General features: G+C 41.1%; 5 protein-coding genes across 12 annotated transcripts; 2 read left to right on the top strand and 3 right to left on the bottom strand.

Annotated features, from left to right (window-relative positions):
• Nucleotides 1-6,442: 6,442 nt before the first annotated feature.
• On the bottom strand, nt 6,443-51,075 carry LOC125455934 (GTP cyclohydrolase 1). Of its 2 annotated transcripts, XR_009446238.1 has the most exons (7): nt 50,373-51,075; nt 25,589-25,698; nt 22,941-22,996; nt 20,485-20,516; nt 18,360-18,444; nt 10,004-12,277; nt 6,443-9,040 (listed from the first exon to the last, which is right to left on the bottom strand). XR_009446238.1 is itself a non-coding variant. In XM_048538506.2 (6 exons), exons 1-6 carry the CDS (start codon nt 50,716-50,718, stop codon nt 12,151-12,153), a joined length of 756 nt encoding a protein of 251 aa, XP_048394463.1. In that variant the 5' UTR covers nt 50,719-51,075; the 3' UTR covers nt 6,444-12,150. The 2 variants fall into 2 exon arrangements, 1 of the variants encoding a protein (XP_048394463.1); XM_048538506.2 differs by having other exon boundaries at nt 6,444-12,277.
• A 26,520-nt stretch (nt 51,076-77,595) lies between these two features.
• Nucleotides 77,596-125,497, bottom strand: wdhd1 (WD repeat and HMG-box DNA binding protein 1). The gene is made up of 20 exons (XM_059649165.1): nt 125,426-125,497; nt 118,305-118,397; nt 113,555-113,666; nt 112,551-112,702; nt 112,140-112,251; nt 109,279-109,329; nt 108,925-109,020; nt 101,864-101,956; nt 101,393-101,499; nt 100,090-100,219; nt 99,510-99,723; nt 97,830-98,008; nt 93,995-94,179; nt 90,844-91,085; nt 86,343-86,477; nt 84,144-84,300; nt 82,787-82,901; nt 80,821-80,952; nt 78,093-78,253; nt 77,596-77,652 (listed from the first exon to the last, which is right to left on the bottom strand). Exons 1-19 carry the CDS (start codon nt 125,428-125,430, stop codon nt 78,188-78,190), a joined length of 2,376 nt encoding a protein of 791 aa, XP_059505148.1. The 5' UTR covers nt 125,431-125,497; the 3' UTR covers nt 77,596-77,652; nt 78,093-78,187.
• Nucleotides 125,498-125,834: 337 nt separating this feature from the next.
• LOC125455809 (suppressor of cytokine signaling 4-like) lies at nt 125,835-132,119 on the top strand. The gene is made up of 2 exons (XM_048538281.2): nt 125,835-125,954; nt 130,067-132,119. The coding sequence occupies exon 2, from the start codon at nt 130,229-130,231 to the stop codon at nt 131,570-131,572; it is 1,344 nt and encodes a 447-aa protein (XP_048394238.1). The 5' UTR covers nt 125,835-125,954; nt 130,067-130,228; the 3' UTR covers nt 131,573-132,119.
• A 13,279-nt stretch (nt 132,120-145,398) lies between these two features.
• Nucleotides 145,399-197,877, bottom strand: LOC125455469 (organic solute transporter subunit alpha-like). Of its 5 annotated transcripts, none has more exons than XM_048537533.2 (8): nt 197,648-197,873; nt 186,515-186,628; nt 167,845-167,999; nt 166,305-166,378; nt 166,064-166,222; nt 159,736-159,847; nt 156,348-156,603; nt 145,399-145,743 (listed from the first exon to the last, which is right to left on the bottom strand). In XM_048537533.2, exons 3-8 carry the CDS (start codon nt 167,971-167,973, stop codon nt 145,616-145,618), a joined length of 858 nt encoding a protein of 285 aa, XP_048393490.1. In that variant the 5' UTR covers nt 167,974-167,999; nt 186,515-186,628; nt 197,648-197,873; the 3' UTR covers nt 145,399-145,615. The 5 variants fall into 5 exon arrangements, with proteins under 5 accessions (XP_048393490.1, XP_059505149.1, XP_059505150.1 ...); XM_059649166.1 differs by lacking the exons at nt 186,515-186,628; nt 197,648-197,873 and adding exons at nt 177,749-177,856; nt 178,482-178,892; XM_059649167.1 differs by lacking the exons at nt 186,515-186,628; nt 197,648-197,873 and adding exons at nt 174,029-174,105; nt 178,482-178,891.
• On the top strand, nt 196,629-220,956 carry LOC125455470 (galectin-3-like). Of its 3 annotated transcripts, none has more exons than XM_059649170.1 (7): nt 196,629-196,736; nt 197,699-197,725; nt 205,953-206,348; nt 207,627-207,863; nt 209,739-209,827; nt 217,591-217,762; nt 218,731-220,956. In XM_059649170.1, exons 3-7 carry the CDS (start codon nt 206,346-206,348, stop codon nt 218,878-218,880), a joined length of 651 nt encoding a protein of 216 aa, XP_059505153.1. In that variant the 5' UTR covers nt 196,629-196,736; nt 197,699-197,725; nt 205,953-206,345; the 3' UTR covers nt 218,881-220,956. The 3 variants fall into 3 exon arrangements, with proteins under 3 accessions (XP_059505153.1, XP_059505152.1, XP_059505154.1); XM_059649169.1 differs by having other exon boundaries at nt 205,953-206,196; XM_059649171.1 differs by lacking the exon at nt 205,953-206,348.
• Nucleotides 220,957-245,708: the final 24,752 nt, after the last annotated feature.

Below are 245,708 nucleotides of genomic sequence, written 5' to 3' on the forward strand. Positions count from 1 at the left end.
TATTACCAATCTTTCTAATACTTTAAAGTGACATTATAGGATATGGGCACGACAGTCAAGGCCAGGATTGTTTTTTGCCTAATTGCTTTATGTTTAACTGCTCTCTGCAAAAATCCCAAATCCCACTGCAAATTGCCATTTCTCATTTTTCACAGCTGGGATTGGGATGGGCCATTTATGTGCAGCTTGTGGAGGCAGATAACCATTTATATGATTGCCTGGACTCAACTCAGATTCTGGAGTTCTGGAACCAGAAATGTAAATTCTTGGGAAGTGAGGTCAGATAACCAGCAGGATTACTCACAGTGGAGAAGATTATGCATAAAAGTTGTATTAACTAACGCCTAAGAATTGCCCAACTTGTCAAGACATGGCACAGGTATTAATATGTCAAGAGCTGTCAAAAAACATTGAGATAGTTTGAGCAGTGTCAAAGCAGTCGAGACCTGTCAAAATGTATTTTTTTAATCTGCTTTTCTCAGTACAGTGTAGTCTACAATAAAGGAGTTTGTCATAGAATTTCACCATTTTCTCCTATGTGCCCTGGTACTTGTGGATACTAAGTGAATTGGCATAGTAAATAAAGGGGCAATAAATAGTGATTAGAAAGAGACACCAAGGAGTGAACAGTTTTTTTTTCAATACAATGATAGAGACCCCAAAAAAGGCTTTCTGCTCAGACCATTCAGCTCTTGTTGGGTCACCTGGCTTGACTCCCAATACAGCCCAACAAAGTTAGCCCTCATACAATTCTGAAGTTCCACTTTAGTAATAAAGAAGCAAAAAAAATTGTCTAAACATTGTGACATGATAATCATTTCTACCCAAGTTCTTCCCACAGAAACCTAAATTACTTTATCTCACCACCAACAACAGCTGGACAATGTTAGGCAACATAAGAAACAGGAGCTAATAAATGTAATAGAATAATAATCAGATATTAACTCAGAAGTTTTTAAAAAATGAGCAAAAATTTATGAAAAAGAAATTTTTTTGTATCTTCAGGCCATTTATCAAAGAAAGAACCAGCCTATAGTATTTTGCTATAGTGAATCCAGAGACCCGGATAACATTCTGGCGAGAGATAGTAGAAACTGCAGATGCTGGAGAATCTGAGATAACAAGGTGTATAGCTGGATGAACATAGCAGGTGAAGCAGCATCAGAGGAGCAGGAAAGCTGACGTTTTGGGTCTAGGCCCAAAACGTCAGCTTTCCTGCTCCTCTGATGCTGCTTGACCTGCTGTGTTCATCCAGCTCAGCACCTTGTTATCTAGCATTCTGGGGACCCAGGTTCAAATCCCATCCCAGCAGATGACAGAATTTGAATTCAATAAGATATCTAGAATTAAGAATCAAAAGATGGCCCGGAATCAATTGTCGATTGTTGGGAAAAACCCATCTGGTTCACTAATGTCCTTTTGGGAAGGAAACTGCCACCCTTACCTGGTTTGGCCTGTATGTGACTCCAGACTCAACAATGTGGTTGATTCTTAACTGTCCTCTGGGCAATTACGGATGAGCAACAAATGCTGCCTGGCCATTGCTGCCCTCATCCCATGAATGAATAGAGGGAAAAAAGTGCTGAATGTGTGTCAAGTAGCAGTAAAGAATACTCAGCAATGTTGTTTAAAGAGATCTACAATATACTTCCAGATTAGTTGTTGAAAGACAATGTAGAAGTAATGTCTGGCTTTATTAAATGCTGTTAATTTTATGTTTAAAATTGAAGTTGGTGGGAAGTGGCCACGTTTTGCTGAGTACTTATTCCAATCACAGGTGATATAGTTATTTTTCCCCTTTGACTTGCAACATGGAAGGGAGACTGTGTTCAGCATCACTCACACACACACACACACACACACACACACACACACACACACACACACACACACAGAGAAGTTTTCAAAGGAGGCCTCATCCACCTCAGGTCTTGACCTTAATCTTAACCCAAGCCTGGAACAATGTGTCTCATCTCCATTCGTAGAACAGTACAGGCCCTTTGACCCACGATGTTGTGCCGACGTGTTATCCTACTCTAAGATAAAACTACCCTACATTTGATGATCATCCATGTGCCTATCCAAGAATTGCTTAAATGTCGCTCATGTACCTGACTCCACTACCACCGCCGGCAGCGCATTCCACACACCCACCTCTGTCATTCATTTTGAACCTCAGTATCTCGGCCTTGCTTTAGCACAGATAAAGCCAAGCTGCCAATCTTTGAATAATGATAACCATCAGACAAGGTGAACATGTTTCTATACAGCTCCGTGTTAGATCAGTCTTTCACCTACTGCATTTACCAACAGCATATGTAGACAATCACAAAGTGTTTCAACCAAATGGTTATATCTCAAAGTCTAGGGGAAATAGATCTCAGTCAGGCCAAGGGAGACAACCATAGTAAAAGCAACATCCCAATAATCAGTCCAGGAGCATTGGTCAGGTGGAACATCATCTTCAGTGAAACAGAGTGCTGCAGCAGAGAAAAACACCCAATTCCAGTTGATATGAGCCTTATCTATTACATAAGAACTAGGAGCAGGAGGAGGCCGTCTGGCCCCCCGAGCCTGCCCTGCCATTTAATAAGATCATAGCTGTTCTTTTTGAGACTCCGCTCCACTTACCTGTGCACTCACCATAACCCTAAATTCCTTTACTGTTCAGAAATGTATCTAGCCTTGCCTTAAAAACATTCATTCAGCGAGGTAGCTTTGACCGCTTCACTGAGCAGGGAATTCCAGAGACTCACAAACCATTGGGTAAAGAAGTTCCTCCTGACCTCAGTCCTATATCTGCTTCCCTTTATTTGGAGGCGATGCCCTAGAACATAGAACAATACAGTGCGGAACAGGCCCTTCGGCCCTCGATGTTGTGCCGACCTGTGAACTAATCTAAACCCCTCCCCCTACACTATCCCATCATCATCCATATGCTTATCCAAGGACTGTTTAAATGCCCCTAATGTGTCTGAGTTAACTACATTGGCAGGCAGGGCATTCCATGCCCTTACCACTCTCTGAGTAAAGAGCCTGCCTCTGACATCTGTCTTAAATCTATCTCCCCTCAATTTGTAGCTATGCCCTCTTGTACAAGCTCAAGTCATCATCCTCGGAAAAAGACTCTCACTGTCCACCCTATCTAATCCTCTGATCACCTTGTATGTCTCTCTTAAATCCCCTCTTAGCCTCCTTCTCTCCAATGAGAGAAATCTAGTCTAGAACAGACCCTCTAGTCCTAGTTTCACCTGCTAGTGGAAACAACCTCCCCACCTCCACCTTATCTATTCCCTTCATAACCTTATGTGTTTCTGTAAGATCTCCCCTCATTCTTCTGAATTCCAATCAGTATAATCCCAGTCTACTCAGTCTCTCCTCATAATCCAACCCTCTCAACTCTGGAATCAGCTGAGAGAATCTCTTCTGCACCCCCTCCAGCGCTAGTACATCTCTTCTCAAGTAAGGAGACCAAAGCTGCACACAGTACTCCAGGTGTGGCCTCACCAGGACCCCATACAGCTGCAGCATAGCCTCCCTGTTTTTAAACTTCATCCCTTTAGCAATGGCAGGCAAAATTCCATTTGCCTTTTTAAATCACCTGCTATCCTACTTTTAGCGATTCATGCACAAGGACACCCAAGTCCCTCTGCACAGCAGCGTGCTGGAATTTTTTACCATTTAAAACATAGTCCATTTTGCTGTTATTCCTACCAAAATGGATGATCTCACACTTATCAACATTGTACTCCCTCTGCAGACTTTCAGTCTTCTGCATACTTTGCTCTACCACTCACCTTAGTGTCATCTGCAAATTTTGACACACCACACTTAGTCCCCAACTTCAAGTCATCTATGTAAATTGTAAACAATTGTGGTTCCTACACTGGTCCCTGAGGCACACCACTAGCCACAGATCACCAACCAAAAAAAAACACCCATTTACTCCTACTCTTTGCTTTCTATTGGTCAACCAATCCTCTATCCATGCCAATACATTACTATAATACCATGCAACTTTATCTTATGTAGCAGCCTTTGGTGGGGCACCTTGTCAAATGCCTTCTGGTAATCCAGATACACTACATCCACCGGTCCCCCATTGTCCACAATGCAAGTAATGTCCTCAAAAGAATTCCACCAAATTAGTTAAACATAACATACCCTTCATGAACACATGCTGGGTATTCCCAATTGGACAATTTATATCCAGAGGTCTTGCTATTTCTTCCTTAATGGTAGATTCAAGCATTTTCCCCACTAATGAATTTAAGCTACCTGGCCTATAGTTACCTGTTTTTGTCCACTTCCTATTGATCATTCATTAATCGTATAATTGTTGTTGATCAAAGCACACATGGTTCCTTGCTGCTGTCAGAAGCAAATGCAGTTTCTCAACTTTAATTCAACTGGAGAAAGCAAAACTGTAATTTTTTTCTTTATTCATTCATGGGATGAGAGCAGCATTTATTGCCCATCCCTAATTGCCCGGAGGGCAGTTATGAGCCAACGATCAACCACATTGCTGTGGGTGTGGAGTCACATGTCGGCCAGACCAGGTAAGGATGGCAGTTTCCTTCCCTAAAGGACATTAGTGAACCAGATGGGGTTTTCCTGACAATCGACAATGGATTCATGGTTATCATTTGATTCTTAATTCCAGATATTTTATTGAATTCAAATTCCACCATCTGCCAGGACTGAATTTGAACCCGAGTCCCCAGAATGTTAGATTACAAGGTGTAGAGCTGAATGAACACAGCAGGCCACGCAGCATCAGAGGAGCAGGATCATCCACCATTTTTTTCTGAAGAAAGGTCTCGACCCGAAAAGTCAACCTTCCTGCTTCTCTGATGCTGCTTGGCCTGCTGTGTTCGTCCAGCTTCACACCGTGTTATCCCCAAAATGTTATCCAGGTCTCTGGATTTATAGTTGCGATAATACCACTAGGCCATTGCCTCCCCCGACAATATTCACAAAACAATCGTGTACCTGTTGTCATGTGATTTTCTTTCAATTTGAATTCTCTGATGCACAACTCACACCCTTTCTTTGCTAATCCTATGGTGCCTCTCACAATTTGCTATTACCACTCAAGAGAAAGTTAACTGATATCTCTGTGTGGGTATGGTGGGAGTGATGGCAAGGCATCTATGAACTCGGTCAAATCTTCTACTTACTGACAAATGTTAAAATATACCTTGTATCTCTAATAATCTTAACCATGTGAATATAATTTTGTGTTGCCAAAACCACTAAGAAATTCAAAACTTGAAAAGCAAACAAATACACTGTTGAAATACCCTGTCCATTGAAAATCCTTTCTAGTTTCGATTGCTCAGATAATTTTTGTTCTGATTTTAAAAAACACACAAATATCCAGCCTTCTGTCAAAGATGCATTTTGTTTCCCTACAATGTTCCAGACTTTAAAAAAAAATTAACTGACATTTTAATGTCACTTTGGAATTGAAAGCAGTCACTCGACAGACAAATTGACCCGAATCAGTCCTTTCAGAATTAAAGCATTGCAGCGGCACATTGGAGAGGATCACAACTGTATGTTTTAACAGTCCAGCAATAATACCACCAGGCCATCACCATGCATAGGATATGGGTGTCGCAGGCAAGGGAAGCATTTGTTCTGTGTTTCTAACTGGATCTGAATTGTGTGGTTTGCTAACTGCCATTTCAGAGGGCAGTGAACAGTCAACGGTGGGTCATGGTAACCATTAAACCAGTTTGTAATTCCCAGATTTTTCCTGTATTTTAATCCCAGCATTCACCATAGTGGGAACTGAACATGTTCTAAGAACATTAGCTGGAACTCCGGATTACCAGACTAGGTCGTCACCTCCCCGAATTCTACAACCCTCAAAACTAATTTCTTCCTGGCCTCCTGTGCATCGTTCCACCATTGGTGGCTGTTCCTTTAGCACATTAGCTCAAGGTTTGATATTCCTCTAAACCTCTCTAATCAGCCCATGCATCCATAATTAGTCCTTTTTTTCTTTAAAAAGCCCATCTCTTTTAGCATTGGTGACTAGGTCTAGTTTGGTGCTGATGTTTCTCATTCCGGTACCATGAAGCACATTTGGTTGATCGTTCTACATTACTGGTGCTATATAAATCCTGGTTTTCGTTGACAAGGAAATGTTTCACACTTTATCTAGGCTTTGCATACCTAATTAATGCTTTAATCAGATTTATTTGGAAACTGCTGATTCATTCGCAGATTACAGCAATCGGCAGGTTTTGTGCAAAGCTGACCACTCCCATCCAAGCCTCACTAACCCAAGTAAGACAGCTAACATTTTCATATTAGTAAGAATATGCAATGATTTTAACTTTATAAAAAGTCACAACTTTACAATTTAAAAGGCAAAATATTGCAGAAATTCCGTGCAGAAATAAACATTGTTCAGTTCATTTATGTCTTTCAACTAAAGTATAATTTAATGTGGTTAAACTGTTAATATAATAATATTTATTGTATAAACAACTGGACATATATTACAATCTTTCTGACATATTCAATACAGTCCCTTAAGTGCACTAAAATTAAATACATTTCAAGAGTGACAGAACAATTACAAAATGAGAGATTTGAAACAAACAATTCTATTTGCCTCTCGGGATACAACGAAGTCCAAGGCCATATTTCAGTGGCAACAGACCGCAGGTTAATGCACTACGCAAGTTACTCAGAACAACATACACTGAATATGGATTTCCACATATCTGAGGGATACATTATGCGCCATGTCAGGAATGTGCCTATAGCAAATTGGTGTACAATTTGTGTCCACTCTTTTTAGCTATATTGGTCAATTAGTAACATCAGGTTTTCCTTATGAAAGGTTGCACATTAGCATTCTGAGCAAAGCAATAGTATTCACGAGTACTGCAGATTTCTAGAATGCGTTAATTGTAATGTGAAAACATCATTAAGTTTTAAATGAAAAAATTATTAAAATACAGTACACGTTTAAGAAAACATGCATTAATGAATAGATATTTAAATATTACATGGAAAATGGCACACTGTCACAAGTTTTTGTGGCATTCAGGTGGGGTTTATCAAGAACTAATCTTACAATATCTGTGTAGTGCTTAACCTGTCACTCTGAACCTTATCACTTGCCAAGAATTTGGACTGCTCCAGTGGTTGATGCCTGTACGCAAAGTTAAATCAACAAAAAAAACCGAAACAAAGTTTGTTAAAGTAGAATGTCTGATTAACCCTTCGATTAGACTAAATCCTACATTTAATTACCATTAAAAAATAACAAATCAATTTTTTCCAATAAATTGTACACTTTCTAAGACAGATGAGGAATCAGTAGCTTGGTGAACAATGCAATAGCAGATACCTATTAAACCACTTTAGTTTTTCTTGATTGCAATGGGTTACCAAAAATTATTTCATCTTCAATTGACATTTTCATCTTTAAATTGAACAAACCAGAGCAATTAATCAGAAGTAAACAAAAAAAGCAACGTTAGTACTTTCTTTATAAAAAAAACAAACTTCATCTAATAAACATTGTATTGCACTCCCAGAATATTTTGAAAATAACAAAATGAGGAAAATAATGGAATTAAGAAATATTGTAGGAAAATTATTTCTAAAGAATGATTAAATCTTTAATATGTATTCTGATTCATCAGACCAGGAAATCCTTTTGTCCGAATGTTAATATATAACATGGATTTCTATAAATGGTAGAGACGTAATTTTGTGCCAGTAAAATCATTGTGCGCCTGTTGTTGTTGCCTCTCACATGCTACTCTGTACATTTGCCAGCTCACTGCATTTTTCACCGATTTATACATCACCCTGCTCACTGACCAGCTCGCCACCTCACTTTCTGTTTCGTGTGCAAAGTGGTGGCTGAGGAAGAGGGTGCAGTAAGTTGGAGATGAGCAGGGAAGTGAGCAAAGCAGTGAGGGCTTGGCAATGTGGCATCAATGGTCATGCAAAACAATATTGTTTGTTGTAGGCAGCTACTGACAACATGACAGGTGCTGCCACTGCAGGTGCAGTGTGTGTAGTACTTGTGGTTGCAGCAGCAGCAAATATTACACATTAAAACACTGATAATAACATATTTCACTTGATTACCCTGCTACAAGGTGAACTAGTATCTGCACAAGGTTTGACAATTTCAGCTGTTACATGAACAATACAGCGCAGAACAACCTGTGAACTAATCTAAGCCCCTCCCCCTACACTATCCCATCATCATCCATATGCTTATCCAAGGACTGTTTAAATGCCCCTAATGTGGCTGAGTTAACTACATTGGCAGGCAGGGCGTTCCACGCCCTTACCACTCTCCGAGTAAAGAACCTGCCTCTGACATCTGTCTTAAATCTATCACCCCTCGATCTGTAGCTATGATGCCTTGTACAAGCTGAAGTCATCATCCTCAGAAAAAGACTCTCACTGTCCACCCTATCTAATCCTCTGATCATCTTGTATGTGTCTATTAAATCCCCTCTTAGCATCAAGATGGTCAAGATTTGCCATAAATTAAAAAAAGGGGAAAATCCTCGGTGTATTTGTTTCCAGGCTCTTCTCAGCATTTCCTGACTTATGTAAATAAACTCTAACCTTTCAACCTATGGTTTAATTATTTTCTTCATACTCATCTAAGAACCATCTGGATGGATTTATGGGAGAGAACTCGTGCTTCCACTCTGGGCTGGCACTTGAGGCATGAAAGATCCTGATAACGAATTATGTCTTAGATTTATAATTAGCTAACATTGTAGAGAAAGCTTCATACTGTTTCTTCCAGTTCTTCTTTTGCTCTTCTCATGAGTATACAGACATTTCAAATATTTGCAATATAGTTATAAATCAATGATGAGATCTACTTAAACCATCTAATTCTACCCAAAGGTGACAGCAAGTATCTTGTGTTGGTTACAAAGTGGCACTTTAGGTCCTACTAAAAAGACACATTTGTCATAGCTTTTCATCTTGCAGTCATCAGGACATTTCAAAAGAAATGTTGAAGGAAACAAAAAGTATACTGTAGGAGAAGAAAATAGCGATTAGTTGGCAAGTGAACTCAGTTAGTGGCATTGCAATGGAGAATACACCAGTTAACAATAATAATTAACTACCAAGCATGTTTAAATTTTAATGTTGGACACTGATTGGTAGTGGCATTGCCCTGAGAAGTAAACTACTGATTTAGCTATATTGATCAATTAGTAACATTGGGTATTCCTTACTAAAAGTTGCACATTAGCATTCTGAGCAAAGCAATAGTATTCACAAGTATTGCGGATTTCTTGAATGTATGTCAATTGCAATATGAAAACATCATTAAGTTTTAAATAAAGAATTATCATCACTTAGTATACTTTTAAGAAAACATGCATTGGGCTGTCACCTATTTTCCTGAATTGGGACTGGAGCAGAGCGCGTACACATTCTTTCTGTCTGCGTAGAATAAAACCCTGTCTGTTAATGCATGTAGCTTCAGTACATGCAAATGTGCCACACTGCAAGCCTGATAGTACTCTCCCATACAATATAAATGTCCCTTTCACTCTGGTATGTTTTGCAAATGGTTCTTCTGAGTGCACAATGAAAAGCTTCAACAAAGTGTCGTTTTTCATCAATGGTAAAGCTGTATAGTAAACAACTAAAAGTGAAGCGGTTTGTAAAAGTATCAATTCCTGTGCCTTTTATTTCGAATAGTATCGAAAGGCATTTAGGCCTGTCCTTAGTCTAAATTTATTTAAATAAGAACAAATCCACAGCAAAACAAAAACAAAAACACTCATTACAAATGCTAAAACTAGAAGTGGAATTTTTACAGCGTAGAAGAGGCTGTTCAGCCCATATCTGTGCCAACCCACAGTAACTTTTTTAGTCTTATTTCTGTGCGCTTTCTCCAAACCTTTTGTCTTTTTCTAACTGGGAATGTGATTCTATGATTCATTACAAATCTGACTAATGGTGAAAATGCACATTTCTACTTTACCAGCTTAAGAAGTATTTGTCCTCCATAAGATTGAAAGAGATGTTCAATTCAAATTCATTAAATTTGCGAACATGATGAAATTAGGGCAGTGGAATTGAAGGAGCCCAACTTCTTCTGTAGCTTGAGAGGATAGGACAGTGGTAGACTAATTGGACTAATGCTGAATCATCTGTGAATCATATAGACAAATTAGAAGGTGAAAATGGAAGACTGATAGTTTTAGTAATCCTGCTATCTAAGTGGTCCATGCACTACAGAGAGGCAATCAATGATTACAATATAAGGCTTGAATAAAAATGTTGGGAGAAATTTATAGATAGTACTAAAATAGACTGAGTAAATAATGATAATGAAAGAAAGTTGAAAGGCAATATTGATGAGATAGGATGTGTAAGACATGGCAAATTTAATGTCTGCAAATGAAGTGGCACCCTTGGTTAAATAAAAGTAACCATTCTAATTTGAGCAGCAAAAAGGTTAGATGTGCAAGAGCAGAAGGTATTTTGTTCATATTAAAAGAACGACTTCACGTGGATAATTTCAACATGAAGGACAAGTATGTAGATTTTGAGGTTTTAGAGTAAAATGTAAATATAAAAATTAAGATGCAGTGTCTAGATAAGCGCTTAGTAAAACCACAGCTTCAATCCTGTATACAATTTAGAACTTCATACTCCAGGAAGAGTGATGCTCTTTAGAAAATGCAACCTAGAATGAGGAACTAAAAAAACGATCCAGGAAAACCTGAAAACTTTGATGCCTGTTCATTACACCAAAATGAGGTGAATTGATAGTGGTATCTATAATAACGAATGGACAGGGTAGACTGCTGCCAGTGGTTGAGAGATCTAATATAATCTTGTCTAAGTGTAGGAAAATAATTGCCTGCTTTTAACAAGATTGGGAGCCTATGAAATTAATTAGGGATCATGTTCCTATTTAACAATGAGTTAGGTAATTAGTGGGTGTGTGAATGGGCTGTGGGGCACTCTTGCATGCAATGATAGTGTCATGAACTCAGGCTTTCTGAACCAGAGATAAAGTCCAACCGTAACATATCTGAAAGATTGAATTAAAAATGTGTGAATGAGGCAGACACAGGATTATGACAACTGTTGATTGTACAAATGATTGCAAATTGGTTAAACCTTTTCCAGGTTAATTCCTAGGCAAAGTTAATATAACACTGTCATCAAACAGTATAATATGAAAGTTAGAGAAAGCATATTCAACCCGTAGTCAGACCACATCTTGAGCACTAATATCCTATTCCAGCCACAAAGGCATAAAGGAGACACAAGGGCCATGGTTACCAATGCATGGAATTACCTTCTAGATCAAACAGTAGAAACAGAAACATTAAGAACACATTAGCTACCCTAACTCCTGATATATAAAGTATGGTGGCCAAACTGACCTTCCTTTTCCTTTTGCCTCATATGTAGACAGTGTTTGCACAACCACAACAGTTCTCAACTCTGGAGCAAACAATAATATTGAAAAGATTTAGCTCATTCTGTTGAACCTAATTTGTCAATGGAATGAAGTCAGAATTCTATACAAAAAAACTCACAAGCTCTATACATGTAACTGTCATGCAGGGAAGAACTCTGCCATCTTTTTTAGACACCACTATAAATTCTACCACCATGACATTTACTCCAAGTCTTCAGAAGAACTGTTTGATGCTGGTTAGAAAAATAAACAAATCTTAAAATTATTTAATTGTGCAACGAGGAGAGCACCTACAAGTGGAATGGATAAAACATTTCAGTATTATTTGTGATATTTCTTAGTTTTTAACTAAAAGCAAAAAAAAAGCATGTACGTTTGTATAAATATTTTGAGTAGACTCTGCAAAGTTGCATTACATACTAAGCCATTGGTCACCAGACATTTAAATCTATGAAACTACCATGCATCTTATCTGAGAATTCTATGACAATCAGATATTAAACACTAAGAGCTGTGACTTTGTTACAGTATGTTGACATAACCCAAGGTACATTAACCTTTACTGTTAACAGGTTCGTATTTGTGTCAGTCCGAATCCTACATCTACACATTTAACAAATACAAACGAGGAACAACAAGTGCAGCACATATTGAACGTTTAAAAGCAGCCTGTTCCATCCAGTGCTCAATTTTCAGTTCTTAATCAGAGTTAGAAACTCCTCTCGGGTCTTTGGGTCTTCCCGGAAAACACCCAACATCGTGCTGGTTACAGTTTTACTGTTCATCTTTTGCACTCCCCTCATCACCATGCACATGTGTCTGCAAAGAGAAAGACTATTTAAATAGGCTTGTTGACATCCTCCATCACAGTCCTCTGCATTGCCAAAATGGCTTGGCTGTTTTAGTGAGCAACTTCATTTTACAATAAGATTTCAGTTTATATTTGACTCCTACCTAGTATGACGTAGAGAAGGCCTCCAATCAGGGCCCTAAACAGCCCTTCCAAGTGAGACAGAGCTTCCTCTGCATCTCTTCCAACCTAGTCTATTGTATCCGGTGCTCCTGATGTGGCCTTCCCTACATCAGTGAGACCAAATGTAGACTAGGTGACCATTTTGCCAGGCATCTTCACCTGGCCCGTAATGTCTAACCTAAACTCCCAGTCATTGCCTATTTCAACTCCCCGCCCTAATCCCCCTCCGACCTGTCCATCCTCCACCTCCTCCTATGCTGCAGTAACTTGGAACACAAATTTGAAGAACGATACCTTATCTTCCGCCTGGGCGCCCTACAGGCTGGAGGATTCAACATTAAGTTCTTCAATTTCAAATAGCCTTCCCACCGATCCCCCCACTCCCCTTCCAGCCACCCCCTTGTCCCTTCCATTCCACCTTTTGATCCTCCCTTGCAGCCATCAACCGGATTCATCCCTCCCATCCAGGGTCGTACATACTGCTAGTGTCCACCTATCAACACCATTCTGCCTCCACACCCCCCTCTCTTTATCTGCAGCTCCCCCTACCACCACATCTAATCCTGATGAAGGGTAATACCTGAAACATCAACTGTTCTTTTCCTCCAGAAGCTGCATGGCTTGCTGTGTTCTTCCAGCCTCCTATTTGTCTCACTCAAAAATGGGTCATGCCATAAGTCCACACTTCTCCTTTCTGTATTCCCACTATTACTGTCCTTGCTATAGTTCCTTCTCAGCCACATCCACCTCAGACCCTATATCCCATTTATAATTATCATCAATACTTCCCTCCTCTCTTCCTGAGCAATTTCACTATCATTTCTCCCTACCTCCCTTCCCCTAACTTACTCCACCCATTTGCATCTTCTCTTCATGGTACAACTCAATTACTCCAATGCTTCTAGACTTGATTATATTTGATCTTCATTGTGTACATTCAATGGCATGGGATATTAAACAAGATAAATCCCAGCATCTACTTTTTTGCTTTCAATAGCACCATGACTACCAAAATCCTCAACATTAGTAGTTATCTTACTGAATTAACCTGAATTCGTGCCTGAATTCAAATCCCACCATGCATCTGGGGACCTTGAAACTCAGTTGATTAAAAATAAACCGCTGGAATAAATCACTACTATCAATGATCGTGACCATGAAAGTACCAGATTGTTGTTTAAAAACCCATCCTGTTCACTAATATCCTTTTGTAGGGAAGGAAATTGGTCAGGTTTTATATGGCTCCAGACCTTTAACTGCCTTCCAAAATGCCCTAGCCTCCATTAGTCATATAGTATTAGCTAAGGAAGCCTAGCCTAACAAGAAAAAAAAAACAAAACACATCTTCAGGGTCAGCTCTCACCAGATGTTTGCCTTGGACCAGACACATCACATTTTGACTAGAAAAGCTGAGCAGAGTATAAGCACTCTGATGAATGACTAATGTTCTGGCAGCAAAAAGCTTTTCCCTTGTGTGTAAGGGCAGAATGGATGCAAAACTGTCAGTGAATGGTCCTTGCATTTGGTTGCTTTTCACACTGGAAGAAAGTATATAGTCAGTTTTCACAGGTGTTAGCGTTACAGCTAGAGATAATAGGAACTGCAGATGCTGGAGAATCCAAGATAACAAAGTGTGAAGCTGGATAAACACAGCAGGCCAAGCAGCATCTCCTAAGAAGCTGCTTTGCCTGCTGTGTTCATCCAGCCCCACACTTTGTTGTCTTAGTGTTAGAGATCCTGCTTTTATTTTGTTTTACCTTTCTTTAGTCTTCCGACCAAAATAAATCATTTCACAATTCTCAGCATTAAATATATTTGTCACTTGTCCACCCATTCCATTACCCTGTCTATAATTCTTGTTGTGATGAACTTCTTGCCTCTTGGCTCACAATACTTCCAAGTTTTTTAGATGTCTCCAAATTTTGAATTTGTGCCCTGTACACTAAAATCAAGAAAAAGAATGGTGGATGGTTCTGGTTACTACACTTCAGGAACATTGTGAACGTATTAAAAAAAGTGCCGAAATAATACAAGGATATGGTCCAGGTTGAGGAACTTATAGTTTGGAGAAGGTGGGGTCATTCCCCTTGGAATAGGAAAAGCTGAGAGGAGAATTGATAGACAAGAGGCTGTGGGGTGACCTTCTAGAAGTGCACACAGTCCACAAAGTGAATAGCAAGGATTCTTTCCCTAGGACGGGGGCATTCAAAACTAGGAGCTTATTTTTAAGGTGAGGGGGAAAAGGTTTAAAAGGCAACTGTTAACACAATAGTTCATATATGTAACAAACTGCCAGAGGAACTAGTGGATGGAGGTACAGTTACAACATTTAAAAGTCATTTGGATAAGTAATATGAATAGGAATTGTTTGAAGGGATATGGACCAAACATATGCAAGTGGAGAAAGTTTGGGAACATGGTTGACATGAATGAGTTGGACCTAAGGGTCTGTTTCTGTGCTGTATGACTTTGTGTTCAAAGTTGACAATCTGGACAAGATAGATAGGGAGAAAATATTCTCCCTAGCAGAAACTCACAACCATGATTTAAGTTCACTAACATAAGATGCAACGACATCAGGAGGAAAGATATTTTTCTGCAGTCCGTGGTCAGTATTTGGAACGTGTGATGGAAGCAGATTCAGTCGAGGTTTTCAAAAGAACTGAATAATTACGTTAAAAGTAAAAGAAAAATGGCAGAGCCACCAAGTTCTTTGATGAAGTGACCAGGAAGGTTGATGAGGCAGGGCAGTAGATGTAGTCTACATGGATTTCAGTAAGTTCACGAATGGCACTAAAGTAGGCAGTATCTTGGACAGGGAGGAACGTCATCAGAAATGGCAGCAGGATCATGATCAGCTGGGGAAGTGGGCTGAGAAATGGTAAATGGAGTTTATAAGTGTGAGATGTTGCATTTTGGAAAGTCAAATCAAGGGAGGGGTTTCGTGGTGAATGGTAGGGCCTTAAGGAATGTAATAGAATAGAGGGAGCTTAGAGTGCCGGTGCATGGTCCTCTGAAAGTGGAGTCACAGGTAGATAGGGCAGTGAAGAAAGGCTTTTGGTGCACTGGCCTTCATCAGTCAGGGGGCACTGAGGACAGGAGTTGGGAAGTTATGTGGCAGGTGCACAGGATGCTGGGAGGGCCAGACTTGGAGTATTGTGCGCCGTTTTAGTCACCTTGCTACAGGAAGGATGTTATTAAACTAGAAAGAGTGCTGAAGAAGTTTACAAGGATGCTGCCAAGACTCGAGGGACTGAGTTATAGGGAGAGGTCGGACCAGCTAGGGCTTTTTTTAAAATTTACAATGTGGGAGACTGAGCGGGTGTCTTACAGAAGTGTATAAGATCATGAGAGGCATGGATAGGGTGAATGCACTCAGTCCGATTCCCAGGGTTGGGGAGTCGAGGACTAGAGCGCATCAGTTTAAGGTAAGGGGAAAGAATACATGGGAACCTGGGTGACGATTTTTTTTTAAAAACAGGAGGTGGTATGCACACGGAATAATCTGCCAGCGAAAAAGTGGTTGAGGCAGGTACATTAACATTTAAAAGGCATTTGAACAAATACATGAATAGGAAAGGGCCAAGTGCAGGGAAATGGTTCTAGCACGGATGGACATTTTGGTTGGCATGGACTTCTTTGGAATGAAGGGCCTGTAGCCGCGCTATAGGACTCTATGACTCTGTGCCACAGGAACTGGGACTAGATGAATTATTCTTGTAGAAACCTGGCACAGACATGATGGTCCATATGACCTGCTTGTGTGATAAAATCTTAAAATGGTTACATCTGCAAGGTTTAAGTCAGTGTGTGGTGGAATTTCTCTTCACTGATCTAGATGAATGAAGCTGTAACACAGATTTCAGCAGCATCCAGGTAGAGAAGCAAGTCAGATCAGTATCCTACACCTATTATCAAGGCTTCCTCCCCTTCTTACTACCACAACAGTAACAGGCAGTCTAAAGATATGGTAAAACTCAGCAAAAATGACTTGCAAACTTCTCCATATCTCTATCACTGGAGAAAACTAGAACAGCAATGTTGTGGAAACATATTTAATGCCAACTCCACTCCAAGTCACACTGTTCCTTCTCTGCTGTTTGGTAGAGAATTACAGGATACGTAATGCATGCTCCAGTGGCCAAACAATACCACTTCATGAAAATTAGAGAAAATAAATTCACCACATTATCTATATCGTGACAAAAACGTATTCACACCTATTACAATGATTGTGGTAAATATGGATCATCAAATTTTAACATCCGCTGTCTAATTGTTGTTCCAGAGATCTTTCATGGGCTGAAATGCTTTTGAAAAGGGAAAAAAAATGAACCTAAAGCAGCAGCAGTGGACACCTGATTGCAGACAGAGGCAAATTTCAAGAGACCTGTATGGGATAAATAAAGCCATCTGTGCTAAAATTACTATTTTTATCTAAAGACGTCAAAACCAAGCAACTGGATTAGCATCAGACTCATATCCCTGGTTTAATACATACTTGTATGATTTCACATAGTGGGAAATGAAACCTTTGCTGCCAGTTATTCACCTTGGACAAACAATAGAGCTAGACTCTGGAATAACACTGACATATGTTTCAACAGCTACTTTTGACAAGCAGCACAGGGAGAAGAACTTGGATTCTGAACAGTAGCATGTGGAAACTACTTTCTCTTTATCTCAGAAAGCAGGTCCCAGTGAAAAAGCAATTTGCAAAAGCAACCATTCACAAAGGGCAGGATGCCTACTACACATTGTATTACTGTTTATACAGATGAGTCAACAATTAACCAAATTCGGCCTCTGGTTTAAAATCTTGAAGACTCTAAGCACGACAAACTGCAAAATGTTATTTCTCCTTGTCTACTCCAACCACTCACCCTTCTGAACCTTTTACCTTTTTCGGTTAGTGTTTAATGTCATTTTTTTCCCCACAGATTAGTAGGTAATAAAATTTCTTTTACTTTGACTCAGGTAAACCTTGATTCCTGGCTCCTTCACCTTCCAGTTAGCCATGTTGAATTGTGATGGCTGCATGCTAAAAATGAAATAAGCTATTTGTTGTGACTGACCAAGAGAGGGTTTAAAAAGCTGATTTCATCTCCTCGCCTGGTTGTGATAATACTCACATGGTTATAAACTTATTCAATGTGTTTCAGAATAACCTTGACATTCATACATACCTTTTGCTACCTCTGAACTGAATAATTAATATTATCTGGCTCGTCTCCCTGATCTACCCTCTGTAAACTTGAGGTCATCCTAAACTCTGCTGCTCATGATGAACTTGCTATAAATTCCATTTTCCGAGATCACTGACCTACACTAGCTTCCAGAAAAAGTGCTGTCTATAAGAATTCTCATTCTGATTTTCAAGTTCCTCCACAAAATTGTCCCTTCCCTTTCTCAGTTATCTCCGTTAGACCACACATTTGGATATATTTGAGCTCCTCTACACTAGCCTCAAGTGCAACCACCAATTCTAATTGCACCACTGTTGGTTGCTGAGGCTTCAGTTGTCTAGCTATAAACTCTAGAATAATCTGTCTGTACCTGTCTGCCTCACTTTCCTCCTTCTGGGCTGTCCTTAAGACCTACATCTTTGATCAAGTTTTTTGGTAATTTGATATCTCCATATGTTTTGTAATACTCTTGCAAACTACATTGAGATAGCTTTTTACATTAAAAAGATCTGTATGGATTTATTTTGTTGTTCTAAAAACTACTTCCAACTCTCCAGTCTTTGCTACGTTGACCAAGCAACAAAAGAAAAATAGTAGATTTGAGTTTCTTGGATGATACCTATACTACAGTTTGGAATGCCCTGCCAACTTAAACTTCGTTAAAGCTGTTACAATTGCACAAAATTAAAAACAACAAAAAATGGTTTTGCTTTTTAAACTTAATTCTGCTTTCAAAACTCACGTGGCTTCAATCACGACTCCCACGCCTGCAGGTTGTAACGCTTCTGTGATTGCTTTAGCAATTTGTTTGGTGAGACGCTCTTGTACTGTTGACAGGCAAAATAATGTAATTGTGTGAAAGGAGCTCAGGATTAACTACTGAATGAAGATAGGATATTATAACATTTTAATTATGCATTTTCATTACTTTCTGAATAAAAATTCCTAATTTGTATTGGCACGATTTGTTCAAAGTAAATGTGTACAGATCCATGACTTACACAACAATGTGCAAGAAATTACAACATCATCATTTATTTTTGGAAATTAAAATAAGAACAAAAACTTATTAAATATTTTCTCATAATTATATATAAAACCACTGATTTAAGTCAAAGGAAAATCTGTTTAAACAAGGTTATATTGTTAGAATGTTTTTAAGAATTGTTCGAACTAAAAGGTAACATTTGTTCCATGATGCTTTTTTATGGAGAATGTTATTAAAAGATGTAATCTAAAATTATTTTTAAAAAAAAAATCAGCGAATCAAACATATCTTGAATTTTCAAACAGAGAACCAAGAACATTTTTCTGAGGAAAAGACATTAATTACAGCAACAACGTTGCACCTGCAAGAAGCAGGGAACACAATTGGGGTCATACACACTGTAGAATTTTGAGAGCACAGTCACATGTTGAGCAAGATAAAATTATAGCATTTCTGAACTCAGTTTTTTTGACCTGCCTGAAGAGCACCTGCCCATTGCTCCCCCTCTATCTCTTTGAAATTCCTCTCTGCAAAGAGTTTGAGCTGAAATCCCACCAACAGTTAACTTTACCACCCATGGAGAATTCCTGAAATAATTTTTTTTTGGAAACTACCCAATTATCTGAAACACTGTGCTTTCACCCAACAACTGTTCTTGGAAGACAACACAATATCACCTGCACGGGAAGGGAAAGAATTGTCTACCTATCAACAGTGTTCAGGTGGTCTCAGTATGAATGCTCGGTTGAGCTCCAAAAATATGGAATACACTTAGTTCAGCAAGTAATGCATAAACAGCTTGAAGTGGAGATAACAAGGTGCGGGGCTGATGAACACAGCAGGCCAAGCAGCATCTTAGAAGCACAAAAGCTGACGTTTCGGGTCTAGACCCTTCATCAGAAAAGGGCAAATTTCTGATGAAGGGTCCAGGCCCGAAATGTCAGCTTTTGTGCTCCTAAGATGTTGCTTGGCCTGCTGTGTTCATCCAGCTCCACACCTTGTTATCTCAGATTCTCCAGCATCTGCCGTTCCTACCATCTCTGAAGTGAAATAGAAACTTGATTTGACCTTTATATTACCATGTAGCAATCTGACCTTTCTTTGACAAATTTTCCATGCTTACATGTTTATTTACATAAGATTAAGAGGTCTGCTATGGGTAACAATTTTTGAAATTGAAAAAGTAAGACGGCAATATATTTTGATGGAAATGTTGAGTGGTTGTTTTTCTTTTATGTTGCATCAGCCAAAGTTAGTCAGGAATCCCAAATTGGGACCCATCTGCCTTCTTAAATACATTATGAATCAGCAAAAGTGCTGGCATTGGACGCTGTCTTTCTCATTTCTATCTTTATCTGTAATTCTTTCATTTGTTCTATTCTGCTTGGTTAGGCTTTGTTTGGAATGTCTCTTCGCTGACTGTTTCCCTCTCTCCTTCCCTATCTTGAGGATTTTTCTGCATCATTATCTTTTGGGAGGCAACACAATTAAAATAGTATTTACGCAAAGCTGAAATATAGCCCTTCAAAAGACCTTTTTTTTAAATAAATGGTATGTGTCAGCCTGATTTTGTTTACCAGATTGTTTAAAAATTCATGCCTTTTGAGTATGGAACCAGCTTTTGTTTCTTTTGATCCTATATTTCCAATCCAATAGGACTGTAATAATAATCAAACAAAATTACTGTAATTATTCCATTTTTGAAAGTTTATTTGTTTCTGTCACATATCTAATTTAAATAGCAATTCCACTAATTGAGTTAGTTATTACTGTTATCATATACTAGATATTAGAAAAACGTCACACTTTAAAATGGGACTAGAATGACTTAAAAATGAAGATAAATAACTAAATAACAATTTTTAAATGTCATACTTACCTTGAAGCCTCCTACTGTAAATTTCAACAATTCTGAAAAAGAAAATCAAGTACTTATTTTTAAACATTTCAGTCAAACATTCCAGTGGGTAAATCAAGGAACTATATGCTTCTTTAACATAAATGCTATAGTAATAATGCAGCAAACTAACCAATGTTGTATACGGAAACATTGTATATTAAAAATGATTATATTGATAAGTGGAATCAGAAGACTTTTTGAGTGAGGGACAACATTGTTTCAGAACTGAGGAAGGATTAGACTTGAAACATTAACTCTGATTCTTTTTCTTCGCAGAAGCTGCCAGACCTGCTCAGCTTTTCCAGCAACTTCTGTTTTTGTTCCTGATTTACAGCATCCGCAGTTCTTTCAGTTGTAACAATTTACTTGAATGTGGTTGTGTTTAAAGGTTCAGATTATTTGCTTTAATGTTATTCGTTTGAAATAAACGGACAGCACATGGGTTAGTGATCCATATAGGAAGACTGAAATGTGAAAAGCTACTTCAGCACTTGAATGGCTAAAAATTACAAACTTCTAAGTATCTGACCATTTCTTTCTTTAAAAAAAAATTATCCCACAATATGCTTCCATTATCTGTAGAAAAAAAGAAAAATGTTTCAGTAGCAGTCAAGCTTTGTAAAGCAAATGGAGTGAGACATTTTGCATTCTCTGGTTTGGTTGGTCAGGTGAATTTTTATTTCAAGCTCAAGCAAGTGCATGAGACCCTGCCCCAAAGGTCAAAGTGCTCCATGGGTGATCAATATCAAGATAATAAGAAATAAAAGTGTGTTTCACGTATTTAATGAGACAAGCTGTGCTTTTAGAAATAATTTTGAATGAACATTGATCATAATATTTCAGTCTTACATTTTAGCGAGAAAAAAGAATTACACGCTTAAAAAGAAATGCGAAAATAGTGAGTGATAAACCAACTGCACATCTTGTATTCAAAACAATTAATATTGAATTATCTGTTTTGTAATAAATGGAATCAAGATTTTTTCAATTCAATGAAAAACAGCTTTTTTTTAAAGTTGGGACATGCTTGATTAGTTCGAGCTACTGTACTCTGTGTCACATTTATTAGATGTAATCATATTTGAATAATCAGCTTATGTTTACTTGGGTCACTCCAGAGTTATGTTTAGAATCTACTGTAAAATATAAACACATGTCATAGAGATGTACAACAGAGAAACAGGCCCTTCGGTCAAACTTGTCCATGCTGACCAAATATCCTAAATAAATCTAACCTCATTAGCCAGCATTTAGCCTATGTCCCTCTAAACTCTTCCTATTCATATACCTATCCAGATGCCTTTTAAATGTTGTAATTCTACGAGCCTGCACTACTTCCTCTGGCAGCTCGTTCCTTATACCTAACACCCTTTGCATGAAAATGTTGCCCCTTACATCTCTTAAATGTAAGCCTTCTGTATCTATAACTGAAGAGAATTTTAACTTTTGGAATATTTCAAATTTAAAGCTGCCTGTGATGTAGTATTACAGATAGTAGGAACTGCAGATGCTGGAGAATCTGAGATAACAAAGTGTAGAGCTGGATGAACACAGCAGGCCATGCAGCATCAGAGGAGCAGGAAAGCTGACCCGGTCTAGGCCTGAAATGTCAGCTTTCCTGCTCCTCTGATGCTGCTTGGCCTGTTGTATTCATCCAGCTCTACACCTTGTTATCTGCAATGTACTTTCACTGATCAGTAGTGGCGTTGCATACTTACAACATGAGTAGAACTTATTAAATAACCCATATTTTCTGTAAGTTATATAAATCTGAAAGTTTACATAAAAAACGATATGAATTGGGTCCACCATTAATAATAAATTTAAACTCTTTGGTCACTTGTTCAATAGCCAGGAAATGAATTGTAAAGGTTGTGTCATTACAAGCTCAGCAGGTTTCATCAAAATAGAATCACACATTTATTAGAAAATGTCACAAATTTGATCAATATATATGTAGTTTTAATGTGCCTCAATATTAACAAGTTTAAATTAAGAATCCAGCAATATGTGACTGCATTAGTAATTGATTTGTGATTACTAAAAGAAAGCAGAACAGCTTGTTTGATATTTCTATTACTCTCCTAGAATGGTGAATATACCAGACAAGATTCTGACTATCCAGAAATAACCTATTCAGAATTACACTGCACTAAGGTAGATGGATAGTTCAAGAAAGAGCAATACAAATCCAAAAGCAGCTTGAAATTAAGAAGTTATCTGCTTAGTCCTAAAATGTTTTTAACTTTATGACTCATGAGCAAAGTATTCTTTAATTATTCTGTAAAATTTAATAACGTTCTTCGACATTTTAACATCTATCATTCTCCAATTTCTTCAACAAAATACAAATATCACGAATTATGAATGAAAACAATGTCATTGATTTGGAGTAATTATGCCCTAATTGACCCTCAGCCATTGTCAGTCCTTACCTGGCTAGCTTGCTGAGACCAAGGAGTCGTTTTTCAGGTAGATAACCTATATGTACCTACAGGATGGAAAGAAAACATTGACTACACCTGACCACACACGAAAGGGACCAAGAATATTCTCAGCCAGGTCAAAATTGAAGTATCTACAGACAAGAGAGATGTTGACATTTTCTGATGGGTCCCGAATCAGTATGAGGCCAAATGTGTGCAATGGAATGACCGTTCAATCATGAGCAGCCCTTTGGAATAAACTGCAAGCTGTGAGTCATACACCTTCAGAGAAAATTGCTCATTCAAATTCAAGCCAAGTGAACTAAGCTACACAATACTGATTTTCTAAAGCTAGCAGCAGCAGCCAGTGCTGTATATCTCAAGTCTTTGGCAAAACATTCATTGCAAAAAGATTCCAACAATAAAATTATTTTACCTTTCTAGGGCAATGACACACAGTCACATAGGGACGTTTTGAACACACCAATGTCATAATATTCAATGTTTAAAATTATAATTATAGTTTGTTTCATTAAAGAAGATGCACATGCACTATATTGCAGCAGCTTTAGCATTAGTTTTCTGTATTCTCTCTAACCAAAGACTTTGGGTAATGCCACAGATAACAACAGTATGAGAAATGCAGCCTTTGTTTTATTGGGTGCCATTTCCAATGTAGTTTGGAATAGTGAGCACTCAACCGAAAGTACAGTGTCTATCACTCCCATTTGTTGTATCTGTCTCCATCATAGGCACATGAGCCTAGTTACCTGGCTAACTTGCTCACTCCTATAACTTTTCTGTTTGGTAAATAACCAATTGAAACCTGTAAAAAAGGAGACAGTTTGAAATTCACTGAATCAGTCTCAATTACACTTTCATTTATAATTATTAATATATAAATAGACTCTAGCAACTTCAGTTACCCCAAATCAGGATCTATAGAGGCCAAATACGAAGACAAGGAATAACAGTAATTCATGATAGTTAAAGCGAAAAGCTCCAAGAACAATGCAATGAAGTGTACCACTAGAATCCGATTTCCTTTTTAAGCTTGAACTGTTCTTTGATTATTGCAAATTCCGTTTCAACAATGCAATTGTTTGTCTGTTATCAGGTGGCAGAATCAGTGTAAGCTGGTTAATTAAAAGATTGAGAGAAACTAAACTCTTTCAATTTACTGGTCTAAACTCAAGTGTCTATTGAAGTGAATCTGGTGCTATGCTTCCATTTAACTTTTTTAAAGAAATAAAAATCACATTTGTGAGCAATTAGCTATGTAGCTCTATTATTTTAGAGCGGCATTAATTTACAGTTGGTAACATCGTAGACAACTTATAATTTTATCCAACTCAAATTCAAAAGTGTACATACAAGCCCGTCAAAATAAATAACTATCTACGTGTACGATCCAAATCACAATACTATTCAGAGAACAGAAACGATATATGAAAATCAAAATTTTTTTACAAAATAATTGCAATCATAAAGGCAAATTTTGAACACATTTGCAAATCTGGCATGCTTCGGTGACAGTATGTCAGATAACATTTTTAAAAAAATGATTTTATTATTATGCCATGTAATAGATAATGTACTATATTGCTACTAACAGAAAGTGAAATAGGATGTGTTCTCCATTAAGGTTTCAGCTATAAATAGGTATCTTTCCATGTCAGTTATCCCTGGGTCACTAAGAGGTCAGACTATCACTTCCTTTTTAAATATGCAACTGCTAAAGTCGATTCAAATATATTTACTTTAAGTGAGGATGCATTTCTTCAAATTCATCCCACCAAGTCTAACATAGAATTTGTCTTCAGGAAATGTAAAATGCACGGGACAAAACACAAAAATGTGTGTGTATATTGATGTGTATGAATGAATATTGCAAATGAATTTAATTTCAATAAAACTGACCATTTGTATATAATTGTAAGTTATTAACTCAGGCACTTCAATTGAGTCTGTAGCTCGGCACCAGATTAAGACTCCATCCCAGGATTCTGTGCAACTGCTGCAATTACTTCCTATCTACCTATGACTGGACTATTACCCTGTAAACAAATGTGAGGTTTTAAAAAAAATAAAATTGCTCTATAAACTAGAGAACTTAGTTCTTTAGTCCAGCAAGGAGAACAGAAGTATAAGAACAATGCAACCTTAAAGCATACTTTGACCAGGAAATGAAGAGAATGCATTTCTATTTGTTATGAAGTACAAACTAAAATTAATGGGAAAACATGACTGATATTGAATTGTTGCCTCAGGTATTATAGCCTATAATAATAGTAATAGAAAGTCTCCTTCCAGAGCTTAATGAGTTAAATATAACAACATGCAATTTGTTTTTGCAGTTTACTGCTGTAATTTCCAGGTTGGACAAAGTTCTGTCTATTATGATCTAGTTTAATTCAATCACATCTGCCCTACAGCACTTGCTGTATTCCTCAAAATACATTGAAATAAATATCAAGATGCTGAAGGGTAAGTTGTCCAATTTCTCTTGAAAATAAATATTTGAATTCCTAACAAGAAAGGACACAAGCCAGGGTTAGGAACTGGGGTTCACATCATAATGCATTCAATGCAATTATGCAGACAAAATTATGATATGCTATTACAGATGTAGAAACTCAACATTTGAGCTTGTTTACCTTTCCAATAAATGGAACTAAGTGGTGTTCACACATGGAAAACATGTCAATATCCTTAACTATCACCATCTCATCATGGTCTTCATCAAAAATGGCATCATTTAAAATATCTGGAAATCAAAAGACAGGTCACGTATTAAAACACACATTAAATTGATTACACTTCTTGCTGCTACACACACAGTACAAATTAGGATTGGTGAGCGGTCGGGTATAGGTTGCTTAGTAAGATCATATCAAATAAATGGAATCAGCCATCTGGCTTCTTAAATCTGCACTGCCATTCAATAAGATTATGGCTAATCTGATTTTGGTGAGATCTCCACTTTTCTGTGTACTTCCCATAATCCCTGATTGCTCAATTCAGAATCTCTTTCATCTTTGAATGTATTCAATGACTGAGTCTCTACCATTTTCTGGGATAAAGAAATTAGATGTTTAACAACCCTTAGGAGAAAAAAAATCTTCTTCATCACTGTTTTTAAATAGAAACCTCTTAATCTGAAACTATGCTCCCAGACTGGATTTCCCCACAAGCTTCCTCTCAGTATCTACTCTCTTCAACCTCACAGAATCTCAAATGTTTCAATAAAATCACCTATAGTTCTTATGAATTTGAATGAGTATTAGCCCAACTTTTCCTCATATGATAACTTGTTCATCATAGAAAGCAACCTTGCCAAGTTCTGAACTGTCTGCAATGCAAATATATTCTTCCTGAAATAAGGAAAACAAAGCTGAACAATATGTTCCAGATATGGACTCACCAATGCACCATAGAGATGCAGCATGAGTTCCCCGCTGTTATATTTCATCTAACTTATAATAAATGCTGATATTCCATTGGCCTTCCGAATTAGGTTTTTGTTTCAGAAAAGTTTAATTCAGGAAACATGAGCTATAGTCATATTTTATTATCCGTTCCTAATTGCCCTCGAGAAGGTGGTGCTGAACTGCCTTCTTGAACCATTGCCGACCATTTTTGGTAGGTCTGCTCACAATGCTGTTAAGGAGAGAGTTCCAGGATTTTGTTCCTTCAGTGACACTGAAGGAACAGTGATATATTTCCATGCCAGGAAGGTGGCTGACTTGGAGAGAGACTTGGGGGAAAAATTTCCACGCGGTGGTGTTCCCATGTATCTGCTGCTCTTGTCCTTCTAGGTGGTATTGAACATGGATTTGGACCATGCTACCTAAGGAATCTTGGTGAATTCCTGCAGTGCATCTTATGAGCTAGCAGCAGCGTGTAAAACTGAGCATCAGGTGATAGAGGGAGTAAATTCTTGTGGATGTGGTGCCAATCAATCGGACTGCTTTGTTCTAGATTGTGTCAAGCTTCTTGAGTGTCATTGGGGCTGCACTCATCCAGGCCAGTGAGATGCATTCCATTACACTCCTGACTTGTGTCTTGTAGATGGTGGACAGGCTTTAACAAGTCAGGAGGGGAAATCCGTCACCCCGAGATTCCTAGCCTCTGTCCTGCTCTTGTAGTGACAGTATTCATATAGTTTGTCAAGTTCAGTTTTTGCTTTAATGGTAACCCGATAGGATTTTGATATTGTCAGGTTCAGAGATTAGATGAGATTCCCTACAGTGCGGAAACAGGCCCTTCAGCCCAACAAATCCACACCACCCCTTGGAGCATCCCAAACAGACCCATCCCCCTATAATCCACAAACCTCTGAACACTATGGGCAATTTAGCATGGCCGATCCACCTAACCTGCACATCTTTGGACAGTGGGAGGAAACCGGAGCACCCGGAGGAAACCCACACAGACACGGGGAGAATGTGCGAACTCCACACAGACGGTCACCCGAGGCTGGAATTGAACCCGGGTCCCTGGCACTGTGAGGCTGCAATGCTAACCACTGAGCCACCATGCCGCCCATGACACCTGCAATTGCTTGTCAAAAGGTAATGGTTAGATTCTCTTGCTGGAGCCAGTCATTGGTGGACATTTGTGTGGCAAAATGCTGCTTGTCATTTGTCAGTCCAAACCTGAATATTATCCTGATCTTTCTGTGTTTTGTCACAGACTGTTTCAAGATCTGTACCTGCATGCCTAACTTTTATGTTTCACGTACAGATCTGTCTGTCTCGGAGTATCTTGTAGTCACTCCCCATTCAAATAAATCTGTTTTTCTATTCATCCAACCAATGGATAACCTTTACATTCCATTTACAATTTCTTGCCCATTTACTTTTTCCAACATCTCTTTGTAGGTTTCTTGTATCCTCCACAGAGCTTGCTTTTCCAAGGTAATTTTGTTTTGTCAGCAAATTTGATAAGGTCAGAAGTCTCACAAGACCAGGTTATAGTCCAACAGGCTTATTTGATATCACAAATTGTCACAGCACCGCCCCTTTGTCAGGTGAAGTGAAAGAGGAGCACTTGGGCACAGAATTTATGATCAGGGAGATCAAAAGGTAACACAAATGCTGAGAGTGGAGTGTTGACAGGCCAAATAATAGGTCTCTGCAGGTGATCACTAGTGCCAGACAGTGTGAGTAAAGTGTCAATAGCTAAATAGCAAGTGAAGAGATGACCCATAATCTGATAAATTAAGACAAAGAGATAATTACAAAAGATTTTAATAATATGGTGGTGCTGGAGACAAACCAAATGAGTGGAATAAACATGATAGGTAAACTCATTATATTGCACTTCTCTAGCTTCCACCCCAAACATGCTAAAGCCATTCTCTACATACAAGCCCTGTACATACACATGATCTGCTCAGATGAGGAGGAAAACAATGTACATCTAAAGATGCTGAAAAATAAGAACAGGATACAATGCAAGTTCTGAGGAGAACATGGCAAGTCTACAAAGAGAAGCTGAAAAAGTAAATAGGTAAGAAATTGTAAAAGGAGTGTAAAGGTTATCCATTGGTCACATGAATAGAAAAACAAATTTATTTGAATGGGGAGGGGCTACAAGATACTCTGGCACAGAGAGATCTGCATACCAGGTCCAACATACCACAGCCAAAAAACCGCAACAATGTCCTCAGAAGACAGACACAGGATACCGATAGAGTGCCCTTTGTCATCCAGAGCGGAGAAACTATGCCATATTCTCACAGCCTTCAACATGTCATCGATGACAATGAACATCTCGCCAAGATCATCCCTACACCTCCACTTTTTGCCTTCAAACAACTGCCAAACCTTAAACAAACCATCTTTCACAGCAAACTACCCAGCCTTCAAAGGAAAACATTGCCACAGCAAGGTTCTGTGGTGTTGTGGTCAATCTCTGCAAGACATGTCAGATCATCGCCATGGACATCACCATCACACGTGGGAACACCACCCATCATGTACACAGCAGATGCTCATGTGACTCAGCCAATGTTGTCTATCCCATACGCTTCAGACAAGGATGCCCTGAGGCATGGTATATTGGTGACACCATGCAGACATTATGACTATGGACGAATGAACACTGCACAACAACTGCCAGACAGAAATATTCCCTCCCAATCAGGGAAACACATCAGTGGTCAAGGGCATTCAGCCTCAGCCCTTTGGGAAAGCATCCTGTAAAGCAGCCTTTGAGATGCACAACAACGTAGAATCGCCAAGCAGAGACTGATAGCCAAGTTCCAAACACAAGACGACAGCCTCAACCATGCTCTTAGGTTTATCTCGCACTACATGTGAGTTCACTACACTGTTCTGTTTCTGGAAAATCTTTCTTACTGTCCTGTTTTGACACCATCACCTTGATAACTTGTTATGATCGCTCTACCTTAATTAGTTTGTAATTTTGGATGACTTGTTACTTTAATTAGTCCTTTGGCAGGTGACTTTTATGCCTACTATGTTATTCCAGTCATTTGATTTATCTCCAGCACCACTTTATTTTTAATTTTTTGGAATTACCTCTCTGCCTCAATTAATTGGATTATAGGTCATCCCTTGGCTTGCTATTCAGCTGTTTAACTTTACTCAAAACAACAAAATGCTGGACATCACAGCAGGTCAGACAGTATCCAGAACACAAGTTTAACGTTGCATTTAGATGACTCTTCATCAGTGTCTCTGGTGAAAGCTTGTGATTTCAAATAAACCCTGTTGCCATGTGACTTCTGACTTTGTCCATCCTAATCCAACACTGGCACCTCCAATCACAGCAAATTTGATGGCAGCACAATCTGTTTATCCCAGGAATGAATGTAGATTATAAATAATTGAGGCACTGAACCTTACGCAGTTACAGTTGTTACTGCTAGTTACAGTTTGCCAGCCTGAAAGTGATCATTTTGTACTGATTCATTTTCTGTTTGTTAGTATCCATGTTATTACATCTCAATTTCATACCTTGCGTATTTACCTACTGTGCAGCAATTTATTCAAAGCCTTTGGAAATCCAATACTGATTTCACTTTAACCACCTTGCCGTTCACATCTTCAAAGTACGTTGGAATACCTGAATAATTTGTCAAACACAATACCCTTGTTTGAATGTTCTGCTATTACTGCTCGATAATGAATTGTAACATTTTTCCAACTGGCCTAACATTTGTTAACTGATATAGAACATTCATGATTTCTGTCTTTTTTTCTGGACCAGGAAGTGCCTTGGAAGTTTGAAATAACATGAAAATAACAAGACAAATGAAAGTTGAAGTTTAATAATTAGGTGATGTTCTAACATTACTCAGATTTATATAGTTTTTAAGCTAAGCAGTACAGTGTCAATGTGTACAATTGATCAATGTTTCAAATACTGAACAGCATGGTATGATCAAGCAGTGGGTGAAGCATCAAATTTGAGGCCATTTTTAAAATCAAAATTCAAACATGAAAATAAGTGTTGCTGTAAAATAACAAACTTTTACTAGCTTATCTTTTACGTTTAGATGGTAAAACAATAATTTGGTCACTATTTTCCGTTCACAACACTTCTGATTGAAAAGAAAGTAGCAGAACGAAATTTTTTGTCCTCCCATTACAGGCAATGATAGACATCCTATGATTAAAGCTTCATTTGGCAACAGAAGCTGGTTCAGTTCTATTCTGTAGTCTTTCTCCCAGAAAGTAAGTTAATAAGCTGAATTTCTCAACCACTATTTTCAAACTAATCTAAGTAAAGATAGAAATTGTTGGAAAAGCTCAGGAGGTCTGACAGCATCTGTGGAGAGAAATCAGTTGACATTTCAGGTCGAGTGGCCATTCCTCAGAACTGTTTTTGTTTCTGATTTACAGCATCTGCAGTTCTTTCAGCTTTTATTTGGTCTATTATTGGTTATTGGTTATATTGGTTATTAAGTCTTAGTTAGGCCTGAGATGTCTGAACATTCAAAAATTGTGAACATTTCAAAATCTTCTTGAAATGGCATTGAAAGTTAATCAAATGATCCAATACTGTATTTTAAGTACTTTATGTATTCAACTTTACAGCAAGAAAGTAACAGAGTCACAGTCCTACAGCATGACGACAGGCCCTTCTATGCTAACCCCATTTCCCTGCTCTTGGCCCACATCCTTTTAAACCTTTGCTATCCATGTATTCGTCCAAATGCCTCTTAAATGTTGTTAATATATCCTCCTCAACCACTTCTGCTGGCAGCTCATTCTATACGCGTATCACCCTCTGCTTACAAAAAGCTGCCCCTCGGGTTCCCATGTATTCTTTCCCCGCTTACCTTAAACTGATGCCGTCTAGTCCTCGATTCACCAACCCTGGGTAAAAGAATATCCATGCCGCTCATGATCTTATACACTTTTATAAGATTCCACACCACGCCCCCCCCACCCCACCTCTGTCTCCTACGCTGCAAAGAAAAGTCTGAGCTTGTCCAACCTCTCCCTATAACTCCCTTGAGACCTGGCAACATCCTTGTAAATTTCTTCTGCACTCTCTCCAGTTTAATGACATCCTTTCTACAGCAAGGTGACCAAAACGGAACACAATATTCCCAAGTCCGATCTGACCAACATCCTGTACAGCTGCAACATAACTTCCCAACTACTGTACTCAGTGCCCTGACTGATAAAGGCCAGTGCGCCAAAAGCCTTTCACCACCCTGTCTACCTGTGACTCCACTTTCAGAGAACTGTGCACCTGCATTCTAAGATTCCTCTCTTCCACTACCCTCCTTAAGGCCCTACCATTCACCACAAAACCCCTACCTTAATTTGACTTTCCAAAATGCAACACCTCACATTATCTGTATTAAACTCCTTTTACCATTTCTTGGCCCATTTCACCAGCTGATCATGATCCTGCTGCCATTTCTGATGACCTTCCTCACTGTCCACGATACCGCCTATTTTAGTGTCATTCGCAAGCTTACATTCTCATCCAAATCATTGATTATTAGATAACAAACAGCAACGGGCCCAAAGGCACACCACTAGTCATAAGCCTCCAGTCTGACAAGCATCATTTCGTTATCACCATCTGCTTCCTACCATGAAGCTAACTGTGTATCCAATTTGCCAGTTTTCCCAGGATTCCATGCAATCTAACCTTCCAGAGCAGCCTACCGTGTTGATATTGGTATTAATATTGTTTCATTCAGAGCTGAATTCACTCATACAGTCTTTATCAGTCGATTGATAGAGCCCTGAAGGTCTTACTTGATAAACATGATCTGTTAATAGAGTGGAACATGTTTTTACATCTTTGAAATGGTCAACCTTTTGCCATTTATCCTTTTTTTGTAATCAATACATAGCAGTACTGTATATTGCCAAAAGAAAGAGCTGAACATTAATGTCACATCGCAATGATATATTATGCCACGACAAATAAAAATTAGCCTCTTACAGGCATTGGGTTTCCTCCTTAAATTTATATACTTCTGAATGACTAAGAATTAGGGTGTGTTCTTTCTTATTCTGGGACCAAAGGCATAGGTTTATGAATAAACCTATTGTTGGATTCTAGCAACACAGCGATTATTACATCAGAAAACTTCACTATTTTAGGTTCTGTACAGTAATTGGTTGGCATTTACTTCACAACCAAAACAAATTAAATGGCTCTAGCCCGACATAGCTTTAAGGCTTCAATGCAGCAGCAGTTCCACTCGTCAATTGTTCACCTTGTGGATCAAGAGTTTGAAACAGATTCTAAACAATCTGGGTCCAAAAGACCATAAGGCAAAGGAACAGACGTAGGTCATTCAGCCCATCAAATTTGCTCCACCATTCAATGAGATCATGCTGATCTGATGATACCGAACTCCAGTCTCCTGCTTATATCCATAACCCTGGAGTCCATTAATGAGTAGAAGTCTGTCTGTCTTGACTTTGCATATATTTAATGATGCAGGCCTAACAGCCCTTTATGGTTAAGAATTCCACGGATTCACTACTCTCAGCAGGAAAAAGAAATCCTCACCTGTTTTAAATTGGAGACCTCTTAATCTGAGATTATAACCTCCAGTCCTAGACTCTCTGACAAGTGCAAACAACCTCTCCACACCTATCCTGTCAAGTCCATATGAATTTCATATATGTTTCAATGGGGACTTTTTTCATTCTAAATTCCAATGAGTATAAGCCCAACTTTCTCAAGTTCTCCGCTTAAGACAATCCCTCCCTATAGAAGGTGCTGGCGAGGCCAAACCTGGACTATCCAGTGGGCCAAGAAACGGCAGATAGAGTTTAACTTAGATAAATGTCATTTTGGTAAGAAAACTCTGGCAGGACTTGCACAGTTAATGGTAGGGCCTTGGGGAGGGTTGTCAAACAGAGATACGCGAGAGTGCAGGTACAAAGTACTTGAAAGTGGCTTCACAGGCAGACAGGGTGATGAAGCAGCCTTTGGCATGCTTGCCTTCATACGTCACAGCACTGAATACAGGAGTCATGTTATGGCTGTACAAAACGTTGGTCAGGCCACATTTAGAGTACTGAGTACAACTGTGGCTACACTGCTACAGAAAGGATGTCATTAAACTGGAAAAAAGATTTACAAGAGGTTACCAAGACTGGAAGGTTTGAGATCTAGGGAGAGGCTGGGACCTTTTTTAAAACCCCTGGAACACAGGGGGCTGAGGGGTGACTTGAGAGAGGTTTGTAAAATTGAGGGGCAGAGATAAGGTAAACGGCCACGGTCTTTTCCCCAGGAGAGGAGAGCCCAAACCTCGAGGGTACAACTTTAAGGTGAGAGGGGAATTATTTAAAAGGGACGGAGGGGACAACTTTTGTTTTACATACAGTGTGATGCATATATGGAATGAGCTGCCAGAGGAAATGGTAAAGACAAGTATAATTGCCACATTTAAAAGACATCTGGACAGGTATGTGCATATGAAAGGTTTAGAGGAATATGGGCCAAATGCAAGCAAACAGGACAAGTTCAATTTAGGAAATCAAGTTAGCAATGAGGAGTTGGGCTAAAAAGTCTGCTTCCATGCTGTATAACTCTATTCTGGTTTTGAAGGTAATTCTAAAGAGCTTTGTTAAGCTGATTTCTGAGATGAAGGTGTTGACTAATCAACAACACTGAACAGGTTAAGCCTTTATTCGTAGAGTTTAGAAGAATGAGGGGTGGTCTCATTGAAACACAGAAGATTCTGAGGGGGCTTGACAGGTTGGATGAGGAGTTGCTGCCACTCATGGAGGGGGAGTGGTGTGTGGAGGTGGGGGAGTCTTGAACAAAGGTATATCGCTACAAAGTAAGACGACATTCAAAACTGAGATGCAAATGAATTTCTTCTCCCACAGGATAGAAAATGTCTAGAATTCTCAATGTCAATGAGATGTGAAGGCGAGATCACAGACAATATTTACAGAGGAGACAGCCAAAATTTTGAAACAGCAACAGAAAATACTGAAGAAACTCTGGAACCTTCCATGGAGAGAGAAAAACAGAGTTAACATTTCAAGTCTAGTATTACTCTTCTACATAAGTTCCCTAGGATTTTGTAAAGCCAGGAAGTGACAGCTGTGCAGAGCTGGAATGAAGAGGAGCTACGATGTGGCACAGATCAGCCATGGTCTTATAGAATGGACTTGAGGGGCTGATTGGCCTACTCCTATATTTTTATATTTAAAGTACGCTCTTCTATTATACTAAAAGGAGATTTTAGCAAAGTTACCTGTTAAACATTTTGAGAAAGGCTAAAATCCTGAACAAGAGCTGGATCCTTTTCCTTTAAGCAGGTTTGAACTAAATGAACACATTCTGCAATATTCAATTATCTCATCTGGCAATATCAATATTTTGGATTATTCATGTTTAATATATTTGAATGCTTTTTCACTAAAATAATATTGCAATTATTATTCTTCCCTTCCATTTTTGCAATAACTAATACACAATAATTTGTTGCTCAGGCCATCAAAGCGAGTAGGATGTTAATTTCCTGTCTGCAATCCATGATCTATGGCTGTAATCATCAGAATCCAAGGTGCACATCTCTTTGTTGTTAAGAGCAGACTTCAAACAAAACGCCTACACTTCATTTCTGGGTTATATAGGTTGCATTTAAATAAGAGCACACACATTTGTAGCTGTAATCACAATGTTTTAAAATATTTTGGTGTCAGCGCATGGCTGCATTGTGCTTACTGAATGGTGTATGAGAGATATTAACATGTTTGGACTTCCAATTACTTTAAATTTAATTGTAAACCTGTGTGTTAAATTTTTAAAAACATGATTTTTAAAATTTACTCTTCCATTAGACCTGGATATTGACAGTTCAGTCATCGTTATTTACCCATTTGATGATGTACTGGTGAGTCTCCTCTTAACAATCTGATCTATGGAGTGCAGGTACAACAGTGCTGTTAGGAGGGTAATTGCAGGATTTTACATCAGTGACACTGAAGGAGCAGCAATGCATTTCCAACTCAGAATGGTGTGTGTTGAGGGGAAATTACAGGTGCCCTTGTTTTCCTTTAGGCGAGGGGGATTGTGGGTTTGTAGGGACTCTCGAACCTGAGTTGAAAAGTTGCTGCAACGAATCTTGAATATGGTTTATGCTGCAGCCACTGTGTGAATATGTTGGTGACAACGTCCCTCTGAACTGCGAGACTGTGCAGCTGCTAGGAAACTCCACATACATCAATCAGCGTGAGGATACGTGGCTTCCAATTCCAGAACCTACTGTCGCGCATGAAACTCAGGGGCCCCTCATGAAAACATACATAGAACATTGTTGGAGGAAGTGAATGATGAAGGTGGAGTAGGGAGAAGCCACAGCAGGGGGAGAACTCAACATAGCAACGCATAGCTAAAGAGGGCAAGGCACAGGGTCTTCACTTCTACATGGCAATTGGCTAAATTGAAAATAAAAATCAAAAGTGACATGATAGGAAAAACTCAAGTTCATTGTTATGGAAATTCTATTATTAACAGAAGATGGGATAAAAATGTATATTTTAAATATGAGCAGCTATTTACAATTAAGCAAGAAACACAAGCTAAAAGATGTTTAACCCAATAATAATAGGTGACTTTGATTCACATGGGACTGGTAAACCTGATCAGCATTAATACTGAAGAGTGCACAAAATGGGTTTCTCATTTTTCCTTTCACATCCATGTCCAATAACATGATCTGAAAACTCTACTTAGTTTCACTGCTAGGAGAAATTCCATTACAGTAGCTAAGGCTGAGGCAATCCACAATATTGTAAGTTAAACAGTATACAACATTTTCTTGCAAAATCCAGTTTTTCCCAATTTCCTAATATTGATAGATCCTTCAAGTTCTACCATACAGATTTTTGCCAAAAAAATTAGTTATTTCTTCGGCGACATACCTTTTTTGTTTGCAATACATCTACCAGATGTTTAATGCATAATTTAGTGAAAGCAATCTAATAAAACTGTATTTGCCCTCCCACCCCACTTTAGTGGCTCAAATAAGTATAATGTTTTATATTTTATGAATCTAATGGTGTAATTAAAAATGATGTTTGCTGAAAATGGACTGCTTTTATCAAGCAGTTCATTCTGTATTATAATGAAATAGCATCATAAAAGGAAAATAAAATTTTATTCTGAATGAGAAGAGAGTACTGATTTTTAGGAAGCGTCCTTTTTCAGCACCGTACTATCAAATAACCAATAGGAATATACTTCTCACAATACTTCCTGTTTATGTAGATGATCAAATAGATTATTTATTTTTTAAACTTTCATTGAAAGGTATAAAACTACAGGTTCATTTTTGCAACATTCTTGCAGCTAATATCATAAAAACTTATCATTTATCACTATGAACATCAGTTTTAGTCATGGCCAATATCATAATTTCAATGCTGTTAGGGAATTTATCAAGTGACATTTTCTGTAACATATCCTTTTGATGAACAGCATTTCATTCAGCAGTGGATATGAAACAGCAAACATCGTGAAATCACACTTTTCAAGAAATTGAGATTATATTTGACTTTACAGTCTGTTTTCAGAAAAGATCAGAAAAGACAATGGTGTTGATATGGCAACTGTCTGGTTTGCTGCAAACATCTCAGTGTACACCCAGGTGATAGACGAAAACTAATATCACAAAGCAATAAGAGTAGCTTATCAACACCATTGTGAAATGAGGGAAAACTGCATAAAAGATATTAAACAAAACACGTCATTGAGTACAACGGGGTGATAAAATGAATCATATTTTCTTGCACTCCAAAAAAAACAAAATCTTCTCCATTACATTATTTCTCCTGTTGAGATGTTCAAATATTTCTTTAAAGATCTACTGTGCCTCCCTCATAATCAGAAAGCAATTCATGGTAAAATGGAAAAAATACAATCTGAATTACCATAAGCACCTCAGTTGTTTAAACTCCTCAGTCGATAAACACCAGCTGCAAGCCCCAAAAGGATTGGAGGCATGTGCTGAGTCACATTTTGTGTGATGTCAGTGAGAGGTTGCTAATCAATTTTCACTTGGACATGTTAGCAAAGGTCAGCCAATATTTGTGGAACTGTATCACAGGGAAGAAAGCAGGGCTTGTAGATCATGCAAGGGAAAAATGTACAGATATGCATTTGGAGGGAAAACCGGAATTAAATCCTTACATTTGTCATGTTTTCCAATACCTACAGCAATTTACATTATAGAGTGATTATACTTAAAAAGTTAAGCGTGAGCAAAGCAAGTAAATTGAGAATAAAGGTATTCCATGTGTTCGTGTTGAGTGGAAATGCCAAAATAAGAAACAGACATATGTACAAAAGAAAACTGCATGTCATAGTGCCTTGGAGGCAGTTCAGAGAACATTTATCAGATTGACCCCTGGAATGAGTGGATTGTCCTATGAGGATAGGTTGGACAAGCTGAGCTTGTTTCTGCTGCAGTTTGGAGGAGTGAGCAGTGACTTGATTTAAATGTTTCAGATCCTATAGGGCCATGACAAGGTAGATTTTCAAATGATATTTTGTTAGTCAGACCAAAGATAGGGGGCACTGTCTGAAAACCAGGGGTTGCCCTTTTAGAACTGAGGAGAAGGAGAAATTTATTGTCAAATTGAGTTCTGAGGAAAGGTCACCGGACCCGAAACTTGAACTCTGTTTTCTCCTTCACAGATGCTGCCAGACTGAACTTTTCCAGCAACTTTGTTTTTGTTCCTGATTTACAGCATCTGTAGTTCTTTTGGTTTTTAATTTATTGTCAGATGGTTGTTTAACTTTGAACTCTCTGCCTCAGAGAACAATGGTGACAGGATCATTGAACATTTTTAAAGCAGAGGTCAACAGATGCTTGAATACAAACTGTGGAGCTGGACGAACACAGCAGGCCAAGCAGCATCTCAGGAGCACAAAAGCTGACGTTTCGGGCCTAGACCCTTCATCAGAGATGTCAGGCCCAAAACGTCAGCTTCTGTGCTCCTGAGATGCTGCTTGGCCTGCTGTGTTCATCCAGCTTCACACTTTGTTATCTTGGATTCTCCAGCATCTGCAGTTCCCATTATTTCCGTCAACAGATGCTTGTTGGACAAGGAAATCTAAGGTCATCGGAATAGAAGAGAATGTAGAATTTGAACCACAAACACAATACCAGGGATCTTCTTGAATAGCGGAGTAGGCTCAAGAGCCAAATAACCCCCTCCTGCTCCTATTTCATATATGGGTGCAAAAGAAAAAGAGACTGAGAATCAGAAAGTGGACAAGGAAGCTTATTTAAGTGTATGTCGAGACAGTGCCAGAAATATCATACTTTTACTTTAGAAAGAGTAAAGTGAGAAGGTGAATGTATGAAAAGATAACAAAAAATAGGAGAGCAAAGGAGTGACGGATAGCATACTTTCATGTGCTTCCATTTACTCTCTCACAGAAACAGGAGAAGGCTGTTAAGCTCCTGACCTAATTTTTAAACTCCATCTACCTCCCTCAATATCATGACCTATAAAAGAAAACTCTGTCAAACAGTACCTATGAATCACAGTTCTGATAATTTTTATCCTAGGTTCAATAGATTTTTGGGAAGGGAGTTGGATTTCCACCAAGGCTTATGTGAATGAGTTTTCTGTTATAACTCTGAACCAGTTTAGCTTGAATTTTAAGGTCATATTTGTACACCCTTGTTCTGGACTGCTCAAAAGGAACAAATAGTTTCTCTCTTTCTAGCGTTTCAACTCTTTCAATCTTTTCTTAAAATCAGCTCTTAGTTCTTTAGTGCAGACTGTGGGGAACACCATTATTGCATCTTGATAATTTGATTTCATAGCCATATAACTTGATAATTTCTTATCCTTGTTGTTTATTGTTCCTAATGCCATGTCATGTTAACTAAGTCTCCAATGTAGAATCTAATCAAATGCCTTCTGGAAGTTTACATAGCCAATGTCCAAACACAATCTTTTATCTAACACAATAGATACCTCAATTAAAGAAAAACATCAATTAGATTTATTAAACATGGCTTGCCCTTTACAAATCTATGCTGGTGCTCTTCAATCAGTTTATATTTCTATGAGATATAAAAGCCAAAATGATTCCCATGTTCACAGAGAGTACTCTTTCGGTAATGTGCAAGAGGGTTAACATGCATGTTTAATTTATGCCCATAAGAAAAGAACTTTACAGTAGAATAAAGTCAAAAACACTGAAAATTTCATCTCAATCACCACATATAATCTGAGAACTAACAAACAATTTGACTAAATAACCCAAAAGTAAAACTGTTAAAAATATACTGATTTTCATCAGTAGTTATACCTTTACAAGGTAATTGAATCCTCAGTGTTATGCTTGTGTCGTGAAATTTCATGCTTTGACCCCTTAAAAAGGTTGGATTGACTTTTCACGAGGAATACGGAAAAATAACTTTTTTCAGGCCGAACATCATGAATTTGACTTTTGCACTAGATATATTTTTGCCACAGTAGCTGCTATAAAGCAAACTGTATGAGTAACCCGGGGTTATAAGTTGACCTCCGTTTTTAAAGGAATTTGAGGGAAATTCAAACACTATGGTACAATGTGAATGCAAAAGAAATCTCCACGGGATGCCAATATCATTGTAGCATGAAGTTACCAGGAAAGTTGAAAGGTGGATGGAGGTCTCTGTAAGATGAATCCTTGCAACTGCTCACCATAATGTATCAAGTATTCAGCAGAGGACCTAGAAAAGTGCGCCACAACCATCATGGATCATTAGCAAATGTGTGGAGGGCTGTGTACCAAAAGAAGTCAATCCAAGTGTTTCCCAATTGTAAATCTTGGATGAACTAGGAAATCCACTCCCTACTGAAGACCGGACATGCATCATTCAAGTTGGGTGAGCCAGACCAACACAGAAAATCCAGATATGACCTCCACAAAGCCATCAGGGAGGCCCAGAGGCAGCACTTGACCAAGTTAGAGGCCCACACCAACCATACAGACTCCCACAGCCTGTGGCAAGGCCTAAATGACATTACAGAATGCAAAAGGAAACTGTGTAAGATAGTAGACAATTACACATCCCTCCCTAACATGATGAATGAGTTTGAACAGAATACCACTGGCGTGGTGACACCTGCCCCTACAGCCTGTTCCCTCAGTCACTGCTGCAGACGTCAGATCAGTCCTTCCTGGGAGTCAACCCAAGGAAAGCGATGGACCCGGACAGTGTCCCCATTCAAGCCCTCAGACCCTACGTGGACCAACTGGCAGAGGTATTCACGGACACCTTCAACCCCTCCCTTCTACAAGCCAAAGTCCCCACTTGCTTCAAGAAGGCCGCTATCATCCCCGTACCCAAGAAAACATATGCAGGGTGCCTTAATGACTACCATCCAGTGGCTCTGACTTCAATAATCATGAAGTGTTTTGAGAGGCCGGTCATGGCCCACATCAACTCCAGTCTCCCAGCCTGTCTCAATCCCTTGCAGTTTGCCTATTGACCTAACAGGTCCATAGTGAGTACCATATCCCTAGCCCTGCACTCATTCCTGGAACACGTGGACAACTAAGACACTCCTGCACATTGACAATAGGTCTGCCTTCAACAACAATCTAACCTCAAAACTGTGACCTTGGTCATGGTTCCGCTCTGTGCAATTGGATCCTCAGCTTTCTGACCCATAGGCTACAATCAGTGAGGATGCGTAACTACACCTCCTCCACAATAACAAGCAAAAACCAAAAGAACTGCGGATGTTGTAAATCAGGAACAAAAACAAAGTTGCTGGAAAAGCTCAGCAGGTCTGGCAGCGTCTGTGAAGGAATAAAACAGTATTAACATTTCGGGTCTGGGGTCCGAGGAAGGAACACTGGACCCGAAACATTAACTCATCTTCTGCTTCACAGATACTGCCAGACCTGCTGGGCTTTTCCAGCAACTTGGTTTTTGTTCCTCCATAACAATTCTCAACACTGGAGCCCCCTGCTGTACTCCTTGTACACCTACAACCACATTGCCAAATTCCAAACAAACTCCATCCACAGGTTCGCTAATGACACCGCTGTAGTGGGACGGATATCTAACGCCGAGTCAAAATACAGATGGGAGAGAGGAGGCTTGGTGGCTTGGTGCAATGAAAACAAATCTGTCTCTCAATTTCTGCAAAACTACAGAATTGATCATTGACCTCAGCAAGAAAGGAGGAGAACACACACCCACCTACATCAATGGAACAGAGGTTGATAGGGTGAAGAGCATCTACTTGCTTGGAGTGATGATAACCGGTCCTGGACTTCCCACATAAATACAACAGTCCAGAAGGTACAATAATGCCTCTTTTACCTCAGGCAGCTCAGGAAATTTGACATGTTCACAAGGTCCCTCACCAACTTCTACAGATGCATCATTGAAAGGTCCAGGTGCATAACAGCCTGGTATGGCAACTGCTCGGCCAGCACCGTAAGAAACTACAGCAGGTGCTGTGCACAGTCCAGACCATCACAGAAGCCAACCTTCCACCCACGGACTCTATTTACATGCCTCGCTGCCGCAGAAAGATGGCCAACATGAAAGACTCATCGCACCCTGGTAATAATGACCTGCAACCTCTTCGGTCAGGTGGAAGACAGAGAAGCCTGAACACACGCACGAGCAAGTTCAGAATCAGCTTTTTTCTGGCCATTATCAGACTGTTGAATGGACTCTAGCCTCATATAATACCACCTGCAAGTAACCTGTTTGCCTCTATGCCTTTTTGATCTGTAAACCCTTTACTTGCTGTGATCTTCCTGTATCATTTATAAACAAAAAACTTTTCACTGTATTTTGATGAACATGACAATAAATCAATTAACTGAGTTCTCTGGTGAATGGTGGCAGCAGATCAGCTTTCCTGTTAGGAATCTACTGGACCCACTGGGTCTTGTTTATTAAAGGAAAACTATTTGATTGTGTAACAAGTTGTTCCCATTTTAAAATAGATGTAGTTTATTGTATGATAGCAACCAAGTACCCATTATGGGAATCTGATAACATCTGTGACAATGGCTATGAAGAAGACCCAGAGAGTGGGTCTTACTCATTTGATCCTAAGCTGTGCTGCGTACAATTCCATGTGTCATCATAGTGATTGGTACTTATACATTTCTCAGACTGCTGTCAGGGAAGAGCACTACAGAAATGTGGAGATTGTTTAAGGAATGCGTACTGCGTGTGCTCGATACGTTAGTCCCTAACAGGCAGGGAAGATGCGGTCGAGTGAGGGAGTCTTGGTTCTCAAGAGAGGTCGAACAACTGGTTAATAGGAAGAAGGATGCTTCCGTAAGGTTTAGGAAACAAGGAACGGAAAAGACTCTAGAAGGATACAAGTTATCCAGGAAGGAGCTGAAGAAAGGTCTTAGGAGAGCTATAAGGGGGCATGAGAAAACCTCGGCAGATAGGATCAATGAAAACTCCAAGGCTTTTTACACGTACGTAAAGAATAAGAATTACCAGGAGAAAGGGTAGGGCCAATTACAGATTGTAAAGGGAATTTGTGCACGGAGCCTAAAGAAATAGGAGACGTCCTTAAATGAATACTTTTCTTCGGTATTCACAACTGAGAGAGACCTAGTTGTAAGGGAGGACGGTGTGAAACGGGCTGGTAGGCTAGAGGAGGTCAATATTAGTAAGGAAGATATGCTAGGAATTTTGAGGTAGTTGAAGATAGATAAGTCCCTCTGGCCTGATGGGATTTATTCAAGGATTCTATGGGAAGTGAGGGAAGAGATTTGCAGGGCCTTTGGCGATAATCTTTTCATCCTCACTGTCCACAGGTATAGTGCCGGAAGATTGGAGAGAGGCAAATGTCATTCCCTTGTTCAGAAAAGGGAATAGGGATAACCCCAGAAATTACACACCAGTTAGTCTTATGTCAGTGACAGGCAAATTATTGGAAAGGGTTCTAAGAGATAGGACTTATAATCACTTGGAAAGGACAGTTTGATTCGCAATAGTCAGCAGGGATTTGAGAGGGGTAGATAAAGCCTCACAAACCTTACTGAATTTTTTGAACAGGTGACCAAACATGTGGATGAAGGCATCACTAGATGTGGTATACATGGATTTAAGTAAGGCATTTAATAAGGTTCCCCATGGTAAGCTCATGCAGAAGGTAAGGAGGTATGGGGTAGGAGGAAATGTGGCAGATTTGATTCAGAATTGGCTGACCCGTAGAAGACAAAGAGTAGCAATGGATGGAAAATATTCAACATGGTGTTCAGTTATGAGTGGTGTACTACCATGATGTGTTCTGGGTCCTCTCCTATTTGTGATTTTTGTAAATGATTTGGATGAAGGAGTGGAAGGGTGCATTAGTAAGTTTGAGGACGATACAAAGGTGGGTTGCGTTGTGGACAGTGCAGAGGACCGTTCTAGGTTCCAAAGGGACATTGATAGGATGCAGAGCTGGGCTGGGAAGTGGCAGATGGAGTTTAACCCTGAAAAGTGAGTGATGATTCATTTTGGAAGGACAAACTTGAAAGCAGAATACAGGGTTAAGGGAAAGATTCTTGGCAGTGTGGAGGAGCAGAGGGATCTTGGGGTTCATGTCCACAGTTCCCTGAAAGCTGTCACCCAGGTGGATAGAGTTGTTAAGAAGGCATATGGTGTGTTAGCTTTCATTAATAGAGGGATTGAGTTCAAGAGCTGTGAAGTTATGCTCCAGCTATACAAAAGCCTGGGTTGGCCACATCTGGTGTATTGTGTCCAGTTCTAGTTGTGTAATTACAGGAAAGATGTGGAAGTGTTGGAAAAAGTGCAGAGGAGATTTACCAGGTTGTTGCCTGGAATGGAGGGAAGGTCTTATGTGGAAAGGTTGAGACAGCTAGGGCTTTTCTCTTTAGAACGACAAAGGATGACAGGTGACTTGATAGAGGTGTACAAAATGATCAGAGGTATAGATAGAGTAGACAGCTAGAGACTTTTTCCTAGGGTGGAGATAGCTTTTACAAACGGCATAGTTTTAAAGTGAGTGGAGGTAGGTTCCTTACGCAGAGAGTGATAGGGTCGTGGAATGCATTGCCAGAGAAGGTAGTGGAGAGGGTCTCATTAGGGGCATTTAAGCAGCTATTAGATAGGCATATGGATGATAGTATAAGGTAGGGGTAGAGGTTAGATAGACCTTAGGATTAGGGTAAAAGTTCAGCACAACATCATGAGCCGAAGGGCCTGTACTGTGCTCGACTGTTCTATGCTCGAACCCTTTGATCCTTAGGCAACATGTGCATCCCAAGGTTTCTCTAACCTCCACCCCCAATTATTGTGAACATTTCTACATTTATGTATATAATTTCTCTTACTGGTTCACAATTTCTTGTGTTCCATTGATCCATTGTAATACCTCGAGCATCTTTAACATTATGAACTGGATGGCTACCCTTTCCAAACAGGCTGTGTTTTTCCACTACCCTCGACCTCAAATTTCATTTCAAATTTGACCGGAATCTCTGAACATTGGTTAAACCATTATTAATTAAGAAGGCAGATGGTATTTTCGCCTTTATTTTTACATGGTTGGAGTTAAAAACAGCCAAGTTTTGTTCAGCCATGTTCAGTGAGGTTGTGCCTGCAGCGTGTACAGTTTTGATCCTCATATTTAAAACGATAGAAAAAAATATTCCATACATAAAACAAAGATTTCCCTTGCCCATCAGGAATTTTAACTTTACTTGAGAGCCTCCAACGCCTGCCTATCCACTCGCCGGCTGAACACTGACTTGGGGACACTCCGGCAGAATATCAGCACCTCATGAAATCTTTAACTGTTTTGATGCAGTTTGTGCTTCAACTCAGTAGAGCTCCAAGTTTGCTTTTTGCTGTAACGCATCTCTTACCAGTTGGAAGCACCTTTTAGAATTGACTGTAGTTCCTAACTTTTTGAATCTTGTCACAAAGTTCTCTTCTGCAGAGTTTGTAAATATACAGCGGCAGCCCAAGAGATCTGTGGTGAGTCAGGGCTCAGTACAATATTTGCCCAAGAGTTTGAATACGTTTTTAAATCCCAACATTTCCTGGGTCCCACTGAGCTTAAGTGAGCCAGAATTCTTGAAATTCTCCAAGGTTATAAAAAAAGAGATTCTTGGAGCCTTTGAGACACAGGGGAATTGTCCATCAGATTTTCAATTGTGTCAGTCAGCCAAGTCAGAAATTCCACAGGGACCAACATACAACCCCAGTCTACCTTGCATAAACAACCATCTGGCTTCTGGAATTTCTGAGCCAACATTTCCTGTAAATGAAAGCAAAGTTTCCCCTTTCTGCTCATTTCGAATCAGAGCGATTTTGAAATCTGATGCAATTAGTCACTCATAGGTGGAGATTTAGTTTAAAGTTACAGAAGCGAATTCAAGGGCGTATGTAGTTTATGACTCTTAGCACAGTTATCTAACAGAACTATTGTATTGGGCATTGTCAAAAGAAATGGACATACCCTTTCACAGAACAGCAAGGTATTAAATAACTGCATTTGTTTTAAAATCATCAGTATGTTCTCATGTTTATGTTGCAAATTGCTAAGAGCTGCAGGAGATAATCAGACAAAATATATTGCAAGGTCTCATTACATTATTATGGTTGAAGATAATAGCATGTACATATGTTACACTGAAATTTACTTCTGACATTTAAGTCACTATAATGAGCACCTTGGCTCAAACAGATGCCCACCCAGGAAATGAAGCCCTGAAGACAGGATTTTAAGCTAAAAGGTTAGGATAGGGGTGTTTAGACATTGAAATTTTCAAAAAGGCCATGTGTTGGAAAACCAAAAATAATCCCTTTCATTTACAGATTTAAACAATGTTCGAAGACGTGCAGTAAAGTCCCTGTGGTAATGGCAGATCTGTAAACTTCAAATCCTCAGTGCCAGAGGCCTGAGCACAGCAGGGGTGGAAGGTTCGTGACTGACACGCAAGGAAGCCTCTGAAATACTGAATCAGGGGAGTAGTATCCTTGCCTATGTCAAAGTTTTGATTGCTTGCTTGTTCTGTTGGTGCTGTTTCACAGCTTTAGAGGGATTGCCAACAGTTGGAGGTGATTTCTGCTACCTCTGAAAGCTCAGGCTTATTCTAGGTTAAGGACATCACTGACAATCTGTAGTCTCCTGGAACAAGAATTCTTAGCCAAGTGGACATGCAGTGCCAGTGGTCAAGGTTCCTGAACTTCTTTGACTTCAAATCCTTCTGAGAATCTGCCAGCAATATGTTCAGGATTTCATACTAAGGTGACAACAGTTCCAACAACTCTACAGATGAAGGTACAAAATGAGAAGGCTCTTATTTTTTTGTGGCTACATAGTCACAGATCCTGGAGGACAGGGTACTCCTAGATCAACTATGAATATTTGTTGGTTGAAAATGATCCAGAATGCTTTCATGCATACCTGTGCAAGATATTCAGAAAGCTGCTATAATGTTTTCATAATGCACTATTCACATCCCCCTCATATCTTTACACTTTCAAACAGACAGATGGCTTGGAGATAGGGGCTAGATGCTAAGGGTGTAACTGATGATACTTTTTCTCAAAATTTGTTCACAGATTGTGGCCCATCTCAAAGTGACCTCAAGGAAGAGATGGTGAGCTGTTTGTTTTGAACTACTGCCATTCATGGAGGATCCACACAGTGCTCTTTGGAAAGAATTCCCAGGATTTTGACCCAGTAACAATGGCTGAACAGCAATATAGTCCCAAGTCAGGCTAGTAAATGGCTTGAAGAGGAAATTGCAAGAAGTGGCATTCCCATGCATTTGCTATCTTTTTCCTCCCAGATGGTTGAGGTTGGGGTCTTGAATGTGCTGCTGAAGGAGTCTTGAGTTGCTGAATTGCTTCTTGCAGATGATACACATTGTTATCACTGTGCATCAGTGATGGAGGAAATGAATACTACTACTTTTAGAAATTAGAGAGCAGAAATATTTTATGAAAGATGTGGAAGCAGTACAACAGTAAGGTCAGAGAGCTTTGTTACTTTCATACATGAAGTCAGGATGCAAGTACAGCAAGCACTTCAAGGCCAACACGTCATTTACTTTTTATTGTTTGGAGTACAAATAGATTGTATTGCAGCAATTGTACAGGCTTTGGTAAAACCATACCTGGAACATAAATATTCAGACCTAAGCACGCTAAGTCAGATTAAATGAATGGAGGCAGGATAGGGATGTTCTGTTAGAGAGTTGGAAGGCCAAGTAAACAGGATGCCTGTTCTTTGGAATTTAGAAGAATGAAAAATGAGCTCACTGAAACATACAAGATTTAGAGTGGACCTGACAGGTCAGACATATGATATTCTCCCCAAGCTGGGATCACAGAATCAGGGTAAATCATTGATCACTCAGCATTGAGACATGTCTTTGGAATTCTATACTCCAAAGATTTTAAGGCTGAGTTAGACCGATTTTTGATCTTATTTAAGGCAAGATGGAAAGTAGACACCCCACCCACCAAACTCCAGACACAATGACACTTCTTTTAGAGACAGAATGATCAGAATTGATGGCCTGATATCTCCAAACACCACACAAATTATGATCCCATGCTTTCAATACGGAGGCAGATACAATAGCAGGACAAAACAAATTGGCCAAGAAACCACAAAGAAATAGAAGACAACACAGTGTGGAGCTGGAATAACACAACAAGTCAGGTAGCATCAGAGGAGTTGAAAAGTTGATGTTTTGAAGCAGTTCTGAAGAAGGGTCCCAACACAAAACAACAAAATGTGGAGCTGGATGAACACAACAGGCCAAGCAGCATCTTCAGAGCACAAAAGCGGAAGTTTCCAGCCTAGACCCTCTTCTGATGAAGGATCTAGGCCCGAAATGTCAGCTTTTGTGCTCCTAAGATGCTGCTTGGCCTACTGTGTTCATCCAGCTCCACATTTTGTCGTCTCGGATTCTCCAGCATCTGCAGTTCCCATTATCTCTCCCAGCACAAAACATCAACTTTCCAACTCCTCTGATGCAATCTGACTTGCTGTGTTCCTCCAGCTCCACATTGCGTTGACTCTGATTCCATCATCTGTTGTTCTTGGTATCTACAAGGAATTGGAAACTACCTCAGTTAGTCTTTTAACTGAGTGGCTCAAGAATGTTGTATTTCAGACTTGAGGATGTTCTATCCTAAAACAAAAATATAGCCTAAATTGCTACTTGACACATCTCAAATATGATTGACAAAAAGTAAACAACATCCACAGATTTATTAGTGCATCCAGAGAATAGAAGTGCACAGTTAACTATTAACTCTCAATATGATTCAAAAATTGCAAAAGAGATAGTATAGTACATATAATCAACAGCTCTGGTTAAAACATATCTAAACAAGTTAACTTGAATATCATTTTGAAAACAAAATAAGGGAAGAAGGTTGCTAGAAATAGATCAACATCTGTTTTAATCCTGAAATAAACTTAACTCTACCTTTCCACGAAGCTATCCTGCAGTTATAATTATCGCTCTCCTGGAAAATAATTGCAAGCAATAAATCAAGGAGCTTTTGAAGATACAGGTGAGATTACTGTGTATTCCAACATAAAGGTTAATTTTGATGAGTCATGCTAGGCACAAAAGGACAAATGCACTGGGCAAATGTAAAATTCAGAACTTGCTTGCAATTAGCATCACTTTATAAATGTAAAAGCTCGGAAATCAAGCTTTTATACATGGGGTCATGGCATGTATGACCAACTGAATGATAACTTGTATTTCAATCAGTTGTATAAAATACAAAAGATTGTATTTTACTTCAAAACCACAACCTCAGACATGATCAAATATTACCAAAAAGAACAATTTGTCTGGCCATTTCTGTACACAAGTGTAACATTGCTCAAGAATTGCTGAAGAATTACTGTACATGGTCTCATTTTCCATCAATAAAAACTGAAGTTGCTGGAAAAGCTCAGGAGGTCTGGCAGCACCTGTGAAGAAAATAAACAGTTAACTTTCAGGTTCGATGATCCTTCCTCCGAACCTTTGTTAATGCGAAACGTTACGTCCGATTTTATTTTTCCACAGATGCTGCCAGAGCTGCTAAGCTTATCCAGCAACTTCAGTTTTTGATTTACAGCATCCGCAGCTCTTTTGGTTTTCATTTTCCATCAAGCCTCGTTTATTTCCACTTTCAGGAGAAAGGACTTTGCGGATTTATTTTCATGTTATCATTTCATTCAGCAAAGGATTAGATCTTCAATCGGGGGATGACAAGCTGAAACAAAACTTAACAGTGGCTAGGATTGCGTATGTTTCATGCCAATGACTTGACAACAGTAGGTGTGCTATTAGGGACACAGTTACTGGCACAGTTTCAGATATTGGGCTTTTAAAGTGGTCTATCAAACTACCCGCCAGATTAGTGGATCCTGCATTTCAGGGCCACATGCATTGAATTATAGAATACAAACGCACTCGTAGTTCCAGGTAAGCGTTAGGGAGGCAGGAACACATCCCTCCTTCCCCTCCAACACACACATAGATCAAACACCGAACATGGTTACACTGATAACATCCTGGGTCTTTCACCGTTTGGTTAAAGCCATGTTTCCTTGTCCTCTTGGCTAAGATTGACGGTGCATTTAGGGGAGAGAAGAATTAACAAACTGTTTTGACACGCTTGTGGAAAGAGATATATCTTCTGGTGAGAAATAGCCTTCAAGTTGTGCAGAAACCAAAACAAATAGGGATTTCCTGATTCCCAAGTTAGAATGAATCTTACAACAGAGATTTCAAACTCCAAACCATCTCAAAGCGAAAACAACCAACGCCTTTTCTTCAAAATAAATCAAACTTCAAGGCAGCGACCAGGAAAACTCCTGAAATATTTCAAGTTGTCAATCAAGAAGCGAAAAAGGTGGGTGGGGGGAGGGGGAGAGAATAGTTTTAAGGAAATGAAAGGAGGTGAGACCCGCTTTTCCTGAGTTTAGCCGGGTTTACCTGAAATCTTTTCCTGGTAACCTTTAGTAAAGAACTGCATGGCAGTGGCAGCTCTCCATGGTGTCTTCAGGAGACCCTGTCGCTCCGGGTCCTCGCCAAGTCCCTTCAGGATCGAGGAGTAGGCGGCTTCCAGACTCGGCAGGCTCAGCTGGTTGTCTTCGATGCTGCGGGTCCGCTCCTCCTGCCACTGAGCCGCCGCTCCCCGCTGCCATTCCGGCCGCTCCGAGTGCCCATTCACCCAACCGCCGGCCACAGCCGCACCGGGCATGGGCATCTTGACCGAAGTCGTGCCGCCACTCAGCCCCTCGGCCTTGCCCCCTTTAACTAAGGGCTTTCCGCAATCCATGAGTGCGGAGCACGAGTTGGAAGCAACAGCAAACACGGGGCAGGCAGAGAGACAAAGTACAGTTTTGTGTTTGTGTGTGTGTTTGTACGAACAGGTGGCCGCTCATTTCAAACACAAACCAGTTTCCGGCTCCTTTCATACAGGGAGAGCTGGACTGGCGCCCAACCATTGGCTGTAGGGAAACCCACGCACAGGTGCGTCATTCACATTCATTGATAATTATCCGATATCAGTTTCAAGTGTCCAGATCAGAACAGACAGCCCAGTCTCAGGCACAGTGACAGACACAGGGAACCAAGACACAGCCAACAAAGGCAAAGCTAGAGTCCGTCAGCCCAACCACATCTGCGTTACTACAAAAGGTCTGGCAGCACTGTGAGGGGGGGGGGACGGAGGATTAACGTTTCAGGCCCTTCCTCAGTTGTGTTTTTGTTCCTGAATTACAGCATTCGCAGTTCTTTCCGTTTTAATGTTACGTACGACTCGCTGCTAATGTGTCATCAGACTATTTGCCAACTTCTCAGTTTCCCCCTCCATTTCACAATTAAAGTTGTTCCCAGAAGTAAAGGTTATTTTGATTAAAAAAAGAAATTGCGGATGCTGGAAATCAGAAGCAAAAACAGAAATTGTAGGAACAGCTCAGCAGTTCTGGCAGCATCTGTGGAGCGAAATAAGAATTAACGATTCGGGTCTATCACCCTTCCTTAGAGTTCTGATTTTTTTTTGGTGGTGGATTTCTTTGTTTTGGAAACAGATTAATTCTGCCTTGTGGCAACTTGTAATATATAGCACCTTCATATGATTGAAGTATCATCAAACACTTCGGATGAACCTTATGAAAAAACAGAAGTAGGTGTTAACTTAAGTAACCAAAGATTCGTGGGAGATGCTGACCTAATGGTCATGTCAGGACTGAGTGTCCAGGGAAATCGTCCATTGACAGGGGTTCATAACCCATCATAACAGAGGTGAAAGCTGAATTCAATTTTTATTTTAAAAATTCAGGAATTTAAAAAGTCAGTGAGAGCCTGTCGTCGTTTAATGTTAAAACCCATCTGGTTCACTTCTCCACAGCAGGAAATTTGCCAAATGATACCAGACTGACAGTGGTTGGTTGCTTTTTTTTTTAAAATGTAAAATTCAAAGCAAAAGTTATACATTTATGAGAGTGTCCTTGGCAGAATCTTAACTGATCTCGAAAAGGATACCCATATTAAAACTTTTGCAGACAGAATTCAAGCACCAGACTTTTCTCAGCAGCATTTAAAAATAATGACATTATTCCAGTCACTAAAATAACAAAAATGGCCAGAAAATCCATGAAAAAAATTTAAGAAATCTTTGACCTACTTTGTATATTTGATATCTTCAGTGCTGTATAACATGTACATTAGCCAACAGTAAAACTTTCATCTTTCTGTTCAGGAACTTCAGTGAAGTATTATCACTGGATTGTTAATCCAGAAACACAGATAATATCTAGGGACCTGGATTCAAATCCTGCCATGGCAGATGGTGGAATTTGAAATTAATTATAAAAAATCTGGAACTAAGAGTCTAATAATGACCATTAAAACCATCATCAGTTGTCAGGAAAAACCCATCTGGTTCACTAATGTGCTTTAGGGAAGGAAACTGCTACCCCTACCTCGTCTGACCAGACCCACAGCAATGTGGTTCACTCTGACCTGCCCTCATGGCAATTCAGGACAGGCAATAAATGCTGGTCTAGCCAGTGATGCCCTCATCCAGTGAACGAATAAAAAAAATAAAAACCAGATGTAATTTTTGGACTTCATTTCAGACTGGTGAATATAATACTACATCAACAAGTGGAATTCTCAAGTAACTTCACTGACCATAATAGTTTCCTATATTCAAGGAAGACATTACTAAACAATTTTCTAGCCTAAGCTCAGAAGATTGTATGAAGTAATTGAATCTTGTGTAACAGGAGTTACCACTGCAAGATGTTTCCTGTATTTTTCAGTTTGGGACTTGACACTTTATACACATTAAACCCTTTTTTAAAAGGTCTTGATAAAATTTGCACCCATTTCTGCCATTCAGAATACTTGGTCCTCACTGGTCTTCACGTTAACTGCAATTTGATCCAATTATAAATTGGATTTTAGAGATCTCATAAGTCTCAATCCAACGACAATGAATTGTTAATTAGCAATTCAGTTGCAACTGTTCGACAATTCTACTTTCTTCTATGGAGAAGCACTTGACTCTGATTGGCATCACCCTACATGCAGCATATTAGAGGTAGGAGCCATAATGTTACCACTTCACAAAATGCCAACATCCTCAGCAGCAAAAACACTAGGTGGCAGTTGCTACTTTTCTCCCCCCTCAATTTTGTCATAACCACGTCAAAAAAGTGGTGCTAGCTGCACTTTTTACAAACAACTGGTTCAGTCCCCCCCCCAGTATCTTTAGAAAATGTTACAATTTAAAAATAATCAGTCGCAGAGTAGCAAACGATCATGCATTATGCAACCATTGCAAAAAGCGATTAAGTAAAAAAGATCTACAATACAAGATTAAAAGTAGTTAGGTGTAAAAAGATACTTATAAAGATGAAAACCTGTTAGTTTGTTACCATTTGAAAGCCATTACTTGATTTAAAGATTCTGTTTCTAAGAATAAAAAAGTTGAACAGTCAAACTTCAATTCAGCAGCTATGATTGTTTCTTCTAATTGCAAGTTTCTCCAATGAGTACACTGAGTAGATCAGGTTCTGGGCAGTTCTGAAGAGTCCTTTGTTTTGATTTTGCAGCACTGTGCCTTCAGTAGCCTGGTTCAGTATGGCTGTCCTTTAACTGGCTTGCTATTTTTCTCCAACTCCGTGACAAAAACCACTTCCACCACCCCCACCCTTTCTCTGGAGTGTTTCAGAAATCTTGGAGTTCTGCCAACTATGGCATCTCACAACCAATCGTATACTGGTCAAAAACTTTGATATGGCTGCTATGTTAACTTTGACAGATCATTGTTACACATAGAAAGTAAATGAAGCTGGAATTCTTCATGGTGTCATTCCAGTTTCATGTTTTTCTCAGAAGCTTTGAATTCCCACATCTTTAGTAGGGCCCACTGAGTTGTCATATTATCCTACTCCAAGATCAAACTACCCTGCATACCCTACATTTTACTATCATCCATCTGCCTATCCAAGAGTCACTTAAATGTCCCATATGTATCTGACTCCACCACCATTAATCAATGTGTATCTAGGTGGTTGATATGAAGTTAACACACCAGTCTATTTGTCTACACTGAATCAATAATGAGTTGGGTGACCTGCAGGAGCCACTTTGTAGAATTCAGTGTCCATTTTCACAGATACATTAACATTTTTTTAAACAATGTAGATAATTACTCATTTATGACAATTCACATAATCTAAGTAAGTCACTTTGAGAGATTCAAGTTTTTAAAACCAGAGTATTTAATTAGTTGGTGTAAAAAAAATCCCTCTTGGCAGTTTTATGCTTCCACCTTGTTTACCATACCACTTATTTCAGCATCACCTGCAGATTTGAGTCTGAGAATTGATACTGATATTGCATAATCTAAGTCATTAACAAATGTAGCAATTAATTCAATTCTAGGAGCTTAAATTTTAGCTAACAGTCTCTTAAGTGAGATAATCAAATAGACCCAGAAATCCACATTTATAAGATCTATAAATATAAATATTCCCCTGCTCACTACTTCAGTCAGTTGTTCAAAAACTTTAGTCAGATTCCTTTCACCATGACACAGATTTAGATCTAAAATCTACTTCATCAATTCTAACCCGTTGCTATAATACACATGCGAAGGAATTTGGGACATTTCCTCACTGGTCCCCCTGTGGCTTTTTTGTAGCTGTAGCACATGGAATAGTACAGCACAGTAGAGGCCCTTCAGCCCATGACGTTGTGCCGACATATTATCCTACTCTAAGATCAAACTACCCTGCATACCCTACATTTTACTATCATCCATGTGCCTATCCAAGAGTCACTTAAATGTCCCATATGTATCTGACTCCACCACCATCAGTAGTTCATTCCATGCACACACCAGTCTGTGTAAAGAACCTACCTCTGACGTCTCCCCAATACCTTCCTCCAATCACCTTAAAATTATGCCCTCTGGCAACAGTCATTTCTGCACTGGGGAAAACGTCTCTGGCTATCCACTATCTATGCCTCTCATCATCGTGTACACCTCTGTCAAGTCACCTCTCATCCTTCTCTGCTCCAATGAAACTCCCTCAATTTTTCATCATAAGTCCTGCCCTCCAGTCCAGGAAGCATCCTGGTAAATCTCCTCTGCACCCTCTCTAAAGCTTCCACATCCTTCCAGTGACCAGAACTGAACACAATATTCCAAGTGTGGTCTAACCAGGGTTTCATAGAGTTGCAGCATAACCTTGCAACTCAAACTCAATTCCCCAGTCAATGAAAGCCAACACACCACACACCTTCCTAACAATCCTATCAACTTGGGTAGCAACTTTGAGGGATCTATGGATGTGGATTCCAAGATCCCTCTGTCCCTCCACAGAATCCTGCCATTAACCCTGTATCCTGCATTCAAATTCAACCCTCCAAAATGAATCACTTCACACTTTTCTGGGTGAATTCCATCTACCACTTCTTTGCCCAGCTCTGCATCCTGTCAATGTCCCGTTGAAACCTACAACAGCCCTCTACGCTGTCAACAACTCCACTAACCTTTGTGTCATCGGCAAACTTACTAACCCACCCTTCCACTTCCTCATCCAAGTCATTTATAAAAGGTCACAAACAACAGAGGTCTCAGAACAGATCCCTGCAGAACACCACTGGTCACCAGGCTGAATACTTTCCATCTACTACCACCCTGTCTTCTATTGGACAGCCAAAATCTGTATCCCAACAGCCAACTTTCCCTGAATGCTATGACTCCTTACTTTGAATGAGCCCGCCATGTAGAACCTTATCAAATGCCTTGCTAAAATCCATATACACCACACCCACTGCTCTACCTTCAATGTGTTTTGTCAAATCCTCAAAGAATTCAAAAAGGCTCGTGGGGCATAACCTGTCCCTCACAAAGCCCTGCTGACTATTTGTAATCAAACAATGATTTTCCAAATAATCATAAATACTATCTCTCAGAATCCTCTCCAATAATTTGCCCACCACAGAAAATAAGACTGACTGGTCTGTAATTCCCAGGATTATCCCTATTCCCTTTCTTGATCAAGGGAATAACATTTGCCAAGCTCCAATCATCTGGTATTACTCCAGAGGACAGTAAGTATGCCAAAGGCTCAGCAATCTCTTCCCTCGTTTCCTGTAGAAACCTTGGGTATATCCCATTTGATCTAGGGGACTTATTTATCCTCATGTTTTTCAGAATTTCTAGCACATCTTCCTTCCTAACATCAACCTGTTTGTGCATATCAGCCTGTTTCTCACACTCCTCACAAACGTCAAGGTCCCTCTCACTGGTGAATACTGAAGAAAAGTATTCATTAAGGATCTCCCCTCCCACCTCTGACTCCGCACACAGGTTCCCTCCACTATCTCTGATCGGCCCTACCCTCATATGAGGAACAAGAGGATGGCCAGCATAAGTATACAGCACCTTGGGATTTTTCTGAACCTGCCTGCCAAGGCTTTTTCATACCCGCTTTTAGCTCTTAAGTCCATTCTTCAGTTTATTCCTGGCTACCCTGTAGCCCTCGAGTGCCCCGTCCGATCCTTGTTTCCTCAACCTTGAGTAAGTTTCCTTCTTCCTCTTGACTAGATGTTCCACAGGTCTTGTCATCCAAGGTTCCTTCACCTTACCATCCCTTCCTTGCCTCAGTGGGACAAACCCTATCCAGTACCTGTAATAACTGCTCCCTAAACAACCTCCACATTTCTGTTGTGCATTTCCCCGAGAACATTTATTCCCAATTTATGCTATGCAGTTCCGGACTAACAGCATTATAATTTCTCCCTTCCTGTACTAGGGGAAAAATAATGTCAATAACACCCATTTTGTTGTTAACTTGTGCAAGTCAGCGGTCTCATTGTTTTCAGATGGTTCAGTAACAGATCACAAGGAGTCTTGGGAGAAGTGCTGGCATAATTTTTTGTTATTTACTTAATAGTACCACACTTAACCAATGATTTCACAGTGGTGAAAACTTTATTTTTCACCATTGAACAGTATAATAAACCGCAATTTTCATATTTTCTCGTAGAACATTAGTGCAGTGCAGGCCCTTCGGCCCTCAATGTTGCGCTGACCTGTGAAACCACTCTGAAGCCTACCTAACCTACACTATTCCGTTATCATCCATATGTTGACCAACGACCATTTAAATGCCCTTAAAGTTGGGGAGTCTATTACTGTTGCAGGCAGGGCATTCCACGCACTTACTACTCTGAGTAAAGAACCTACCTCTGACATTTGTCCTATATCTATTGCCTCTCAATTTAAACCTATGCCCTCTCATGCTAGCCATCACCATCCAAGGCAAAAAGTTCTTACTGTCCACCCTAACTAATCCTCTGATCATCTTGCATGTCTCTATTATGTCGCCTGTTAACCTTCTTCTCTCTAACGAAAATAGCGTCAAGGCCCAGCCTTTCCTCATAAGACCTTCCCTCCAAACCAGGCAACATCCTGGTAAATCTCCTCTGCACCCTTTCCAATGCTTCCACATCCTTCCTATAATGCAGTGACCAGAACCGTACACAATACTCCAACTGCGGCCGCACCAGAGTTTTGTACAACTGCAACATGACCTCATGGTCCGAAATTCGATCCCTCTACCACTAAAACCTAACACACCGTATGCCTTCTTAACAAACCTATCAAACTGGGTGGCATGAATCTACATACATGGACACCGAGATCTCTCTGCTCATCCACACTACCAAGAGTCTTACCATTAGCCCTGTACTCAGTATTCCTGTTACTCCTTCCAAAGTGAATCAACTCACACTTTTCCGCATTAAACTCCATTTGCCACCGCTCAGCCCAGCTCTGCAGCTTACCTACGTCTGTCTGTAACCTGCAACATCCTTCCACATTATCCACAACTCCACTGACTTCAGTGTCATCCGGTAATTTACTAACCCATCCTTCTATGCCCTCATCCAGGTCATTTATAAAAATGACAAACAGCAGTGGCCCCAAAACAGATCCTTGCACTACATCACTAGTAACTGAACTCCAGGATGAACATTTCCCATCAACCACCATCCCCTGCCTTCTTACAGCTAGCCAATTTCTGATCCCAACAGCTAAAATCACTCTCAATACCATGCCTCTATTTTCTGCAATAGCCTACCGTGCGGAACCTTATCAAACGCTTTACTGAAATCCATATACATCACATCAGCCACTTTACCCTCATCCACCTGTTTGGTCACCTTCTCAAAGGACTCTAAGGTTTGTGAGGCACAACCTACCCTTCACAAAACCGTGTTGACTATCCCTAATCAAATTATGCTTTTCTAGATCATTATAAATCCTCTCTTATAATCCTCTCTAACACTTTACCCACAACTGAAGTAAGGTTCACTGGTCTTCAATTACCAGGGTTGTCTATACACCCCACCTCTTAAACAAGGGGACAATATTTGCCATCCTCCAGTCTTCTGTAGACAATGATAACAAAGATCAAAGCCAAAGGCTCTGCAATCTCCTCCCAAGCGTCCCAGACAATCCTCGGAAAAATCTCATCCGGCTCAGGAGACTTATCTATTTTCACACTTTCCAGAATTGCTTAACACCTCCGCCTTATGAACCTCAATCCTGTTTAGTCTAATAGTCTGCACCACAGTATTCTCCTCCAGAATACTGTCTTTTTCCTGTGTGAATGTTGATGAAAAATATTCATTTAGCGCCTCTCCTATCTAGAACATAGAACATTACAGCACAGGCCCTTCAGCCCTCGATGTTGTGCCAACCTGTCATACCAATCTGAAGCCCATCTAACCCACACTATTCCATGTACGTTATCTCTTCAGTCTCCATGCACAACTTCCCACTACTGTCCTTGACTGGCCCTAATCTTACTGTAGTCATTCTTTTATTTCTGACATACCTTTAAGAAAGCTTTAGGGTTTTCCTTGAACCTACCTCCAAAGATTTCTCATGTCCCCTCCTGGGTCTTCTTAGTTCTGAGTCCTTCCTGGCTAACTTGTAACTCTCAAATGCCCTAAATGAGCCTTCACGCCTTGTCTTTACATAAGCCTCCTTCTTCCTCTTGACAAGAGATTCAACTTCTTTAGTAAACCATGGTTCGCTTGCTCGACCACTTCCTCCCTTCCTGACAGGTACATCCTTATCAAGGACACGCAGTAGCCATTCCTTGAACAAGCTTCACATTTCAATTGTGCCCAGCCCCTGCAGTTTTCTTCCCCATCCTATGCATCCTAAATTGTGCCTAATCACCTCATAATTGCCTTTCCCCCAGCTATAATTCTTGCCTATGGTATATACCTATCCCTTTCCATCACTAAAGTAAACGTAACCGAATTGTGGTCACTATCACCAAAGTGCTCAACTACCTCCAAATCTTACACCTGGCCTGGTCCATTACCCAGTACCAAAATCAAATGTTGCCTCGTCTCTTGGTTGGCCTATCTACATACTGTGTCAGGAAACCCTCCTGCACACATTGGACAAAAACTGACCCATCTAAAGTACTCGAACTATCATGTTTCCAGTCAATATTTGGAAAGTTAATGGCCCCATAACAACTACCCTGGTTACTTTTGCTCCTATCTAGAATCATCTTTGCAATTGTTTCCTCGACATCTCTGAGACTTTTTAGAGGCCTATAGAAATCTCACAGCAAGGTGACCTTTCCTTTCCTGTTTCTAACCTCAGTAGATCAGTCCGCATCAAACGTCCTTTCTGCCACCGCAATACTGTCCTTGACTAACAGTGCCACACCTCCCCCTCTTTTACCACCTTCCCTGATCTTACTGAAACACCTAAACCCCGGAACCTGCAACAACCATTTCTTTCCCTGCTCTATCCGTGTCTCCGAAACGGCCACAAGATCGAAGTCCCAGGTACCAACCCATGCTGCAAGTTCACCCATCTTATTCCGGATTCTCCTGGCATTGAAGCAGACACACTTCAAACCTTCCTGCCTGCTGGTACACTCCTGCGACCTTGAAACTTTATTCATGACGTCACTACTCTCAACCTCCTGTACACTGGAGCTACATTTCAGATTCCCATTCCCCTGCTGAATTTGTTTAAACCTTCCCAAAGAGCATTAGCAAATACCCCCCCAGGATATTGATACCCCTCTGGTTCAGGTGTAGACCATCCCGTTTGTAGAGGTCCCACCTACCCCAGAATGAGTTCCAATTATCCAGGTATCTGAATCCCTCCCTCCTGCACCATCCTTGTAGCCACATGTTCAACTGCTCCTTCTCCTTATTCCTCACCTCACCAGCATGTGGGATAGGTAACAAACCAGAGATAACTCTGCTTGTTCTAGCTCGAAACTTCCACCCTAGCTTCTTGAATTTCTGCCTTACATCCCATCCCTTTTCCTACCTATGTCGTTGGTGCCTATGTGGACCACGCCTTGGGGCTGCTACCCCTCCCCCTGAAGGAGCTCGAAAACCATCCGAGACATCACAGACCCTGGCCATTGTGAGGCAACACACCAACTGTGAGTCTCTCTCATTCCCACAGAATCTCCTATCTGTCCCCTTAACTATGAAGTCCCCACTGACTAATGCTCTCCTCTCCCCCCTTCCCTTCTAAACAACAGGGACAGACTCTGCATTTCACTAATGCCATTATGAAGGTGATATCACAAGAAAACCAGCAATAGAAAAAGGAAAATGGCATATATGCATCTCAAACAAGAGATGCTCCCACTAATACATTAACATCTAATTTTGGCTCTCTATGGAGTCCAAAAATCTGAAGAGGTTATTGCAGACAACAGCATAGATTTTCCATCCAATTTTCTGAATTCCCATTAAGCAATAAATGACAAATTAAAGCAGGATAAACACATGATTAATAACATGTAGAGATGGATGAACACGTTTCGGGTAGACCCTTCTTCAAAAAAGTCCTTCATTTCTGAAGAAGGGTCTAGGCCCGAAATGTCAGCTTTCCAGCTCCTCTGATGCTGCTTGGCCTGTGTTCATCCAGCTCTACAACTTGTTATCTCAGATACTCCAGCATCTGCAGTTCCTACTATCTCTGAATACATGATAGATATTACGTTCTGCCAAATATTCACGCCAAAACCCATAGGCAAATGATTTCGCCAAATAGCTAATCAAATTAAAGCAAAGCATATTGAAACACAGCAGATGAAAGTTTATTTGAAGTTGGTAACTCTATTAAGAGTCCTAACAGACTTAACACATGTCCAGCTAAGACAGATCAACCAACTGATGTGAACAGTACAAATAATTGCATAAGTAAGAAGAGGTTACCTTATTGTACATTTCTCTGGTCAGACCATATACAGTACTCATCACTGATGGGGTGAACTTCAAATTCAGGTTCTTCCATAGTACAGCCACGAAATTTACCAAATGCCTCTTAAAATGCAAAACTTTCCTGTCCACAGAAAGCAGGACGCGTCTAATTTGGCTAAATACAGTTCTACAAGCCTCTTAACATGTGAGCAAAGCAATAAAAGGGAATATCAGCAGTATTACCAAGTGGTCCTTACTAATTAACCTGGTCTCTGACAGACTTTAGATTTTGAAAGGACCACTGTTCCACACCTCTAAGTCTTGGTTCAACATAAACAAAAGAGCTGAATTCCAGTGCTGAGGGGAGGGTGGCAACCCTTGACAGCAAGCCACAAATAGTTGTAGTATGACATGAAGGAGCCCCAGTAAAATTTAAGTCAATGTGCAATCAGGGGCAGAACACTGTATTGGGTGGAGTCATACCTAGCATTAAAAATTACTTTGGTTGCTGCAGGACAATCACTAGAGATATTACCATGAGGAATCCCTGAAGTTAAAACACCTTACCCTGTTTCAGCAGTGGCCTTCCCTTCGTCTCAATAAACCCTGGGTGGGGTGTTCACTGATTGCACACTGTTTCAGTTTGATTTCTCAGATAATGACGTAGTTTATGCTCACATGCAAGAAGACCTGGACAATTTATGCTTGGGCTACTAAATGGCAGTAACATTCATGCCAAACAAGCTTAAGCAACTCCCCTTCAGGTTCAATGACATTACTACTGCTAAGTATCCCACTATCCGCATTCTGGGTCAATCACATAAATAGTGAGACTAGGAGAGCAAGACAGAGATTTGGAATCGTGACTCACTTTCTGCCTCATAAAACTTGCCCACCATGAACAAAGCACAAATCATAATGTAATGGAATAGGCTCCACTTAGTTGTATGAAGTGCAGCTCAATAACATCTTCCAAACATGCGACCTGCAGAACCCAAAGTCAAACACAAAGCCCTGAATTTAGGAACAAGGTGTAGAGCTGAATGAACACAGCAGGCCAAGCAGCATCAGAAGAGCAGGAAGGCTGACGTTTCGAGCCTAGACTCTGTAGAAAGGCCTATGCCTGAAACGTCAGCCTTCCAGCTCCTCTGATGCTGCTTGGCCTGCCGTGTTCAGCCAGCTCTACATCATGTTGTCTTAGCCCTGAATTTAAGTTTTGATTTGAAAAATCTATAGAAAAATAGGTGCACATGAATTTATGAGCAACATTTATGAATGTCAACTGGCATAACTGTTACTTTGTAGTGGCAAAAACTTGTTTGCATTCAATTTTGCTGCTATGCTAAAGTGGCAATTGGTGTATTAAAGCTTCTGATATAAATGCACATTATGCTCATTTTTATCCAAAAATGTTGCATAACAAATGCGCTCACTCAATACCTCACTGTCAGTGTCAATGAAAAATACAAAGTCAAAGCTCAGAACATTTTGTACTATCGTCTTTTACATGCATATTTGGCTCCAACTACGCTAACCATAGGCGAGGCAATGGCATAGGAGTATTATCACTAGACTATTAAACTCAGCAAATGTTCTGGGGACCTGGATTCAAATCACGCCACAACAGATAGTGGAGTTTGAAATCAATTAAAAAATTTAACCAAGAATCTACCGATGACCACAATTCTTGGAAAAATCCATGTGGCTCAATAATGTCCTTCAGGGAAAGAAATCTGTCATCCTCACCTGTTCTTCATGCCACTCCAGATCCACAACAATGTACTTGACTTAGCTGTCCTCTGAAATGAATTGAGCCACTCAGTTGGGAGATGCTAGGGACAGACAAATAAATGCTAGCCAACTGGCAATGCCCAGGTATCACGAATGAATAAAACAAAACCAAAGCATTAAGGGAGCTGTGTGCAGATAGCCTGAATGTTTCTTTATACGATTAAACTTGGTGCACTGAGACAAATAATGTTTCTTAATTATTTAAAATAATCTATTCTACCTAGTTTATCATTTAGAGTTAATTATTTTGTCACTCACTTTCAAGTTTATCTAAATTTCCAAAAAAGGTAAAGAAATAAAGTTATCAACTTTATATATACACTAGAGAAAACTATAAGGCAAGTCGAAATGATGGAGAGCCAAAAAGGTGGTTCATATCCAAATTGACCCTTCGCTAATTCTCTCCTTTTCAGTCAGATAAGTTTTCATTTTAATATACTGTACTACTCTTCAAACCTTACATCAGATTAATGAGAAATACAAATACTCAAAATAGATCAAGTTTAATTCCTATAAAACATACATTTAAAATTCAAACTTAAAAATGAAAACTTATGAACAAAATCTAATATCTTGTGATAAATATACATGAAAATATAATTATAAAACATGGAAACCTGTGAAGATTTTGACCTACACTTCTTTGCGAGAAGTGGACAAATAACTGGAAGTAACTAAAACTAACTGGCAGCTACTACCAAGAGCAGCATTTTCAAAATTGCATTCCACTGAATTCATAATTTATCTGTACATCCCCATTAAAGTTTTCAGAGTTCACCTTATTACAGTTCACTACTGAACTGTTAAATTCTTCAGGTTATAGTTACAACTTACAAAGAAAACGTGTTTCCAAAATGTTATTTTGATGGAAGTTAATTTGATTTATTTACATTTCCATCCTGTCCACCAGTTGTACCTCCATTCTTCACTATTGTGCTCTCCACCATTCCAGGCAAATATTAGAGGTAACTGACCAGCACATCGATCTTTGCCAATTACACCTAAAAGTGTGACTTATCATTTAAAAAAAGTTCTTGTTCTCCTCCAGATCATTTTTAGCTGAATTAGAAAAAAATCACTGTACAGGATGAATATCAAGGACAAATTGCATTCTTAATGAGAACTTTGAAAAATATATATAGCAAATTCCTGCAAAATAAGAAGAAAATCTTTTTAAAAAATTTGTATATAGTCTTGTTTAGTCTAAACTACAGAACTATTGACAATTCAAAAATGTGGTAGAAATATTAAAATGCTCAAACTGTGGTCAAGTAATATGCAGCAACGCTACTCCTTTGTGAAGGCAAAGGCAGCCAATCTTGAATTTGTGGATACATGCTGTTGTTTGTGTTTCTTTGCCAAGCTTTCGGGTGCTTCAGAGTTTTCATCTTTGTTTTCTAGGTCATCTTCACGGAGCTCTTCCACGCGCTTGCGTTTTTGAACCTCCTCTGCATCAGGTATATTGTTGATGCTTCCACTTCTTTTAGCTTTCTCTGTCCAGGCCTGGAAGTAATATCACCAACAAGAATAATTTAAATCTGCACTGCTGGCTGGCTTTGTAGTTTGGGACATCGTTCAACAGTATTCTGAAGCCACTCAAAAGAGTGGACACTCCACTTGAAAGAGGCATTTGAAATGTAACCTCATGCATGGAAATAATTGGAGTTAACATGCCTGAGGGTTTACAAACTCTGTGCTTTTCTGGTTACGCTATGAAGACTGAATGGCATAAAAATACATCTGATTAGCGGAGCAACACTACAAAATCATGAGACATTTCTTCCCCAACATGTTGGACCAGGCAACAGGAGAGATTAGGAAAAAGTAGTTAATGGCTGAATAAAATTGTGTACGAGAAGATACGGTAACCTGTCACCTAGGCTGGAGGCCTTAGATGAAGTAAATATGATGTAGGCAAAAATTTAAACTAGTTGTGAGGAATGGGTGAGGGAAATCCAAAGAGTTAAAAAGTTGAGAAAAAACAGTAGTACGTATTATAGGTACTATTATGTTTTAGATAAGAATTCTGTGTTCAAATTCATGTACCACAAGAAAAAAGACATGCTAAAAGCAAAAATTCTGTTAAATATCATAATGTAGCAGCCATTACACAGATTACAACCCAAGCATTACTGGGAACAAAAAATCCCAATCAAAAAACATCAGCATGACAGGAAGATACACACACAAACTGAAGCAGCAAGGGGCCTTAGTGATCAGTATGCGAAAATATTATACGTAGGGGTAAGGAATAATGAAAGATGCATGACTTTATTAAGGATTATTTACACACTTCATGGTAGTAATGATGTGCTTGTGAAGTGAAGGGTGTAGGAATTATCACAAAGACAAGCAGTCAAAAACGAGAATGAGTGAACAATTAGAATATTGCTCCCCCCATCTGTCATTCAAACTTAAGCCTTTAAATTAAAAACAAACAAACCTCAGAAGGAGAAAATCAATTACAGTAAACTTCAACTGAACTGTTAATAAGTAAAACTACAGCCAAACAGATGAAGCAACTGACCAAGTATGGCACTAGGGAGCTCTGATAACACTGACATAAATGGGAACTGGGGGGAAATTTCCAGCAGCACAAACCACAAAAGGCTGTGATTTTTGAAGACCAATCATCTTGACCTCAGGACATGTTTGCAGTAATTTCCACAGCATAGTGTCCGAAGTTCAAACATCTACAGCTGCTCTTTCAATGATCTTCCATCATCTGTAAGGTCACAATCTTTGGTGACTACAAGTACCAAAGCAATCTGTATCCACACCCAGCAAAACCTGGACAATAACCTGGACTTCAGCTTATAACTGTCAAATAACATTCAAGCCACAAAATGCCAGACAAAAGCCAACGAGAGAAGAGATAAGGGAGAACCTCTTATTGGCATTCAACAGCAATTTAACATTCAATTCCCCCACCATCAACATCCTGAGGTCCCCACTGATCAGAAATTTGACTGGATGAGCCAAGCAAATGAGGTGGCTGTAAGAGCCAGTCAGTAGCTGGAAATTCTCTGGTAAATGACTCAGTTCATGTCTTTCCAAAGCCTATCCACTACTAACAAAGCACAAATCAGGAGTGCGATGGAATACTTTCTACTTGCCTGCAACTCCGAAAAACATTCAAGAGACTTGAAACCATCCAGTACACAGCAGCCAGTACATTTGGTCAGCACCCCATCTACCACCTCGAAATTCATTCCATACCAGTGGCACACAGTGGTGCAGCAACTTGTCAAAGATCTTTTTACAGTATCTTCGAAAACACAACCTTTATCATCTGGAAGAACAAGGGCTTCAAGTGTATGGGAACAACAACACCTGGTGCTGTGGGATTTGATTCAAAAATCAGCCATAACCCATGAGGAACTGCAGGCATCTGTCTCTGAGTTTCTGGATTATTGGTCTAATGATAATATCATTAGTCCATTGCTGCTCCATTGGATGCCCTTCCCTAAATGGTCTTGAAAAAGTTTCACTTCTTGAACCGCTGCAGTCCATGAATTGCAAGCACATCCACAATGCTATTAGGAAAGGAGTCCCAGGTTTTTGTATTGGCATCAGTGAAGCAACTGCCTTATCTGTGGTTTTACTCCAAGACCTGTCGCAATCAGGTTTTGGAGTAAAGCCATAGATAAGGCAATTGTAGATGTCTCAGTCATACCTTTCCAAAAATTCTGCATGTTTAAAAGAGAATATTTTAAAGGGATGCCCTTGCATCTATGGTTTAAAATTTTCAATTTACAGTTTCCTTTGTGTAAATATTTTGAGACATTAATCACTGGGTTTAATTGCAGAATTTCTGCAAATGTCGAATGACCCAGGTTTGTTTATTAATTTTTTTTTCTTCAGATAGCTGATTCCCAATCAACCTAAAACAAAGTAACTGCACTGAAAGTTCCAATAATTCATTTACAGAAGCAAAAAATAAAATCAAATACGAAACATCTACTTGGCTAGTTGCCCCCCAATCAGCTTCAATTGGAATTCCTAGTCCACAGCTTTAAGACTTTACCTCAAATTCATTTCAAATTCAAAGCACAAACCCTGCAGTGAAATTTCACTCTCCAATGTTATCCACCAATTAAGTAAACCTAAGTAGATTTATTTCAGCACCTGTCAATCCTGCCTAAATAACATCTCATCTGGTCACAAAGAAATAAAATCAATACTACTAAATTTACATAGATATGATTCCTCAGCAACAGCCACTTCACATCTGTTCAGGTGTATTTTGTTTTGTAGTCTGTGAGCTGTACAATCAAAATCAAGTAGTGCTGGTGCCGACAGTTTCCCATTTTCTTTCTGCTAGACTTCCCAGTATTGATCAAAATAAATCTCAGCAGCACACGCACATGAACACACATATTTTTTGTACTAATATTGTATTTTGTATTAATTTAACTTTATTAAAACCTATAGATTGAAACTTATAAATTCATGATAAATGTGGGATTGATGAGATGCATTGGTTTTACTGCAGATTCAAATATCTATTCATTGTACCAAACAGGTACTTGTAGAATAGGTGCATTTTCTTCTACCATGTCCAACCAATGCAAAGGAGTAATCAAAAGTAACTGAACAGGAAATTACATAGCGAAACTAGTAGGATAAGTCAAAGGTATGACTATAAATTATTTTCCCAAGCATCTGCTTTCATTTGAATGCAAAGGAAATAGGTTGCACTGATTAAAAACATTTGAAAATTAAGTTGTTGTGAAAATCAGACAAAAATGTTATGATTTGTAAAATAGAAATTAAACACTAAAAATGCTGAAAACTAAATTCCAGGCTTGAGTGTTCATACCTTTCTCTCCTCAGTGGACAGGACTCGAAATCTGTTCATGCCTTCCTTAATTATTTCTTCTTCTGATAAACTTGGACTTTCAGCAACAATATCTTCTCTGCTTTCTTCCAACCACAGTTGGAAACCTGTCTTCTTAGGCCTTTTTACAAAGTAAAATCATTATTGTTGCATTTCATAATAACATAAGAACTAGGAGCAGGAGTAGGCCATTTGGTCCTTGGAACCTGCTCCGCCATTCAGTAAGATCATGGCTGATCTTTACATGGACTCCGATCCACTTACCCGCGTTCTCACCGTATCCCTTAATTCCTTTATTGTTCAAAAAAAAATCTACCTTGGCTTTAAAAACATTCACTGAAGTAGTGTCAACTACTTGATTAATATATTAACAACCCACTGAGCGAAGAAGTTCCTTCTCAATTCAGTCCTAAATCTGCTCCCTCTAATCTTGAGGCGATGCTCTCTTGTCCTAGCTTAACCTGCCAGTGGGAACATCCTCTCTCTACTTCTATCTTAGCTATTCCCTTTATAATTTTATATATTTCTATAAGATCTCCCCTCAATCTTCTGAATTCCAATGAATATAATCCCAATCTACTCGGTCTCTCCTCATGAGCCAACCTCCTCAACTCCAGAATCAACCTAGTGAACCTCCTCTGCACCTCCTCCAGTGCCAGTACATATTTTCTCAAGTAAGGAGACCAAAACTGCACACAGTACTCCAGGTGTGGCCTCGCCAGCACCTTGTACAGCTGCAACATAACTTCTCTGCTTTTAAACTCAATCCCTATAGCAATGAAGGACAAAATTCCATTTGCCTTCTTAATTACTTGTTGTACAGAATTTCAACAACTATTGTTTATTAATCTCACCATTCAATTGTTAGAAATTATAATGCAGTACAGATTTTGGAAATAATAGATTTAAGCTTCAAAAGTAGAATCTGTGTAGTAACTGACTGGAAACACATCAAATTTTGAAACCACTATTTTCCAACAAACAAGTCAGTAAAAATATCACTTTCTTTAAAGAAACTATGCTATGGTTTCTGACACAAATTGTTAGATTTCTGGCAGCATAAAAGATTATCTAAAGTGTACATCCATTGTGTATAATTTTAAAAGCACTCACTTTTTGTCTTCTCTGTTTTTGTTGTCAGGGATGATTGACTGTACAGGACAAGCCTCAATTGTTTTTTCTTCCTCAGTTTTACTGCTGAATTTAGAGATGGCTGGCTGGAACAGTGTAGCTTGGACCTTTGAAAAGAAAATAGATAAAATAAGATGCCGAACTAAAGCTTAACAGCCTGAATATTTCAACAGAAATGGTGGTCCTTTTGTCAGGCAGCTCATCAGTCTTGAAGTGACCGCAGATGAGTGTAGGACTGGCTCAATCCTTACACAAATTAATTATAGAAATCATGAACTCTAATGTAATTATCACCACATGGGAGATTTAAAGGTCAAGTTTTTATTTCTACATCTTATCTTACAATGAGAGTGTTGCAAAACACTCAAACCGTTTTTAAAAAAATGCTTTTGGTTAGTTTTGTGAATAAACAATTACAAAAAAACTTCCAATGTTTAAAAATTGGTTTAGTAATATATCTGGAGTTAAATCAAAAAGGTAGCATGCAGAACTTTTTAAAAAACACTTGATATTGATATGCAAATGTTTAATACTCTCCCATAGATTTTAATTGAGTGTTTGTTCCATGAGCTTTTACAAATGTCTGATATCAAGAACACTTTCACATTTGAGCAGAGGCAACAAGTTAAAGGCTGCATACTCAGTTATAGCACAGTATCTACATGCAACTTTCCAGAAAGATGCTGAAGAGTACCGGCATTTTAGAGGGGGTGACAACTCCTAGTGGGGTTACAGGGAACAATAGCAGGAATGTGTCGACCACCACTTTGGCAGACATCAAAAGACAGAAGTCAAAGTGGGACTTCCTGGCCTGCACAGCTCAGTCCCATACCAGGTTTTACACTCAACTGATGCAACAAATGCATTTAAAAAAAACATGCAGTCCTTGATTCTAATAAAGAAAATTCTGAAAAAGCCAGTACCTGTTTGGCTTTTGGTTTTGAGATCAAAGGTTTTAGAACCAGTGACTTCTCATTATTTGCAGATTGGCCGTTGTTAGTTGACAATTTCTTATTAATTTTAACCATGCTATCTAGAATATTGGTGTTACGAGCTTGACTTCCAACCAACGCAGGGGATATTCCAACAGGTGTTACCTGAGAAGGAGAAAACATTTTAGTAAGTAAATAAAATGATACATTAAGGTTTACTAAAGTAAAGGCTGAGAGATCCTGGAAATTTGAAACAGAAAATTTTGGAAATCTCCGATTTGGTAGCTTCTGTAGAGAGAGGTACAGAGTTAGGTTTTGAGGTCTATGACTTTTCACCACAACAGAGGAAAAGTGAGAATGGAAACATTAACTCTGTTCTTCTTTCCACAGAAGCTACCAGATCTGTTGATTTTATTAGTGTTTAGACAGATGAAAACAAAGTATTGTGTAACCTACATTTAAAGTGGTAATACACAACACCTGAACAAAACTGGGACTGAGTTTCTTGTGGAGCATTTTGTTAATTGAGCAATCCAAAGCAAGAATAAATAGTTGGAGGAGACCTGGCTTCAGTGGGGCAAGAACAGAAAAAAATTTTATAGGTGAGCAATGGCTACTTCAAAAGAAGAGATGATTTTGGTACAGACAAGGTACACACCCTCAAAAAGGAAAGGTAAACAAATCTAGAGCTTCCGGGATGAAAAAAGATGATAGAAATAAAGGAAAGTGCACTTTTGACAATTTTCGGGGAGAGAATACAACTAAGTACCATGAGGAATACAGAAGTTTGAGAGGAGAGATGAATAAACATACTAGAAAAGTAAAAAGACATTATGAAAAAAGACTGGTGAGCAACACAAAGTTCTATTGGAACATCAGCAGCAAAAGGGTGGTAAAAAGAAGGGTAGGGCTGATTCTGGACCAAAAAGGGAATTTACACATTAAGACAAGAGGCACGGCTGAAGTTAAATGAACAATGTGGATCCATCTTTGCCAATTAAGTAGATGCTACCAGAACCTCAACCTGAGCTACAAATCTTCTCAAAACTCACTGGAAAGGCTCAAAATTAAATCAGAAAGAAGCATTGCAAGATGTAATAAATAAAGTTTAATAAATGGTCCGAGTAAAAGACCCCCTTAATTAAGTGATTATAATATGGTAGAATTTAACTTCCAGCTTGAGTAAGAGAAAATTGGGTGTGAAGGTAAGATGGTTGAGAAACAATAGCGGTTCATGGTTCACGGTTCACAATAATGATATATTCCAGTGAAGAACAAAGATTGTAAGAAGGAGATAAATCAATCACAGTTAAACAGAAAAGCTAAGGATGTTATCAGACCGAAAAAGGGAAAAAAACCCATAAAATGTGGCAATGATTAGCAGTAAAGCAGAGGTTTGGAAAAGTTTTAATATCCAAAAAAAAAGGCGAGGGAGAAAAGAAACTACATCAGCAAACTGGCATAGTAACATAAAAATGGACAATAAGAGCTTCCTTAGGAATATATGAAAAGAAACAGTGGTCACAATGAACATAAGCCCCTTATTGATTGAGGCTGGGAAATAACAATGGACAGCCAGGAAATAACGGAATAAATATCTTATATCTTCACAGTAAAAGGGTATTAACAGAAATCCAAAAGTATTAGATAATCAAGGGCTGAAGGAGCCAGGAAATGAATACAATAACAAATCATTTGAGAAGATATACTAGGAAAACTAATGGGGCTAAAGGTCGGCAAGTGCCCTAGACCTAGAATTGCAACCAGGATTTTAAACGGAAGCAGCTCAGAGATAATGAATGCACTGGTAGCAATCTTTTAAGAATCCCTAGGTTCTGGGAAATCCCCAAAGGAGTGGAAATTTGCCAATATAGCAAAAGGGGGGGAAGGGGGGAAGGAAACAAAAAAGGTAACTGTAGGCTAATTACTTTAATATCTGCTGTTGGGAAAGCAAAACAGTCCATTATAAAGAATACAATAAAACTGCATGTATAAGTACATTATTGAGCAGAGTCTGCATAACCTTGTGAAGGTAAAATCAACTGCATCAAATTTATTAACAAGGCGAATACGTAAAATGTGAAACAAGTAGATTTTCTGTACTAGGAGATTTCCAAAAGACATCCAATAAGAGACTGTACATAGGGTTGCTTGGCTAACTAGTACAAGTGAGAGATTTGGGATAAGGAAGGCATTTTCAGGTTGGCAACCTGCAACTAGAACAGTGGCATAGGTTATTTGCAATGCCACAATTATTTACAATGTATATTGTAGACTTCAACGAGGGAAGCAAAAGTCTGCAGATATTGAGAATAGGTGGCTGCAGAGGATGGTCATTAAGTATATTCAAGGCTGAGATAGAAAGCTAATCAGGAAGTGAATCAAGGGTTATGGGGTTAAAGCAGGAAAGTGAAGTTGAGGGTTATAGTTCAGCCATTCCCTCAATGAATGGCAAAATTTGATGGGCCAAATGGCTTACTTCTGGCCCAACATCATATTGATGGATAGGCTATTGATCACTGGGACCAGATGAGATGCATATAGTGAGAAAGGCCATAATCTTTCAGTCTTCCTTTAGCTCGGAGGTATAACAGGATTAGAAAATTTAAGACATTTCGCTCTTGTTTAAAGTAGAATAAGTCGACCAATTACAGACTAGACAATGTTAACAGACTGGTGGGGAAGGTTCTACAATTATTCGGGATCTATTCAGTAGTCACATGGAAAAAACTGATTTCTACAAGAAGAATCAGTATGCATTTCTAAAGGAAAAATAATCTTCAGCTAACTTGGAAGCTTTTTTATGAATTTACAGAAAGATTTAGTGAGCTAACGTTGTTGATATGGTGCACGTGGATTTAAAAATAAAAAAATAAATTTGAGAGAGAAGTTATAGTTCATGGTACAAAAGGGAGTAGCAGCAATGTGGATCCAAAATCAGCTGAACATAGGAAACAGAGGGTAGTGATGAATAGATACATTTTTAGGCTGCAGCAAGGTTTGTCCTGGAAACATAGTAAAATATCAAAATGGCGTACAATTTCAAAAGGATCTAGACAAGTTGGTGAAGTGGACAGAAAAGTGGCAGATGAAGTTCAATGCAGAGGGGTAAGCTGATGCATTTTAATAAAAGGAGCATGGATAGACAATAAAAATATAGGCGATACAGGAGTAGAGGGACTTTAGCAGATGTGTGCATAGATCATTACGAGGAGCATGGAAAAGATGGATCTTTTCCACTTGATGGTGGGATCAAAGACTGGGCACAGATTCAAGGTAAGGGGCAGGAGGTTTTAAAGGGATGAGAAGAATTACTTTTCCCCCCATATACTGGATAGTAGGACTCTGAAACTCGCTGTCTGCGACGGTGGTAGATGCAGAAACTTTCATAATATTATAAAGCACTTAAATGTACTTTTACAATGGCAATGTTTACAGGTTATGGGCTATGTGCTGGAAAATGAAATGAATTGTGAAATGTTTGTTTTTAGCTGGCATAGATTCGATAGACCAAAGGAGTTTTATCTGAGGTACAGACCTCTAATGACTCAATTACTGAAGGTGGCAGGATAGTTGGAGAGAATAGTCAATAAAGCATAAAGTATCCTGGGATATACTAACTTGGACATGGGGCATAAGGAACAAGGTGTTTAAGCTGAATTACAAAAGGTACTTGTGAGACCTCAGCTGGGGAAGTGTCTACAGTTCTGGGTGCCACACAAGATGTGAACCCACTGGAGTGTGTGAAAAAGTGATTTACAAGAACGGTTTTGGGGATGAAAAACTTAATTTAGGAAGATAAGTTGGACAGATTAGAACTATTTCTTTTGGAGCAAAGGTTGAGGAGATTTAATAGAAATGTTTAAAATCCTAAGAGGTCTTAGGAGTAGATAGACAGAAACTGCTTCCATTAATAAAAGGATCAAGAACAAGAGGGTAGAGATTTCAAGTGATTTGCAAATGTAATGGGAGAAAAAAAAAATCTCTCACACGAGTCGTCCAGATTTGGAATGCACTGCCCGGAAGCGTAGTGGGAAGAGTGTCAATGGGGGTGCAGAGGAGAACAGTCAATGGTGGAAGGAGAGCGTGCACAGGACAGCGGTCGGTAGATTAAATAGAGGATTGAGTCAGTGATGAGGAAAAGTGTGTACACAGGGCTGTCGCAGAGAATTTAAACAGGGGGTTGGGTCCATGGAGCTGTGAGAGGGGATTAAATGGGTGGCATTCCAAAGAATATAGGATGATCGTCTCAACAGAACTAATGTGCAAGGGTATGGAAAAAAGGCAGATGAATGGCCCTAAGTCATCATGCTCATTGGAGACCCAATGTAGATACAGTGGGCTGAATCGCCTTCTGCACCATAACAACTTTGGTTCTTGGGTGTTCATAGAATCACAAACATTTGACTACTAGTTAAAAATATCAGTTCTTATTGACTGTGTATTACTGTTTCAATCACTACAGCAGAAATTATATTAAAAGATGACAATTTGGACCAACAATACACTTCCATCCGTTTGACAATGAAAAATGTTTAATAGACAGTATACTTAACATCTGCAACAATTCAATTATATCTACTTGTTGAGTTTTTCTATCATATTGAATGTGGGGGAACGTTTGTAATTCCTCTTATTCTGCATGCTAAAGACGTCCTTTGAGTTTCAAAATTGTGCGAAATTTTTTCAGGGGCGGGGGGAATTGGGGAATTACACTGAATGCTAAATTGATGACTGCATTGTATACTTGTAGTGAATATCTCCTGGAATTATGCAGAGCAGAAAGACCACAATATCAATTCATCAGGCATTGGCAATTTGATTCGAACTTTATGCTGCAGCTCTCTTCACCTAACCAAGTTAAAAACTTCATTCAGGAGCAGGGCATTCCTCATCAATGCCACTTCAGTGAATTAGCATCAACTTTTTAAAAATGTGGTGATGGGATAGAGTATCAGGAGTAAGGCCAGCATTTATTGTCACCATCTCAAAGGCAATTGAGATGGTCAATGAACTGTTTCTTGAACTGATGCCATCCACATGGACTTCCTATGTCAACACTACTTTTGAGGAGCGATATCTATGGTTTTGACTCAGTCATTATAGAGAAACCATAGCATATTTCCAAGTCACATCTTAGAGGGTAAGTACCATTTGGTTACATACTAACAGGCTACTGCTTTTCTCCTTGCAGTTCATGGACATTTGATGCTTGATACTTGAGTTACTGATTGATTTCTCCTGTCTGTTGCTACAAAACACAAACATTTGGATTTTTTTTTAAAAAGTGGCTTCAAGTTTCACACATATATGGGAACTGACATGGACGTTTTACTGACTTCAAATCAGTTGCTCTTTGATTTGATTTGTTGTTGTCGCATGTACCTAAGTATGGTGAAAAGTTTTGTTGTGCATGCAGTACAGGCAGATCATTGCAAACTGGACATACAGGTCATAGCTGCTTAGACAGAGAGAGGCATACAAGATTATGGTTGCACAGGAGGTGCACAAAGCAAGATCAACATCAGGTCGGAAACTAGAGAGGTCCATTCAGCTGTCTAATAAATGCACAGAAGAAGCTGTTCTTGAACGTGTTGGTGCCATGTGTTCGAGCTTCTTTATCTTCTGCCTGACGGAAGAGGTTGGAACAAAGTATTACTGGGGTGGTCTTTGATGATGTTGGCTGTGTTTCCGCAGCAACAAGTGTAAATAGAGTCCATGAATGGAAGGGTGGCTTCCGTGATGGCTCCCAGCCATGGATGCACAAGCCAATGTCCCACTTACAATACAGCATTTGGAGTATAAACCAAGATGAGAGAGCTGGGACGAGTTGCTGGAGAAAGGGAAAGGAGGGAAGGGAAGGGTTCTCAGCAGTAGGGTCTTCACAGAAATTATTCTACTGAATCACATGAGGAACAAAGTAAGAAATGCTTGGGCTTCAGTAATGAGCCATTGTGGGCCACTATGAATTATACTGCACTTTATTTCTCTTCTCGCTTTCTTTCAGGGAGAAGCTTCCATTTAAAAAAAAGTTTTTTTGCTTTATTTTCTAGATGGTCAAATTGTGTTGCGAGACCAGAACCATACACAAAATCAAATTACTTTGTGGATACCAAATTGGTTTTAGAAGAAAACAATGCACGTAAATGATTATTAGTTCACAGGACAGATGAAACTTCATAACCACAAAAGCTTTGATCATTTCTTACCTTAAATGGATTGGCGCGTGCAAGCAGGCTGTTTGTAAGAGTTACTATTGACAAGGAAGATATAAAATTATAAAAAATCAGAATTTGCAACTTAAGTCCAATGCAAGTTTTCAATTTCACTAATAAATGAAAAGACTGTCCCATTGTATATTAAAGTTTTTGCAAAGATCTGTAGATCGGGTTGTGGATGAGGTTGTTGACTTGCTCACTGAGCTGACTTGTTTTTGTTCAGACATTTTGTCACGATGCTTGGTGACGTCATCGGTGGAGCGATGGAATTTATACTGTCTGGTCCCTTATGGGCCCTTTCTGGTTTTGATCTGTATGGGTTTGTATATGGGGTCCAATTCTATATGTTTGTTAATACCATCATGAGTGGAGAACCATGCATCCAGGAATCCCCATACATGTCTATGTTTGGCTTGGGCTACAATGGTTACTTTGTCCCAGTTAAACTAATGGCCTTCATTGTCTGAATGTATGGATATTAAAAGGAGATTTCATTGTGCCATTTTGCTGCTAGCTGATGTTCATGTATTCTGACGGCTAGTTTCCTTCCAGTCTATCCAATTTAATGTTTGTAGTAATTGTTGCGGTTTACAAAATACCATGCGTTTTTTCTGCATGTTGTGGGAATGGGGTCTTTAATTCTTGTAAGTGTTTGTCATCGAGTGGCTGTGGGCAACCATGATTCTCGTGGGCTTAGGAGTCTTATTGACAATTCCAACATATTCTTGATGTATGGCCATGTGTTAGGTCATACTGTGTCCTCCTATTTTGAAGGCATCCGTGGATAAAGTTGCGGGGATATCTAATTAAAGCAAGGATCTTGTATCAGTGTTCTTCCTCTATCCTGCGTAGTTCCGGAGTGTTCCAATTGCGGTTCTGGCCCATTTAAATAGCGCCCTAATGCAGCTTTGTTTGTGGGCGTTGGGGCGGTTGCTGTGGAAGCTGAGGATTTGATCCATATGCATTGCTTTTCTGTCTGAGGTTTGGAACTCCTTGTGTCAATCGCTCTACTTTAAACATCCAGAAACAGAAGGTAAATGATGTTTTCTTCTTCCCTTGTGAATTTAATCCGTGAATACACTGTGGAGTAGAATAACATCGCTTCACTGATGTCACCTAGCATGGTGACAAAACGTCTGAACGAAAACAAGCGAGCTCGGTGAGCAAATCAACAGCCTCATTGTATATTAAAATTTATATCAATGATTTTAGCAATGACAACATTTAAAAAGGAAGCAATCCTGAATTAATCACCTCGTTTCAGTTTGTGATTAATGTAATTTTCACTATTAGACAACTAGTTTATTCAATGCAAATACATATGACAAAATATGCATATGCTGTGCAAACTCATGACTTTAAATGCTATGTTGGCTTTCAACTGAAAACTATGAAAACTAAAAAGTCAGTATACTACTTTATCACTCGTGGACAAAGTAACACGCGTAATTAACATACATCAAAGACAAACTATTCTCACTTGTAGTTCACAAAAAGCATAACTTTGCATTACATACCTGATTTTGGCGTTATTTGATCCACAGAACCAAGATTTTTACCAAATGGGTTTAACCCTGCAGCAAGAAGGACAGTCTTAATAAATACCCAATGCAACAAACTTGTTTTCTGCAGGTATTGGATTGTCTTTAAAAACACATTACCAGCACAAAAATAAGCATAAGTTATTTTTTTCAAAGTGCAGAAATTACACATCAGTATTTATTTGTACAAATATTTTCTTCTATTTATTTACTTCAAAGTTCTGAATCCCGAAATCAAATGGACTAGGTTTCATTTAAGCATGAAAGAAGAAAAAGTGATGGAGTGAAAGACATGCAGCTACAGGAACAAACTACAGGAACAGAAGCACAATATTTGTTTCATTTCACATCTTGTGCAAATAATTTCATATCAGAGTAATGAATAAAAATCTAGCCTTCTATTTGGTTTAAACATAAACATATAAAATTCATCTAAAATAAATTTCGAGAGGGGAATATTTACCAAAACTTACTTTTCTTTTCATGGATTGTTTTCTCAGGATCCAACTCATTGTTACCATCTTCTACTGCATTATTCTGAACATCTTCCTCATATTCTTCTTCTTTTTCAATACAGTTTTGAGCTGGAAGTTGCATATGTGGTGAACTCCGTTTGTTTACAGTTCTTCCATAGCTGCTTGAAGACAGTTTCAATAACCAGCAAAATTTAGACCATTAACTTTTACATCCTGAAATGCTTAAATTAAATTAAATAAGCCTGCTTTTGCACACAAAGTTTCAGTGCAAATGCAAAAACAAACGTTGTAGTTGGTTTCTGAAATTACTTGCAATTTTTTCATTTATTTGGTTGAAATCAGTTGAAAGCAACATGAAATAGTTGATCAAATGAATTTAATGAGCATTTAACAATGTAATTTATTGGATTTAAGATCAAACATTAAAAAAAAGTGTTAAAAGGCCAAATTCTAAAGTGCCACTTTCATCCTAGAGGTTCTCTGACTTGAATCCAGTTCCTGTGTCAGAAGGGGATGTTGCATCACTAGTCATGGACAATGATGTGAATTTCAAAATAAATCGCAGAATTGAGATTCCAATCTCTCCACAAAAGAAAATTCAACATAAATTAACTTTGACCAGTAAAAAGTCAAATTTCAGAAAGGAAAGGATAAAATGTAGTTTTTACTGTTGCACACTTGCAGAAATGAGCGCCAAAACAACAAAATAATATTGGGTCATGCTTATGAATGTCAAAACCAACTAAAACGGAAACTACTGAGAAATATGAAACTTGGACAGGCAGTGCATGAACGCCTGATCACAAATTTTGGTGAGATGTTTCAAAGTTCAAAAGCCTGCTTAAATGGTATGGACAAGCTGGAATACCTTGGAAGCATTCACGTGAAGTAACATCACAACTGTGTATCTTGTAGTTTGAAGTGTGTCAAATTGAATGACAGTGCAACCTGAAGAAATCCCCTGTTTTGTGTAATGCATGCAGTTTCGTTTTAGTATAATACGAACAATTTATGCGGTCTTGCAAAAAACATGATTTCAGTGGATATAATTGGTGAAATCATGTTAATACATTTTCAAATAGCTAATAATTTAGTGAAAATACAGGTAATGAGTAAATAGATACTGTCCACAAAGGACCAAAAGTATCTACCTCCATGAGAGATAGACAGCAATTATATAACTTGATGGGCACCCCTCCACATCAAGCATGGAGTAAGACGACAAGTCTCCATGAATTACCAATGCAAGTGGAAATGAACCAGTGGTACTGGTGTCATTCTGTATCATATTCTAGCCATCTAGCCAATGAGCTAACCAATACACGGTAATAATAAATTAATAAAAGTAGTAATACCTAGCCTTTGGATCAGCTTGAAAGTCATCTTTATCTTGTGCGGTCAACAATGCTGTAGCTTTCTCTTGTGCTAGGTTACTAAGGCGCTGGGCAAGAGTTAGACGTTTTGAACGTGAAGCATACTTTATAGCCAAATTTAAGACGTTCTGGGTCATTAATTCAGTGAGTTCTTCACAACGGAATTCACGTTCTACCCTGCACGACAGCTAAATGACAAATGGAATGTTAGTTTCTTTCCAACTGTGCCTCAAATGAAAATGTGACTATACTGCTCACTTAATAAGTCGCTATAAAAGTTAATTCAGAAATATTTTTGGAAGTTCTAGCAATGCACTCTATAGTGATGTAAGTAAATGTGAGGATTTTCCAGACATAAAAACATTAAGCTCTGGATGCTGGAAATCTGAGTTAAAGAAAGTCTCCGAAATACCCAGCAGGTCTGACAAACATTTTGGACTTTTCCAGCCAATGAACTTGTGACAAAAAGTTCTGACAGCGTTTCTAACATTGTCCTTAAATAAAAATAAATATTCTGGAGAAACTGGTTTCCACATTTAATCCTTTTAGCAAGGGTAGGTGAATTACGTTACAAATATGGTTGATAACCTTAAGTTAGTAGTAAATGTAGCTATTCGTGCACTCAGGATTGTCCAGTTAGAAGTGTTTCGTAATCATGGAATTACAAGTACAGGCTAGTTGGACAGCACCCTGCCTGCTTTGAACAACTGAAGGAACTTGTTGTTCTGCTGAGCACACGTTGTGTATATGAGTTTCAATGTTAGCGTAACGCCAGGTACACAAGTTGTACATCTCATCGACTGGATGATCAACTCAAACAGCATGAAATTTTAAATCTGATGATGCAATACATATTCCATATTGTAGTAAACAGGAGCATATAATAATAATCCCATGATGTCCCCATTGCAGTATGCACTGAGTAGTTTTAATTCAATTGAAAGATATCCCATTTATTGCTTGCAAATATGACCGAAGTTTCAGTTTCAAGAAGACTAAACATTAAAAGGTAAAGATATTCTGAAGAAGTAACGAATTTCTTTAATATTAAACAGCTTCTACGTGTATTCTGCAGGTGTCAGATGAACAAATTTTTCATTGTTACTGTCAGATCAACAGCTCAAATGTTGCGTTGTTTAAGAAAAGCAATAGGATGTTCAAATGGTGTGCATCAACCTACCCAGTTGAGTATGCTGGCAGCATGTTAGCAACACCAATGTACATTTAAAATGTAATTGCACTCAATCCCTTACTTCGTCCGGTGTTCACAGAATGCTCTCTTCTAAGACAGGAAGCAAAGGAAACATATGTTTGCAGAAACAGCTGTTCAAGATTATATAGAATTTACTCACAGCAAACATCTTCATTAGTAGTTCCTGCTGTTCCTTTAGTGCCTGGTGTTTCGTAGTTTCGTCAAATTCATAACCATTTTCTGCTAGATAGTCAAAGTGATTATGAAATAGCACTGATCGCCAGTATTGTTCCTGGGAAGATGGGAAAGAATTTAGTTCACTCATGTTATACTGACAACAAAATTGCAACACATGTTGTTTGTCAACTAGCAAATACTTTGAATTGCATTATTTATAGAAATGCACTGAAACAAGCAAACAGGTTTACACAATGAAATCCAGGCAGAATATGTCATTGAAATTGATTATTGCTGAGAGGGTTATGTGCCTCCATTTCCCCCACAATTACAGGATGTGCTAAAAGTTATAATACAGCACCTTCTTTCAACTTTGCAAGGTTGCAGGCAATAGTTTAAGCACAAAATAGTATTATTTGATTGTGGATAATTTAAAGACAGTAGCTTTTCTGTATTTTGATTTTGGTCTAAAATGAGGAAAGGACTTTTGAAAGTAGTCTTTCACGTGCTGTTTGATCAAGCAGTGGAGGAAGGTTAGATACAGATGGGCTGGAATGAAGGGGTGCGTACAAAATGAGATTTAGCAGGCAACAACTAGCTGATTAGTCTGTAGGAGTGTTAATTACTTATTGACGCCAACAACTATGCGATTGACTCCTAGGTAGCTGAGGAGTTTGTAAGGATAAACAAAATGGCCAGAAGCCTTCAGACCTGTGGAATGGGAGGTGGCACCTCCCCCTTTGCAGTAAAAAAAAATGCAAGGTCAGAAGAAAGCCAAATTTATTTTCTCTTCACCAGTTCTTATATCTGTGGTTTTTAAACAGTAGTTGAGCAACTTTATAATTGTCAATCAACCAGAGTATCCTGTTTTGCATACTTTCATAAACCTTTAACTTATGTGAAAACTCCAAGAGTAGTGGGGCCTGATTTCCAGTGTGCCATCCTGGTGAGACATGATAATAAATTCACTTTATTGTGGCCTTTAAGAATCTCTGTAGCAATAATGCTCATTTCTCATCATTTGAATGGTAAATTAATAGAGCCTGCTACCCACCAGTTACAGAACCTGCCTGATTGTAATTTATAAAAAGTTCTTTACTCTTCAGTTTTACCTAGATGTGTTGATATAAAGTGAAATCCAGCACTGGCCCCTCCCAATTGTGTTCAGAATTATCTTACTTGGAAGTAGGTTTCTTTGGGGAAAAAAAACATCCACACAGAATTTCATAAAGCAAATATACAAAATCTGCAGGTGCCACCAACTGTTCTCACTAAGCACATGCAAAATGTGATGCACTGTTCTCCTTCTGGTGTACATTCTGTCTGTTCATTCATTTTATTTTATTTTGTTTATTTAAGTACTTTTTTTTTAGAAAGTGTTTTTCATCAAGTGTGCATGTGTAGACCTTTTCACGTGTATGGTGGTATTAGGAAGACCTGTCACCAAACAGTAAGGAAAAAATGTTGCTTAATAAATGAATTGGAAGTTAAGTCAATTTTGAAATAATACATCCATAGTTTCGCAACTCTGAGCATGTCAATTTAAGAAGTACTGCAAATATTTGCTAAAAGCTTAAAAATGTGTACGCAGATAAACAGTTTGATGCAGCCAACCACTCCAATTTTCCTTTGTTGCTTTTCAAAATTAATTCAGAAAATGCAAATCAGTTTTCAGCCTAAACTGGTAAATTTGTATCAATTCAATAACAAAGCAGTCATGCACAAATTTGCATCAGAATCAATATGACAAGTTCTCTTTAACGTGGCTCCTTACAGTTTGTATAAAAGCAAATAATTCATTTTTAATCTTATCCATTTTGAAATAAGCAATTATAATATTTTAAGTTTTGCAAAAAGTTAAAAAATCTGTTAAAAATTAAATAAAAAGCAATGTTGGGAAATATTTCAGGACATTCATCAATGCAAAAAAAAAACGACGTATCACATACCTCCATTTGTCCTTTTTCTGAACTAATTTGACAATAAGGGAGCTTCAATGGTAGAACTGTTACAGTGGGGCGTGGAAGTGTAGGTGGAAATCGAGATCCTTTACATGGAATACATCTGTCAACAATAAAATTACATTTTAGTTCTCAGGAGTGAGACATATTAATCACAGTCAGTCTTGCCTAACTAGTTTTTCAACAAGCAGAATAAGATTTCTTTTAACTGCATTATCAAGGATAATGAAATATTGTCATGAAGAAATTCATGGGGTCAACCAGTTCTCCATAAATACATACAGGGCATCATTTAGTGCAACATAAACACAGTGATGCGTAACAGCAACTGAGCCATTTGAGCTCGTTCATACGAGTCATACAAAGGTTGAGTGTATTTTGGAGAAAGTGCAGATATTTTTTAAGCTGTTAAGCTGTTTCATAATGGATTCTTAATGACTGAAAAAATGTAAAATTGGAGGACAACTGAATTGCAAATTCAGACTTTTTAAAAATTCCTTCAGGGTGGTCTATCATTTGAATTAATTTCTTTGAAATGAATTCAGGTTGAAGCAATATTGAACTGCGAACAAAAAAATGATTAAAATATGACAAAAGTACTCACTTTCAGACAAATTTAAGAATGGCAATATGTGCAATGAAGTAGTTGCACTGATTATTAATAGTTCTATTTCACATACTACGTTAGGGCAATATACAGTGTATTGTACAGAAGGAGCTTCTATTTTCAAAGTGCCTAGTGCATTTTCCATTTTTCAGCAATTAGCAACTTTAACTTTACAGCTGAAACCAGAGTAAGTTATGAAATATGGAATTTCTGAAACATAAAAGGGAATTAATTTATTGCTTTCAAAAAGTAATTATAAGTTTCACTAGTGAAAAAGCTATATGCAGTTGTTTCCTGCAGGGTCAAACTACATTGCAAAATGCCCTGTGCCTGTGTGAAGATACAACTTTTGCATTCATTACAACAATAAGCAAAATTATTTCACTGCTATTTAAATACATTTGGGCACTATATGCGCAGGCTTTACCAAACACTGCACCAAAGGATTTGCTGCTTTGTACCAATGATAACTTTGTAATATTAGTATACCCAAACTGAAAAATTGCTCAAAGGTCGATCTTTTTTCTTAACAGTCTGAAGTTACAGCAGCATTAGTTTAAAAAGAATTGAGCAACCTCTAAAGATCATGATGTAAAGCAATGCAGAATACAAGTGAGAGTTTAATCTTTAACATAGTTCAAAATAGTTATTCTGAGGTTGCACTCGGAGGGCAACTACCCCTTTTGATAGAACAATTATGTACATTGCATATCTGCTAAATTTGCATCCTCTCCTTACCGGAGTTGCTGAGGGTTTTCATGGATACCAACAACCCAATAATAGTCAGATTTGCCCTTGCAATGATCCCTGGTGTTGGAAATAGGAATCCAGGTGTTCCCTAGAGATCTGTTTAGCATTTGTACTATCCCTTCCGAATCTGCAAATACTGGGGTACCTACCAAAAAAAAAGTATTAAACAACAGACAACCGTTATGTATATATAGTGTCAGTTGCGTTGTTTTGGCATTGTTAATGAGTCAAAGACAGTGGGTCAAAAAGACTAACTAATTTACAATCAAGTTGAAGTTTCAAAACAGATGCATGATTGAGATTCTTGAATTTGAAATTCAGCAGTTCTGCCAAAATATTTAGTACACCTTAAATGCTGCTGCAGTGAAACAAAGATCTAACATAGCAATGGAATGGGGAGGGAGCCTTTATCCAATGTTAAGAAAACACAATTGTTAAAAACATATGGCAATGTTTAAGACCTGTTTAAATAAACTTCTGGCTTGAAATATGAAATAATGAGCTAAAATGCCATAAATGGACCACAGGTGGATGCATATTCAAGAAAGGAAGGCTTGGTCTTCATTAAAAACCCTTCGGCAGTTTTAATGAAGAATCTCATTCAAAAAATTCATCTTTCTGTTCTATTTCAGTACTCACGGCTCCGTTATGAAATTTAACTACTTCATTTATCAATGCAATCTGAACATCGATAGACTAGTGAGCCTGACATTGGTGGTGGGCAGCTGTTGGAGGGAAATCCCGAGAGACAGGATTTACATGTATTTGACAAGGCAAGGAGTGATTAGGGATAGTCAACATGACGTGGTGCATGGGAAATCATGTCTCACCTACTTGATTGTTACTTCTTCAAAAAAAAATCAAACAGGATTGATGAGAGCAGAGCAGCAGATGTGATCTATATGGACTTCAGTAAGGTTCCTCATGGAAGACTGGTTAGCAAAGTTAGATCACACAGAATACAGGGAGAACTAGCTATGTTGATACAGTACTGGAACATCAGAAGGTAGAGGACAGAGGGTGCTGGTGGAGGGTTACTTTTCTGACTGGTGACTGTGACCAAGCATGCCACAAGGATTGGTGCTGGGTCCGCTGCATTTTTATCATTTACATAAAATGATTTGGGTGCGAATATAGGAGGTATGGTTACTAAGTTTGCAGAGGACTCTAAAATTGGAGGTGTATTGAGTAGTGAAGGAGGTTACCTCAGAGTACAATAGTATGTTGATCAGATGGGCCAATGGGCTGAGGAGTGGCAGATGGAGATTAATTTAGATAAATGTGAGGAGCTACATTTTGGAAAGGCAAATCAGGGCAGGACTTATACACTTAATGGTAAGGTCATGGGGAATGTTGCTGAACAAAGAGACCTTGGACTGCAGGTTCATAGTTCCTTGAAAGTAGAGCCGCAAGCAGATAGGAGGGTGAAGGCAGCATTTGGTATGCTTGCCTTTATTGTTCAGTACGTTGACAAGAGGAGTTGGGAGGTCATGTTGTGGCTATATAGGACATTGGTTAGGCCACTTTGGAAAACTGCATGCAATTCTGGTCTCCCTCCTATTGGAAGGATGTTGCGTAAGTAGGAAGGGTTCAGAAAAGAATTACGAGGATGTTGCCAGGGTTGAACAGTTTGAACTATAGGGAGAGCCTGAATAGGCTGGGGCTATTTTCTCTGGAATCTTGACGGCTGAGGATTGACCTGGTAGAGATTTATAACATCACAAGGGGCACGGATAGGGTAAATAGGCAGTGTCTTTTCTGGTGGTGGTGGGGGTGTCGTCCAAAACTAGAGGGCATAGGTTTAAGGTGAGAGGAGAAAGATATAACAGGGTGTTGCATATATGGAGTGAGCTGCCAGAGGAAGTGGTGGAGGCTGGTAAAATTACAACATTTAAAAGGCAACTAGTCGGCATGGACAGGTTGGGCCGAAGGGTCGGTTTCTGTGCTGTACATTTTTATGACCATGTCTGAGCACATTTAACATATATGCACCAAGTGCGTCATTCCATTTCCACATTAGAAGTTGTCCTTTTCTTCAACTGGTAGTACAGAATTTGAGTACCGCTGAGAAAAGACATTCTGTCAAAGCTTTCAATGCGGACAAAGGAACTGTACTTTCTCTTTATCAAGGCATATATACTCTATCCTAAAGTAGTTGGAATATTAAGAGTAGATATTTAAAACCACCTTCAGCAGAGAAGCCCTGCCACATCAGATAAGACTTCCTTGTAAGAGGAAGGGGCGTTCCTTGCAAAATCTGTTTTCTTCTTCCTAATTCCAATAATTGTACCCCCAGGCATTGATCGCCATCAAAACCAGTACCTGAAGAGAGAAATGTCACATATTTTAGAAAATTAGAATTGTCTTCAAGAAGTTCTTTCAAATCAAAAGGGGTTATTTCAAAGAAATATACCATCCAGCCAAATTGGCAAAAGTATTTTATTGGTAGTAAAGTGCTTTGAGACATCAATTGCTCCTGAAAAATACCATATATGTCAGTATTTCTTTAAAACAATGCCACAAACGTTGGCTCTGGTTTCTCTCCACAGATGCTGCTGAACCTGCTGAGTTTCTCCAGCAATTTCTGGCTTTGTTTCTGATTTACAGCTTCTATGGTTCTTTTGGTTTTTATTTACCCAATCTGAATAATGGAATCCTACAATCAGCAGCTACATTTGGGGAAAACCACATGCATATCAGACAGGAGTAGCTTGTTTGAACAATAGGGAGAGGAGGAATGGATTGGGGCAATTTTCCCTGGAGTGTCGGAAGCTGAGGGTTGATCTTATAGAGATTTATATAATGATGAGGGGCATGGATAGGGTAAATAATGAATGCCTTTTCCCTAGGGTGGTGGAATCCAAAACTAGAGGGCACAAGTTTAAGGTGAGAGGGAAAAGATTTTAAAAAAAAGACCTAAAGGGCAATTATTTTCCCCCACACAGAGGATGGTGTGTGCATGGAATGACCTGACAGAAGTAGCAGTGGAGGCTGTTACAAATAGAACATTTAAAAGGCATCTGGAGGGGTATATGAAACAGAAGGATTTGAAGGGATGTGGACCAAATTCTGGCAGATGGGACGAGATTAATTTCGGATATCTTGTTGGCATGGACGAATTAGATTGAAGAGTCTGTTTCTGTGCTGTATATCTCTGACTGACTCTAAAAACAATAAATCACTAAAACATCAAGAGATTTCCAAATCCACCAGATGGCAGTGTGTATTTACACACAGAAGTAAAATTACTGTCTATTCTGACACCTTGGTCGACCCCTCCTCCACTCTCAACTGTCAGGCCTCAGCAGCAACTTCCCATGTAAAAGCAGAAGGTGCAACACTTAAGTTACCTACTGTGTCTCCCAAGTCCTGGACACCTTCCAGGTGGAACAGTGATTTACCTGCACCTCATTCAATCTAGTCTACTTTACTGGCTGCTCACAGTGCAGTCTTCTTTATAAGAGAGTGGGTATTTGCTTTGCTGACCACCTCCGCTCTGTAAAAATGACCAGAGTCAACTGCCTGCCACCTCAGCACACTACTGTTTTTCCCCTGGCCAAATTTTCTGCAACGGTCCAGCAAAGCAAGCTGGGGGAACAACACCTCATCTTTGACTTACAGTCCTCAAGTCTCAATTAAGCATTTAACAATTTCAGTGCAAGCACCTCCCTCCCTGTCCGTTCCTCACTACCACATCCCCAAATCCTCTTCTGTATGGGTTGCTCCCAGCACAGCCAACCTATTCTCAACGATTCACAGTTCCAATTATCATCAATTCAGCACAAAATGTCTTCCTCAGCTTATTATCTGCAAATCCTGGTCAGCTTCTATTTTTCTCTCCCTCTCTATCTGGGCACCATCTCCAATTATCCATGTCACTATTGTCACCACCACCCCCAAACCAGCCATCAGCAGCATAAATGCCACCTTTTCCCAGTTATTTTCCATTCTGATGAAGGGTCACTGGAACCAAAACGTAACTCTTTTTCTGTCTACAGATGAAGACAGGCAATCAGAGTTTATCTTGCAACTTCTGTTTTCATTTCAGTCTCCAGCATCTGTAGTTTTGTTTTATATCAGTGTTGATTCTTGCCGACACAACAATTCACATGAATTGTTAGCACCATTAATGTTGAAAAATGATGCAAGATGTTTCAGAAATATATAAGCAAAAATGGATGCCAAGTCAAAGAACAACTTTCAGAAGAGGTGAGCTAGAACTCAAAAAGGGGGAACGAACCTAAAAGGCAAAGAAAATTTAGGAAGGGGGTTAATTCTGAGCTGTTGATGCACGAGATACGGCCAGCAGAGAATATGCTTTGTAAAACAGGACGAGTTTATAGAAAGAGGAAAGGAAGAAGCCACAACAAGAATTAAAACAGGAGGATGCAAATTTTAAATCTGACCCAGAAAGAAAAACAAACAGTAAAACTGGAAAATGAGACATCATGATCCGGCTTATCAAGGTATAAGAACAGTGTAAGCAATATGCTCATTTTCAAGTATTACTGTTGGTTTTCTCTAGGAAGGCATTGGAAGACCAGGAGTCAATGCAAGTGAGTATGTGCAGGGGGGCAGACAAGTGAGACCAAGGGTGATATACAAATTATTCTAAAGATGGCAAAATGAACATAAGCCAGATAGAAGCACATCGGATTAATCAACACCTGAGATGAAAGGTCATGGATGAGGGTTTGAGGAGTGAGGTAAGGATGGAGGCAAAGAGGAATGAAGTCAAGAATATGGTTCTGGATGTGGTGGTTAATTGCAATTTGCCAACCTTCTGGTTTTTCTTGACTTAGCAAAGACTTGTAAAAGAAAAGAAATTGGGGGAAAATGCATTTTTGCTCCCAAATAATATTTCCCCAAACAATGAATGAGCACTTTCAATAATGATAAATGGGGCTAGAGTCTGAGGTGAAAGTAATTAACTTAAAACTGCAATGTTTCTGATGTAGAACCCTTCAGTTATTAACAGCTGCTGCTACATAATGTATCTCAAACAGCAATTAGCAATGGATTCTAGCTATGATTTGGAGGGATTTAGAGGCATAAATTAGAATTGGTTTTGAAACCAATTTTGTGGATTCAACAAAAATGATCCATAGGCAAAAACCAAGAGCAGGGACTGGGCCACATGAAATACAAGAACGTAGGAAATCAGAGAAGTGTAGGGAAGAATAGAACTATAATTAACAAGCATGAATGATGTCATCAAGCCAGGACAGGAGATTGACTCTGCTTCAATGAAGAGTGCAGGAGGGTATGCAATAGCACCAGACATTTAAAATGATGCAGTCTGGTGAAGTTACAATACAGATCGGTTTACGTGTCAAGAAGCAAAAGTAGCATGTATTACTAAGGGTTAAGCGATCCTACAACCAACCAGTCTGATCTAAGCTCTGCAGTTTTGCCTTGTCAAGTGGTAGCAGACAACTAATAGGAGGAGATGACTCCATAAATCTCCCAACCTCACAGATGAGAGAAGCCAGCATATCACTGCAAAAGGCAAAACTGAAACACTCTCTCCACCTATCTTCTTTTCTCTCCATCTTCGGTCCGCCTCCCCCTCTCTCCCTATTTATTCCAGAACCCTCACCCCATCCCATCCCCCTCTCTGATGAAGGGTCTAGGCCCGAAACGTCAGCTTTTGTGCTCCTGGGATGCTGCTTGGCCTGCTGTGTTCATCCAGCCTCATATTTTATTATCATTTGCATCTATCTTCATCCAGAAGTGCTGAGTGGATGATCCATCATGGCCTACTCCTGAAGTCCTTTGTATTACAGATGGGAAGATAAACTTAAGACTTATATCAGCCAATGGCTTTTCTTATCTCTTACTTTTAATTCCCACTTGTAATTTTAAGAAAAAGAACTTGTTGCATTCTGATTTTTTTTCTCCCTTCTGTAAACTAAAAGCACTGCAGTCTTACTGTCAGTTGGTGGGAATTCTGATGACGTGCTTACAACATCAAACAATGCAGTCAAAGTTAAAATGCCTTTGAAGAAAAAGGATAGCCTGTCTGGAAAAAAAAATGGTTTTTCAGGATGCAAACAGGATAAAATAAAAAATAATTATACTGCATTTGGGTTTTTAAAAAACATTTGGTAAAATGCACTAGGTATCACATGTCTGACACTAATGACAGGATAACAAGGAAACCTGATAAAGTACATGTCAATGTTCACCAGCCTTGACCTAAGAGAGGTGGGGCAGAATATAGGTCACCATTTTACTGCTTAGGTAAACAAAGCAGTGGAGACAGAGCTTGGCAATAGGTTAATAAATAATTAGAAAAAGACACTTCTACAGGGTGATTGTGAACCGGAAAAAAGTTGAACCAGGAGGCCTGTGTCTGTTTTGTAACTTCTACTCACTTTTATAGCGATTAATTATAAGATGCTAAAATGGCACCACACTATTGGCCACTCGTTTAGACAGGATGAGAATCTAAATCTGGTTTTGCAAAGCACAAACTACTAATCTTATTTACAGATGACTGGTGCAGACAACTAAAGTATTTATATGATCTTTATCTGCACAAAACTAAGCAATGTTATTGCCTTACTTTTTATTTCACTAATCAATGGCAGATTCGGACCATTTGCTTCAATGTGATTGGTCAAAACAGTAAACTCAATATCAAGCACAAAAAAGTACAGTAGTTCACAAATTTTTAAAATATTACCTTGATGATAAGAAATCAATAGCTGGTCCCCATGACCTGACATAGCGACCACAGGCCCGATGAGGGTGAAGAGCTCCTTTTGTACACCTCCAATGCTGAAGATGCGAACAATTCGAGCATTCGTCGAAACAGCAGCCCAACCCTGACCTAAACAAATGGCTTCAATATTTTCATTGTTTGGCATATCGACCATCCATTCTTTGTTTGCATCCCTGGAGTTGAAGTGAATGCACTGGAGTGTGCTGATGGACAGATAGAAGAGCAGAGAGTTTGAACATGCACGAAAATTTCCTTTCCCAAGAGCACACCGATAGTTCCTTGTGTGGAGTTTTAAAGATGACATACAAATTTGGCTTCAGTAAACTGAATGGATTGGAACAGATTTAAAAAAAAAACAACCTGCTGAACTCTTGTGAAGCTAAAGATAATGAATTGTTGAATCATGCAGGTTAAGACCATCCCAGTTCAATCCCCAGTCTGTGCAGAGTTGACCAATCTGTCAGCATAACAGCAATATGCCAGCTTGGCTTAGTCAGGAGTATTTTCATCCTTGGTTAACCTTGTGATTTTAAAAGCCACTATAATTTAAAAAATATATCATTTAAGTGAACAGTGAAGAGACCTTCCATTGTCACAGGTGACAGCTTTCAGTTGCGACTAATTGATGCAGAGCAAACGATTTTATAAAGAACCAGAGGACTTATCCTGGTCCATTGACTAATATTGCTCTCCCAGGCAATACCACTGCAACTGATTATCTGATCCATCATCCATATTTAATATATTAAGGCATCTTGCTATGTTCAAATTGGGTGCCATGATTACCCATATCACGGCATTTCAAACAATGTCCTTTTGCACATCGAGAAAATGGCACAATATAATAAATGTAAATTCCCACATGACAGTCTTATCCTTTCTCAACAGCCAGAGGAGCTACGTGTTGAAAGTTTCAGCTCCTAATCACCATTCAACACGACAGCCAATTGAATTTAAATCTGGGATAACAAAGTGTAGAGCTGGATGAACACAGCATGCCAAGCAGCATCTTAGGAGCAGGAAAGCTGACGTTTCAGGTCTAAGGTTCTAGGCCCGAAACGTCAGCTTTCCTGCTTGGCCTGCTATGTTCATCCAGCTCTACACCTTGTTATCTCGGATTCTCCAGCATCTGCAGTTCCTATTATCTCTGAATTTAAATCTGAACATGTTGACAACTGGGCAGCAATCCTAGTGTAAGAAATGAATGGGTCATCAAGGGTACAAAGGGTATTTGGAAAATAAGCAGAAAGCCAACTATCGGAAGGGGCGACAGCAAACTGCCAACTGTGAAATAAGTATCGGGCTCTCACAAGACATCGCGCAGCTCTCTAAGCAAGCACCATCTATCCATTAAAGGTGCCACCACAGCACTTCTAGCTAAGAATCCTCACAAAGAAAACATCCCGGATCAGCAGAACAAAGACGTGTAAACTTTGACAGACTAAGTTTTAATTTATTGTTTTCTTATTACTCGGATTTATACAAATGGGACTTGCATTTTATTGGAACAGCATACCAAAAGAATTTAGTTCAGTTACAGAATTGTTGGTAGTTAGGGAAAATTGTTCAGTTTGTTAGTAATTCTGTTAATCTGTTCAATGTTAGAGCTAATTAAATAAATTGTTACTTGTTACTTATAAAGTGAGTCCTGGGGATTCTTTTCATTTAATTTTTCTAACAGATTAAGGAGGGCAAGATGAGCTCCTCTGGGTGTCCAGGGTTTAATTTTGAAAAGCAAATCTCTATTCCTGCCCAAACAGATTGGGGCTGATGTTTCGGTTTAATTATCAGAGGGATTCAAACTTTAACCTTCCCTTCTTAACACTCCATTGAGTGTCCAGTTCAATTACAGCCACCATATTACAAATATTGTTATTTCCATTGGTTCCAACATCATCAATCTGCTGCACTTTCCTAAATATACTGTTCCAAAACGGATTCAGACCCAGCTGGAAATATCATGTAGAAGTGGTATTTCCCATTCAGCAAAAAGAAAGCACAATATTCACACTAAGTATGCTTAGGTATCATCAGTTCAAACATATCATCCAGGATCCAGTAATACATAAGAGCCAAGACCTCAAGAATAATTTATTCCCAGTGGTCTATCGTAAGCACAAACATAATTCTGTCCTTTAAGCTGTGCAGATGAGACATCAAAATTGAAATGTTAAGACCCGCATATCCTTTATAAAGATGCAGACTGAAGTGCTGTATATTTCCAATATTTTCTACTTTTATTCCAAATAAGGGTACAAAGGCCAGTGAGTGGGGCTGGCTGGATTACTCTTGCAAAGATCTGATGCAGACTCAACAGCCCGACTAGGTTCCATTAGTACTGTAACCATTTCACAGCTCAATTTAATGTCCAAACCAGCATCCTAATCACTCCATTGCTCCAAATCCAGGCTCTCATGCTTCCCACTTTGCCCACTCCATTTCTGGTGGCTGTGCTTTGAGACAACTAGAGATCCAAATCTCGAGATTCCTTTAGTTATCATTTTGGTAATGGCACCCAATGTACACTTTCATTCAATGCCATTCTCCTCATGCTCCTGTGAAGTACATTTGGGCATCATACAAGTCAAAGACCGAAACAAGTCAGACAGACAGTCACAGACATGTAGAGCTCAGGAACAGGCCTTTTGGTCCAACTCATCCGTGCTGACCAGATACCCTAATTTAATCTAGTCCTATTTGCCAGCATTTGCCCAAATCCCTCTAAACCCTTCCCATTCATGTACCCATCGAGATGCCTTTAAAATGTTGTAATTAGACCAGACTCTATCAATGTGTCGTTGGCACACTTTTGCAGACCACCTGATCCTGGTCCTGTATTGAACTATTTTGAGAATCAAACGACAATGCCACAAAGGCCATGACCAGATTCAGCATCCTGTCAGAGCCACTGCCATGACAACCAAAAGCAGTACACACACCAATGAAAAAGGAGCTCATGTGGGCCAGGGTCAGTCTACAGACTGCATTTTGGAAAATATCAACAAAACAGAATTTATTTTTTTGGTAACATACTGACTGTAAATATTTAACACACCAAGTGGTATAGCACAACCTAAACCTCAAATATATTATAAAAGTCCCACACTTTTACCTGGGCAGTTCATCGGTTTTTGCACATGCGAGTAACACTGCTTCATGTGACAAATCAGCCATGGTGTGATTCAGAACATTACTCAAGTGTATTGCATGATGTACTGAAGTATCATGGAATTCTACATCAATAGCATTATCTTGCTCCTCACTGTAGCAGCGAATAATACCAGTGGAATTCCACACCTAAAAAATAACAAATACAACTGCTTATTAAGATGTAATACTATGGCAGACAATTAATAAGAACAATGTCCAAAAGCCAGCACCTTAATGAAAATGATTCAATGAACTTTATTCAGAGAAAACTTTATGGACCACGTAGGGTTAAGACAATTGCAAATCTAACTCTTAACTGTGTCAGAATTTAGAAGCTGGATTGCAACAATTTATTATTATTTGGAAGACAAATGAGATTTGAGTTCTTTAGCTCTCAAATCTGAATGGCTATATCAGCAAACATGGTCTACCTCAAAGAGCTGACTTTGATCCCACTGAAAGGAATCATATTCCAAAATGTGACGTCTGTATAATTATATTGCTTAGTAGTCGCTTTAGAACGGTTCTGAAATAACGATCAGTGGAATTATAAAAGTTATGATGAAAGGACTGTTATCATTATTTTGTGTTTCTTCAAAAAGCTGTGGACTGAAATGAGAAAGAACTGTTTTCAAGCAAGTGTTAGTGAAGGATGGCTGTATGGTTTGAAAACAACTAACTCAACATCCATGGCTAGCATCATGATTGCACAACTGGCTATACAAGCACTAACTGAAATAGCTGCAGATGAAGTGAAGCCAGCGGGTCAGTTGTCATCCTGTGTCCAAGTGGAGCTGGGTGGCATCACAAAGTTCATTAACTTTGGACTACTGACCAGTTAACAATAAGCTAAGTGATGGTCAGGCAACTGAAGAATTTGGAGCTGGGAACATGGAGAAGGATTTTGAGGTCTAACATGTCAAATGCTGTCTATGTCCTCTAAAGTCAAAACTCACATTAAGAAATCTAGTCAATCTTCCCTTTAACATTTGCTGTAACCTGTGCGGTTAATCAATAACTCAAAGACATTTTACAAGTGAACCAGCCAGCCTGTGCCTCCTGTAGAACAATGGAAGCATTTGGAAAAGGAAAGCCAGGGAGCAACATTCAGATCAGCAAGGGCTGACCAAACAGAATTGAGGATGTAGGCTACTAAACACACTTTATTTTCGCCTCCATATACGTGTTTAATTTTCCTGCACACGTCAGTCTATCGAAATGCAATCAGGAGTTTATCAAGGAGATAATAAAATGTGAGGCTGGATGAACACAGCAGGCCAAGCAGCATCTCAGGAGCACAAAAGCTGACGTTTCGAGCCTAGACCCTTCATCAGAGAGGGGGATGGGGTGAGGGTTCTGGAATAAATAGGGAGAGAGGGGGAGGCGGACCGAAGATGGAGAGAAAAGATGATAGGTGGAGAGAGTATAGGTGGGGAGGTAGGGAGGGGATAGGTCAGTCCAGAGAAGACGGACAGGTCAAGGAGGTGGGATGAGGTTAGTAGGTACGAGATGGGGGTGCGGGATGGGTGGGAGGAAGAACAGGTTAGGGAGGCAGAGAAGGTTGGACTGGTTTTGGGATGCAGTGGGGGGAGGGGAAGAGCTGGGCTGGTTGTGTGGTGCAGTGGGGGGAGGGGGCGAACTGGGCTGGTTTAGGGATGCGGTGGGGGAAGGGGAGATTTTGAAGCTCGAGAAATCCACATTGATACCATTAGGCTGCAGGGTTCCCAAGCAGAATATGAGTTGCTGTTCCTGCAACCTTCGGGTGGCATCATTGTGGCACTGCAGGAGGCCCATGATGGACATGTGATCTAAAGAATGGGAGGGGGAGTGGAAATGGTTTGGGACTGGGAGGTGCCGTTGTTTGTTGCGAACTGAGCGGAGGTGTTCTGCAAAGCGGTTTCCAAGCCTCCGCTTGATTTCCCCAATGTAGAGGTAGCCACACCGGGTACAGTGGATGCAGTATACCACATTGGCAGATGTGCAGGTGAACCTCTGCTTAATGTGGAATGTCATCTTGGGGCCTGGGATAGGGGTGAGGGAGGAGGTGTGGGGGCAAGTGTAGCATTTCCTGCGGTTGCAGGGGAAGGTGCCGGGTGTGGTGGGGTTGGAGGGCAGTGTGGAGCGAACAAGGGAGTCACGGAGAGAGTGGTCTCTCCGGAAAGCAGACAGGGGTGGGGATGGAAAAATGTCTTGGGTGGTGGGGTCGGATTGTAGATGGCGCAAGTGTCGGAGGATGATGCGTTGTATCCGGAGGTTGGTGGGGTGGTGTGAGAACGAGGGGGATCCTCTTGGGGCGGTTGTGGCGGGGGCGGGGTGTGAGGGATGTGCTGCGGGAAATGCGGGAGACGCGGTCAAGGGCGTTCTCGATCACTATGGGGGGAAAAGTTGCGGTCCTTGAAGAACTTGGACATCTGGGATGTGCGGGAGTGGAATGTCTTATCGTGGCAGCAGATGCAGCGGAGGTGGAGGAATTGGGAATAGGGGATGGAATTTTTGCAGGAGGGTGGGTGGGAGGAGGTGTATTCTAGGTAGCTGTGGGAGTCGGTGGGCTTGAAATGGACATCAGTTACAAGCTGGTTGCCTGAGATGGAGACTGAGAGATCCAGGAAGGTGAGGGATGTGCTGGAGTGCAGTGCCACAATGATGCCACCCGAAGGTTGCAGGAATAGCAACTCATATTCCGCTTGGGACCCCTGCAGCCCAATGGTATCAATGTGGACTTCTCGAGCTTCAAAATCTCCCCTTCCCCCACCGCATCCCTAAACCAGCCCAGTTCGCCCCCTCCCCCCACTGCACCACACAACCAGCCCAGCTCTTCCCCTCCACCCACTTCATCCCAAAACCAGTCCAACCTGTCTCTGCCTCCCTAACCTGTTAGTCCTCCCACCCATCCCGCACCCCCATCTCCTACCTACTAACTTCATCCTACCTCCTTGACCTGTCCGTCTTCCCTGGACTGACCTATCCCCTCCCTACCTATACTCTCTCCACCTATCTTCTTTACTCTCCATCTTCGGTCCGCCTCCCCCTCTCTCCCTATTTATTCCAGTTCCCTCTCCCCATCCCCCTCTCTGATGAAGGGTCTAGGCCCGAAACGTCAGCTTTTGTGCTCCTGAGATGCTGCTTGGCCTGCTGTGTTCATCCAGCCTCACATTTTATTATCTTGGATTCTCCAGCATCTGCAGTTCCCATTATCACTTTATCAAGGAGATTACAGTTTTAATCAGTAGACTTACATGCTGACCGTTTAGAAATATTTACCTTTAGCTAGAGTCTACTTCATTGGAATAAGTAACAATTTTGGTTAAATACAGAAACCTGGTCTGTACTTTCTGTCAACCTGGGATTTAAAGTCAGGTAAACTGGGGAGCTTTGCATTGTTTTCAAAATCGTCAACTTTTATAACGACTTCAAGAACTTGGCTCGATTTCCAGTACGCTATCCCAGTGAGTCGTTAACAATAGGTCATTCCATAAGATATCACTGGTGTATTGTAATAGTAGTCCAAGAGAAACAAGTTCTCCCAATTTCCTGATCAACTACATTCCTTCAACCAGCACCACCAGACGCAATTCAACTGTCCCTTCATTTTATTGCTATTTCTGAAATATTCATAAAAAGCTGCTGTCATATGACAAACTTGAAAATACTTCAGTAGAACATTTGAGATAAGTTTGTGACTTTATGTATTAAAATCTACAGATGATAATAATTTCTAAGATAATGTGATGATTTACTTATGTATTTCACCTTTAAGGCAGGGAATGAAAAAAATCAAAAGCATTGTTTGAGCTTACCATGAACCGATGCAGGAGGTAAGATGGCGTGGAACAAGGTTGAAAAGGCTTTTGTTGTGGTGTTGGCACTGGTCCAGAGTATCCTGCAAATGTTGGTGCAGTTTGTGCACTAGTAGTTTGGACATTGTCACCATCGTCGTCATTATCCATTTTTTCCAACTGGGTGGAAAATCCAATATCTAGAATAAATTTACAAAAGCTTAAGTTGTCATATGAACATCAGATCTTACCCTCTGCACCCAAATATACAATTAACGCAAACATTACTTTTATTTTAAGATTTTAAATGATTGCAAAATATTGAGAACAAAATTAAGATGCATGATACATGCGAGGAATTGCCACATTTAACCTTTTGATATTTCATCAAATACTTTCTTCTATTCGATCACAAGATACAAGCGTCACCGGCTAGGTCAGCAATTATTGCCTATCCCTAGCAAGGCGAGAATCATTGAGTCAGAGAATCATAAAAGCCCTACAGTGCTGGAGACGACCATCTGACCCATCGAGTCTGCACCAGCCTTCCAAAGAAATCCCACCCAAATCAGGCGCCCAACCGTATCACAAACGCACATTTACCCTGGCTAATCCATCTAGCCTACACATCTTTGGGCTGAGAGAGGAAACCAGAGCACCCAGAGAAAACTCATGCAGACAAGGGGAGAACACGCAAACTGCACGCAGATAGCCAAGGCTGGAATAGCACCTGGGTCCCTGGTGTTGTGAGGCAGCAGTGCTAACCACTGAGCCACTGTCCTGCCCCAAGATGCTGTCACATTGAACAGTGACATGCCAGGGAGGGTTAGCACACTCAGTGCCGTTAGGGAGGGAGTTGCCAGCTCCAGATTAACAAAAATGCTTCTAAGGATGAGGAATTTCAGTTATGTGCATAGATTGAAAGAGCTGGATCTGTTCCCCTTCAAGAGAGCATTGAAATGAGGCTGGGTCATGGTTTTCAAAACCAACAGGGCTCTGTGAATAGGGAGAAACTGCTCCCTTTGGCAAAGAGGATTAAGAATTAGAACACGGTGACATTCTTATTGGCAAAATAAAGTCAATGCCAACATGAGTAAAAATTTTTGATGCAATGAGTGGTTAGTATCTGGAATATACTGTCTCAGAGGGCAATGAAGGCAGAATCAATCGAGATATTCAATGAAAATTGAATAATGATCTAAACAGAATATAATTGAAGATAAATTACTCTTGATGGACATGACAGGTTGAATGGCCTCCTGCTTTGATGATTCTATTTATCTTGCCTCCTATCGTAAGCAAAGATCAGATTTAAAACAATGGATGCGTGTGCATAAGGGTATTACATGTACTGGTATAATTCTGGAGCTGACAATTACTGTGGAATCTAAGCACAACTTAATTGATTATGCTGTAAGAACGGTCTAAACTACCTTAATTAATTTTCTCTTTCTTTTAAAGGAATTATTGCTGAAAGGAATTATCTGAGATTTCTAAACTAAAAAGTTTACCAAGATTTCTTTAAATAGAATGAATTACACATCAACTTGACAACTTCCTTACTTTCACACAAGTTAAATAATCTCAATTGACAAAATAATGAAAAAAGTTATGGGCAAAAATATCTGACAGATACGAATTCAAATACACTAGCAGCGTTTACATTTTCAAAAGATACAAAAATTATTTCTTATTCCATACCATTTGAGTTATCATCCTCGATAGCTCGAGTACGTCTAGAACGGTTGACTATAGCCGTCACATTATCATCTTCACCATCATCATCGTCGTTGTCATCCACTAATGGTTGCCTCGTAGGTGATGCAGGTGACAGATTCATGCCTTTTGTTAACAAGTCACTGTCCTCATCAAACAAATCATCAAATGTGGCAGCATTTGAACGAGAAGCCAATTCCTAAACAAAAACATTTTATAAATATGCAGTAACCATGTCCAGCAGACTAACTTTGAGGTATCTGCAATTTTTATAATGGTATAATTTCTCTACGCTGAATAAAAATAATACATTTCAGTACTATAAACTGGGGAGCAGACACATCTGTGATGGGAATTCAACGAACACATGTATACACTCAAGGAATGTTAATACAATTGTTTTAATATACAACTAACAGTTCAAATAAATTAGACCTTATAATTGCATTATCAATGACTACTTTGCTGTAGCTTATTGCACACTATACCAGAAATGATGAACAATGACACTACAAAATTACAAAAAGGCCATGTGTCTGTAATACTATATACTTCTAGTGTTTACCTTGCTGCCAACATTTGCCAAAACCCCTTCATGAAGGCCCAGATTTCCTTCTGCATCTGTATATGCTATAATTCCATTCGAAGGGTGCCATGCTATTGCACAGATGCGATAAGACTTCTCATGCTGAAACCTAAACAAACACAACATAGCATTAATTACATTACACATTTATCAACCATTTATTATATTATACTGCACAGATATACTACCACTGAAGTGGCAACTGATTGACAGAATTTAAGACTTAAAACTCATATACATTATAACTTTAGGCTATTAGTATCTTAAATAGTTGAGTATATTCTCAAGTGTTCAGCAACCAGACTAGCCAGGTTTTTCAAATTAAATAATTACTGATTTTTAATTAATTCAGTTTTGTGAGCCAAGTGTCACAATTTATTGGAACAAATAATACTAAGTTTACACTTTCTATTCAAACCATGACAAGTTTCTTCATCTTCAAGTGCACTGTTTAGGGAAAAGTGGAAAATTAGAAGTGAAATATTTTTTCAAAGGAGTTAGAGAGAAACAGAAATCTGTTTTATGTATTCACTAATTGTTAACTGAAGAAATTAGGAGTTCAGAGACAGATGTCAATTATGCCCACTCTCATCGGTAACTGATCCACAGCTTGGACTAATAGCAAGATCGGGATAGCCAAAGTATGAACTCAAATTTTGATTATTCAATCCAAACTCTTTAAAAGATATTTATCTTCCAGGCTTTAGCTCCTATTAAATTCACTCAGCAAGTTCAAGGCAGCAAACAGCCAGTTGTATTTTTGTTGCCTGACCAAGTTTTAAAATGATGGAACTGTGCCCACCAGCTATTCAACTGCTCTGTTGATTCCTCGTACATTTTTGAAAAAGCTTTGTAGAAAGTCATAGGCATAAAGGCACATCTTTGTCAATGTGGCTTAAAACAATTCAGCTGTTAAGAAACTTTAAGTGCCCTTGCTCCAATTATTTTTAAGGAACCTTAAGAACATCACTTTTTGTATTAAGCTGTTAAGACAATCATATAGATGCTATTATTGAGAACTCAAAAGTACTTTAAAAACACCCCAGGAAGTTCATGTCAGAGCTATGCCAGAAATTATTTTTAAAAATTATGAAATGTTACACCTCTAGTTTGAGCAGAAAAAATTCAGCAATTCAGCAAAGGTTCATATGTTTACATTCCATCCATCAAAAATGAAAATAATCTATTTTCAATGAAAAGTGCAAACCTTTCAGTTTGAATTCCATCACAAAACCCTCAAATTATAATGGAGTTTCACAAATTACCACAGTAACTATTATACCTTTCAACGCATTTTCTGGTCTGTACATTCCAAACCACCACTGATCCATCAATGCTCCCAGCAGCCACATAACTACCACAAGGAGACCATGATACAACATTTAATGTCTGAGGAAAAAGAAGGGGAAAATAATCCTTAAATTTAACATTTCCAATGAAAACATCAACATCCGCCTTGCTTTTAATTATCATCCATCTTTGAAAATAAGCACAACTTCTAAAAACAATGAGCAAAAAAACTTGACGAAAATACAGAAAGATTTCCTGTCTATTTTCTCAAACTAATTTTTGGCAGAAATATTTCTATAATCTTCAAAACATTAGTTCCGATCAAGGGGTGTAGTTATTTAGACAGCTATTTGTCATGATTGCTGGTTCATGAAATGTCATTCTTTAATATGTATTAATGCATTTAATTTTTCTTTTATTAAAATTTCAACAGAGTTACTCTCAATTGTAATGTAAACCTTACCATCATAATACAATCATCTGAAAGATCGTCAGTATTTTCCCAAGTGTCCCTTTCAAAGAGTTTCACAACTTTTTCTACTGGAACAGCCAGAAACTGTGTGCATGTGCCAAAACAGAAAGACAGAATGAAATTGAAAACATTCAAATTACACATTTTCTGTGAATTGCTAAAATGTAATTACCAAAATCTCTTGTCATTTCTTAACGTAAACCTTACATTTTTCTGGTTAGCAATATGGAAACCAATCACAATACTTGAAACTCTGAACAAAGCTTAGAGAAAAATGCATAACTGAAACTAGATGGTCAACAGCACATTTGATGTACCCAAAAGATCCTACTCCATTTACCAAACCAAACAAATTTAGCATCAGGTTAGCACAAGGTTGGGGGGGGGGGGGGGAGAGAAGAGCAGAGAGAGAGAGAGAGAGAGAGAGAGAGAGAGAGAGAGAGAGAGAGAGAGAGAGAGAGAGAGAGAGAGAAAAGAGAAGAGAGGCGTCTGGGTATCACAAACATAAATTGAACTGGTCTGTAGCTCCTAAGTACATGGCACGAGGAGCCTTTCCTTATATGTCTACACTGCATCGCTCATGGGGTATTTGCTCCTACAAGGAGAATTGCAGCCCCAAGACACATCCATTAGTTCAAAGGCACTAAATCATCCAAGATGTTAATGCAAAAAAATCACTACAGACTTGTTTATTTGAGCTATCAGACCCGAGTCACCTACTGAAGAATCACTCAGTACTATCTTCTGTCAGAAGGTTCGAATAGTCTCAAGTTGAAGTGACTCCACTAGACCAGGTACCACAGTCCAACCTCTTCCATATACTAGACAAGCATACAAGTTATGCAGCTAATACACTAAGTTAAGGCAAGGAATTCTGTGAAAAATAACTCAGTTCCTGGCTATCATACCAAAGCCTGTACATTACATTCAAGGCACAAATTAACAGTGTAATGGAAAACTTGCCAGTTGCCTGAATGTGTCGTAGAAACTGCTCAATCCGCTTTATTGCCATGTGATCTACGACCATAATCATTCACACCCTGTATCAGGGTGAACCATTATTGTGTGTGCATAATGCAAGATGCACCACAATACTTGCCAAGGCTTCTTCAACAGCACTTTACAAACTCATGACTTCCACTGTCTAGAGGAGGGGATAAAGGCACAGAAGATCACCACCCACAAGTCCCCCTCCAAGACACGGACCACCTCGAGTTAGAATCATATCACTATTCCATCATTGCCAGGGTAAAATCATACAACTAATATATAAACAGCACCGTAGGGATGCCTACACCAGAAGTGAGTGAGTGTTGGAAAAGGGTAGCTCACCATTTACTTCGCAAGGGCTACAAGGGATGGGGGAATAAATGCTGGCCTTGCAAGCTATAGAATTGACTTATTTTTCCATAGATAGTTATAACAGAATAATTGCAGCTAATGAAAGATCTGGTAACATAAGCATGGATCTTTTTTGTCTGTGGTTTTATGTTATCAAGGATAGGCTTTTGTCTAATTCTCCACGGAATCAAAGAATAGATTACCATATGGCCCCAGGCTGACAAATTTAGTGGTGGAGGAAACCGACTATTTTGCAACAAATTTTGTAATAACCTTTGAAGTGAAACAGTTTTTTTCAGTTTGAAGGCAAAGTCCTGTGTTCAAAATAGGTTTAGTTTCATAACAACACTACTTTGGAATAACATCTTTTAATTAATTTTACATAAAAATTTCTTAAGACAATCCAATCCGTAAAGTTTCAGTAGTGAGAAGGTGTGATTCTTGGTAATAGAACAAAGAACAATACTGTTGTTCAGGAACAGGCCCTTTGGCCCTCCAAACCTGTGCCAACACATTTTGCCCTTCCATACAAAAACGGTCTTCATTTACACGATCTGTATCGCTCTATTCCCTTCCTATTCATGTATTCGTCCAAGTGCTTCTTGAAAGCTGATACTGTGTCTGCCTCTACCACCTCCTCTGGCAGTGCGTTCCAAGTACTCACTACCCTCTGTGAGAAAAGCCTCCTGCTTTCCAGTGAAAACAAATCCAGTCTATCAAAACTTTCTTCATAGCTAAAATTCCCCCGTACTAGGCAACATCCTGGTAAACCTATTCTGCACCCTCTCCAAAGCATCCACATCCTACTTGGAGTGTGGTAACTAGAACTGTATGTAATATTCCATGTGCAGCTTAACTAAAGTTCTATAAAGCTGCAGCATAACTTGCCTATCCTTATACTCAATGCCCCTTCCAATCTAGGCAAGCACGCCTTCGGCCTTTTTTTATTACCTTATCTGCTTGCACTGCCACCTTCAGTGATCTATGGGCCTGCACACCCAGATCCCTCTGCATATCAATACTCCTAAGTGTTGTCATTTGCTATATAGTTTCCACTTGTACCTGACTCTCCAAGATGCATCACCTCACATTTGTCTGAATTAAGCTTCATCTGTCGTTTTTCTGTCCATGCCTCCAACTGATCTATATCCTGTTGTATCCTCTGACAATCCTCCTCACTATCCACAGCACCACCAATCTTTGTATTATCTGCTAACTTACCAATTAGACCAGCCACACTTTCTTCCAAATCATTTAAGTAGACCACAAACAGAAGTCCCAGCACTGATCCTGTGGAACGCCAATAGTCACAGCCTTCCATTCCAAAAAGCATCCTTCCACCGCTACCTTCTGTCTCCTATGACTAAGCTAGCTCTGTATCCGTCTTGCCAGCTCATCTGATATCATGTGACTTCATTTTTTTGTACCGGTCTGCCATGAGTGTCCTTGTCAAAGGCTTTACCGAAGTCCACGTAGACATCATCTTTCATTAACTCCTCAAAAAAATCCAAACAACTTAGTGAGGGCACAACTAGCCCCCCTCTCAACACACACATGCACATGCACAGTCTAATTACTAAGTCCATTTGCTGCTAAACGCGTATGGATCTTGACTCTAAAAATCTTTTCCAATAATTTCCCTACCACTGACCTGAAGTTCACAAGCCTGTAGTCCTGCTACCCTCCTTCAACAATGGGTCAATACTCCAGACTTCTGGAACCTCGCCTTTGGCCAAAGAGGATACAACGATGTCGGTCAATGCTCCAGCAATTTGTTCTCGTCTCCCCAAATATTCTGGGATTAGATCCTATAAGGACCCAGGGGCTTATCTCACTCAATACTTTTTAAGACGCACAACACCTCTTTCCTTTGTAATAGCAACTTGGCTTAGAAATTACACAATCCCTTCCATGAGATCATCCTCACCAGTTTCTTCTCTTTGGTGAATACCAGTACAAAAGTATCCATTTAGGATTTCACCCACCTCTTCAGGCCCCACAGATTCCCTCCTTTGCCCTTGAGTGGGTCAACCCTTTCCCCAGGTACCCTCTCACTTTTTATATAGATATAAAAAGCCTTGGGATTTCCTTAATCCTGTTTGCTAATGATTTTCCATGACTCCTTTTAGACTGTCTGATACCTTGTTTAAGTTCTTTCCTATGGGTTCATACACTTCAAGGGCTTCACTGTTTCCCAGACCTTATGTATGCTTTGTTTTTCTTTTGACCAAGGTCATAACATCCCTGGTCATCCAAGGTTCATACTACTTGTCACATCTATCCTTCATTCGCGCAGGAATGTGCTGCTCCTGAACTCTTAACAATTGATGTTTGAAATACTCTTAAGTTCAATGTGGATTTACCCTCAAAAGGCTCCCCCCAATCAAAATTCTCCACTTCCTGCCAAATATTGTTGTAGTTTGCCTCTGCCAAATTTAACACGTTCACCTAAGGCCTGCTGTTATCTCTACCTATGGGCATCTTAGGACTCAGGGTATTATGTTCACTACTCCCAAAACGCCCCCCCACTGAAACTTCGCTCACCCAGACAGACTCATTTACAAAAACCAGGCCCAGTATAACCCTTTCCTGGTTGGACTGCTTAAATACTGTGTCAAAAAACCCTACGGAATGGTCCTTGCAAATTCTGCCCCATCCAAGCCCCTGGCACAGTGAGTCCCAGTCAGTACAGGGGAAGCTAAAACTACCCACTGCAACAACCCTGCTAATATGACAAGCTAAAGAACAAAAGTTTTTAGTTAACTGCCGCTGCCTGAAACAAGTTATTACAAAGTCACAAATACACAAATGGTTACTTTATCTAGAAGATATTGGTGGTTTTGGAATTCTCCAGAATATTTAGATGAATCAGCTTGATATTTGGGCTGATATTAATGACTAGAATATGACACTACATACTTCTAAACAGACAAAGTACTTTGATAGTATTTCCTTAGTTGGCTTTCTCAGTTTATGACTTCTTACTAACAGGGAAAAATTGGAAGGAAAATGTGGTCCCAGAGATAGTCATATTATAATTTTTGACTATCACGGTAAAGAAACTAATCAGGAATTGAGCACACACTACTTTGCCAATCCAAGACTGATTACGTGTTACTCATGCATCAGCAAACACCCCAGACTTCAAGATGCCATTATTTGCCAAAACGAACACCCCAGACCTTAAACAGAAACACATGTATATTTGAGATCTTAACAGCAGGCACTAAGAGCTCCAGTAGAAGAGCCCAAACAGCAAGTTCCATTACAAGTAAGCCAGTGTATTATCAATTAATACATAAAAACTGGCCACTGAAAAGAAGCTTCACCATTGGGAGGTGTGAAACCCCAACATTTCATGCTACTTAATGTACAGTTATCAACAGCATGTGCAATAATCTACTCAAAACAATTCTGACGTTCTAAATATCCAACTTCATTGAAGCATACTAGATTTGCCAAGTATCTATTACATCCAGGTTCTTGATTAAAAGACTAAGATAGAAACACATGTTTCATGAGATCGATACAGGTCAAATATACCAATTTAAGTGTGTACATTTCCTTCATTCAAACCGAGCTGATTTTTCTCAGGACTTACCTCTAAGCGAGACTGACATCAGTGGTGGGAATATTGTTGGAGGAAATCCTGAGGGACAGGATTTACATGAATTTGGAAAGGTAAGGACTGTTTAGGGATAGTCAACATGAGTTTCGTTGCTGAGAAATTGTGTCTCACTAACTTGAGTTTTTTGAAGTAACAAAGATGATTGATGAAGGCAGAGTGGTGGACATGATCTATATGGACTTCAGCAAGGCGTTCAACAAGGTTCCTTATGGTAGACTGGTTAGATCACATGGAATACAGAGCGAACTAGCAATTTGGATACAGAACTAGCCCAAAGGTAGAAGACAGAGCGTGGTGGAGGATGATTGCTTTTCTGACTGGAGACTGTGAACAGTGGTGTGCCACAAGAATCGGTGCTGGGCCTACTGCTTTTTTGTCATTTATATAAATAACTTGGATGCGAGAATGTAGGAGGTACGGTTCGGAAGTTTGCAGATGACACCAAAATTGGAGGTGTAGTCAACAGCAAAAGATTACCTCAGAGTAAGAAGGCATCTTGATCAAAAGGGCCAATGGGCCGAGGAGTGGTAGGTAGCGTGCGATTTAGATAAACATGACATTCTGCATTTTGAAAAGACAAATCAGGGCAGGACTTATACACTTAATATTAAGGTCATGGGAGTGTTGCTGAACAAAGAGACCTTAGAGAGCAAGTTCATAGCTTCTTGAGAGTGGAGTCAGACGTAGGCAGGATAGTGACGAAGGCGTTTTGTATGCTTGCCTTTATTGGTCAGTGCATGGAGTATAGGAGTTAGGAGGTCATGTTGCAACTGCACAGGACATTAGTTAGGTCACTTTTGGAGTATTGCGTGCAATTCTAGTGTCCATCCTATAGGAAAGATGTTGTGAAACTAGAAAGTGTTCGGAAAAGAATTATGAACATGTTGCCGGGGCTGGAGGGCTTGAGCTACAGGGAAGGCTGAAGTAGCTAGGGCTACTTTTTCTGGAGTATTGGAAGCTGAAGAGCAACCTTCTCAAGGTTTATAAAATCACAAGGTGCATAGATATGGTGAATGGACAAAGTCGCTTCCCCAGGATGAGAGAATCCAAAACTAGAGGACATAGGTTTAAGGCAAGAGGGGCAAGATTTAAAAAGGGACCTAAGGGGCAAATTTTTCACATTGAGGATGGTGCATATATGCAATGAGCTGCCAGAGGAAGTCATGATGGCTGGTACAATGTGGGTATATGAATAGGAAGGGTTTAAGAGGGAAATGGGCTAAATGCTGGCAAATGGGACTTGATTTATGTAGAATCTGGTCAGCGCAGACGAGTTGGACCTAAGAGTCTGTTTCCGAGCTGTATGTGTATATGACTCTGACTATTACTGGCCAATGCACCAAGCGTCTACATGCCAGTATTAAAGTAAACATTTCAATGCATTCTATTAGAATTGAAGTAATTTCTTTTTATTTAAGTGTTTCAAAAAAAAAATTCACATTCTACAGATTTGTAGAAATCAAAATCATTTCTCGCGAGATGTTATACTTCTCTTACCAGGTGACACACTGCAACAGCAGCTGAGAGTACTGACTGCACAAACAACTGTGAGTCTTAAGACAAAAACAAAAAAGTTGCTGGAAAAGCTCAGCAGGTCTGGCAACATCTGTGAAGAAAACAAAAAATCAGTTAATGTGTTGGATCTGGTGACACTTCCTCAGAACTCTTCTGAGAAAGTTCCACTGGATCCGAAATGTTAAGGTTGACTTTTTTTCTTCACAGATACTGCTGAGTTTTTCCAGCAACTTTTGTTTTTGTTCCCGATTTACAGCATCTGCATTTCTTTTGGTTTTTATGAATCTTAAGAGATTAATCAGTCATGAAGAAGAGGGAAACTACACTTAATTTATGTAAAATGAACTCCTTTAATTAAGTATCAGTAAACACGACTACACGCAGAAATAATTTCATTCCTATTACATTTTATGTCCTTTCATTTCAGATATCTGACCTCATCTGTTTACCCCCAAGTAGTACTAGGATTATATCCATGACCAATGTAATATTCTCTTAATCTCTTTTGTAAAAATAATTTTATGGTTTCTCTTAAGATATTTTTGTATGGTGCTAGTTTTATACTTACCTTTCCAATCTTCGGTTGCCACTCAAGTCGACATATTGACGTTGCACGGTTCACCTCATTGAATTTAGCTAACAGTGGCCAACTTGCCACGCGTGTCTACGAAATAGAAAACACAACTATTATTTCATGTGTTAAATGTATTTTACTTCAAAGCAAATTTTATATGATTGCACAAAAGAGAAGAAATGTTAAACGAACATGACGACAATGCAGACTTCAAATTCACAGTGCACTTCAACTTAATTTTAAGATTTTTTTTAAACACATACCAACTTTCAGTAAAACTGCATCCAACAAAATCAGCACTGTTGCACATAACAACATGACCTTAATCATAAAGGTTGGCCAACTTACTTGATCAGCAATTTTCCAGACACAAACTGATCCGTCGCAACTAGAGGAAGCCTGTAAAACAGGACACAAATATTACCCGCTTAATAATTTAAGCAGTGAACCATGAAATTATTTGAACATGTGCAAAACATTTCTAGCCTGCACTGTAGTCATTTATAACATTCAGAGCTCAGTTCTGAGCTTTTAACAGGAAATGTCAGCAATGAAGTGAGACAGAGAGAATGGAATTCTAGGCAGGTTAGCCTAACATTTGTTGATGGGAGAAATCAGCCGCAGGGCATTTACAAAATCACAGCATAGTTTATTAAGTGAGCAATAGTGTTTGAAAAAAATTAGATTTCCATGAGGAGGTAACAAAGGCTTTAAATCTTGCATAATCATGGTTTATGCCTTAGTGGTCAACTGTACTAGGTAATGTATTGTATGGCTCAGGAGCTGTGGTCTAATTTGGCAGTCTCTGCCAAATTTGCTGCACAGGAAGACAGTGGGCTGAGAAAATGCACGATTCACTGGTGTTTTTTTATCCCACTCTGGACCAACTTCTTAATCAGCTGAGCTTTGCCTTTTTGCTGACCTCTCCAATGTTTATCCAGTTGGCCTCCAGGGCTCAGGAACTGTCTCCAATTTCAAAGACCTCCATTTTCACATCTCACTTGCAGGGGCCCTTGCAGCAGAGATATAGGTATTTGGAAGTTCAGAATATAGTGGTCATTTCACTGAAGAGAAGGTGGTCGTTGGGCACATGGTGCTCATCCATCCAATGAATGAGGCCAAACCAGTGCTGACATCCCTGCCTTTGCAACAATTGTTATGCAAATGGAATTATATGCCCCAGAGCTGCTATGCTTGTCCTCCAAGTTCATTATCACCTAACTTTGTGCCCCTATTAATAAAGTCAAGGATACTGTATGTTTTATTAATTGATATCTCAATGTGTTTTCAACTTCACTGAACTGTGCATATACACCCCACCATCCTCCACTCCTGCAATTCAGTTTGAAAGACAGCATAAAACAGAAGGTGTAATTTTACATTTGTCCCACTAAAATGCATCACCTCTCACTTCTCTGCACTGAAATCCATCTGCCACTTATCTGCTAACTTCACCAACTTGTCTATGTTAACAGTAACTAGCAAGGTGCCACAGGAATCAGTTTTAGGGACACGGCTATCTACACCATATATCAGTGATTTAGATGAAGGGAAGAGAGTGTATTGTAGCCAGATCTGCTGATAACACAAAGTCAAAACATGAAATCTATGAGCAAAAGTGAGCCATTTGGCGCCTTCAGCCCACTCCCCCATTCAATAAGATCATAGCTGATCCACCTAAAGCCTTAACTCCACTTTCATGCCTACCCCCTAAACCCCATGACTCCCCAGTTAATCAAAAATCTACCTACATCTCCTTAAAAATATTCAAATGACCCAATTCCTAAAGGTCTCCGAGATAGAAAGAGTTCCACAGATTCATGACTCATTGAGAGAAAACAAATTCTCATGTCTGTCTTAAATGGGTAAATCATTTTTTGAAAATTATGTGCTCAAGTTCTAGTTTCTCCCATGAGATACATCTTTTCAGAAGAAACACTTTGTTAAGTCGCTTTGTATGTTCCAATAATATTACAACTTTTAATTTTAATTGATATATGTCCAACCTGTCACCATAAGATAAAATCTCAGGATTAATCATAGCTATCACCAAACTAAATCCCTACCCTTGCTAACACGCAATCCTTTCCACCATGGACACTTATTTTGCATGTCAATCTCCGATGTGGCATTTGTTAAATGCCTTTTTGAAACCCAAATGCACCACAATCACAGACTCTCCTTTATCCACATTATTCAAATAGGCAGGAATAAGTTCCTTCCACTAGGTATGAAAGCAAGTTAGAAAGAGGCCACAAAGAGCGTACTAAATCCTATAGATACGTCAAGACAGATAACATTGAAAAACTCAAAGGTTTGTCACTTTTGTGGCAAGAATAGAAAAGCAGCATATCATCTAAACAAAGAGACATCATAGGATATGGTGTCAGATAGATCTGGGTGCCCTTATTCACGGGTCAAAAGACAGTAGTGTTCAGGTACAGAGAATAACTAGGAAGGCAAATGGAATGTTGGCCATTATTACATATGGGTTGTAAAATGAAGTAAGGAAGTCTTCCAACAACTGTCACAAGTGTGGGAGACGTCATTAAGTAAAATTACCAAAATCTTCAGTGATTAAAGAGGAACATACTTCCTTATTTAAGAAGGGATATATTTGAATTGGAAGCATTTCAAAACAAAAAAAAAATCAACAAGGTTGATCCCTGTGAATGAATGATGGCCTTTTGAAAAACAATTGAGGAGATTGGGCCAATACTTGGGGTTCACAAGAGTAGGAGAGGTCATCTTATTGAAACATACAGATTTTTAAAGGGCTTGACAGGTTAGATGCTGAGAGGATATTTCCTCGCAGGAAAGAATCAAGGTTAGTTTCAGAAGAGTTGAGCGCAAATTTGTTTTCTCAGAATCTTCTGAATTCTATACCCCACAGGCCAGACGAGGCTGAGTCATTGAATATATTCAAGACTGTAGTGGACAGATTTTTGATGTAAATAGGTCAAGTTTTTTTGGTGCAGGGAGCAGGAGTGCGATGTTGAGGCCAAGATTAACTTGAGCCATGATTTTATTGAATGGTGATGCTTATTTGAAAGCCCAAATGGCCTACTCCTGCTCCAATTTCTTATGACTTTAATATAAAACCCAAATTGTAAATCTATTTTAGCATTCTTTAGTCTTACTTTAAAAGCACTTTATAGCCTATTTATGTCAGATCTTGAATAGATTATGGTTCATTAATATTTTATTACCAAAAATAAATCCTTTGGATCAAAAGCAACACTGAGAATAGGACCTTCATGACCTCGAATTGTCTTCTGCTGACTGTTGTCCTTAGTCTCAATGATCTTCACCATGAAGTCACTGCAAGAGATAACCATGCAAATTACCTACTTTGTCCATAACTCGAGGCAACATTCAGATCCCACATTAACAAAATATGTTAGTCTTCCTCATTAACAGAAAACAAAACACATATACATGTTATAACTCTAACGTATTACACTCAAAATCAAAAATACCCATTAATGTTATATGTGCATCCTTTCATCTTTCCCCTTCGAAAAGTTCTAATTAGCAATGTTTAACAATGCTAATGAATACCTAGAATCCGCTACGAGTGATCATTTGGAATATGGTAATATTCTCCAATCTTGCGTTACCTGGAACCAGCAGCAACACTGGTTGCAGAAGTATTGAAGACAACGTGGTTCACTTCAGCGGTGAAGCGTGTTAAAATACCATCTGGTAAACCCTCAGGGAAGGAGTGAACTTGAACAATGTTGTTAGAAACAGTTGTAACAAGCATTCCATTCTAAAGGCAGAAAAAGAAATATTTTTCAATTATTAATCTCTTTAAATCATAATTGATTATCTAATCTAACAGCTTGATGCATAGAGAGAAAATTATTTTTTATGAAATATTGCAAAAATATTACTCATTCTTAACTTGCAGTTGAAAAGCTGAAGTTAATATTTGAATATGCATTCATGATAAACAGATTGAATCTTGTAAAAGCAGATGATACTTGATTTTAGATTCTCACTGTTGTTTATTGTATTAGATACACTCCACTGATACAATCATTAGACATTACAAAATCATAGGAGCTTTCAGGGTTTTCACTTGGGGAGGGAGAAGTACAAATTATAAATCATTTCAACAAACTAATAATTGAATTAAAGTACCCACATTAAATTGTGCCACATGCAGAAACACAAGATTACAAAATAAATATGACAAATCAAAAATGTAATTATGAAAAATATTCAAGCGACACTGTTTTCATGACAGATTATTTCACCTAACGAATTGAATTTTAAATTTTCAACTTGTACCATCCTGCAAATCTTCCTGCAATGCTTGCAAGGATTCAAGAATTATTCAGGACATTTTCATTCCTCCACTTTCGAAAACTTACATGACCATTAACAACAATCTCCTGATATTAATATTTTGTAGTTAAATTCAGATTGTGGGTGCATTTCCAGAACTTTTAAAAAATTAATAACGTTGAAAAGCTGTCACTGCCAAAATATTAAAATGAAGGGTGTCTATCCATTATAAATTGCTGCATACCGGATCAAGTCAACTTGGGGCATACACAATTTGTAATTTTAGAAATATTTGAAAAAGAATCCATAGAAATGCAAAGGAAACACATACCCGGAGAGCCAGTGAATAAATTTTTTCACCCACGTTGATTGATTTGGGATCATCATCATCCAGACTTTCCCATATCCTAACGTCTCCATCACTGCCACTGGTTACAATAAATCTGGAAATTCAAGGAGATGAACAAAAAGAGAGCCTGAAGTCTTTGTAAAGACTGCGCACCCTGATAACTGAAACACTCTTGCCTTTCAAGCCTTAAGGTCTTTGAGCCATAGTGAAGCAAAACAGGCTGTCATTTCAGTACTGACGACAAGTTGAAATGAAACATCAAATCAAAAGTTTCTTGGTTGGATGCAAGACATTCCATGGCACTACTGAAAAAGCATCAGCAGAACTCTCCCAGCATGAAGACTAATATTTATCCCCCAAATTGACATCACCAGCAAGATATACTGACTGGCATTCATCCCTCACCTTGTCTGGAGATTGATTTTTGTAGTCAATTCAAGGACTAGATCTACACCAAAATTTATTTGTTTAAATTATGGACATTTAGTTATGATCAGAAAAGGGGAAGCATGGACAAAATTCACTAAATAGCACCACCCCACCCCAAAAGAATATCACTGAGTTTTCATTTCTTGAGATGTCTACTGTAACACAAATCAGAATCAATATAAACAGTAACTAACAGATAAGTGATATATTTTAAAAGTAAATGCCACTTTTAACAGTTTATACAACACAGATATATCTTTAAAACAAAAGCAAGAAGCACATCTAACAACCAGCAGACATTTGCATCATGCGTAGTTCCAAAATTCAGAAACTCTGCATCCAGTGTGTAGAACTGCTCAATTGCACGCCCAATTGCTTTGGTCTTCAGGATGTGCTCAGTGGCAGCTGTAATTTATTTGAGGTCTCCAGAAAAGGTTGTACCTGAACATTATACACCTAAAGGACCTCCTTATTTCAGTCCATGTCAGCCTGATGGCTGAGATTACCCAGAGACTCATTTATCAGATCCCTTTATTAAAAACCATTAAACGTTCCAGTCAACTTCAGCATAACTGGAACACCAGCACTAAAATTATTTAACTGACATCTTCACTCTTCTCCCACCGCTGTAGTTCATACTTGTCTGTTGCCTGCTTTTGTCTGCTACTTGACTATCATATGTTGACATTCTTCCTTTTGGCAATGCTTCAAGGTCAATGCTCACTAGACCACATGGGCCAGTATTTCTTATTTTGAAGAAAATTGTAATTTCTGAAATATGAATAATACTAAATTTTCTGGCCTGCACTCATCAGTACAGACACACAGAGATCAGCACTTTATAATCACAAGAAAAAGGAGTGCTGACTGATTGACTCCGATTGGTGTAGTCATTGCTACGGGTAATGTACCTGTAAAGAGATTCTCCAAAGCTTTTGTTTAATTCAAAGGCCACATTGGGCCTGGGCATATTCAACTTGATCGAGAAGGACATGGCCCTATATATCAACATACACCCCTTCTCACAAGTGAGAATGAGCCTGACTGATAATCAGATTGGTTGTTAATATAATTCTTCACATAATAGTGATTCCTCTTTGAATTGTAGAAGCATGGGTTGGTTGAGTAAAGTCAATATTCTGTCTGTGTGAACTGTCAATGGACACGTGGTTTGATATAATCCACCAGTCTTTTGGACGCACAGCCCCTACAAACATCGCAACACACTAGCAGTGAGCTTCAACAACAGAGTGAACTGACTGCACCCAACCAACTCATGTTTGTAAAACACAAGAGTGTTCAAAATTATACGTAATTCTGCAATTGGTCAGCATTTGCTAAACAATCAAGAGTGTTCTAAGAAATACATTAACAACCAATTTATGATGATCAGTCTGGCTCACTTATAAGAATATACATTTACTTATACATACAGACTTGTCCTCTTCAAACAAGAAGCACATGCCCAGGCATTGCACCTTCTTCAACTGAAGCAAAGCTTCGAAGACAACTTTCCCAGGCAATAACTGTACTTTAAAAGTAGTAACATGCCAGTACTAGAAGACAGCAATAATCAGTGCTTGGACTCCCGGTCATTAACAATCCACATAAATGACTCTGATGAGGGAATCAAACATATTGTCCTCAAGTTTGCTGATGATACTAGATGGGAAAGTAAACTACTAGGAGAATAGAGACAGACAAGAGAGAGATATAGACTGTTCGAGTGAACAAGAACATAAAAGTAGATTTTATTAAAATAGTGACACTAATAAATGCTGCTATTCAGATTGAAAATGAAAAGTTACAGTCTAAGCAACAGAAGGGACTAAAAGGAAAATATTGCAGTAAATTAAAATCAAGAACTGCAGATGCTAGAAATCTGAAACAGAAATTTCTGGAGAAACTCAGCAAGTCTGGCAGCATGTGTCGGGAGAAAGAATCAATGCTTTGTGTCCAATAACCCTCTATTTGGATAATAATCATGTGTAAAAGGTTAAATATGCTTGGATAGTATAGTCTCGTGCACTAACATGGAATGTAAACTATGCAAAAACAAATGGGTTGAGATAGGAGTGAGTAAAGTGTAACATGTTGATTGGAAATTATCTGAAGAAAGAGTTGATTTGAAGCTTGTTATCTGTAAAACTGGAATAAAACCTTTGTTTCTGTGACACAAATTGGATTTGCACACCATTTTCTTCATGTGTAACTCTTCCACACATACATGATTAAATACTTAAAGGAAGAAATGCACGCCTCATCTTGTCTAAGATGAAATAAAGGGTAGAACTCATGCTTTCAAGAGGTACTTGGGTGTCCTTACATAAAGTTAAATCACAGAGTTAACATACAGTTATAGTAAACATTTAGAAAGGCAAATGAATAATAGAAACTTAAAACAGCTGGAGAAGACAGTCTGCACTGGAAGCTGTTTTCTATAGTCGGATTTTGCTTCAGTACTGGAGAAGCAGCTAATTGATGAGCATTGCTATGATTTTCTACCAATTACAGGATGGCAGGTCAGCTTGACCAAGTGGAGCGTACATTCTGCGATATAATTTGAAGTCATGGATACACCACTTGTGCCAGACACGCATAAATGCAGGAAGTGTCACTGGATCACAAGTCATTGGGCTCATCATTGCTGTGCTCCTGCAGTAGTGGTTAGCATGTTTAGAGAAATAATTACATTGCAGGTTAAAGTGCACAGGTAGCCAGGGAATGGACGACTACCTACATGTCTAGCAGATCCAGGCAGTGCAGGAGTTTCCCAAGTCCATTGAGCACACTAAAATGAGTATTTCATGATTGATGGTGGTGAAATTGATGATTCATCAGCAAAGAGAAAAGTTGGTGGCATCACAGGCATAAGGAGCCTGGGGCATAAGGGCTCTGTGGAGACCACCTGTGGAGTTTTGTGTACAGTGTTATTTCTTCTGCTTAATGAAAGAATTACTTGCCTTTGAGAGATTGCAACAAAGATTCATTAGACTGATTCCAGAGATAAAAGGGTCAGTTCCTGAGATTTCCACAAAGCCCTTCCGCATCTACAAGGCACAAGTCAGAGGCGTGATGGAATACTCCCCACTTGCCTGGATGGGTGCAGCTCTAACAACACTTGAGGTTTTATACCATCCAGGACAAAGCAATCCACTTGATTGGCACTACATCTACAAGCACCTACTCCCTCCACCACTGAAGCTCAGTAGCAGCAATGTGTACTATTTACAAGATGCATTGCAGGAATTCACTGAAGATCCATACAGATCACCTTCCAAACCCACGACCACTTCCATCTAGAAGGACAAGGGCAGTAGATATATAGGGACACGATTATCTTCAAGTTTCCCTCCAAGTTACTCACTGCCCTGACTTGAAAATATATCACCATTCTAACAACATCGCTGGAATTCCCTCCCTATTGGCATTGTGTGTCAACTACAACAGGTGAACTGCAGCAGTTCAAGGCAATTCACCACCACCTTCTCAAGGGCAAATGCAAGCCAGCCAACCACACCCATATTCCACAAATGAATTTAAACAAAACAAGCAGTCCTACGAGAGATGAAGCAGATTGGGCCTACATTCTCTGCCAAATAGAATAATGATAAGCATTCTCTTTGCAACATATAAAATGCTTATTTGGGCTTGATAACAGCAATTGTTGATAGGTTGTATCCTCAGATGGAACAGTCAAATTACAAGTTATACTTTCAGAATAAATATCACCCATTTAGTGATGAGGAGAAATTTCTTCATTCAAAGGATTGTGAATCTTTGAAATTCTCTACCCAAGAGATCTAGGGACTCAGTCATTGAACACCCCCATAGAGGTCTACAGATAAAGGCCCTTCAGCACATCAAGGAAGTGCCAGTCAAAAATAACCACCTAGCTATTCTAATCCTAATTTCCAGCACTTGGCCCATAGCCACGTATCCCTTGGCAGAGATTCAAGTCAGTGATCAATAGATTTTTGGACACTGAGGAAATATAGGAATTAGGCAAGAATGTGGAATTGATGCAGAAGGCTTTCCATAATCTTATGGAACGGCGCAGCAGAGCCAAGGAGTTAATGTTTTGGTTTCAACTGAGATACTTGGGAGAAGATAGAAAACAAAGAATTTCCAAGTTACTGTCAACGCCCATGGTTGAGAAAAGGCCTCAAATAACGATGATCTGCTTATCCCTGAGGTAAAACTGAACTAAAAAGCTTCATAAAATATCAATGCAAATTTAGTTAAAAACAAAAGGAAGAAAACATTGAGTTCAACCAGGCCAGCCTACAACAAGCTACCTTACCTTCCACTTTCATCAAAACAAACACCTGTATATCCATCCGGGTGAGCATACCGCATTGGTTTTCTCTCAGCTGGCATCTTGGATTGCTTTGACCTAATTAAAAGAAAAAGAACATTCCAAAAAAGTAACATTTCAGACAGGTTTGTAACTATTGCCATCTTCCATACCACACTATTGATTGGCCTCCTCCAACAACTGTGTATTACCTCCCACCATGTTTGTCAGGGCACTTTACCAGACCCATCTTTTTTAAAGTCACGGAGTCCTATAGCACAGAGACAGGCACTTCAGCCCAAATGCCCCTCATGATTTTGTAAACCTCCATAAGCTCACCCTCACAGCCTCCAATAGTGAAAATAGTGCCAATCTATTTAGCCTCTCCCTATAGCTCAAACACTCCAATCCAGGCAACATCCTTGTAAAAGATAACAAAGTGTGGAGCTGGATGAACACATCAGACCAAGCAGCATCTTAGGAGCATAAAAGTTGACGTTTCAGGCCTAGTTGCACTGACAGTAAAGGCAAGCATACCAAACGCTTTCTTCACTACCCTGTCTATCTGCAACTCCACTTTCAAGGAAATATGAATCTACACTCCAAAGTCTCTTCATTTGACAACACTCCCCAGGTGTCTAAGTCCTGCCCTGATTTGCACTACGAAAATGTAGCCCCAAACATTTATCGAAATCAAACTCCACCTGCCACTCCTCAGCCCATCTGATCAAGGTCCCAACGTACTCTGAAGTAACTTCCCTTGTTGTCCACTACGTCAATAATTTTGGTGTCATCTGCAAGCTTACTAACCATACCTCCAATATTCACACCGAAATCGTTTATATTAGTGACAAAAAGCAACGGACCCAGCACAAATCCTTGCAACAAACTGCTGGTCACAGGCCTCCAGTCCAAAACGCAACAGTCCACCGTCACCTATCTACTAATCTCCTACCTTTGAGCCAATTTTGTATCCAATTTGCTAGTTCTCCCTGCATTCAATGTGATCTAACCTTGTTACAGTCTATCAAGCAGAACCTTGTCGAGCACCTAACTTCAGTCCATTTTGACAACGTTCCCTGATCTGCCTTCTTCGATCCTCCTTGTCACTTCTTTGAAAAACTCAAGTTAGTGAGACACTATTGCCATTGCACAAAGCCATGTAGACGAAACCTAATCAGTCCCTGCCTTTCCAAATGTATGTAAATCCTGTCCCTCAGAATCCCCTCCAACAACCTGCCCGCCACTGATGTCAGGCTCACTGGATTATGGTTCCCTGGTTTGTCCTTACCATCCTTCTTAAATAATAGCACCATGTTAGCCAACCTCCAGTCTTCTGGCACTTCGCCCATTGATAACAATGATACAAATATATCAGCAAAAGGCCCAGCAATCAATTCCCTAGCTTCCCATATTGTTCTACAGTACAACTGATCAGGTTCTAAGAATTTATCCACCTTTACCCATTTTCCCCTCATGCAACTATATATCACTTCACTGACAGTGGAGGCTCAGCATTTAGCACCAGCGCTTCTAAGACAAAAGGTCATGGGCACAAGCCTCACTTCACAAAATTGGGCAAAAAATACTATGCTGACAGTCCAGTGCTGTGCTGCAGGGATGTTTCATTCTCTGAGGCACTCGCTTTGATCAGACTTTAAACCAAGCCTGTCTGTCCTTTAATGTCAGTGTAAACTATACGATGGCAGCAACAAGAAAATTTCCACTGGTATCTTGGCAATATTTATCCTTCGAACAATTGCAGCAAAAGAGCTCTGATTGTGATCACATTAATTTTGAGCCACACATCCTACATTACACAATGCTTTTTATTTCGAGTGTAGTCACCAATCAACTGGATGTGAAGTGCCTCAAGTCATGAAGGGCAATATATGAAAACAAATCTTGTTTTCATCTTTTCAGCAGTATCATCCCATAACAGCCCTACCCTTAAACTATAGCCCCACATCCAGCCTCCATGAACTAGCTGTTACCTCTAGACTTGAAAGGGACTTATGAAAAGTCATAAATAACATTATCTACAAGTATGGGTCAACTTTTCCTGTCTAACTACCAACTTCAAGACCATTGACTATTTCATAATTCCTTAATATTCTTGTTAACATAGCAGTACCTGGTCTCTGAATCTCAAATTTAAAATTCTCATCTCTAAATTTAACTAATTTTGTGACTTCATATTTCCCCACTTTTCTAATCTCTTCCAACACCATATTTTACCAGTCTCGTATCTCTGGCCTCTTGGTGACCGCCCCCACCATCTCTTCAGCCCCTGCGCAGCCAGCTGCACACATTAGCGCTCAATTTTTTTCTCCTTTAAAATCCTCTCGACATTCACCTCTGTATATATTGGAAGTGCGGTGGAGGATGAGAAGTTATGAAATGTGTCTTAGAATGTGAAACTATCCAAACAATTCTATGGTCAGCCACTAGAAAACTTTGGAACCGAAGCCGGTGTTTTTGAAACAAAAGGAAAGTACCTTGTTTTGGTCAATAGCCACAGCAAATGGATAAATGCTAAATCTAATGTGATTTGATTTATTTCTTGTCAAGTGTACCCAAACACAGCAAAAAGCTTTGTTAAGAGCAGTACAGGCAGATCAAAGTAAGCAAGGACATATGGTGAAAAAAAACCTCACAGGCATACAGGTTACATCACGCAGCGCATGCACAAGGCCAGATCAATAGGCGGAAAGAAGCTGTTCCTGAATGTGTTCGAGATTGTGTCTTGTGCCTGAAACAACTCGTACGAAAGCATGACCAGGGTGCGATGGGTTCTGATGATGTTGCCAGCCTTTCTGCAGCAACGAGCCGTGTAAATGGCGTCCATCATGGAAGGTTGACTTCTGCGATGTTCAGGGCCGAGTACAGAATCTTCTGTGGTTTCTTACAGTTCTGGGCAGAGCAGTTGCCATACCAGGCATCATACACACAGCCAGTATGCTTTCTATGGCGCATCGGCAACAGTTGGTGAGGGTCCTTACGGGCAGGGAAATTTCCTGAGCTGCCTGAGGAAGACGAGGCATTGTTGTGCCTTCTTAACATCCGCATCTACGAGGGAAGGCCAGGATAGGCTGTCATTTATCGTCACTCCTAGGAATTTGACACTGTCAAAAAACAAAGAACAAAGAAACCTACAGCACAGGAACAGGCCCGTCAGCCCTCCAAGTCTGCGCCGATCAAGATCCTCTGTCTAACCTGTCATCTATTTTCTAACGGTCTGTGTCCATTTGCTCCCTGCCCATCCACGTACCTGTCCAAATATATCTTAAAAGACTCTAATGAGTCTGCGTCTACCACCTCCACTGGCAACGCATTCCAGGCACCCACCACCCTCTGCGTAAAGAACTTTCCACGCACATTTCCCTTAAACTTTCCTCCTCTCACTTTGAACTCATGACCCCTAGTAATTGAGTCCCCCACTCTGGGAAAAAGCTTCTTGCTATCCACCCTGTCTATACCCCTCATGATTTTGGAGACCTCAATTAGGTCCCCCTCAATCTCTGTCTTTCGAATGAAAATAATCCTAATCTATTCAACCTCTCTTCATTGCGAGCACCCTCCATGCCAGGCAACATCCTGGTGAACCTCCTCTGCACCCTCTCCAAAGCATCCACATCTTTTTGGTAACGTGACGACCAGAACTGCACACAGTACTCCAAATGTGGCCGAACCAAAGTCCTATACAACTGCAACGTGACCTGCCAACTCTTGCACTAAAAATACCCCGCCCAATGAAGGAAAGCATGCCATATGCCTTTTTGACCACCCTATTGACCTGTGTTGTCACCTTCAGGGAACAACGGACCTGAACACCCCGATCTCTCTGTTCATCAATCTTCCCTCGGGCTTTTCCATTTACTGTATAGTTCGCCCTTGAATTTGATCTTCCAAAATGCATCACCTCGCATTTGCCCGGTTTGAACTCCATCTGCCATATATCTGCCCAACTCTCCAGTCTATCTATATTGTGCTGTAATCTCTGACAGTCCCCTTCACTATCAGCTACTCCACCAATCTTAGTGTCATCAGCAAACTTGCTGATCAGACCACCGACACCTTCCTCCAGATCATTTACATATATCACAAACAACAGTGGACCCAGCACAGATCCCTGTGGAACACCACTGGTCACAGGTCTCCAATTTGAGAAACTCCCTTCTACCCCATGTGACTTCACTTTCTCCATCAGCCTGCCTTGGGGAACCTTATCAAATGCCTTACTGAAGTCCATGTATAAGAGTTGTCCACCCTCCCAACCTCAGCTCCGTGGAGCTCCTCCATTCTTTCTGACGTCAACAGTCAGTTTTGATAATGTTGAGAGGATGTTCTCACTGCACCAAGCACTTCATCTCCTTTCTGTATTCTCGCTCATCCTTGCTTAATATCTGTCCTACCAAGGCGGTGTCGTCAGCAAACTTGTAAGTTCTTTGCCAATTCTGGCACACAGTTATGGGAGTAAAGTAGGGGACACTTCCTTGGAGAGGTCCAGTTTTGAGTGTTATCATGGAGGAGGTGCAGTTGTCTAGCTTTGTTGATTGTGGTCTGTGAATCAGTAAACTGAGGATCCAGAAGCAGAGGGTGGAGCCTAGACCAAAGGTCTTAGAGTTGAGTGGATGATCATGTTGAAGGTGGAGCTGTAGTCAATTAGGAGTCTGGCATATGTGTCTTTGTTGAATGTATCCCCAGAGCTTCAATTGCCAAAGCTGCTGACATTTTCAGAGATTAGTTTGCAAGAGACATTTGGTCAGAGGCTAGAGACCAGATAATGTCCCATAGTTTATATCAGAGTCTGAAATAGTTTTGAGTAAAAATGGAGTCAAATGTCATCCAACCTTCAATACTGCTATAGATGGTGAATAGGCATTTACAGAAGATTTTGCTCTGTGACAAGGTAGACAGAAATTTCAACACAACAAAGCGTGGAGCTGGATGAACACAGCAGGCCAAGCAGCATCTCAGGAGCACAAAAACTGACGTTTCAGGCCTAGACCCTTCATCAGAGAGGGGGATGGGGAGAGGGTTCGGAAATAAATAGGGAGAGCGGGAGAGGCGGACCAAAGATGGATAGAGAAGAAGATAGGTGGAGAGGAGAGTATAGGTGGGAGGTGATGTCAGTCCGGGGAGGACAGACAGGTCAAGGAGGTGGGAGGAGGTTGGTAGGTGGGAAATGGAGGTGCGGCTTGAGGTGGGAGGTGTGGATAGGTGAGAGGAAGAACAGGTTAGGGAGGCAGGGACGAGCTGGACTGTTTTTGTGATGCAGTAGGGGGAGGGGATGAACTGGGCTGGTTTGGGATGTGGTGGGGGAGGGGGAGATTTTGAAGCTTGTGAAGTCCATGTTGATACCATTGGGCTGCAGGGTTCCCAAGCGGAATGTGATTTGCTGTTCTTGCAACCTTCGGATGGCATCATTGTGGCACTGCAGGAGGCCCACGATGGACATGTCGTCTAAGCAATGGGAGGAGGAGTTAAAATGGTTCGCGACTGAGAGGTGCAGTTGTTTATTGCGAACTGAGCGGAGGTGTTCTGCAAAGCAGTCCCCAAGCCTCCACTTGGTTTCCCCAATGTAGAGGTAGCCACACCGGGTACAATATACTACATTGGCAGATGTGCAGGTGAACCTCTGCTTAATATGGAAAGTCATCTTGGGGCCTGGGATGGGGGTGAGGGAGGAGGTGTGGGGGCAAGTGTAGCATTTCCTGCGGTTGCAGGGGAAGGTGCCGGGTGTGGTGGGGTTGGAGGGCAGTGTGGAGCGAACAAGGGAGTCATGGAGACAGTGGTCTCTCCGGAAAGCAGACAAGGGTGGGGATGGAAAAATGTCTTGGGTGGTGTGGTCGGATTGTAGATGGCGGAAGTGTCGGAGGATGATGGGTTGTATCCGGAGGTTGGTGGGCTGGTGTGTGAGAACGAGGGGAATCCTCTTTGGGCGGTTGTGGCGGGGGCGGGGTGTGAGGGATGTGTTGCGGGAAATGCGAGAGACGCGGTCAAGGGCGTTCTCGATCACTGTGGGGGAAAGTTGCGGTCCTTGAAGGACGTGGACATCTGGGATGTGCGGGAGTGGAATGCCTCATCGTGGGAGTAGATGCGGCGGAGGCAGAGGAATTGGGAATAGGGGATGGAATTTTTGCAGGAGGGTGGGTGGGTGGGAGGAGGTGTGTTCTAGGTAGCTGTGGGAGTCGGTGGGCTTGAAATGGACATCAGTTGCAAGCTGGTTGCCTGACATGGAGACAGAGGTCCAGGAAGGTGAGGGATGTGCTGGAGATGGCCCAGGTGAACTGAAGGTTGAGGTGGAAGATGTTGGCGAAGTGGATGAGCTGTTCGAGCTCCTCTTGGGAGCAAGAGGCGGCGCCGATACAGTCATCAATGTAACAGAGGAAGAGGTGGGGTTTGGGGCCTGTGTAGGTGCGGAAGAGGGACTGTTCCACGTAACCTACAAAGAGGCAGGCATAGCTGGGGCCCATGGCAACCCCCTTTGTCTGTAGGAAGTGGGGGGATCTCAAACAGTTCATCCACTTCACCAACATCTTCCACCCCAAGCTTCAGTTCACCTGGGCCATCTCCAGCACATCCCTCACCTTCCTGGACCTCTCAGTCTCCATCTCAGGCAACCAGCTTGTAACTGATGTCCATTTCAAGCCCACCGACTCCCACAGCTACCTAGAATACACCTCCTCCCACCCACCCACCCTCCTGCAAAAATTCCATCCCCTATTCCCAATTCCTCCGTCTCCGCCGCATCTGCTCCCACGATGAGCTGTGTTCATCCAGCTTCACACTTTATTATCTGTGATCATGGCATTGGTTGCTTTCAGCATAAACAACCTATTCTCACCCACTTTTACTCCTACTATTACATTTCATACGTGCTTTCAGCACATCCTATCCATTCTCAGCTCTCATTCAGCTTCTCTTCTGACCTGCCCTACCAATAGTCCCTTCATCGCTCTCTCGGCTCCGTCAGCAGCTATCCAATCAGCTCTTCTCCCCCTCCCCACCACCCTCTAACCTCATTATTCAACATAAATACGTTAACTGTTATTTTTTTTCCCACAGACGCTGCCAGACCTGCCGAGCTTTCCCAGCAACTTCCGTTTTTGTTCCTGACTTACAGCATCCGCAGTTCTTTCGGGTTTTATTCACCAAACGGTGGACTGCTCAAGAGACCGGAATCACCGCGGTGTTGAGCAGTCGGAGAAAGAGTGAATTGCAGACTCACGGTGGGTAGCGGTGACGGCAGTGTCTCTGTCTCTCTGACCGTCCTCCAACCGACAGCGAACTCCGCGGCTCAGCAACAACTTCACGTTTCCCGCCAACCGCCAGCTCCCAACACGTCACAGACAATCCCGGATGGGAAAGTTTAAAAAAAAGGAGTAATGAAAAATACAAAAGACGCAGGTTGTTAAATGCGCGTTTCGCTTATCATCTCTTTTGACAAGTCCAAGGGTCGCAAAGGGTTTTCGTTTTTACTCTCTAACGTTAAAATCCCGGATTAGGGTCAAGGCTCTTGCCCTGACGCAATGTCCGGGTCAGAGATCACGTGGGGGGCCCCGCCGACGTCGCTGAAGGGGTGTGGTCACCGCGAGAGTTCCACTTGCTGCGAGGGGTCCGTCATCGCCTGTTCGTGCACGCATGGCAGAGGTAATTGTCACGAGACAAGTAACTGTCAGTTTGTCAGCGCGTTGTGGATGGAGTGACATGCACGTCTGTAACCACTTGTCAAACCCACCTTGCCATCCTCTTCAAACTTACTTCAGCCTCACACCGCTCTTTGAACTCAACCCAGCTTCACACCCCACCTCAAACCCCCAGCCCAGCTTGACCCTGCCCCCCCAGCACCAAATGCAGCCCAGCCTCAACACCCCCCAAAACCCAATCCAGCCCTCGCCCAACTTGGCCACCCCTGACTAAGCACTATGTCGCTACCAGTTGTATGAATTCAGAATAGAGCTTTCAAGTTCTCATTTCCCATTTCAAAATTGTTGTTACCAGGATTAAAATTTGTTCTAATTCAGCCACAAATGAAGAGTAATACACTGTAGTTCTTTCTGGGAGCTGAGTGACTGGGGTGTTGAGTTGGATCTATATCGTGGAACTGGTTGGTGCTCCCTAAAGTCATTGATATGAATGAATGCTGCCCCTTTTACTTAGAGTCGTAGTTCGAGAGTCACACAGCAGAAAAGCAGACTCTTCGGTCCAACCAGTCCATGCTCACCATAATCCCAAACCGAGCTGGTCCCACTTACCCGTGCTTGGCCCATTATCCCTCCAAACCTTCCTTATTCATATAGTTTTCCAAATGACTTTTAAACATTGTAACTGTACCTGCATCCACCACTTCCTCTGGAAGCTCATTCCACTCACAAACCACCGTCTGTGTAAAAAACATTGTTCCTCATGTCTTTTTTAAATCTTTCTCCTCCCACCTTAAAAATATGCTCCCTAATCTTGAAATCGGCCAACCCAAGGAAAAGACACTGCCGTTCTCTTCTCTATACCTTTTGTGATTTTATAAACCTCTATAACTCAAACCGTCCATTTCTGACATCTTGTTTTTCCCTATTAGTGTAAGTACAAAAACGTGTTGAATGCCCAATTCCCAGAATTCATCTTAATGTGGGATTATTGGTATAACTTCATTCACTTTATGTTTCACGAAGCTAGAATTTAAGTACTGTGCAAAATACATCAGGCCTTTATCGGTATCTAACCTAAATGCATAAAAACATCGAATTCACCAGTTTTGAAATCTCCCCGCACCCACCCTCATCCCGTATCCAACTTTCCCTCTCATCCCCGCCTCTTTGACATGACATAACCTGTCCATTTTCTTTTCCCACCTATCCACCCCATCCTTCCCACTGACCAATCTCCACTGTTCCCTACCTCCATCCACTTATCACCATCCCACCCAACTTCTCCCAGCCCCAAACCCTTCTATTTATTTCCGGGTTCCTTCCCCTTCCCCAGTCCTGATGAAGGGTGTAAACCAAAAATGTCAACTTTCCTGCTCCTCTGCTGCTGCCCGACCTGCTGTGCTCTTCCAACTCACATGGTATTGACTAAATGCAACTGTCTATCTTAGCCATCTATATGAAAAGGTCAACAGTTCAACCTGTTTCAGCATTGAGATGCCCACGGAATTGCTGAGAAATGTTTATCTTTATTATTCTGCTGACTAATCTAGCATAGCAGATTTGTTTATCAGGTCAAAATTCAATCCAAACTGTGTTCAATCTGTGCCAGTTTTGAAGCCCTTGAGGTGTTTGTTGTTCTTTTCCTTGGTTTCTGGCATGCATTTGAGTATTATTTAGTTTGCTGTTGAGGATTTTCAGATCATATGCCAAAATGGCCATAAATGGTATAATCACATGACAAAGAACAACAAAGAACAAAGAAATCTACAGCACAGGAACAGGCCCTTCAGCCCTCCAAGCCTGCGCCGATCAAGATCCTCTGTCTAACCTGTCATCTATTTTCTAACAGTCTGTGTCCATTTGCTCCCTGCCCATCCGTGTACCTGTCCAAATATATCTTAAAAGACGCTAACGTGTCTGCGTCTACCACTTCTGCTGGCAACGCGTTCCAGGCACCCACCACCCTCTGTGTAAAGAACTTTCCACGCATATCTCCCTTAAACTTTCCTCAATGACATTTACAGAATTAACAATGAATGCTGAATATATAGTTTTTGATTTACAGGAATGATTGCAGTAATCTTTATTTTAATTACCTGATTAGTTCTTAAAGTCAAAGACATGTTTTGTGGTATGCTTTATTTTATAATATCATGCCTTAGAACGTTAAACAATCAATTGGGCAGACATTACAGACAGTTTTTTATATCTGGCATGTTTGTATCAGCACCGATAATGTTTTGTGTATGGGAATATTGCAGCATTCTCAACTTGCTGATATGGTTGGTGAAAGCAGTGAAAATACTATACCTTCTACTTAAAAGGTGTGTTTTTAAAAATTGACATCTTATTTAATATTTTTACAAAATCTATTGCAAAGGAAACTAACTACAAAATAATCGTTTCAGTAGCAGTTTTATAAAGTCAATAATCAACTTGTTACAGTTATTGTCCATTGTGGGACATAAGCAGTTTGTGGTGATTTGAATAATAACTGACAGAAACAGATGGGCAGGAGCAAAACATTTCAGCCCATAAGCATGTTTCACCATTCAGTAATCATGGCTGATCTGCACTGTAACTTCGTCTATCAACTTCTACCCCATAACCCTTGATGCCGTTAGCTAACAATAATGTGGCAAATTCTAGTTTAGATTTAACTGTTGATCTGCAGTCATTTACTATTTGTGACTAGGAGTTCCAAACCTCTACCATTAAGAATTGATCCTCAATTTAGTTCCCAATTTTTTGACTCTGTTCTTCAGTGCTACACTGCGTAACTAACAGATATATTTCTTTCCATCTACCCTATCTATTTTCTTCAATATTTCAAAACTTTGACTAATTCACCCCTTAACCATGTAGTTTCTTGCAATTTATCCCAAAATGAGTTCACTTGCATGTGACAGCTGAGCTTACGAGTAGAAATATCCATGAAATACATCTTGGCACTTCACCTACATTAAGCTTGAGAAACGGGATATCAACCTAGTGGTGATGTCATAAATGACTGGTCAGTTTACCTTTTCAGGGTTGCTGGTTCAGGCCTTGAGTACATAAAAGTTGCAAATCTTTAAGGTCACTGTTGAGGTGCTTTTATTTCTAAAAGCTGTGAATTACCAGTTGAAATTTTCATCTTCGAATGGATGGTAATGTGACAGAGTATTTTGTGTTATGTTACAGATTCCATCTAATTTTTGTTCTGGTATTCACCAATTCTGTGATCTCTCTGCTTTATCTTAAATATCTTTGACCTTCCTGTTACTAACAGCAGCACTGGATATCAAAGGGTCTAGGCGTGAAGCGTCAGTTTTCCTGCTCCTAAGATCTGCCTGGCCTGCTGTGTTCATCCAGCTCCACACCACATTATCTTGTCTTACAATTTTCAGACAAAAACTAGCTAAAATCATTGCATACCTTGAGCGGCATGTTATAAGTGGGAACATTATTCAAGCTGTGATATTTTGTTTTCTGTTATCTATTTATTTTAGTTTTCTTTGGATAATATTTGTTAAAACACCTTATTTTTGATTTATTTATTTAGTGCCAGCTTTGGTTCACTGGTACCACTATTGTCTTTTAGTCAAAGATCATGGGTTCAAGTCCCACAATAGAAGCTTGGGTACAGAATCTAGTCTGTTGTTTCTCTTAATACAGAGGGAGGGATGCACATTTTATGTCTTTCAGATGAGCTATGAGTCCTTTCTGGCAGATGTAAAGATGGATGGTCGCATCGGCTTAGATTGTATACTGAACAGTTGCAATTCGTATTATTGTAACATATTAATACAAAAGTATAATCAGACAAAAATTGATGCTAAAGGTTGACTGAAATCTTTTTTCGAGCAGCAACTTTGAGATGTAAAGTTCCATGAGGAAATACTCAGATTAAACCTTATACAGCTGAATGTCTAGCAGCTAAGGATTGGACTATGGCAGAGAGAGATGCACTGAACAGCAGAATTGAAGGAAGACCAAGTTTTTGAGTTTACTGGGGCTTGCGATTTAATGGTAGGGAGGAATGAGTTTGAGAAGTGAAGTTGAATCAAGTTTACCTGAGATCCAGTCATATTTCCACGTCATTATTTAAGAATGAAGTTCTTTTTTATTTTGCAGATGTTTTCATATGAAGAAGCACAGTGGAATTGTGCGTGCAGCTGCCGGATGAACTAACTCCAATGTAAACCAGAGAAATCATTATGTTATTCAAAGAATGACAGAGGTCCTGAATTAACTGAATTGCATGTCAATTTTCAAGTTTCATAGTTCTTTAAAAATATGTCACAACAAACAGGAGCAGCATCTCAAAACTTGGATGTAAAACCTAAAGTTAACCAAATGAGAAGTGTTGATCGTAGGGACGGTTATACGTGGAGTGGGAAGAAGCATTCACGTCCTTCCAAAATGGAGACTACTTTGGATCGAAAAGTGGAGTCTGTTACTGGGATATCATCAACTGCTTCAAGAAGGGAGAGAAAATTGGGCTGTCTTGGACATGAGCCGAATCCTGAAGATTCACGTTCACGCATGCTCTCCAGTCGGTCACTGAAGCAAAAGATTCAGGATGCAGTAGCTCAGTGTTTTCCTCTTAAGGTCCATAACCATAAAAGCTCTGCTCTAAGTTCTAAAAGTAAAATCCACATTAGTGATCTGCTGGTTGATAATTGTCAATTTCCTAATGGCTCTGACCTGGCTCAAAAATGGCACTTGATTAATTGGCATACGATTCCATTTACTGAAAGCTGTGCAGTCTGGGAAGGCTCCGAGGTGGAATTTGATGAACACAAGTTAGAAGAAGGATCCAGAATGAGTATTGAACTGGAGGCAAACCCTCCAGATGCACAAATTGTCTCACTTGAAGTGATTTCTCAGACTAATACTTTACATAAACAGAACTCTGAAGTGGAGCAAAGAACAAATGAATTAGCATGTGAAAATAGCACAACATTTCCTTTGAATGATTCAGACTCTGAAGAGGAGTTGATGGCTCTTTTCACAGATTCTGAAAATCAGAATACTATCAAACTGGATTTTGAGAATAATTGCAGTTGGCTAGCACCCTTTTACAAACATCATGCCGAGTTTGGCTATATCTACCGCTTAGTTCCAGATCTATTTTGGATCAGTAATAATCCATGTTACTGGGGTGTAATGGATAGGTATGGAGCTGAGGCTCTTTTAGAAGGCAAACCAGAAGGAACATATTTGCTCAGAGACTCTGCTCAAGAGGACTATCTCTTCTCTGTCAGTTTTAGACGTTACAGCCGCTCTCTCCATGCTAGAATTGAACAGTGGAATCATAACTTCAGCTTTGATGCCCATGATCCTTGTGTTTTTCATGCACCAAGTGTAACTGGCCTTTTGGAACATTATAGAGACCCAAATTCTTGTATGTTCTTTGAACCATTGTTGTCACTTCCATTGAACAGGACTTTTCCATTTTCACTTCAGCGCCTTTGCAGAGCTGTAATTTGCAGCTCTACAACCTATGAAGGAATTGATGCTCTTCCTGTGCCACCACCATTGAAAGCCTACTTGAAGGAATACCATTATAAACAAAAAATAAGAGTGCTGAAGATCAGTGCACAACAATGGTGTGGTGGACTAAAAAGCAATCAGTAAGTTAAGAGCTGCAAGGAAAGAGAGATTCTTAAAGACCACCAGGAACATTTCTATGCCATAGAGCAAGTTAAATATTTGTCTTAAACAGACATTTTCTAGCACAACATTTTGTCATGCTATAGTTTTTGTTTGAAGTCTGCTAATTTTCAAATATTATTTTCTACCTTATTCGGGTATTCCAGATTAATTTTATTATATTCATCAGTGCAATTTAAACCAATACAATTTTTCCAATGGGATGAATCATTTGCGCATGTTATCTGTAGGTTGTGACCCTTATTTAACCACAAAGCACTCTTACAATGTGTTAAAGTGGATTTTAAAGACTGAAAGAGTTCAGTTCTGAAGCCAAGATCTTCGATATAAAACCTACTTTTAATCACTCTTGAAAACATTTCACACATATCTTGCAATTTTATTTGCACTTTTTTGTACTCTTTCAAAGATGTTTGTTAACCTTTAATTTTCTGAGTTATATGAAGCTTTAAGTATGTAACATTAATTGTTGCAATGTATGTTTTAAAATTAATTTTACATGAGTAAAATCTCAAACAGAAATATTTGTCTTTGACATTTGTCTTACATAATGTTACAAATTAAAAGTGTAATATCAGAGTCTCTAATATTGCCAACAATTCAAATATCCATAATGTACTGAAACTCAAATAGATTTTGCATGACACAATCTATATCACACTTTTTTTAAATACAGAAAATGCTAGAAACGGATCACAACTCATTGAGCATCTGTTGAAAAAAAAACAGGTTGACTTTTGGATACAGACACAGTTGTAGAGTTGATTATATCACACGTATATTGAAATCCATTTTCACAGTTTTATCCATTCACTTAACCGTTTAACATCTCTGTAATTTTATGCTGCTGACTATTATAATGCCATCTATCTTTTGTCATAAGTAAAATGATTACAGAATGTAACTTTATCCCATCATAAGTAATATGGTAAACAGTTGATAATTACTATAAAAAGAGTCACACAGGTGAACCTTTCATTTAGATGTAGATTCCCAATTTTTATATCATGTGTTTCAAAACTGTTATAAAGTATATAGTTAATAGCTTTTTTTAACACGTCACATTTGTAAGGTACAAGATCTTCCATATATAAGTGAATCAAAAACACAGAATGACATCCCCACAATCTTTTGAGGTTGAATAAAGCAGAAGCTGTTAGGTGAAACAACAAATACTTGATTCATCAAAGTGTTTTAATTGTGCCTGCGTTACTATTCTTCTTCAACCCTAATTCCAAAGTGGTACAGGGGACCAAATTGTAGAGGATAGAAATTGGTGATGCAGGAGCAGTTTGTGAAATTCACAAAGCACAGATGCTTGAGATAAAAGAATGAAAGGGTATGGGGAGAAAGCAGGAACAGGATACTGAGTTGGATGATCAGCCAAATGGTGTGTTCTTGCTACTATTTTCTATGCTGTGATAATGGGGAATTGCAGATGCTGGAGAATGCAAGATAATAAAATGTGAGGCTGGATGAACACAGCAGGCCCAGCAGCATCTCAGGAGCACAAAAGCTGACGTTTCGGGCCTAGACCCTTCAGCCCGAAACGTCAGCTTTTGTGCTCCTGAGATGCTGCTGGGCCTGCTGTGTTCATCCAGCCTCACATTTTATTATCTACTATTTTCTATGCTTCCAGGTTTCTTAAAAAATGCTATTCTATAGCATAGAAAGCATAATAACTCCAAGTTAGCAACCCTGGTTGTTTTACAGTAGTCAAAAAAATCAACCAGTATGATTGTTCTTGTGCTATAGTCAGTCTTTGAAGCTAATTGAATGATCTTAATCAGTTCCGCATTAACTGTAAACAAAACACAACAGTAATTGTAAAAATGTTTTCAGTAAATATTTAGTTTTCTGCTTCTAGCAATTATAATATACTTCCCAAACACAGAGACCTCATGATATTGATTCCAAAAATGTGACCTGAAGGGTAGGTGTCCTTGCAGTTGGTAAAATCAACTATAATCTGGTCTAGTTTCCTTCATTGCCAGATGGGGGGATATTAAATGAATATTTCTGTCAGTTTTTACTGTGGAGAAAGAAATGGAGGTAAGAGAAGTGAGGGAAATAAATATTGACATTTTGAAAACAGTTCACATTACAGAAGAGGAAATGCTGGAGGTCTTGGAAGACATAATGGTGGATAAATCCCTGGGACCTGATCAAATTTGTCCCACAACATCTTGGGAAATTAGACAGGAAATTGCAGGCCCCTAGCAGAAATATTTACATCATCTATAAGCACTTATGAGATGCCGGAGGACTGAAGGTGGCTAATGTTGTGCCTTTATTTAAGAAAGGCTATAAGAAGCGTGAGAACTGTAGACATGAGTCTGACATTGATGGTGACTAAGTTGTTAGAGGCGATTCTGAAAGATCAGATTTATATGCATTTAGAGAGGCAAGGACTGATTAGGGATAGTCAGAATGATTTTCCCTGAGGGAAATTATGTCTCACAAACTTGATTGAGTTTTTTGAGTAAGTAACCAAAAGATTGATGAGGGCAGAGTGGTAAATATTATTTACTTGGACTTTAGGAAAGTCTTTGATAAGGTTCCAAATGGTAGACTAATTAGTAAAAATGGATAACATGGCATTCAATGTGAGATTGTTAATTGAATACAAAATTAGCTTTACAGTAGCAGACAGATGGTAATGGTGGAGGGTTGACTTTTGGGACTGGAGGCCTGTGACCGGCCAATTTCCACAGGAATCGGTACTGAGTCCGCTTTTGTTTTGAATGAGAATATAGGCGATATGATTAGTTAAGTTTGCGGATGACGTCAAAGTTGGTGGTAGAGTGAACAGTGAAGAACATTACCTAAGATTACAAAGAGATATTGATCAGTTGGGTGGCCTGAGGAGTGGCAGATGGAGTTTAATTTGGCTAAATGCAAGGTTTTGCACTTTCGTAAAACAAACAAGGGTAGGACTTGTACTGTTAATGGTAGGGCCTTGGGTAGTGTTGTAGAACAATGAGTCCTAGGGGTTCAGGTACATAATTCTTTGAAATTTGAGGGTAGACAGGGTGGTTGACAAAATATTTAGCACACATTCCTTTATTGCTCAGATCTTTGAGTATAGAAGCTGGGACGTCATGTTAAGGTTGCGCAGGATGTTGATGAGGCCTCTTTTGGAATACGGTGCACAGTTCTCAATACTCATTCGCAATACTTTGCAATTCTCAATATTATAGGTAGGATATTATTAAACTGGAGAAGATTCAGAAAAGATTTACGAGGATGTTGCCTGGAATGGAGGGTTTGGCTTATAAAAATAGGCTGGAAGGCTGGGACTTTCTTCACTGGAGTAGAGGAGGTTGAGGGATGACTTTATAGAGATTTACAAAATCGAGAGGCCCATAGATAAGGTGACTTGCAAAGTTATTTTTCTTCAAGGTGGGGGAAGTCAAAACTAGGTCGCATGATTTTAAGATACCAAAGTGTGGAGCTAAGATGCTGCTTGGCCTGCCGTGTTCATCCAGCTCCACACTTTGGTATCTCGGATTCTCTTGCATCTGCATTTCCCATTATCTCTGATGCATATAAGGTGAGAGGAAAAAGATTTAAAAAGGACATGTAGAACAACATTTTCACACAGAGAGTAGTTAGTCTGTGGAATGGGGAAGTGGTGAATGCAGGTACTGTTACGATGTTTAAAAAACATTTGGATAAGTACAGGAATAAGGAAGGATATGGACCAAACACAGGCAGGTGGGGCTAATTTAGTTTGGAAACATGATTGGCATGGACTAGTTAGACTGAGGAGTTTGTTTCCATACCGTATGGCTCTGTATTATCTGACAGGTATCGCGTGTCTCCATTTAATTTTGATGTGCAGAAGCACTTAGGTAATGAGGCAAGGTCAAAGCATTGAAAATGGCCTTGCATGAAGGTGGTAAAGGAAACTTTTAGGTACTCTGAAGCTTGTAATATTGATTATAATCAATGCAACTTCACTTCCTATATCCTGAAATATCATATTAATCTAAGTAATATCACTTGAGGTTTAGTAATGTAGAAATATGACAAATTAAATATAACAGTTTAAATTGTAACATACCATCACAAATAGATGGTTATGCCACATCCCTTGCCCTGCACTCAACCCTGGAACATCTGGACAACAAAGACACCTATGTCAGACCCCTGCTCATTGACTACAGCTCCACCTTCAACACCATTATCCCCTCTAGACTGATCTCAAAACTGTATGACTTTGGTCTTGGCTCCACTCTCTGCAATTGGATCCTCAGCTTTCTGACCTACAGGCCACAATCAGTAAGGATAGGTAACTGCACCTCCTCCACAATTACTCTCAACACTGGAGCCCCCACCCATCCAATGATGTGTCTTCAGTCCCCTGCTGTACTCTCTGTACACCTACAACTGTGTTGCCAAATTTCAAATGAAGGCCATCTACAAATTCACTGATGACACCACTGTGGTCCGGATATTTAACAACAGAGAGTCAAAATACATAATGGAAATAGGGGACTGGGTGATGTGGTGCAATGAAAATAACCTGTCTTTCAATATCAGAAAAGTTAAAGAACTGATCATCAACTTCAGAAAGAAAGGAGGAGAAATTACATCAACAGAGCTAAGGTTGAGAGAGCAAAGAGCATCAAGTTCCTCGAATGACGATAACTGATGACCTGTTCTGGACTCCCGGCATGAATGCAACAGTCAAGAAGGTACAATAACACCTCCTCTTCCTCAGTCGGCTCAGGAAGTTTGACATGTTCTTAAGATCCCTCACCAAGTTCTACAGATGCACCATTGAAAGCATACTGCCCAGGTACATAAAGGCCTGGTATATCAACTGTTCTGTCCAGAACTGTAAGAAACTACAGAAGGTGGTGTGCACAGGCCAGACTATCAAAGAAGCCAAACTTTCATCCGTGGACTCTATTTACACAGCTCAATGCCACGGGTAAGGTAGCCAACATCATCAAAGAGCCATCGCACCCTGTCAATGACTTCCTTCAACCTCTGCCATCAGGCAGAAGATACAGAAGCCTGAACACAGGCATGAGCAGGTTCAGGAACGGTTTCTTTCCAGCCATCACCAAACTGTTGAATGGACTTTAGCCTCAAATAATGTAACCTGTATGCCCCTAAGTCTTTTTGGTATGTGCATCTTTTGCTTGCTGTGCTCTGTACCACTCGTAAACAAAGTTTTTCACTAGGTTTCAATACATGTGACAATAAAATCAATCAGTGTGCTTTCTTGTAATCTATAAACTTCATGTAAAGACTGGCTTATAACTGATGGTCACTTGAGTGTTGCTGAAAAATACATGCTGTCAAAGCTTTTTGTCTTGTGCTGTTGAGGACAGAATTGCAAAAGTACAAAACTTCAAAGTAGTACAACAATTTGCTGTCCCTGAAAAGAGGGTGCTGATCAGTTGGCAAGTGGATTCTGACTTGTTAAAGTGTTACCATGATGAATGCGCCAGAGAACAGTTAATCACTAAGGTTCTTTGTTTTAAATTCATATCAATTCTGCTTGGTCAAGGCATTGTTATGGGGACTGCTTTTGTTGAATGACTAAATGGTTGTCTTGGGCTTTTATTCAGTTCAAAAAGGGTACAATGCTGGGCCATATTCCTACAGAACATCAAGATAACAAAATGTGAGGCTGGATGAACACAGCAGGCCAAGCAGCATCTCAGGAGCACAAAAGCTGACGTTTCGGGCCTAGACCCTTCATTAGAGGGCTCTCTGATGAAGGGTCTAGGCCCGAAACGTCAGCTTTTGTGCTCCTGAGATGCTGCTTGGCCTGCTGTGTTCATCCAGCCTCACATTTTGTTATCTTGGAATTCTCCAGCATCTGCAGTTCCCATTATCTCTTCCTACAGAACATGTTCTGTATATAAATATATGTAACTTCTAGCAAGCCGCATTGTGAGCATGAATGATAATCTCACTCTGAGTACTATCGTGACTGTCCAGTACCGTCCAGTCATAGAATTATATCAAGTGTTGAGCACTATTCTGTGTTTTGTAATCATGAGCTGATTGAATGAATGCTGCCTATAGACCTCCACCTATTTGAACAGCTAAAGGGATGCAGTGTTTGTTAAAATCTACCAGTTGTTGGATTTTCCAATCTACACACTTGAGATCACACAGACACTGAAGTTCATTTACTGCATTAATCATTTGTGTGGTAGGCAGAATACCTACTGGCTTGATGACAGCATCTTATTGGTTTTGCTGCTATGTGACAGGAGCCTGAAACAATGACTTCACCTGTTGCTTAGATTTTGAACCATGTTACCCTTCTAGCACAATCTGAGATGATTATGGTTCACATTTGGCTCACTCCACAAATCTGACACTTTTTCCACATGCTTAAAATAAAGTACAATGCAGATGTGGTAAAGAAAAGAGACCTGTGCTGAATATTGGCTGTCAATTATTGCAACTCAAGTAAACTAGAACATATCAACAACACTTCGCTTTAGTTCCTTGAATGCAAGCATATATTTTCTAATGGGGATTTATATCCTGTGGCTTACCATTGACCAGAAATTCAACTGGACTTGCCATATAAAGACATTGGCTACAAGAGCAGGTCAGAGGCTAGGAATACCACAGCAAATATCTCATCTCCTGATAGTCCTAGACCCTGTCCACCATCTGCAAGGTACAAGTCAGGAGTGTGGTGGAATACTCTCCACTTGCCTGGATGAGTGCAGTTCTAATAACACTCAAGAAGTTTGACACTATTCCAGAACAAAGCAGCCTGCTTGATTTGCGCCATATCCACAAGCATCCACTCCCTCCAACACCACTATTCAACAGCCCCAGTGTAACTATCTATAAAGTGCACTTCAAAAATTTGTTGAAGATCCTTGAACATCTCCTTCCAAACGTACAACCACTTCCACCTAGAAAGCCAAGGGCAGCAGATACGTGGGAACACTACCATTTGCAAATTCCACTCCAAGCCACTCATCATTGTGGCTTGGAGATAAATCACCAGCCCTTCGCTGCTGCTGAGTCAAAATCCTGGAATTCCTTCACTCATGGCGTTTTGGGTCAACTTACAGCATATGGACTGCAATGCTTCAAGAAGGCAGTTCACCACCACCTTCTCAAGGGCAGCTAGGAACAGGCAATAACTACTAGCCCAGCCAGCAACGCACATATATCCTGTGAATTTAAAAAAAAGAATTTGTGAAGTGTTCATTTAACTAAATGGACTTTGTTAGCAGAATTAATTTATCCCAAACCACGTCGTACCACCTACATATTTCAAAAATTTCTCTTGGGCTTGCTTGATCACTAAGAGTCAGAAAGGACGCTTGAACTGAATTGCAGTTTCCTTTTTACCTGGCTTAGGAAATGGACAGAAGATGTGAAATGGTACATAGAAAATAAAGTTAGCCTGAAGTCAGAGGCATGAATATTTTCTATCCTGATTGCAAGACAAATCTCATAATGTCATCAACAGGATGTGTACAATAAATAATAACTTTTTTAAAAAGTCAAGATGATCTCCAAAACTAATATTGCTGGATGTCTGACAAACGTTTTCAGATAACTTTCATACTAATGTTACTTTTCTGTCTCTCGGAAGTTGTATTTGATGTTGCAATTTTAGACAATTGAAAAACTTAAGTCTGCTTTATATTTTTATTGCAAAAATATACTTTATTCACTAAAAAAGATCTTTATTTCCCTTCACAGGTACTAATGCAGTTCTGTATAGTCTTTGCACATCAAGAAAAACAATTTTGGATTTTGACATTCCCTACAGTTGCAAAAGCCAAAGGCATTTCTTACTCGAGCAGGGCACTATTTAGATACATAGAGGCAATGAGACAGTCTGCTTGCAGAACAGACCCTCATTGTACATCATTATAAGAAAGACCTTAGAAGGTGATCTATCCCCACTGCACCTTCACAGTAGCTGCTCGAAATTTTAATATGTCCCTCAGCATGTAGTCCTGAACCTTGGAATATGCCAGTCTGCAACACTTAGTTAAGGACAACTCTTTTCATTGGAAGACAAATAAGTTTTGTGCAGACTAAGAGCGTTTTTCACCAAATTCACAGTCCTTCAGGCACAGTTGATGTTTGTTTGTTTTAGTGTGTGTCCTTGGGAACAGTTCATAGGGCACACAATAGGGCAGATGACCACATGACTGAGGAGTTGGTGCTGGAAGGAGGGCTTTAGATTCTTGGATCACTGAGACCATTTCTACAGAAGGTGGGACCTCTACAAGTGGGACGGTTTGCACCTAAACCAGAATGGGATCAGCATCCTTCTATGTAAGTTTGCTGATGCTGTGGGGAAGAGTTTAGACTAGTTCAGCAGGCGCAGCAGAAGGAGTAGGCAACACTGCATTAGTGACACTGCATACATTAGAAAGAAACCTTGGCATAGGGAATTCAGACGTGGTGAGCTTCAAGAGCATGAGGTAAGGCTAGATACCATCTACTTAAAGCCAGGAGCATTACAGCTAAGACTGATGAATTAAGGGCATGGTTACGATGTTGTTGCCATCGCAGGGATGTGGGTGAGGGAGGGACAAGAATGGCAACTCAACATTCTGAAGTAAAGGCTCTTCAGGCAGGGCCTTGAAGAGTGTAAAAGTGGAGGTGGTGTTGCATTATTAATTAAGGAATCAGTTACTCCAGTAAGGAGGGATGATATCTTGGACGGGTCACCAAATAAGGCTGTATGAGTAAAGCTTAGGAGTAAAAAAGGGGCAGTCATACTGATAAGAGTATATTATAGACCCCTAAATGGTCAGCAAGCAGTAGAGGAGCATATATGTAGACAATTCACTGAGTGATGCAAAACAATATTAGAATAATTATATTAGGAGATTTTGAACTTCCCCAACATTAACTGGGATAGAGGATTTAGAGGCAGCAGATTTCTTGAAATGTATTCAACAGAGCTTTTTATATCAAGACATACAGGGTCCAATAAGGGCTGGTGCAGTGCTGGACCAATTCTGAGGGATGTAACCGGACAGATGGTCAAGGTGGCAGTGGTGGAGCATTTTAATGATTGTGACCACAATGTGGTACGATTTGTTATGAAAAAAGAAACTGTGGGCTGCAACAAAGTGTTTTGGATTGGGGGAAGTCAAATTTTACTAAATTAAGGCAGGGTCTGGCCAAAGTAGATTGAAAACAGCTATTTGGCGGTAAATCAACATTAGAACATTGAGAGGCGTTCATAAAGGACCCAACATGTTTCCTTTAAGGTAAAATATAGGAGAAATGAGCCCAGAGGACCCTTGATATTTAAGAATATTTGAACTGGATAAAAAAGTGCTTGACGGAGGGAGTACAGGTACAAAGATAGTAAATCAATAGAGGCATAGTGTAGTATAGAATATGCAGGGAGGAACTTAGAAAAAACAATTAGGAGAGAAAAGATGGGATATGAGAAAATATTGCTGGTGAAGATTAGAGAGAATCCCAGGATATGCCACAAATATATCAAGAGGAAGAGAATAGCCAGTGAAAGCGTAGGGCTTAGACGAGCACTTAAAGTATCATAACGTTCAATGCTTTGGGCTAAGTGCTGGAAAGTGGGACTAGTGTAGATTTGGTATAGTTTTTGCGGTACAGACTCAATGACTGAAGGGCCTCTTCTGTACTCTATGATTCCATGATTCTTCAGATATTCAAGCAATTTGTGCCTCCACGCAGCAAGATATGGGCAACATGTAAATGCGTGCGGCATGTTCCAATATTTACGATACACACATATCAGGCATTGACTCTTTCCAAGAACAGAGAATTCAAGCATCTGCCCTTGCTATTGAATGCTATTACCAAAGCAAAGTCCTCCACCATCAATTACCGGGAGGTTACAATTGACCATAAATTGAACTGGGTCAGCCAAACAAATACTGTGGCTACTAGAGCAGGTAAAGCTAGGAATTCTGTGATACTGCAACCTCCTAATTCACTTTTGCCTGTCTGCAGTACAAGGCACATGTCAGGAGTGTTGATAGAGTACTCTACACTTGCCTGAATGAGTTCCAACAGCAGTCAAAAACACAACACTATTGAGGACAAAGCAACAGAAAGATCACCAAATAAGGCTTTGTGAGTCGAGCTTAAGAATGAAAAAAGGGGCAGTCATACTGATAAGAGTATTATAGAGCCCCACTTGGTCAGCACGCAGTAGAGGAGCATTCTTATTCCACACATCATTTTCAACATTCACTGCCATATGAAAAAAAACACTGCAGTAACACAGCAAGGCTGCTTAGACAAGACTTTTAAAACTCACAACATCTACCACCAAGGTGGATGAGGACAACTGAAGCATCACCACCTCCAAGTACCCCCAAAGTTACACACCATCCTCATGTGGAAATTTTTTACATCTCTTCATCATCATTGAGTCAAAACCATGGAACTCACAAACTAACGGCACTGCACATGTACCTATGTACCTTGGGCTGCAGCTGTTCAATGGTAATAATATCTTAGACAATGGGAAATCTGTCTTCTTTGCTGTGGTCAGAGAGAACAAGAACTCTACAGTTTAGAATACTTTCTTATGCAATGGTGGACAGCAAACTGAAAGATGTTTCAAATGTCAGCAGAGCCAGTCTGGAAGATTCAGAAATTCACGGTCACAACCACATTCACAGGCACTGGCAGAACTTCCTGCTTGACGCTGCTGCTGTAGATACAGGCATTATAATTGTAGAGTTAAAGGGTTTTACAGCATGGAACAAGGCCCTTCAGCCATTGTGTCAGTGTCAGTCAACAAACTCACCTTTTTCCAGCATTTGTCCCATTGTCTTATATGCTGTGACATTTCAAGTTATAATCTATATAATTCTTTAATATTGTGATGATTCTGTCCTTGTGCATTTGGGATCTGGTTGCACGCCCCAGAAGAAACATCATGTTCATTGTTTTCAAACAGAGAAAAATTGCCTAGAAGGAGGGTGCACTTTCAGACTTTCCTCACTAACTGTCTGCCTTTCTTCTTCTGACTGGTGGTCAGCCATTCCTCCTGTGAGTGCACTTTCTTAAGCTGTGGAGTGACCACTTCTAAAAACATCTAAATCCACTTAACTCTCACATTCACTGCGTAGCTCTAACTGATGCTTAAGCTCAAAAGGCCTAGAACCGAAATGTCAGCTTTTGTGCTCCTGAGATGCTGCTTGGCCTGCTGTGTTCATCCAGCCCCACACTTTGTTATCTTGGATTCTCCAACGTCTGCAGTTCCCATTATCTCTGATGTAATACATATTGCAGGCTGTGCAACACACAAGATTGAGCTCCCCTGTTGTACTTTAACTTAAATCAATCCAAACCAAAATTTATGCCAAGCAGAAGAAATATTTAAGTCTCTTGTACTATTAACTCTAAACTAGATGAATAGAAAGTAAAAAGGCATTGACCTTATTGACATATGAGCTCTCTCTTGTGCCCATAAAATTTTTCTTTCTCTGTCCTAAGTTGGAAGTTGACATTTTTCAAAATTACTGTGGTTGAAACACAGTCCTTAACAGCAGCTGCTCAACAATCAAGCAACTCATTTCTCTCCTGTGATATAACACTTGAACTTTTACCAAACAGGCAGTTACATGGCTCCTAGAAAAGTAACTTTGGATAAAATAAATTGTGAATAAACTTTGAATAAATTGTGGGCAAATAGTCCTAAATTTTACACAAGGGTCTGCAGCAGAGTCCTTCCTGACTGCCTGTCACAGGGTTCTCATCTCACCCAACCCTCTCTGATGCTGATTACTTATCAGAGGTTCCTTAGATAACCAGCTCCTCCTTATTCTGTTGACTGCCTGTCAGAGGGTCCAAACCTCACTTGTTCGTCTTGGTGATGCTATCTCTCTTGGGGACCTTGTCTTATCCACTCCTCTTGGTGACACAGGTTGCCTGCTACAGGGTCTTCATCTTGTCCACACCATTAGAGAGGAGGTGGTGGCATAGTGGTATTATCGCTGGACTGTTAATCCATAAGACCTAGGTAATGTTCTGGGGACCTGGGTTTGAATGCCGCCACAGCAGATGGTGGAATTTGAATTCAATAAGTATCTGCAATTAAGAACCTAATGATGACTGTGAATCAGTTGTAAGAGGCAAAAAACCATAATGCCCTTGAGGGAAGGAAACTGCCATCCTTGCCTGGTCTGGCCAACATGTAACTCCAGACCCACAGCAATGTGGTTGACTTTTAACTGCCCAATGGGCAATAAATGCTGCCTAGCCAGTGACACCCTTATCCTGTGAATGAATAAAGGAAAAAAAAACTTGTCTCATGATGAGTTTTGTAATTAACTCCTTCATAAAGTACAGATGATACCCGCTGCAGATTTTGGTTGTGAGTAGCTTTTCCTTTCTTTGTTCCTCTGCTCCATACCCTTGTTACCTTACAGAGCAAGGCAGCTTGGCAACGAACAACTGGTGCAACATGAATTGCACAGAAACTTTGTGGTCAGAACTGGGGCCTTCTCCTTATGGTGCACAAACCTTTATTAACTTGGCCAAATTTGGGCAGCTCTACAAAGCATCAAGCACTTCCATAACATTCAACAGAGACAACATAAATTAATTAAAAACTAAACCCAGGATAGTTCATGACTCCTTTAAGAGTGCTTGGAGGTCAGGGTTGATGCCCTTCATGTTTCCGAATGTAGGTACACTTGTGAACACTTTGCCAGTGAGACAAGGGTGAAAATGACATCACTGATGTCAAATCAGCGTTACATGCAGAATCATGATTTCCGTAACACACATATCTTCAGTGCATGTTTTTCATACTGGCCAATGCCCCCAAAGTTTTGATATCAAAATGGCAGCTGTGTGCACTACGGAATCCAATTTTTCCATCATTGTTTGTTTGGTTGATTGATTGATTGATTGTCATATGTACTGAAATACAGTGAAAAGCTTTGTTTACAAGCGGTACAGGCAGATCACAGCAAGCGAAAGATATACAAATCAAAAAGACTTAGAGGCATACAAGTTACATTGCAGGTTACATTATTTGAGGCTAGAGTCCACAGTCTGATAATGGCCAGAAAGAAGCTGTTCCTAAACCTGCTTGTGCATGCATTCAGGCTTCTGCATCTTCTGCCTGATGGAAGAGGCTGTAGGAGTATGATGGGTCTTTGATGATGTTGACCATTTTTCAGCGGCAGCGAGCTGTGTAAATGGAGTCCATGGATGGAAGGTTGGCTTCTGTGTTGGTCTGGGTTGTGCACACCACCTTCTGTAGTTTCTTACAGTCCTAGGCAGACGAGTTTCCATACCAGCCTGTTATGTACCTGGACAGTATGCTTTCAATAGTGCATCTGTAGAAGTTGGTGGGGAAACCTAATGGATATGCCAAACTTCCTGAGCTGCCTGAGGAAGAAGAGACATTGTTGTGCCTCTTGACTGCCACATTTGCATGGGAAGTCCAGGACAGGTTGACGGCTATGGTCACTCCAAGGAACTTAATGCTGTCCACTCTCTTAACCTCAGTTCCGTTAATGCAGATGGGGGTGTGTTCACCTCCTTTCTTTCAGAAGTTGATAGCCTGTGCCAGTAATTGTGATCTGAATGCAAACACTTATTTTGGAATACATTTTCCTGGAGGAAATTACACTGACAACCAAAATGCTTTCATGGATGCAGGTAAACCCCTTTTTCCTGTCACTAGCTCCATTCCTTACACTCATTCACTATTTTAATACAGCTCAAAAAGAGACTCCGAGCTGCTCTGCAGCAGAACCATTTGAATACAACTCACACTTTGTTTAGCAAAAGAAAGTACAGGTAAAATATTGTTTTTTTTCAAGGTTTCTCCTTTTTATTGTCTTGGCAATAACACTGAGAAAGTACATTTTGTGCGACATTATGAAATATCAAAAGTCAATCCCACACATTATGCAGATAAATCTCATAGAATTTAATTCCATATGTCCCTGTAAGTTTCCTTTTTTGAAAATAACTAATTTATAGACAGCAAACATAATTTGACCTATTATTAAAAACATCAAATCAAGGCATAGTATGAAGTGGATTTTCAAAATAAAGCGGAGTTGAGTCTGGCATTTGTTTGCGATAATACTTTCTGGAGACAAGAAGCAAGATAAACATTTCCAGGATCTTTACATGGTGGTCTATTTCTGCAAAATAAATGAGGTTTTTTTTCAGTGTAAATGTGAGTTTGAGAATTTAATGAAGATCAAGAGAACTATATTTGGTTTCTGAACTAACTGCTGATAAGATAAAAAAATTATAACATGACAGGAACAAAGAATTGAGAGTAAAGCATGTCAAAGCAAAGCTGAAAGGTAAAACAACATGTGACAGTACATTAGAGATAATGGGAACTGCAGATGCTGGAGAATTCCAAGATAATAAAATGTGAGGCTGGATGAACACAGCAGGCCAAGCAGCATCTCAGGAGCACAAAAGCTGACGTTTCGGGCCTAGACCCTTCATCAGAGAGGGGGATGGGGAGAGGGAACTGGAATAAATAGGGAGAGAGGGGGAGGCGGACCAAAGATGGAGAGTAAAGAAGATAGGTGGAGAGAGTATAGGTGGGGAGGTAGGGAGGGGATAGATCAGTCCAGGGAAGACGGACAGGTCAAGGAGGTGGGATGAGGTTAGTAGGTAGGTGAGGGTGAGGCTTGGGGTGGGAGGAAGGGATGGGTGAGAGGAAGAACCGGTTAGGGAAGCAGAGACAGGTTGGACCCCGCCCCCGCCACAACCGCCCTAAGAGGATCCCCCTTGTTCTCACACACCACCCTACCAACCTCCGGATACAACGCATCATCCTCCGACACTTTCGCCATTTACAATCTGACCCCACCATCCAAGACATTTTTCCATCCCCACCCCTGTCTGCTTTCCAGAGAGACCACACTCTCCGTGACTCCCTTGTTCGCTCCACACTGCTCTCCAACCCCACCACACCTGGCACCTTCCCCTGCAACCGCAGGAAATGCTACACTTGCCCCCACACCTCCTCCCTCACCCCTATCCCAGGCCCCAAGATGACTTTCCACATTAAGCAGAGGTTCACCTGCACATCTGCCAATGTGGTATACTGCATCCACTGCACCCGGTGTGGCTACCTCTACATTGGGGAAACCAAGCGGAGGCTTGGAGACCGCTTTGCAGAACACCTCTGCTCAGTTCGCAACAAACAACTGCATCTCCCAGTCCCAAACCATTTCCACTCCCCCTCCCATTCTCTAGATGACATGTCCATCATGGGCCTCCTGCACTGCCACAATGATGCCACCCGAAGGTTGCAGGAACAGCAACTCATATTCCGCCTGGGAACCCTGCAGCCTAATGGTATCAATGTGGACTTCACCAGTTTCAAAATCTCCCCTTCCCCTACTGCATCCCTAAACCAGCCCAGTTCGTCCCCTCCCCCCACTGCACCACACAACCAGCCCAGCTCTTCCCCCCCACCCACTGCATCCCAAAACCAGTCCAACCTGTCTCTGCCTCCCTAACCGGTTCTTCCTCTCACCCATCCCTTCCTCCCACCCCAAGCCGCACCCCCATCTACCTACTAACCTCATCCCACCTCCTTGAACTGTCCGCCTTCCCTGGACTGACCTATCCCCTCCCTACCTCCCCACCTATACTCTCTCCACCTATCTTCTTTTCTCTCCATCTTCGGTCCGCCTCCCCCTCTCTCCCTATTTATTCCAGAACCCTCACCTCATCCCCCTCTCTGATGAAGGGTCTAGGCCCGAAACGTCAGCTTTTGTGCTCCTGAGATGCTGCTTGACCTGCTGTGTTCATCCAGCCTCACATTTTATTATCTGTGACAGTACATTGTCAGAAAGAAAAAAAAGTGTTATATTTAGGTTTTTGTTGCAAATGTAGTTTGGTGCTATTTCTTAAAGAAAAGCCAGAAGGAAGCTTTGTTTCAGGAGACCAATCAAGAACTGGATCCAAATATTGAAAAAAAATTGCCTTTGCTTCCTCCAGATATTGATATTCCTTATACCCTTATCAAATCAGAAGATTTCAGTACCTTCAATTACATATGTAATTATTTACTGCAGTTCATTTTCTTTTTGGATTTAATCTTACCAAATTTCATTTAGCAACCATAAAAAACAGGAGACTCCATCATCTGGCATTTTGAGAAAGGAAAATCATTCCAAAAGGAAACATAATGACATTTTATCGAGAGTATTGCTCATTGCTTTATCAGGAGAATGCTTTAATAATTTCCATTAGCCTCTCACTGATGTTTGTAATATCCTTATAATTCCTTATTGGGATACAATCTTTCTTAATATCTGTCATTGTAATGATACAGGACAATCTCCATAGTGTTGCACCTGGAGAGTTAAAGACTCAGTGCAGTATTCGGGCAAAACAGGATTGGAGAGGAGGGTACAGCTGTGTCTAGGCGGGGAAAGGAGAAGAGAAAGTAAAGTGGAAGTTCAGCTTTACAATGCCGGAAATCTAAAGTTATAACATCTTAGATTATATAGCCTCTGGTCTATAAAATTGATTGTCCCTAAAAATGGGGATCCAGCAGTCAGTGCAATGTATATACATTATATACTCACATTGTATTAGCCACAGGAAATGCAAAATTGACCTGACACTATCATGCAGCCAACACAAGGTTCTTGCTACACATCCATTTGGGCCAGGCTGCTAATTAGACATCGATGACACCATTTAAAGGAAATCACACCTACTAACAAGAGGGTACAAGCAGCAAATCAGCATTGAAAGTTTCTAATGTGGATGGAAGACCGAAAGAAAGTACCCCATTTGCTGCATCCATATATTCAACATAGTGGTCAATTGTTGAACAGTTTGCTTGTCTGTTAGCTGTTAAAATGATTTTGTGCATATCAAATTGACATAAACAACATTTTGACAATGATCAGATTATCTGTTTTGGGAATGCCAATTGTGGAAAAAATATTAGCCAGAACACTAGGGATATCTCACCTGTCCATCTTCAAAATAGTGCCACAATATTTTTTATGGGGGCATTTGGGAACTTAGTTTAATATTTTATCTGTAAAACAGAATATCTGACAGTGCAGTATTCTCTCAGACAGCATGGGTCATCAGCCTTGATTTTGTGCTTTAGCTCTGCAGTGGGGTGTAACCTTCTGATTAGGCATTGATAGTTGTAACAATTGCTGAGGAGGTTAATGCTGAGTTCAGTCACCAGGATCAGACTACCTACACTAAAAGACGTTTCCTGTTTTCAGAACTGTCAAGATAAGAGCGTCAACTCTCAGCCTAATTACTCTTTAGTCATACATGGACACCTCAGAACTCTCCTTAACCCAATTTGCTTCACTTTCCCACTATGACCGCAACTCACCACTCCACTCTTCCTCCTCTCATACTTATACATTCTGTAACTTCTACACCTGAGACACCCAATTCTCCATACCACACACTTGCACATAATGTATGGGAAATAACTCCACAGAGGCTGATATTCAATCACCAAGTCACCCTTTATTTGCACGTGGAGAGACCTTACCACAGATCCAGCTCCTCAGAGCCAGCTCTGAGAGTGAACAGGATGTCTGACACCCCTTATCTGTCAGCCAGGATGCCCTGATTGGACCAGATTAACAGCCCTAGTCAGGGAGCTCATATTCTATCCACCTGACTCACCTTGTACAATCATTACAACCTTCCCCTCTGAGTCTAAGGACATAGGCTGGTTCTTTATTTTGTAGCTTCTCCTGGGGCATTTTAGAGCCCAAACAGGCATGTAATGCGTGGTAGCGAGCCTCTTGCGCCTGGAGTGTCTCAGAAGATATTGGTAGGATTGTGGGATTGCTTATTCCCCAGGATGGGAGAGATGGTTCAAATTCAGAGCAATGATTAGAGTTCTGTCTTTTAGAAGGCTGCTAGGCAATGCTGCTTCTGCATGTCTTCCTCTTCATCATCATCCACTTCACCCAGATCAGGGTGGTTCCTCTTTATTCATTAAAGAGATGAGGGCATTGCTGTCTGGGCAGCATTTATTGTCAATCCCTATTTGCCCAGAGTCAACAGCATTGCTGTGGGTCTGAAATCAAATGTAGGCCAGACTAGGTGAGGATGACAGTTTCCTTTTTAAAGGACATTAGTGAACTATGTGGGTATTTCTGACAATTGGCAATGGTCATCTTTAGACTCTTAATTCCAGATATTTTATTGAATTCAAATTCCACCATCTGCCGGAACATTATCTGGGTCTCTGAATTTAGGGTAGGCGATGGCCTAGTGGTATTATCACGAGACTGTTAATCCAGAAACCCAACTGATGTTCTGGGGACCATTCTTTGAATCCCAACATTGCAGATGGTGGAATGTGAATTCAATAATTTTTAAAAACATCTGGAATTAAGGATTGATTGATCACCATGAAATCATTGGTGATTGTCAGAAAAACCCACCTGATTCACTAATGTCCTTCAGGGAAGGAAATCTACCACCCTCACCTGATCTGGCCTACATGTGACTCCAGACCCACAGCAATATGGTTGACTCTCAACTGTACTCTGAAATCACCAAGCAAGCCACTCAATGTATCAATCACTACAAAGACTCAAAGAAATGAAACTGTACAATCACCTGGCATCAACTTAGGCACCGGAAAAGACAACAGCAGAAACAGCCCGGTCAACCCTGTAAAGTCCTCCTGACTAACACCTGGGGGTTAGTGTCAAAATTGGGACAGCTGTCTCACAGACTAGTTAAGCAAAAGCCTGACATAGTCATACTCACAGAATCATACCTTACAAACATTGACCCAGACACCACCATCAATACCCCTGGATATGTCCTGTTTCACCGGCAGGACAGACCCAGCAGAGGTGGCACTGTGGTATACAGTCGGGAGGTTGTTGCCCTGGGAGTTCTCAACATTGGCTCCAGATACCATAAAGTTTCATGGCTTCAGATTAAATATGGGCAAGGAAACTTCCTGCTTGTTACCGCATACCGTCCTCCCTCAGCTGATGAATCTGGCTCCTCAATGTTGAACAACACTTAGAGAAAGCACTGAGAATGGCAAGGGCACAAAATGTACTCTGGGTGGGATTCCAATGTCCACCACTAAGAATGACTCAGCAGCAGTACTACTGATTGAGCTGGTTGGGTCCTAAAGGACATAGCTGATTGACTGCGTCTGCAGCGGGGGAAAACATACTTGACCTCATCCCTACTAATCTGCCAGCTGCAGTTTCATCTGTCCATGACAGCATCAGTAAGAGCGATCATCACACAGTCCTTGTGGAGACTAAGTCCTGCCTTCATAATGAGAATAACTGCCATCGTGTTGTGTGGCACTATCATCATGCTAAATGGGACAGACTTCACACCGAGCTAGCAACTCAAGACTGGGCACCCATGAGGTGCTGTGGGCCATCGACGGCAGTAGATCTGTACTCCAGCATAATCCGTAACTTCAAGGCTCAGCATATCCCGCACTGAACCATTACCATCAAGCCAGGGGATCAACCATGGTTCAATGGAGAATGCAGGTGGGCATGCCAGGAGCAGCACCAGGAATACCTGAGGAAGAGATACCAACCTGGTGAAGCCACCAAACAGGACTACTTGCACCCCAAACCGCGTAAGCAGCAAGTGAGAGACAGAGCTAAGTAATCCCACAACCAATAGATCAGATCTAAGCCCCATAGTCTTGCCACATCCAGTCATGAATGGTGGCAGACAATTATCACTGGAGGAGGAGGCTCCGCAAATATCCCCATCCTCAATGATGGAAGAGCCCAACACATCAGTGCAAAAGATTAGGCTGAAGCATTCACAGCACTCTTCAGATGGAAATGCCGAGTGGATGATCCACCTTGGCCTCCTCCAGTGGTCCCCAGCATTACAGATATTAGTTTTCAGCCAATTCCATTCACTCCATGTGATATCAAGAAAGGGTTGGAGACACTTGATACTGAAAAGCCTAGGGGCCCTGACAACATTCTGGCAATAGTACTGAAGCCTTGTGTTTCAAAACTTGCCGCTCCCCTAGCCAAGCTGTTCCAGTACAGTTACAATATTGGCATGTACCCAACAATGTGGAAAAATGTCAAAGTATGTCCTGTACACAAAAAGCAGGACAAGTCCAACCCAGCCAATTACTGCCCCATCAGTCTACTCTCAATCATCAGTAAAGTGATGGAAAGTGTCATCAACAGTGCTATCAAGCAGCACCTGCTCAGAAATAACCTGCTCAGTGACACCCAGTTTGGGTTCCACCAGGGCCACTCAGCTCTTGACCTCATTACAGCCGTGGTTCAAACATGGACAAAAGAGCTGAATTCCAAAAGTGAGGAGAGAGCGATAGCCCTGATACCAAGGCTGCATTTGACAGAGTGTGGCATCAAGGCACCCCAGCAAAACTGGAATCAACGGGTATCAGGGGGCAAACTTTCCAGTGTTAGAGTCATATCTGATACATAGGAAGATGGTTGTGGTTGTTGGAGGTCAACCATCTCAGCTCCAGGACATCTCTGCAGGAGATCCTCAGGGCTGTGTCCTTGGCCCAACCATCTTCCTCTGCTTCTTCAATGATGTTCCCGCCATCATAAGGTTAGAAGTGGGGAGCTTTGCCAATGATCACACATTGTTCAGCACTATTCGCCATTCCATGGACACTGAAGCAGTTTATGTTCAAATGCAACAAGATCTGGACAATATCCAGGCTTGGGATGACAAGCGGCAAGCGACATTAATGCCACACAAATGCCAGGCTATGGCCATCACCAATAAGAGACAATCTAACCACTGCCCTTTGACATTCAATGGTGTTACCATTACTGAATCCCCCAATGCCAACATCCTGGGGGTTATCATTGACCAGAAACTCAACTGGACTCACCACATTAACGCAGTTAATGCAACAGCAGGTCAGAACCTAGAAATACTGTGGTGGGTACCTAACCTCCTGACTCCTCAAAGCCTGTCCACCACCTACAAGGCACAAGTCAGGAGTGTGATAGAATACTGCCCCCTTGCCTGGATGAGTGCAGCCCCAACAACACTCAAGAAGATTGACACCATCCAGGAAAAAGCAGCCCGCTTGATTGGCACTACATCCACAAGCATTCACTCCCTCCACCACCAACATGAAGTAGCAGCAGTGTGTAGTATTCACAAGATTCACTGTAGAAATTCATCAAAGATCCTCAGATAGCACCTTCTAAACTCAAGACCACTTCCACCTAGAAGGACGAGGTTATCAGACATATGGGAACAACACTACCTCCAAGTTTCCCTCCGAGGTCACCCACCATTCTGACTTGGAACAAAAACAAAGTTGCTGGAAAAGCTCAGCAGGTCTGGCAGCATTTGTGGAAGAGAAAACAAAGTAGTTGTTAATTGTTAATCCCATTAACAATTATTCACCCTCCCACCCTGACTGTTAGCAACTCCTTTGTCTGTCCAACTGTCTTTCTCTCTCTTTGGGCTCTATCCTATTGTTTACTCCCTACCCCACCCACCTCCCTATTTTCTGCATATAAACTGACGTTTTCCCAGCCACCATAAGTTCTGAGGAAGGGTCACCGGACCCGAAACATTAACTCTTTTTTCTCCTCCACAGATGCTGCCAGACCTGCTGAGCTTTTCGAACAACTTTGTTTTTGTTCCTGATTTACAGCATCCACAGTTATTTTGGCTTTTATCCTGACCTGGAAGTTTATCGCCATTCTTTCACTGTTGCTGGGTCAAAATCCTGGAATTCTCTCCCTAATAGCATTATGGGTCAACCCACAGCAGGAGGACTGCAGCTGTTCAAGAAGGCAGCTGACCACCACCTTCTCAAGGGCAACTAGAGATGGGCAAGAAATGCTGGCCAGCCAGCAATGCCCATATCCCACAATTGAATGAAAAAAAAGATGAACAGTCCAGCGATAATACCACTCGACCATCTCCTCCCCTCCTTTAGCATGCAAAGTTATGCAGAATGCAACAATAAACTTGGAGGCACAATTAAGGCAGGAGAGCTCTTCCAGTCCATCCAGGGAACAACAATATTGTTAAGTATGCTGATAATTTGTTTAGTAAGATTTCCAATAATAGAAAATGGCTCCCAGTGTAAACCAAGGCTGCATGTGACATAAGGTTCCTGACTGGAATTATGAAGGGGATAAATTCATGATATAGCCAGCCTGTAGTCAGTAATGGTGGTGGAATATAAGCCCAGATAACATCTGTGGATATTTGAAACTTATTAATTACTACATATGTTTTTCGTAAGAAAAGGAAATATACTGCTAATTAATGACATGAAAATGTAATCCTGTGCAATATAATTTAAGGACTGTATGGAGGCCTGTGTAGATTATCCCATAGAGGCCCTGGAATGTCACATCTGAGAGGCGTCAAGGAAACTTCAAAAAAAGGAGGGCGTCAAAGAGATAAATGAATTACAAACTGAACCGTGATCTCTTGTAAGTTATCTCGGACTGTAAACGTGACTGTAAACAAAAATAACAGTCTGCACAAGACATGCTTGTGAAATTTCTTTTCAAGAATATATAACAGCAAAGATTAAAAGCAAATTTCAAACACATTCTCTGTGTTCTAAATGAAAACTTCTAATCACTCCAGCAGGAGGTAAAAAGCAAGGAAATCTCTCCCTTTTTGGAAAAGATAATCATCTCAAAATCAACTGCTCAACTGCCAACACCAGAATGACTGGTATCACCCTGCATAACGACCACAGAATTCTCTTATCTACACCTCATGGAACCCAGGGACTGCTCTATATCACTTTTCAAATACACCTTTTTTGAACTCACTCCTCATTTCTAAGGTGTTGTAAGGTGTACACGTGTTACATTTTTATTTCCTCGCAGAATTAGTAACTTATAAACTCTCTCTTTGTTTAACACAAGAAAACCTGGTTAAATTTAGTTTCTCTAAAACAAACAGATATCCACAAAGGAAGGTACCCTTTTCAAATTAACCTTGCTGTGGCTAATAGTGGAGAGACGTAAATAAAGATGATGAACCAGTTCATCCTTCCTCACTCTGGGAACTTGACAATTTGGAATATCCCATTAGGAGCCAAAATAAATTGGGAAACCTCGCTAAGCATCTGCTCAAAGCGCCTGATTTGATTTAAATAGAAGTAAAACAGAAGATAGTCAGAGTGAGTAAATCATGGTTACTGCCAGGAAACATGCATTATTTCAGCTGTGGTCTCACCCGAGATGTATTTTGAAGGTGGAGGGGAGGGGGCAAGTATCTTTTTCGGTTCAAGAAGTTGCTTGACTGCTGGAGGGTCGTACACAAAACAATGTACGTTAGATCTATGAACTCCCCAGAAATAATTCAGGTTTGCTGAAGCTGAAATGTGCTCAATGTTAGGTACTTCCCTTCCTTGCTTCACTGGCGCATCATGAAGGAAATGTAGTTACACACCCCTCACCCCTCCATCACCCTTCATCAGAGGCTGCAATGAGGATGTTACCAAGCGTTGTAGCGAAACCTCTGCAGAACCACAAACCAGCTCAGCGAGCCAACCTCAACACCCACAACCCGAGCTACAAATCTACTCCAAAACCTTAGAGCTCAAATAGTACCTCCCATTGAAGGTCAGTGGTCTCATCCGTGTCCGCCACCACAATTTATTCATTCAAATGCACTGCATCTAAATTCTTTGCATGGCTATGCATGCACAATATAACTTAAAAAGGCCAATTGTGCTCACCCTCTGTGGTAAACTCTATGTAGAAGCACAGTCATATAAGTTAGGAGAAGTATTGCCTGCCACATTCACTTTTTACCCAATTTGATTCAGGTCGTCCAAATTCAGATAAAATTAAATACCTGCTCTAGATATTATCCTGGGGGAAAAATAACCAAGAAGAGAAAGATACAAAAACATTGTAGGAACAGGCAGCAACAGTAAGACATAACTGAAGATCTAAACCTAGTTATATCCCTGAATCATAGAATCCCTACTGTGTTGAAGCAGTACATAAACAAAAACTCTGACAAGAAACTTCCAGGGGAGTAATCCATGTTCAAAACTACAGCAAAACTACAAAGCTCTATTCTACATTATTCTAAAATCTATCAGTTTCATTTTTTAAAGCTGATTCATGAGTGCGGACATCACTGGGAAGGCCAACACATATCATCCACCTCCTCCAGACCATTACCTGCTCCCAAGTGCAAGTTCCCAATGACCTCAATGTGGACTTCACAAGCTTCAAAATCTCCCCACCCCTGACCTCATCCCAAAACCAGCCCAGCTTGTCCCCGCCTTCCTACCCTGTCTGCCTTTTCTCCCATCTATCTGCTCCTCCCACCTCACTCACCTACCAGCCTCATCCCTGCCTCCTTGACCTGTCGATCTTCCCTTGACTGACAAACCCCCGTCCTAATTCCCCACCTACACTCACCTTTACTGGCTCCATCCCTGTCTCCCTGACCTTTTTCTCCTTCTCCACCTATTTGCTCCTTTATTCACCTTCCATCTGTCTCCCCCTCTCTCTATTTATTTCAGAATCCCCTTCCCCTCCCCCATTTCTGAACGAGGGTCCAGACCCGAAACAGCAGCTTTCCTGCTCCTCTGATGCTGCTTGGCCTGATAAGTTCATCCAGCTCCACAAGTTGTTATCTCTTAATAAAAGCATTGCTTTGTGTTAATATATCATAAAATATTTTTCATCTCTTAATGTATCCTTCCAACACAATTTCACGAAATAATTCAATTATTTGAAAAGTGACATTTCATATTAATTGAGGTTCCACTTACTTGATGCTCTGTCTTTTGAGGGATATAGAGCCACACAGGGAATGACATTATACGTTGCAAGACATTCTAGAATCAATGGCTGCAGATTGCTGAGGATGGTATAGATAATTATAATTGCATATTTGGCTTTGAGATGATAGCCTGCTTCTGCAATTCCAAATGCAGCCTTCAATGACAAGTTAAATACGTATAATGACAATAGAGCAGATATGTTCAGCGTGATCTTGATATAAAATAAGGGATTGCTTGGATTTACCTGTAACACAAAATTTCTCTATAAGTATAGCTTAACAGAAGCTCTAGATTTTTGGCTGCCATGTTAATATTTTTCTATTACATCACATCATGAAATTTTCTAAATCTGTCACAGTAAGATAAAATTGGAGACCTCAGTAAGTATTAATTAAAGTGAAAGCAAAGTAAACTTTGAAGCTTACGTGGATGAAACCCTAAATTGAAAAGACTAGTGACATAATGTATTCATATACAATTATTTGTGGTCTGCTTAGCATCATGACTTAAACTTGACAAGTCAGTCTCAAAGTTGTTGATTTGATCTGCATAGTTAAGAAAGGCATCAAATGGTGGTGAAGCACTTTATCTTGTTTTTAATTATCAAGTCATATGGGGATGTATTTAGCAGAAACCTGGGGAAACGTTATCTATAAAGGCTGAATATCAAACCAACTTTCAATCTCAAACTTAACGAATTTCATCATGAGATAGTAGACCTGTTCGCCGAGTTGGTGTGTTTGGTTACAAATGTTTTGTCACCCTTCTAGGTAACATTGTCAGTGCGCCTCCAGTGAAGCACAGGTGTTCTGTCCCTCTTGTTATTTATATGCCTCGGTTTGCTGGCGTGGTTGGTATTACTTCAAGTTTTGTTTCTCAGTGGTTTGTACACAGGTTCTAATTCAATGTGCTTATTGATGGAGTTCTGGCTGGAATACCAGGCCTCCAGGAATTCCCTGGCACGTCTCTGTCTGGCTTGTGCAATTATTGATGTGTTGTCCCACTCAAATCCATGTCCCCTGTTGTCTGTGTGTGGTGAGGCAATTGAGAATTGGTCGTGTCTCTTGGTGGCTTTTGGCGTTCATGTTTGTCCATATTGTCAATTCTCTTCCTGTTTGGCCTATGTAGTGTTTCTCACAGTAGTATTTTATATATTACCCCAGTTTTGCTGGTTTTGGGTATGGGATCCTTTATGTTCGTCAGTAGCCGTCTTAGGGTGGTTGTTGGTTTGTGGGCTTCTCTGATACTTAGAGATCTGAGTAGTCTTGTGGTCATCTCTGAAATGTCCTTAATGTATTTTAGGGTGATAACTGATTCTGGTCATGTTGTGTCTTCCTGTTGTGGTCTGTCTCTGAGGTAATGGCGGACTGTGCTTTTCAGGTATCCATTTCTTTTGAAGACTCCATATTAAGTATAAGGAAGAAAACTGACAATACGGATACATGAACACCAAATAGCCACCAAGAGATGCAACCAATTCCCACTTGTCTCACTACACATGGACAACAAGGGACATGAATTTGGCTGGGACAACACATTGATAATCGTCCAAGCCAAAAGGATACATGCCAGGCAATTCCTGGAGGCCTGGTATACCAACCGAAACTCCATCAATAAACACATTGAATTAGAAACTGTGTACAAACCACTGAGAAAGAGAACTGGAAGCTATGCCTACCACTCCAGCAAACCGAGGCATGTACATAATGAGGGATGGAACACTGGCACTTCAGTGGAGGCACACTGACAATGTTAGCCAGCAGGGATGAAACATTTACAACCAAACGCATCAGCATGCCTACAACCTCATCCACAAGCTGAGCTACAAATCTTCTTGAAAGCTTTAAACTTGGTCATGATGGACATACATGTGCCTATCCCTTAAAAATATCTGTTGTCCATATAATTAAGGGTATTCCAAGACATAAATATTTTGTTGTTCGTGATTTATTTTGTTTTGCTGACATAGCTGCCCAAATGTTTGTAGTGACTTCTGTGTTTGAAACAACAGAAATGGAAGATTTTCAATTATTGAGGGCCTAGGATTACAGGAAATGGACAGAAGATTCAATGTTTGTGATTTAGGAGAGGGAGCAAGAGAAGCTTCCTTCACACTAAAGGTACTGATGCTTTGGTGTGGTACTGCAGGTGATGATTACAGTCAAAACAATGTGCATATTTAAGAATTAGATGAGCAGCTGAAGGAAAAGAAATATGGAGAAAGAGCGTACATGAGATAAATGTGATTGATAAGAGTGGCGAATAAACACAAATTTAAAATGTTCAGCACTGAGAATTAGCAGCATTTCTGTGCAATTCAATGGAAAGTTATGAAACAAGTGGCAAAAATGCCTTTAGCTGTTGTCATGCAGAGACATTCTCAGAAGTGACATGATGAACATTTACAATGAATTGTGTGTGGACATTTCTACCATTTTCATAACCACAGTACTGGAACACACAAGAATCCATGTATATTTTGGTGCAGATTTATAGTAACATCTATTTGCCTCCCTGCAACTCAATCACAATGAGTAGTAAACGATAGATATGTACAGGTATTCTCACGTGATACCAATCAGCAATTATTGTCCCAAGTCTCAAAAGGGTTTAAAGGCCAAAATTAACTTAGAAAATATCAATTTGATTCCCAATTTGCATGGATTCAAACACAAAATGTCGCAGATTGAAAGTATCACTGACTTCTCCAGGAAATAAAAAATTAGAAAACATTATTGTATTTACTATGACATATAGAGATTCCATACTTTCTAATGATTCACGTTGATAGCAATTTAAGTCTGGAGGAGAACCAGGAATTTACAAACAGGGTCCAAAGTTTACTAACAAAAACAGAAATTGCTGAAAAAGCTCAGCAGGTCTTACAGCATCTGTGGAGAGAAATCAGAGTTAACATTTCAGGTAGAGTTACCCTTCCTCAGAACTGATGGTAGCAAGGAAAAAGTTGCTTTTTATAGAGATGATAGGGTGGGGAAGGAGGTTAGGAGTAAATGAAAGGTGGAGATAGAACCCAAAGAGAGTGAAGAATAGTTGGACAAACAAAGGAGTGGATAATGATTAGCTAGAAGAATGAATAACTGCTAATGGGTACTATTAATGGTTAACAATAACCAAAATTTACTAACTCTAACTCGCAAAAAATTCACTTAATTAAAAATCAAAATCTCCTCTCATAGTTCATTAAATACAAGTCAAAATAGTTTAATTTTGTTAAAAACTGGTGCAAAATAATTTTTAACAAAAAAAGCCTTGAATAAATCCTGAGTAAATTTCCATTTGAAAGATGTTACACTTACTTGGGACTGTTCACTAAATCTACATATCAACATTTATACAAGTAAATCTCAGAGGTTACCTCTCCGCTATCAAACTTTCCATCTGCCCACAAGACTGTTGAAATGAATTGAAGCAAAGGTTGTAGAATCAAAGTCTGCAAGATGCCAATTCGAAGGATTCTATAAGCTTTTCTGTGAAATAAATAGCCCAGCATTAAAGTGACATTGTATATTTACAATTTAAAAACAAGTTGGTTTCCCATCTTACACATTTCAAAATTGTTCTCGTTGTTGATTTTAACTCATACAAAATGGATAATTGCATTCCACCTTATAGCATGTAGAAATGTCAGCTCGGTTCAGTTTGTTCTCACTCTCAGATAATAGTCAGTATAATATCAAGTTTTTGTTTACTCATTCTTGGACATCACTGGTTGGCTGGCATCCTGAGATGACCTTGCGAAGCTGGCGATGAGCTGCCATCTCGAACCAAAAAATTCCATTTGGTGTAGATAGACACAATAGCCAAAAAAGAGGCAATTCCAGGATTTTGACCTGATGGCATTGACGGAACGATGATACATTTCCACATTAGGGTGGTGAGTGGCTTGGAGGGGCACTTGCAAGTGATGGTGTTGCCATTTATCTGCTACCCTTAACCTTCTACATGACAATGGGTTTTGGGTTCAGAAGTGCTGTGGAGCCTTGATGAATTTCTGCACTACATCTTGTAGATAGTACACTGCACTACTACTGAGCATTGGTGGTACAGAGAGTGAATGCTTGTGGATGTGGTGTCAATCAAGTCAGCTGCTTTGTCCTTGAAGCTGTCAAACATCTTGAGTACTGATGGAGCTGCATTCATTCAGGCAAGTGTAGCATATTCCACCACATTCTTAACGTGTGCCTTGTAGATAAGGAACATGCTTTGGGGTGCCAGGAAGTGAGCTATTCATGCAGGATTCCTCCTTTTGCCACAGTATTTAAATGGCTCAGTCAATTTCTTGTTAATTGTTATTCACATCCTGGCCTTTGTGATGGTAATGCCATTGAATGCCACTTTCAGCCCAAACATGGACATTGCCAAAGTCTTGCAGCATTTGGCCATGGACTGTTTCAGTTTCTGAGAAGTTGCGAATGACGCTAAACATTATGCAATCATCAGCGAACATCCCCACTTCTAACTTTATGATGGGGAGAAGGTCATTGATGATGTAGCTGAAGATATTTGAGTCTAGAACAGTACCCTGAGGAACTCCTGCAGTGATGTCCTAGGGCTGAGATGACTGATCTCCGACAACCACAGCCATTTTCCTTTGTGCCAGGTATGATTCCAACCCAGTCAGAACTCTCCCCTCGATTCCTATTGACTCTAATTTTGCCCAGACTCCTTGATGACATATTTGGTCATATGCACCTTGATATCATTTTGTCTTTTATGCCTTTGACAAGTAGCAGGGTGAGTTTTTTTTTGCTAGTTGTTAGTTAAGGGGGGTATTTGAATGTTAAATGCGTCATTAACAGCCCAATTCAGTTCATTAGTATTCAGCTTCCTATCTGGTCAAACGTACCAATAGGTGAGACATCAATTAAATTTAACCTGGAAATCAGAGCAGGTACCTGGTGAATTGAACTCACCACTTGGTCTGCAGGCCATTCCATTTCAGGTCACAGTCAGAGACACTGGCCACAGGCACTGATAATCTATTATGTCCCATCTCCAAGAATCTTCATGGCACATCTCCACTCACCTCTCAGGGCACTCCTGCATCTCAATGCTGCATCTTGGATTACCAATGGCTGGTTACCCACTGGCAATTATCATTGTAATCCTACAGCAAGGACATTGTACACTCAGGAACACGCAACCACTCATATATTGGACATATATAGGGTGCATCTCCAGGCTCTTTGCTTGCTATCATAGAACTCATTCTCTCTAGGTCTACCTGGATGCTTTCAACATTCCTATCTTTCATCACCTTTTCTTTTGCTTTTCCACTTAGCCAGACCTACGAGGCTCAATGGAAGACAATTTGTCATGTTTGTCAGCAACCTTCAGGTCAGTCAAGAGGGATAGCCTTTGCTCAGGTGTCCCTGCCCAGTAAAGCAAGGGCAATTTCCAACTTCAGTCCAGGGACTTGGACGTGGTCAGTCAGCCATTCAAGGCATGTAGAATCAGGTTGGCCTCTGCATAGGGGGTGAGGAGGTGAATGTCAGACAACCTGCCACATGTCTTGAATCTTTCTGGCTTAATGGGGGCTTTGCTTCCTCTTGGAATGACAGACAGCTAGGTACAATGGGAGGTGAAAGTGGGTGGTGGAATGATGGAGTTGGTGCAGTTGGGGAGGTGGCCCGAGTGAGTGAGAGGCTGTATAGAGGACATGCAGGGATGGTGGTGTTGGAGCTTGTGGTAGGTACAGCAAGTGAGGGAAAATGTTGCAGGCAATATTGAGAGTGTTAGAGCGTGAGCCTTGGTGGGACATTCGCTCAGTAAAATGTGAGGTAGAAGACAGAAGATGATGGCCCTTACACACAACGTTAAGGTCATTGGCTTACATCTTACAGTGCCGTGGATTGCTCTGGATTAATGGAAATGCTTTAAACCGGTCAGTATCCTCAGACTCGGCTGTTATGGTGCGGTGCTGCAGCTTCCACTGCTGGTCCTGGGCAAGAAAATGTCTGTACCACACAATCCAGCAGGGCATCCAAATCTCTACACAGAGAGTGGGGCACCAACTTCACTCTGCCTGACACGTCTGGGGTAAATGTCAGGAACCATGTAGGGAAGCTCTAGACTGATGGTGCTTCTCTGGGTACACAACAGGCTTTCAAAGATGGGCTAGGGCTAGGGGACTGTTAGCTCAATTGGCTGGATAGATGGTTTGTGATGGAGAGTGATAGCAGCAGCATGAGTTCAATTGCTCCACTGGCTGAGATTACTATGAAGGACTCTTCTTCTCAGCTTCTCCCCTCTCCTGAGGCATGGTAACTTTCAGGTTAGACAAATACCTCGCTAACAGGAGAGCCCTATGGACCAGTAAGATCGCAGCAACTTTACTTTTGCCTTTCGGTGTGAGGCATCTCTGTGAATTCTGGGATATCTACTGAGTTGCAAATTGCTCTAGGCACAGCAGCTGGTAAAAGTAGGCCAGAACTGGGCTTAACAGATGCTATAGGTGTATGGTAGATAGTTAAAGAGCACATTTAGTTAGATTTGGTGGAAAAACTCACTAGGCCTTGTGGCAGAAATCCTTCCAAAAAGCTCAACACAACTTGAACTAAGGCAAGTACTCAGTTCAGAAGAAGGGTCAGTGGACTCAAACTGTTAACTCCTCTTTCTCTCCATGGATGCTGCAAGCCCTGTTGAGTTTCTCCAACTATTTTTGTTTTTGTTTCATTTTTCCAGCATCCACAATTCCTAGTTTTATATTCATTATTATTGGCAGAATATTGTCAAGACCAATGCAGCTTCATGAGCCTTCAGTTTCTTGATGTTAAGTGGAGCAAACTGAGTAATTGATGTGAATATAAGGGACAGAGGCACTGCTGCTTGACATTATATTGAATTGACACCTCATCTCTCAAATGAAGTATGCAAAATTTAAAGTCTAGCAGGGAGTTTTCCGAGTATATCAATCGACTGCATTGAAAACAGATTATCTTTTCATTAGCATATGCCCATTATTAACCAATAACAATGAATAGATTTCAAAAAATAATTCAATGACTTAAAAGGATAATGAACTACTCAAAATAAAGTAAATAATGTGAATTTTGAAAATCAGAGGTCAGAGGTTCCTGTGTTGAAATTGTTACCACAGCCCTGAGCAAATAATTTGGGCTGGTATTCAGCGCACTGCTGAGGAAATGTTACAATACTAGTGACGTAAGCTGAATTTTTTTCCCAAGTTGAGATTATTTTTTAAAAAGTTGCTCTATAATAATCTTTATAAAATATTTTAAAATGTATTGGTATAGTAAAAGTCTTATGAAGAAAGCTTCCAGAGCAGTTTTCTGGTTGGAAAATGCAGGACAGGCCTCTTATGGCTGCAAAGGACGTGTCTCTTTAGAGACATTCCTGATAAGGCTTGACCTCAAAACATCCATAAACCAACCAAGAAAAGGCTACAAACAGTCTTTCAAGAGGGAATAAAGAGCTTTTGCAAAGTGATCCATGCAAGTCAGTCTTCATCAAAGAGAAGAAGCCTGAGAGAGGATCATAGAATCCCTACAGTGTGGAAACAGGCCATTCAGCCCAATGGGTCCACACCAACCCTCTGAAAAGCATCCCATCCAGACCCATACCCTATAACCCTACATTTCCCATTGCTAGCTCACTTAGCCTGCACATCCCTGAACAGTATGGACAATTTAGCATGGCCAATCCATCTAACTTGCACATCTTTGGACTGTGGGAGGAAACCAGCAGAAACTCATGCAGACACAGGGAGAATGTGCAAACTCCACACATACAGTCACCCAAGGATGGAATTGAACCGAGGTCCCTAATACTGTGAGGCAGCAGTGGTAACCACCAAGCCACCTTGCTGCCCAATGGATGCTTCCCAGTACTGCAGCTTGAAAGGCACAGAATGGAAGAGGGGAACACTAAAAACAGAACAGAAATGTCTGCCACCCCCAGTGACAGAAATTGGCTTCTGAGACAGTAAACCACCCTTCTTGTCATGGGTTGCATCCTGACTACTTGGATTATGCATTATTTTTAAAACATTGATTCTTAAGAAACTACTTAATGGACTACTTTAAAATCACTTAGAACCCCAACTCTCTTTTGGTAGCTTGTCACTCCCAGAATACAAACTTACGTAAACTTGATAGGGAGGAACATCGGATCTAGAAACCCACTAGAGTTAGACTCCTGAAGTGATTCTTAAGTGCCAGGCCAATTGGGAACCAGAAGGCTGTTTCCCATCCAATTATGGATGGCTACCACTGCCAAAATATAATACAGTGGTGACGATCAGGCAGATGTGTCATACCATGTCTAAACAGATTGATTCAAAATAAATTAAGGATAACAGACAGCCTGCAGAGGCTGAAAGATCAATAGAAGGTCCTCCAGAAATTACACATTGGTAGTCCTACAGGTTGACCTGGAGATGAGAGAGGAAAAAAAGAAAGTTAGAGAGAGAGAGAGAAGAGTGCTTGGGGAACTCCCTGAACTATTTCTAAAATGTAAGGCTTGAGGCCACAGTTATGAGGGGGGCAGATCAGAAATCACTGTACGCTATTCTGCTATCCCATAGGCTGCCACCAGGTGGTAGCATCCTCACATTGGCAATGTTTCGAGGGACTTGATTGGAAAATTCCAGCTAGTATGAACGTGGGACCTTACTAAGCTTTAATGGCAATTGTTGTCGGGCAGGCAGCTTTCTCAACCTACCTGACATTTTCAAAATCAGCTCAGGGCAGAACCCCGATACCAAACTAGGACATGGGGTTTATGGCAGGAAATATAAACCCACATGGTCCCACTCCATCAGGCTTCAAAAAGCCAGTCTTTGAGCTTTCAGCTGAGACATGAAACTGAGGACTTCCAAGCAGGTGTGTGATCTCATGATATTAATCTGAAAAGCATTTTCATCTTGGTCAATATTTGTCCCTCAGACCCAAAGCAGTAAACCAAATAAATCTGGATCTTGTCTGACTGCTTAATAGTGGGAACTTGCTGCAGTCGAATTAGCTTTCACTTTTCTTGGTGCAAAACGATAATTTTGCTTTTCACATTTTTAACGAAGGTGTTAAACTCTTTAAAGTAACTTAAGAAATGCATAAAGAAACATAACTCACTATCATTGAAAATGTCTAATTTTAATTCAAACTAGGCTGTAACTTTGAACCATGTCCAAACTTAAGTCAATTTCTCCAACAAGAAATGATATAAGGAAAACAGAAAAAAAGTCAATAAAACTGTATGATAATGATTCCACATTTACGCAACAAAAAAGTCAAAAAGATTACGAGTCGCATATGGTAGAATCAGAACCTTTAAACTATTTTTATCATCCATTATTCTTCATGATAAATACATGATGCAATGGATAAAATAGGTGTTATTATATGTTTATGCTGTTGTAGTTCCTGGTGGCTGGTGTTACCAAAAGCATCAGCAATAAATTGCCCTGTACAGCTCACAAAAAAATTAGCTTTTACCAGGGTATTCTCCCAACATGTAACTTCACTGCAGAATGTTCAGTTAAATTGCTAGCCCTCTCAAAAGAAAATTATTGGAGGGAAAATTAACATTAAAATTAATTTTAAAATTCAATGTAAAATTTACTCATTTAAATACATATTCAATCCATACCAGAAAATAGGTATCAGCATTTATTTTAGGCACTTAATACATGGAAAAGTTAAACAACCACAAGAAAACATATTTACCTGTTTATTCGGACTTTTGGAAGACACATGCAGCAACAGCAACAAGGCCCAACATTCAGAGCAGCGTCCACATACTGCAGCTTGTCAATGGCTTCGGTTACTCCACCAAGGTAATTTATTGCAAGGTGGAAGAAACCAAACAAAGCTATGCACGCATAACTATAAAATGGAGAAAATTCATATCAGCTACTAAAATGAATTCACCATCCTTATGCCAAAAATCTTCTTCAATGTTACTCACACTGCTGCCACAAAGTCAACCAAAGTTCCAGCTCGGGGAACAAACATCCCCAGTTGGTAGGCAATAGTTGTTACCTAAGAGAAACAGAACATAATCTTTTGCTGAATACGTTACTATTTACAGTTACTAAACTATTTAATACATGTGAAATGTTTTAAGTTGGATCGTTTTAAAGACAATCTTGCTGTAATGAACATATCAATCTGAACTCAATGCCATTTTCATTTGATTAGTCATTTTTACAATGAGAAATGTATGAAGGACAAGCTTGTACAAGTGCTTTAAGTACTAAAACAGATTACAACAGCTACAGAATTTTTTTAAAAACTATGTATGATCCTTATTTAGGAAGCTAATTTCTGTGAGAAAGACAGGTTTCAATGTTTCTGGTCTCCCAACTGCCTGATAATTAGCTAGACACCTGACAAAGGAGCAGTGCTTCAAAAGCTTGTGATTTCAAATCAATCTGTTGGACTATAACCCAGTGTCATATGACTTCTGACCTTGTACACCCCAGTCCAAATCTGGCCCCTCCACATCACAACAATTATCTTCTGAATTCTGCTGGAAACTACATTGGTGAATTTTAACTGGTACCATACTGTGTCAAATGTTGCCAGAAAAATAGTGGAATATTAAAGCATATGTCATTTTTAATGCACAAATTGGCCTGCAAATTCAAGGATTAAAAGATATTCATGAGATTTGCATCTCCAGAATGTGCCGATTGATTGATATATTCCATCCTTCAGCTTGCACAAATAGCATTTTACACATTGTTTGCAAGAACTTCTTGGATTTTTCCACTGGCTGCCCAGTAAACTCAAGGCAGAAAATTAGGGCTGGATATAAACAAGATTTTTGATGTTGTGGTAATAATTATTTCAATGACAATGAACTTCTCTGTCTCAGAAAGGAAATGATTTAAACTCTTCACTGTTGTGGAGTTAATTAGATTTTGAGATAGAATCCATTCCATGTCCTATTTTCAAAAGAATCATCAAACTAAAGAAACATCCAGTGGCCGTACACAAAGAGCTATCACTTGGGCAAGTTGTTAAAACTATTGGAACTGAGCTCAACCCAGTTATTCCAATGCACCCTGTCTACCGGAAAGCCCATATGCCACCCTTGCTCCAGAAATTGGAACCCTATCAACAATCAAAACCAATAGGGTGAAAATCAGAGATTTTTGCTAACTATGTGAATTTTTTTAACAGCGAATTGCCCTATCCAACTGTAAAACTGTAAAAGTTCCTGTCCTAAACATCAGGAATGGCAGCAAAAACTTTGAATAAAATTTTAGGAGAAGAAGGTAATTCATACCTTATTTTACATGGTGAACTGTTTGAATCCTCATTTTAAAACTAAAGAACCAAAGATCGTAAAGAGATTATTCTCTGTGTATAGTGCCTATTTACAGTGTACCGAAACTTTATCAGCATTAAAACCAGCTGAAACGTAACATGCAATTATTAATACAAATATCAGTACCTGCGTAATACACCAGTATAATAATTCATCAGAACTTGCTACTCACAGGGAATATGCCAAGGACCAACAGAGTCTTCTCCCTGATTGAGTCATTTAAAATATTATTGTGTAAATAGTTCCAAAGCTCAAAGAAGATAGCATATGTGGCAATTGCTACAATATTGAGGATCACCATAAGGGCAACTTCACCATTACTGAGACCTATTGAAAAAACAAAATAAAATTTACCTCAGTGCCTCAGTATGTGAAATGTAAACAAACAGTTCTTCAACGATATAATTTTCTTCCTCTATATCTGTTTTAAACCACAATGTAAAGAATGCTTTTGACATCATGGGCTAAATTCTGCATGGGTTAAGTGAGCAGCAAGTGGAAATATCACCTGTTCCACATGACTCCGCAACTGACTCCTGGCAATTTCACCCTGGAAGGATCATTCAATGCAGAGGGCACCTTTCCATTACATTTTCTTAAAAAATTGTTCTTGTGAAGTGAGCACTGCAGAGAAGCCCAGCAATTATTACATTTCATCAATTGTCTTCTTGAGGGGAACCACCTTCTTAAATCAGTGCAGTACATGTAGTGTAGTGGGTGGTTAGATCCAAAAAGTGACTCACCACACCATTAAACTCGAGCTTAGAGCATGGATCAGTATTTGGAACTACGATGTTGTAGCCATTACGGAGACTTGAATAACACGGGGACAGGAATGGTTGTTGGATGTTCCGGGGTATAGATCCCCCAATAGCAACAGAGACACTGAGGGACAGATTGGGAGAGGGATTGTGGAAAGGTGCAGAATTAATAGGGTTGGTGTTATGGGTGACTTCAACTTCCCTAATATAGACTGGAACCTCCTAAGTGCAAATAGTTTAGATTGAGCAGATTTTGTCAGGTGTGTCCAGGAAGGATTTCTGACTCAATATGTAGAGAGGCCGATCAGAGGCGGGGGTGGGGGGGAGGCATATTGGATTTGGTGCTTGGCAATGAAACAGGTCAGGTGTCAGATCTCTTGGTGGGAGAGCATTTCGGTGACAGAGATCACAACTCCCTGAACTTTACTATAGTCATGGAGAGGGATAGGAGCAGATGGTGTGGGAAAGTATTTAATTGGGGAAGGGGGATTACAATGCTATTAGGCAAGAACTGTGGAGCATAAATTGGGAACAGATGTTCTCAGGGAAATGCACAGAAATGTGGAGGTTGTTTAGGGAGCAATTGCTAAAAGCACTGAATAGGGTTTGTCCCATTGAGGCAAGGAAGGGATGGTAAGGTGAAGGAACCTTGAATGACAAGACATGTGGAACATCTAGTCAAGAGGAAGAAGGAAACTTACTTAAGGTTGAGGAAGCAAGGATTGCACAGGGCTCTAGAGGTCTACAAGGTAGCCAGGAAGGAACTGAAGAATAGACTTAAGAGAGCTAGAAGGGGATTTGAGAAAACCTTGGCAGGTAGGATCAAGGAAAAACTAAGGCCTTCTATTGAGGAACAAGAGGAATGACACAGTGAGGGTAGGGCCAGTCAGGGATAGTGGAGGGAACTTCTGTGCGGAGTCTGAGGAGGTCAGGGAGGTCCTTAATGAATACTTTGCTTCAGTGTTCACCAGTGAGAGGAACTTTGACATACGTGAGGACAGCATGAAACAGTCTGATATGCTCCAACAATTTGTTGTTAGGAAGGAGTTTGTGCTAGAAATCTCGAAAAACATGAGGGTAGATAAGTCCCCTGGGCCAGGCAGGATATACTCAAGGTTGTTAAGGGAAGCGAAGGAAGAGATTGTCCCTTTGGCAATGATCTTTGCGTCCTCACTGTCCACTGGAGTAGTACCAGAAGATTGGAGGGTGGTAAATATCATTCCCTTGTTCAAGAAAGGAGATAGGGATAATCCTGGAAATTACAGACCAGTCAGTCTTACTTCTGTGTTGGGTAAATTCTTGGAGAGGATTCTGAGAGATGGTATTTATGATTATTTGGAAAAGCACAGTTTGATTAGAAATTGTCAAATGGGCTTTGTGAGGGGCAGTTCATGCCTCACAAGTCTTATTGGATTCTTTGAGGATGTGACAAAACACATTGATGAAGGTAGAGCAGTGGATGTGTTGTATGTGGATTTTAGCAAGGCATTTGATAACGTTCCCCATGGTAGGCTCATTCAGAAAGTAAGGAGGCATGGGATTCAGGGAAATTTGGCTGTCTGGATACGAAACTGGCTGTCCAATAGAAGACAGAGGGTGGTTGTAGATGGAAAGTATTCAGCCTGGAGCTCGGTGACCAGTGGTGTTGCACAGGGACATATTCTGGGACCTCTGCTGTTTGTGATCTTAATAAATGATTTGGATGAGCAAGTGGAAGGGTGGGTTAGCAAGATTGCCAATGACACAAAATTTGGAGGAGTTGTGGACAGCATGGAGGGCTGTTGTAGGTTACAACGAGACACTGACAGGATGCAGAGCTGGGCAAAGAAGTGGCATATGGAATTCAACCCAGAAAAGTGTGAAGGGCTTCAGTTTGGAAGGTCAAATTTGAATGCAGAATACAGGGTTGATGGCAGGATTCTCAGCAGTGTGGAGGAACAGCGAGATCTTGGAGCCCACGTCCATAGATATGGAATATCTACAGTGTGGAAGCAGAGCACTCAAGTCCACACCAACCCTTTACACAGCATCCCAACCAGACCTACTCCCCACCCCACCCCTGTATTTCCCACGGGCCAATCCACCCAGCCTGCGCATCTTTGGACTATGGGAGGAAACCCATGCAGACAAAGAAAGAATGTGCAAACTCCACACAGACTGTCATCTGACGCTGGAATTGAACCTGAGTCCCTGGCACTGTGAGGCAGCAGTGCTAACCACTGAGCCACTGTGCCACCTAGGTGGGGTCTCGTCAAGATCCCTCAAAAGTTACAACCCAAGTTGATCAGGTTGTAAAGAAGGTGTATGGTATGGTAGTGTTCATTGGCAGGGGAACTGAGTTTAAGAGCCGTGAGGTTATGCTGCAGCTCTATAAAACTCTGGTTGGACCACACTTGGAATGTTGTGTTCAGTTCTGGCCACCTCATTACAGGAAAGATATCGAAGCTTTATAGAGAGTGCAGAGGAGATTTACCAGGATGCTGCCTGGGCTGGATGGCAAGTCTTATGAGGAAAGGGTGAGGGGGCTAAGAAGGATGAGAGGTGATTTGATGGAGGTTTACAAGATGATCTGAGGCATAGATAGGGTGGATAGTCAGAGACTTTTCCCCAGGCTGAAAATGATTATTACAAGAGGGCATAATTTTAACATTATTGGAGGAAGGTATAGGGGAGATGTCAGAGGTAGGTACTTCACACAGACAGTGGTGGGTGTGTGGAATGCGCTGCCGGGAGTGGTAGTGGAGTCAGATACTTTAGAGACTTTTAAGTGCTCTTGGATAGGCACATGGAGTACAGTAAAATGTAGGGTATGCAGGGTAGATTGAATCTTAGTAGGATAATAGGTCGGCACAACATCATGGGCTGAAGGGCCTGTCCTGTGCTGTACTGTTCAATGTTCTATGTTCTGTTACAGATGGCAGTGATGAGTCAATTACCTAGCTGTAGATCTGGACTCACATATAGGCCAGACTGGAGAAGAACTGTAAATTTCTTCCGCTAAAGGCGACAAACTAAACTGGTAATTTTATTAAGTGACAATTCAGTAGTTCCATGATTATTGCTAAAGAGAGTATCTTTGTCTTCCAGGTTTATTCCCTTTGTTTAAATTCCCTCAGGTGCCCTGGTGCCTGTGGAACATTAATCCAATAATGTTACTAATATGCGACTGTTCCCAGTGCCCCTTTCCTTAGGTTTAATGCTACTGGGAGGGACAAAAGAGCAGTTCTGGCAAAACCTTTAAAAGACTGCAGCCAGTTAAAATGCGTCATTAGCTTCTGTGCAACAATCCTACTGAATAGCAGCAGCAGCCTTTGTTGCAGATGAGAGAAAGCAATTTGGATAGCTTCTCGATTTTCTGGTAAATCTTTGGAAGGCGTTGTTAAAAGCTGTCCCGAATGACACGCTTCTGGAAACCAGCCACCTCTTGCAAGTGAACCAATGAATATTCAGCTGAATGAAATATGCCAGTGAAGGTGTGGGGTACTTCGAAGTTGTGAATCAAACTAGCTCTGTCAGGGACTAAACCAGAATATGTGTTGAGGCCTGTCCTAAGGACCTTAAGCTCTTGGATCTAAAGGGATGAAATTATTTAACCTGCAACTGAGAAATGAGCTGACAATGCCAAACTATCAAAGAGCTGCTGGGACAGGTTAAACAGATACACAAATCAACAGGAAACGCCTATTCTTCCGTGGAATTGAGATGCAAGTACCAAGGAAAAGGTTGGGGAAAAACAGTGAAAATGAAAAAATGATTCCCAATTTGAAGAAAAACGTCCAATTTCCATTAATGCTTCAAATGGCTAATGAGAATCTCACTAGAGAGTTTTGAGGAACCAATTTGCACATGTTAACGTCTCATTGTTACCTAATCTTAACTCATTTATATGTCAGTTGCTACCTTCCCAGGCAGTGGAGTGAAACAAGGGGATGCTAATTTCCAATCTTAACATCAGAGCTGGCGCTTGCTGCTGCAGCTCGTCACCAGCTTCTCCATTCATCCAACACGGTCAGCATTCCCCAACGGCTTAGTGTTCGATGCAGGGCAGACACTGCCTCCATTTAGAGATGTTGGCTCAGCGAAGTACCACCATCACCACGTCAAAATGGCATGTCTTGGACTAATTCATGACGCAGCTCAGTGCTTCAGTACTGTGGTTTGGAGTTCACCCACATCTTTCATTACAATTCTACTGCTGGGCTAATTTGTGCATAGCATCAGGGACCCATCGCATGAATAGGGTCTTAGCTTGTTTCTTAGTGCTCACTCACTTTGCACTTACTTGGACACAGACAGAACTGTGTCTTCCTTTCCTTTTAGAGCAGACAGAAAGCCAGACAGCTTGTTACTTTTGCCAGCAATGAACAGTCAAGGAGGAAGTCACGTTGATGTATGGCACTGGGCAATGGAAGGTAGCAGGGAGAAGACGGTGACACGTACCTTTGCAGCGCACAGAAGGTCAGTAACCTTCTTGTGACATTGCTGTACATTCTTCCAGACTGTGGATATTACACTGACCCAAACGGCTACTTCAGAACTGGCTGCCAGTGTTTGCCATGGCGTGCATCTGGGGTTTAAATATGTGTGATGTGGTCCCAGAACCAAAGGAGCATTTCCTCTAGAGTTAGTCTGAGAATTAGGGCCAGACCATTCAGGAAAGATGTTGTCAAGCACCTTTGCACAGAAAAGGTTCAGAACTCTCTTCGACAAACATCAATGGATGCTGGATCAGTTGTCAATTTTTAAAATGAGATAGATAAATTTTGTCCGGCAAAATTATTAAGGGTATTGGGCCAAAGGCAGATATATGGAGTTAGGCCAAAGATCAGCCATGATCTCATTGAACGGTGGAACAGGCTGATTGGCCTACTCTTGTTGTTATGTTCATCTCCTGCTGAAAGCAAGATTAAACAAGCGTGGTGCCATGGAAATAAGCCACATACTTAATGAGGAAAGCAACGGAAGACTGTGTCAGAAAAGTTGTCAGGGCTCATGAGGGGAATCATCCCATGAAACACCTTAAAAGTGACACAGGCGAAATATGGGAAAGTCAGCCCATTGTTTTTTGGAGTTTTGAGGAAGGGTCACCAGACCCAAAACATTAACTCTGTTTTCTCCTTCACAGATGCTGCCAGACCAGCTGAGCTTTTCCAGCAATTTTGTTTTTGTTCCTGATTTACAGCATCCGCAGTTCTTTTGGTTTCCATTGTTACTGCTCCCTTATTTGTCTTAATTTTCTCATTCAATTTGATCTTGATTGTTTTCAGAACCCCGTTTTATATATCATGAGATTTTAAAAAATGCTAAATTAGAGCCACACTTCATTGTTTTTGTTTCGAATCCTAAATGCATCGCTATTTGAAAAGCATAAGATATCACCTTTAAGTCTGATCCAAATCATTGTGTAATAATCATTGAATTAAGTCAAATGAATCAATATTTTCAAGGACAAAGGTGACAAAAAGGAAAATTATTATAATAAACATGCAGCAACTGTATGCTTTTTTATAATAAATATTTTATGTTGCAGAAAGTGTTTAAGCCAGATTTTCATCACACAATGGAGGAACAAATTGAGTTATGAAACAACTTAGCTTTTGCTGGAAAACATTTTTTCTCTGTTTTCGCAACCCAGCAACATTCTCATGCAGCACTTGGTATGTTGGGAAGGCCTGTGTGCAAAACCAAAGTCAGGGTTTCTACTGATGATCACAGGAAAATTGTATTTCCTCCCCCCTTCGTCATTGAGTGAGCTAGAGTGTCTTATTGAAACCTTAAAAAAATCCTTCTTCCACAGAGAATTTGTGACCACTAGGGAAGCCTGCTGAGGAATCTAAAACATTCTGAAAGGTAATTGCAAAATGACACCTTCAAACCTTAGTATTAGATGTTTTAGAATATAGTAGATGTGTTCTATCTTTTTTTACAATCATAGGATGTCAGCCAACTGGGGGTTGTTAGTTATTATACTCTTCAGTTTCTCTTAAGATGATTTGGATTCTAAGAGAATAAAAGGACATGGAGATAATACAGGAAGGTGAAACTGAAGTAGGTCGATTATCGAATGGCAGAAGCAAGTTCAAAGGGCTGAATGGTGCACTCATGACCATCATTAATCCATTATCAAAGTAAATCTTTGTTAATCATTCAATTGCTCTTTATGCAATTTAGCAACGGCATTTGCTGATGTAATAACAATGATTATGGTTCAAATAAAATCGTTAGTTCTGAGACATTTAGATTGTCCTTAGGAAAGAAAGGACACTGTACAAATTCTTTAATCCGTTAAAGTCGTAGAGATTTACAGCAGAGAAAGAGGTCATGTCCACACTGGTCAAAAACAACCACCTAACTATTCTCAGATAACAAGGGGTAGAGCTGGATGAACACAGCAGGTCAAGCAGCATCAGAGGAGCAGGAAGGCTGACGTTTCGGCCTAGACCCTTCTTCAGAAAGAAACCCCATCTAACTATTCTAATTCCATTTTCCATTAAGGGGAAAAGTTTCTTCCTGTCCCCCACTATGTATGCCCTTTATTATTTTACGCTTCCTCTCAATCTCCTCTGCTCTAAGGAAAACAACCCCAGTCTGTCCCATTTCTCTTCATACGCAAAACTCTCCAGACCAGGCAACATCCTGGTAAACCTCCCTCTCCAGTGCTATCACATCCCTCCTGTAATGTGGGTTCCGGAACTGCACACAATACTCTAGCTGAGACCTAACCAAGTTTCAGCATAACCTCTCTACTCTGTGCCTTGGCTACCATATGTCTTCATAGCCACTTTTTCCAACTGCCCTGATACCTTAGGGGACAGGTGTGCATGCAAATCGGGGTCTCCCTGATCCTCAGTGCTTCCCAGGGTCCTACCATTAATTACAGATTCTATTGCCTGCCCACGTGCATCACCTCACATTTATCTGGATTGAATTCCATGTGTGACTGTTCAGCCCCTCTATATCTTCCCGTAATCTAAGTCAATCTTTGTTGTTTACCACCCTACAAATTTTGTATCATCTCCAGACTTACTGATGCACCCTCCTACATTCAAGTCTAAATCATTTATATAAACTGTGAAAGCAAGGGCCCCCACCACAGATCCCACTGGACGCAGACTTCCAGTCAGAAAAACATCCCTCAACCATCACCCTCTGCTTTTTGCCACTTGGCCAATTGTGGATCTAATTAGCCAAATTTCCTTGGATTCCATAGGCTCTTACCATTGCTATCAGTCTTCCAAGATTATCAAAAGACTTGCTGAATTCCAAGTAGATGACATCAAAAGAATTATTTTCACCGACACGCCTGATTAGACCGCCAGAAAAATCCAATCAGGTTGATCAGACAAGTCCTCCCCTGAACAAAACCAGGATGACTGTTCTTGATTAATCCCTGCCTCTCCAAATGCAGGTTAATTCTGTCCCTCAGAATTGCTTCCCATAGTTTCTCCATCACTGAGGTTAGACTGACTGGCCTTTAGTTTCCTGGTTTATCCCTTGCTTCCTTCTTGAATATGACACCACATTGGCACCCTCCAGTTCTCTGCTGCCTCTCCTGTGGCAAAGAGGAAGTGAAAACTTCTGCCAATGCCCCGGTTATTTCCTCCTTTGCATCATTCAAGGATACATTTCATCTGGTCCTGGAAATTTAATTGTTTTTAAGCATGCCAATCCACTCAGAACCTGCTCTCTATCTGAGCTAATTTTTAAAATTGTCTCACAGGCCTTCTCCCTGATTTCTATACCAATATCGTCCTTCTCACTAGCAAACACCAACACAAAAATATTCATTTAGAATCCTACTTACATCCTTTGGCTCCACACAGACATTACCGCTGTGATCCTGAATGAGCCCTACTCCTTCCTTCGTTATCCTGTTACCCTTAATGTATTTATAAAATAACTTGGGGATTTCTTTTATTTTACCTGCCAGTATCCTTTCACGTTCCCTTTTAACTCCCCTCATCTTTTAAAAGACAAAGAACAAAGAAAATTAAGCACAGGAACAGGCCCTTCGGCCCTTCAAGCCTGTGCCAATGGAGATCCTCTGCCTAACCTGTCATCTATTTTCTAAGGGTCTGTGTCCATTTGGTCCCCGCCCATCCATATACCTGTCCAGATATATGTTAAAAGACACTAACGTGTCTGTGTCTACCACCTCCGCTGGCAAAGTGTTCCAGGCACCCACCACCATCTGCGTAAAGAACTTTCTATGCATATCTCCCTTAAACTTTCCTCCTCTCACTTTGAACTCATGACTCCTAGTAAATGAGCCCCCCACTCTGGGAAAAAGCTTCTTGCTATTCACCCTGTCTTTACCCCTCATGATTTTGTAGACCTCAATCAGGTCCCCCCTCAATCTCCGTCTTTCTAATGAAAATAATCCTAATCTATTCAACCTCTCTTCATTGCTAGCATCCTCCATACCAGGCAACATTCTGGTGAACCTCCTCTGCACCCTCTCCAAAGCATCCACATCCTTTTGGTAATGTGGCGACCAGAACTGTACACAGTACTCCAAATGTGGCCAAACCAAAGTCTTTTACAACTGTAACATGACCTGCCAACTCTTGTACTCAATACCCCGTCTGATGAAGGAAAGCTTAAGCTCCCTCTTGCACAGGCTATACCCCTGTAGGGCTTCTGCTGTGGTATCTGCCATGGTGTCTCTTTATCTCTTAATCCAATGCTGTACCTCTGTGGATATCCAGGGTTCACAGGACATGATGGTCCAACATTTTTTCTTCATTGGAACATGTTAGCCCTGTACTGTCCACATTTTCTCCTTGAATGCATCCTACTGTTCTGAAGAAGATTTACCTGAATCTGTTTTCTCCCAAACTGGCCAAATCATGACTGATTTTCATAATATCAGTCTTTCCCCCAAAAGGGAACCTCAAATTAAACCCAGGACCGCTCCCTCTCTTGTAGGGTCTTCCACGTAATGGCTTAAAAAGTGTATTTTAAGCATTCTGCTCCCTCTAAACCTTTTGCACTATGACTACCCCAGTTAACATTGGGGAATGATTAGTAGGTTTGCAGATGACACCAAAATTGGCGGTGTAGTGGACTGTGAAGAAGGATATCTCAGAGTACAACAGGACCTTGATCAGATGGGCCGATGGTCCAAGGAGTGGGAGATGGACTTTAATTTAGATAAACATGAGGTGTTGCGTTTTGGAAAGGCAAATCAGGGTAGGAGTTATACATTTAACAGTAAGGTCCTGGGGAGTGTTTCTGAACAAGAGATGTTAGAGTGCATGTGAAAGTGGAGCAACAGGTAGACAGGATAGTGAAGAAGGCGTTTGGTATACTTGCCTTTATTAGTCAGTGCACTGAGTACAGGAGTTGGGATGTCATGTTGCAGCTGTACACGATATTGGTTCGGCCACTTTTGGAATACTGCATTCAATTCTGGTCTCCCTGCTATGGAAAGATGTTGTGAAACTTGAAAGAGTGTAGAAAAGATTTACAGGGATGTTGCCAGGGTTGGAGGGTTTGAGCTATAGGGAGAGGCTGAATAGGCTGGGGCTATTTTCCCTGGAGCATTAGATGTTGAGGGTTGACCTTATAAAAGTGTTTAAAATCATGAGGGGCATGGATCGGGTGAATAGACAAGGTTTCCCCCCCAGGGTAGGTGTATTCAAAACTAGAGAGCAAGAGTTTAAAGTGGGAAGGGAAAGATATATAAGGGACCCACCAGGAAACTATTTCACACAGAGGGTAGTCCATGTATGGAATGAGCCGCCAAAGTAAATGATAGAGGCTGATACAATTATAACATTTAAAGGACATCTGGATGGGCATATGAATAGGAACAGTTGAGAGGGAGATGGGCAAATACTGGCAAATGGGAATAGATTAATTTACAAATCTAGTCTGCATAGACGAGTTGGACCAAAGGGTCTGTTTCTGTGCTCTATGACTCTAACTTGGAATCCCTTGCTATCACCACCCTATGACTTTTGACAGCTTGCCTTTTTCAGAGATTGTACTCTGTGTATAAAATTCGATCACTTTTAAACGTTTAAAATAATAATCTGTGTCCTACCTTTCATTTGATCTTCAGAACTTGGCAAATTGTTGCTGCAGTTTAACATGATTGTTGTAGGTAAATCTTCAAAAAGAATGTTGTTCAAGGACTTTCAGACAAGATTCAGTATTTTACAATAGTTGAAGACTGTTCTATTTTCCTCCCAATAAATGTAATAATCCTCTCTGATACTTCTCTGCACAGAATGTTTTCAAAGGAGCTTCTGTGTGATGCATCATGTACAGTAAAATAAACACGGCAATCAAGTGTAATACACTTTGTCTCCAATAAAACGGAACCAGGAATAATGTGAGAGAAATGAACTTTGTAATTTAACCCTCTGTGTAAACACTCATGGCCTTTCTAGTGCTTCCAAAGCATGGTAAGTGTAAACCTTTTCACCACACAACATCTGAAACCTCGATACTTATCTAAAATATTCTGTAAATGGAATGTAAAAAAAAGTGAAATACTTGGGTCCAATATCCACCACCTACAGAGGGTTAACATGTTATCAGTTAGAGACTGGTACCAGTTAGCAAAAACAAACATTTTTATCATGCTGCAGGAATGTCATTGGCACACAGTGAATCTCATAATGGAGGGAAATGCTCGCATTTCATTCACTGTAAAGTTAGATCCTTGAATAATCAGGAAATTTAATAAGGATGCAGCAAATAGAGATTCATTTGTAGTTCATAGCAAAAAATAACTTTGCACTTTTAACATCTGGGTTGCAAACTGTCACTTTAAATTTGATTTCTCCTCGCTGCTTTCCCCCCAATTATGACTGTCTATAATTTCAAATGTGGTCTGGAATACAAAGCTGGAAAGAAATTATTTAAAACTGACTGTCTGAAGTAAATTAACTGAGTGCAGGGTAAAACTTGTAAATAGGAAGGAAGTGCAGCCTTAGATAAGCTCATAAACCATTATATTCAACAAAATTAGTTATTTTAGCTTGGTAACCTTGGTTCAAGGAGAGTTTATATAATCAGGTTCATATATATATGGAACAAAGCTGCTTGATTTAACATTTTATTAATGGTAAGAAAATCAAAAAGGGTTCATTATGTAGTGATTGTAATGAGGTCAGCCAGGTGGACATCATAGAATATGAATTCCCTGACTGGGGCTGTTACCCTGGTTAAATCAGGGAGCCTTGGTGGTGAGGAAGTCACACATGTAAATAAGGGAACAGGATGGAATTATTTCAGTGGAAATGAGATTAAAAAATACATTTTTGAAGAAATTCACTTGCAACATTTGTCTTTACATTGGGGTAAGCATTTCTGGGACCATGCTGTTTATTTGGGAAGATACATCCATTCAATCCTGCCATCAAAGACTGGGCCCAGTATGTGGAAAGAATACTTTATTTTTTACAGTCTAATGACATTGGGGCACATTAAAAGCAATGAGTAATTCTTATGATAGTTTGTGGACGCATAGCTTTTTCAGTTGGTAGGACCCTATGATTTTCTAAGGCACCAAATTCTAAAACCTTTCAAGAGTTGACAAATCTAGTTAGGAAATATTATGACCCCAAGTTCCCTCTGGTGGCACAGTGGCTCAGTGATTAGCACTACTGCCTCAGTACCAGGGACCTTGGTTCAATTCCACCGTTGGACAACTATATGGGTGGAGTTTGTACATTCTGCCCGTATCTGCGTTCGTTTCTACTGGCTCCTCCACTTTCCTCCCACAGTCCAAAGGTGTGCAAGTTAGGTGGATTGGCCATGCTAAATTGCTCATAGTATCTAGGGTTATGGAGACTAAGTGGATTAGTCATGGGAAATGCAGGTTAATAGGAATAGGGTGGGGAGTGTGGGTCTGGGTGCAGTGGTCTTCAGAGGGTCAGTGTGGATCAATGGGCCAAATGGCCTGCTTCCTCACTGTAGGGATTTTATGATTCAACTTTTTTTGTTGAAAATGCTGCTGACTGAAGTCTTAATTAAATACCTGGTGGTTTTCATGAAGGTCTAAGGACTATCAAAGGAACAAAGGCCACCTTGTGTGTTGCCCAGGAAGTAAAGCCTGCCCTTATGTGCAAAAGTAGAGGCAGAAATCAGGAATGTGGGAAGCGATTGAATCATCAAGCCAATACAGTTTGTGGAATGGGCAGTGCCAATCATACCAACTGTGAAGCTTGACTAGTCAGTTTGCCTTTGTGGGAATTCTAATTAAACAGTAAACTGCTTCTCGCAGTGGGATAAATGTCCAATCCCTTGCATGGAGGACTTATGTGCAAAGCTGGCAGGAGAGTTGGCAGAGGGTGCGGTGGTGGTGGCGGGGGAGCTGTCCTTCACAAAGATGGACAAGAACCATGCGTACTTGCATTATGGTTGGATGAAGATTCCCAGAATTATGCTACAATTAATACCCATAAAGATTTGATTTGATACTCATAAAGATAAACAAGACTGCCATTTGGGGTATCATCAGCCTGTACCATTTTTCAGCAAATGATGGAGAATAATTTCTAAGATCTAGCCCAGATTGCCATTTATCTGGATGATGCATTAACAATGGGGAAGACCAATAAAGAGCACTTAGAGAACTTGGACATGGTGTTTAGACAAATTTTTAAGCCCCATGTGCCTTAGAAGGGAAAAGAATATGTGTTCCAGGCACTCCAAATGACCTACTTGGGCTACAGAGTCGACAAGACCAGGTTATGCTTGTTGGAAGATAAAATGAGGACAATCAAAAGTGCCCCAGCTCTCACATCTGTAAGAGCCAGCTTTGGAAATGGTTTTGTAGCCAAGTTGTAGTCTTTAGGGAAGTGAAGCAGCAGCTATCATTGTCTAAGGTGTTGGCATACTAATGACCTCAAGCAAGAGGTTGTGCTGATATGCAATGCCTCCCCATATGGTATCAGGGTAGTGTTGGCTCTTTAATGGCCCAAGGGAGAGGAACTCCCAATAGTGTATGATACCCAGGCTGTTGCTGATTGAGAGTGCAAATACACCCCAATAGAGAAGGAAGGTTTGGTGAGAGAAAGTTCCTCCAATACGTTTACGGACATAAAATTGTAATAGTAACAGACCACAAACCCCTGATAGGGCTACTCAAAGAGGACAAGTTCTGAGGAAGGGTCACCGGACCCAAAATGTTAACTCTGTTTTTTCCTTCATAGATACTGCTAGACCTTCTGAGCTTTTCCAGAAACGTTGTTTTTGTTCAAAGAGGAAAAGGCTGTGCGACCCATAGCTTCAGGCCGAATTCAGCTGTGGGCTCTCATTCTGAGTGCGTATAATTACAAGTTGGAACACCGCCTGGGAGGCCAAGTAGCAAATGCAGATGCATTGAGCTGCCTCCTGCTGGCAGATACACCACTGGTGGTGCTGCCACTGCAACAGTCTGTTCTGGTTTTAAACTTTCTGGACACCCTTCCACTCACTGTGGTGGCAAAAAGATCTGGTCTTGGCAAAACTAATGAAGCTGATGATGATGGGGGAAACAAAAGGGCCATCACAACTAGAAGTGAAACCTTTCTGGACTTGGCAAGGCCAGATCACCATAGAGAATGGCATTTTAATATAGGGACCAAGAGTGAATATCCTGAGCAAAGTTCACTGACAGATCCAGGGGTGTCCAAAATGAGGGATGTTGGTGAGAAGTTGTGTCTGGTGGCTAGGACTGGATGCAGACATAGCCGCATTGGTGGGGCAGTGCCCAGAGTGCCAACAAGGACAAAAATTACTGCCAGCAGCATCTCCCAATTCATAAAAATGGCTGGGTAAACCCTGGGAACAGTTACACATCAACTACACTACCTTTCATGGGCTTTATGTTCTTAGTCATTGTGGACACCACTCAAAGTGGTTGGCCGTATTTAGAGCTCATTCGTCAAACACAGGATCAACAATAGAAAAGTTCTGAGCACCTTTTACTACACACAGACTCCTGGAGGTGTTGATCACAGACAGTGGGCCATCATTTACCAGCAGTGAATGAGAGTATTGCCGAAAATCGAATAGCATTCGTCACATAAGGACAGATCCATACCATCTATCATATAATGATCTGGCAGAAACAGCAGTCCAAACTTTGAAGACAGGCTTAAAGACATAGCCTATGACTTCACTTGATACCATACCGTTTCCTATTGTTTATTGGACCACCCCTCATGTAACTACAAGGACAGCTCCAGCAGAGCTCCTTCTGGGGAGAATATTCTGCATCAGGTTAAATCTGGTCCACCTGGATCTGGGGGACAGGTTGAAGCAGCATCAGTAACGCCACTGCCAGACACATGACTCCTCTAAGAGGTAGTTTACTTCAGAGGATGAAGTTTGATGCTGAAACCACAGACATGCCCTGCATGGGTAAGAGGCATGGTTGATGCGAGGTCAGCTCCAGTGACGTACAAAGTTCAGGTAGGTGAGGTAATCCTGAATAAGGGCGTGCGCCACATGAAAGCTGCAAACTTGTAAATGGTGCGGGAACAAAACATGCCCAGCCCCTTCGCAGCCTTTCTGACTGTTCCAGAACCCATGGGTTCTCCCCCTCCACCTAGCATTAAAGAAACCTCGGAATCAGAGACGAACATGGTGGATCTCACAGCCTCAATGCCTTTAACACCTGAACGATAGGATGAATTTCTTCCAAGACGTTCTGGGCACAAGAGGTGGGCTATGAGTCTGGTACCCACGACCCATATCCGAGGCTACGTCAGAAAAACCAGACCTGGTGCAAAACCGCCCCAGGACAGAAAAAGAACAAGCCTACGTCCCTGGACTTAGAGGAGGAGGGATGTAGTAATTGTGATGAGGTCAGCCAGGTGGACCTCACAGAATATGAGTTCCCTGATTGGGGTTGTTAACCTGGTCCAATTAGGGATCCCTGGCCAACAGATATAAACAGGCAGGTCAGACATTCTGGATGAACACAGCAGGCCAAGCAGCATCTCAGGAGCACAAAAGCTGACATTTCGGGCCTAGACCCTTCATCAGAGATGTGCTCCTGAGATGCTGCTGGGCCTGCTGTGTTCATCCAGCCTCACATTTTATTATCTTGGATTCTCCAGCATCTGCAGTTCCCATTATCACGGGTCAGACATTCTGTTCACTCTGAGAGATGACTCTGAGGAAGCCAGATCACTGTCAAGTGCTATGCACACATAAATAAAGGGTGACTTGGCGATGGGATACCAGCCTCTGAGGAGTCGTTTCACATTGTGTATGTATAAATCCCACATGGTTTTCCTCAATCACCTTATTAATTTTTATCAAGGATTTGTAATGAACCTCTTCTCTCCTGAAATTTTTAGTCAACTTTGGCATTATTAAATTCTTTATAATAAGTCTGCAATTACAATATCCTTTCAAACTATATGAACTATATGGTTCAATTAATAAGATCCATGAAAATAATCTTGCACTTCAATTTTTTTTTCAACAAGCCAGTGTGTATTAATCTATCTTTGTAGTAATGACAGACTTCCAAATGTGTAACAGGCAGTAACAATCTAAGATAACAAAGTGTGAAGCTGGATGAACACAGCAGGCCAAGCAGCATCTCAGGAGCACAAAAGCTGACGTTTCAGGCCTAGACCCTTCATCAGACAGGGGAATGGGGAGAGGGTTCTGAAATAAATAGGGAGAGAGGAGGAGGCGGACCGAAGATGGATAGAGGAGAAGATAGGTGGAGAGGAGTGTATAGGTGGGGAGGTGGGGAGGGGATAGGTCAGTCCGGGGAGGGCGGACAAGTCAAGGAGGCGGGATGAGGTTAGTAGGTAGGAAATGGAGGTGCGGCTTGAGGTGGGAGGAGGTGATAGGTAAGAGGAGGAACAGGTTAGGGAGGCGGGGACGAGCTGGGCTGGTTTTGGATGCAGTGGGGGAGGGGGAGATTTTGAAGCTTGTGAAGTCCACATTGATAACATTGGGCTGAAGGGTTCCCAAGCAGAATATGAGTTGCTGTTCCTGCAACCTTCGGGTGGCATCATTGTGGCACTCCATCTTCAGTCTGCCTCCCCCTCTCTCCCTATTTATTTCAGAGCCCTCTCCCCATCCCCCTCTCTGATGAAGGGTCTAGACCCGAAACGTCAGCTTTTGTGCTCCTGAGATGCTGCTGGGCCTGCTGTGTTCATCCAGCTCCACACTTTGTTATCTTGGATTCTCCAGCATCTGCAGTTCCCATGATCTCAGTAACAATCTAAGAGTCTCTTTCTCAACTATAGAGTACTTCTTCTAATCCTTGCTAAATTTCTTAGAAAAGTACCCACCAGCTTTTGTATTTCTGATTCATTTGTTTGCAAAATGACATACTCACCTTGAAATCATTAGCATCAACTGTCATTTTAACACATTGGGTAAATTGTATTGGGTCATTCGTTTAGTTTGTTTCAGTTTCTCAAAAGCTATTTGGCATTGTTTTAATCATTTTATTTTTACCTCTTTCCCAATAAATCTATTAAAGGTGCAGCTGCCGTGCTGAGATGAGGCACAAAACTTCCATAATATTTGCACAATACCAGAAATCTCATGATTTTGCATCACATTTTAGGAATGAGGAATTCTTTCAGTGTTATTTCTTTCGCTGTTCTTGGCAGTCATCTCAGCTCCCAGGATATCTCTGCAGAAGTTCCTCAGGGTAGTGTCCTGGGCACAATCAGCTTCAGCTGCTTCATCAATGATCTTCCTTCCACCGTAAGTGGAATTAGGGATCTCCGCTGATGATTGCGCAGCATTCAGCACCATGGATAAATGCAATAGAACCTAGACAATGTCCAAGTTTAGGCTGACAAGTGGCATGTAACATTTGTACCACACAAATGCCAGGCAATGACCATCTTTAATCTGAGAGAATGCAATCTTTCCCTATTGACTTTCAATGACATTACCACACTGAATCTCCTACTACCAACATCACGGGGCTTACCATTAATCAGAAGCTGAACTGGACTTGCTATATAAATACAGTGGCAAGAAAAGGTCAGAGGGTAGAATGCCATAGGGAGTAAGTCACCTCCTAACTCCCCAAAGCCTGTCTGTTAACTACGAAGCACAAGTCAGGAGTGCATAGAATCTCCCCCGTTGCCTGGATGAGTGCAGCTCCAACAACACTCAAGAAGCTTGACACCATCCAGGACAAAGCAGCAGACTTGCTTGGCACCACATCCACAAACATTCAGTCACTTCACCACTGATACTCAGTAGCAGCTGTTTGTACTATCTACAAGACAAATTGTAGATATTTGCCAAAGATCCTGAGACAACACCTTGCAAATCAACAGTCAATTCCATCTCAAAGAACATGGGCAGCAGATACATGGAAACACCACCACCTGCAAGTTACCCTCCGAGACATTCACCATCCTGACATAGAAATATATTGCTGTCCCTTCACTGTCGCTGGGTCAAAATCCAATTCCCTCCATAAAAGCATTGTGGGTCTATCTGCAGCATATGAATTTCAGTGGTTCAAGAAAGCAACTCATCATCACCCTCTCAAGGGCAACAAGGGATGGGCAATAAAATTTGGCCCAGACAGTGATGTTCACATCCCATGAATGAACTAAAGAAAGTCTTTAATTGCTTTATATGTTCAACCCTGTTGTTACTGTACTGTGACAGAGTGTAAACAAATTCCCAATTAGGGACTTTAGCTATGACTTAATTCTTTGAATGGTAGCTGGAATGCTTTTTTTCCTAAATGGAAAAGGTCAATATTGATTTAACCCATTGATGTAACAAAAGCTGATATCTCTTTATCTCTTGATGTTACTGGCACTTGCACAAAGCCCATCAATAGATCAAACTGAGTAAGGCGTAAAACACTGTCAACTCTATCAATACGATCTTCTAACCGAGGATTTGTGGGGAGGTGGTGGTCTATTGGTATTAACGATGGACTGTTAATCCAGAGACCCAGATATTGTTCTGGGGGCCTGGGTTTGAATCCTGCCGTGGCAGATGGTGGGATTCGAATTCAATAAAATATCTGGAATTAAGAAACTAATGATGACCGTGAATCCATTGTTGATTGTCGGGAAAAACCCATTTGGTTCACTAATGCCTTTTAGTGAAGGAAACTGCCATCCTTACCTGGTCTGGCCTACATGTGACTCCACACCCACAGCAATGCGGTTGACTCTTAACTGCCCTCTGGGCAATTTTGGATGGGTAACAAAATGCTGCCCGGTCAGTGACGTCCTCATCCTGTGAACAAATAAAGAAAAATAAATTGGGCATGAGTCTGTTTTTGTTACCACATGTACCTTCCTTTGTCTACATAGAATCTTGTTGCCTCATCAGTTTAAGCATTAACCTCATCGGAACAATTTAAGCTTGTCAGCTGAACTAAACTTCTCTTCTTGAATTTGAACATCCCTATATTGCTAAGTATGTTACATGCCAAGCGCTTGAAAGAAGTCTTTCATTTGCGAGGTGCCAATACAAATTCAGGGGAATGAATTCCTTGGTGACACCAGCTGTGCCCTGAGCCACAATCCCACTTCTGTCCCAGTCACAAAATCAGGGCTAATGTCTTGATTTTAAAAAAAATTCCTGATTCTTTTCTAAGTTTTCTTCACCATTAACTGTTTTAACATAAATGTAGCTGTACCTAACTTGCAGCCTGACCCTATCTTTAGTTTTCACATTTGATTTGAACAAATGTAAGGTTTAATCTCAAGGGAAGTAGCAGTTCTTTGTGTTGGATCTATCTGAAAATTGATGTCTGATTACAATTTATCGTCATAGAATCATAATGACAAAATTTCTGCTAAAAATGCTAAGAAGTTGGAATTATTATGTCTAGAAACTCCCACACGATCAGTGAAGCGGTAATATTTGAATACAAGAGATGGTAGGAACTGCAGATGCTGGAGAATCTGAAAGAAGGGTCTAGGCCCGAAACATCAGCTTTCCTGCTCCTTGCTGCTTGGCCTGCTGTGTTCATCCAGCTGTACACCTTGTTATCTAATATTTGAATACAAGTTCTCTTGTAATTCAATAAGGTTTAGTCCAGTAATAGTCTGATAACAAATACCACATGGACATGTACCATATTTATTTTTTTAAGAACAAGACAAGGTGTTGCAAAACCATTTCACTGGGGCTACTTTGATTGGTGTTAAATTCAGCACATTGCTGTTAGTTGAAAGGAAACAATGCAACCAATCATCAGATTCTTTCTTAACTTAGACTTATTGACCCAAATATTGACAGAGACATTGTGGAGGAAGTGTGGAAGGCCTCTAAGATCACACTATAATTTTTGTCATCACTTTTTTGTCTGGCTGGACAGACCAGCCTACCTGGTGCTCTTGACTGAGGTGCTATATATGAATATTATAAATTGGGTTGTTGTTATCATAACCTCTACTTGGATACAAGTATGACTGTAAAAAACATAGGAACAGGAGTGGGCCATTCATCCCTTTGAGCCTGCTCAGCCATTTAATGGGATCATGGCTGATCTGATATTCATCAGGTCCATTTTCTTGCCCTTTCCCCATAATCTTTGATTCCTTTACTGATCAAGAATCTAACACAAGGACTCTGCCCCACAGCTCTCTGAGGCAAGGCGTTCCAAATACTCTCAAACCTCTGAGAGAATTCATCCTCATCTCAGTCTTAAATTGACGCTCCCTTATTCTGAGATTATGCCCCCTGGTCCTAGACTGTCCCATGAGGGAAACATCCTCTCATTATTTAACCTGTCAAGCCCCCTAAGAATCCTACATGTTTCAGTGACGTCACTTCTCATTTTTCTAAAATTCAGATATCAGCATTCTGACCTGTTTAACCTTGGCTCATAAGTCAATCCTGCCATACCACGGATCGTCCTCATGATCCTTCTCTGAACTACTACTGATGAAATGATACATTTCCTTACATAAGGAGACCAATATTGTTCACAGTACTCCAGATGTGGTCTCAAAAGTGCCTTATACAGTTACAGTAAGACGTCCCTACCCTTATACTTCAACCCACTTGAAATAAGGGCCAACACTCTATTGGTCTTCCTGAGTACTTGCTGCACCTGTGTGCTAGCTCTCTGTGTTTCATGTACAAATGCCTCCAAGGCCTCCTTTAACCTTTTTTTCTCCATTTAAATAACATTCAGTTCTTTGGTTCTCCTTTCCAAAATGAACAACTTTGCATTTTTCCACATTAAACTCCACTTGCCAACTTTTTTGCAAGCTTCCTTAATTTATCAATATAACTCCATAAACTGTTTGTGTCCCTCTCACAACCTGCCCTTCCAGCCATTTTTGTCTCATCTCCAAGTGTGGCAACAGTACATTCACTTCCTTCTTCCAAGTCATTAATTTATAATGTAAACAGTTATGGACTCATTGAGTCATACAGCATGAAAACAGATCCTTCGGTCCAACAGTCCATACCGACCATGTTCCCAAACTAAACTAGTCCTACCTGCCTGCATTTGGCTCATATCCCTTCAAGCCTTTCCATTCATTAACTTATCCAAATGTTTTTTTAAATATTGTGACTGTACCTGCATCTCCCACTTTCTCTGGTAGTTCATTCCACGTACGCTTTGTAAAAAAGTTTCCCCTCATGTCCTTTTTAAGTATTTCTCCTCTCATCTTAAAAATATGTCCCCTAGTTTTGAACTCACCCACTCTTGTCATTCACCTTATCTATGCTCCCATAATTTTATAAACCTCAATAAGGTCACCCTTCAACCTCCTAAACTTATTGGCCTTCTTGAACCACTGCCGTTCATTCAGTGTAGGTGCACCCAGAACGTTGTTAGGGAGGGAACTCCAGGATTTTAACCCAGCAACACTGAAGGAGCATACCTCCAAGTAAGGATAGCCAGTGGCCTGAAGGGGAACTTGCAGGCAGTGGTGCTTCTGTGAATTCTAGATGGTCATAACTGTAGGTTTAGAAGGTGTTGTCCAAGATTCCTTGGTAAACTCTTGCAGGGCATCATGCATGCAGCACACACTCCTGACGCTAAGCAAGAACCAAAAGAACTGCGGATGCTGTAAATCAGGAACAAAAACAAAGTTGCTGGAAAAGCTCAGCAGGTCTGGCAGCATCTGTGGAGGAGAAAAAAGAGTTAATGTTTCGGGTCCGGTGACCCTTCCTCAGAATTGACGAAGGGTCACCGGACCCAAAACGTTAACTCTTTTTTTCTCCTCCACAGATGCTGCCAGACCTGCTGGGCTTTTACAGCAACTTTGTTTTTGCTCCTGACACTAAGCATCGGTGTTTGAGGGAGTGGTTTGTGTTTGTGGTGCTAATCAAGCAGACTGCCTTGCCCTGAATGGTGCCAAGCTTCTTGAGTGTTGCTGGAGCTGCACCCATCCAGGCAAACAGGCAGCACTCAATGACACGCCTGACCCATGTGCCATAGATTGTGAACAAGCCTTGGGGGCTCAGGCAGCGAGTTACATGCTGCGATATTCCCAGCCTCTGGGCTGCTCCCACAACCACCGTATCCACAAGGCTAGACTTGCAGGTCAGTGTCTCGTCAATGTTAGCCCCCAGGATGTTGATAGCGGGGAGTTTAGCAATGGTAATACCATCAAATGTCATGATGCAAAAGCCAGATTATCTCTATTAGGGATGGGCATCACCCTAGCAGTTGTGTGGAAAATATATTACCTGGCACCTGTCAGCATGAACATGGATATTGTACATTTGCTGCATTTGGGCCAGGATTGCATTAGCATCTGAAGAGCCACAAACAGTGCTGTACATTGATGACTGCACAATGAACCTCTCCAGTTCTAACCTTATAATGGAGGAAAGCTCGTTGACGAAGCAGCTGATGATAGTTGGGTTCAGGGCACTAGCATGAGGAACTCCTGCAGAGATGCCCTGGAGCTGTTACTCATAAAATAAGAAGTGAACATCTTTGCTGATTACTGCTCAATGTTCAGCACCATTCCCAACTCCCCAAATGCTGAAGTAGTCCATGCCCACATGCAGAAAGACTTGGACAGCAGCCAGGTTTGGGTTGACTACTGGCAAATAACACTAACACCACATTGGCCAGGCAATGACAATCTCCAACAAGAGAGAATCTAACCTTCACCTCACAACAACCAATGGTACTACTACTGCAGAATCCCCCACTATCAAAATTTTGGAAGCTACCATTTAGCCTTATATATATACATACGGCGGTCACAGGAGCAAGCAAGAGGCTGGGAATGCCGCAGCAACTCATCTCTTGATTGCCCGCAGCCTGTCCACCATCTACAAGATACATGTCAAGAGTGTGATGGAAAGTTCCCCACATTCCTGGATGACTGCAGCCCCACCAACACTCACTTGACTCCATCCATGACAAAACAGCCCTCCTGACTGGCATCACATTCACAAAGATCAACTCCCTCCGTCACCGCAGATGCTCAGTAGCAGCAATGTGCAACACCCACAAACTGCACTGCACACATTCACAGCCACCCTCCAGTCAGCACTTTCCGAACCCATGAGAACTACAATGTTAAATGACACAGACTGCAGATACATGGAAACAGCACCACCTGCAAGCTCCCCTCAGCCAAGCTACTGCCCATCCAGATCGGGAAATACATTGCCATTCCCTCATGGTTGTTGGGACACTGCTTCATGCTGCCTCAAAGCAGTCTCACAGTTCTACTTCACTTTCAGACCTGTTCAATATTCTAACAATAAACATTTTCTCTTCCTTTCAGGAATTAAAAAAAAACACAAGCGGCAATAACTCAGAGATATCCACATCCCTCTTCTTCCCTTCCCTTTCCCTCTGACTCCTTTCTTTCTTCTAACCCTACTGCCTGTCAAATATTTGCTATCCCTTTTGATCTTCCACTCTCTGATGCTGAACATTCTATACTTAGCAAAGGTTTTAGTTATATCCTTCTGCACCATAATGAATTTCAGGCAAGACATGACATTGAACTCTTCTTCTTCTTCTTCCACCTCCATGCCCATTTGTTTGGTTAGGAGTGCTCTCCCCATCCCATGGACACCTTCATCCACTTCCAGTACCTCCACCTTAAACCCTCCCTCTGGTCTTTTATATTGACTGATCATTGTGTACACGCTATCGGTTGGCTTAGGTTCTCTGTTCCCTCACCCATATGAACTGATCTCCTTCTGAACTGGCCGCACTCTGTGCTCTCACATTCAATCCTGTCTTTATCATCAAGCCTTCCAACAAGGGTGGTGCTGTTGTTATTGTTTCGTGTACTGACCTCTAGATTACACAAGTTGAGCACCAGCTCTCAGATACCACCTCCTATCTCTTCTGAACAAAACGATGCCACCACCGAGCATCAGGCTATTGTGTCCTCGACGCTTACCAACCTCGCCTCATCTGGGGATCTCCTACCAAAGGCCTTCCAGCTCATAGAATCCCCCACTCTGTACAGCCCGCTTCTACCTTCTCCCCAAAATCCACAAAGCAGGATTGCCTGGGCAGACCCATTATTTCTGTATGCTCCTAGCACATGGAACTTATATCTTCCTATCATTACTCAATTTTTTTCTCTCCTTATCCAATTCTTGTCCACTTACATCCACTATGTTTCTGACACTTCATGCCAGTTTCAACATTTCCAGTTTACGGGCTCTAGCTATCTCTTCTTTACACTTCCATGCCACATCAGCTTGGTCATGGGGCTCTCCACATCTTCCCAAAAGAAGACCTGAGCTATTCCCATTCACTACCACCCTCCTCTGCCTGGCTGAGCTTGTCCTCACTTTGAGAAACTTTTCATTTAACTCCTGTCACTTTATTCAAATCAATGATGTCACTATGGCAATAGGCTGCAATGATGTTAGAGACTGATCTTTCATCCTTGCCTACTTTTAATCTTTACATATGCAATTTAGCTAAAAATGTTATCTCTTTTACTGTCGTTACCTTAAGCACTGTAATAAACAAACCTTTATCTTGTGACAAAGTTGAAGATCGAGGTACTCGCTGAAGAATAATGCCAGAGGATTCCATAGTTTTGGACAAACAGAGGCGAACTGACTACATAAAGCTCGGACAGTATTACAGTCTACTGTATTAGTCATCTGACAAAGGAGCAGTTTTCTGAAAGCTTGTGATTCAAATAAACCTGTTGGACTATAACTCGGTCAAAGAGATAACAAAGTGTGGAGCTGGATGAACACAGCAGGCCAAGCAGCATCTTAGGAGCACAAAAGCTGATGTTTCAGGCCTAGACCATTCATCAGAAAACAGGGATGGGGAAAGGATTCTTAAATAAAGGGAGAGAGGGGGAGGCGGATCAAAGATGGATAGAGGAGAAGATAGGTGGAGAGGAGACTATGGGTTGGGAGGTAGGGACGGGTTAAGTCAGTCCAGGAAGGACGGACAGGTCAAGGGGGCGGGATGAGGTTAGTAAGTAGGAAATGGAGGTGCAGCTTGAGGTGGGAGGAGGAGATAGGTGAGAAGAACAGGTTAGGGAGGCGGGGATGAGTTGGGCTGGTTTTGGATGCAGCGGGGGGAGGGGAGATTTTGAAGCTTGTGAAATCCACATTGATACCATTGAGCTGCAGGGTTCCCAAGCGGAGTATGAGTTGCTGTTCCTGCAACCTTTGGGTGGCATCATTATGGCACTGCAGGAGGCCCATGATGGACATGTCATCTAAAGAATGCGAGGGGGAGTTGAAATGGTTTGCGACTGGGAGGTGCAGTTGTTTATTGTGAACTGAGCGGTGGTGTTCTGCAAAGCGGTCCCCAAGCCTCCGCTTGGTTTCCCCAATGTAGAGGAAGCCACAATGGGTACAGTGGATGCAGTATACCACATTGGCAGATGTGCAGGTGAACATCTGCTTGATGTGGAAAGTCATCTTGGGGCCTGGGATGGGAGTGAGGGAGGAGGTGTGGGGGCAAGTGTAGCATTTCCTGCGGTTGCAGGGGAAAGTGCTCGGTGTGGTGGGATTAGAGGGGAGTGTGGAGCAGACAAGGGAGTCCTGGAGAGAGGGTCTCTCTGGAAGGCAGACAAGGGTGGGGATGGAAAAATGTCTTGGGTGGTGGGGTCGGATTGTAGATGGCAGAAGTGTCGGAGGATGATTTGTTGTATCCAGAGGTTGGTGGGGTGTTATGTGAGGATGAGGGGAATTGTCTTTTGGCTGTTATTGTGGGGACGGGGTGTGAGGGATGAGGTGCGGGAAATGCAGGAGAAATGATGAAGGGCGTTCTCGACCATTGTGGGGGTGGATGTTGTGGCCCTTGAAGAACGAGGACATCTGGGATGTGCGGGAATGGAATGCCTCATCCTGGAGCAGATACAGGGTGGAGGTGAAGAAATTGGGAAAAGTGGATGGAATTTTTGCAGGAAGGTGGGCAGGAGGAGGCGTATTCCAGGTAGCTGTGGGAGTCGGTGGGCTTGAAATGGATATCGGTTTCTAGGTGGGTGCCTGAGATGGAGACAGAGAGGTCCAAGAAGGAGAGGGAGGTTTTGGAGATGGTCCGGGTGAATTGAAGGTTGGGGTGGAAGGTGTTGATGAAGTGGATGAACTGTTTGAGCTCCTCTTGGGAGCACAAGGCGGCGCCGATACAGTCATCAATGTAACGGAGGAAGAGGTGGGGTTTAGGGCCAGTGTAGGTATGGAAGAGGGACTGTTTGTCTGACTTCTGACTTTGTCCACCCCAGACCAACACTGGCACCTCCACATCATACTATTTTATTCACAATTTATATTCTTGCAGCCAGAATTAACGTGTGACTAATATACCTAACAAAAAAAACTGTGTAAGTATTCCACAAAGCATATCAAATAGCAAATGTTGTCAAGGTAGATTTCCCAGCAATGACACCTAGATGTCTGTGACAGTGTGGATTGTCAAATCTGAATTAACTTTACAATAAACTTCAATTTCTTCTCTTTTGATGAACTAGCTTTGCAGCCCCCGATAAAGGAATTTCAGCACTTACCAGAACAAGTAGTGAAGTGTGTGGCATGAGCTAGAAAACCTAAAATTTTAAAAACTGGAACAAAATCTCAGAGGTATGAGGCAGGCCTGTTAACCAATTCATCTTGTCACTCAGTGACTACCTCTGCTTCTGGGGACTGGCACGTACGATTCTATCCTGCGTTACTATTCCAAGAGTTGTGTCTGATAGCATACCTTTTCACAAGATGGGTTTGGTAACAGTCATTTATGCACGGGTGTCTCTTCACTCTTGTTGTCCATACCTATCTTTTTTGACAAGTAGAACTCATACTCTAGTGGTATTAAACATGTTTTGTCTCACAATAAATGCCTGCTTAAGCAAATCCTCCTGATTTTCTATCATTTTTCCAATTAACAGATTTTATATAGCTATGTGAAATTAACAGAGGGCTTCAGAACTAAATACATAGATCATATTGGATGTATTGGTCAAGGTTATTGGTGAAAAACTGAAAAAAAATTTCAAAGGTTCATGGCAACTATCACCAAGAACATAAAAATGGATTGAATTTTCAAATTCAATTAAACAAATTACTATGTTAAAAATTAAACTCTGTTCAATCTACAAAGTGTGCTTTGTTGATGCCCACAGGACCAGATACATTTGCAACATGGAGAAATGGAACTCTTTTATGCTTACATTAAAAGGAAAAAGCTGGACCTAAAAGGTGAAAGACTTTTACTGCATTCACAGCACTGAAATGACCTTAACAAACAGCCGATAAGAATATTAAATGGCTTTCATTATCGAATGAAGAGGAAGATCTAAGAACAGAAATAAGGTAAGCAATGGCAAAGGAAAGCTACATTGAAAAGGCTGGGGAGAAAGTATAACCTGAATGATTTTTAAAAAAACAAGATGTGAGAATGGTGAGAGATAGAGAAAAAATGAAGACTTTGATGGACAGTGTCTGGTGAAGCAAAACAAATGAGGCTGACAGAGATCATGGTAAAGTGACTGAAAAGCAATGATAGGTATTTCTTATACTCATTGAACTGCAAAATACTTCAGATGCATGCGCAATCAATATCTGTCACTTCATTGTTGCTACCCACTACGGGTACCAAAGTGGTGCTGTTCCTCACACATCTGCCAGGGTTCACAATTAAATCATAAAAGGAACAAGAACATTCAGCAGCTCACGTATTTCCTTCACAACTATGCTACCACGTAAAATGGATGGTGGTGAATCACAGTCTATTTTACATTTTTCTCAGTTTTCATTTTCATTGAAAATAATAATTGAAGATTGTACTGGAACCAATCTTTACAGTTTTGTATTTTTAAAGTTACTTCTTTCAAGTAGACACTCTAAACTAATTAACAGTTTCTGTTGTGACTAAGCTAAGTGAACATCTCTGGAGATAAATTCACGTATTTACCTAGAAAAGGGATTTTAATACGGGGAGGGGAGCACATTTTAAGATGAGAGGAGAAAGATATATAGTGATATTGGGGACAAAATTTTAATACAGGGGTTTGCGTGTGGAATGAACCTCCTGAGAAAGTGATGGATGTTGGTACAATTACAATATTTACAAGACATTTGGATAAGTACATGAATAAGAAAGATTTGTGGGAAGATGGACGAGGAGCAGGCAGGTGGGACTACTTTAGTTTGGGATTATGTTAAGCACGGACTAGTTGGACCCAAGGGTCTGTTGGCGTGCCGTATGACTTTAAATGGGGAGGATAAAGCAATGGGGCCGAGAAGATTGAGTTACCGCTGTGCTGTGCATTATAGTTTCTAACTCAAACGTTACGAGTAAAAGATCATTTTTCTAGTCTGCCTTTTAAACAAGGCCAACAGTATTGGGTTGGCTTTAATGTAAAGAATGCAAAGAAAATAATAATCAAGGAAGCAATATGACAAGCGCAATATGATGTCCATTTCCAAAATTCGATCGCAGCGTTCTCAGCAGTATGTAGCGGCTCCCCGCATCCAACTTGCATTCCGCAGTCACTTTTTTTATCCAAGTTACAAACTTCACACAAAGTGTTGAGAAGAGATAGTAGGAACTGCCGATCAGCATTAGAGGAGCAGGAAAGTTTGACATTTCGCGTCGAGACCGTTCATCAGAAAATTAGAAAAAAATTAGACCCGAAACGTCAAACTTTCCTGCTCCTCTGATGTTCATCCAGCTTCACACCGTGTTATCTCAAAGTCTTGAGAATATCAGGTGAAATATGACGATACGAACGTCGGGAGGTTATTTCATTTGAACCATGTCAGTAACACTTCTGCGCGGTTTAATTCCAAACTGGGGCATGTCTAAACGGGGTTGTGCAGCCACGCCCAGGGAAAGGCGCTGCAGTGAACCTCCCAGGGCGTTGGTTGGAGAACTAAAAATCTCACATCACAGGCTGGTGTTAAACCGGGAAATCAGGTCAGCCGTCAGGCTGGGGTCTCAGCCCGGTGCACTGCGGATTCAGGAAGGGCCGAAATCAGGCCGCGTGTTGGGGGTCACTGCGCCCAGGGATCGGGTCGGGAATTGGGGGTCACTGCGCCCAGGGATCGGGCCGGGTATTGGGGATCACTGCGCTCAGGGATCGGGCCGGGAATTGGGGGTCACTGCGCTCAGGGATCGGGCCGGGTATTGGGGATCACTGCGCTCAGGGATCGGGCCGGGTATTGGGGATCACTGCGCTCAGGGATCGGGCCGGGTATTGGGGTCACTGGGACTGGGTGATCGGGCCGGGTACTGGGGATCACTGCGCTCAGGGATCGGGCCGGGTATTGGGGATCACTGCGCTCAGGGATCGGGCCGGGTATTGGGGTCACTGGGACTGGGTGATCGGGCCGGGTACTGGGGTCACTGTGAGTGGGGAATCGGGCCGGGTACTGGGGTTTTTTAGGGGAGAGCCTCGGGCTGAGTACTTGGGTGGTTACAAGAGGGGGACGAAGTCTCTGGCCGAGTACTGGGGTCTATTTTTGTGTGGGGGCGGGGGGGGGGAGAGTGGAAGAATGGCGATCACTCGGCTATTGGGGTCTCCGGTGGGGAAACTAGCGAAACTTTCGGAGACTGGGCAGCGCTGCGTCCCGATTATCCGCAGCTCGGGTTTCCTGCAGTTTCCATGCAGATAGAAAACAACAAAAGTGTGGAGCTGGATGAACACAGCAGGCCAAGCAGCATCTCAGGAGCACAAAAGCTGCTGCTGCTTGGCCTGCTGTGTTCATCCAGCCCCACAGTGTTGTCTCGGGTTCTCCAGCATCTGCAGTTCCCATTATCTCCATGCAGATAGAAACCTGTTTATCCAGGTTTTTTTGCGGTCTCAGGGCGGGCGTTTCTTCACTTACTCACTCCTTTCTCAGTCGCCATTTGCTAAACCCACGCGTTTTCCATTTCAGAAACGTTTCTCCTTCAGCAGAATCATGGTAAGAAATGTTAGAATCTTTTTGTTGTGTAGGTAGCATCGCACCGATATGTACATTTTTTAAGCATCTGGTGAATGAGCCCTGGTGTTAAATTACAGCACTGCCTTCACCCCGAGTATTTTTGCCGGGGGTTGGTGGTGTAGCTTGTATATTTGAAAGTATTTTTGTTGGCAATGTTCATCATATCAGGATGTCCAAAACTGCACGATATCTAATTGAGTTATTTCAGAGTGCCGTCACTGTTACCATTATAGGACTGAAGATTTTTACATTGACAAATTGTAGAGTGAAGTTTGGCATTTAATGGGAATACCGCAAAAACATGTTAATTACTAGAGACGTGAAATTAAAACAAAAGTAGATAATGCTGGTAACACTCAGCATCTGTAAGGAAAACAGCCAGAAAGTTTGTTTATGTTTAAAGCCTGGGATTGATGTTACAACAGTTCTGTAATTGTTTCTAGCAGTTTTTAAAACATTACCAGTGTCTTGTTGCGAGAAACTGATGGTTGTTCTCTGAATCATTGACTTGAGGTGAGATCTACATGGGTGGTCCAGACCGCAGTTTCATAGAGATTTATCCCACCAAGATATTTTTAAAATATAAGCTTGGGGAAATGTGTCCATGAATACTGATACTCCCCAGCAACTGAAAGACAGACCTTTTCAATGTTTTATTTTATATTCAAGCAACTGTACAAGCATAACAACAAGTATTACAAAAAAGAAATCCACATCTTTACCACTCATATCTGTGTTAGAACAAATGCTGTGAATTGTCAGTCTGAAGTTACCTCCTCAGATTACAGTTTTCTCACCACTGCTGAAACTTGTACTCTGTTCTATCAGAGATAATGGGAACTGCAGATGCTGGAGAATCTGACATAATAAAGTGTGGAGCTGGATGAACACAGCAGGCCAAGCAGCATTTCAGGAGCACAAAAGCTGACGTTTCGGGCCTAGACCCTTCATCTGATGGGTCTGCTTGGCCTGCTGTGTTCATCCAGCTCCACACTTTGTTATCTCTGTTCCGTCATAAGGCGTTTAGAGTGCAGGGAGTTATTTCTCTTAAACTTGTTGCCTTTCGTAAGTAACTGCAGGTGCATTTCTGTTTCTATAGAATGCATTTTCTTAGCTCAGTTGCTAATAATTTTCATTTTGAAAAAGGTAGCCACAAACCACTAGGTGCAGTGCAGTTTTACAGTGTTGACGTTTACAGTGACGTTTATCACACATATTCTCGCTCTTTGGGACTGTCTGCATTCCAGCAGAGTTAAAGGGATTTGTTTAGTGAATAGCTCCTGTTATTGTACATTAGTTAGCACTTCATATTCTCCAGGTCTGTTTGACTTTTGACATCAGTTTAGTTAAATTTAATTTTATTTCATTTCCTGCAGCAAACTTACATGGCAGATATTACCTTATAATGCAAAATGTTTTGTAGAATTGTAGAAACTTACAGCTCATAAGGATAGAAACATCGAAAATAGATGCTGGAGTAGGCCATTCGGCCCTTTGTACCTGCATCACCATTCAATATAGTCATGGCTGATCATGTGATTTCAGTGTCTCACTCCTCCTGCTTTCTCTCCATACCCCTTGATCCCTTTAGCCATAAGGGCCAAGTCCTGAACCCCATGAATATATCTAACAAACTGGCCCCAACAGCTTTCTGTGGTAGAGACTTCCACAGGTTCACTGCTCTGAGTGAAAAAAATCTTCCTCATCTCAGTCCTGAATGGCTTACCCCTGTGAGGCCTAGTTCTGGACTTTCCCAAAATTGGGAACATTCTTCACGCGTCTAGCCTGTCCAGTCCCATTGGGACTTTGTATGTTTGTATGAGAGCCGCCTTCATGCTTCTGAATTCCAGTGAGTATAAGACCAGTCGATCCAGTCTTTTTTCATATGCCTGACCTGCCATCCCGGGAATCAGTCTGGTGAACCTTCACTGGACTCCCGCAATAGTAAGAACGTCCTTCCTCAGACTAGGAGGCCAAACCTACTCACAGTACTCGAGGTGCAGCCTCACCAAAGGCCCCATATAACTGTAGCAAGACATCCCCGCAGCAAGACATCCCTTCTCCTATACTCAAATCCCTTTACAATGAAGGCCATGAAGCCATTAGCTTTCCTCATGGCCTGCTGCACCTGCATGCCAGCCTTCAGCAACTGTTGCACCGTAACACCCAGGTCTCATTGCACCTCACCTTTTCCTAAAAGCCACCATTCAACTAATAATCTGCCATCCTGTTTTTGTGACATCACAGTATTCCATATTAACATTGCATTTATCAAATATTTGCCCTCTCGAACAGTCTGTCCAAATCACTCTGCATCCTCCTCACAGCACATTCTGCCACCCAGTTTAGTGTCATCTGCAAATTTGGAGACATTGCATTCAATTCCTTCATCTGAAGCGTTAACATATATTGTGAACAGCTGCGGTCCCAGCATTCAACCATTCTGAAAAGGTCCCGTTTATTCCAACATTCTGCTTCCTGTCTGCCAACCAGTTCTCTATCCACATCAAAACATTACCTCCGATACCATGAGCTTTAATTTTCCTTACTAATCTCTTGTGTGGACCTTGTCAAAAGCCCTTTGAAAGCCCAGATACACAACATCCACTGATTCATCTTTGTCCACACTACTGGTCATATCCTCAAAAAATTCCAGAAGATTTGTCAAGCATGATTTCCCTTTAGTGAATCCATGCTGTCTTTGACCGATCTTGTCACTGCTTGCTAAATTATTACATCCTTAACAATTGACTCTAGCGTTGTCCCACCACTCTTGTCAGGGTAACCAGCCTATAACTCCCCATTTCCCTCCCTCCTTTTTAAAAAGTGGGGTTACATTAGCTACCCTCCAGCCATGCGGACTTATTGAGTTTTGATCCCGTTATTTTCCCCAATACTATTTCCTGACTGGTAAGGATTTCCTCATGTTCCTCCTTCATGCTTGACCCTCTGTCCCCTTGCATTTCCAGTTTGACCCATCATGTCAGTGCTGGCCTTTCGAAAGGTTGTGCTTAGTTCTACATCCTGCTATTTATTTGTGACCCTGAAAGTTCCTCACTGTTAAGTACCTTTTTAAAATATAATTTGTAAAATCATCTTACAGTTCCATTTCAGAGACAGCATTCCAATGGCAACAATGCTATGTGAAAATTAACTCCTGTTTTCACTTCATATGTTTCCCCAATGATTTTGAATCTATAACTTGTAAATATTAATTCCCTCAGCAGAGACATTTCCCCACCTAGCTTTTGAATATCAAAAGCTCCCTAGCTTCAAACTCCTACTTATGTCAGCATCTAACCTAAGATAATAAAATGTGAGGCTGGATGAACACAGCAGGCCAAGCAGCATCTCAGGAGCACAAAAGCTGACGTTTCGGGCCTAGACTCTTCATCAGAGAGGTGGATGGGGTGAGGGTTCTGGATTAAATAGGGAGAGAGGGGGAGGCGGACCGAAGATGGAGAGAAAAGAAGATAGGTGGAGAGAGTGTAGGTGGGGAGGTAGGGAGGGGATAGGTCAGTCCAGGGAAGACGGACAGGTCAAGGAGGTGGGATGAGGTTGGTAGGTACGAGATGGGGGTGCGGCTTGGGGTGGGAGGAAGGGATGGGGTGAGAGGAAGAACAGGTTAGGGAGGCAGATACAGGTTGGACTGGTTTTGGGATGCTGTGGGTGGAGGGGAAGAGCTGGGCTGGTTTAGGGATGCGGTGGGGGAAGGGGAGATTTTGAAGCTGGTGAAGTCCACATTGATGCCATTAGGCTTCAGGGTTCCCAGGCAGAATATGAGTTGCTGTTCCTGCAACCTTCGGGTGGCATCATTGTGGCACTGCTGGAGGCCCATGATGGACATGTCATCTAAAGAATGGGAGGGGGAGTGGAAATGGTTTGCGACTGGGAGGTGTAGTTGTTTGTTGCGAACCAAGCGGAGGTGTTCTGCAAAGTGGTCCCCAAGCCTCCGCTTGGTTTCCCCAATGTAGAGAAAGCCACACCGGGTACAGTGGATGCAGTATACCACATTGGCAGATGTGCAGGTGAACCTCTGCTTAATGTGGAATGCCATCTTGGGGCCTGGGATAGGGGTGAGGGAGGAGGTGTGGGGGCAAGTGTAGCATTTCCTGTGGTTGCAGGGGAAGGTGCCGGGTGTGGTGGGGTTGGAGGGCAGTGTGGAGCGAACAAGGGAGTCACGGAGAGCGTGGTCTCTCCGGAAAGCAGACAGGGGTGGGGATGGAAAAATGTCTTCGGTGGTGGGGTCGGATTGTAGATGGCGGAAGTGTCGGAGGATGATGCGTTGTATCCGGAGGTTGGTGGGGTGATGTGTGAGAACGAGGGGGATCCTCTTTGGGCGGTTGTGGCGGGGGCAGGGTGTGAGGGATGTGTTGCGGGAAATGCGGGAGACGCGGTCAAGGGCGTTCTCGATCACTGTGGGGGGAAAGTTGCGGTCCTTGAAGAACTTGGACATCTGGGATGTGCGGGAGTGGAACGTCTTATCGTGGGAGCAGATGTGGCGGAGGCGGAGGAATTGGGAATAGGGGATGGAATTTTTGCAGGAGGGTGGGTGGGAGGAGGTGTATTCTATGTAGCTGTGGGAGTCGGTGGGCTTGAAATGGACATCAGTTACAAGCTGGTTGCCTGAGATGGAGACTGAGAGATCCAGGAAGGTGAGGGATGTGCTGGAGATGGTCCAGGTGAACTGAAGGTTGGGGTGGAAGGTGTTGGTGAAGTGGATGAACTGTTCGAGCTCCTCTGGGGAGCAAGAGGCGGCGCCGATACAGTCATCAATGTACCGGAGGAAGCGGTGGGGTTTGGGCCCTGTGTAGGTGCGGAAGAGGGACTGTTCCACGTAACCTACAAAGAGGCAGGCCTAGCTGGGGCCCATGTGGGTGCCCATGGCCACCCCCTTAGTCTGTAGGAAGTGGAAGGAGTCGAAAGAGAAGTTGTTGAGGGTGAGGATGAGTTCGTCTAGGCGGATGAGGGTGTCGGTGGATGGGGACTGGTCGGGCCTGCGGGACAGGAAGAAGCGGAGGGCCTTGTGGCCATCTGCATGCGGAATGCAGGCGTATAGGGACTGGACGTCCATGGTGAAAATGAGGTGTTGGGGGCCAGGGAATTGGAAGTCCTGGAGGAGGTGGAGGGCGTGGGTGGTGTCATGGACGTAGGTAGGGAGTTCCTGGACCAAAGGGGAGAAAATGGAGTCCAGATAGGTGGAGATGAGTTCTGTGGGGCAGGAGCAGGCTGAGACGATGGGTCGACCAGGGCAGGCAGGTTTGTGGATTTTAGGAAGGAGATAGAAACGGGCCATGCGGGTTTCGGGAACAATGAGGTTGGAGGCTGTGGGTGGGAGGTCCCCTGAGGTGATGAGGTCATGAATGGTGTTGGAGATGATGGTTGGTGCTCGGGTGTGGGGTCATGATCGAGGGGGCGGTATCCCTCACACCCTGCCCCCGCCACAACCGCCCAAAGAGGATCCCCCTCGTTCTCACACACCACCCCACCAACCTCCAGATACAACGCATCATCCTCCGACACTTCCGCCATCTACAATCCGACCCCACCACCCAAGACATTTTTCCATCCCCACCCCTGTCTGCTTTCCGGAGAGACCACTCTCTCCGTGACTCCCTTGTTCGCTCCACACTGCCCTCCAACCCCACCACACCCAGCACCTTCCCCTGCAACCGCAGGAAATGCTACACTTGCCCCCACACCTCCTCCCTCACCCCTATCCCAGGCCCCAAGATGGCATTCCACATTAAGCAGAGGTTCACCTGCACATCTGCCAATGTGGTATACTGCATCCACTGTACCCGGTGTGGCTTCCGCTACATTGGGGAAACCAAGCGGAGGCTTGGGGACCGCTTTGCAGAACACCTCTGCTTGGTTCGCAACAAACAACTACACCTCCCAGTCGAAAACCATTTCCACTCCCCCTCCCATTCTTTAGATGACATGTCCATCATGGGCCTCCTGCAGTGCCACAATGATGCCACCCGAAGGTTGCAGGAACAGCAACTCATATTCCGCTTGGGAACCCTGCAGCCTAATGGCATCAATGTGGACTTCACCAGCTTCAAAATCTCCCCTTCCCCCGCCGCATCCCAAAACCAGCCCAGTTCGTCCCCTCCCCCCACTGCACCACACACCCAGCCCAGCTCTTCCCCTCGACCCACTGCATCCCAAAACCAATCCAACCTGTCTCTGCCTCCCTAACCTGTTCTTCCTCTCACCCCATCCCTTCCTCCCACCCCAAGCCGCACCCCCATCTCCTACTTACTAACCTCATCCCACCTCCTTGACCTGTCCGTCTTCCCTGGACTGACCTATCCCCTCCCTACCTCCCCACCTATACTCTCTCCACCTATCTTCTTTTCTCTCCATCTTCGGTCCGCCTCCCCCTCTCTCGCTATTTATTCCAGAACCCTCACCCCATCCCCCTCTCTGATGAAGAGTCTAGGCCCGAAACGTCAGCTTTTGTGCTCCTGAGATGCTGCTTGGCCTGCTGTGTTCGCCCAGCCTCACATTTTATTATCTTGGATTCTCCAGCATCTGCAGTTCCCATTATCTCATCATCTAACCTTCTGTGTTTCCAGGAATGAAGTCCTAACTTCCACAACCCCTCATCCTCAGTAGTATCCTAGTAAACCTCCTCTACGCTTATTCGCTTTCTAAAGTGTACTGCCTGGAATTGCTACAGTTTGGCAGCAAAGGTTAAACCTAACTTATTCAAATGTATAACATCCTGAAGGGGCCTTCCAGGGTGGGTTTTTTCCTTTGGCAGGCGAATGTAAACACAGGGACACAATTTCATCTTTGTGTTTCCCACATTTCTCAGTAAACAAGCAGAAGTGCAGCTTTAGTTGAAGTCCTTAATACTTCCCTCTCGTTTCTCTTTCTTTCCATTTATTGCTGTCTTTCTCTTTCAGCCACTGTCTTTCTCTCTCCTTGACCATGTGCAAGAAAACAGAATGCTTCCAAATAACAAATGATTGCTGATTGTTAAATTTCCTTTTGCCCCACACCCCGTTCCAAATGAGCAGTTGCAACTGTTGTTGCTCTGATAACTTTGGTAATGTAATGGAAATGCAGATGTTAATGATATGATGATTTAACACTGAAGTTCATCTTCATGTGCTATCGCATTACTGAGAGGAGAGGATGGAATATCCTCTACTGGAGAGGTGTGCTACAGAGATCAGAACTGTGTATAATGTTGCATAAAGAAAAGTTTGTTGGAACTCCTGGAAGTCAGACAATACAAACATTAGGAGCAGAATTCAGGCTGTTGAGCCTGCTGTGCCGTTCAGTAGGATCATGGCTGGTCTGTTTGTTTCGAATTCCGCATTCCCATCTATTCTGATAACCCTTAAATGGCTTGCCTGAAGAAGTCTATCTCTGCCTTAAAAAATATTCAAGCACCCCAGTTCCATTACCAGAGAGTTACAATGTCATACGGCCTTCTGAGAAACAAAGATTCTCCTCACCTCTGTCCAACAAATGGTGACATCTAATTTTAAAACTATGTCCTCCCATCGCTCTATTCAGCCATAGGAGGAAATATGACTTCGATGTCCACCTTGTTGAGACCATTCAGGATTTTATATACTTCAATCCAATCATCTCTTGCTGTTCTAAACATCAATAGAAAGAAGCCCATTCTATCCAACAACATGTCACTGTTGGCTAAACCAGAGACCTGGATATGCACACTATGTGGAAACAGTACAATTTAAAGGAGCAACCTGTCAGCAGTGCAGGATAGATCCTCCAAGTCCCAAACCTTATTTCAGCCTAATGCTTGAAGTCCGATAAACTAGGGTTGGTTTCAGTAAGAGTAAAAGCGCAATTGGCCTGCCGGACCATAGGGTACTTTTTGTTAAAGAGAAATGACCAGTTGAGGTTTAATCTGAGGGTCACCATGTCTCAGATTAAGGGAGAGGTCGAGAAGGTGAGTCTATCAGTTAAGATAAACCAAATTAACTTTCATGTTTATCACATTTGTAAGTTATTAGCCCAGTTTTTTTCGCACAATTTTATTTAGTTAAATTCTAAAATTTAGAATTTATTTCTTAGTTGCAAAAATTAATTTTGATTTGATTTATTACTGTCATGTGTGCTAAGGTACACTGAAAACTGTTATCTTATGTCCTTTGCAGACAGATTGTACTATACAAATGCATCAGAGTAATTTTAACATGTCATCTTTGTTTTTCAGGATGAATTATCTGTAAGTATATACGTTTAGATTTCTGCCAAGTCAAAGACCAGGTACAACTTCAAAAGACAGAGCCTTAACAATTGATATTCATGCAGACTTTGTGGAAGTAATACTTTACAAGTACTTTCAAAAAGTTTTCTATTTTAATGATTTAATCTGTCATGCCCTTTCTCTTTTTTCCTCCAATTTTGTGCTGATTTTCTGTGCCTCCCACGTGTGCTCCATCATGGTGATTACAGCTGTGAGTATTGGCAGGCTACACCTTGCATGATTCTTTCTTCACCCATCCACACTCTCCATCCACCACCTCCACCCCCCTCCCCAACCACTACCTGGCATAAAATTAGAGAAAACTGGGATCTGCTGACGAGATGACCTACTGCTCATCAAATGGTGATTTTGACAGAAATAAAACTTGTTCTGCCAGATAGTGGGAGGTTGAAACGAGCTAGAATTGAGGTGCACTGGACATTCCAGAATAGACAGGAATGTGGGGTGTGGTGAGGAGCTGATGATTGTACTGACTAGAATGAAGCTACAGAGGAGTAACACAGCAGACCTGTGTCACATTAGCAAGTAGATTGCGCATTATTTGATGCTCAGGTCAGAAGGAGACCGTAATTGGTTGCTATGACTTTTTTTTGTCAAATTTCAATTTGATATCTTGAGAATTTAAGGTTTTTACCAATGTTTTAAAGTTCCTATTATCGATCCAGTCAATTTTTCTAGGAAAAGCACAAACAAATCAATTTATTGTAATTAAATTTATTTAATTCAGCACATTCAGAGTCATTGGAGCATGGAATTTTGATGTTTATGCGCATGTAGGCTCCCCCGGGCCCCCCTATCTGTGTGCCAATTAATTGCTTCTGCAAACGTTATTCATCTTTCACTGATACAGGGTCTATTCCTTTTTTCTCATTTGGGTTGCCTTCAATGTTGTCTGGTCATTCAGTCCTTGATGAGAGTCTTCCCTCCTACATTCATCTTTCAAAAGTCCAATTTTCATTCACCCTCACCACTCCTCCACACTCCTCCCTCACTGCTCTCCTTTCAAAGTTGCAAACTGTCTTTTTTAAAGAATTCCTTCGTCATCAAGGCTCCATGAGAGTGAGAGGGCAGCACTCGGGGGTTTTGGCAGGGAGGGGTGGAGAATGGTACTGTAAATACCAATCTAATGAGTTCATGCTCCATGACCTAACATACAGAGATCTTGTTTTTTTTAATCAATTCTCAGACAGTGGATATGTTCAAATGGTGGACATGTATTTGACTGAGAATGTTCTGATTTACAAAACTCAATTTAAGAAGTGGATCAGACTTATTGATGTGATTGCCTTACCCCAAAGCTATGTTTAAAAGTTGATGGATAAAAGTTGTGGCGTGCAAGTTATACGGTCATCAAAAATAGCCTAGGACAAAGCTGATTCCCGTCTTTGCCCATTGCCAACATATGTACCCTTTGCCGCACTCGGGGGAAATAGGAAAGTTAGTTGTCCTTGTTACATTCCATCTTAAATGTGAATGAATTTACGTGGTCAAATGTTATCCAGATGAAATGAAGTCCCTTCTCTGAAAAAGCATTGAACAGAGGATCTTTCTGGTCTGTCTTTCTGTGTTCCATGCACCAAGAGGTAAGCTATTGGGCAACTATCTCACTTTATCTTTTAGTTGGAAGATGCTTTGGGTCCTGATTTTTCAAATGCTAACAAACTCCATTCTGGTGGTGTAAGTCCACAAGCTGGAAGGCCAGCCCCACAGCCTGGATGGCCAGCCCCACAGCCTGGATGGCCAGCCCCACAGCCTGGAACCTGGCCTGGACAGGAAGGCCCATATGCTCCCGCTATGCCTGCTCCTTTTGGTTCACCTGGAGCCCCTAATCAGCCTGGTCAAGGAGGCACTGCATTGGTAAGTATTGATCCTTTAAATTAAATAAATAGTGCATGTTATGAATTCAAGAAGTGGTAAAACTTGTTTTCAGTGTGAAGTATCTGTAAATGAAATTGAGAATCTTTAAATCTCCAGTGTTTTGACTTGTGCAGTTTTTCAGCTACACTTTGAATATGGATCAAATTTCCTTCTGATTCTCTTGGTCTCACTACAAAATAGAAAACATTACAAGAAACTTCACAAAGCTGCTGAGGGAAGTAAATAGATAAATAGCTGTTGTAGAAGAGTTAGGAAAAGTCACTGTAAGCTGAGTTGGAAAAATGTATTTTGAGAAGTTTTAAAATAGATGTGGCAAAGTGGTTGTAGAACTGAAATGTAACAATATATGAGATGGTGAATGAATACTTGCACTTACCCACAGACTTTCTATGATATTTTTCACTCAAACTTACTTCAACTGAAGAATCAATTCATCACGACACTCTCTCCCAGAGAGTCTGAGACCTGTGTGGACAGAACAAACAATTGAGTATCTCCTTAACCAATCAAGTTGTAGATTTATTAAGTAAATAGCTAGCAGAATAAACCAAGAATAGACAGAATATTGAATTCTATGTCAAATCAGATATAAAAAGTAAGAGGAAGAGAAAGGTTGGGTGAAGGCAAATACAAGTTATATAAGTTACACACTGCAGAAGCAGGACATTCTGCCCAGTCAGTCTATGTCTTCATTTATTTTCCACCCGAGTTGCCTTACCATTTTTTCCTCATCTAATTCTTCCCTCACTTTTCCCCCAAACGCATGTCTAGTTTCCTCTTAAATGCATCCATGCCATCCACTCCAGCTATTCCCTTTTGTAGAAAGTTGCATCGTTCTTTGTGTAAATAAGCCTGATAAAAGTTCTGAATAATCCTCCTCACTTTCAAAAGTTCAATTTTAGTACTAAAGGAAAGAAAAGGGTTGATTTCTTTGGCATCTTGTGATCAATTGAGTACTTACAAAGTATCATAATAAAGCGGTTGTTTAACAGTAATTATGATTTTTTAAAATCCCAACTTTTCACTTGTACTGAAATAGTCATGCCCTAATTTCTGTGAGTTAAGTGGATATACGTAACACACGCCGAAAATTCACACTTGCATTTATTTCAATGTAAATGTCTCAGCAAGATAACAGTATGGTGCACTTTCTGGAGAAACAGGGAAACTGACATCAACTTCACAGTTTCCACATTTAACGTCAAAGTTAGCTGCAGTCTAATTTGTACTTCAAAAATGATGAGTGTTGGTGTTCTTACTGTTGCCTGTACAAAGCAATCTAGCCCGTTAAGAATGTACTATATAGATTTACCCAGAATGCTGTTAGGGAAGGAAGCTATAGCTATGAGAAACCCTTCAAGATAATGAAAATATTTTCTTAGACCTCTTGTGTTGGAAATGCTAGTCCATACTAGACAATATTCTCTTGCACTTAATTGGCTATCCAGAATTAGGCATGAATTATGGTCACAAAGGTGTGCCATTGTATGATGAACAGAGCAATACAGGTGGGATGAGTCATTTTTTTATTTGAAAGGGAGAAGAGAATTGTGCTTGCAACTGGATTTGTCATTTTATTTTGGAGTAGAAACACACTGGGACCATTTTCATTGCCCGCCAATTAGACATTTTCTAATCTTAAGCAATGTGTATGCACCTTCCTTTGGTGTAAAAGAAATTATGATGCCAATCTGATAAAAACTCCAACATGCGTTGGCTTTTATCGCAGACTGGCACATTAATGGGATGTATTTGGCAGACGGTAAAACTAGAAATTCTGTGGCATAAATGGAATATTGATAGAATCTTTCAATTTCCAATTACATGTTTTTTGTTTTCACTTGATATTTTCAGCCAGTGCCTTATGATCTTCCTATACCAGGAGGTTGGCAGCCACAGAGAATGGTCAAGATAGTTGGAACTGTCAAAATGAATGCTGAAAAGTAAGTTTTTTTTGATATGGCTGAAACCTTTTTAAAATTTACCTAACATTGCACCAGTAGTACTCTTGCAGCTTGTATGAGGGTGTTAGCCAATTGTTTGTTCTCCACATGATATTAAAAATATGAGGACTATACCATCTGCAGGTGCTTGTTTTTGTTAGAACACATTTGTGTAGATTTTGTAATTTTTCATTCTCATAGCCACTCTTGATATTTGAACTTGACCATTAGTCTTGATTTCAATTTTGGCCCTTGGAAATCCTGGATGGATCTCCAGTTGTAGGACCAGGAAATCATTTGGAAGTTGAATTCTGGCTGTGTTTTCTGACCTACCATTTTCAAGAGGAGTGGCTCCTGAGTGAAGTGGAACTGATGTGAGGCCCAAAGAAAGGCCACAAAACTTTTAACTGCCAAAGGCTTTCAAACCGGAAAAACGTCACAGTAAAATTCCTTACTGATCTCTGCAGATTGACTGACAGGTTGAACAATGGCTTGCATTCCATTAGGCCTTATTTGTGCCTTCCCTCCATTATCCATTGGCGTGGCAACACCTCGACATTCTGAGCCTTTGATCATGAAAATTCCACTTTGTACACACAAACGTATGATGTGTTTTGCCTAACATTGAAATTACCCAATCTTTGCAAAGAGAACAGAATCTATAACAAGAGAAATTTGGAAATTTTACACTGTCACATTTTGACCATGGAGCAGGACTGTGGAATTTTTAGCCCTGGATTCATGGCTGCGCTGATCAGTGAAATGATAGGCTGTCAGTGGCTGTCAGATCCTGAAGGTTGTTTGAGAGGCACCAGCACAAATAGTGGGCAGCAGTTTCTGGAAGCTACTTCACTCTTCAATAATCTTTTGTTGAATAGTGTCAGGTGTCAATATTTTTTAACTGCCTTCCAATACACATAAGTTTTGTGTTTTGCATTTTTTGCATGTTTTTCTCTTACACTATGAGGAAAGATTGGGTAGGTTGGGATTATTTTCTTTGGAGTAGCGAAGCTTGAGAGAGGATCTGAGAGAGATGTATAAGATTAGGAGGGGCATTAATAGGGTGGATAAGAATGTATTTCTTTCATTTGTGGAGTGATCAATAACTGAGGAATGTAGATTTAAGGTAAGTGGTAGAAGGCTAAGAGGAGAATTCAAGAGAATTATTTTCACTGAGAGTGGTAGTCTGGATCTCACTGTCTGAAGGGATGGTTGAGTCAGAAACTCTTGGTACATTTAAGCAAATTTAGATATTCAGTTATGTGACCATAGCCTCCATAGCTTTAAGCCAAAAGCTGAAAGACGGGATAAGTGTTATCAGATCTTCGAACAGCATGAGAAAATTTATATTGTATAGCCTCCTTGGGAGTGCTGTAAATACAGGGGTGAGATCCAGTTGTTGTTGTCCACATTGGAAACCAAGGACGTAAATAGGACTGGAAAGGAGATCTTGCTGAAATGATTTGAACAGTTGGGAGCTAAATTAAAAGGCAGAACCTCCAAGGTGTTAATCTCTGGAATACTTTCTAAGCTGCTGGCAAAGAGTAAGTACTGTCAAGGAGTTAACTAAATGGTTCAGAGGTTGGTGTGGGAGGAATGGCTTTGAATTCATGTGGCACTGACACCAGTAATGAGGCGAAAGGGAGCTGTTCTGGTGGGATGGGCTTCACTTGATCCATGTTTGGACCTGTGTGTTGATGAATTGAATAATGGGGGCTGTAGAGAGGACTTTAAACTAAATAGGAAGGGTGTAAGGTTCTGGAGACAGGCTTGTAAAGCAAAAGCTTTATATAAAGACAAAGCAAAAGCAAATGGCAGCATTATAAGGCAGCTACTTGGGTAAAAATACCCAGAGTGAGACATGAAGGGACAGTCTGACCAAATGTGAAAAATACAGCAAATAGCGTCAAAGAAGAAAACACAGTAAAAAGGCAAAAATAGTAGCTCTTTACTTTAATTCACGTAGTATTTGAGACAAAATATGTAAAGTAATGGTGCAAGTAGAAGTTATTGGGTTACATCCCTCTAATTTTTCTGATCACTGCATGTATGACAGCAGCTCCTGGATCCAGAAGTCAATGCATTTGTGTGCTGATTGGTGGCACAGACCATCTGAGCCATTGTGCTATGGCGCAGCTTCGACCATAAGATCTAGAAGCAGAATTAAGCTATTTGGCTCATCAGGTCTGCCCTGCCTTCTCCCCATACCCGTTGATCACCTTCCGAATTAAGACCCTAACTATCTCTGTGTTAAATAGTGAGTGGCCTGGCCTCTGTATCATCAGTAGGTGACAGAGGTTAACCACCCCTATGGCTGAAGAAATTCCTCATCTCAATTGTAAAGGGTCATCCCTTCACTCTGAAGCTATGCCCTCAGATCCTAGTCTCTCCTACCAATGGAAACATCTTCTCCAAGTCCACTGTATTCAAGCTTCTCAATATTCCATAGTTTTCAATGAGATCTCCCCTTCATCCTTATATACCGTCTTAACGTGCACTTGTATTCCAGCCCTCTTGAAATGAATGCGAATATTGCATTGCCTTTCTAACTGCCACCTGCATGTTAACCTGAAGAGAATCCTGAACTCAGACTTCCAAGTCCCTTTGCACTTCAGATTGCTGAAGCCTTTCCCCATTTAGACAATGGTCTACGCCTCTATACTTCCCATCAAAGTGCTCACACTTTCCCACATTGCATTCCACTTCCCACTTCTTTGTCCATTCTCCTAACTGGTTTATGTCTTTCTGTAACCTCACCACTTCTGCAACATTTCATCAATGCTACCTGTCTCTCCACCTATCTTCGTATTCACTGCAAACTCAGCGACAGTGCTCTCAGCCCCTTCTTTCAGATCGTTAACGCATAACATGAATAGTTGTGGTCCCAACACTGACCCCTGTGGAACTCCACTTGTCACCAGCTGTCATCCTTTAAATAAATCTTTATATTCCTATTCTCTGCCTTCTGCAAATGAGCCAGGTAAGGAGCAAGGAATCATATCATCCTCTTTATTCAGCCAGCTAGTTTCAAGAAGGTTAACAAAAACACAGGGTCCCTTTCCTCATGGATATCTTTCCCAATTCCAATGTATTCTTATTTTTTAAGTAGTAGGCTTTCTTAAGTTAATCAAAGAGTGAGTCTGTTGGTTAAAAAAAATGCAAGGAAATACAAAACACAATATACACATAAGATTAGAAATAAGAAATTATAAAAAGATACCAGTTAGAAAGGACATACAAATTGGTCTTTTTTTAATCCTTGAGAGTAGTGGTGAAATGTAATGGCTGTTAAGTTGGGTGATTATGGTAGCCTGAGTTCAGTGTGGAAGTTAAACAGTTGATTTAAAGATTCTGTATTTTGCAGGTTTGCTGAGAGGAGTTATCCTGCTTCTTGTTGTGTGCAAGAGAGAAAATGTTTCCACCTTTTCAATTATGCATGGATGTATAATCAATGTTCTCCAGCGGTAACCGTTGTAGCATGCTCTAACCCAGTACCACTAGAACGCTAAACTAGTTCAAATACACTAATGGTGCTTTTGGTTTTCGACTCCTCTCGTGTATTCCCAGTAGGTGTGTAGAGGCCTGATTGGATAAGCTGAAGGAGTAAGCATGAGAGAGATGAGGGAATTGAAAGCAAAAAGAACTTTTCAGTGTGTTGAAGAGAGACAGGAAATAATTTCCTTGCTTTGTAATTAAATTAAAAGAGAATGTTTTTGGAATTGTGTTTCCTTTATTGAGGAGGGATGGGACTGTTTCCAGCAGAAAAGAATGTACAAAAAATAATTCTGGAGATGAGTGAAATGACAGCAGAGTGGGCTTAGCTGAATGACAGTTGGGAGAGCCCACACAGAAGGAGAAGCTGAATGGCTGCTCTCTGAGCTGTTCCTACTCTAGGGCTAAGATCTTTTGTCCTATGTAAGTTAATACATTTGGAAAGCCGCTAAATTAATCCTTCTCCTCCTCTGCCTTCACCCCTTCACACCACTTTGTTGTAGTGTTGCTCATTCATTCTCCTGTTGCCGCTAGAGCTGCCATTGGAACTTCCTAGGAGGTGAAATAAGGAAGTAACCCATTCCAGTGCACTTTTTATGGTGGTTTTTTATAGCTGCAATGCATTTATCATTTTGCTCTATTAATATCCCTTGTACAAAAAGCTTTGATGCCAAAAATGCATATTTTGAATGTACGAGAGACTGACCACTGACAGTTGCTGCACACCCTTGGATACTGATCTTAAAGCCTGCATGATGCTACAATGCCCCTCAGTCAGAAGCTCTTTTATATTTAGGGTCTCATGACCGCAAAGCTGTGGGCAGTTTTCTCCCGTGCTGGGAGTTTGGTGCAGCTGTGTGTACATGCCACTCCTAACTCCTGGTATTTTGTTGCGTCATATCCTTCCTGATGCTGTCTAATTTTGTCCCAGTAAAAGTCTGACCACTGTGTGGATGTGATAAAGCAGCTGATACAGAAAGTGACATTCAAGAGTTTAGAAAATAGGCAGCAACAGACCCCAGGAGTTCCTTCATCTTCCTTATCATGATCATCAGAGTCAACAAAGAAGAAATTTGTGTCTAATTTTCTTGATTCAGTTAGATCCCTCCTCATCCTTCTAACTTCCAATGAGAATAGTCCCAGAGTCCTCAAACTTTTCTCATATGTTAAGCTTTTCATTCCTGGGATCATTCTCATGAACCTCCTCTGAACCCACTCAAGGGCCAGTACCTCCTTCCTGAGATATGGGGCCCAAAACTGCACACAGATGTGGCCTGACCAGAGTGTTAGAAAGCCTCAGTAGTACATCCCTGCTTTTTTATTCAAGTACTCTCAAAATAAATGCCAACATTGCACTTGCCCTCCTGATTACTGATTCAACCTGCAAGTTTACCTTGAGAGAATCCTGGACTAGAACTCCCAATTCTGTTTGCTCTTCAGACTTCTGAATTTTCTCCACATTTAGAAAATAATCCATGCTTTTATTCTTCTTACCAAAGTGCATGACCTCACACTTCCCCACATTGTACTCCATCTGCCACTTCTTTGTCGACTCTCCTATCCTGCCCAAGCCCTTCTGCAGCCTTTTGTGCATTGCAGGTAATTGACATTCAAATCATAAGGGGTCTGAGGTGGTAGTGAGCACGTCCATGGATAGCCATAATCTAGGATCTTTAGTTAATATGTTAATTATTTGAGAGTATAACAGAAGTTTAGTTACTTAACTCTTCCTTTAAGCCTGAAGAGTGTACTAGTCAGAAGAGAGATGTGGAAAATGGTAGGTGCAATAATTTGTACTTCCTAATCATGTCACCGAATTTTTGTACCACTGGTTCGCACTCCCAGAAGTGTGGAGTTGGCACTTCCTGCCATTGCTACGTTCTCCATATTGGACGACTAGTATTTTTGTGGTCACCTGGCATGGAAGTCGCAATGGTCTGTGCCGCTTGAGTTTAACTTTATCCAGGAGGGTTTCCAAGAAATTACAGCCTTTTCTTTCTCTACCCCTATTTTGCCCTAGTGTATGGTTTAGCTACCACCTGTGTTACACATTTACAGAAAGGCAGTGATGAGGTAAGAAGTTGGGTTAGCTGACATTCAACTAAGTCAGCAAAGCATAATTCCGAATCAGATGCTGACTTCTCCACGTACTTCTTCAATCTTCAGCCAGAACTGGCTTTTAAAGGCTGTACATTCATTTCCATACAGCCATGTACATTTCTCCTGCTTTCCATGTGTTTTGTGTGAATCACTATGATGGATGTTCAAGTGAACAGTCCAAGGAAATTCTCATGTAAATGCCCCTGAAGAACATCTGAGGCCATGATATCTAATGCAGAGAAGTTTGGACATGCAATCCAGGTCCGTCCGTTCCTGAATGGTGTGCTACCTTTTGCTGTCTGTTCTGTTCCTTTTGTTCCCCTTCCCTAAAGGCATTACCTCACACTTCTCTGAAATGAATTCCATTTGCCACGTTTCTGCCCATCAGACCAGCACATGGATATCCTGCTGTAGTTTGCATCTTTCTTCCTTACAGCCAATTGCGTACCATCCGCGAACGCCTTGAATCTTTTTCTTAAATGGAGCATCATTGAGTGTCAGTCATTATCATGTGTCATGAAAAGACAGAACCTGACACTGAGAAGGATCTTGGGGTGCAGTGGCTGTGTCCCTGTCTCTGGGCCAAGCTTCCCCAGGTGTGTGTCCTAACATGTCCGAACAGGTTGAGTTTAAAAATATCAACTTTGTGCTGAGCCTGGCAGGATGCTCATCAGGGTATTTTTAATCAACCTGTTCAGGGGTGTTACGTAAATAACTCTGGTGCAGGTGGAACTTGGCTTTGACATAGGGACCATTACCACTGTGCCACAAGAACCCCCAGAATGCTCCCAGAAATAGCCTTCCTGTCTCCGAAACACCTGTCAACCATTATCATTTGCTTCCTGCTACTGAGCTGATTTTGAATCTAATTTGTCACTTTCCCCTGTATCTAATAAGTTTTTAATACCCTTCTAGTTTGCTACGTGGAATCTTCTCAAAAGGCTTTGTTAAAATCCATGAAAAAAAATCAAACATACTGTCCTCGTTGACACTTCTCATTACCTCCCCAGAAAAATATTCAAACACACAAATGAGACCTGACCTTAATAAGTCCATTTAAATGTCCCTAACTAATCCGTGCCTTTTCAAATATTTCCTCTCACTATGTTTATCCCATCCAATTTTCACACTCAATCTGATTAATTTCCCCATCATTCCCCTCTTTTGTAAAGGCCAAAGCAATGTATTCATTGACAATCATAGCCTGTGTTTTTTCACGTCTACATGCAGGTGAATTTTTGGTTTCCAATTAGTCCTCATCTTTCTTTCATTATCCTGTTATTCTTTATATATTTTCACAATGTCCGAGACTTTGCCTTTGTTTTGTGTCAGTGCTTTTTCAGGACTCCGTATAACTGCCCAGCTTTCACTTTTTTAACTTAAGCAATTTTACACACAGTGATGAAATATAAACCATTGTGACTTTACAGGAGACAGATTGCTTCATTTTGTTCTCCCTCGGATCTGTACTTTGAGTGAAAGATATATTCGTTCTTTAAATAAACACATTTAGAAGTTAAAGATGGTATTAAATGAAAACAAGGTATAAAAATTGCTCAGAGAAAACAATGAACCCAAGAGCTGGGAACGGTTTAGAAATCAGCAAAAGAGGACCAAGGGATTGATTCAGAACGAGTAAATTGAGAAGGAGCTTAGGTTTGTGGGAAACATAAGAACTGACTGCAAATGTTTCTATAGGTATGTGAAGAGAAAAATATTGGTGAAAATTAATGTAGATGCCTCGTAAATGCCAATTTACAATATGAATTATCACAGTAGTAGGGTTTTTTTTGCCATTAAGGCTTTGATCCTGATGGGGAGCGCTGGTGGGGAGATAAAATCTGAGGCACATTTCTGCCGTCAGGCCAGGGACGATTGGTGGAGTTAGTGTCCGTGATGTCAGGGAAGTGTTGTAAGTTCATGATGTGCCACCTTTATAGGACAGTCACTAAACTACAACACTCTCTTCATTCAATATCAATCAGAAAATTTTTGCTAGTTTCCCAGTTAGTTGAATGAAGAATGACGTAGGATTATTCTGACCAGATTAGGTGAAAAGTGGTCAGAAGAGGCTTAAGTGGAGAGTAGATGCTGGGTCGATCTATTTAGACGAAGCAGCAGTTTCTGTGCCGTAAGTTCCACTTAATGTTTGTCTAATTTTATTTCCACAGATTTGTTTTCGATGTATACTCTGGCCAGGATATTGTGTTTCATTTCAGCGCTCGCTTTAGGGAGGGTGGCTCTCACCAAGTATTGGTTCGCAATAGCAGGATCGGTAATGCTTGGGGTGGAGAAGAAAGGGATGCACCCAGGTTTCCATTCAAATATGGTGAACGATTTGAAGTAAGTGAAATATTCCTATTCCTGATGGGTCCTAGTGAAATGCAACATTATCTCCAAGGAAGTGTTACAAGTGCACCTTAATTTTATTTTAAATTAGTACAGATAAAAGATCTGAAACTGAGCATAGGAATCTGTTATTCTGAGGATTTTCTAGGACCGACTGTTGTGCCACTCTGACCTTTTATTATATATTGGAGTCATTACACATTTATTCCAGCCCCTCTGAGCAGATTCTAATATAACTGTGGCTGTCTCAAAGCCAAAACATCCAAAGACCCAAGATCCGCATTGAAAGGGCCATGGGTTCCTGCATGGTACAAAAGGTCTTTCATGGTATGAAGGTGAAGGCTGAATGTTGTCTAAGTCTTGCTGCATTTGGACATAGACGGCTTCAGTATCAGAGGAGTTGGCCTTGTGCAATAATCAGTAATCTTCCCCACTTTCGACTTTCTGACAGAGGGAATGTCACCAACGAGGGGTTGAGACGTTCTCACCCTGATTCCCATTGAGTCCAGTTTTACTGGGTCTCCTTAACGCCAGACTCTGCCAAAATGCTGACTTTGTGTCATGCATAGTCATTTTTGCCTCCCGGTCCCTTTGATCATGCTTGGACCAAAGCTGTATTGAGGTCAGGAGCTGAGTGGCTATAGCGGAACCCAAACTGTGCAGCAGTGAGCAGGTTATTGCTAAACAGGTGTTTATTGGCACTGTCTACAACCTTCCTTCCCTTTGCTGATCATTGAGAGTAGACTGATAAGAGGTATCAAATTTGTTCTGCCTTTTATGGATAGCATCTACTTGAGCCATTATTAACATTGCTGGGTACTTTTAAATGGAAGTTTGGAAGGATCTAAATGGAGTATATTGGTCCTTTAACACAGCAAATTGAATCAAAATTGAATTCAACTGTGAGTATTCAACAAAGAGAAGTTATGTTTGTAAAATTAATTTATTTTTAATTTCTCCAGGTTCTGATTCTTGGTGAACCAAACCAATATAAGGTGGCTGTGAACAATCAACATTTGTTGGAGTTCCAGCGTCGTTATAAAACTTTGCAAGATGTTACCAAGGTTTCCATCTATGGTGAAATTGATCTGCATGCAATGTACGTGATGTAAATGCCAAAAAGTTATTTGAATATTATTACCAGCACTTCCTGAATATATATATATTTTTTTCTGTTCATTATTTACTATTGAAACTATTGGTTTGGATTGATTAGAAAGCTGTAACGTAATTGTGTATTCTGACGGATTCCAAAATTTAGAATGAATGCAATTCTGAGTGCAGTTTATTATTTGCAATTCTGCTGTCACTAAATTTGTCCGAGAATCCAGGAAGTTGTAAAAACAGGCCATCCAGACCGTTGAGTCAATGGCAGTAATTTCCCCAAATGAAATGCCTTACCTTTCCCACTTTGTACTTGTTTCATTACACTTTAATGCTCCCTTTTTTCAAACAATGTCTAATTGCTCTCACAATAACTCATAGACTTTTCTTCATGATTATGAAGGTCACATTTCACACAATACTTTTTTCCAACCCCTATTTTTCTTGTGTTTGCATTTAAACTTGTCTGCTCTAGTAATTCATCAACCAGTACCATCTATTTGTTATTACTTATCTTTATTGTTAACCCTATAAGACCTTGAACATCATATCTTAATAATTGGAAATGAAACCTGGCATCGTTTCAGTGAAATTATGCTGCATATGTTACCATACTTTCATATCTTTGCAACTACACACAGTACTCCACCTACAGCTTAAATAGCAATGCATTTATTCATCCAAAGTCCTCAGATTATTGCAGCTAGAGCTGACTCACCCAGAGAGTGGTGGATATATGGAATGCTCTGCACCAGAAGGCAGTGGAGGCCAAATCTCTGGATACCTTCGAGAAAGAGATGATGGAGCTCTTAAAGATAGTGGAATCAAGGGTTAGAGGGATAAGGCAGGAACAGGATACTGATTGTGGATGATCAGCCATGATCATAATGAATGGTGGTGCTGGCTCAAAGGGCTGAATGGCCTACTCCTGCACCTATTGTCTACTGACTCCACCACAGCTATTCTTTCCTGTAATGTGTGGAGCTTTGTAACTTTGTGTAGCCCATCATGGTACCATGACCGTAGTGTTTTCCAAATGTAGCATCATCCAAGTATGCCGTGTGTGATGGAATATCTGAGTGCAATAATGGCCCAGAATTTCCAATGGCCAGGGAGCTCCTTTGACAGCAATATGTTAGTTGTACCAGGACCATGCAGAAATTCTGATGCAGGTAATTCTAAAGGGAGTGCCCTGGAAATTGAAAACTCTGATCAGTAAATCCTCTGTATCTGAAACGCTCCAAAAGGATGCTCATTGAATTCAGAATTCAGAGGGCTCCAACTCACGTAAGCTTAATAGCTCCCCAGGAAAGTTTGGAGGATTAAAAAGTGATTCTAACTAATGGGTAACTATTAAACTGAATCCCTGACTAACCACTGCCACCCCCATCTACCCTGTCCAATCCTTATGGCCCCCTTCAATCTGACTTTCCACACAATCCCAGGCTGATCCTGCTGGACTGATAACCATCCTCTGTCGTTACGCAAACAACTTGAAGCATTCATCGAGTTATCTGGCATCCAGCTGTGCCTCAGCCAACTGGCACCTTGCCCCTAAACCTACCTTCAACTCAAATGCCTCTCAACGTCTCACCTACCTGCCACTGTACCCCCTGAACCACCTGGCGGATGACCAAACCCCCACCCCCCACCCACCTATCACCTTCATATGTTAGCTACCCACTCTCTTACCCATCTCCCTCCCATCCCAAACATTTACCTTTCCTCTTTCACTGTCACAGGGACCTTGGGGCCTTGAATAACTTCATCTTGACACACAGCCATAAGCACAATAAGAAAGGAGTGAGTTTTGACTTGCCAGGCTGCTCCTATGCCAAGTGGATCTCTCTCTGGTTTCCACTGATGCATACATTTGGGAGTTGCCAGACTCTGAAATCTAGCCAGATAATCCGTCAACAGATAAATAGGTGACAAATGGAGAAAAATGGTCAATCAAACCCAGGCCGACTCAATAATCTGAAATTCTGGGCCAGCTGTGTGACTTAAAATTGAGGACTTGATCATGTGTATAGATTGATCAAACTTTATGTTTGCTGATCTAATAAATAAAATTGAACAAAGTATATTGTGTGTGTATGTGTTAACACCAAAGCTGGAGGAGTACACTGTCATTCTAATCCCACGACTGCACTTTCTCAAACAATCAAGCTAACCAATGAAATACCTTCTCTGTATCAGGTTTCAAACAAAATCTATCAAACAAGTTTCTTAATAAACATAATTATTGGTTTGTTTTCAAAACAGAACTTCCTCAATGAAGATACCATAATTGGTTCACGTACATAGTCAGTAATGTAGTAGTTGAAACATATATCCCTCCTAAATGTTCCCAAAATACACACAAACCCAGACTTCTCAGGGGAAAAATAATTTCTACACAGAGTTTGAGCAATGTGAGCATTTTTCAAAAAAGCCAATGGGTTGTTATCATTGAAGACAAAGGATAAAGCGTAGAGTGTTATAGATTCTGTAGCTGTGATGTTTTGGCGCTGAGACAAGTCAGTAATCATGCACTAAATTCAGCAAGTCTGGTAGTATCTGTGCCAGGAGAAACAAAGTTAATTCTTCAAATCTATATAACTCTTCTGTGTGCCTGAGAACTGGCTGTCCGTAGTATATGGTGCATTCAGTTGTTTTTTTGATATCACGGGGAGTGAATTGAATGGGCTCAAGACTGGCGTCTCTAATGCTGGAGGCCGCTGAAGTGGACCGCGCGGCACTTCTCTCTGAAGATTGTTGCAAGTATTTCAGCTTTATCTTTTGCACCAATGTTTTGGGCTGCCCCATCATTGGCATTTGGGAATATTTGTGGAGGCTCCTCCAGTGAGTTGTTTAATTGTCCACAACCATTCATGACTGGATGTGGGAGATCTGCAGAGCTTAGATCTGATCTGTTAGTTGTTAAATCGCTTAGCTCTGTTTATTATTAGCTGCTTATGCTGTGTGGCACACATGCAGGCTTGCTTTGTCGCTTCACAGGATGACACCTCATTTCTAGGAATGCCATTTGCTTCTCCTGATATGCCTTCCTGAACTTTACATTGAGCCAGTGTTGATCCCCTGGCCCGATCATAATCGTAAGGTGGGCGAAGTGTGGGGCCATGAGTTTGTAGATTGTGTTGATCTGCTGCTTTTATTGATGACCCACAGCACCTTAACGGATGCCCAGTTTTGAGTTGCTAGATTTGTTTGAGGTCTGTCCATTCAGCGTGATGTTAGTGCCACACAACATGATGGGGTGTATTCTCCTTGTGAAGAAAGGACTTTGTCTTTACAAAGACTGTGTCGTGGTCACTCGTAGCGATAGTGTCATGGACGGGTGCATCTGCAACCAGCAGATTGGTAAGGATGAAGTCTCCTCCTGCAGACCCAGTCTAGCAGTTATGTCCTTTAGGACTTACCCAGCTCAATCAGTAGTGCCTGTGCTGAGATGCTGTTGGTGGTGGACATTGAAATTCCCCATCCAGTGTACATCCTGTGCCCGTGTTGCTGTTTGAGCTACCTCTAGATGGGGTTCACCTGAAGCCAAATTGATTCCTCACCCAAGTGAAGATGCTAACTGGTAATCAGCAGGAGATTTCCTTGTGTTTAACCTGATGGTGTGAGATTCCATGCTGTCGATGTTGAGCACTCGCAGGGCAACTTCTCCCTGACTGTAAACTCTTATGATCCTACCGCTGTGTTTGTCCTCTGTTTGGAAAGGATTGCAATATTGGTGTCTGGATCATTGTAAGGTACGATTCTGTGATTGTGACTATGTTATACCTTTACATGACTGAGACAGCACTCCTAATTTTTGGCACTAGCCCTCCCTGATGTTGGTAAGGAGTAAGGAGGACATTTTGGGATCAGCAGGACTGAATTTACTTCTGTTTTTGTTCCTGAATTTACAGCTGCTGTTTCTGGTGCCTGAGTTGATGCCAAGTGGTCTGCCCATATTCGTTTTTTTAAGATACTTTTTAGCAATTTGATGCATTTGAAAGGTTTGCGAGGTCATCTGAGGCATTGGAGAGCCAACTAGAGAATATGAACAAGATGTGGTTTTCATGGTCATCATTAAACTTTAATTCCAGATTTTTAAAAAGAAGTTAAAACTCTCAATCTGCTGTACTAGGGTCCATGCCAGATCCCTGGGCTGTTTCCTGGATTCCTTAACTGGCGACAATACCACAACAACATCATTGAAAATAGCTGATTCCGCTTGCTAGTAGACAGGGAGCCTGCATGATCAGTGATTCTCAAGATCAGCACAGACCTGAATCTATTTGGCTTCAGCTCCTCACATAGATTTCCTGATGACATCTGCAGGATTTTTAAAATATGCTGTTCACAGATGCATCTCCCAAATGACTACTGCCATATTTAACAGATTCACTTTGCAATTGAGACCACTCAGAATGAAAGGGTCCTTGGATTTGCTGCTGTGGCTGGTTAAATCTCCCATGGATCTTTCAAACTTTAAACCGACGCAGCTGAAGAGACTTTGCAGACAAGTTAAAACCTGTAAACAGCCCCTTTCCAAATCTATTTTGAGTTAGGCCTCTTTCTCTCTCCCTCATCTTTCGTGGTCTGCATTGCTCCTAAAAGGCTGTGCATGTAACTGAAAAAATGGGTGATTTACTGGTGATGGTTAATAGATGAAAAATGGGTGATTTGGTGGTGATGGTTAATAGATGAAAAATGGGTGATTTGGTGGTGGGGAAAAGCAGATTGGTGTGTGCAATAGCACTTCCAGATACATTAAAAAATACCTTTTAAGCGTCTCTTGTGTCATTTTGGTAGTGCCCCTACCTCTGGCACAAAAGGCCTGGGTTCAAGTCTCACCTGCTCCAGAGGTGTGTAATAACATCTTTGAACCTTTAGATGGGAAAACATCTGTCCTTTCAGCATGTGGTTGCGAGCAACTACGATGCCCTACCACAAATACATGGGCAAGGTACCACAGAAGCCATGTGACACAGGAGTTGCACTTGAACTGCCATTGGGTCCTTGAGTATGTGGTTCAGCTGCCTGGACAGATCAGAGGGCAGAGCCCTTTGATATTGCCAGAATGATAGATATCTATTGCACCTCACATAGTAGCGTTGTGAGGAGGTTTGGAGCTGTATGAGGGTAAAGGTGAGGACAATTCTGTATCTTTCACAGGATGAGGAATGATGTGGTCAGTGTCTCTACAACCTTGCACCTCGCTGCCAGCGATGCCTGGAACAGCTTCATATAAGCATGACTCAGCTAAGCTGAGGCTGTGCAACCATCTGGTTCTCAAATGTCGTACATATTGAGCACACCACTCTCCAACTGTTACAGTGGAAAAGAAGAGCTCGTGGAGCTAACAGGAAGCAGAAAGTATAAATAGGTCATTTTCTGGTTGGCAAGATACAATGTGTGGTAAACCACACAACTTCTCACAACTTGGGTAGATGAATTGGATAAAGAGACCAGATGTATTACTGTTAAATTTGCTGATGATGCAAAGATAGTTTGGAAAGTAGGTAGTGAAGAGCCCATCTCATTTGGCCTGACTAAATAAACCAGCAGCCTATTCAAATTTCAGACTCCAGCACCTGGTCTGCGGTTTCTGGGGTACAATGCTACATGTGCTGTTCCAGATTCTTTTCCAATGGTACTAAGCTGGCTGGGAGGGAGAAGGTGAGGATAGTCCAGAGATGCTGAAGTGTGATTGGATAAATTGAACGAATACACTGCATCTGCCATGCTTTTGCTCAAGGTAAGGTTATCCATGTTAGACCAAAAAAACAGGAAGGCAGATTATCTGAATGGCAACAGATTTCACTTGCCCCTTTTCCAATGAGATCCAGGTGTCCTTGTACACTAGTTGCTGAAAGCAAGCATGCAGCTGCAGCTGAAGGTGAACAGGCCAACTGTAATGTTGGCCTTCATAGCAAAAGGATTCAAGTACAGGAGCAGGAATGTCTTGCTGCATTTGTACAGCATCTTGGTGAGACCACATCTGGAGAACTGTGTGCATTTCTGGTCTCTTTATCTAAGGAAGGATGTTCTGGCTATGGAGGGAGTGCAACACTGGTTTACCTGACAGATAAAAACCGAAAGAACTGTGGATGCTCTAAATCAGGAACAAAAACAGAAATTGCTGGAAATGCTCAGCAGGTCTGGCGGCATCAGTAAATTAAAAATCAGAGTTAACATTTCGGTTGACCTTCCTCAGAACTGAGGATAGGTATCTGTTACCACAATACCTAACTGTCCTGTTAACGGCAGGGATCTCTGAAAATGTACTCTAGGATCTCTTAATTCCTTGACCCTTCTCAATATTGTTCTATTTATTGTGCATTTCCCAAATGCATAGCTTTTCACTTTTCCAGGTTGAAGTCCCATTTCACCACTTTTCTGTTCATTCAAGCAAATCACATAAACCTGCAGCCAACAGTCATCATGGTAAGTCTTCGCTATCAACTACACACCCAATTTTTGAGTTTCTCAATAAATTTCCTATTTATGCTTCCAACATTTAACTCTAAATCATCAAGATATAGCACGACCTGCAAGACACCCAACACTGCCCTCTGGTACACCACTGGAATACAGAATAGGGATATAATGCTGAAACTATGTAGGACCTTTGCTCTGGTGATATGCTGGAAAAAACAGAAGACATTCTCCCTGTGTCTGCGTGGGTTTGCTCCGGGTGCTCCGGTTTCCTCCCACAGTCCAAAGATGTGTAGGCTAGGTGGATCGGCCATGCTAAATTGCCAGTAGTGTTCAGGGGTGTGGGGGTTATAGGGGGATGGTTCTGGGTGGGATGCTTCAAGTGGTGGTGTGGACTTGTTGGGCCGAAGGGCCTGTTTCCAGATTGTAGGGAATCTAATCACATCAGAGTGAGGGTGTTTGCAATTGAATACAGGACTCTATTCATCTTCTGTTGATGTCGTTGAACATCTTTCAACATTTTAGAGGGATATGGGCCAGGAGTAGGCAGGTGGGACTTGTTTAGTTTGGGATTATGTTCAGCATGGATCAGTTGAATCAAAGGGTCTGTTTCCATGCTGTATGACTCAATGACTCTATGACTTCATACCCGAGTTTCTAACTTGTTAATGCAGATGTCAGGCTTGCTGAGCGTTTCCAATGTTCCTCATTGGCATTTCAGAATTTCAACACTTACAGATTATTTGCTGCTTTTTACAAATAAAAAAGTGAATTTCACACTTTGAAAATCTCCAACTTTAATAAATCTACTGCATTTAAAAACAAATTTACAATGAAGCACTGCAAAACAATCTGATCAATTTAAGAATAGCCACAAGGTGGCGACATTTGCACATGGTTTAAAACTACACAGACTAGCCCGATTTTGGGCCGCCCTGTGAGCTGAAATTCAGCCGGCCTAATGATTAATATTCAGCAACTAATGTTACAAAGTTTCATGGCAAGTTGGATTTCAAAATAACTACCAGTTCAGTGGCGTGGAGAGGGGGATTGGGCTTGGAATTTCACTTCAGTTGTCCTGGTATTGTCAGCAACAGGCACATTCCTGCACATGAGATAATGGGAACTGCAGATGCTGGAGAATTCCAAGATAATAAAATGTGAGGCTGGATGAACACAGCAGGCCAAGCAGCATCTCAGGAGCACAAGAGATGCTGCTTGGCCTGCTGTGTTCATCCAGCCTCACATTTTATTATCTTACATTCCTGCACATGCTGGCCACAGTCATGGAATATACAGTCTGAGTGGCCAACAGTCAGATCTGTAGGTCGATCACGAGTAGTCAGGCCAATCACATCTTGTCAATCGGGGAGCTGCAAACATAATGGCCAGGGGTCTGGGCGGTTACCTCTCAGAGGCTGCTCTTCAAAGTCTGTCAGAGGTCTGAGGTAAATACAGACCTGAGGGTCCATGCATTGATTGTTGAGGAGGGTTCAAGGGAGGGGCTACTAGGGGAAACTTGGGGATCACTGCCAAAATCAAATGGGCAGTCAGGTCTGTGGGCAGATCAGCCATGATCTAATTGAATGACGAAGTAGTCTCGATGGGCTGAATGGCCTGTGTCTGTTCCTATGTCTCACGGCCTTAGGAGAAAGCAGAAGCATCAGTTCAGGTGCGACTAGGGGGCAGGCAGAACAGAATTGGAAGGTCTATGGAGGGAGGCATTATTGACAGTGAGGAGAGTGTAGAGGACAGGTTGAGCGTTATTAAGGTGTAACGTCTGACTTCGGGGACAGGGAGAACAGTTGGAGGCAATATTCAAAGTGATGGATCTCCAGATGAGGGAGAGGGTGGAAGTAGGTTGTTAGGGTGATGTGAGGTAAAGGAAATGAGGGAGGCTCAGGGAGTGGGAGTGGGAGCAGGGGAGGGACAAAGTAGTCAGGAACTGGTTGGAGACCAGGTGGGGCCTGTGCTGATGTACCCACTGCAATGTGAAATGCAGCTGGAACAGTGCCCAGGGTGGGTCAGTGTCACTTTGGTGAAAGCACAGGATCCACGTCTGCTGGATGTTCGTTCATTAAAGGGCCAAAGCCTGAAGCAGTAATGTGCAAACCCCAGGTACATTTAATTTCCAAGAATTTCTTTGCCTATTTGTGATGAATATGGAGTTAATATGCTTAGTGTTTAAATGTGATTTGTGCCATGCCTTTCATCTTTGCAGGTGCAACATGGGCATCTCAATGAAATAGAAATTAGTAGCAATGACTTAAACAGAGGTGAATGGTGACAAAAGCTTTATCGTGTGTCATATGAGTACTACGATGAACTGTGCTAAATTCAATGAAAAGTCGAATAATTAAGGTTGGTCTGTGATAGGAAGGGGGTTGGTAGGCATTTCAATATTGATGTAACGTGTTGGTCATTCAGCTGTCACAGCATCTTCACAGAGCTGGGCGCACATGCTGTGACCAGGATGATGGAGGAGCCAATGACAAACCTCTTGAATATGTGGTTCTGCTGCTTTAACTAGTCGAGGGATGAGGTTCCTCCGGTATAGTTTGCACAGAGTTTGTTGCATTGTTCTAGAGTTCTGCGCTCTGCATAATTGGAGCAGGCAAAGAGATAATGTGGTAAAGGCTAAAAGCGTGGGATTTTGGGACCAGTCTTCTGGACATTGGGGAGGGGGAAGCTCCCCTTGTGCATGACAGAGCTCAGCTGCATCTGTCTCCAGAAGCCAGAGAGAACTTGACTGGCACCCGGTTCTCATCCAGTAAATGAGAGCTGGATGCTGCAGATCATCATGTATGTAAATAATGTAAAATAGTCATTAGCCATAATGCCAGCATTTGGTTTGCATTGTGGATGTGGAACCTCTAACTGTTTTAGAGACTTGAACACGTAACACCTGCCTATTTATTTCCTTCCTCGTGAGTTTTCAAAGGCGCAGACACACGTTCTGGGTGAAGCCAAGGTCTTTTCCCAGGCGAGGGGAGTCCAAAAGGTGAGAGGAGAAAGATTTAAAAGGGACATAAGAAACACCTTTTCCTGCAGAGGGTGGTGTCTATATGGAACGAGCTGCCAGAGGAAGTGGTAAAGGCTGATACAATTACAACATTTGAAAGGTATCTGATTGCTTGCTGGAATATGATATTCTCTGTCAAGAGGCAAGTATCCAGTGGGTATTGAGCGCAGAGTAGCAGTGACTTTGAGAGAGTGCTTTAGATGGGATGGTAAACCAGATGACCAGGTTGTGAAACAGCAACTCGTGTGAAAGAATAAAATTGGATGTGAGAGGAAGTGTCAGCCAATACCCACTGTGTACCATGAGCGGCTTGGCTTTGTGGTTGCTGTGTCAGTGGACTGCAGGTGAGGATCAAGGATGGATTGCCAACACTTGTCTCGGTGCACAGCAGCCTTTTAAAGATGGTATGGTTGAGAGGGATGTCAATCCTTCAGTGGGTATCTGCTGAGTGATGTGTTGTTCTGGGAACTGTACAGGGTAAGGTGGGGGGTAGAATGTGGTAAGAGGCACGCCGTAGGGGCCAGGCAAGTAGTTAGTGAAGAACAGCATTTCCCAGGTCTTATGGTGAGAAACCATGCAAGAAGCACAATACGACTGACACTTCAACAAAAATAAATGTACAGTTCAGGTCAATGTTTCTATTTCTAAAACCCAGGATCCCAAATACACAGTTAACTACTTTGGTCACCTGCTCTGCCAACTTCAGAAATTTGTGTGCAAACAACTCCCGATCTCACTTTTCTCAGCTCCTCTTATACTATGATACTTCACATGTATTTTCTCTCCATGTTATTCCTGCCAAAACTAAGCAACTCACATTATTCAGTGAATTGCATCCAGCATTTGTCAGCACAGTCCACCTGCCTGTTTATTATTCTTCTGAAGTTTATTGCTACTTTTCTCACTGTTTACTGCACTACCAAGTCACTTGTTCCCTGGAAATTTTCGAGTCATGCTGCAACTCTGATACAATGGGAACTGCAGATGCTGGAGAATCCAAGATAACAAAGTGTGAAGCAGGATGAACACAGCAGGCCAAGCAGCTTCTCAGGAGCACAAAAGCTGACGTTTCGGGCCTAGACCCTTCATCAGAGAGGGGGATGGGGAGAGGGAACTGGAATAAATAGGGAGAGAGGGGGAGGCGGACCGAAGATGAATAGAGAAGATAGGTGGAGAGGAGAGTGTAGGTGGGGAGGTAGGGAGGGGATAGGTCAGTAGGGAAGATGGACAGGTCAAGGAGGCGGGATGAGGTTAGTAGGTAGGAAATGGAGATGCAGCTTGGGGTGGGAGGAAGGGATGGGTGAGAGGAAGAACAGGTTAGGGAAGCAGGGACAGGCTGGGCTGGTTTTGGGATGCAGTGGGGGAGGGGGAAATTTTGAAGCTTGTGAAGTCCACATTGATACCATTGGGCTGCAGGGTTCCCAAGCGGAATATGAGTTGCAGTTCTTGCAACCTTCAGGTGGCATCATTGTGGCACTGCAGGAGGCCCATGATGGACATGTCGTCTGAGGAATGGGAGGGGGAGTTAACATGGTTCGCGACTGGGAGGTGCAGTTGTTTATTGTGAACCGAGTGTAGGTGTTCTGCAAAGCGGTCCCCAAGCCTCCGCTTGGTTTCCCCAATGTAGAGGAAGCCACACCGGGTACAGTGGATACAGTATACCACATTGGCAGATGTGCAGGTGAACATCTGCTTGATATGGAAAGTCATCTTGGGGCCTGGGATGGGGGTGAGGGAGGAGGTGTGGGGGGCAAGTGTAGCACTTCCTGCGGTTGCAGAGGAAGGTGCCGGGTGTGGTGGGGTTGGAGGGGAGTGTGGTGCGGATAAGGGAGTCACCGAGAGAGTGGTTTGGCGTCAACACCCTTGACCGTGTCTCCCGCATTTCCCACAACACATCCCTCACACCCCGCCCCCCGCCACAACCGCCCGAAGAGGATCCCCCTCGTTCTCACACACCACCCCACCAACCTCCGGATACAACGCATCATCCTCCGACACTTCCACCATCTACAATTCGACCCCACCAACCAAGACATTTTTCCATCCCCACCCTTGTCTGCCTTCCGGAGAGACCACTCTCTCCGTGACTCGCTTGTCCGCTCCACGCTCCCCTCCAACCCCACCACACCCGGCACCTTCCCCTGCAACCGCAGGAAGTGCTACACTTGCCCCCACACCTCCTCCCTCACCCCCATCCCAGGCCCCAAGATGTCTTTCCATATCAAGCAGATGTTCACTGCACATTTGCCAATGTGGTATACTGTATCCACTGTACCCGGTGTGGCTTCCTCTACATTGGGGAAACCAAGCGGAGGCTTGGGGAAACCGCTTTGCAGAACACCTCCGCTCGGTTTGCAATAAACAACTGCACCTCCCAGTTGCGAACCATTTCAACTCCCCCTCCCATTCCTTAAACGACATGTTCATCATGGGCCTCCTGCAGTGCCACAATGATGCCACCCGAAGGTTGCAGGAGCAGCAACTCATATTCTGCTTGGGAACCCTGCAGCCCAATGGTATCAATGTGGACTTCACAAGCTTCAAATTCTCCCCTCGCTCCACTGCATCCCAAAACCAGCCCAGCTCGTCCCTGCCTCCCTAACCTGTTCTTCCTCTCACCCATCCCTTCCTCCCACCTCAAGCCGCACCTCCATTTCCTACCTACTAACCTCATCCCACCCCCTTGACCTGTCCGTCCTCCCCGGACTGACCTATCCCCTCCCTACCTCCCCACCTATACTCTCCTCTCCACCTATCTTCTCCTCTATTCATCTTCGGTCCGCCTCCCCCTCTCTCCCTATTTATTTCAGAACCCCCTCCCTATTTATTTCAGAACCCCCTCCCCATCCCCTTCTCTGATGAAGGGTCTAGGCCCGAAACGTCAGCTTTTGTGCTCCTGAGAAGCTGCTTGGCCTGCTGTGTTCATCCAGCTCCACACTTTGTTATCTGCTACTCAGATGTCCAAGCCCAAGTAATGTATAACAAAAGTAGCAGTGATCCTCACACTTTGGAATTCCACTGGATTCCTGCAATCCCAAAAAAACACTGGCACTCACCATTTTGTATCCCTTATCAATTTTGTATCCTTGTTGCTGCTTCCTGTTTTATCGAATCTTATCTGAACACTTAACCACCATCAATCGTTAATAGATTTGGCCCGAAACATTGACTTACCTGCTCCAAGGATGGCGCCTGACCTGCTGTGCCTATAGACTTTATCTCCCTTTGATTTTGGTAACATCTTCAAGCCTCTTGACCTTTCAGACCATCCACTTGTCCAAGGAGGATTTCAAGACCAAGGGCAGTAACTCTCCAATTCTGCCCTGACTTTCCTCCGAGCTAGCCTGAATTATTTCTGTACCTTAAGTGGTGCCAACCATCTTTGTATCCACTTTTATCTACCTCACCTGTTAACTGGCAATTTCGTCATTTGCCAATGCTGTGACAAACTGCTCTTTCTTGGTAAATACTGAAGCAATGATCTCATTCATTACCTCATGATTTCTACTGGGATTTACTACCTCGATGGTTCCTACTCTCCCCACCAATGATGCCCATTCTCTGTGCACAACAAAGCCCCACAAACAGGAATATGGAAATGACCTGATGATCTGTTTTTGTGCTGTAAATTGTGGGCCAAGACAGTCAGGATAATTCCCTAATTGTCTTCAAAACAGTGTCATGGGATGTTTTTACATCCAGAGGACAGCTGGGGCCTCAATTTAACATCTCTTCTGAAAAATGCTTCTTCCAACAGTGCAGTAGTCCCCTGGTACTACACTGGAGTGTCAATCTTGAACATTGTGCTCAGCTTCTTCACTGGGAGTTGAACCAACAATCAGACTCAGGCAAGGGGGCAGCTTGTTGAGTCATAGCTGATACAAACAAGGGCCAAAGACATAGAAGGGTGTGAGACCAAAGATGGGCGAAGATTGTATGGAGCAGGAATACTAAGTGGACCTTTTTGGTGAGCCTGATTTAGTGCTGTCCAATTTATTATCATTCCATATAGAATCAGTCACCGTTGGGCTAAAAGGGCTAGAAAGCAGGAGGTAATCCACTGCGAGGGTATTCACAGTTCAATGATAATATGTAGGCTACGACAGGATTCTAATTTCTCCCTTCCCTGGTGGTAAACTAGTAAGTAGCAGAATTTTCTGTAATAGTGCTGTGCATGTAGCTATGCCATGAAGACAGCAGTGGTTCAGAAGGCATCTCACCATCACCTTCTCAAGGGCAATTAGGGATGGGTAACAAATGTTGGCCTAGCCAGTGATGCAGGCATCCTGTGAATGAATAAATAAAAGAAATGCATTCCTTACAAACCCTTCAAAAAGTTGGCCCTAGCAAGGATATTCAGTGGGTAGCGATAGAAATTCTGTCTACTACTAATTTTCATTTTACCAGGGGTTTTAGAGATGTTTGTACCTTGATGTGGCTCTGTTCATCTTCTTTCATCTTTTAAGGATAAATAGATCTCTGCAGTGTGCTACCATCATTTTATACTTTACCTTCAGTGTTGATCTGTGGTTTTTTTGTGTTTTCAATTTTTCCTCTTTTGTCCCCTGCGTTTGCTTGGGTGTGCCTCTCATTGCTTTGGCGATACACAAATGCTTTTCTCCCTTTTGCATTTCTTTCTCTTGTCCAAGCTACAGCTCACAGCATAACCAGACATCACAGAGTCACCTAAATATTTCATGAAGCAAGTTGGAATTTGAGAATTTGTTAATGGAATTTACTGGAAAGGGAAAAGGCGGTGCTTCTTTCTACTTTTAACACATATTGGAGTTTCTGTAAGCCTTTTTTATCTGTTATGGCACTTGGTGCGAACTATAAAAACATCCTTAAAACAGATGAAAAGTGATTCCTTATATATAAGCTGATGTAACCTAGAAAATAGAAGTCAGCAAGAGAAAAGGATATGTCCCAGTTTTTGGGAATGATCTCAATTCGTGACTGACCGTTGCCTCCTCAAGTTACTGTCGGCCACGCAAATTTGGTGTTCTCCTCATGTCAATGATTATACCATTAACCTGAGAAACATAACACAGTGTGGGGCTGGAGGAACACAGCAGGCCAGTCAACATCAGAGGAGCAGGAAAGCTGACGTTTCGGGTCGGGACCCTTCTATTCTAAAGAAGGGTCCTGACTCAAAATGTCAGCTTTCCTGCTCCTCTGATGCTGCCTGGCCTGCTGTGTTCATCCAGCTTCACACTGTGTTATCTCAGACTCTAGCATCAGCAGTTCTTACTGTCTCAGCCTGAGCAACATGCTGCTTTTAATCTCTGTGCTCTAAGGGAGGCCCTAGGAACACACTTTGTAGATTGCATGGTGAATGACAGTCTGATACTCTTAAAGCCTCACTCCCTAAAAAAAGGCAAGTGTGCACATCCAACTAAAGGCTCCTGATTAGAGGCAAAAAACTGCAGATGTAAAATCCAAGATAGACAAACAGGAGGCTGGAAGAACACAGCAAGCCAGGCAGCATCTGCGGAAAAGGAGCAGTCAATGTCTTGGGTATTACCCTTCTTCACGTTTCTGATAATGAATTTGTCTCAGTGCAGGAGCCACACTGACAGTTCTGTGACTCACTCCTGAAGGGTCTGGTGAGCAATGTAGTCTGCAGGAGGGAAATGTTACCCCATTTGGATGGGAATGTCTCACACGTTAACCTGAGGAGGGAATGGGTTCACATTATCGAACAGTTTAACACCCTGAGTCTGACAGACTACCTCCTGTCACTATCCAGGAGGACAGGGGAGTCTAGTTCTAACATAGCAGAGGGCTTCACACAGAATCACACAAAACTCAGAGCCCATAGTCCCTGGCATGAAAATGATGATCAACCTCATGTCAGAACAGTCGAATACAGCTGATAGCTGCTGTCTGTGTCACAGGCAGAATTCTAACAACATCTCACTGAGGTTATATGTTATGCATCTATGCTGACAACACAAAGCTGGGTGCCAAAACCAAATTGTGAGGCAGATAGAAAAAGGCTTCAAGGAGATATAAACTAGCTAAGCATTCGGTCAAGAAAGTGACCCTGCAGTATAATAATGTGGAAAAGTGTGAACTTGACCACTTCAGACAGAAATAATGGTAGATTAATATTTTTTACAAAGTTAAAGGATGACTCAGTGTTGATATGCAGAGAGATCTGGATGTTTTAGGCCATTCTTCACAGAAAGTTAGCATGCAAGCACAGCAAACAATTAGTTGGGAAATGCTAAGTTAGCTTTTATTGCCAGAAAATTATGTATCATGATGAGAAAGTCTTATTACAATTATCCAATGCTTTGATAAAAACTGTCATCAATATGGATCAGACCTTGAAGTACATATAGACAAATTGAATTTTTAATTATAACATGTGTCTTTTCTAAAAAAAAGGGCATACAGCCAAAAGATGCCTGTAGATATAAATACAGCGGTTATCTGGAGATACCTGGAAAGTCACACCTAAAGATGGCAAGGGAACTTCAAACAACACTTTTCAAAAGGTCAATTGTAAAACAACACAAACTGAGCACTGGTGTCCTGTGGCTGCAGAGATAGTGAGGAGTTAACTATACCTTTCCTATCCCCTCCCAAATGAAAGACATCTTCTGTAGATTATGTCCCAAACTTTGTGTTTTCCACTTTCAAGGATACACAGCAACAGGGGTTAAAAGCCAGTTTAAAACCTCTCTGTGTGTACTCGTGGATGATTGAGTGAAAAAGGTAAAGTCACCATAGTCCTAGAGGACCATAGTGTTGCTCTCTCATTAGAGAGAGGTGACTGTTGGTAATTTAACCTGAGGGGTACCACGCATCAGGCAAGGGATGAGGTGAGAAGATGAGTCAGCCAATGCAGGAACTGAACCTCAGCTGTTGGCCATCCAGCCAATTGAGCTAACCAACTCCAAATTATTGTGTGTGCAGTAAAATTCACAACTAAGAAATCCCCTTGTTATCCCTGCAGGTAAAAAGAAAGGGTATTTTTCTCTATCTCTCTGCTGAAGCCAGAAAGCAAGTGAAACTACTGTCAAAATGAACCTGCAAAGCCAAACATCTCAAAATCAGTCACTCACCTACCAACGTCAGTGCTACCAGTACAATCCAATCGAATGACCACAATCTTCCGACTATCTGCTCACCACAGAACTCAGGAACAGATGCATACATTTTAATCTTTTACCTCTTTGGGACTTGCCTCTCATTTCTAAACTGTGTTGAGCATTGTTATTATTTCTTCTCACATTTAGTAATGAATAAGCTCACTCTTTTGCTAACTCAGAGAAAGTCTGGTGAAAGTGGCTCCTTTTAAACCATAAATTCACATGGTCTAGAGAAAGGCATCCTCAAAGGCAGGAATCCTTTCTAAATTAAGCTTGTTGCAACCAACTGAGGGGGCAGGTGAATAAAAGAAGAGGAGCCAGGTCATCCTTCCTCAGCTGGATAATTGTTTGGGGTATCCCATTTGGAATTGTAATAACTTGGGAAACTCCATCCAGGGACTGGTCATAACTGATCACACCTGGTGTGGTATGTATAGTCTTCATGAGAAACAATTATGTTTACTTTAGGAAGAGTGCAACAGAAGTTCATAAAGTCCATAAACGGGTGAAACACATCTGCCTATGAGGAGAAATTTGACCAAGTAGATGCTAATAAGTATTTTCCCAGAGAATCTCAGGCAAGAGGTCATAGTGTCAGAACAAAGAGTTATTTACCTCGGACTAAGATGCACAGAAATATCTTCTCCTCAATGGTCTGAATCTTTGGAATTCTTTGCCCCAAAGAATGCTGATGGTCAGCTGTTGCATATGTTTGAAATTGCAATTCACAGTTTTATTTTAAAATAAGAAATATGGGATTGTTCAGGCAAGTGGAGTTCTTGTAAAAGTTCCACAATAACCTTTTAAATGACGAAGCAGGCTCATGATGGAGCTGTATGGCCCACTCCTGTTTCTATTCTTAACTCTTTTCTAATTAAATTATCTTATGTATTATCAAACATGTACACAGATCCTTGAAAGTTGCCACCCAGGTTGACAGGGCTGTTAAGAAGGTATACAGTGTTTTAGCTTTTATTAATAGGGGGATCGAGTTCCGGAACCAAGAGGTTATGGTGAAGCTGTACAAAACTCTGGTGCGGTCACACTTGGAGTATTGTGTACAGTTCTGGTCACCGCATTATAAGAAGGATGTGGAAGCTTTGGAAAGGGCGCAGAGGAGATTTACTAGGATGTTGCCTGGTATAGAGGGAAGGTCTTACGAGGAAAGGCTGAGGAACTTGAGGCTGTTTTCATTAGAGAGAAGGAGGTTGAGAGGTGACTTAATTGAAATATATAAAATAATCAGAGGGTTAGATAGGGTGGATAGGGAGAGCCTTTTTCCTAGGATGGTGACGGCGAGCACGAGGGGGCACAGCTTTAAATTGAGGGGTGAAAGATATAGGACAGATGTCAGAGGTAGTTTCTTTTCTCAGAGAGTAGTAAGGGAATGGAATGCTTTGCCTGCAACAGTAGTAGATTCACCAACTTTAGGTACATTTAAGTCGTCATTGGACAAGCGTATGGACGTACATGGAATAATGTAGGTTAGATGGGCTTGAGATCGGTATGACAGGTCGGCACAACATCGAGGGCCGAAGGGCCTGTACTGTACTGTAATGTTCTCTGTTCTATGTTCTATGTTCAAACAATGTGTTTTTATTTTAAGCAGACGACCGTTACTTCTTCCTGTGCTGAGAATAATTGTGCATTCTTTCCCCCATATCTTTTTCTGATTCTATTAAAATGCTTTCTTACCTCGAACTTTTCAATGCTGAAGGAAACCCTTCTCTGAAATGCCTGTGTTCTCCGCGATTGATGTCTGTCCTATTTTGTGTCCAACATTATCTGTTTTCATTTCAGATTACCATAATTTTGCATCTTAGTCTCAGCTCTCTGTTGTATTTGAGATTGTCTCACTCAAACAACTCTGAATTGTAAGTTACTCACCAGAAAAAAAATGTAGCTTTCTCATTATTTTTCCCATCGCCTCATGTGGCAGAAAATATCACAATACCAGGTTTATCTGGTCAGCCTCTCAAGTCCTGTAAAGTTTTATTGAAAGTAAGATCCACAGAACCAAAAGGGCCTAAGCAAAATTTTATAAAGTGAATATATCAGAATATAGATAGACTGGAGAGTTGGGAAGATAAATGGCAGATGGAGTTCAATCCAGGCAAATGCGAGGTGATGCATTTTGGAAGATCTAATTCAAGGGCGAACTATACAGTAAATGGAGAAGTCCTATGGAAAATTGATGAACAGAGAGATCGGGGTGTTCAGGTCCATTGTTCCCTGAAGGTGGCAATGCAGGTCAGTAGGGTGGTCAAGAAGGCATACGGCATGCTTTCCTTCATTGGACGGGGTATTGAGTACAAGAATTGGCAGGTCATGTTACAGTTGTATAAGACTTTGGTTCGGCCACATTTAGAGTACTGTGTACAGTTCTGGTCGCCACATTACCAAAAGTATGTGGATGCTTCGGAGAGGGTGCAGAGGAGGTTCACCAGGATGTTGCCTGTTATGAAGGGCACTAGCTATGAAGGAGGTTGAGTAGATTAGGATTATTTTCATTAGAAAGACAGAGAGGGGGGACCTGATTGAGGTCTACAAAGTCATGAGCAGTATAGACAAGGTGGACAACAAGAAACTTTTTCCCAGAGTTGGGGACTCATTTACTACGGGTCATGAGTTCAAAGTGAGGGGAGGAAAGTTTAAGGGAGATATGCATGGAAAGTTCTTTACGCAGAGGGTGGTGGGTGCCTGGAACACGTTGCCAGCGGAGGTGGTAGACGCAGACACGTTAGCGTCTTTTAAGATACATTTGGACAGGTACATGGATGGGCAGGGAGCAAATGGACACAGACCCTTAGAAAATAGATGACAGGTTAAACAGAGGATCTTGATCGACACGGGTTTGGAGGGCCGAAGGGCCTGTTCCTGTGCTGTAATTTTCTTTGTTCTTTGAAATACTCAACACTCTGTTGCATACCAAACAGATTGTTTTAAAACAATGAGACTGTATTTCTTTCAGTTCTCCTGGCAAGCAGATGCAAGGAGTGTCTTTTTTTCTAAGAAATTGTGTTTCCGTAGTGGAGTTTTACACATGGGAAATGTATATTCTGCATCTAGGCATGTGCTGGCCACAATTTTCATGCCCAAATTCTTGATGTGTTCCTGACAACAACAGAACTTAAGGTAACTGCATATATGTATGACTATTATGAATTCAGGTTTTTGGTATCATAATGCCGACTTGTATCTAAGTATAATTCATGTTCCAGCGTCTTTCTGTCCTCAGCTTGTGATCAAAGTGCAATGAAGAGTAAATAGAAAACACTAAAGTATAAACATTTCTTCTTTTCAACCTAAAAAGATTTTGTGGATTTTGAGGTCAAAGACTGAGGGGTGGTGTCACCAGAGTGACTTCACAAAAATCTTAAGGAGCAGAGGAAGGCCTTTCGACCCATTGTGCCCTCGCCGATTCTTCGTAAGAGTATTATTACCCCCAAGTGTCAATCTCCTGCTTTCCCTCCATATCTTTGCACATGGCCCTTGTCCAATGTCCTCCAATGAATCTGCCTCCATCACACTTTCAGAAGGAGAGGAAGAATCAGACTGACTTCAGAATGAAATTTCAGGGCTGAGGGCTTTGGCAGATGCAGACATAGGCATCAATGAAGGATCATAAATATCTTGGAGGATTGTCTGGCCGGTGGAGACAACGAAGATAGGAAAGGCTTGGCCACATAGGAATTTGAGACAAGAATGAGAATTGTAAAGTCATGTAGTTCCTCAACTGGGAACCAATGTAAATCAATGACCACAACAGTGAACAATACAGACTCAGCTAGCAAAGTTTCAATCACTTCTGAAGGGCAGTAGGGATGGGTAAGAAATGCTGGCCAGCTAACTACGTCTACATCCCACAGATGAATTCAAAAAATGTATACATACACCTAAAAATGAGGTCTCAAATGGGTGAGGCAACAACATAAGATTATCTGCATGCAGCCAGCAACAAACAGTGGTAGATGATCCCACAGCCAATGGATTACATCTAAACTCAGCTTAGATGTCCAGGACTTGTCCCAAATTGTGAATGCTAGTGGACAATTAACTAACAGGAAAAAGTGGCTTTAAAAAATCCTCATCCTCAGTAATGGGAAGCCCTTGCAAAGTCAGGCAAAAAACAAGGCTGAAGTATTTGCAACTATCTTCAGGCAGAAATGCCAAATGGATAATCTATGTAAGTCTCCTCACCAGCATCACGGGGTGAATCATCAACTAATTTGATTCACTCCATTTGATACCAAAGAATGGCTGTAGCGTTAGATTCCACGAAGTCTACTGGCCCTGGCAACATTCCAGCAACAGTGCCAAGGTATGGGCTCCAAAATTTACTGCACAGCTTAGGTATCTAAAGGATGCACTGCAGCATCTCATCAAGGCTCCTTCAAAAGCATCTTTCACTCCTGCAACCACCAGAAGGGCAGGAGATACATGTGACTTCTGCTGGATGAAAATTTCCCTCCAAACCACATATCATCCTGACTTGGAAGTGCAGATGTTTGTTGATGATTACACAATGTTATCACCATTCACAACTCCTCAAATAATAAGGAAGCCCGTATCCTTTTGCTACAAAACCTGGACAACATTCAGGTTTGGGCTGGTAAGTGACAAGAAACAGCCACAACACCCAACTACCGGGCGTTGACTATCTCGGGCAAGCAGAATCTATCAATGTCCACAGGACAACCAATGACCTTACCATGAACAAAAACAAAGTTACTGAAAAAGCTCAGCATCTGGCAGCATCTGTGGAGGAGAAAACAGAGTTAACGTTTCGGTCCGGTGACCCTTCCTGAGAACTGATGGTGGCTGGGAAAGCGTCAGTTTAGATGCAGAAAATGGGGAGGTGGGTGGGGTAGGGAGTAAATGATAGGATAGAGTCCAAAAGAGAGAGAGAGACAGTTGGACAAACAAAGGAGTTGCTAACGATCAGGCTGGGAGGGTGAGTAGTTGTTAATGGGGACTGTTAGTGACTAACAACAGGGGGTGTGTAATGGCAGGCTATGTGGTAATAAGGCCTAGTGTGTGGGGTGGGATCTGGGACATGGGGGAGTTTAGGCCCTAAAATTATTGAACTCAATATTGAGTCCAGAGGGCTGTAGGGTGCCCAAGTGGAAGATGAGGTGGTTGTTTTTCCAGCTTGCATTGGGCTTTGCTGGAACACTGCAGCAAGCCAGCCAGAGATGTTGGCCAGGGAGCAGGATGGTGCATTGAAGTGGCAGGCAACAGGTAGTTCTGAACAGGATTTTCTGAAGAAGGGTCTAGGCCTGAAACGTCAGCCTTCCTGCTCCTCTGATGCTGCTTGGCCTGCTGTGTTCATCCAGCTCTACACCTTGTTATCTCAGGTAGTTCAGGGTCTTTTTTGCGAGCAGAATGTAGATATTCTGAGAAGTAGTCGCCAAGTCTACGCTTCGTTTCTCCAATGCAGAGGAGACCACGTTGTGAGCACCGAATGTAGTAGACTAGATTCTGGAAAGTGCAGGTGAAGTGTTGCTTCACCTGGACGGCATTACCATTGTTGAATTCAACATTCTGAGGGTCACCACTGACCAGAAACTGAACTAGGCTATTCACAGAAATATTGTGGCTACAAAAGTACATCACAGGCTAAAAATACGGCAATGAGTAACACATTTTCTGACTAATCAAAGCCTCTCCCCCATCTACAAGGTGCAAGTCAGGAGTGTATTTGAATATTGTCCACTTGCCCAGATTGCAGCAGCTTCATATAACATTCAAAAAGCCCACCAGCATCAAACTCAACTAAGCCTTTTTGATTGACATCTCATCCACTAACTGAAACACTGCTCTGCAGCAATTCACTAAACCTCCTTTGACAGCAACTTTTAAACCTCCTTTGGAAACCTCCACCACTTAGGACAGGGTAGCAGATAGACTGTTAGCTGCAAGTTTCCCTCCAAGTCACACACCATCCAGATGTGGAACTATCTCATTTTTCCTTCATTGCTTATGGGTCACTAACTTAGAATTCACTTCTTAACAGCAAAACACACCATAGATTGCAGCAGTTCAAGAAGCTGGATCACTACTATTTTCAAATGGACAATGTGAGTTGAGCAATAAATGACAGCTGTGCCCGTGATTTAACATCCCTTAACAAATACATTTATTAAAAAGTGCTCACGTTGAATGTCAGCAGGATCAGTTGATGCTATCACATTGGAAGGTCAAAAACAATATAGCTGTTTCTTTCTTTGCAGATGTTGCCTGGCCTGCTGAGTATTTCTGAACTTGTCTATATTTATTGGTGACACCTTCCATGGTCATCATATGCCGACATTCACTCCCAAGATCAGACAAGAACAATGGGACACTTACAGCCACTTGTGAAACTGTATTCCAGTAAAGGTTAGGAGTGGTCACAAACATACATTTATTTACACCTTTATTTCATGTGGAAAGTAAAATATTCTTGATAACATTGACTGTTTAACATTTACATAGAGGGGTAAGTGGATTTACCAAAGAACATTACAAAAAGGAGTGAAAGTATTCCCATCCTGGCTCAAGTATCTTTTTGTTACAGATCTTGAATCAATGTCAGTTCCAAAGCAATATATTTTTAATGATGGAAACAACAAACAACATACTCATTGTTTGAAATTATTGTGTGTTATTTTTAGAATTATTTTTCTGCCTCAGATTTCTTTTTGGGTTCATTTCATAAATTGCTGTTGTAAGTGGTGTGGACATGTTATTTATAGAAACATACAAAATAAATATAGAAGGCCATTTGGCCCATTGAGCCCACTCCAGCATTCAACGTGATCATGCTGATCCCCTGTCAGTGCTATACTCCTGCTGTCTCCCTAAACCCCATGATACCTTTAGCGTCTAGAAAACTATCTACTACTTTCTAAAATGTATTCAGTGGCTTGGCCTCAACATCTTTTATAGCAGAAAACTCCACTAGTTCAACATTCTTTGATTGAAAAATTGCTCTTCAGCTCAGATCGAAATGTATTAGTGTCAAATTTCAACAAGATCATGTACTGCTCTCATCATGCACATCCTGAGACTGCCACTTCTTGTTTGAGAGATAGTAGAAGCTGCATATACTGGAGAATTTGAGATAACAAGGTGTAGAGCTGAATGAACACAGCAGGCCAAGCAGCATCAGAGGAACAGGAAGGCTGATGTTTCAGGCCCACACCCTTCTTTCGAAATGGGGGAGGGGAAAGCGGTACTGAAATAAATAGGGAGAGAGGGGGAGGCTGATAGAAGATGGATAGAGGAGAAGATAGGTGGAGAGGAGACAGACAGTTCAAAGAGGCGGGGATGAAACCAGTAAAGATGAGTGTAGGTGGGGAGTTAGGGAAGAGATAGGTCAGTCCAGGGAGGAGAGACAGGTCAAAGAGGTGGGATGACATTAGTAGGTAGGAGATGGGGGTGGGGCCTGAGGTGGGAGGAGGGGATAGGTGGGAGGAAGGACTGGTTAGGAAGGTGGGTACAAGCTGGGCTGGTTTAGGGATGCGGTAGGGAGAGGGGAGATTTTGAAGCTTGTGAAGTCCACATTGATACCATTGGGCTGCAGGGTTCCCAAGCGGAATATGAGTTGTGACTGGGAGGTGCAGTTGTTTAGTGCAAACCGACCGTAGGTGTTCTGCAAAGCGGTCCCCAAGACTCCATTTGGTTTCCCCGATGTAGAGGAGGTCACAACGGGAACAGCAAATGCAGTATACTACATTAGCAGATGTGCAGGTGAACATCTGCTTGATGTGGAAAGTCTTCTTGGGACCTGGGATAGGGCCCAGGGGAGAGGTGTAGGGGGGTTGTAGCACTTCCTGCGGTTGCAGGGAAAAGTGCCAGGTGTGGTGGTGCTGGAGGGGAATGTGGAGCGGACAAGGGAGTCATGGAGAGAGTCGTTCCTCTGGAAAGCAGACAAGGGTGGGGATGGCAAAATGTCTTTGGTGGTGGGTTCGGATTGCAGATGGCGGAAGTGTCGGAGGATGATGCATTGGATCCGGAGGTTGGTGGGGTACGTGAGGACGAGGGGGATTCTGTTTTGGTTGTTATTGCGGGGAGGGGGTGTGAGGGATGAGTTTCAGGAAATGCGGGAGACACGGTTGAGGGTGTTTTCGACAACTGTGGGGGGGAAGTTGCGGTCCTTGAAAAACGAGGACATCTGAGATGTATGGGAGTCGAATGCCTCGTCCGGGGAGCAGATGCAGTGGAGGCGAAGGAATTGGGAATAGGGGATGGCATTTTTGCAGTAAAGTGGGTGGGAGGAGGTGTATTCTAGGTGGCTGTGGGAGTCAGTGGGCTTGAAATGGATATCCGTTTCTTGGTGGTTGCTAGAGATGGAAACAAAGAGGTCCAGGAAGGAGACAGAGGTATTGGAGATGGTCCAGGTGAACTTAAGGTTGGGGTGGAAGGTGTTAGCGAAGTGGATGAACTGTTCTAGCTCCTCGTGGGAGCACGAGGTGGTGCCAATACAGTGATCAATGTAACGGAGGAAGAGGTGGGGTTTAGGGCTAATGTAGCTTTGTAAGACTGATTGTTCTACATAACCTACAAAGCGGCAGGCATAGCTTGGACCCACCGCCAACACCAACACAATTCCACCCACAGCCGACGCCACATGGCACACCATCGACGCCGATGTCACTCTGCCCATCGCCTCCACAGCAGCTCCAGAGGAGACAGTGGCACCCAGCCCTGCTGAGTCTTCATCATCCCACCAGTCCTCCCCCTTACTGAGGACAAATGGTCAGTCCTCAGTAAAGGACCCAACTTTATCCCTCTCCACCCACACATCAACGAATACCGGTCACGCTTGCACGTTGAACATTTTTCCTCATGGGCCCAAACTATGCCTATCTCTTTCAAGAAGTAAGCGCGGAGGTGGTGGAGAGACTGTGCAACCTCCTCCCACCTCAAGCCCCACCCACATCTCCTACTTACTCACCTCATCCTGCCCCCTTGACCTGTCTGTCTTCTGTGGACTGACCTATCTTCTCCCTAACTCCCCACCCACACTCACATTTACTGGCTCCATCCCCGACTGTTTGACCTGTTTGTCTCCTCTCCACCTATCTTCTCCTCTATCCATCTTCTATCTGCCTCCCCCTCTCTCCCTATTTACATCAGAATCCCCTTCCCCTCCCCCATTTCTGAAGAAGGGTCTGAGCCCGAAACATCAGCCTTCCTGCTCCTCTGTTGCTGCTTGGTCCGCTGTGTTCATCCAGCTCGACTTCTTGCTTGACCACTGGCCAGAAGAAACATCTTCCCTGCATCTAATATGTTGAGTTCTGTCAGAACTTAACACATTTCAGTGGGGGTCCCCTTTCATTCTTCTAAACTCCAGTGATAAAGGCCAGAAGATCAAATCTCTCTTCAGATGACAAAACTACCATCTAAGTAATAATTCTGGTGAACCTTCTCTACTCCCCATCTCTGGAAGGATATCTTTTCATTGGTAAGGTGACCAAAACTGCACACAATACTCCAGGTGTGTTCTCACCAAGGGCCCTGTATAGCTATATTAAGACTTCCTTGCTCCTATACTCAAACTCTCTTGCAATGAAGGGCTACATACCACTTGTCTTCTTAATTGCAAGCTGCGCTTGCATGCTTACTTTCAATGACTGATGTACAATAACCGCCAGGGTTCTCTGTACTTCAACATTTCTCAATTTATAACTATTTAAACAATGTGGTGCCATTCTGATATTTCTACTGGTGGACAACTTTATATGTATCCACATTGTACTGCGCCTGTCGTGTATTTGTCCACTCACTCAACTTCACTAAATCATCCTGAAGCCTCTTTATGTCCTCCTCACTACTCACTCTCCATCCTAGTTATGTGCCATTAGCAAAATGGGAAATATTATATTTGATTCCCTTATCCATATCATTGGTATATTGTTGAACAGCTGGGACCAAGCACTGATCCCTGCGGTATGCCACATCCTTCCATTAATGAAACTGTCTGTAGTAAGCATGAGAGAGAAACACCATGTCATCAGAGAGCAGGTGCTCACCAATTCTGCCAGTTTAACTAATGGAGCTGACTTTTCTCCAATTGATTGCTCCCATGTTTGAATCCCAGACATTTTGCGAGCAGTCAGAGTGCAAATCTGCTTCAGCATTCATGCATTTTGAGCACTGCAGTGTTGGATACATGGGTTCCAACATTGATCTTTCGATGAGGACCTGAGACTTTAAAATTAATAAGAAACATTTATACGTATCATTGCTCACATCACAAGAGCAGCTATAAAATGAATTAGCCATATTCACTTGACAA

This window comes from Stegostoma tigrinum, chromosome 10 (assembly GCF_030684315.1).
Source record: "Stegostoma tigrinum isolate sSteTig4 chromosome 10, sSteTig4.hap1, whole genome shotgun sequence".
NCBI classification, from domain to species: domain Eukaryota; kingdom Metazoa; phylum Chordata; class Chondrichthyes; order Orectolobiformes; family Stegostomatidae; genus Stegostoma; species Stegostoma tigrinum.

Coding starts and splice junctions, on each gene's coding strand:
- LOC125455934 (XM_048538506.2), bottom strand. CDS start 50,718: ATGGATTGCGGAAAGCCCTTAGTTAAAGGGGGCAAGGCCGAGGGGCTG. Junction 22,997..25,588: donor TAGTTCCATTTATTGGAAAG/GTAAACAAGCTC, acceptor TCCATCCTGTAG/GTACATATAGGTTATCTACC. Junction 18,445..20,484: donor TTACAGTAGGAGGCTTCAAG/GTAAGTATGACA, acceptor GCCTGTCAACAG/TACAAGAGCGTCTCACCAAA.
- wdhd1 (XM_059649165.1), bottom strand. Junction 100,220..101,392: donor ACCAGAAAATGCGTTGAAAG/GTATAATAGTTA, acceptor GTGTTTGTTTAG/GTTTCAGCATGAGAAGTCTT. Junction 80,953..82,786: donor CAGAAAAAGGACAAATGGAG/GTATGTGATACG, acceptor CCATCTTCCCAG/GAACAATACTGGCGATCAGT.
- LOC125455809 (XM_048538281.2), top strand. CDS start 130,229: ATGTCACAACAAACAGGAGCAGCATCTCAAAACTTGGATGTAAAACCT.
- LOC125455469 (XM_059649166.1), bottom strand. CDS start 178,530: ATGTTAAACTGCAGCAACAATTTGCCAAGTTCTGAAGATCAAATGAAA. Junction 168,000..177,748: donor CAGTGCACTGACTAATAAAG/GCAAGTATACCA, acceptor TTTTTTCAATAG/GTCTCAGTAATGGTGAAGTT. Junction 166,223..166,304: donor GTTGACTTTGTGGCAGCAGT/GTGAGTAACATT, acceptor TCCATTTTATAG/TTATGCGTGCATAGCTTTGT.
- LOC125455470 (XM_059649169.1), top strand. Junction 207,864..209,738: donor GTCAAGGAGGCACTGCATTG/GTAAGTATTGAT, acceptor TGATATTTTCAG/CCAGTGCCTTATGATCTTCC. Junction 217,763..218,730: donor AATATGGTGAACGATTTGAA/GTAAGTGAAATA, acceptor TAATTTCTCCAG/GTTCTGATTCTTGGTGAACC.